This window comes from Podarcis bocagei, assembly GCF_964188305.1.
Source record: "Podarcis bocagei genome assembly, chromosome: 17".
NCBI classification, from domain to species: domain Eukaryota; kingdom Metazoa; phylum Chordata; class Lepidosauria; order Squamata; family Lacertidae; genus Podarcis; species Podarcis bocagei.
In genome coordinates, this window is record NC_138143.1 from 14491481 (window position 1) to 14779838 (window position 288358).

Here is a 288358-nt window from a genome sequence, read left to right on the forward strand (position 1 = left end):
GGGCTACGGTCCACAGAGATTTGCTTGCAAGTGAAGGTATGTTCACCACAAAAAAGACCACCCTCCCAAGACTTCAGCAAAAAGCCTTTGAAGCAAATGAAGGATCCAACACGTAATCTCAGTTAAACACGGGAAACATTGCAAAGATAAAAGAGCTCAGCCAGGCCAGTATTTTGCAAGGACTGTGTCTGTGCGGTTAAATTCCCATTCCTATTGCTCACTGACATTAGAGCGTCAGAGTCGCAGTGTAGAAAACACACATTTCCAAAATATCCTTTGTCTTGCTACCTATGTTGGCGGCAGGGGCAAGCTGCAAGCTCCCCCAATAATTATGGCATTATATCTCAACAACTATTTAGAAATCACAACACGGGGCTGGGGCGTTGGACGTGGCGCGGATTCCATCTCCCGGCTGCTGCAGCAGCAGCCTCTTTTACGACACAGTCCAGCATCTCCAAGCTGATATTTTTCTTTACCTGCCCTCTGCTCCCCCTGTTCTTCTGTCACAATGGCAACAGCAGGGAGCTTGCGGCAGAAGGGCACTCGACTGCAGTGGCTGCTGGGCTGACAAGTGTGATAAAATGATCTTCCTTAACTAAACTCGTAAAGCACTGGGCAATAAAACTCAATCTTCTGTAAAATCCAATTAAGTCATTATCTGACTGATTGTATCTTTAATTGAAAACAGAAGTGACAGTAAATTTCTGTGATATATCAGGATCAATCGATACCGCTATACAATCCAACCCCGAGAAGTGATTTATAATGTCAAACCCATATAGGTAACTCGACATTATTCTCTCTAAAACCACTGGTGGATGAAATTAAGAGTAAGTGCATTTAATAAAAAACAAGATGGTCAGGTTATTGATTACAACAGATGGGGGTGAAATCAAATAGATGTTTTCAAAGCACAGAGTGAAGAAAATACAAGTAATTTCTTTTTTTCCTGTTTAATACAGCTTGCCAACTATACACAAGAAAATTTGGTCATCAATAACGTTTTTATTTCAGGTACCGCTGCAACTACAGAGAACAATGAATTTTTTAAAGACTAGTTTCATTTCAGCTTGGCTTCTGTAACCCAAGAAAAAGTACATGCTAAGCAGTTTTTAACAAATACCGAAAATCTGTAGTAACTTTTAAATGCTTTAAGCCAAGATTGTAGCAAACAGGTTAACCTAGAAAGTACTAAATTTATGTTAATTTTATGCTGTTAGCAGAATAAATGCCTAGCCAAAATCTAGCATCTTCCATAAAAACATCCAACCATGAAGGTAAATCACCAGATTTTTGTTGAAAGTATTATTCTTACTTAAACTCCGCCCCCTACTTTTGAAGCCTACAAATAGATAGAAAGCAGCATTTATGAAGGGGTTTGTAAATCCTAGAACATTACTCTGACTCGCACATTCTGTTTTACTGTCATTAAAAAATAAAAGCTGAAAGAATTATTTTGTGATAAGAGAATTATCAACCTTTCTGCCAATTTCTTAAAATCTTCATCATACCGAAAGCCCTTTTTACAATTTTATCTTGTCTTTGTCGAAGAACTAACTCTTGTGCGCTGTAGAAATCTAGCTTATATAACTAGCTTAGCCATTCACTTAACTTTGATCACAGTTTATCTGCAAAGTATTATCTTTTTTATACCAGGATTAACCCCAAGGAACTGCCAGGGCGCCCCTAATGGGAAAAGACTTGTGTCCTTAAACTAAGAGGTTGCAAATCACATTGTGCGGAACAATACAAAGGGAATAAACTCAACGTTTTCTCAACGGTTACATCGGCATCAATCATCCCAAACCAAACACATCTCAACAAGAAGGCACTTTCCAAAGACATCCAAGGAGGAGCTTCTTCAGAGCTGCTCATTCACCGTCTTCCATGACAGAATGAACAGTGAAGGTCCCAGAATCGGAGGTCGACTCGCACTCCAACACAGCTTTGGTGCTTTCGTTGCTGATGGGAGAGCTGCTGGAAAGGGAAACCAAGCCAGAATCTTGACTACTGGGTGGTGAAAATACTGAGGAAGCAACGAATAAAGGGGAGGGAGAAAAAAGGGAACACATAGTTAAGCGATCTAGATCAGTGACGGTCTACACGAATACACCCAAAGGCATGGAGTGATGAGCCGCCGTCCTTTCCTAGGCAGGTTCCCATCCATATATCTCTTCTGTCGTCACATGCACCTGTCTGCAAGTGACTGCTGCCATGCTCATCCTGTGGGATGTGATCCATGAGAAGCAGTCAAGTACAACATTCCTTGTAATGCTAGAGAAGACATGCAGGGGAATGTTTGGTCCAGCCAGTCGAAACTTCCTGTTCCTCCTGGCTGGAGCATCCTTCCTCTTGCTTGTGATAGAATGTGGGCGTGACCTTACCTGTCCAGGTAATGAAAGGACGAGTCGTGCAGCACCCTTCCTTCTTTTTTACCTCCTTCTTTGTTTGACCAGCTTTTAGCTGGGACTGCTCTGCTAGCTTCTCATCTAGCAGAAGCACTGGGATTATTCCCCCATATGGGGTAGATCCACATGTACACATTTATAACTGCCTTCAGGAATCCAACTGTGAACTGATGTAAGTAAATTTCTTTTATTGACTTTGAGTAAGATTGTGGCGTCTTTATTCTTTTAAGAGGGATTCAAGGGAATTTACCAGGAACGATCAGCCATCTGCTGTGCATGTAAAAGGGGAATGTAACTCTGCTAAGTAAAGGAACTTGCTAGTGCAAGTTAGGAAGGATATTAGTAAACAATATATCTTCAACTGCCACTGAACTTTCCCACACATCCCCCCCCCTCACCCAAACAGAAACTGACATGTCAGAGTAGACTAGATGTCATTAGGCAATGTTCAGGTCAAAGTTGTTGACCTTTTTTTAGGGGGGAAAGTCAAATTTGTTGATCTCTTTCTTTTGGGGGGGGGGTTCAAGTCAAAAATATTTTTTAGAGGGGCAGTTCAAAAATGTAAAGCTGTCTTTAGGGGGAAAGGAGCAAGTCACTCGCCGGAAAAGCAATCAGGAAACGAAGAGCCTCACAGCGAGTACTACGTCTTCCGTTCAAGCGATCATGTGCGAATGAAGGACGGGGTGAGGGGGTGGGGCTGGATCCTCTGCCCCCCCAAACGAAAAAGAGCCCGCGATCGACCCAAACCTCCTGGGGATCAACCAGTTGATCGCGGTTGACCGGTTGGACACCCCTGTTCTAGACTAATCTATCCATTCTTAATTTTTATTCATTTATGTAGATCTCAAGGCAGCTCACAACATTAATTACTGTTTGCTGTGTGACTGGATGAAGTACCATTTTTAATTGGGGGGGGGACCCTAAAAATTTCAGTGCTATACAAAACAACACCTTTTTTTGGGAACCCACTGTTGTTGTTTGATTTTTAAAAAAGAGAACCATTCTATGGAATAAATGAAAACGTGGCTAGAAGAAGCCCGCCTCCTTCCCTCCATAATCATCCCTGTGAAATTACGGTGCAGAATCCCTGATGGGGTACCTGCCAACTGCCAGCCTGTCAGGCATGCACGGCTTCTATTTTTTTATTAACATATAAAACACATACATATACATTTACATATACAGTGGTACCTCGGGTTACATATGCTTCAGGTTACATACGCTTCAGGTTACAGACTCCACTAACCCAGAAATAGTGCTTCAAGTTAAGAACTTTGCTTCAGGATAAGAACAAAAATTGGGCTCCGGCGGCGCGGCGGCAGCAGGAGGCCCCATTAGCTAAAGTGGTGCTTCAGGTTAAGAACAGTTTCAGGTTAAGAACGGACCTCCAGAACTAATTAAATACTTAACCCGAGGTACCACTGTACATTTACACAATACACAATACACATACACAACACACTACCTTATTTTCATAACATAAAACATACCTACATTGCTCTATATAATACCTACCTATACTATACATATCAACATACCTACACACCTACCCCACACAGACACCCACCAAGCAACTTGACTTCCAGCCGTTCTTGTTACGCTATTTTATTTTTCCAACTAGCTTAAACACATTTCATTATTTCTTTACTCTATTCTTTTATCTTAACTTTCTTCTCCTTTCACTCTAATCATTTTCTGGATTCACTCGGTATCTGTCAGAAATTCTACTTTTCCCACATAATTTTTGATGTATTCCTTAAAGATAGCCCACTCCTTATTCACTTTTTGTACCATATCTCCTCTTATCCTCCCTGTTAGTTCAGCAGAATGGAAGTATTCCATCATTTTAGATAACCAGTCTGTTTTAGTTGGGACGCTGCTGCTTGTGAGTCAAGGACCCTCCAGGATTATAATAAGACACACAGACACGTTATTTTAGGTTAATGGGCAAAATTAGGCCACAACTTTTATTGGTTACAGCATGTGAGTGGTATTGGCTTAAAGGTAAAGGGACCCCTGACCAATAGGTCATCGTGGCTGACTCTGGGGTTGCGGCGCTCATCTTGCTTTATTGGCCGAGGGAGCCGGCGTACAGCTCCCGGGTCATGTGGCCAGCATGACTAAGCAGCTTCTGGCGAACCAGAGCAGCGCACAGAAACGCCATTTACCTTCCTGCTGGAGTGGTACCTATTTATCTACTTGCACTTTGACGTGCTTTCAAACTGCTAGGTTGGCAAGAGCAGGGACCGAGCAACGGGAGCTTACCCCGTCACGGGGATTCGAACCGCCGATCTTCTGATCGGCAAGTCCTAGGCTCTGTGGTTTAACCCACAGCGCCACCTTTGGATAAAACAGCAATACCAGACTCCACCCCACACAGCTGGGAGTCATATCAGGGTAACAACCAATGGGAGGAGCTTGCTGATGCAAATACAACTGGAAGCTCCCCTGATGTCACCAGGGGTCGTGCTATGGCCCTAGCCACCAGCAGGGCATCGGACAGGATCCATGACCGCCGGATTCTTTTAACGGAATACCCAAAAGAGGAGGGGTAAATGATGGCGCATACCCAATCCTCCAACACAGAACACATATTCCAATGCCTAACCTCCAATGCCAGAAAGTTGTGACGAATTGCTACGAGGTAGGTGAAAAAACCAAGAGGCTGGTGCCAATTTGCCAAATGGATAAAAAAAGTCCTACCAGGCCCCTTGGACAACCAAGACAACCAACCGAAGTCCATAGTAAGGTCAATACGCAAAAAGAAGCTGACCTAAGAGGGAGGGAGGGCGGGAGATCCGAAGAAAGCAGGAACAGACTGGGAGCTGACTGCTTTTGCGGCTGTTTAAATGCATTTAGCCCCGCCCACCAGCCGGCCCTATTAGTCGGCTGGGAGGCTTGGCCGCGGCAGCAGAAGCAATCAGGAGCAGGGAGCTGAATATGCCTCCTCTGCGAGGAGGAGAGGCCTTTCCCCATTTTTGGCAATCAATAACCTTGCCGCTATAGTTGCATATATAAATATTGGTCAGACTGTTTCCCAGTCTGCCACCTCGGCCACTCCGCTCCTCCTTACGCCGCTTAATGTTGTATTTTAATCTTGTTTTTTTAAGTTGTATTTCGATCAATTGTTTTTATATTTGGTGTTAGCTGCCCTGAGCCCGGTCTTGGCTGGGGAGGGTGGGGTATAAATAAATAAAATAAATAAAATTTACTATTATTATTACAGTGGTACCTCGGGTAAAGTACTTAATTCGTTCCGGAGGTCCGTTCTTAACCTGAAACCTGAAGCACCACTTTAGCTAATGGGGCCTCCTGCTGCTGCCGCGCCGCCGGAGCCCAATTTCTGTTCTCATCCTGAAGCAAAGTTCTTAACCTGAAGCACTATTTCTGGGTTAGCGGAGTCTGTAACCTGAAGCGTATGTAACCTAAGGTAAAGGTAAAGGGACCCCTGACCATTAGGTCCAGTCGTGACCGACTCTGGGGTTGCGGTGCTCATCTCGTTTTATTGGCCAAGGGAGCTTCTGGGTCATGTGGCCAGCATGACTAAGCCGCTTCTGCCAAACCAGAGCAGCACACAGAAATGCCGTTTACCTTCCTGCCGGAGCGGTACCTATTTATCTACTTGCACTTTGTCGTGCTTTTGAACTGCTAGGTTGGCAGGAGCAGGGACCCAGCAACGGGAGCTCACCCCGTCGCGGGGATTCGAACCATCGACCTTCTGATCGGCAAGTCCTAGGCTCTGTGGTTTAACCCACAGCGCCACCCGCGTCCCTTAGGTACCTAAGGTACCACTGTATTATTATCCACAGACAACGATGAATAGGATAAGGGCAGAGGCAGAACTGGATGACTGGTTCCACCCCTCTGGGCGCTGAGCCTAGGGGACACTACAGGACGTGGCAATGATGGCACGACATGGGCAGAACGGAGCGTGACAGGCAGAGGCACCACATTTGTGCATCGATGAAATACCAAAGTCTGCCCCTGCTAAGGGTTGCCACATTTCTGCTGCCAGCAGCGCTCCTCTGACTTTTAACAGCTGCATGAAAGGAAGATGAATCTGCTCGCAGCATGGCAACTGAAGGTGGAACAAGGTTTCTGCTTGCCTTGTACCTATTATAATCACAAAATTTCCACCAGAAAATAAACAAGTTGACTCTCACTTAGCAACTGAGACCTGTGGATATAGGGCAGTATACATATTTAACCAATTATACTATTAATAGTTATAACTGCCAGCCCCAGACCTCTCCTTAAGAAGGCATGAGGACAAGGAGTAGGTTGTGAATTGTGCAAGGAATAAAAAAACCCCCAACCCAACCTCAATTCAACTTCCTGATCTGATTTTAGGATGTATTTTAATTGATTGCCTGATTTTATGTTAATGTGTTGTACATTTGATGTCAGCCACTCTGAGCCCGGTTTTAGCCAGGGAGGGCGGAGTATAAACATAAATAATAATAATAATAATAATAATAATAATAATAATAATAATAATAATTAGCGTGATTCAGTTAAAGAGGTTCTTCCCACACATATAAACGGAATGAGGAAAAAATGTTCCATTATGATTATTTATTTATTCCGATTCATCCTACCCTGCTGGTTTTAGCAAAATAAAACATTGCAAGTCATTTAGAAGGCATGTTGCATAAAAGTAACGTTGACATAAGCTATCCAGCAGAAGAAAGCAGAAACACTTGAACAACTTCTCGTAAGCGGCAGAAGGATGATAAAACCAACATCGCCTTAGAGCAATAAACGTCAGGGACAATAATAAAATTGATATCCAAACACAATTAAAAGTTTTCCGGCAGGTGCTAACGGAGGCCAACAGTTCTGTGGAGAAAGAAGACGGTGAGGGAAGCAGGGAGGCCGAGACAGTGGCAGCATAGCTGTCAACGTTTCCCTTTTTTTAAGGTAAATTCCCTTATTCCGAATAGGATTCCTCGCAAGGACAGGGAAAAGTTGACAGCTATGAGCGGCAGAGCCTGATCCAGCCACTCTCCTCCTCTCCACCAACTAACAACTCCCCTATGGAAAACATGAACAGGCATCAAAACTCCTGCAGTAGTGGAGGTTGCATTTTAATGTTTTAATGTATTTTAATCTTGTTTTTAAGTTGTATTTCAATCAATTTGTTTTTATATCGGTTGTTAGCCGCCCTGAACCTGGTCTCGGCTGGGGAGGGTGGGGTATAAATAATTTTTATTATTATTATTATTATTATTATTATTATTATTATTATTATTATTATTATTATTACTGTCCTTTTCAATTTTTCCAAACTTTAGCACAAAGCAAAAGGAAGATCCATTTCTCTCCCAAATCTTCTGAAAGTGCAGAGAAATCAGAAAGGGGTCTTTTCTCTCTGCACTGGGATTAAAAGATGGGATACACATTAATAAACACATGACCCTCACCACGATGTGTTGAGCACCACTAGTAATAGTTTCTCTACCACCATCCATTTGCAGATTTCTGCCACTCCCATCATGGTTGGAATGACCAAGGAAATGCGTGGAGACACTGACGTGTGTCAGTGGCTGCCCATTCTGACATGGAAAGGGCGCAGGGCAAAGAAATAGAGGAGTCCAGGGCCGGCCCTGCCATGTGGCAATGTGGAGCAATCTGCTTCAGGTGGCACCATGAGAAGGGGCATGCAATGGCCGGGGAAAGGAAGGGAAGCAGGAATTAAGTGTATGAATGCTGCAGCAGGACTTTTTCAAGTGTTTGTCCTGGGGAGTGGGTGCCATTTGGGTTCTTCAGGCTGGAAAATGTTCTGGGCTGGGGAAGCGTAGAACACCCTCTCACCAGATGTCAAGGAGATGAAGAACTACACAACTTTTAGAAGACATCTGAAGGCAGCCCTGTGTTGGGAAGGTTTTAATGTTTTATGTTTTATTACGCTTTTTATATGTGCTGGAAGCCACCCTGAGTGGCTGGGGAAACCCAGTCAGGTGGGTGGGTTATCAATAATAAAATTATTGCTATTATCAAACAGGAATCTTGCTGCTGTGATGACATATGAAACAGACCAAAACTGGTGTAGATCTGCTGTCAAGCAGAGGGCAAGGAAAAAGAAAAGCAGAAACGAAACCACAAGTGTCCCGTCTCCGGAAAAATGAAAAATAAAAACAGATATGAAATATTGGAAGAATTGGAAAACTAATACAGTGCAAGAAATACTGGCAACATTTCCATCTCCACTAGATACAAAAAGCAAAGCAAAGGGGTCTCTGACCTTGCTCACCTTTGATGAGTCAAGATCCACGCAACGGCACTCCTTTCCCGCCTGGCGTGGATGTAATTAAGGGGAAGCTGCCGTGGTAATTTCTCTCCTCATTAACTTCCTGATTGGTTTGAGGCTCAGATTTCCACCAGGCTGCCGTTTGTCACCAAATCCAAATGGCCAATCGTTAAGACTAATGTTTGTGTAACTAACTGCCGGCATCTGCCGCACGGCTCCTTGTACAACAATAATAGGGAAAGCGAAACATTAAAGCTCCTGTGTTAATTCAGCACTTATTCATCACCGGGGAAATCTATGGTGTAATTAGCAAAATGCATCGCTAGACAAGTGCACCAAGAGTCCTTTGGAAAAAGCTAAATCACAGGAGAGGCTGTCTGAGAGCCCTCAATGCGTTAACCATCAGGACTTATTCCACTCTGAATGCTTGTCGTTTAGTGGGGGGCCAACGCCAAGCTAAGATCCTTTAAAAAGGTAACGCGGAACAATTCACCTCCCGTTGACTCCATTGATTGACAGAGGCCAGATTGCACAAAGTTGCTTAAAAAGATGTGGTCAACCTGGCAGAATCAGGCATGAACTTGTAAGGAATGGTGGTAATGACCCAAATTCTGTTTTCAGGCAGAGACGTCTTCACTGCAACCGCTGCAAACTCGACCTGGCAACGATCGGAAAAACAGGCAAAGTTCCCATTGTAGAAAATACAGTATTTTCTAAGTGTGGAAAGCTGTTTTTATTCTCAGAGCAAGCCCCTGTGATGTCCACCCATTTCAGTGGCAACGGTCAAGTGCAAACGAGGCAAGGAACCTGTTCCAAATGAGAGATTCCTCATAGTCTGTCCCACAGGAAGGGAATGTCCTTGCCTCCATTGGCGACTCCCATCCACACAGTTTCCTTCTGATTCATGATAAGAAAACAAGTCCGTCCATCCCCCAATGCTTTGTGCCCTGGAGGGGCCACAATTGGGAGATTCCTCCCTTTCTTCAGTTTAGATAACTATGGAGAGAAATCTCAAATTTATTTGCTGAGCCCAAAGGCAGCCGGTAGAAGAGACTTGCGCCATCTTTTTAAGGTGCTCACTTGATCTCCTGTGTTGCCCATGCCTCTGCTGGGAGGGCCAAAACTGGGATGGTACAAGTGCATCAGCGTGGTCCATCCATTACTCCTGCCAGTGGCAAGACCTGTGGTTTCCAGACCACCAACCTCTGGCCTCATCAGTCGCCACTGAACCGACTCTTCAGATTTTACACCATGCACAAACCCTAAAGAAGGGGTGCAGTCATGGCCCCCAGACCTTGCTAGACTCCAACTTTCATCATTCCCAGCCAACATGGCCGATGGCAAGGGATTATGGGAGCTCGAATACGGGGGGAAAGTTGTCCTGGTTGAAGTCCAAAGAAGGACAAGGGACACACAAACACACGCACACTCCCGTATTTCTAGGGGTGGACGGCAACCCTAATTCCAGCAGATGGACCTTTACTCTTCGCTATGACAAGCTGCATCTCCCCAAATTGCCCCTTCCACTCAGCTACTAAGGTACAGAAGCCCTGCTCTCTTTTGCTTCTGGTCGCCTTACGAGAGGGCACAGCTTGTTCAGAGATGTCCTTTGTTCCTCACCTTTGTGACATCTGGAAAATTGGTGGAAGCTGTAAGAGATTTAGGCATTGGAGGCATGAGCAGCTGAAGCGTGGAGCAGGGCTCTGCCTCAAAACCACCCAAAAGGCAGCCCTGCCACAACACATAGGCTGGTTCCATCTCATTCTCGTTTCTCCCAACTGGTCATTACTGTTTTCTCGTTTCATGGAAAAATAAGGAAATCAAGCATTGCCTGCTAATCCACCCGGTTTAGTCCACAGCTGGTGGACTGAGTTATGAATACCGATCTCCCAGGAATGTGCCAAGCCTTGTACTGTTGTCTCAGTCTTACTACAAAATAAATATTTGCATGTTTACCTGGGCACATGCAACTTAGCGGCTAATAATTAGTATTTAGTTTGGAACTTGCGTATTTTTCCCTTCCTTCCTTCCTTGTATGATATTGGTTACATTTTGGCCAAAATGCAAAAACAAAACAGAACACATAACCTCCAAAATAAAAGTCATCAATGAACTGAGATGCCATACAAAGAACTGCCTAGACTTGAGTGATCTTCTGTAAGTCAATGGCCTGGAAAGCGTAATATGCTTCTAGTGAAGTGAGAAACCACTAGGATAGTCATGCTTAGAAGGCAAATGTTCTTTGTGTTTACATTTAAAAACCATTAGACTCTTAATAAGAAGCAATTTTTTAAAGATTTAAGCTCTCAAGTGTTACAGACCATTTATTAAAGCTCTTTCACCTTCTTATTCAGGGAAGGAAATAGAAGGCACATCCATTCTGCAGACTCGCTTGGAATCTGGATCCGAAGGCTCATTTCTACATTAAGGCTGCAATCCTATTGCCACTTATCTAGGAGTAAGTGCCGCCACTGCCATCAATGGGGCTTACTTCCAAGTAGACAAGTATAGGCTGGCACTGGAATCAAAACAGAGCACCGACATGCCCAAAAGATGGTCTATAAAATGTGGCGAAGGCTTTTCCAAATGAAAAGCTTTGCGGTGAGGGCATAGATTAAGGTTGGTTTTCTGAATGCAGATAACCAGGAGCAGATGGAAGCCAGAGTAGGTCCAGTTTGGAAGTGCAAATATGTAAAAGACAAAGGGAGTCCATCGCATTCTCCCCGGAGCGTTACCTATTTGAGGAAGGGCTTGTTGATTAATAGAAGCAGATCCGGTTGATTTCTCAATAAAACAAAGGAGTGAGTAAATCTATTCTGTCTGTTTTGATGGGAAAAGGTCAGGCCGGGATGGGAAATGGAAGGTACAGTGGACCCTCTGGATGTGAACTTAATTTGTCCCGGGGGTCTGTACTTACCCCGAAAAGTCCGTAACTGGAGGTGCCGCTTCTGCGCATGGCGCGATAAGGCGCTTCTGCGCATGCGGTGTTCGTAACTCGAAATTAAGTTACCATTTAGGGAAGATAGACTAAAGGATTCCGCCCAAGGCCTCAAACCGCCACCCGAGACGGCAAAGGTGCTGCACACGGTCCCATAAAGGACGCCCACAAATGAAGGTGTGAGCGCTCATTACATGCACTCTAATGCCAACTCAAGGAATATTATTGTATATTCAAGGGCAATAGTGCACTAATAATAACCAACATTTGAGAATTTAACGGGAAACCATGTCAATACTTTGGTTTAGCACAAATATTGTTTTCTTTTTAAATTTAGGTTTTATTATTTTTGCTTATCTTTGTAGGATACAGATTTTGTAATTGGGGCAGAGGCGAGGGAGAAGGGACTGCTGTAATAGGGCACCAGTGGGCTTCAGGAATATAGGGCGGAAGTTCGGAGAACCCACAAACTGGTGAGCCGTTTGAGATAAATTATATCAAAATCCAGGATTTTCCAAATATATTCCTCTGCTGACTATACCCTACATTACAGTGATCCCAGTGAAATATTTATTTAGCACATGGATGGATCACAGACCCCAAATGTTCCAAATGACCATCTAATTACATCATTCTGAATATTGGGATAAGTTATATATATATTTTCTTCTTATCCAGTCATATGGTGGAAAATGCGTAGGTATTTTCTCCCCCCCCCCAACAGGTCACAGTACTTTCTAACACTGTAAATACGTATTTGCAGGGCCATATCTTCTCAATATAGTATGAAAAGCAGAAGGGAGAACAAAATTTCCACACACCACACCCTGCACAGACCTCTGCCATAATGGGTGGGACAGTTTAAGACACCGGTGCTGTCCAAAATGGCAGCCAATATTAAGTTTTCTCCCCCGTCTATAATGCGTGCTGAAACATATCCGTACCCTGGTGACAACGGGCAAACCAACAAGACAAGGCTCATTTGTTTCCCTACACTTTACAAAAATCCCTGTATACTGAGCTGCCACTTTCAGCCGTAGCGCCATGCTTATCAGAACACCTAGTTCTGCCTTGAATACGCCTATTATTTCACAACAGAATCTCTGGCCGCAGCTGATCTCCCCTTCTCACCAACAGTGTTAAAAAACCATTAGGATTATCTCAAATGCCTGCCACTCGACTGATTCACTGTGTACTTTCGAACTGGATTTCATTCTTGGCATTTAGTGCGCAAGGATGAATGGATGGCTTCGTTCCATCTGCCCTATCAGAGCTCATATCATCCTTCCCCAGTACATGCCAGTATTTGTAGTTAGCTGGAAAGCTTGCTGTTAAGTGATGGAACAACTAAAATTAGCTAAGAAAAACTAAATTCTCTCCGCCCTGGACAATAGATCTCCTGAAAGCTATTACTTGAAACAAATACCTTTCCTGTTTCCCTTGTTTAAAACAGAAAGAAAAAAGAAATAGGGGGAGGTTGACATGTTGGGGAAAAGCAAACAGCAGACTGACCTAGAGTTCCTTGCCTACAAATCTAGATGTGTCAACAGCAGTAGTTTGGCCTTTCAAGATTTGACACTTGTTATGTCACGGGCCAAAGAAAGGAAGGACATTGGCTCTCCTTTTCCCCTCAGTGCGTAATAATGCAGTCATACAGAGGGAATGTTATCGATAGGGGTTTGCCATATTGGGACAGAAAACATAATGATCGCTTTGGACCTACAGTGGTACCTCGGGTTACATACACTTTAGGTTACAGATTCTGCTAACCCAGAAATAGTACCTCGGGTTAAGAACTTTGCTTCAGGATGAGAACAGAAATCGTGCTCTGGCGGCACGGCGGCAGCAGGAGGCCCCATTAGCTAAAGTGGTGCTTCAGGTTAAGAACAGTTTCAGGTTAAGTACAGACCTCCGGAACGAGTTAAGTACTTAACCCGAGGTACCACTGTACAGAAATGTCCTTTGGGATGGAAGACCATCTGCCAAGTCTTTCTTTCTTCTTTCTTTGGCGATCACTCGTAGCCGAGTAAGATTGTCTTCCATGAACACGGTTTTAACAGTGAGTCCGTAACTGACTGTGGAGGCCAATTCTGGATCCACACGTCCTTCCACAGTGGGGACATTGGTTTCCGGCATAGGCGCCGACTCCATGGGGCCTGAGGGGGCTCGAGCCCCCTCAAAAAATTTTTTGGGGGGGCTCAGCCCCCCCAATAATCTCGGGCGCCCTTCCAGCAGAGCACCGCCGCCGTCCCCCGCCTCCTCCCCACCTGCTCCCTCGCCAGCCAGCCAGCCAGCCGCGCGCCCTAGTCAGAGAGCCCCGGCCGTCCCCCGCGAGATTAGGGAATCCCCGGGGGCGGGGGCTCCTGCCTCGCTGCTTCGCAGCACCGCCGCCACTGCCAAGGCACTGCCGGGGGGAATTTCCTTCCTCCTGGCGGTTTCAGCCCCCGCGAGAACGACCGGGTACCAATCGGCTGGCTGGGGGGGTGTGGCTTGCCCTATTTAGGGCCGGAGCGGAGGGGGCTCGCCCTCTCTTCTCCGGCTAGCCCCACGTTTCCCGCATATCAGCTGTTCCGGAGCTGATTAATAGGCGCAGCACGCTCTCCCCTATTCGCTCACGAGGAGGCGGCGCCACTTTATTTGCATATTCATGAGCTTATTTATTATTCATGAGCTTTCCCGGGCCCCCCCCAATATTTTTTATAAGTCCGCGTCCCTGGTTTCCGGGCAGGGTTTCTGGTGAGGGTTTGCCAAGTGTGCCTTCCTCTTGGCACGTTTCTCCCTTGCGTCCTGAGTTTGAGTGTCTTCAAAGCCCATGACACCTTTGGCAAAGGCTGTTCTCCAATTGAAGCGCTTGCAGGCCAGTGTTTCCCAATTGTCGGTGTTTATACCACATTTTAAAAGATTTGCCTTGTGAGAGTCTTTGAACCTCTTTTGTTGACCACCAGCATTACGATTTCCATTTTTAAGTTTGGAATAGAGTTGTTGCTTTGGAAAGCGATAATCAGGCATCCGCACAACATGACCAATCCAGTGAAGGTGATGTTGAAGAATCATTGCTTCAACACACTGACCAGAAACTATAGCTGCCCCCCAACCTGAACAGCATATGCCCCAATGACCCGCACTGGCCGGTGCAAAAACACAGGGGAGTCGCAAGGTGCAGGAGATTCAAGATCAAAAGTAGGAACAGTGCTGAAAAACAAGGACCGTCTTGCCCTGGTTCAAAACCAACCCTTCAAAACTAGGATTTTCTGCTCCTATTGTAAGGCACTCTAGACCTTAGCAGTGGTGGCCTAGTTCCATGAAGGAATTCGACTCTGTTAGCTGTGTAAACTTCTACCATTGCTTGATTTCCTTGCCAACAATTGTATGTATTCCTATTTGGCCCAGGAAAGAATCCACTGGAACAGGTCCTGTTATTGCCAGTAATGTCTCTGGAGCAAAACGCTGCTGGGAGAGAATGAATCTTAGCCTCCAGTGTTAGAAACTGAGATAAGAAAGCTAGGAACTCAAGGGCACCTTAAACCAAGGTTATGGGCGCAACAATGAGTGTCTAGGCACATTTTTTATAACAAGAATATAAAGCTGAAAATGAATGAACTGCAGCTAAAATATCATGTTCATTTTTCACATGGTCCGGTCCTTCCCCTGCCCACCCCCCTAATATTCTGAAGAGGGTCTCTTCTCCAGTCTTCAGAGAGTAGCTGGAAGTGGGGAGGCAGAAAAAGCTCCTCCTTTCCTTCCAATCTGCAGTTTCAATCTCAAATCTTAGGCGCAGTATTGCGCCCAGAGCTCAGAAACTGCTCATGTTAATGAAATACCCTGTTGCAAAGTTTAAGGCACCAGAAAGTGTATAAAGAATGGATAACCTTTAAAGAAAATCTAAAACAATATTGTGAAAATGCAAATCTCATGACAGGTCTAGATTGAATCTTGAATATTAAGGAAAACTATAAATGTAGAAAATTTTCTGGATGTGTAATGGATATAACATGAAATGCGTCAAGGTAAAGAATATGTAGAAAGCACAATGAGGTGAATCGGAAGTCAAAAGTGTGTGTGATGTTAGACGATGTCTTGTTAGTTAATGTTCATTGTCATTGAGGTATTGTCTTGTCTGTCTGCGTTGTTATATGTAAACTGTTTTGCAATAAAGTTAAAATAAGAAGAAATCCCCTGCTGCAAAATGCACCTGGAACAATGGGAGTTTCGAACACTGTTAGCCTCCTAGTGGCCAATCTAGCTGGCAGCATGCTACTCACACAGGGCACCTGCTCATTTGGGTCCGAAGAAAGAAAGTTTGGCTTTCACTCTTTGAGAACAATTGGCATGAATGAAAACAAAACAAGGCACTTTATGTAGGTTGTATCTGAGAGGGTATACCATATTTGCTGCAAACACCAGAACACATCAGCAGAGCTGGGTGATACCTGGTTTTCAACATTGTAATATATATCCACCAACTAAACATTGTGATATATTATGATGTCTGAAATAAGGGTGGAACTATGCATATGCCTTGTGATTTTTGCTGGCACCTGCTCTCGTGATTTGCGTGAGGCAGGGGAGATTTGAGCTGGCAGACTTAAGAGGGGCTGCAGGAATCAAGAGAGAGAATTGCCTGGCTTCACTGTTTTCCCCACATTGTGATTTCTGATTCGCACATGCACAGATACTTATCACGATTCACAATATTTGGCCAGGTCAAAAATTATGAAACCAGTATCACGATATGGGCTTCAAACCAGTTTGGGACGATATATCGCCCAGTCCTACACATGAGTTGAGGCCTAAGCCCCAACTCAAAATGCAAAATCACATTTAGTAAAATCAGAGCACAGCTCTATTTCAACAGAAATAAACTGAGCCAGTTCAGCTCCAAGAGACCATTACCAACTGTAAAAGAAATTCTAGCATTTAACTTTCCAGCCTAAGCTGAGATGACAGTGTCATTATAAACATATGAGGCTATTCACGTACATGGCACAGATATACCTTTTCCTAAAAATGTCAGTGGCTTGCTAAGAAGGAAGAAAATGAATAGAATTCATTCTTACTGCATGAAGAATTAAGCGTTTGGCTTTATACCAGCTAGGCAAGTTAGTCTGAAGGCCCGCTGCAATGTGCAGGTCTTTAAAATGAAAACCTTTGTCTCAGTAATATGAGCATATTGCTGGTACGTGAAGCCGACACGCACAAAAAAATTACTTACAAGCTTTAGAAAATAGAAGCTTTGGCATTTGCATGCCTGATCTCCTTCAACAGGTCTACAGGGAGAAGAAATATAATTTATTAGAGCTCATTTGGCTCAGCAACAATGGCTTCTTCAAAAAAAAAAAAAACACAAGGGGAAAAGAGAACATTGTAATTGAAAATAAGTGCCCTCTTTAGCGAATAAGCCTCCAGCGCCTGAGGCGGAGAGGACTACAACTGATGTACTACAAGGCATTACAAGAGTGCTGGGTGCTATAGCCAGCAATTATCCTGGTATTTAACCAAATCTATCGCTCATCAGCAAAGCGTTTAGTGCGGCAGTCGGAGCGAGACAGGCTGACATGGAGCACAGTTACTTAACTGTCCCCTGCAGCGATTATGCTTTTCCACAGCTCAAGAGTCATGTCAAATTAAACAACAACGCATTGACTTTTCGCTTCTAGAAACATTACGGTGTGATTGACAACTCAGGGATGCTGCAAGCTGGCCGGTCGCTAGAACCTGCTGCCGGAGGTTCTTCTTATTTGTGAGGCTGTCTTCCTCATCTTACCTCTTTTCTGGGGGAATTCCCTCCTGCGCTATTTTACAATCCTCTATCCCTTGAAGAAGGGACACGGGTGGCACTGTGGATTAAACCACAGAGCCTAGGACTTGCCGATCAGAAGCCTGGCGGTTCAAAACCCCGCGACGGGGTGAGCTCCCGTTGCTCGGTCCCTGCTCCCGCCAACCTAGCAGTTCAAAAGCACATCAAGTGCAGCGGCGTAGCGTGGGTTGTCAGCACCCGGGGCAAGGCAAGTAATTTGCACCCCCTAACCCGGGGCAAGGCAAGTAATTTGCGCCCCCTAACCTGCCACCGCTGCCAGCTTCTTCTTGCTGCTGCCTGGTCTGGTGTGGTTCTCTCCCGCGCTCAGTGCTGCGCGGCCGCTGCACTGTCCCTCCCCCAGATAGTCCCCCGCTCTCTCTCCGCACCTCACGCCTGGCACCCACCCCCTCCACAGTGGGCAGCGACCCAGCGGCTCGGATCGGATTCGCACAGCCAGCACTGCAGTGAGAGAGAGAGAGTGAGTGAGCCAGGTAGGGGCAGAGAGCTGCGAGTGCGAACGCGCCTCCCCAGATGTTGCGCCCGGTGCAGCCGGCCCCCTCCTGCACCCCCCACGCTACGTCACTGGTCAAGTGCAAGTAGATAAATAGGTACCGCTCCAGCGGGAAGGTAAACGGTGTTTCCGTGCGCTGTTCTGGTTCGCCAGAAGCGGCTTAGTCATGCTGGCCACATGACCCGGAAGCTGTACGCTGGCTCCTTCAGCCAATAAAGCGAGATGAGCTCCACAATCCCTATCGGCCACGACTGAAGCTAATGGTCAGGGGTCCCTTTACATTTACCTTTATCCCTTGAAGGCTCCTTATTATCAAGTGATATTCTACTCAATGGGCAGGAGGAGCAGAAGCCACAATCTGCTTTCCAAACCAGACACTCTTCCCTTTCCCAGATAATCCAGTTTGCCTCCGTTTGAAAAACCTTGCTGTTGTTGTTGCATCCAGTGCCCCAAAGCAGCCCCCTTCTCAATGGAGCTTGGAACCCTGAATTGCAAGAGAAGAGCAACAGCTACTGGTTCATCTTTTCAGGACGTTTCCTCAAATGGAATTTCCACGCTGGGTCCTCCAATTTCCCTAGGGTTGCCACGAGGGATAAATGCAGGGCCAACTGGCCTGAAGGTCTCTGGAATAGTCCTATACAGTACAAAAAAACCACACACAAACCTATCCATATAGCAAGTATCCACAGGTAGGCAACGACTCTGGGATGCAAAACGTGCATTTAAAAAGCCATTTCCTTGGCTGTGTTTCTCTCTGTCGTACTCCAGGGAGCCAAGGAGATGGAAACTCGGGGCATGGCCATGTAGATGAAGGAATGCAGCTGTAAAATGCATATGGCGTGCAAAACGTATATGGAGGGCCAATCCAAGACTGGTCCCAGAGACCCTCTGCATAATCCAGAACCCCCTATTATTATTATTATTCCAATAACCCCCCCCCAATAACCGTTTTCAGAGGCAGCCCTACGCATTGCAGTAATCTAAGGCCGTGACCCTTTGGCTTGGAACGCCCATTTATGCCAGCTTTCATCTTTCATCTCTTGGGTGTCAATGCTCTTCTGGCCTGGGGACTCTCCTGTGTGCGAGCGTCTGCACATGGGAACACCAACCCGTCTAAGCCAAGGGGCCGATGCCCTTTGCCAGATGCCACCTCTGTTCAGCAGGGACACTTGTCCCCACAAGAGGGCTTTTAGGCAGCTATGGAACCCCCTCTCCAGGGACGTATGCCTGGCATCAACTTTATGGTGGTGGCCCTTAAAATTAACCCTGGGATTTAAAACACGCTATTTAAGACTCTCTGATTCTTGTGTGCACTTTTATCTGGGGTTTGCTTTGTTTGTTGGTCTTAGGACTGCAAAAAATAAAGAAAAATTTAAAAAATTGGACCCTGTGTTGATGAATGTATGTATAGGTTTCAAATGAATGCAAAAAAATACATAGTGATGGAAGACCTGGACAGAGCATGGTCACCCAAAAAGGCTCAGTGCCATTTTGCACCCAACTTGGTTCCCTAGACAGGCTTACCTGTGCTGGTACCTGCATTCCAACAGCTCTCTTTATCTATCAGCGGCAGTTTGGCAGGCTAGAGAAAGAGAACAGTAGCTACACGGGGTCATTGCCTAGCAAGGGTCCCACATTTGAGGCCCAGCAGCAGAGATCAGCATTGCTAAGCATCTGCTGAGAGCTATGGTTTGACTGAAGGTCCATCAGATACACCTTGCTCCCTCCCAAATTCCTACTGTTCCTCTACAACAGCCTTTCTCAACCTGTGGGTCCCCAGATGTTGTTGAACTACAACTCCCATCACCCCTAGCTAGCAAGGCCAGAGCTCAGGGATGACGGGAGTTGTAGTCCAACAACATCTGGGGACCCACAGGTTGAGAACCGCTGCTCTACACCTTCCCCACCCCCCTCTGCTCTCTCACCTGCCTGGCAGGTGGCGGTCGGAGCAGCAAGGCTCCTCCATGCTTCCACCTGTCACAGTCCCATCAGGTACAGAAAGAGCCAGCGAGGAGGCATCTCAACAGAGCCACCCGATGGACCTTCTCACCACCATGGAAAGAGCTCAGTGAGGACAGCGGCAAGAATGAGGCCCCCTGCACCTGCAGGGAGAAGAGTGAGACCACAAGCTCCCAGGTGTGTATGAGAGAGGGGGGCAATTGTGGGTCCCTCCCCTAGGGCTTGCCCTGCTCCATCTGCCCCCCTCTAACTTCTATTCCACCTCCCATCTTCTTTGGCTATCTCCCTGGAACCTGAGTTGGGAACGCAAGAGTCCAGCAGCAACTCTCCAACCCCACCGCAGGCAGGGTCTCTGGAAAAAATGCCACCCACTGCTGACACCTCGGTCTTCTTTCTCAGGCTCGTTTTAAAAACCACACCTTCATAGTCTGGGAACTGGTGGTTGGGAAAAGAACCCTCCAGGAATTCACAATGCAAAGCAAGCCCCACATTTGGAAATTGTGAACCAAGTCTACTTCCCTATAAACTCACGTCCTTGCTGATGGTGGCAGGCCGTACTTAGTTAAATAATGAGGGTGAGTTTGGGACAGAGTCCAAAATCTACCTTAGCTTTCCTGACTTCTATACTTTATGTGGAAGGGAGAGAGAGAGAGAGAAAGAGGGAGAGAGCGCAAATCATGGAATGTGACTAGCCAATTTGATTTTAACCACCTGTTCAATAGGAAGCCGAGACTATTAAAAAAGGCAAGTCATTCAAACACAGCGGAAAGCTTTTGTCTGGGTGGGAACAATGGAGCTAAAAAACACACTTGCGTTTGAAGTAAAATGACTGAATCCCAAGATTTGCTGCACTGGAAAAAAAACCATTTCTTTATAGATGAGATTGTACCAGCAGAGACTCGCCAGGCATGAAGTTATGTTAGGTTATGCACTGGGGGGCCAGCTGCAGTTGTGATCTTAGGCAACTGGTTCCCCAGGTAGCTTTTCAGGTGATATATAATTACACACATAATGAAAAGCCAATAAGCACACAATACACAACATAGCACCAAAGAAAATGCATGCACATATACAGATACATAGAAGAGGTACATGCGCACCACTCCATAGGCGCATGCCTGCTTACAGATACATCTGAGCAAGGACAACGGTGTACGGGCCCTCTGGCATCTATGTACATATGGAAACTAAAGCACATTATATATTACCTAAATATATATAAAGCTAACTTTTTAGTCTTGGGAAAACAAAAGCTATCCTCATATAACAGCCAAATTCCTACATAACTCAATTTCGACATCTCATCTGGTGTGAACTGCACTCATTCCTAGTGTAAACCCCGCCGTGCTGTGCAATGATATACTGTAATGTCACCTCGCAATCTGGATTTACTATAAAGGGCTTCTGACGAGTTTCAGAGCAGTAAACATTGCAGCGAGGTGTATTTCACACTGAGCTGGTTTTTATGAAGAACACTTCACCGCCCAGCCACGGCACCCAGATGATGAATGGTGAAAGATGCATGACAAGCTTCATCATTGTTTGTAAATCTTAACTGTTCCTGCTCACTAACTCTGCAGGCAATTTTCAAAGACAGCGGCCGACAGAAGGACAGCACAGCTTTCCTGAAGGTTATTCAACTTGTTCTTGGCCTAAGCTCTGCCTCCCAGGAGCTAAGCACTGGAAAATAAACTTGCTGGTTACCAGAACCCCGGCATCAAGCAGGATGCTAAGGAGAGCAAACTTAAGAAATGCCATCTCTAAGGTACCTTTGCAACAAACACTTCCATTGCCTTTTCGCTGCTTTTTTACTCAGCTAGTATACAGGCACAACAGAGTTCAAAATGTGCTAAGAGCAACTAAGGCCGGGCTAAGTGATTTTGTGCATCACTCTTAAAACTGTCTGCACAAATTGCACAGCTGCCTCAAACTACTTGAATTGCCATCATGGACATTAGTTACCCTTAGGCAACAACCCCTTTAATCTTCTATCGAGCATAGAAGACATAACAGCAATTCAGCTTTGATGTCTTGAGTCAACAGCACTTCCATCCAGACATGCAAGAAATCCAAGGGCTTTTTAGACCTTCCTCTTTTGTGTATCCCTTTGGGTTAACAGAGAACTGAGTTAACAGCAAAGGGGAGGGAATTGCATGCTGAGAAAAGCAGAAGCATGACTGGGATCTCAGGTATGAAGCAGAACTGACTGCAAGCACCCAGGTAAAGGTAAAGGGACCCCTGACCATTAGGTCCAGTCGTGGCAGACTCTGGGGTTGTGGCGCTCATCTCACTTTATTGGCCGAGGGAGCCGGCGTACAGCTTACGGGTCATGTGGCCAGCAGGACTAGGCCGCTTCTGGCAAACCAGAGCAGCGCATGGAAACGCCGTTTACCTTCCCGCCAGAGCGGTACCTATTTATCTACTTGCACTTTGACGTGCTTTCGAACTGCTAGGTTGGCAGGAGCAGGGACCAAGCAACGGGAGCTCACCCCGTCGTGGGGATTCGAACTGCCGACCTTCTGATTGGCAAGTCCTAGGCTCTGTGGTTTAACCCACAGCACCACCCGCGTCCCCTTGCAAGCACCCAGAGACCCACATAAATGAGCTTGATTCCCAGATCATCACATTCCCAGGCCATGAAGGGTTGCTGATTCTAAGTAACAAAATAATGCCATCAAACCCATATGAAAATTGTTGTGTGATCTGCAGCTCTACCTTGCTTTTCCATATCAAACCTGGGAAGCCAGGGAGGCCCTGAACCACAGCTGAACATTGGTAATGAACTGGATGTGATTTAACGAACTGAAAATAATTTGTGGCAAGTCTAAAGCTGCTCTTGGTCAATAAGCCTTTTGATCCAATAATCAGATTTCAGCTTGATTTGGATGGGATTGCCCACCTCTTGAAAAATCACTTTTTTCCAGGATGACGAGGAACCGTTCATGAGAACTGGGTTCGGTCAGTCAACCAGCTACAAATCCCCCTAACAGTTACCTTGTTCAACCCACATTTGACCAGCTTCCACACGAGAATATCATGGGGGACTTTGTCAAAAGCCTTACCGAAATCAAGATACACTATGTCCACAGCATTCCCCTGATCCACCAAGTTTGCAATTCCATCATAAAAAGAAATGAGATTGGTCTGGCAGGACTTATTTTGAGAAACCTATGCTGGGTTTTAGTACTCACAGCATCCTTTGCCAAGGGCTCACAGACCAACCATTGACTTTTCTGTTCCAGGACCTTCCCTGGTATTGATGTCAAGCTCACCGGTCGGTAGTTACCTGGGTTATCTTTCCCCGTTTCTGAAGATGAGAACACTTGCCTGCCTCCAGTCTGCAGAGACCCCAACAAGTCATAAGTTTAATCTAAGATTCATGTATTGATGGTCACTGTGTTTTCAATAGGAACTGACTGTGGTCTCTTGTTAGTATTATTTTGATCACCTCTTTCTTTTTTAATTGCAATGCATCTCCCCCCCCCTTCCTTCTTAAATCTGCAAATTTTATTTTTTAAACTCCTCTTTTAATTTATTCATTATCAAGGCTTATATCCTTTCCATCATCCTAATGTCACAGGGCAGGTAAAGTACCAACTTCACTGGCCGCTGGCCTGATTCTGGGTGCACTTCAAACTGATCATCTCGTCTCCTTTGCCACTCCTGCCCCTTTCCATGCAAACTTACAGCAGCATTAGTGATGGGAGAGTCTTGTAAGAAGCACATTTACTCATAATGAAATCATGGCAAACGACATGGCTCTTGATGTCCTAATGAGGACATCAGATGCACTAGGAACCATGTTTCCCTAAATTAAGTTCCCTAAGCTTTCTTTTCCTTTTCTTCCTTTTACTGGGTTTTATAAACAAGAATAATGTTATACAAACAAGTATACCAAGTTTTCTCATGTCATTTGTATATCACAAAAATAGCATAAAAAATGTGGAAAAAGATCTACAACATATGTTTCATTAATGGTGGTCAATATATAGGTTCTTGGTTCATGAATTGGTTTAAACAGTTATAAAGGAAGGAAGGAAGGAAGGAAGGAAGGAAGGAAGGAAGGAAGGAAGGAAGTTTGGTTAGGTTCCCTAAATTAAGGGTCATCCCCAGAACCAGATTTTAGCATGTAATGGCAGTCTCATTGCAAGACTTTCCATCGCCACTGATGGCACGTGTATTTGGGAGAGGGGAAAGAACTGGCCGAGCCAACGGGAAACTGACCTGAGGGGGGGGGGGGCGGCTACTGCCTTACACAAAGGGGTATTTTCAGGATTTAATCCTTTAAGATTATTTTCCAAACCATTTGTTTCTGAAATCTTTATTTGCCTCCCATCTCTAAAAAGATGCCGTGGGTGGAAAGACCATTGGCATGGCTATGGGACCACCAGATTCCCCATTCGAGACTGAGCCACCATCGTTCTGTAATTAGAAAGCATCATTTCCTTGGAAGCTGCAAGATATAATAATAGCACAGTATAGAACCTTGCGTGAAAAAATAAAGTCAGAAGCTTCTCACAAACTTCCCGCTATTCACAAAAGAAAAATATAAATCAGAGGGCGGCTTATATCTCCTCCCTATGAGCGCAAACACAGAGAGAGAGAGCATAAGCAGGCAGTTAACTCAGCAGAACAACATTAATGAAACGGTAGGTCTAACGGTGCTAATATATGAACTGGCGAAGCCGCCATAAAACGAAAGTTACACCTCAGGATTCGGAAGCAAGTAACAGACTTTGTGAATTATGAAGAAAACGCCGTACACTTTGGTTATTAGCTGTGGTTTAAAGGACATTCCTCCCTCTCGTCTCCCTCTGTCAGATAAGAAATCTTGCTGCCTAATAACCACAGTGGCTGCAACACTTGAGGAATAGCGGGGGCTCAGAAGTATTTTTGCTGGAACACCGGCTGCTTTTTCAGTTTGTGGGTCAGTATTTCTGCCCCATGCTGTTCCGACAAACACATCTTTGGGCAAATGTATTACTATAGGGAGAGAGCAAGAGAAGCAAAAATAAAAATAAAATAAAGGGTGTGATTGGGGCCACTGAGAGATATTTCTTATTGTCCCTCCCAAGTCAGGAACAAGGTTTGGGAAATGGGACGGGTTTGGCCATCAGCAAAAGAAAAACGAAAGTGACGGATGAAGTCCTATTCAGGAATTTCCCCCCACATAGATGAAGGAATAGCAGAGGTGTTCTTCGCTGCCCTGAGCTGCCTCCGGGTGCAACTTATAGCAACTCTTATTTCCGCAGGGACATCATTAATCAGGGTGATGTTCATATCAATGCACCCAAGGATCAGGTTGAATTCTGCACCCACTGAAGTCAAGTTAGCTAGGCAAGTTGACTTTTTAGGAGAGAACATGTTGTGAGTCATACGACTCACCAAAGGAGCGTCTCCATCCCCATCGTTCTGCCTGGACACTGAGGTCCAGCGCCGAGGGTCTTCTGGTGGTTCCCTCCCTGCGAGAAGTGAGGTTGCCGGGAATCAGGCAGAGGGCCTTCTCGGTGGTGGTGCCTGCCCTGTGGAACGCCCTCCCATCAGATGTCAAGGAAATAAACAACTATCTGACTTTTAGAAGATGGTGCTGACCTTTAAAGCCCTAAATGCCCTCAGCCCAGTATACCTGAAGGAACATTTCCACCCCCATTGTTCAGCCCGGACACTGAGGTCCAGGTTCGAGGACCTTCTGGTGGTTCCCTCACTGCGAGAAGTGAAGTTACCAGGAACCAGGCAGAAGGCCTTCTTGGTGGTGGCGCCCACCTCCCGTCAGATGTCAAGGAGCTTCACAATATTCCAAAATACCTGAAGGTGCGTTTCCACCCCCATCGTTCAGCCTGGCCACTGAGGTCCAGGTTCGAGGGCCTTCTGGTGGTTCCCTCCCTGCGAGAAATGAGGTTACAGGTAACGAGGCAGAGGGCCTTCTCGGTAGTGGCCCTGTGGAACGCCTTCCCATCAGATGTCAAGGAAATAAACAACCATCTGACTTTTAGAAGACATCTGAAGGCAGCCCTGTTTAGGGAAGTTTTTTATGTTTGATGTATTTATTGTGTTTTAAAAATTCTTTTGGGAGTCGCCCCGAGTGGCTGGGGAAACCCATCCAGATGGGCAGGGTATAAATAACAAATTATTATTATCATATTATTATTATTATTATGAGAGCTACAGATCTCGGGCAAAGCAATTTGCTTCATATGCACCAAGTCCCCATTTTGATCCCCAACTGCTTCAGCTGGTGCCAGGAATGTCCCTGGAAGGTCGCTGCCAGTTTGAGTAGGCGACACTATGCTGCATGGACCAATGGTCTGACTCAGAATAAAGCAGCTCCCTATGTCCCATAGCCCTGTCTCAAGAGTGGGGAGCGTTTTTTTACTTGGGGGGTTGCCCTCCCTTCTGGGCAACCATCCAAGGCCCACATTTCTGTGGTGGGCAGAGACAGGGCGGCCGGGGATCTCCCTCTTTTGCCGCCTCCAGCTGCTCCAGTTTTCCCACCCTCCCACCCTTTAAGGTTTTCGTCCTTGACCTTGCTATGGACCTCGTTTGGTCGCTGTTGAGGGGCCTGATAGGAATTTTTCCGCTTGGCAAATTGGCACCAGCCACTTGGTTTTTGCCTACCTCGTAGCAAAGCATCACAACTTTCTTGGTCTTGGCGGTTTGGCATTGGTATTATTCTGTAGATGGAAGAGGGGAGGAAGCGCCATCACCTGCCCCACATATCGAAGGGTAGTCCGATAAAGGATTCTGGGGGGCGTGGCCCTGTCCGAAGCCTATGGAGGTGAGGGCCTAAGGCACACCCCCAAGCGGTGACCCCGGGGGAGTTCCTAGTTGATGTGTATCAGCAGGACTCCCCCTACTAGTGGTTAACCCTTCCCGGACTTCTAGTGGATGGGCTGAAGCCGGATATAGTTGGTTAGGACCAATGCCTAAGCCAATACCGCTCATCACCTGTAACCAATAAAGTTGTGGCCTTATTTAGCCCATTAACCTTAATAATTGTGTCATGTGTCTTTATTTCCACTGGGTGGGGGCAGGAACTTGCCACGCAACACATTGTGTTGCGTTGTTTTAGGGAGCAGAGCGCACACGGACAGCACCAAAGAGATTTGTCTGGCTCCAGACTGAAAAGGCGCAACGTTTGTTTGAAATGATCCATGGGTTGGCAAAGAGGAAGGGCTATTAGGAGAACCATCAAAAAAGTGCACCACGTCTTTTAATTCACACCCTTCATAATTGTACCTGAGCTTCTCATGCCGGCAGGTCCCCCAGCTATGGAAAAACACTCCGTCAGAGCTTGGAAAACACCGCTGGAGCTCAGTAAATTACATCTCCCGGCTTGTCTGCCGCTGATTGATGAGTGAACTTAGGGAACAATATCAGTATGTGGAATATCGTTTGAACGAGTGGTCAATAATGATTGAAAACAGGGCATTTTCTGCAGTTTACTAAGGCGCATGGCACACTTCTCCCCCGCCTAGAATCAAGGCCGCATTTGGGGAGGCATAAATGTACTTTTAAAAGCCCCCACCCACTCCTTGTTTAAAAAAATACCTGATTAGAAGAGGAATTTAACAGGTTAGTAGGAAGGGGAAATACCACGGCAGCCGAAGGGATGCCCTTGTTTTTGGACCACAATTAGATCTGCTGGATTATCTGCTTACCATTTGCTTTTGTTTCAGAGAAAGAGGGGCTCTCCTCAAAGGTGAAAATCTGGGGGACACAGGCAGGAGCCCCAACACTCTGCCCCAAGTAGGAGCTGGAAGGATAGTAAGAATGCATTCTGTACTGGGAACTCACACCATGGCGGTTTTCTGGGCTTTTCACCTGGTTAGAGAAAAACAAGAAGAAAATACACCTGTTAAGCCAATCAGAAACAGGAGAACAAAAATGGAGTTACTTTTAATGCCCCCCAACATAATCTTTTGGTCACCAGGTGGAACACTGTATTTTTCTTGCACTCAATTTGTAATTGAAACTGTCAGTCTGAGAACCCCTTGTGCCTGGAAAACTCAATTTGCTCCCTGCAAAAAGTCATTGCCAGGGTTGGTGTTCTAATTTTCTGAAAGGGTTTTCAAGCTAGAAAGAGATGCTGTTTTCCCCAGAGCTTGGAAAGGAACTAGTGCAAGTTCAAGACGTCCCAAAAGGGAACTAATTCCAGTTCACAGTCGTCCCTCTATGGAATGAACCAGTTCGATTCACCTTCGGTTCACAGTTCAATTGAAGCTCATCCAAATCAGGCATAGGCAAACTCGGCCATCCAGATGTTTTGGGACTACAACTCCCATCATCCCTGACCACTGGTCCTGTTAGCTAGGGATGATGGGAGTTGTAGTCCCAACACATCTGGTGGGCCGAGTTTGCCTATGCCTGATCCAAATGATCCTTGATAATTTATTTCCAACATTCACAATTGTTACAAGCTGCTTTATGAAACATACTTAAGAAGACTTAAGGAAAGATCAAAACATACACACAGAAGAGTGTGAATTGTTTTACTTTATTTCCCCCAACCATTAAGATCTTTAGGCTTAGAGGCCCAAAGATCCTGAAGCTTAAGAAACACATGGAGAGATGAACCAGAAATTATTTTAACTTCTACCCCAAAACGAATTAAATTCATGTTCCATTCACTTAGCATTTACGGGAACTACTTTGAACTGGAGAGATTATTTTAACTAATTCAGAAAACTTGGTTAAAAACGAAGCAGTTGATTCCAAGCACTGATTACGTTTCCCTGTCTACTGTGGTCAAATGACAGCATTATTACAGCTCAAAGGTTTTGCAAGCTTTGGTAGTAGTGATTCTGATATGTGCAATGCTTGCTTGACCAAAATTACTTGAGGGGCAAAAGAAAAGGGGCTGTGCACATCAAGATATTCTGTTCAGCCCACAGGGAAAGAAAGCAGGTTGGCTGTCACAGCACCACAAAGAGATTCTGCTTGTGGGAATGTCCAGGGTGGCAGGAGAGGATATGTTGCTATTAATATCCTTCCTAACTTGCATTAGCAAGTTCCTTTACTTAGCAGAGTTTACATTCCCCTTTTTACATGCACAGCTGACAGCTGGTTGCAGGCCCGTGTGAGCCTCTCACTATTATACAATTCAGTCTAAGATTGAATTGTACGTTCCTGGCAAGTTCCCTTGAATCCCTCTTAAAAAGAATAAAGACGCCACAATCTTATTCAAAGTCACTACAAGAAGTTTACTCACATCAGTTCACGGTTGGATCCCTGAAGGCAGACTTAGTTACAAATACGTACATGTGGATCTACCCCATATGGGGGAATGATCCCAGTGCTTCTGCTAGCTGAGAGCTAGCAGAGCAGTCCTAGCTAGAAGCCTGTCAAACGAAAAAAGAAGTCAAAAAGAGGGAGGTGTGCTGCGTGACTCGTCCTTTTGTTACCTGGACAGGTAAGGTCACGCCCACCTTCTATCACATGCAAAAGGAAGGATGCTCCAGCCAGGAGGAAGAGGAAGTTTCGACTGGCTGGACCAAACTTTCCCTCGCGTGTCTTTTCTAGCATTACAAGGAATGTTGTACTTGACTGCCTCTCATGGATCACATCCCACACTGGTGGGTGAAAAAGGCTGGAAGCAAACTGAGGCCTTTGGATTGAGCTGCTGGCCCCGTCCATGCCAAAGCTTATTTGATGTTTGCAGTTGGACGTGCACAGTCCACACAAATGGAAAAGCAAAGACTAAAGACACCAGTTGAAGAACAACTGGAACCCACTGGGCTCTTTGAAGGCAATAAATTGAGCCCCAACCCTTTTACGTTCATCCCCCCTCAATAATAATAATAATAATAATAATAAATAATAATAATAATAATAATAATAATAATAATAATAATAATAATAATAATAATTTATTATTTGTACCCCGCCCATCTGGCTGGGTTTCCCCAACCACTCTGGGCGGCTTCCACAAATACACTAATATTTCATACGTTAAATACTTCCCTGAACAGGGCTGCCTTCAGATGCCTTCTGAATGTCAGGTAGTTGTTTATCTCTTTGACATCTGATGGGAGGGCATTCCACAGGGAGGGCGCCACTACCGAGAAGGCCCTCTGCCTGGTTCCCTGTAGCTTTGCTTCTCGCAATGAGGGAACCACCAGAAAGCCCTCGGCACTGGACCTCAGCGTCCGGGCAGAACGATGTGGGTGGAGACGCTCCTTCAGGTATACTGGGCCGAGGCCGTTTGGGGCTTTAAAGGTCAACACCAACACTTTGTATTGTGCTCGGAAACGTACTGGGAGCCAATGTAGGTCTTTCAAGAGTGGTGTTATATGGTCTCGGCAGCTGCCCCCAGTCACCAGTCTAGCTGCCGCATTCTGGATTAGTTGTAGCTTCCGGGTCACCTTCAAAGGTAGCCCCACGTAGAGCGCATTGCAGTAGTCTTCCATGTATGTACACAGCCTGTCCTCTGTTGCGATGCTTCCACATTACACAATAACTCTCTGCACAGGTTGGTTTTTCAAGCCTGCTCTCCATGCCATGATCTCTCTTTACTTTCCCCCACCATCCATCCCCTAAAAATAATCACTGGACAAGGACAATATAATTTTAGCATCTATTAAATGGCCCCCACTAGCCGCTGGTGCTGAAAGGAGGTCTGGTTTGTTTTCCTTCTCCAGAGGATGTGGGCAATGACCTGTTTCCTTTCAAGCCTTCTTGTTTTCCTCTCATCTCACCCATTCCTTAAAAAAAAAACCACCTAAAATCCCAGGACCCAATGAATTATTACAACTATTATTATTAGTACGTGGTCGCTGGCTAGCAAGAGACATGTTTTATAATCTTATTATCCGCACCAAGTCTGTGAACCACGGTACGACCGACAGACGGAGGCTAGGCTCTGCAAACAATATGTGCTGGATTAACCACTGGAGAAAATCTAGAAAGCTTTAGGCTTTGTTTTATTAAACTGTTTAGAATATATACTACAGTAAATCTGAGCCACAAGGTTTCCTTTTTATAGAGCTTAGCTACCCTGTTTTATAGTAACAGTAAAGAACAGGGGAGACATAAAAATGCTTGACCTTAGCTCTGCATTACAAAGGGGACCAGAAAGATCATTTGCCCAATGAAGATGACGGGAGTCGCGTCTTTTAGCTCCAAAACGCACTGGACATCCTTGCCCTCATGTACCACGGTGTGTGTGTGTGTGTCAAAAAATACACCATTGATTCTGGTGGCGACGGAAGAGGGCAAAAAGATCTGAACAGGGAATGAGTAACTGTGACTCTTTTCAGAATGAGAAACTGTGCGCTGATGCAAATCTTCCCAATGCCCCTTGTTATAGACTTCTTCTAGGTTCATGTTCCACAGCCAGGATGTCCCTGAGACCAATGGAAAGCTGGACTTGTTGCGTGCCCTCAGGGGCATTATAACATAGGTGTGCCTTAGTCTTGCCGCATGTTCCTTGCCTCTCAAAGGAAATGCATCTGTTGTTCATGACTCCCTGGTCCTGAATGGGGTAACTGAAGGACCAAGTGCAAAGCCTGGGAGTCATTTTGGACTCATAGCTGTCCATGGAGGTGCAGGTCAATTTTGTGTCCAGGGCAGCTGTCTGCTAGCTCCATCTGGTACGCAGGCTGAGACCCTCCCTGCCCGCAGACTGTCTCGCCAGAGTGGTGCATGATCTGGTTATCTCCCGCTTAGACTACTGCCATGTGCTCTATGTGGGGCTGCATTTGAAGGTGACCCGGAAACTACAACTAATCCAGAATGCTGCAGCTAGACTAGGGACTGGGAGCAGCTGCAGAGACCATATAACACCGGTCCTGAAAGACCTGCATTGGCTCCCAGTATGTTTCCAAGCACAACACCAAGCATATAACACCGGTCTTGAAAGACCTGCATTGGCTCCCAGTACGTTTCCGAGCACAATTCAAAGTGTTGGTGCTGACCTTTAAAGCCCTAATTGGCCTCGGTCCAGTATACCTGAAGGAGCGTCTCCACCCCCATCGTTCTGCCCGGACACTGAGATCCAGCTCTGAGGACCTTCTGGCGGTTCCCACCCTGCAAGAAGTGAGGTTAGAGGGAACCAGGGCAGAGGGCCTTCTCGGTTGTGGCACCCGCCCTGTGGAACGCCCTCCCATCAGATGTCAAGGAAATAAACGACTACCTGACTTTTATAGGACATCTGAAGGCAGCCCTGTTTAGGGAAGTTTTTAATGTTTGATATCTTATCTTTTTTATTATTATTAATATTCTGTTGGGAGCCACCCAGAGTTGCTGGGGAAACCCAGCCAGATGGGCAGGGTATACATAATATAGTGTTGTTATTATTATTATTATTATTATTATTATTATTATTATTATTATTATTATTATTATTATTATTGCATGCGCCTAATTCTGGGAGTGGAGAGAATTGCTAGTTCCTGTGCACATTCTCTCATAGTAGGGCAGGTTGTAAGGCTGGCATCTCCTTTGCTGCATCTGGAAAAATCCCAATTCTTCATTAACTGAGTCCGCAGGAATATCACAGTCAGACGCAGTCGATGCGTGGCAGCTTTCCAACACCCCAAATCAGTGCCCTTTCTCATAGTTTAACTTGGGGTGGCTAACACCCAGCCTGCAGCCTGCAGGCCTGATAGCCCCCTCTCCACAAATATTGCTCCCCCACACCCCGCAAGACTTCACTGATTTGGTCAAAACTAGAAAATTACGGAGACACAGTATAGAGGTGGACAGAGACGTTTCAACCTGTACACCTAGTCCAGGACCCCAATGAGATATGCAAAGAGCCCCCTTTCCCAGTCATTGGATTGACAAGGTTGCAGGTTCTATTCCTGCGTTGAAGCGGGTTGGACTAGATGATCGCCGGGGGACCCTTCCAACTCTACAATTCTAAAATTCCATGATGTGTGTGCTTGGACAAGGATATGGAGCAGCCACCACCGGCATCCAGCCCCTGAAAGGCTGGCCAAGGGTAAATGCAACCGCCAAGGAAAAGAAATAAAATAAAATAAATTAGGCACCCCAGAGTCACTGAAACCGTGGGTCACTTAGAGCTTCAAAAGTTGGAATTTCCTGTGTTAAATTATGCTAAATTATTACTGCTAAGAACTGCGTGGAGCCACCAAATTTTAATCCTGAGACCTACCGGCGGACCTTTCCACCGTGAGGGGGGAAATAAATAAATGGTGACCTCCCCACCGTCTCCCTTGAATTCCAGGGTGGAAAACGCAAGCGCCATCTATATCTGTCCCCCCGTGATAGACAAACTTAATTAACCTTTGCTATTCTGTTCCAACCTACTGTTTAAGACAAAAGCGTTGACCCACAAACAATATGTTACCATCAGAATCTCAACTGCCGTGACATCAAGAGATATGGCCCTATCAGCACTATTGGAAAATAAACAGCCTAGATTAGCTTCCCCAAGAAATATGGATTATATTCATGTCACACTTGAGCTGTCAGAAACATTAGGTTACTTTTAGCATAAATCTGTATTGTGAAGGCTATAGCTTATAAATACAATGTAGGATTACGCTCCTGGCATGGCAAACCCAGAACATTTTTAGATTCGCGACAGAATCCTGCAATAGCTGAATTTCTTATATAGCTCAGTTTCTTAAATTTGGACAGGCCTTTTTTCCCCAGACTGGTCAAGGGTGATTAAAAAGCAAATCTGTTTCGCATTCAAATGGCAAATTAGCCTTCAAGCACTATCTGTTGTCCCCTTTATTCACACACAAGCACGCTTCATTTAAAAAAAAAAAAAATTAGGTGCAAGCCCTTTCAGGACATGGGCCAGGTTCGTATTTTGGAGGGAACCATGGTTAACGGCTGACCCTGGGTGAGGAGATCCATTCAAACTTCACTCCTCCTCTCGGAAAGAGCAGCAGCAGCAAGCCACGATCCTTGGCTTTGCACCGTGTCCAAACCAGGGTTCGCAAGTTTGTTGTTGTTGTGTCGTTTAGTTGTGTCTGACTCTTTGTGACCCCATGAACCAGAGCACGCCAGGCACTCCTGTCTTCCACTGCCTCCCGCAGTTTGGTCAAACTCATGCTGGTAGCTTCAAGAATACTGTCCAACCATCTCATCCTCTGTCGTCCCCTTCTCCTTGTGCCCTCCACCTTTCCCAACATCAGGGTCTTTTCCAGGGAGTCTTCTCTTCTCATGAGGTGGCCAAAGTGCTGGAGCCTCAGCTCCTCAGCTTCAGGATCTGTCCTTCCAGTGAGCACTCAGGGCTGATTTCCCTCAAGAGTCTTCTCTAGCACCAGAATTCAAAAGCATCAATTCTTTGGCGATCAGCCTTCTTTATGGTCCACCTGTTGACCACGGTTGATCGGTTGAACGTGTCTGCCTTAATAGCAACTCTAACCTCTGGAAATAAGTCACCGTCTAAAGGTAAAGGGACCCCTGACCATTAGGTCTAGTCGCGGACGACTCTGGGGTTGCGGCACTCATCTCGCTTTACTGGCCGAGGGAGCCGGCGTACAGTTTCCCGGTCATGTGGCCAGCATGACTAAGCCGCTTCTGGTGAACCACAGCAGCGTACGGAAACGCAGTTTACCTTCCCGCCAGAGCGGTACCTGTTTATCTACTTGCACTGGCGTGCTTTCAAACTGCTAGGTTGGCAGGAGCTGGGACCGAGCAACGGGAGCTCACCCCGTCGCGGGCATTCGAACAGCCGACCTTCTGACCGGCAAGCCCTAGGCCCTGTGGTTTAATCTACAGTCGCCGTCTAGATTTCCACAAATCTGGTAAAGAGGTCTCCAGAGGAGCCCCAAGAAATGGAGATGCCCCCTTTGGTCACGTGAATATCCCTTTCCACCCATTGTAGCCCTCATTGTGGATAGAGGATGGAGACATTTTTGGAGACTCCTGTTGGAGGACTCTAAGGAGGGGAGAGGTGGGGAGGCAACTACTTTCAGAGACCACACTCCAAAGCGCTTAAAAGGATGCCGGTGGTGTTTTTTTAAAAATCCTTCACACACAAGTTGTTTAGGTCAACAAGCTCAACACCTCTTGTAATTAACAATGTAATATATCTCTCGGTACAGCCAATTAATTTTTCATTTTCGCTTTCCGTGGCAGTTGTTTTGCATCTTCTCCCTAATCACTGCCGCAGGAAGGAAATTGAAAGAGAGCTACCCAAAAGGGAACATGATGATTTATAGTTGGTGTATTTTTTTATCATGTTACATTTAAAACATAAAGCTTCAGAGTCTTAATTCATAGCCATCTAGTAATCCAAGGTTTAATGTCACAACCTTTTGGACTCCCTTTTCTTTGCCCGCTGTCCTTGGCTAGAAGAAAAACTTATTAAAGCTTCTACAATAATAAAGGTCATCTGCAGGGGAGACCAGATAGTTGAACCTCAAGGATAAAACTTTCAGCAGAAGGATCCAGAATTCCTATTTGGGTAAGCTTTTTAAAGCTTACTTAAAGGATTCCTGACTGCAGAACTGCGTGAAGATACACATCACACATTGAAAGCATATGGTATCCCCCATTTTAAGGATTCTGGGAACTGTAGTTTGTTTGGGGTGCTGGGAAATGTAGCTCTGTGCTTTAAATATGTGTTGAATGTGTTTTAAAGGTGCTTGTTTTCTCTAAGGCTGCATTCCTGTGCACAGAGGTTATCCCACAATGCCTATTTTTGACAGCAGCTGAATGGGCAGAAAGCATTGGAAAGAGATGTATTTCTAAGCCTTGGTTTTTGAAAACTGGGCCACTAACCCAGGGGTCAGCAAGCTTTTTCAGCAGGGGGCCGATCCACTGTCCCTCAGACTTTGTGGGGGGCTGGACTATATTTTTTTGGGGGGGAAATGAATGAATTCCTATGCCCCATAAATAACCCAGAGATGCATTTTAAATAAAAGCACACATTCTACTCATGTAAAAACATGCTGATTGCCGGACTGTCCGCGGGCCGGATTGAGAAGGCGATTGGGCCAGATCCGGCCCCCAGGGCCTTAGATTGCCTACCCCTGTAACTACAGGAGAAGTTAGTAGACCATAAGCCAAGAAGAAAGAAAAAAACTTTCCCTACACACAGGGCGCCTTTGGTGAAAGGCGTTTGACAACAGCTACCAAGCCCAATAAATATAATATCACGGCTGACTTAATACTTTGACATAATGTGACTCTTTTAAAAAACAACAAATTATCTCCTATCTCCCTGTTTCTCTGCTACTTACTTATTTATAGGTTTGAGTTAGATGCACATTATCTATTTTATATTGTAACAAATATGGTAGATATTTATAGGCCACTTTGTAGTAATTGTTTACGTGTGAATCCTCTTCCCTGAGGATATGGGGCATGCTGCGTTTTCTTTAAATGACACCTTGAACAAATCTCCATTTATTTGTAAACTAAAAAAACAAAAACAAATAGCAAATGGATCCTGAGATACAAAGTCACCATGGATGCTTATCAGAGAGATCTGAAATCATATAAACCGAGGGTTACCAACCCAGCACCCATGGGTGCCATGACACCCATGTAGACATTTACCAACACCCCTGGGTGGAAGGCTCTATATTCTGGGCTTTCATTTTTCTAAAAATGTACGCCTCTTGCCCTCCTAGAAGGAAAGTTATGAAGCAAAATGTGCAGACACCCTTCTGAGCAGCTGAAATGAGAGGTGCCAGCCTGGCTGCTCTCTGCCACTGTTTTTAGCCAATCTGAAACCAGAGCCATGATTTGACAGGGGAGTTATTTGGAATCCTAAAGAGCTATTGTTTCCTACCCCTTTAACATACTTTTCCTGCTTCTGACTTATTTTTTAGCAACCCCTAGAACTGCCTGCTGGACCATAAAGAAGGCAGATTGCTGAAGAATGGATGCTTCTGAATTGTGGTGCTGGAGGAGACTCTTAAGAGTCCCATGGACTGCAAGGAGATCAAACCGATCCATTCTGAAGGAAATCAGCCCTGAATGCTCACTGGAAGGACAGATCCTGAAGCTGAGGCTCCAATACTTTGGCCACCTCATGAGAAGAGAAGACTCCCTGGAAGAGACCCTGATGTTGGGAAAGATGGAGGGCACAAGGAGAAGGGGATGACAGAGGACAAGATGGTTGGACAGTGTTCTCGAAGCTACCAGCATGAGTTTGACCAAACTGCGGGAGGCAGTGGAAGACAAGAGTGCCTGGCGTGCTCTGGTCCATGGGGTCACGAAGAGTCGGATACAGCTAAATGACTAAACAACAACAACAACAGAACTGCCTGCAATTTCCGTTTTCTTCCCCTATCAGCCAGGATGCATCTTTCTCTAAGTAAGCAATCCATACCATACCTGCCACTGGTTTCCTGACTGGCTTGACATATAGGTTGCTGGGAGGCTCCGGAGGCTGTTTTTAACAGGGGACCCCACCAGTGGGCCCCCCATATCCCCAGGGGTGGCTTCGCTGGCCACAGCCATCTGGTACTGGGAGTAGTTGTAGAGGTTGTTGTAATAAGGATACAGGGAGGGCTGGTAGAAGCTGCTGTAGTAAGTGGAGTCCACAACCAAATCGGAGGCGCTCTCCAGGTGACCTCTGCTGGCCAGGGAAGGAAGGTCCGGGATCAGCATCCGGCCCTCTGCAAAGAACAGGGCAGGGAGGGAAAGAGAGCCGTTAGGAAACAGCAGGAGCATCTGGCAAAATACCACTTCTGATCTCTGAAACATATTACAAATTTGCAGAGAGAAAGGCTTGGCAGGAGCAGATGGGAGGGAAAGGCGACTCAAAAGACAGGGCAGAACCAGAGGGATGCGATGAAACAGACCTGCTCCATGCCCCTTCAGATGTCAAAGGAGGGAAGGAGGGAGGGAGGAAAGAAAGAAAGAAAGAGGAGGGAGGGAGGGAGGGAGGGAGGGAGGGAGGGAGGGAGGGAGGGAAGAAAGAAAGAAAGAAAGAAAGAAAGAAAGAAAGAAAGAAAGAAAGAAGAGTGGGGGAAGGAAGGAAAGGTAGGAAAGGAAAGGAAAGGAAAGGAAAGGAAAGGAAAGGAAAGGAAAGGAAAGGAAAGGAAAGGAAAGGAAAGGAGGAAGGAAGGAAGGAAGAAAGAAAAGTGAGGGAGGGAAGGAAAGAAGAGTGAGTGAGTGAGTGAGTGAGTGAAGGGAGGGAGGGAAGAAGGAAGGAAGGAAGGAAGGAAGGAAGGAAGGAAGGAAGGAAGGAAGGAAGGAAGGAAGGAAGGAAAGAAAGAAAGAAAGAAAGAAAGAAAGAAAGAAAGAAAGAAAGAAAGAAAAGTGAGGGAAGGAAGGAAAGAAGAGTGAGTGAGTGAGTGAGTGAGTGAGTAAAGGAGGGAGGGAGGGAAAGAAAGAAAGAAAGAAAGAAAGAAAGAAAGAAAGAAAGAAAGAGGAGGGAGGGAGGTAAGGAAGGAAGGAAGGAAAGAGGAGGGAGGGAAGGAAGGCAGGAAGGTCTTCCCACACATTAGAAACATGGTCACTGGCAATCATTCTGCACTCCTCAGTATTATTTATTATTGTTCCGGTCTTATCCTGCCTCCACCGCAAAGAGCTCAAGGTGGCGCACTTAGGCGACATCCGATGCCCTTTTGAAATGTGTTGTGGGGCTGGTTATTGGGTTGTTTCTGTTTTTAGTTTGATTCAGTATTTTGTGTTTTTATATTGTGATTTTGTCTTGTGAACCACCCTGAGACCTGCAGTTATAAGGCGTAATAATAATAATAATAATAATAATAATAATAATAATAATAATAATGAGGATGGCCCGGTTTTATCCCCAAAACACCCCTGGGAGGCAGGCCAGGCTGAGACACGGTGTCTGGCTCCTTGTCACTCAATGAGCATCATTGGTGAAAAACCCTGCTGCCATGTAATGGAAAATACTGCTGCCCCCTCTTTTCAAAATTGTGTATCATTCTTCTACCCTAATGGTTCTCAGTAAGAAAGTTAGCTTTTTTATATATAGATGGGTTAAATCTGTTGATTTCAGCTGGATTTCCAAAGACTGGCACCATCTGATCCAAACAAGGAAATGCACTATGGGAAAACAACAAGGTTCACACATCAATCCTAGAAATCAGCACTTTGGGTGGACAGTTCACTTCCTTTGGGTTTATATGTTCAGGCACAGAAAACTAACACCAATTAGTTAAAGAATCATGGAACACATAAAAACAGCAAGCAGCCTTAATAATAGTTCTGATTCTAGTTTACAAATACCAGTTTACAATAGTTTCCAAATCCTACCTAGGGCAAATACACCTTGAGGGGCTTCATGCAAGTCAGGGTGGATTTGATTTAAATCAAATCGATTTAAATAACGATTTAAATCACTAGTCACTAAGACTTGACTTAAATCATTTTTTTACAGAAAGACTCGTTCTTGCTGGTATAATCTTAATATTTACAACCAGATGAAGGTTTCATTTTTTGAATAATCAAATTTCAGAGTAGTTTTTACAGTTATAACAAAAAGTACTGATTTGGTTATACTATTAGAAGTACATTGGCAGGTAAGTATGAAATTATGGTGAGGTTTAATAAGTTAACTGTTTATATCCGGACAACTTTTCTGCAGTACTTTATTGGAAGGAGAAAAACAATAATTTCTTTAATAACAATTTAAACAATTTATTTAACTAAAACAATAACATTATAGCATATGTATCCATGTTTGTTAACTGATGTGGTTAAACTATAAACATACACACACACACACACACACACACACACACACACACACACAAAACTTAGGCTGAGTTTTAGCACACATGAAAAACTTTTTTAAAAAGCATTCTTTCCTGATGAATAGCCTTTGGACTATAATGAAGCTTAAATAGAAAACTATCTTTAGAAAGATTTTTCCTCCAAAAGTATTTTATTTTAAAAATCCGATTTAAATTTAAAAAATCCCATTTGAATTTTTAAAATGCCATAAAAATAATAATCCCATAAAAAATAATAAATCCCCCCAAAAATAAAAAATTGATTTTGCTGCACCCTGATGCAGCTGGGGAAATCTTGCAGGGAGCAAGACAAAGCTCTCTCCAAAACAAACTGTTCAGACCTCCCGTAGCCCACTGGGAAGGGAGAGAAAGGCGAGGAAAGGAAGTGGTCCCACCAAGTGCCAGAATACGACCCCTGACAGATTACCTCCAGTATTTGAAATTTGCCAGGCCCCTTTTTGCACCAGGCCATCAGCCGCTGGCGACCTAGTGAAGATGCCCGGGTACCAGGAAGGGGCCTGATGTCTCCACTATCTGGAAGTGCACGGCTGGGCATCCCTGGGTCTTGCGATTTGTGCTATTTTATCTGCCAGAATGACCAGAATGAATTTCAGGAACCAAAAAAGTCCTATGGAAAAATACGACTTTTGGTCGTATTGGTCCCAAAAAATGGCAACTAGGCATTCCTTTTTTGGCGACTGTAACCCCGGTTTAAGGAGCCATTTGGTGCCTAGCTTATATATCCTGAGTTTCTAACACTGCCTTCAAGAGAAGAAAGCTTTCCCCATCCAGTTATAAATGAATTATATGAACACGTTCAGTAAGGTGTTGGGATTATATGCCATTTTCTATTTTTTTAATATCGCACATCCAGTGCCGCTGGTTGTCGTTGCTTTGCAATTCTGTGTTGGGTTTGATCTCTTTTTGCATACGTTCAGGCATGGCATCATCAAACTCTAATATAATATGATGAAAGCTCTTTGAGAAAACATGAAGGAGAGAGGAACTTCTTTTTCCTTCTTCTTTAGAGGCAAACTGCAGCTCCATATTAGTAATGCATTAACTCCTAAAATGTCAATACTGCAATGTATTAAATATTTCAACAAAAATGCCACAGTTGAAATTAAAGGCCTTCTGCAATCAATAAACAAATCACTCCAGGCAACTTGTGGCTAATTCGCTTGTCATAAATCAAGATACTATATGCAGCGTGAGGACAGCATAGTATTTCAAGGCTAGCGCAGGGCTTGAAAAGTGCATAGCAAGGCAACATAAATTATGAGCAATCTAAATCTTCTTCCTTTCCAGAAAAAAAGCTGGAGAACTCTCTGTTTGGGAAAGAAATAGACAATAGAGGGATAAATACAGAAATGCATAAATTGCAACACAACAAACACGGATTAAAAACTGTTGCTTCACAAAATAGTCAGGTTAAATACATGTGCTAGAGATTCCAGGCCCTGAGCTCTCAAGAGAAGCCATTTTGGAGGGCTTGCCAGTGAACTCAGACAGGGCCTTTCCTGTGGTGGTGCCTTGCCAGTGGAACTCCCTCCCACCAGGCTGCCGATACATGAAGACTCATCTCTTCACCCAGGGAGTTGGGGACATTAATCGGCATTGCCAATTCGAAATGGGGTCTGTTTCCTCTTGTTGGCTTCGTATGGTTTTTAGCGTGTTATTCAACGTGTTTCAACGTGTTTCAACATGGTTTCAACATGTTATTGAGCTTTATACTTTTTTATACAGTGGTACCTCGGGTTAAGTACTTAATTCGTTCCAGAGGTCTGTACTTAACCTGAAACTGTTCTTAACCTGAAGCACCACTTTAGCTAATGGGGCCTCCTGCTGCTGCCGCGCCGCTGGAGCCCGATTTCTGTTCTCATCCTGAAGCAAAGTTCTTAAGCTGAAGCACTATTTCTGGGTTAGCGGAGTCTGTAACCTGAAGCGTATGTAACCTGAGGTACCGCTGTAGTTTTAATAATGATCTCAGGCAGCATAGAAATATACTGAATGGCTAACACATCTGAAAACAAACCAGGTCCCAGATGTCACAGGTGTGGAGAAAACCGTAAAAGAGATTAAAGCTTCTGAGATCAGACAGAAGCTTTAAGTTTCATTTATTCATTTAATACATTTATATGTAGCTTTAAAATTCAGGGGTTCTGGGCGATGAAATTTGCACAGGAAGAGAAGGGAGATCTTCGGTCAGGCACAGGCAAACTCGGCCCTCCAGATTTTTTTGAGACTACAATTCCCATCATCCCTGACCACTGGTCCTGTTAGCTAAGGATGATGGGAGTTGTAGTCCCAAAACATCTGGAGGGCCGAGTTTGCCTATGCCTGTCTTTGGTGTTGTTGATTTTATCAATAAAGGAAAAAAATAATAATCAAGATTTCAGCTGTCGGGGGAAGAATCTGTTTTTAACACTGTGACTCAGTTCTCCCTGTTTTAACATCCTTAGGCAGAACATTTGATACCTTCCCCACTGCATTCCTACATTTGAAAATCAGCTGTCTCTTTCATTCCAGATCAATGTCTCATTATTGATCCTCCATGTTCTACAAAAGCCCTTTGGCCATACAGCATATTAACTTACGGCAGTGAGCAATAATTCGTTTCAGGGGAGAGTGTGTATTCCTAGAGAAAGTCTAGCTGTGGGGTCAGCTATAAAATAAGTAAACCAATGGAGAAGTTTCCAGCAACTGGCATTCAGAACCATCCTGCCTCTCACTCAGCAGGCGGATTACAAATCAACCCCAAAACAGGAATTTGAGGGAATGAAAGGGAGGTGTTTGCAATTAGCGCCAAAGAACCAAAACGAAATAAAAACAAGTAGCTCAATAATGTGAGGAAACAGTTAACTTGCGGGTTCTTATGAGCATCGTCTGGAGTCAAAATAGTTGTGGCCAGGGCAACAAAGGAGGTGCTGGAGACCTTAATAATCCCTAAATAGGTTATCAAGTTCTGAGGGCGATGGTGTTTTTTCTCTATATCCCACATGGATCACTGCTGTGTGTGCTATGGTGAACAAACACCACTATTGCCTCATTGTTGTTTAGTCGTTTACTTGTGTCCGCCTCTTCGTGACCCCATGGACCAGAGCACGCCAGGCACTCCTGTCTTCCACTGCCTCCTGCAGTTTGGTCAAACACATGATTGTAGCTTCGAGAACACTGTCCAACCATCTCATCCTCTGTCGTCCCCTTCTCCTTGTGCCCTCCATCTTTCCCAACATCAGGGTCTTTTCCAGGGAGTCTTCTCTTCTCATGAGGTGGCCAAAGTACTGGAGTCTCAGCTTCAGGATCTGTCCTTCCAGTGAGCACTCAAGGCTGAATGGATCGGTTTGATCTTCTTGCAGTCCATGGGACTCTCAAGAGTCTCCTCCAGCACCAGAATTCAAAAGCATCAATTCTTCGGCAATCAGCCTTCTTTATGGTCCAGCTCTCGCTTCCATACATCTCTACTGGGAAAACCATAGCTTTAACTATACGGACCTCTGTTGGCAAGGTGATGTCTCTGCTTTTTAAGATGCTGTCTAGGTTTGTCATTGCCTCATTATGACTTCACAATCCTTGGACTTTACGATACTAATATATACAGAAGATATGATATATTGCCATCAGGAACTGTGCTTTTTGATATGGTGATTAAAATTACAGTTTTATTATTTATCACATTATGTTGCTTTACAGCTAGTTATGTGTGTGTGCTATGGAGCATGGAGTGGTGTGTGCTATGGAGCATGGAGTTCATGCGAGTTTGTGGAGCATGTTTGTGTGAAATCCCTAAATCAGAGTAATCAACCAAATGGTGTGGCTTCTCTGAATGACCGAGCTGGCTAGCCACCATTGCAAACACGAGGAGACTGGGAGTACACAGGATAGCCATCTTCAAACACCTCAAGGACCATCCCATGGAAGATGGAGCAAGCTTGTTTTCTCCTGCTCTGGGAGGTAGGACTCGAACCTATGGCTTCAAGTTACAAGGAAGGAGAGTCCGGAAAAACATGAGGAAGAGCTTTCTGAGGGTGATAACTGTCCAGCAGTAGAACAGATTCCCTCGGGAGGTGGTGGACCCTCCTCCCTTGGAGGTTTCCAAGCAGAGGTTGGATGGCCATCTATCATGGATGCTTCAGCTGAGATTCCTGCACTGCAGCGGGTTGGACTAGATGACCCTAGGGTCCCTTTCCAACTCTTCAATTTTATGCTAAGCTGGACAGGGGCACTGAGTGTCTGCGCCTGCCGGTCTCCTGTTCTGGACATTTGGATGGCAATGTTAAGGCACTGTTCGCATGGGAGTTCACAGAACCCCAGATCTGACATGGAAGCCTTTGAATTCAGAATTGCCAACACTAAGACTGTTTGGTAAAGTTGCAAATAAAGAAAGAAAAAAAGCAGCAATCTGACCGAGTACCAAGATGACTGATCTTGACTCAACCATTTCCCAGCATGCTCCCCCCCCCCCGCCGCCCCCCGGCTTTGAAGCATCCTCCCTCCCTCCATAACAGACCTGCCTGTACTTCAGGCTGCAGCAACCGGCGGCCGCTGAGGTCAGACAAGAGCCTTGAATTGAGGCTGCTGTGAAACAACTCCCTAAAGTCATAATCAGAAACCGGGGGAACAATGTGTGTTTCTCCCACCAGACCTATCATGACAGAGCAATTCTTGTTGCTGAGCCCCTCGCTGGCAGCATTTTCCGGAGGCAAAATCAAGGCTGCGTTTCCCAACGGCAGCGTGGGGAGAAAGGGGGGGGGCGCAGAAGCCTGGCGTTCTACTTGTGTCTCCCCACCACCACCACCACCTATAAGCCCTGCCTTTAAATAAAATAAAACAAAATAAAACCAATTCTCCTTGCAACTTGTGCTGTTTCAGTGCTGAACTTGTAGCTTACCATAAAGTTAATGTACTACGCAATATTCATTCCAGACAAGGCTGGGTGTGCGTGTGTGTGTTTTTTCCACCCCCAAAAAGAGCCATTATCTGTAATTACCCATTACCAGGCATAATTATTTCTCCTGGGCTGCTCTACAACCCCCAGGATTTGATGCAGTTACAGCTCACTGCATTATGTTATCAAGGAAGCTTTTTTGACCTTTAAGAGCTCTACTCTCCCTACATACAAAAGTGGGCAGTAAATTGTTTAAGCGTGTGATTTATCCTGGGGGCCCCACTCGGGTGTGCTGCAATGCTCAGGAGTCAGAAATGTTACTTGTACCCACTGCCAAATGTTCGGGGCAGGACAAGACACCTTCCAGAATTGTTCGCGTCGAACATCCGCATTTGTGCTACTGGTCCAATGTGTGTTTTCGTCACACCTCAAGCTAAAGGTCAGGGACTTTTCAAACGTTTAAATTGCACACAGAATGACACATGGGCAACGGCGCACGGGCCAAAGGATCCAAGTATCTCTCCGACCCGCAAAACACCTGGCAGTCCAGCTAGCAAGTCAGCTGCAAGGCGATCAAAATATATTTTCCCTGCCAAGCTCAACTCAGGCTGGGCTGCACCTTAACATTATCCACTCCAGACACGTCCCACGTTAAAAATCTGCAATTCTGCAAGCGCATGCAGAAGAAGATATTCCTTGTTCAATCTTAGTAGCCTAATATGAATACATGAAGACATGGTGTTGCCGTAAGACAAAAATTCCATTAGTGGAGAAATAAAATAGAATCAATGTTCACTATCCCATAGGCAGCAAAGTAAGAGGCTGCTGGTTTTATATAGTGTCTTGGCTTACGGTATATATGCATGGAATATATACCGGGATGCAGGTGGCGCTGGGGTCTAAACCACTGAGCCTCTTGGGCCTGTCGATCAGAAGGTTGGCGGTTTGAATCCCTGTGACGGGGTGAGCTCCCGTTGGTCTGTCCCAGCCCCTGCCAACCTAGCAGTTCAAAAGCACACCAGTGCAAGCAGATAAATAGGTACCGCAGCGGCGGGAAGGTAATCGGCGTTTCTGTGCACTCTGGTTTCCATCACGATGTCCCGTTGGGACAGAAGCGTTTTAGTCCTGCTGGCCACATGACCTGGAAAGTTGTCTGTGGACAAATGCCGGCTCCCTCGGCCTGAAGCAGAGATGGGTGGCGCACCCCGTAGTCAAATTCGACTGGACTTAACCATCCAGGGGTCCTTTAAAGTAAAGGTAAAGGGACCCCTGACCGTTAGGTGCAGTCATGGCTGACTCTGGGGTTGCGGCACTCATCTCGCTTTACTGGCCAAAGGAGCCGGCATACAACTTCCGGGTCATGTGGCCAGCATGACTAAGCTGCTTCTGGCAAACCAGAGCAGTGCACGGAAACGCTGTTTACCTTCCCGCCAGAGTGGTACCCATTTATCTACTTGTACTTCATGCTTTTGAACTGCTAGGTTGGCAGGAGCAGGGACTGAGCAACGGGAGCTCATTGCGGGGATTCGAACTGCTGACCTTCTGATTGGCAAGCCCTAGGCTCTGTGGTTTAGACCACAGCGCTACCTGCGTCCCTCCAGGGAGCCTTTACCATTTCCTTATATGGAATAAAACGGCATGACACTCCTTCCTGGGCCAGGTACCTATTTAAAAAGGCACATTTGCACTTGCTAGTTCTTGCTCCATCATGGTCTCTTCTCTCCACGACCAACCTGGTCACCGTCCAACAAAGCAAAGCAATCAATGACAACTTCCTTTGAAACTCCAAAGAAAATATGTGATATTCAGGCCATAGCAGTGCTGTTTCTGTGACTATTATCAGGTACCCATGCAAGGCCTATTGGCAAGAGAGAAGAGAGCCGTCTGTGGGCGGACACTGGCTTTATCTAGAAAGACGTCAATGGCTTCAGCTCAAGTGTTTCTCAAGGTTTATCCCTTCTGCCGGGAACAACGCTCAGTTGTGTTTTAAATAGAGTGGAAAAACGAAGAGCCTTTCCCCCACGCCCACCAGCGATAAGTTGGCACCTCCGCCGACTGCAGTCACCGTCTCCAGGAATGAGCTGCTTCCCATTATACCATTGCTTCTACTAATTATATCAAGGTGTCAGAGTTCTCCCATTAGGGAGCGCCGTACAACGTTAATTACTGAGCAATTAGGCACCGCAGATTAGCAACCCCCCCTGGCACACCAGGGAATTTAAAAACAGTTTCCACATGGCTCTCGTAAACCCAATAAAGTAAACCTGGTGTCATTGCTATCTTGGGTTGATTGCAAGTGGGTAGTCCTGTCTGTATGTCAAACTTGGTCCACATGGGGTGGGGAAGATTGGGCACACTGGACAGACCCAGTTCTCCCTAAATCTCCCCACAATGGTTCCAATGAAAATCTAGGGCTGGGGAAAAGAGGTATGCATGAAACCAGAAGGGTTTCCAAATCCAATATACGTCCATATTATTGGCAGCTGTTCTGCTCTACCTGCCCGGGAAGACAGGTGAACTAATACCAGTGTACTGGAAGAAGCAAAGACCACCAGTGTTGAAGCAATGATTCTTCAACATCAACTTCGTTGGACTAGTCATGTTGTGCAGATGCCTGATTATCATCTTCCAAAGCGACTCCTCTATTCCAAACTTAAAAATGGAAAGTGCAATGCTGGTGGTCAACAAAAGAGGTTTAAAGACACTCTCAAGGCAAATCTAAAAAAAATGTAGTATGAACACTGACAACTGGAAAACACTGGCCTGTGAGTGCTCCAATTGGAGAACAGCCTTTACCAAAGGTGTCATGGGCTTTGAAGACACTCGAACACAGGACGCAAGGGAGAAACGTGCTAAGAGGGAGGCATGCTTGGCAAATCCACACTGTGATTAACTGCCACCCAGAAACCAATGTCCCCACTGTGGAAGGACGTGTGGATCCAGAATTGGCCTCCACAGTCACTTACGGACTCATTGTTAAAACCGTGTTTATGGAAGACAATCTTACTCGGCTACGAGTGATCACCAAAGAAGAAGCAGCCTGAAATAGGAAAGGGTACTTTTCAACCTAGTTCTGCCATTGCTGCAGCAACAGAAAATCCTTGATGTTTGGCCCATGCAATGCCAAAACTAAACGTTATGCCTAGCCTAGTTCCGTCATCTGCCGGCAAGAAGTACCAGTGTGGCCTTCTCCTTTCTAGCCAGTTTCCCACTCAAAATCAAAACCTGTCCCAAAAGTAAAACATATGGGGACTAGCGTGTGTGCTACATGGTGCTACATGGTGGAGAAGATAAGTGATAGAGCCACACGTAAACTGAACCCTAAGGGTGTTGTTGTCATCAAGTAGACTACGAGTGCAAGACCATTTGGATATTCTGGAAATTAAGATTTGTAAGGTAAGGCAGCAGAAAAGCCCAGCAATAATGCCTCTTACAATCCCAAAGCAAAAAAAAAACCAACAGCAACCAAAAAACCTTCAGGGGGAGAAACAAAACCAGCGTGGTTACAATCAGAATGGAACAAATTTCATTAAGGGAATATCAAAGGCAATATTGAGAGGGGAGTATGAGCTGTTCAAGTATCTGCAAGCGAAGGCCTTGGAGAAAATACGACTAGGATAAAATCATTATAGCTCACACTAAAAATAAACTAAGGGAGGTGGCAACTGATAGGAACTCACAAGAGGCCACTTCATTAGGAGCAACATGATGAAAGAAGCCCAGGTGGTTTCTAAAAAGCAGAAAATGGCAAGGCAGGGAACATCCCGCTCAAAGCTGAAATAAAGCAGACGGGGGCAATGGGTGAGCTTTGCAGCTCAGAGCCGCTGATGAGAAAAAGCAAAAACTGATGAGAGACCCAAGTTACAAATGCAAAGAATTTGCATTTGGAAGTGACACTAAAAACAAAAGATAGTTTAAAATGTGATCAGCAATCAAACTTACGCTCTATCCTAGAAATACATTTATCTCTCTATGCTTTCCCTTTGCTCAGAATTAATCACAACCAATTTAAAACAGAATCAGCTTTCTTCCTTTTTTGCAAAGCGGTCCCTGGTGATATGGGCGCAGTAGAAATAATAAATTATTATTATAAATTATTATTATATGGCTGATCCTGGCACTCTGAGAACGGTGCCAATGACTGAGTGAGGCAACATTCACTACTAATCAGCTCAATGTAATCAATTAAAAAATTCTCAGGCCCAATTAAAATATTGGGCACTATTAACGGCTACTAGCTCTTACTCCTCGTAGTTACCTCGTCTGTTCTACAAACAGTGTGTAGAGGGCCGAAACTAAACTTTCCAGCAACTGGTGAAAAACCTTTTCTTTGTTCTTGTTGCCTTTTTCGCTTCTCTGGCATGCCTACTCAGAAGTGAGCCCCTCTATGTTCAATGGGAAAATGTGCACAGACTCCAGCCCAAAGAGGCCAAGTAAGGGATTGCCTTTAGCTCTGCAAAGCACTCCAGGGCTCTCCATACTTGGGTCTCCAGCTGCTTCTGAACTATTCCCATCATCCCTAGCTAGCAGGACCAGTGGTCAGGGATTATGGGAACTGTAGTCCAAAAAAAAAAAAAAATAGCTTGAGAACCAGGTTTGGAAAGCCCTGCACTTGCTTCTCACACCCAAGTATTGCTGAAAAGGGATTGCGTTTGGACGTTACAATTGCAAAAACCTCCAGCTAGCTTTGGCATTGTCAGTGGATGTGTGCGCATCATGCAATTACAGCGCGTCTTTCTCTTCAAGGAATCCGTAGAGATAGCACTCCCAGGACTCTTAACAAACCCTGTGTGGAGGAGGGAATGTGCTTCAGACATGTGGCATGTGCAAAGTGCCCCACAGCCCTAAGGTCATTTCAAGTCTTCCCCATTGCAAAGTATTGCTTACAAATGCAGAACATTTGGAACAAATAGTATAAACGCCATCTCCAACTCCTTGAAAGATTCCATCAACGGGTTCTCCGAATTTTTTTGCACATCGCTTGGGAAAACAGGCAAACTAATGTCAGTGTACTGGATGAAGCAAAGATCACCAGTGTCGAAGCAATGATTCTTCAACATCAACTTCGTTGGACTGGTCATGTTGTTCGGATGCCTGATTATCGTCTTCCAAAGCAACTACTCTATTCCGAACTTAAAAATGGAAAGCGCAATGCTGGTGGTCAACAAAAGAGGTTTAAAGACACTCTCAAGGCAAATCTAAAAAAAAGTAGTATAAACACTGACAACTGGAAAACACTGGCCTGCAAGCGCTCCAGCTGGAGAACAGCCTTTACCAAAGGTGTCATGGACTTCGAAGACACTCGAACTCAAGACGCAAGGGAGAAACGTGCTAAGAGGAAGGCATGCTTGGCAAATCCACACCGCGATCAACTCCCGCCCAGAAACCAATGTCCCCCACTGTGTGGTTCCAGAATTGGCCTCCACAGTCAAGTACGGACTCATGGTTAAAACCGTGTTTATAGAAGACAATCTCACTGGGCTACGAGGGATCGCCAAAGAAGAACCATAAAGGATGCAACCACAGCATCTCTTACTAGTGGCCATCTAGCCTTGAGTATCTCCATCATCTTCATAGGCAGTCTGTTCCACTGGATGAACAGCTCATACCATTAAGTTGGTTCCCCCCCCAATGTTTAGATGAAATTTGCTTCCCTGCTCATTCTTCCCCCTGCAGCAACGCATAACATGCCTGCTCCATCTTCTCTGACAACCCTTAATGTATATATTAATGTATACAACCCTTAATGTATAATGTATACAGGGGACACAGAAAGGGCTGAACTCCTCAATGCCTTCTTTGCCTCAGTCTTCTCCGATAAAGAAAACAATGCCCGACCTGAATAATTTGGAGCAAATGATTCGGCAAAGGAAACACAGCCCAGAATAACTAAGGAGATAGTACAAGAATACTTGGCTAGTCTAGATGTATTCAAGTCTCCAGGGTCAGATGAACTGCATCCAAGAGTATTAAAAGAACTGGCAGATGTGATCTCAGAACCACTGGCAGTCATCTTTGAGAATTCCTGGAGAACAGGCGAAGTCCCAGCAGACTGGAGGAGGGCAAATGTTGTCCCTATTTTCAAAAAGGGGAAAAGAGAGGACCCAAATAATTACTGCCCAGTCAGTCTGACATCAATACCAGGGAAGATTCTGGAGCAGATCATTAAGCAAACAGTCTGTGAGCACCTAGAAAGGAATGCTGTGATCACCAATAGTCAGCATGGATTTCTGAAAAATAAGTCATGTCAGACTAACCTGATCTCGTTTTTTGACAGAATTACAAACCTGGTAGATGAAGGGAACGCAGTGGATGTAGCCTACCTTGATTTCAGCAAGGCATTTGACAAGGTGCCCCATGATATTCTTGTAAAGAAGCTGGTAAAATGCGGTCTTGACTATGCTACCACTCAGTGGATTTGTGGCTGACTGACTGAACCCAAAGGGTGCTCATCAATGGTTCCTCTTCATCCTGGAGAAGAGTGACTAGTGGGGTGCCACAGGGTTCTGTCTTGGGCCCGGTCTTATTCAACATCTTTATCAACGACTTGGATGATGGACTCAAGGGCATCCTGATCAAATTTGCAGATGACACCAAACTGGGAGGGATGGCTAACACCCCAGAGGACAGGATCACACTTCAAAATGACCTTGACAGATTAGAGAACTGGGCCAAAACAAACAAGATGAATTTTAACAGGGAGAAATGTAAAGTATTGCACTTGGGCAAAAAAAATGAGAGGCACAAATACAAGATGGGTGACACCTGGCTTGAGAGCAGTACATGGGAAAAGGATCTAGGAGTCTTGGTTGACCACAAACTTGACATGAGCCAACAGTGTGACGCGGCAGCTAAAAAAGCCAATGCAATTCTGGGCTGCATCAATAGGAGTATAGCATCTAGATCAAGGGAAGTAATAGTGCCACTGTATTCTGCTCTGGTCAGACCTCACCTGGAGTACTGTGTCCAGTTCTGGGCACCACAATTCAAGAAGGACACTGACAAACTGGAACGTGTCCAGAGGAGGGCAACCAAAATGGTCAAAGGCCTGGAAACGATGCCTTATGAGGAACGGCTAAGGGAGCTGGGCATGTTTAGCCTGGAGAAGAGGAGGTTAAGGGGTGATATGATAGCCATGTTCAAATATATAAAAGGATGTCACATAGAGGAGGGAGAAAGGTTGTTTTCTGCTGCTCCAGAGAAGCGGACACGGAGCAATGGATTCAAACTACAAGAAAGAAGATTCCACCTAAACATTAGGAAGAACTTCCTGACAGTAAGAGCTGTTCGACAGTGGAATTTGCTGCCAAGGAGTGTGGTGGAGTCTCCTTCTTTGGAGGTCTTTAAGCAGAGGCTTGACAACCATATGTCAGGAGTGCTCTGGTGGTGTTTCCTGCTTGGCAGGGGGTTGGACTCGATGGCCCTTGTGGTCTCTTCCAACTCTATGATTCTATGATTGTAAGTTTGCTATCGTCTACAACTTATCTTCTCCAGAGAAAGCACCTACAGCTCCTGCTTTTCTTCCAGACCCTCCGACAATCCATTCACCCTCATTCGGACACAGCCCAGTTTGGTCTATTGCACAGCAAAGTTGAATATGGCTGATCAGCTACCTTTGGCCGGGGTGGTAAGCAGAAATATATAACCTCTGCAAGTCTAAAGAGTTGGCTTCAGCACCACCCCAGGCAATTATCTTAAATCCCTCCAGCAATGATGCTTGAAGAACTTCCTTTCCCCCATGCAGGCCATTCAACTGCCTAATTGCATTTCTAGTTAGGAAAGGAAGTGTCTTTTAATTAAATTATTTTCCTTGTACTTTTAGATTTTTTTCCAGTTTCAAGCCACTGCTCTTTGTTATTGCCTCAAACACTGTAAATAATCCCTCCCCCTCTTCCCTATTATTACCTCTCAAATATTTATAGACTGTTATATCAACCTGCAGTCTCTTTTTCTACAAGCCGTACATCATTTTTGTCACCCGTCTCTTGATCTGCTCAGATTTATCTATGCCCACCTTTCATATTAAGATATTCAAAAAAAAACAGCAGCTCAGGGCTGGATTCCAAAGTAGGATTTCAAGAAAACTGGAGAGAAACTGGGCGAGACTCAATCTGTTTTTGTTATTTATTTTGTACAAACTGTACCCTGGACGAACTGTACGGTGGCTTTAAGGCTCAGGTCTAGCAGACTCCATTTGTTCTCCTTAGCCAGGAACTCTGGAATCGGTGTTTTCAAGGAGCTGATTAAAAGACCGAGGGATGGGACAACACGTACCACTTCCGAACATCCACAGAGGACCACATGCTCAGAGTCAATATGGCAAGAAAGAAAAGGGCTGAGAGACAAGTCTTCTCAATGACATCTTAATAATCACGTTAAAAGTCTGATTTTCAACCCACTAATTCCCCATGTGCATATCTGGGGCAAGGGATGCGGGTGGCATTGTGGGTTAAACCACAGAGCCTAGGACTTGCCGATCAGAAGGTCAGCGGTTCGAATCCCCGCGACGGGGCAAGCTCCCATTGCTCGGTCCCTGCTCCTGCCAACCTAGCAGTTCGAAAGCACGTCAAAGTGCAAGTAGATAAATGGGTACTGCTCCGGTGGGAAGGTAAACGGCTTTTCCGTGCGCTGCTCTGGTTCGCCTGAAGTGGCTTAGTCATGCTGCCCACATGACCCGGAAGCTGTATGCCGGCTCCCTCGGCCAATAAAGCGAGATGAGCGCCGCAACCCCAGGGTCGGTCACGACTGGACCTAATGGTCAGGGGTCCCTTTACCTTATATCTGGGGCAACCAAGTTCCATGAGGACTAGAACCATGTGCCCTTTAAATGCCCAATGTTAATATAGAACAAGGTTGCTCCGGAAGCTGTCTGTGGCCATCGGAGCACCCACAGGGCTTGAGTGTGATTCTTACAACGCCCAGGTTACCAGTGATGGGGAAGGAAGAATTCTCCTCTGCTATATTTTCCTATGGAAAAGTCTTCGTTTCTAGAAATGTAAGATTATACAACTAATTGATAAAAATAGATCCAATTAATGAAATTATATATTCAAACGAATCAAAAAAGCGTACTTGGAAATGAAGACTTGGGATGTGTTTGAAAGTATAAACCTTTCACATGTGATTTATCAATTCTTTGTAGGCCACGAGAGAATCCAGAATTGGCCTCCACAGTCACTTACGGACTTTGCTCTTAAAACCATGTTCATGGAAGACAATCTTACTCGGCTACGAGGGATCGCCAAAGAAGAAGACCATTAATTCCCCGCCACCCACACACCTCGTCTCCATCAAGTACAGTCATACCTCGGGTTACAGACGCTTTGGGTTGCATGATTTTGGGTTGCGCACCCCGCTGAACCCCAAAGTAGTGGAACGGGTTACTTCCGGGTTTTGGCACTTGCACAGAAGTGCTAAATCGCGCTTTGTACATGCACAGAAGTGCCAAATCGCAACCTGTGCGTGCGCAGACGTGGCACTGCGGGTTGTGAACATGCTTCCCGCACAGATCACGTTCGCAACCTGAGTGTCCACTGTATCTCAGTTCAACTACTTTTGCTCTTAAAAAAGGACCCACATGCTCACTTCTTCCAGGTGACAGATTAATGCCACACGTCGAATATGACCCTCAGGTCCAGCAGACTATCCCACTGCAAAAATGCTTGGTTCAAATTTTCCTCTAGCATTAGCTAGGAAAGTGGGTTAGAGGCTTCCACGGGCATCCCATCCCCATCATTAAACACAGATATTAATCCATACCTGTTTAAACAGATTTACCCTGAATTCCTGCAAGTGGTGGCCCTTATTTTGGCGCCTGACCATCATAAACTGCCCACATGTTAAGGCTGCAATTCCAAGCACAATTGCTTGGGAGCAAGTTTCTGGAGAACAGGGATGCACAATTTCAGAGCGTTTCCCCCCGACCTAAAGTTCAGGCCCTACTGCAGCTTTTTCCTATTCTTCCCCCCAACTCAGGCAAACTCCTTTTAAAATAACCAGCGTTACCATGACTACAATGAGGTATGTGCCTGCTGGCAAGGCACCACGGCTTCCCGGCCTGCTTTTTTATTTTTTATTTTCCTGAAGAACTGCATGTCACCAGAGCCTAGAAAAATTGTCTCTGGCCTCTCAATGTGCTGTAATATTTCTGACCTGCCAATAAAATGGATACAGTGAGAAAAAGACTTTTTCCCCCGGTACCTTGTATGATTTGTGTGGCTCCTTCACATCCTATTCCTCTCCCTGTAAACTATGTTCGGTGTGATGAAGTTTGCAAGAAAAACTGCTAGACCTCAGGGCAGCAAGGAAGGGGGGGGACCCCGACAAGGTGAAATTGAAGCCGCTGCTACTCTGGAAATGTCAGAAAGGAATTCTGACCCCCGTGGAAATCAACAGACCTACTGAGCAAGAATTGCGGGTGCTCATTTTTGTTCAGCGGCAGTGAATAATTCGATGCTGACAGTCCCCTTCCCATCAAATCCCACAATATTCTCAGGCTGCCTAAAGCACCATAGCTGTCAACGTTTCCCTTTTTTTAAGGGAAATTCCCTTATTCCAAATAGGATTCCTCGCAAGAAAAGGGGAAAGTTGACAGCTATGCTACCGCATTTCTCCGGAAGCAAGGCTCCCTTGAACCCAGCGGAGCCCACTTACGAGGAAAAATGCACATATTTGAGCTGCACACCTGTAAAAAGGCACCTGCCGGAAGCATAATGTGCAGCTGCCCCCCAATATCTGTGTAGCAACAGTAGAGAGCACGACACAGACCTTGCAGTCCCCGTAAGCCTCCTGAACCCTTTTTGACCAGATGCCACATTCCGCAATTTGGCAAACATCGCTTGAGGGTTCCAGGCACAAAATGGCTGCCTGGGAACATGGCACAACACAACACGGACGGCACGGTGCAGCACAAAATCAAAGCGAGGAGTGCTGCCCCGTGTGTGTGTGTGTGTGTGTCCCCCCACTTCATACTTGCTGTGGGAAATCAACTATGTCCTGGTGGTCCGGATGGTGGAGACCACACCGTATTTATCCCCTTCACCAAAAACAACATTGTTTCTGTCTAATAACAACCGGGAGCGTTCTCCTGCGGGAGAAATATACGAGGTGGGCATGCCACACTCTCTCACAAACTGCACAAACACACTGCAGATGACTTCGTTTGGATACAGGATGCAGCGCATAAGCAGAGCACATGCTGCACATGAAGAAAGATCCCAGATCCCTGGCATCTCTTCTTAAAAAATGGTCAGCTAGCATGAAAAGATCTCTCTCTGCTGGGAACACGGAGAGCAGCTGCCGGCCAGAGTCTGTAATACCAGGGTAGATGCAGTGCCGGATTTATGTATATACTAAACAAGCTCTAGCTTAGGGCCCCACTCTCTTGGGGGCCCCAACAAATTTAAAGAGAAAAAAACCTGGATGTACATTTCCAAAATATAAGATAAATAAAAATAAAATAAAATAAAATAAAAGCTACATACAGCAACCATGTTTTGTGTTGTGTAGGCTCCTGTGATATAAGTCATGGGCCCCGACTGCTTGCCTGCTCCCTCAAATATCACTGGATTGTCCTTTCTATATATATAGGGTGCCTACATTCCGCATGGACTGGTTGCACAGCAACATGTGCAAATGGCTTGAGATACCTATTAAAGGTAAAGGTAAAGGACCCGTGACCGTTAGGTCCAATCGTGAACGACTCTGGGGTTGTGGCACTCATCTCACTTTACTGGCTGAGGGAGCCGATGTTTGTTCGCAGTTTTTCCAGGTCATGTGGCCAGCATGACTAATCCGCTTCTGGCGAACCAGAGCAGCGCACAGAAACAACGTTTACCTTCCCGCTGGAGCCGTACCTTGGTCTTTGATGTGCTTTCGAACTGCTAGGTTGGCAGGAGCTGGGACCGAGCAACAGGAGCTCATCCCATCGAGGGGATTCGAACCACCGACCTTCCAATCAGCAAGCCCAAGAGGCTCTGTGGTTTACACCACAGCGCCACCCGCATCCCTCAGATGTGATCCAGAAATTACCATATAGCATGTATTCAGCACAAAAAACCGTGGCGATTTGTTCTTGACAAAGGACAGCTGGACATAGAAAGGGCCCCATCACCTTCAGGAGCTGAGGGCCTCCCTCATCAAACCTAAATCCGGCCATGGGTAGATGGACAAATGATCTCACCTGGTCTGAGGCAGCACATGGTTATGCTCCTGAATGAAAGGCTAAAGGGATAAAAATGGCAATGGCTTCCTATTTGGCATGGGAGAGCCTCTAAATACTGCCATCTTACGGGGTGAGGGCCGGGTCCTTTGGCATCGCGTTTACCTGTGGACGAGGTTGGCACCGCGGAAGCTGACGTGGTGGGCAGTGGTGGGCTGGCACTCTCCAGCAAGAGGCAGGAAGGGCCCCCACTGGCGTTGTTCTCTTTCTTCACGTACATTTCCGTGGCGCTGGGCAATGGGATGGGGTGGCTGATGCCCAGCTCCTCTTCCTGAGCTTGCTGCCTTCGCAGGGCAACCTGGGAAAGAGATGTGGGAATGTTCAAGGATGCAGGAGAAGATATATTGTCTGATAATAGCCTTTCCAACTTGTGTTAACAAGTTCACAATTTAGCAGAGTAACATTCCCCTTTTTAAACTTGCAGCAGATGCATTTGCTCAGGCTCGCTAAAGCCTCTATAATAACTGTTCTGGTATTTTCCCCTTATTTCCTCAAAAAGATAAGACACAACACAGTCTTCTATGAAAGTATAAAAAGAGTTTACTCACATTCTGTTCACAATCGGATCCCAGAAGGCAGACTTAGCTTAGAAAAGTAACATACACCTGGAAACTATCTCATAAGGAGACAGTCCCTTTGTCCTCTCTTGCCAAGAGAGCATATTTGGCTAAGCAGATGTTGCTTCTTTGATGCATGTAGTCAAAAAGAGAGAGATGGTTGCCCTGCCCTGTGTTTTTGTCGTTACCTGCACAGGTGAGGCCATGCCCACCTCTAGTCCCATGCAGAGGAAGTCTGTCCCAGCCCAGAAGGAAACAGGAAGTTTACCTGCTGGCTGGACAAACATTCCTCCCCATGTGTAAACATGTTCACTCTAGGAATGTTGTACTTGACTGCTCTTGTGTTTCACATCCCACAAGAGAAGGGGCAAAACAGTGTTTCCTCTCCAGATTGAAAGAACGACGGCGGCAGCAACTTCAATGGGAAATGCCAGAGCAGAACCGGAACGGCATTTTAAACAGTTTGCATGCACCAGCACAAAAGGAGGCTGGGGGAAGGGCTGCAATACGCACAAACACACCTAATAATAATAATAATATTTTTTTATTTATACCCCTCCCATCTGGCTGAGTTTCCCCAGCCACTCTGGGCGGCTCCCAATCAAGTATTAAGAACAATATAGCGTTAAATATTAAAAGCTTCCCTGAACAGGGCTGCCTTCAGATGTCTTTTAAAGATAGAATAGCTACTTATTTTCTTCACATTTGAAGGGAGGGTGTTCCACAGGGTGGGCGCCACTACTGAGAAGGCCCTCTGTCTGGTTCCCTGTAACCTCACTTCTTGCAATGAGGGAACCGCCAGAAGGCCCTCAGCGCTGGACCTTTCCTCATTTATGATATTTAACTGCATGCGTGCAGAAAGTTGCATATAAAACTGGAAGTTCACATAGGGAAGGTATATATATATATATATATATATATATATATATATATATATACATACATATATAAATTATGTTTTTGTATATGTTGGAAGCTGCCCAGAGGAGCTAGGGCAACCCAGTCAGATGAGCAGGGTACAAATAAAATCACCATCATCAGGACTCAGGACTCCTGACCAAAGACAACAAGGAAAAGATTTCCTTTGCTTCAGTGAATTCTGGATTGCACCTGGAATTATGGCAAATTCAGGCCCGGGTGTGTGGAGAGACTCAAATTCACTCCAATAAAAGGTGAAAACTACTATTGAAATCCAGAGTTCTCCGATTCTGCTCAGATATCTGCATGGTTTCTCTAGAAGAAAAGGAACGGCTGCAGGAAAAAAATAACTGTAGAGGTTTCTTGAATAAAGGACCTAATCCAGTGGGGGGCTTGCTTTAGGACTGAAGTTAAAAAGTTATATTACTAAATAACGTGATTTGATGATTTTAAATCTCTCTCAGGATCATTTTACATATAATTTTTTTGTTGTTTTGCTCTTTGTAAACTGATTTGAGGTTTTTTTTGGTGTGTGTGTTTTACAATCAAGTGGTGTTTCCTCTGGAATGCTTGAAAGAAATGGCATGGGTGATTTTGGAGCAGAGCAGAATTAAATGTTGGGAAGAGTGTCTTTTTGAAAGGCAGAATACGTTACACAATGCAAGGAAATATGGGAGTCTCTGTTTTTCTCCTTAACAAATGAGCAAAGAGAAATCACAGTAATATAATAATATAATCCATACTAAGGTCCTAGCACAAGCCAGCTTAGAAATAAAGTATAGCCGAATGTATTCTAACCGAAAAAGATGGCTATTCCTACATCTCTATTCTGAGATCTGGTTTAATATTGTGTGTGTGTATAATCACTGGTATTTTTTAAATGTATTAAGAACTATTAAGAGAGAGATATGCCTATTATTTAGGTTAATGGGAAACCCACAGAAATTCAAATATCTTAGTTTAACTGCGATTTGAATGTCGGCTACTTGTTATCTAAGGACTGGTGACTGAAACTTTCAAAACGCTCTAAAACTGGGAACTTTGAAAACATTTGTAGCAGATCTTTTCCAACCGATTTTGCATCAGGTCTAGTTATTACATAGCATTTTAAATGGAGGGAGAACAGCCTTATAATGGGAAGAGAAAGAACAAGTCAACAATGTATTGATTTGAGTGGTATTTACACACCGATTTGCAACTCAACACCTAGGGTTGTTTTGCCTTTTTTTTGCTTTTCATTCCTGATGTATTCTAAATGAGTTAATGGCACAAGACCAGAGAAAAAAACTGAAATATTTTTGCTCATATATAACCATTAAAGCCAACCTACTTGCAAGAATCCCAAATCCTAAAATGTCTGCTGAATAAAAACAGAGCTTGAAATTGAGTGTTTTTGTGTCTTTCAATTGCCTTCATCATGGAAGTTGAAGTTTCCCCATTGACTCTCAGCGCATTCCTACACATGCCTACTTAGAATCTTCCATGTGCACTTTTTAGTGTAGCCATACACCTTTCTAGAACGCAAATGACAAATCTTCCCAAGATCCAATGTGATTTTTAAGTTTAGAGAGTTCCCTTAACAACATTCAACCCTTTCCCCTCTATTTTTACATCACATACACAAATTCTAATATATTTTTTTCATCAGTAGATATAGCAAAATAAGATGGAGCCGTTATTCGTAAGTTCTTCGTGGATAACGGTCTACAAAATACAAGCTCAAAATCCTGATATACAAGGGCAGGGAATAAAGAATCAGAGACGACAGAGAGAAATCACATGATGGATATTATTTTAACTAACAAATAAGCAAACTCCAAAACACATTTGTTGTTTTAACAACTGTAACATAATTTTTTCTTTTAATATAACGGGATGTGATGCATTTTCAGATATTATCAAGGTAGCTTCAAATTTGGCAATGAATGGTGGGCTTTTTAGCACCATCTTACTCAGAAGTAAGTTTGGCTGTGTTCAGTATGGCTTACTCCCAGGAAAACCAGCATTCCATTGCAGCCTTTCCATTAGATGATCTGTCACTGGATCCTTAATTTTAGAAATCATGACGCGCACACCCTAAAGTGCCTGAACAATCCAGGAAAAAAGTATTTGGAGTTGTAAATCCTTACTAGGGAGAAAGGCCCAGTGCTATCCGTGGGCCTTACTCCTGAGGAGGAGGAGCACGGATGGACCCGAGTCTTTCCAAATGCAAAGGACTAAGCTGGTTCGCCCGCTCACTTCCCTGGGACTCCACCTGCCGCATTGCAAGCCAGAGCTGCGCGCAAGCGGCCCGGGCATCCTTATGGGGCGGGAAGGGGGTCTCCCCGCATCTCGTCCCCCCCGGGGAGGTTTCTGCTCACCTGGGCGGCCATCACCCGCTGCCTCTCGGCGATCAGGCTGCACTTCTTGCACTGACAGTCTCTCCACATGCAGAAGCGCTTGTGCCCTTTCAGGGGCGAGGAGTAGCCGTGGTTCCTGCACCGCGCGCACTTGGGCAGCCGGGGGGACTTCTTCCCCGACGGGGCGGCCGCGCCAGCCGGACTCTGAGCCGAACCCCCGGCATTGCTGGTGGTTCCCGCGGCCGCCAGGCCAGAGGATTTCCCGAAGGTGCCCACCTTACCCCCCTGGCCGGGATGCTCCGACGGGGCCGACGGCTTGTTGAAGGAAGATTCGTTGGGCATCTCTTCTCTGGGGACGAGTGATATGACCTCGTAGGGATCAATTGCTATTCTTTTTCTGCAGCGGGGATTATGTCTCAAGGACCAGTTAATCTGTATGCCCAGTTTTAAACAGAGGCGTCGAGGCCCTGGAGGCGCCCCTGGTGCCCGGCGGCTGCTCTGGTGCGCGCAACCTTCCTTGCAGAGCCGAGCGCAGTAGCTTTGCGCAAGGAGCAGGAGTTTCGCCAAGGACGCCCGTTGAAAGGAGAGAAGCGGGCACCCGACAGCGCCAGCTCCGCCCCCCACCTGCTCCCGGGGCTGCCCTGTGCAAGGCCCAGCCCGCGCCTCCCTGCAAGGGCAGAGGGCGCTTCCTCGGCAGGCGCCAGTACTCCTGCCAGAGGGTCAGAGTGCACGCGCTCGGCCATCGGCAGATCGGGACTCTAGCATGGGAGGGTAGGGGGTTTTCCTTTTAGCATCCCACGCCTGCAAAATTTGCGCGCGGGGTGGGGGTGGGGGGGACAACAGCTTCCCCTTGCTTCCAGGAGCGTGCACTTATACTCCGAGGGAGCTGCGCGTGCAGGATTGCAACTGGTGCATGCAAGGCTCCTCTGCACACTTCTGGTGCACAGCCTGAACCCTTTGCACTTTGCTGCAAAAGCAAGCAGGCGCCTCTGCTCCTTTGCAGCATGCAAGCTCAGTCTCGTGGAAGGGAGAGCATTGCATTTCTACTTTTTCAGCTGGGGTGGGGAGATCTCATCAACTCATTTTGCGCCCCCTTAAACCCCCCTAATTTTGCAGGCACCAAACCGGCGGTATATTAATTGCACGTCTGTTATATATTCATTCCCAGGGAAATTCCAGAGCCCAGTTTAGCTACTTTACACATGCTTATCTGTAACTTAAAGGAAACATGCCTTTTCAACCATAGGAGGCTGCAGTGTGGCGCGAGGGTGGCCGGATCGGGACCTCACCACGCCCGCTTTTGCAGAGCCGAATTCCCGGCTCCGCACCCGGGAAGGATGAAAACGTTTTCTATGCTACGTTTCCCTTTGCTGAGGTGATAACAGTAAAACAGACTGGAAAGTGGTTTAATAGTTTTATTTAACGGCTTAAATGGCACTGTGCAACCATGGCTTGATCTAAATATCATTCCCTTCCAATCTATGATGACAATCATTTGAAGGAGGTTTTCTAAGAGAGAAAATTTTAGTCCAGGGGTGATGCACTGGTGGGCCTCCAGTTGTTGCAGCAGTGCCGGATTTACATATAAGCTAAACACGCTATAGTTTAGGGTCCCACTCTCTTGCCCCCCAATTCACTATTAATATACTTCTTCTTAATTGTATTTCAGTTAAACAGTTACTTTGATAAAATACATACTTTGGTATTTGCAAATGGCTTTAGATACCTATGAGGTCCATAAATGACCATATAGCATATAAAAAGGTAAAGGGTAAAAGAACCTTGACCATTAGGTCCAGTCGTGACCGACTCTGGGGTTGCGGCGCTCATCTCGCTTTATTGGCCGAGGGAGCTGACGTACAGCTTCCGGGTCATGTGGCCAGCATGACTAAGCCGCTTCTGGCGAACCAGAGCAGCGCACGGAAATGCCGTTTGCCTTCCCGCCAGAGCGGTACCTATTTATCTACTTGCACTTTGACGTGCCTTCGCACTGCTAGGTTGGCAGGAGCAGGGATCAAGCAATGGGAGGTCACCCCGTCACAGGGATTTGAACCACCGAGCTTCTGATCGGCAAGTCCTAGGCTCTGTGGTTTTACCCACAGCGCCACCCGCGTCCCTATATAGCATATATTCAACAACAAAAAACAGTGACCATTTGTTGTTGACAAAAGACAGCTGGACATAGAAAGGGTCCCATTACCTTCAGCAGCTTAGGGCCTCATCAAACCTAAATCTGGCCCTGGTTGTAGGGCTACAACTTCCATAACTGGCCATGCACACTGGCCATGTTTAGGGCACCAGGCATAAAGAGATCCTTGCGCCTAGTGACACAAACCCTCAAGCCGCCGGTGCACGATCTGCGCTGAATTTTTCTGCTGCTAGTGTTGCTATGGCTGCAGCCGCAGCAGCATTCAACACACCTCTTGTCCCCACACCTTTGCAATGGCAGGTAAGTCTCACCTGCAGTGGCAAGCCACCATCTTAATTGGTCTAAAATGCAAAGCCCCAGGGCCTATGTGTTAAGTTGTGGGTGAACATATCAGACAACACAGCAATTCTTCAAACAGCTCTTGTTTATTCACAGGCCAGAACAGAACTGAACTGAAGGGTTCAGCCAGTCTGCTTATATAGAGCTCCACTAGAACGCAACAGTAACCATTTTCTGTAACTATCCAATCACTGAGCGTCACTTTCAATCCCTTATTTGCATATGTGGACATGAACTATCTACAGTATCCCCCTGCTGGCCCAGGGTGAGAACTTCTGTACATAACACTATAGGTTTACAAAATCTGTCAGCTGGGGGCTTTTCGTTGGGGTGAATTAAGATAGTGGGCAGCCACTGTGGCTGGAAGCCAAGCTTGCTTGCCCACCCAGCTCCAAACCTACTCATCAAAGGGCCAGGTGAGTGGGGCAGTTAGTGGCAGCACAACTGGTCACATGACATCCCCAGAAGGCATCAAATAATCCACCAACATCTGGAGAGTCATTGTCTCACCACCCTTGCTATGATCTCTATTGTTGCTTTTGGCCAAGGTGTAGGTTTTTGATAAATACCAAAGCCCAGTTACCTGAGATAGAATTGGAATGATGTATCAGCGACCCTTTTTTCAATTGCCTTTTAATTCTCTGGGGGAAAACAACTATTACCTGTCTTCAGCTTATGAATCAGCTACATTCTCCACATAGTGAAATAAATGTTCAGAAAGGAATAATGTCTTTTGGACTCTTAGCTCCCCCCCCCTCAAGAAGAACATCTTGTGAATATGGTTAATGTAGCGTGGAATGCAAGAAACAACCATTTTTAATTTGAATAATAATTCCTAGGTATGTGGGTCTTTAATTCAAATTATCAGAGGGATGCATACCTTCCTGTTCCAGGGAAGAGATGGCGGTTATTAAAGATGTACATTATCAATTGCTCCTTGTCACTTCTTGTTAAAGAAACTACCTTCCGAGGAAGCTGTGTCCCCCCACGCTAGAAAATGGTGTGTATGATAAAGGAATCTAAAAAACGTTAGCATTTCAGCATTGTATAATGTGTGTGACATTGTTACATACATAACAGCAAGTGCAAAATGCAATTAAATGTTCTGTGTTAAAAAAACCCCAAACAGATCCTTAGTCAAAATGGGAATCAAAAGTTGTGAGGATTCTTTAAAGTTGGAGAGACATAAGAGGTCCCACCTGACAATCAAAGTAAGGTCACTTCCAGCCATCCTGATTTGTTTGCACCAAGTCTGTGAGGATATTATAGGAGATTGGCTGCTTATTTAGCATTTAGTCTGATTTGTTTGTAGGAACACTCTACAGCATTGCATCAAACAGCTGTTATCCCACATTTCCCATTGTGTTTTCCTGACAGTTTCCTTACTGTTAAGTTGTGGGTGAACATATCAGATGACACAGTGATTCTTCAAACAGCTTTTGTTTATTCACAGGCCAGAACAGAACTGAACTGAAGGGTTCAGCCAGCCTGCTTATATAGAGCTCCGCTAGAACGCAACATTAACCATTTTCTGTAACTATCCAATCACTGAACGTCACTTTCAAGCCCTTATTTGCATATGTGTACCTGAGTGAAATAGAGGGACGCAGGTGGCGCTGTTGGTTAAACCACAGAACCTAGGACTTGCCGATAAGAAGGTCGGCAGTTCGAATCTCTGCGACGGGGTGAACTCCCGTTGCTTGGTCCCTGCTCCTGCCAACCTAGCAGTTCGAAAGCATGTCGAAGTGCAAGTAGATAAATAGGTACCGCTCCAGCGGGAAGGTAAATGGTGTTTCCGTGTGCTGCTCTGGTTTGCCAGAAGCGGCTTCGTCATGCTGGCCACATGACCCGCAAGCTGTACGCCAGCTCCCTCGGCCAATAAAGCGAGATGAGTGCCGCAACCCCAGAGTCGGTCACGACTGGACCTAATGGTCAGGGGTCCCTTTACCTTTACCTTTTTACCTGAGTGAAAACTATCTACAGTATCCCCCTGCTGGCCCAGGGTGAGAACTTCAGTACATAACACCACACAAATACTGGATTGTGGTGGTGGTGTTTTTTGCAAGCAGGCTTGCTGGGTAAGAGCACAAAAACCTCTCATTGTGTGGCCTTAATTTGCTGGCGTGTGCTTGAATCCAACCCACAACATTGTGGCAGCCTGAAGAGGCCTAGGTATGATATGAAGGGTTGTTGTTTGCATGCCGTTCAATTTTTGGATTGCTTCAAAAGTGATAATGGGGTAAAAACAACAACCATGTGTCTATTTGTCTGTTTGCCTAAAATCAGCAGCGGGTTGTGGTGGCAAAAAAGGCTAATGCAATGTGAGGGTGCCTTAATAATAGCCATTGTTTCTGCTGGACTTTGTACTAGGTGCTCCACTTTATAAAGAATAGAGTCACAATGAAATGTGTTTGGGAGAGGGCAGCAAAGATGGTCAACAGTATGGAAAACAAGTCCGGGGGAGAGAAGATTGGAGAAGATGCCTGAAGGTCATTTAATGGGCAAGAATCTAGATATAATGGGCTTCTGTGAAAAGAGAGTAGACGTTGCTTGAATATGAGGAAACATATTCAGCGTAGCAAGCAGATTTCTACCAAGCTGGACATCGGTCACTAAGCATGTTAGTAATGGAGATGGGAGGAAAAAGGCGCTCGCCAAGGTTTTCCCTTCCCCTCCGCTATAAAGGTTCCAGGAACCTGTTTGATTCAAGACCTAGCAAGTTTACACCTTAGGGCAGGGTCTATGGCCCTCCAACTGTTGCTGGAACCACAGCTTCAACCACTGATCCCTTGCCATTGTCATTGTGACCAGCTCCACCTGGTACGCAGACTGAGACCCTACCTGCCTGCAGACTGTCTTGCCAGAGTGGTGCTTGCTCTAGTTATCTCACGCTTGGACTACTGCAACGCGCTCTACTTGGGGCTACCTTTGAAGGTGACCCTGAAACTGCAATTAATCCAGAATGCGGCAGCTAGACTGGTGACTGGGACTGGCCGCCGGGACCACATAACACTGAGAGATCTGCATTGGCTCCCAGTACGTTACCGAGCACAATTCAAAGTGTTGGTGCTGACCTTTAAAGCCCTAAACGGCCTTGGTCCTGTATACCTGAAGGAGCGTCTTCACCCCCATCGTTCTGCCCGGACACTGAGATCCAGCGCCAAGGGCCTTCTGGCGGTTCCCTCATTGCGAGAAGTGAGGTTACAGGGAACCAGACAGAGGGGCTTCTCGGTGGTGGCGCCCACCCTGTGGAACACCCTCCCTTCAGATGTGAAGGAAATAAGCAGCTATCCTATCTTTAAAAGACATCTGAAGGCAGCCCTGTTCAGGGAAGTTTTAAATATTTAATGCTGTACTGTTTTTAACATTTGATTGGGAGCTGCCCAGAGTGGCTGGGGAAACTCAGCCAGATGGGCGGGGTATAAATAATAAATTATTATTAAATTATTATGGACTGGTTGGACGCAAGGGAATGGTGGGAGGCAGAGGCCAGGGAACCACCAAGGGAAGAAGGCTCAGAGCCGAGGGGTGGGAGCATGGTGAGAGGTCAGAGGGAGAACAGGAGGCGTCAGAAGCTGGAGACGGGACAGAGCTTATAAACTGGGAGAGTCTGTGGCAGAGAGGAGGCCAGAATTGGAGGCAGAAGCTGAAGCAGGAGAGTGGGAAGAGGGCTAGGCCAAGAGGGAGAGATGAGTCAGGCTGGTGAAGAGTCACGGGTGTCTCCCCCTCCTGCTGCAACAAGCTCCTCTCCAGCCCCGTCTCCCAGAACCAAAAGAGGGCTGAAATGGGTAGAGCAGCAACAGGTCGCAGGTAGGCATAGTCTCTGTCTGCTTGGGGAAAGCCCTGGAGAGGAGAGGACTTAGAGGGCCTGGGGGAGGCAGGGACTTTCAGTAAGACCCACTGGGAATATGCTGCTGCGCTCATTGGATCTGATGCTTAGTCAAGACTGTGCAGATGTTTTGCTAATAAAGAGTTAACTCCAACTTTGAGCTGTGTGTGATTTACTGACCGATGTGCTCTGTGACAGCCATGCTGGAAGGGGCCGATAGCCTTTGTAGTTCACCAGCTCAGCATTCCTGCCTTAAGAGAATACTGAAGCACAAAAAACAGTCACAACTGCAGCCTTTCAGGCTCGGTATAGAATAGTTCAAAATAATATGCTTAACATAAACTGTTCATATAAATAGGACCTTGCAATCTCTGTGTCAGCCAAATGAACTGATCTTTATCTTTTTGCTTTGTCATCATCAATCAAACCTTTATTAGGCATTATGCAAATAAAACCATAGGAGAGAAAATAACATGTAAAAGCCTTGGAATATATATAAAAAGGCAGCAGTTGGCTACATACATATATATATATATACATATAGAATCAGTGGTTTTCCTTGTTAACCTGCTCCTTGGAGGACTGCTACCAAAAACTCGGCTACCCCCGCCGTTACCCTTTGGTCAACGTCGGATAGGCAGAATGCCACACATTCACCTTGCTGGGGTTCCAGACCGCCCAAAAGAGGGGACAGCACGCGTTGACGTGGGATACTGTACAATGGGCAATGAAAGAGAATATGCTCTACAGTGTCCGGGACATTCATAGAGCATCTGCAGAATCTCTTGTTTCTAGGGATGTTTTGATATCTTCCCCAGACAAATGCTGAGGGAAAAACATTCAACCGGGCCAGCATAAAAGCCCTACGTTGGGCTGGGATTATTAATTTAGTGATGTAATTGGCTCTGCTATCTAAGATATTTAAATCATAGAATATGGGGGAGCAAATTTTGTTTACAGCTGCCATAATATTTTGTCTCTCGACATCCTTTAGTCTAGTTAGGATATTATGGAAGATGTATTGCTCATTAGAATTGTACAGGGGCTCCAGCTCGATGCCTAAAGATTCAATCTTTTTTTCGAGGTACTGATACCATCTTGATTTGTAGGAGTCTTTGAGCAAATCAGCGAGCAGGCTTGATGGAGGGCAGCGAAAATGGCAGCGTAACCAGTACTTTATTGAGGTGGACCAGGCCCAGTATTCCATTGTGTGTATGCCTATTTCTGCACACATTGTTTCATATTTGATCACAGCTGGGAGTCCAAGAATACGTCTCAGAAAGCTGGAGTGAATCTTTTTTTAGATCACTGTTATATGCTTGGACCCATAGCGGGATTCCATAGAATATCTGGGCTTGCACTTTTGTTTGAAATATCTGATTGGCCGCAGGAATAAATTGATTACCTTTCTGAAAATAAAAACGGGCAACTGCTGATGAGGTGCACTTTGCCTGTTTTATGGCATTTGTGCGATGATTTGCCCACCCTAAATTGCTCTGGAATAAGATTCCCAGATACCTATAGATTTTCACTTGTTGGATTTCTTGCCCTCTTATTTTCCATTTCTCTAATTTCCAACCATTCGAGAAGACCAAAATTTTTGTCTTCTCATAATTTATAGAGAGTTTATTACATTCGCAGTAAAGGATCAGAGAAGATATAAGACGTTTCAGACCCAAGCTCGTTAATGATAGTAGGACTGTGTCGTCTGCGTATAATAAGAGAGGAACTGGTTTCTGATTAAGTTTAGGGGCATGTGATTCTATTTTTTGAAGGTGATCTGGCAAGTCTGATAAAAATAAATTAAATAGAAAGGGGGCAAGAATACACCCTTGTTTTACCCCTTTCGAGTTTGGGATGTCTGATGAAAGGTGACCTTTGGTGTTAAGTTTGACTTGACAGACATTGGAAGAGTATAGATTTTGTATTAGAATCAATAAGCGCTGATCAATTTTTAGTTCTGCGAGTTTCCTCCACAGCTTTGGGCGGTCAATTGAGTCGAATGCACCACGAAAATCTACAAAAGCAGCATATATCTTAGATTGCCTTTGGGATCTGTATTTTTCAACCAAATGCATAAGTGTAAGGCAATGGTCTAATGTAGAGCAACCTTTGGAGAAACCTATTTGTTCTTTCCCTGGTAAATTTAGATTTTTCATCCAGGTAAGGAGTTTAGATAAAAGGTGCTTAGCGTAGATTTTCCCTATCACTGATAGTAAGCTTATCGGTCTATAATTCCTTGGTTCTTTTGGGTCGCCATTTTTAAAGATTGGGATAATTATTGATCTTAACCATATCTCAGGTATGATCCCATCTTTGTCTATGAGAGTAAACAATTGAGCTAAGGGTTCTGCCCACCAATCTATATAGGTCTTGAATAATTCTATTGGTAGACCGTCTGGCCCAGGAGATTTCCCCGATTTGAAATTTTTAACTATCTCTCTAATTTCCCCTTCTTCTACCCTTGGCCACTCCTGGAGTTTATTGATTTTGTTTTTAGTGGTCTTATTTCCTTTAAGTTTTTTTTTTTTTTTTGCTTTGTAATACAGTGGTACCTCAGGTTACATACGCTTCAGGTTACATATGCTTCAGGTTACAGACTCCGCTAACCCAGAAATAATGCTTCAGGATAAGAACAGAAATCTTGCTCTGGTGGCGCGGCGGCAGCAGGAGGCCCCATTAGCTAAAGTAGTGCTTCAGGTTAAGAACAGTTTCAGGTTAAGAACGGACCTCCGGAATGAATTAAGTACTTAACCTGAGGTACCACTGTATTTCAAACGATAAAAGATGGATTGCCTGCAATAATCAGATGCTTCGAATAAATTTCCGATAGGCCTATCAAGCAATGATGTGGGTTTCAGTTAATTACGTCCTTTAACTCATTATTTTAATAACAAGCCCATCTAGCCTATTAATCATAAAGAAAAGGGCTGTTTCGAGGGTCTTTATACCTGTCCATTCTTTCATTCCCGCTTGGAATTCAAAGTAGACACATTTTGAATCCTCTGCCAAATAATTACTTAGTTAATCAAGTTGGCTAATTGTAACATGTTTCCAAAGCTTGGCTGAGCCTCATTTATAAAAGAGATGTTGAGGGCAGGCAGAAGAAACCGCTGTATTACTCCACAGTGATCTTCCAATTCATTTTAGGTGCAGTAAAAAAATTAATTGGACCAGTGACTTAGAACATTGAGGGCCGCTGCATGACTCATTAAACTGACATTCTGAACATTTGTAATTCACAATACAAGACTGATAGAATCCTATATGCGCTCTATATGTTTGTCCTCTTTTATCATGGGCCAGCACTGGTACAGAGAAGGCCTTCTGATTAGGCTGCCACCATCAATTGAGAGAGAAGACAACCGTAATGTAGCTCGATTTGATAAACCGGCAGAGTGTGACAAAGGAAGTCTCTTTATATAAAAAAAGGCTACGCAATTAATTGCTACCTTCTTTATTTATGATATTTAATTCCTTATTAGATACAGCCGGTTTTCCACCGTGGCGAGACAAGGTCAGGAATAAGAAGATGGTTTCAAGTGATTAAGCAAATGCTTTGCTCTCTGCATTTTTAAAATATGTGATCCATCTAATTAGGGCATATTTTTGGCTGTTGCAGTGGGACACGGGTGGCGCTGTGGGTTAAACCACAGAGCCTAGGGCTTGCCGATCAGAAGGTCAGCGGTTCGAATCTCCGCAACGGGGTGAGCTCCCGTTGTTCGGTCCCTGCTCCTGCCAACCTAGCAGTTCGAAAGCACGTCAAAGTGCAAGTAGATAAAGAGGTACTGCTCCTGCGGGAAGGTAAACAGTGTTTCCGTGCACTGCTCTGGTTCGCCAGAAGCAGCTTAGTCATGCTGGCCACATGACCTGTACGCCGGCTCCCTCGGCCAATAAAGCGAGATGAGCGCCGCAACCCCAGAGTCGGCCACGACTGGACCTAATGGTCAGGGGTCCTTTACCTTGGCTGTAGCACCTCAGCCTGTGCCTGCAACAGCCAGTCTCCCATCTGCATGCAGTTAGGGAACACATTTTTAACTCCCCTGCTTGTCCTGCTGAACTCCTTCCCTTGCGGTTATGCATGTGTGCATGGTTCTGCAGAGAATTGTCAGAAGGAAAGAGCAGCGCCAGATTTAACCAAAAGCAACTGCCCCGCTGGGACACCTGGCAATGAATATTACCACCCAGAGGGGTTTAGCCTGCAATTGCACTGAAGGGGGCACCATCCTTTCTTGGGGAAAGCAGGGCATTCTGGGATCAAATCCGGGGAAATAGGGGCACTTGGAGGGTCTGTGATTCATTTCTGCCCTGGCTTAACCCTGCTCTATGTTTTTGGCTCCTGAGCATCGCTGCCTCGGAAATCTTGCGCAGGTGAACCAGCAATGCCATTTGCCTAATTAAATCTATTTGTATTCATGTGTTTTCATTTCCTTGCTTTTTCTTTTTTAAAAATATTTTTTATTAATTTTCCATTTAAACATATGTAAATCACATCATTATTAACCACTTATTTGGCTCTTTAGAGCCTGTCGCCTTCCTTCCTTCCTTCCTTCCCTCCCACCTCTTGGCTTTCAAAACTAACCTTCATCTCTCTCTCTCTCTCTCTCTCTCTCTCTCTCTCTCTCTCTCTCACACACACACACACACACACACATTTATACACCGTATTTTTTGCACTATAAGACGCACCAGACCACAAGACGCACCTAGTTTTTGGAGGAGGAAAACAAGAAAAAAAATAATTCTGAATCTCAGAAGCCAGAACAGCAAGAGGGATCGCTGCGCAGTGAAAGCAGCAATCCCTCTTGCTGTTCTGGCTTCTGTGATAGCTGCGCAGCCTGCATTCGCTCCATAAGACGCACACACATTTCCCCTTACTTTTTAGGAGGGAAAAAGTGAATCTTATAGAGCAAAAAATACGGTATATATATATATATATATTAGTTTTTTAACATATCATTTTCAACAGTAATTAAACATACTTTTACATCTTATTCAAATTTTTGACTTCCATCAATCCTGTCTGAAAATTTTCCAATCTAATCTCTCTCTTTTTTTTTCCAGGTAAGTGTTTATTAATTTTCCAAAAGTAAAAGAAAGAATGAAATACCAAAGCATAAGAATAAAGAAAAGAAATAACAGCACAAAACGAATATACCATATATACAATAAAAGGTTTTCACCTATCAAATTAACATAGTCGTCTCTTTCTGGACTTCCTTCAGCCCGCCCGTAAATCTTCCGCAATAAGATTCTAGGATACACATTGCCTAGTATGTATTGTCATTAAACATTCTTCTACTTCTATTTATCTTGGACAATACCTCTTCCTATTTCACAGTGCTTCTCTGAATCCCCTTAGCGTTATTTGACCTTCACTAAGATGTTCCAAGTAATCTACATATTTCCCCCAGTCCTTGACAAACTTTTGGTCTCTTAGATGTCTGATCTTTCCCGTTAATCTATCCAAATCCGCGTAGTCCAGTAACTTCGATCTCCACTCCTCTATTGTTGGCATTTCCTTTTTTTTCCACTTCTGAGCAAGGACTATCCTTGCTGCTGTTACTGCGTAGTACATAAATTTGTGGTCTTTCTTTTTAATTTCATTCCCCAACATTCCTAACAGGAAAATTTCGGGTTTTTTATTGAACGTATACTTTAAAACCTTCTTTAATTCAATATACACTTCCTCCCAAAATTCTCTCACTCTCCTGCACTCCCACCACATGTGGTAAAAAACACCCTCCTTCACTTCACACTTCCAACATTTGCTGTCTACTTTGTACATTTTTGACAATTTCACAGGTGTTATATACCACCTGTAAAACATCTTCATGACATTCTCTTTCACTGTCATACACGCGGTGAAGTCCAGACCCTCTTTCCATAGATTCTCCCAATCCTCAAATTGTATAGCATGGCCCACATCATTAGCCCATCGAATCATTACTGTCTTAACTTCTTCGTCTGCCAAATTCCAGTCCAACAGCATCTTGTACATTCTAGATATTGTTTTCACCTCGCTATTTATAATTTCCGTCTGGAATTTTGATTCTTTATCCGCATACCCTCTATCTTTTGCCTCCTTTCTAAACATCTCATTAACTTGGACATGGTGTAACCAGTCATACACGTGCCCCTTAATCTGCTCGTACGGTTTTAATTTCCATTTCCCATTCTCTTTCATTAGCAGTTGTTCATATGTTGCCCAGTCTCCGCTCATGTTGACTTTCTTGAGGCTCATCACTTCAAGGGGTGAGAGCCAGTGTGGGATCTTAGGTTCTAATATATTCTTATATCTTTCCCATACTTCAATAAGTGGGCCTCTAAAAATATGATCTTCAAACCCCTTGTGTATTTTCCTCTTACCACACCACAGATAGGCATGCCATCCGAACCTATTATTAAAGCCCTCTAAATCGAGTAACTCCTTATTCTTTAGCTTAGCCCAGTCTTTTATCCAGCAGAGACATACTGCCTCATAATAAAGTCCTAGGTCCGGTAAGGCAAAGCCTCCCCTTTCCCTTCTATCTGTCAACAGTTTATATTTTATACGGGGTTTTTTGCCCTGCCATATAAATCTTGATAATGCTCTCTGCCATTCTTTAAACATTTTACTCCCCTTAATTATGGGAATGGTCTGAAATAGAAATAATACCCTCGGTAATACATTCATCTTAATAGTGTTGATCCTTCCCCAAAGGGACAGTTTCAGTCTTCCCCATGTTTCCAAGTCTTTTTTTATTTCTCACCACACTGGCTCATAGTTGTTTTTAAATAAGTCTATGTTTTTAGGCGTAAGCCAAATCCCCAAATATTTTATTTTCTTAACCACCTGTATCTGTGACTGTTCTTGAATTATTTCTATTGTTCTTTGATCTACATTCTTTACCATCATCTTTGTTTTCCTCTTATTTAATTTAAAGCCTGCTATTTCTCCAAATTGATCTATTTCCTTTAGGATTTCTTCTGTTGTAGTTATTGGGTCTTCTGTCATTATGACTAAATCGTCAGCAAATGCTTTGGTCTTGTAAGCGTGGTGTCCAATTGTTACTCCTTTGATTTTCCCGTTTTGTCTGATTGAATTCAAAAGTACTTCCAATACCATTATGAACAACAACGGGGAGAGTGGACAACCCTGTCGTGTTCCCTTCTGTATCTTTATTTCCTCTGTCACTATATTGTTTATGATCAGTTTGGCCTTTTGATCTCTGTATATTGCATTCACCCCATTAAAGAAATATCTACCCAGTTCCAGGTGTTCTAGATTCTTCATCATAAAGTCCCACGCCATGTTATCAAACGCTTTTTCCGCGTCTACAAACATCATTATCGCCTGCTTGTCAATTCTGACCGATAGGAATTCTAGCATATTAATTATATTTCTTATATTATCCCTCATATTCCTGCCTGGAAGAAACCCGGCCTGGTCTTTATGGATAATTTCCACCAGTATGGACTTCAGTCTTCTTGCTAGAATACCTGCAAATATTTTGTAGTCCGTGTTCAGCAACGAAATTGGCCTATAGTTTTTAACCTGGGTTAGGTCTGCATCTTGCTTCGGGATGAGAGTAATAAACGCCTCCTTCCAGGTCTCCGGGATTTCTCCTTTTCTTAAAGCATTATTCATGGTCTCCTTCAAAGGGTTCACAAGTACAGATTTCATCTCTTTATAGTAACTTGCTGTGAATCCATCAGGTCCCGGAGCCTTCCCTCTTTTTAGATCTTTAATTACCTCCTCTATCTCTTCTGTTTCAATTAATTTATTTAATCGTTGCTTCTTGTCGGTTGGGATTTTCTGCACCATTTTCTCTTTCAGAAATCTTTCTATCTTCCTTAAGTTGTTTCTGTCTTTCTTTTTATAGAGGTTTCTGTAATAGTCTAGGAACTCTTTCCTGATTCCTTTTGGATCGGTAACCTCTTCTCCCTCTATTAAAATTCTATTTATTGTACTTTGTTCTTTTCTCTTCTTGATCTGCCACGCCAGCCACTTTCCAGATTTATTTGAGAATTCGAAGCTCTTTTGTCTTAACTTTTTAATATTCCACTCTATCTCTCTGTTTATCATCGCAGCAAATTGGGCTTGGAGAATTTTTATATTTTCTTTTATTTTCTGAGAGTTGGGTTTTCGAATTAATTTTTGTTCACAGTCCATAATCTGCCTTAAAATTTCCTCTTTTCCTTTCTCTCTGTTCCTATTTTTAATTGCATTCTGTTGGATAAAGTATCCTCTTATCACAGCTTTGCTAGCGTCCCAGACCATATTAATATTTGTACCTTTGTCTCGATTGTCCATGAAGTATTCTGATAGCTTTTTATGCGCATTTTCTACAATTCTTTGATCATTTAAAAGATAATCTTTTAGTCTCCATCTGAAGGTTCTTCTATCATTACTCTCCAATTCCCATTCTATCGGACTATGGTCAGAAATTACTCTCGGTTTTATTTCAACTTGTATGCATTTCTTATCTTCCCTATTACCGTACATTTCAAACTCATAACCAATATCTCTATCTTTTTCTACTTTGTAACACTTCGTATATTTCTCCTTACAAAACTTCTTGTAGTCCTACTAGCGTAATTTGTTGATTACAGTTGCTCTTCAAATAATTCATATACTTCTTCCAATCTTCTGTAAATCTCTGGTCCCGCAGGTTTCAAATCCTTCCTGTCATTTTGTCCAATTCTGCATAGTCCATTAATTTCATCTGCCATTCTTTTTTTGTCAGAATTTCTTCTTGTTTCCATTTCTGGGCTAATAATACTCTTGCCGCAGTTGTTGCGTATAAAAACAATTTAACATCTTGCCTATTAATATCCTGACCTATAATACCAAGTAAAAATGCTTCTGGTTTTAAAAAAAACCAAATAACAAAACTAACCTTCATATCACAGCATTTTATATATTTTCCAGTTCTAATATAACTCATTCCTAAATACCTCAAAATTTAAATAAATATGGAAAGGTAGAAAATTTCTCATTACAAGGCTCCAGATATCCCTACTAGTGCTGTTAAATGCTTACAACGATCTTTCAAATGTTGTATAAATTTACTCCAGTCTTTTTGGAATACTTGATCGTCACTTATTTGCTTTTTCATGCCAGACTCTCAAAGTGACGTCACGCGCATGCGCAGAAGCGGCAAATCACGACCCGTGCACCCGCAGACGCGGGTTGCGTTCTGCTCAGGTTGCGAACGAGTCTCCAGAATGGATCCCGTTCGCAACCAGAGGTACCACTGTATAAATATGTATCAGAGCACCATTTGTGACAGCAAGCTCATGCCCACTAACAACTAATTGCATGAAGGTGACTCTAAAAGACTTTCAGAGGATACCCAAGAAGAAAGACTTTGGTTTGTTGTTTGTTTGGTTATCATTTGTTAAATGTCTATTCCGTCCTTCATCCTTAGATCACAGGGCAGTTTGCAATATAAAAACACAAAACATATAGCCTAATAAAAACAATACCTCACAGAGATCGTTTAATTAGCCAAAGGCCTGGAAGAAGAGGAATGCTGGGTCCTTTCCTGTCTTGCTGATCACACAGGGAGAGGAGCAGCCAGCCTATGGTGGTGTTTCTGCCAGATATCTCACCTTGAACTTGGTTTCTGAAACCAATGCTGCCAGAGGCCCAAAGTGCAACTAGGCACAAATATTTATAATTGTTACAGGAGGATTTCTGTATCGCCGTATCATAAAAGAGCAGGGCAGTTTGCAATGGTAACATATAAAATTCCATTTTAAAAAATGGCAGGCAATAATTAATAAAAACTAAACAGCTGTCGGCACAAAAAGAGATGTCTAAAAGTCAAACGTGAGATTGGCAGGACCAAGTTTGGTGCTTTTCATACCATTGTCCTCCAATAAGAGAGATGGACGTCAGTTACTTCATACACACATACACACACACACACACTTGGCGTAGCAATTCACAAGTAATGCACTCTAGGCAACATTGTGGCTGTAAGTGAAACACGCTCCTAGTAATTAATGATGCTTTGCTTTCTATATGCATCATTAATACCCTGTTTTTGATAGATCCTACCAGCAGGAGTCTCCCTTCTCCTTGGGGAAATGGCTGCTGCTTTATCTGCAGGACATTAGTAGGTATAAACAGACAGAACAATCCCTGCTTGTGAGTTTCCCACAGACACCTGCTTGGGTGCCATGAGAAAAGGCTGCTGGATATGATTGGTTTGATGGCCGAATCTTCCCTTTTCTTATTTTATTAAATTGTAGCTAAGAGATGCTGAACTGCACGTGATGCCAGAATAAGGTTACCAGATGTTTTTCAAAGAATCTGGGGTCACTTTTTTTTTGAAAAGAGAAAAAAAGCTATTTTAAAAAAATATTTAAAAATATATATTAAGAAGTAATATCTTCTCTTCTGTGGTCTCCTCTGTCGCGCGGCCTTCCTCTGGGCTCCAGCCTGCTCTCCTGGAGCACTAGCCGCCATGGAGTAGGTTCAGGTCGGACCTGGGCTCAACCATGTGCCCTTGCCCTCCCAGCGCTCTCCTACCTCTCTTCCTCAGTGGCGGCGGCAGCGGCGTGGCAAAGTCGGGGCTCCCCTCTTTTTTCTCCTTCCTCTTCCTCTTCCTTCTCCTCTCCTTCTCCCTGCGTCAGCTCTGGGGTTTTCCTGGCCCCGGAGTGCCGCTGGGCAGGTGGCCGCGCGCTCTGGCACACCGGCTTGATTGGGGTCGTGGGGGTGGTGGTCAGCAGTTCCCCCAGTTGATGCGCCAGGCATCCCCGGTTCCCCTTTGGCAGTGGCAGTCTCACCAGCCCGGAGCCAGTCTGTTAGCTCTGGCTGGCTTCAGGAGCTGTTCACTTCTGTGGCGCCTGCCACTTTGCCTCGCCGGAAGTCCCCATATGATGTGTCTTGTGCCGTTGAACCAATCACGCAACATTCATTCCCTACTTATAAATCTACAACACTTAAAATATAAATCCGGGGACATTAAATGAAATCCAGGGACATTCCACAGACGGACTCCCTCATTGCGAGAAGCAGGGAACCAGGGAACCAGACAGGGAACCAGGCAGAGGGCCTTCTCGGTAGTGGCACCTGTCCTGTGGAACGCCCTCCCGTCAGATGTCAAAGAGATAAACAACTACCTGACATTCAGAAGACATCTGAAGGCAGCCCTGTTCAGGGAAGTTTTTAATGTGTGACATCTTAGTGTATTTTTGGTCTTTGTGGAAGCCGCCCAGAGAGCCTGGGAAAACCCAGCCATATGGGCAAGGTACAAATAATAAATTATTATTATTATTATTATTATTATTATTATTATTATTATTATTATTATTATTTTGTTCTGGGACAGATTTGTAAGTCCGAGGACTGTCCCTGGGAAACGGGGACATCTGGTAACCATATGCCAGAACATTCCTGTTTTCCAGTAATACAAGTTCAGTGATAACCTTTTGGGAAATCTTTTAGCAATACGCTATGCATAACCTGGGACTATTTTCTCAAATTCAGCACTGTGCCATTCAAGAGAGACATGTGGTATAAAACCCTTGGTGGCTTGATAAATTTTTAGCCAGGTTTGAGATATATAATTATATAGTGTGTGTGAATATATACTTTCCACAGCACTTTTCAGGATATATAGAACGCCACAATCTCTTCTCTACAGATCTCCTAGCAACAACCCTTCGAAGTAGGCTAGCTAGGCAGACGCGCTGTCCTGCACAAGGTTAACCCCCTGGGAGCCTCGTAATTGTGCAGTGATTTGAAGCAGGGAATCTAGCCAGCTCTTCTGTCCACTGAGTGACACTGCTTGCCCACTGAATGATGAATCCAGTATCTTTCACAGAACTGTCGAGTTGGAAGGGATCGCAAGGGTCATCAACCCCCTGCAACAAAGCAGTCTCAAAAACACAGCCCATTTCAATTGACTAGCAAACTCAGAGGAAACTCAAAGCAAAAATTTGCGGAAAAATGGGATGGTTATAGACGATATGTTCAAAAATACAATAATAGTTTTGACTCCGTGCTAGCATTCGAGTGACATAAGGAAGTAAAAGAAGGTGGATAACAATTAAGGATTTATTATGTTTTCTGAATGTATTGGAAAATTTATATAGAAAGGTTTATTGTTTTGTGTACATTCAATTGTAAGATAAAATATATGTGAAGGGACTTGACAGGAAGTCAAAATTGAAATGGAAAAAAAGATTTTGTAAGATAAAAGGGGGAAAATATTTATTTTCATTATTATTATTATTATTTTCTTTTTGTGTCCGGGTGTGTGTTTTGTATGAAATATTTGGGAGGAAATAAGACGGTAAATAACAAATAATAGCATCCTTCTGGACCGTCTTGAGGGGCTGGGAGCTGGAGGCACTGTCATACAGTGGTTCCGCTCCTTCCTCCTGGGCCGTGTTCAAAAAGTGGTGGTGGGGGATGAGTGTTCAGACCCCTGGGCTCTCACTTGTGGGGTGCCTCAGGGTTCTGTCCTCTCCCCCATGCTTTTCAACATTTAACTTGTTGATATAATATTAATATTTGGAACAACAGACGCAGAGGTAACAGCTGATGGCTTTACTGTTCATCCTGATTTCACTGTTGTGCCAGGACCAGGACTGTACAGGAATTTGCCTGTTCTCCCACCATTGGCCATAGCCAGGATGTGTGGCAAAGCTGCAGAAGCGGTAATGGTCCCACCAGATAGCAGATAGGATTTGGATTGCAGCCTAAATTGCTACCTACACAGAGATCTGCCAAGAAAAAGTGTTAGACCAGCTTTCCCCAACCTGGATAACTCCAGATGTTTTGAATGACAACCACCTCCCGGCCAACATGGGACATAGCTGTCAACTTACAGATTTGAAAATAAGGGACCAGCAGCCTTGAAAATAAGGGATCAGCAGCCAAAATAAGGTATTTTGCTTAGCTTATGCAAGTCGGGGCTGCCGTCGTCCTGGTGCGAGGAGTTCCATCGGCCCTTCCCCACCCGAGAGAGAGCGAGGGAGGAAGAGAGACTCTCGCCCGCGAGCCCGGCATGAGGCAGTTGCGGCGCCGCAGTGGCTGCTGAAGCGCATCCCTTCTGCGTCCCTCCCCATCCCCTCCTCTTCCTCCTCCCTCAGGCCGCCTCCTCAGCCGCCACCGGCTTCCCCTGGCAGCGCGGCGGAAGTCTCGCAAGAGAGGGCCTGCCTGCCCGCCTGCTGACACCTGTCTCCTCACAACGCGCCCCTGAGGGGGGGAAAGGAGAGACGGAGATGCGGCAGCTCGTGCACGCGCTATCTCATGCGGCAGAGGATCCCGAGCTACTGCTTCCCTCCCGAGCCGGGCAAGCATGAAACTCGGGAAATTTAAGGGACATCATCAATCCGGGACAGCAGCAGGACATGGTGCTGGGATAAGGGAGTTTCCCGCCAAATAAGGGACGGTTGGCAGTTATGACATGGGATGATGGGAGTTGTGGTCTAAAACATCTGGAAGACACTCAGTTGGGGGAGCGCGTCAGGCATTTGACATGCGGCTTAGTGGACATTGCTAGGTACTTAAAGGACACAGGAACAAACTCATTACACACATTTGCATATGTGTCCTGTCCTGATTATTGCACCAGGGCAAACATTTCTACTTGCCAGGTGGAATGATTCCGCTCTCTTCTCCCTATGCATGCTCTTCTCCCAAATCAGTTTTGAGCAGGGTGGATTTAATTTAAATCAAATCGATTTAAATCATGATTTTAATCAATAGTCAGTAAAACTTGATTTAAATCTTTTTTTTTTTAACATAAAGACTCATTCTTGCTAATATAATCTTAATATTTACAACCAGATGAAGGTTACATTTTTGGAATAAAAAATTTTCAGAGTAGTTTTTACAGTTATATAAAAAATTACTGATTTGGTTATACTATTAGAAATACATTGACATAATTATAAAATTATGGTGAGGTTTAATAAGTTAACTGTTTATATTTCGACAACTTTTCTGCTGTACTTTATTGGAAGGAGAAAAATAATCATTTCCTTAATAACAGTTTAAACAATTTATTTAACGAAAACAATAGCTTTATAGCATATGTATCCATGTTTGTTAACTGATGTGGCTAAAAGGGTTTTTTTTTATTAAAACAACTTAGACTGAGCTTTAGCACACATGAAAAACTTAAAACAAATCCTTATTTCCTGATGAATAGCCTTTGGACTATAATGTAACCTAAATAGAAAACTATATTTAGAAAGATTTTTCCTCTGAAAGCATTTTATTTTAAAAATCCGATTTAAATAAAAAAAACCCCTTTTTTTTGGTTTTTTTTAATCATTGATTTTTATCCACCCTGGTTTTGAGGAACACAGGGGGAAGGAGATAGTAGAAAGCCCCATTGCACAAGTTGATGTCCTTGCACAGGACTTCCATTAAAATAATTCATTAGCTGAATGTTGGGAAATCAAGATTTATAGAGTCGCCATTTTACCATTCCACCCTTTCTCACAAAAGGAAATTCAGGGCTCCTAACAGCAAACAACAAAACAAAAAACAGTTAGATGATCATAACTTATCATAAACATGCTCAAATCATCGACAGATCCTGCCAATAAAAATAGCAACTGATAAATAGCTTCCTAAGTTAGGCAGTGTCAGAAGTCTCACAGTCCTGTGCATTGCAATGCATACACTTTAAAATAATGTGAGAGTGACCTGCCCCCCCCCCGGGTTTTTAGACGTAAAATTCTACACACACAAGTTGTCATTTAAATGTTGTAAGGAAATGGAAAAATTCCTGAATCCTCTCATGGTCTTCCGCTCTGATATTTGGAGATTACCATGAGATTTTTTTGTGCCTGTACCAACTGGTCAATTAAAAATACAGTATTTTTCGCTCTATAGGATTTGTGGAAGGGGCTCAATTTCTCCTGCCGCTTCGCTGAAGGGGCACTGAGCAGAGAGGGGGAGAATTTTCTTTCTTGTTCTCCCCCTCTAAAACAAGGTGCGTCCTATGGTCGGGTACGTCCTATAGAGCAAAAAGTACGGTACATATATATATATATATATATATTTGCTTTCGTAGATTTTCACGGGTACAGGAATGTAGGTTTTGGTGTCTTCGGGTGTCTTCCCGTGTAAGAGTTGGGGTGTCTAGGCGACGTTTCGACGAGGTCTCACTCGTCATCTTCAGGCTGGTGCTTTCGGCTTCTTGTTACTAGAACAGAGCAGGATCTCAGTGTTTGAGTTCCTATAAATACTGTTGAGGGGGTGTGGTGTATAGCCTCCAACGTTCTGGGCAGAGAGGCTATACACCACACCCCCTCAACAGTATTTATAGGAACTCAAACACTGAGATCCTGCTCTGTTCTAGTAACAAGAAGCCGAAAGCACCAGCCTGAAGATGACGAGTGAGACCTCGTCGAAACGTCGCCTAGACACCCCAACTCTTACACGGGAAGACACCCGAAGACACCAAAACCTACATTCCTGTACCCGTGAAAATCTACGAAAGCAAATATATATATATATATATATATATATATATATATATATATATATATATATGCAGGTTTTGGTGTCTTCGGGTGTCTTCCCGTGTAAGAGTTGGGGTGTCTAGGCGACGTTTCGACGAGGTCTCACTCGTCATCTTCAGGCTGGTGCTTTCGGCTTCTTGTTACTGCCTAGACACCCCAACTCTTACACGGGAAGACACCCGAAGACACCAAAACCTGCATTCCTGTACCCGTGAAAATCTACGAAAGCAAATATATATATATATATATATATATATATATATATATATATATATATATATATATACTGCTGACTGGTCCTGTGGGTATGCTGCTGTGATAACCAAGATAATTATGCCCCGCCATTGGCTCTCTAAAATTTGATACTTTTCTAAAATGTACATTTCTTTAAGAACACAGACTGCTCCTGCAAGTCCTCTTTTGGAAGGCGGCCTTAAGAAGTGCAGTTCATCCATACCTACTTTATAGACTCTCAAGGGGGCTGTTGTGACCACAGCCCAAAGTAAAAATAGAATGGGGTGGGAGAGAAGCTGGAGATCTGTGGTCCATCACCTGGGCTTCAGGTCCTCTTAATGTCGCCACTACTGCGTGAACTTCCAGAGAAACCACCAAAATTGCAACAAGACCTGAGAATTGTTCTGAATTTCAAAATCAGAGGGATGTGTGTGGCCGGGGAGAAAGCTTTGGTATATGCGTACATTCATGTGAGCTGCTCCAGATCAGATCAGATCGTCAGATAGCTTATATTTTAATCGAGTCCTACTGCTTTTCTGACCGCAACACTGGGGTGTGCCCCTCCATTTTAAAAGAGTTATCTGGCAAACCTTGTTAGTTCAGCAAGTGGGCTGTATCTCTTTCGTCTGATGACTAGGCAGGCCTGTGGTCAAGTAAGGTCTCTGCCTTATAATCTGCAATAACCATGCTTTTTATATTGCCAGTGGGCTTGAAAATTGCTGCCATGCTAAATAAGCAAACAGGCCACCATATGATTAGCAATTTCCTTATGGCAGGAAGCTCAGCTAAGTGGGTTCTGGCCACAAACCTATTCTAAATAAAACTACTCTTCCCAGTAAAACGGAAAATAGAAAGCTGGTTCTGTTCCAGATACTCTTGAGTGCACATGCACCTGTTTAGCTCGAGGGCAATCAGGAAAGCTACACCTTCAAGTAATCTGAACTGGCTTTGAGGGGCTAGTTTGACATTCTTCCTCCCTTAACACACAATCACTCCAAGTGTGGGGTGGATACAGCGAGTCTTTTACCATAGAATAGCTACCATAGTGTGCATGCAACAGCTCTCCATTGCCTTGCCCAAATGACTGGAAGAATCCGACCACTTCCTCACATTCCGAACCATGGGGGCCACACTCATCATGAATAATAATAGTTTAGAGGTCCCAGGCCCTAAGGAAGTCAGATTATCCACCACCAGGGCCAGGGCCTTCTCAGTGATGACTCCGGCCTGGTGGAATGCTCTGTCCCATGAGACCAGGACCCTGCAGGATTTAACTTCCTTGCGCAGGACCATAGCTGTCAACTTACAGATTTGAAAACAAGGGACCCGCAGCCTCAAAAATAAGGGATCAGCAGCCAAAGTAAGGGACTTTCTGGGCACAGGTATGTTCAACTTCTGAGCCCCTCCGAGTCAAAGGCAGAAAGCCCAGCCAGCAGCCAAACGAAGCCTCAAGCGGTGGTTCCCACAGCGCAGCAACCCGGCAAAGGGGATGCAGCAAGGAAAACCACGGTCACCTCTCTGCTGGGAAGCGCTGAGCAAAGGCAAGTCCCCAGGCAACGCGGCCGATTTGATCGGCACAAGGCATGCAAGCTCCACCCCCCCAGTCGTTCTTAGACTCCTTATTGGGTGAGCAACGCAACCAAGCAACACAGTTGGAGCCTTCCTCCTCCCTGGCCGGCAGGGAGGGAGGGAGAGGAGATGTTGCCTTTGAAACCCGGGAAATTTAAGGGACATCATCAATAAGGGACAGCAGCAGGACACAGCGCTGGGATAAGGCAGTTTCCCGCCAAATAAGGGATGGTTGACAGCTATGCGCAGGGCCTGTAAGACAGAGCTATTCCGCCTGGCTTTCAACTTGAACTGAGCCTGATCTTTTATTCCCCTTCCTTCCCTTTTTATGAAGATTACCCACTCTGGGATCCCAGAGCTAATTCTCCCCTGGTCTCCACGCTGGCCCAAATAGGACTAACGTAGCCAGCTAGCCCTGATGATCTTCTTATGTTTATTGGATGGATTTCCCGCCTAAATTGATTTTTGAATTCTGAATTTATTGTTATTCACGTTTTATACTGTATTTTATGCTGTTTTTTGTTGCATCAATTAAGTGGTTTAAATTTGTTGTTAGCCGCCCTGAGCCTGGTTTTCTGCACCGGGAAGGATGGGGTATAAATAAAAAATTATTATTTATTATTATTATTATCACGTGGCAGGGCATGTCAGCAACCAGCTAAACCTGCTCACTGGGTTTAATGCCCTCCAGCTGTTGCTGAGCTGTGGCTCCACAATGTCTGACTGTTGGCCACGTTAGCTGGGGCCAATGAGAGTTGGGTCCCACCATGTCCGGAGGCCCGCAGGTTCTGAGGGGTAAAATAACCCTCACCGCATTCTGAGAAAACTTTTGCTGCTTTCCTGAACAAAGGAATTTCTCTGGGATTCTTGTTTGCTGGTATTGGCCTTCTTTCCTGCTACTTAGTTGCAAGCATTTTGCTTTGCCTTCTCTTGCAAACATTCGGTAAGATTACAGAATTGCTTCGATAGCTTAATGCCTGTAAGATTTGTGTGATCAAGTCTCTCCTCTTTCTTTGCTACTTAGTTGGGAATTCACTCATTTCTATTTTGTGCAAAATGTTACACTTAAGTTTTTCTTTTTAAAAAAATCATTTTTATTGATTTTTCCAATAAAAAACATCCAATTAATATATCCAATCATAACACTTCAATTAAAATAAAAAAACTAAAATAAAAAGATCAAATTATAGTCCAAATTGTATTTATTAATTTTTCGGAGTTCCCCATGGTCTGGAAGTTTTTCTACTGCAGAAGGCAGGTCTTTCTGCTGCCTGCGGTTGCCTTAAGGGCTGAGCTCATAATTTTTGTTTTCGACAATTGTTGTGGCATTTCCCCAGTAGCAGCATCTCCTACAGCCAATGTTCAGGAATGTTTTAACCAGTATGGCTCCCCTTTATCACATACACAGCCCAACAGGACAGTGACAATAATCCACCAACAGCATACAAATCAATATGGCTAACCTGATCCAAAACACCCACCCACCTCACCCACACACGAAAACAAAGATCACCACAGCCAATCACAAGCAAACAATCACACCCTAGGCCAACCCCAACCTCTCTCACCACCAAAGGAACACAAGTGAACAACACAAGCAACGCTGACACCAAACTCTACATACATTAAACATAATAGAAACACCGCCACCCGACCCCACCCCTATCCATCCTCCCTCTCTCCACCCCCCCTTTCTTTTTTCTTTTCTTCTCCCCCTAATGCCTCAACAAATGAAACGGATTTGTAAAAATGTTACATGAAAAAGAAAAAAATACGAGGCACCACACTTCTGTAAAACAAGAAAATCCTGAATAAAATAAAAAAACAAACAAACCAGAAATAAGGGAAGTTATAAGCAGCACCCGGCATGTCACACAGCAGCCAGTTTACAAATATGCCTGGCAGTATTTTGGGCTGTTTTATACTCTCCCCAAGGCTCTCTTGTTCTGCTGACATAACTGTAGGCTTGGTGTCCTGTGTCTTGTATTTTTAAAAACTGCTGCTGAGTACCGGTATTTTATTTCAGGGTTAGGCCTTTTGCCATTATCTTTTTAAACAACCAAATCATGGTACTTATTATATCTGCCTAGAAAAGTTTTGGATAAAAGTGTAGCGGCCAGTTCTATTGCAAGGAAAATAGCTAAGCTGGATATCATCATTTTATGACTATTTCTTTTCATTACCCCTTAGTTGACAGATATTTATTTATTTGCTTCAGTATTTTAGGTTGTATCTTCAGTGGCACTGCTAAATACAGTGGTACCTTGGGTTAAGTACTTAATTTGTTCCGGAGGTCCGTTCTTAACCTGAAACTGTTCTTAACCTGAAGCACCACTTTAGCTAATGGGGCCTCCTGCTGCTGCCGCACCACTGGAACCCGATTTCTGTTCTTATCCTGAAGCAAAGTTCTTAACCTGAAGCACTATTTCTGGGTTAGCGGAGTCTGTAACCTGAAGCGTATGTAACCTGAAGTGTATGTAACCTGAAGCATATGTAACCTGAAGCGTATGTAACCTGAGGTACCACTGTAATACAAAAACAGCCATCACTTTTGAGTACCATTTCTGCCCTGCCCACAGTGGTGGTGCTCCTCTTTGCTTTGTGTTGAATTTTCACAGAGCTGTGAAAATATGTTCAGGCTGCTAAATGCACCTTAACATAGTGCAAAGCCAAACTTTTATTTTTAATCAGGTGTTAAATAAGCCCAGTTATTTCCAGAAGATCAATGCTACGTCTTCAAGAAACTTCTTAGAAGGTAAGTTTTATTTCATTCAAGTTCCCTTGCAATTCAAGTTTCTAGCTCTCAAGAGGTTAGTGTGCTATTAAAACACATGAAAAGCAAAGGGCGAGTAAAAAGCAGCCCCAAATCATTGCTTTTCCAATTCCATAAAACAACAGAAGTCAGGAATAAAATAGCATAGGGAAATTTTATTTTGAAAATATGGCAAGAGTCTAAGGCACTTCAAACATTAAAATGCACATGACTGAAGTGAACATGACAGAGAAATAGCTTTCCATATATACGTGCCCAGAACTACCTTTGATTTCATTAGAGATGAACATATCTTCCAATATATCTCAGGGATCATGTATATAACAGTTAATAAAATCTAGTTAACAATTGTGTAATGTATTATTTTAATTACAATGGAATAAAAAGTGTCAAAAATACTGACTTAATCTTTGATATAAAAGCTATACAAATCGGCAGCAACAGTTTATTTAGCAAGTTTCAGACCCATCTTCCACTGTTAAGCCATCAACCCACCAGCTGAGATTCCAAAGAGCTGACAACATAATCAATTGCCACTTTTTAAAAAATAAGCATGAACACACTCAAAACCGTTTTGGAATGACATTTATAATAAAAGAGTTCTTGCCAACAATTCCAACATTAGCAAATATAAATATCTGTAAAGAACATACCTTAAAAAAAGCTAACAAGATTTGTCCAGAGGTGCATTAAGGGGGAGTACAGTCATAACTGAACAGATAGCTTAAAAACTGTACGCAAAGTAACAGAAGATATATTCTGCAGCAAAAACATCATACCATTTCCTAGAGGCTGAAAATGTGGGCACTGGGAAGACTCAAAGGGCTACAGATGCCACACAAAGGCTGCATGAAAATACCGTATTTTTCTGGGTATAACACGCCCCCATGTATAAGACGCCTCCTATTTTTGGGGACTCCTAATTATGAAAATGGTTGTTGACCTTTTTTTTTTTGGAGAGGATTTCCCATAGTTGTTAAGGGTTTTTTGGGGGGATTAGCCCAAAGTTGTTGAGCAACCTATCACACGTCGCCCTGATGCACCCCCAAATTTTTAACATAATTTTGAATAAAAAAAGAGAGCTCGTCTTATACACAGAAAAGTATGGTAGCTACGGCAATTATCCAGCTAGCAGTGACCTTTGTGTCCAGCAACTTGCCCTGTCATCAGATACTTCCCTATACCTCACTGTAAACCTGTAAGATCCTGCACTGGCATGGGGAAGTCTGCCCAGGCACACATGCATGACCATGGCCACGCTATGTACACGGATCCAAGGTGACTTTGTTAGGAAAGGTGCTATCCCGACTTTTCTTCCTGTTGACCCTTCTTTGTCTTTAGCTCTAGACGTTTGCTTTCAGTTTGCTGGTGAGCTCAGGCACAAGACGATTACATTCAATATCTGTCACTGTAAAACAGTAACTGCTAGCAGCTTGGGAGAGGTGACACGAGAGTTTACAGATACATGTGCATTAGCAATCAAATGTGCCTCTATGTGTAGGACCAGGAGATGGCTTTCTTCCAAGCCTCGGGGTGCCCTAGAAAAGAAAAAGGAGACGGCTGTTAAAGATGGGGAAATAATTAAGGTGGCCGTAGAAAGCCACTGACCCTAGTTTAAAACTTACTAAATGCTTTTATTGGCACAAAGATATGTGCAGCTCCATCAACTTCAGTACAGTTCTGAAGTGTGGGATGTGATACCTAAGTAGCAGTCAAGTACAACATTCCTTGTTTTCCTAGAGTGGACGTGTAGGGGAATATTTGGTCCAGCCAGTAGAAAACTTCCTGTTTCCTCCTGGCTGGGACACACTTCCTTTGCATGTGACTAGAGGTGGGTGTGACCTTACCTGTCCAGGTAACAAAAAGGACAAGGCACACAGCACTCTCTCTCTCTCCTTGACTTCCTCCGTCATTGGAGCAGCTTTTTAGCTAGAGATTATCTCCATATGTGATTGATCCACATGCATATACTTTGTAACTAAGTCTGCCTTCAGGGATCCAACTGTGAACTGAATGTGAGTAAACTTCTTTTATATACTTTATACAAGATTGTGGCGTGTTTATTCTTTTAAGAGGGATATAAGGGAACTTACCAGGAACCTAATAGTGAGAGGCTTACACAAGCCTGCAACCAGCTATCCACTGTGCGTTTAAAAGGGAAATGTAAAACTCTGCTAAGTAAAAGAACTTGCTAGTGCAAGTTAGGAAGGATATTAATAAACAATATATCCTCTCCTGTCTCCCTGAACATTCCCACATAAAGCAGTGAAAGAACACGGCTTTCATGAGACAGTGGCCACAGGACATCATTTTTCGATTGAAGCCATCATAGCAGATAGAAAGAAAAACAGCAAGAAACAGGAACAGTCGTGGATTTTTATAGCAAAAAAGGGAGTATGAGTACCCTGGATCGGGAAAGTGACACAACCTCCACCCTGGAGACCAGACTATCCAACACTGGAGGTGGGTGTGGGCATGTTAAGTATAATTGGTTTAATTCACTCAGAAATGGGGAAATGTCTGAGAATTAATGAAGGTTTAAAAAGGAAAATGGCTAAATGTGTATTGGCAACATTGGCTTTCTAAGTGGTTCCTGGGCTTCTTAATGGGTTGATAACTAGCTAACTGTTGTTTTCTGCTTGCTCTAAACTGAATGTAACATTTGATCAGGTGACAAAGGTACTGAGTTGCAAACTCGCCATCTTGTAAGAGTGGTGGCCATTTTCTTTCTCTCAAACTCTGTGGAGTGAGGATGTAAATGAAGCTCTGCATATAAAAAGCCTAAGGCAGGCTGCAGGGAGAGACAGACCTCTGCTTCTAGATCTGTTTGGATTATTTCACATTTTCTTAGATGCTGAGCCTGTGCTGGACAGAACAAGACACTGTATGGGTATTTTGGATGTATCATTTGAAGTTTTTGTTATGCTTTGAAGAAAGTTCTGCAAGTAAAAGTTGGAATAATATCTAATGGGCCTGGACAATGGTTTCTTCCAAAAGGAGTCAGTTCTTATGCTTCCAGTTGCTTCAAACTGCACAATATATTAGTACCTGCAATGGGGCACACCTTTCTCATCAGTTACAGGTAGGTAGCCATGTTGGTCTGCCATAGTCAAAATAAAAAAATTCCTTCCAGTAGCACCTTAAAGACCAACTAAGTTAGTTCTTGGTATAAGCTTTCGTGTGCATGCACGTATCTGAAGAAGTGTGCATGCACACGAAAGCTCATACCAAGAACTAACTTAGTTGGTCTTTAAGGTGCTACTGGAAGGAACCTTTCTCATCAGTGTATCTTTTAATAAAGATCTTGTTCCAGCAACCATGGCAGAAAAATTCCAACCATCACAAGAAGAAAAAAATACTGAAATGAAGAATAGCAGCTACAGTGACACCAAGCAGAAGGCTAAAGTGGGAGAGACATACCAAGATCACTACTGGTTAAGTTTCTAAACTTTGAGAGTCGGCACTGACTTGGACGAAGACTCAAAAATCCTTTTGCCAACCCTGACCACATAAACCAAAGAATTATGTGTGGAATGTAACCATGTAACTCACCGGGGACTGTGTTTTGGAAAAGTTCACGTGAGCATAGAGAAGAACAGCTATATCCTTGTGCCCTGCCTCCAGGGCTATCGAAAGTGCCGTACTGCCATCCTTAAAAAAGAGAGAGAGAGAGAAATAATGTGCATATGTCCATCTAGAACTTTCTTAAAAGTGCAACAGCCTTTGAATGTTGAAAGAGAGCAAAATGCAAGTCCTGTCATTCAGCCAGCCAAAACCATATAGAGTAAGTTTCAAAAACATTTATTATAATTGGCAAGATTTGTGTTTCTGTTTTGTGAGGCAATGCAATGGTCAGGGGGTCTTCTCAACGAGGGAGCAGGATTATTACAAGAACACTGGGACCACAAGAACACCAAGTAATTTGGTGACCATTTTAGGAAGCTGAACATTATATTGCCCAGAGGAAGAGAAATGGGGTGATAAAATGTTCATCAAATCTTAGAATTGGCTGTGATAGTTCCAGTTAAATTAACCACCTTCTTAAATTTCAGACACTCCCAGAGGGCAGGTTTCTCTTTACGCCTTTCCTACATGTGTAATCTTGACACAAAAACAAAAAAACCCACCGTTGTCAGAATCACAGGGTGCTATATTGCCTTATAAAGACTTCAAGATATAATGACACAGCCAGAGGTGCCAGCTTGCAAAGGCGATGGAGGTGGGTCGACTTCAGGGCGTTTGGGGGTGGAGCTGAACATGATGGCAACGCAGCTTCAATGGCCGGTGGCTCCTCCTCCTCCGGCCGCCACCAGCTGGGGGCTGATTTGACCCTCCTCCCCCTCCGCAGCAGGCCTCTGATGGCAACTCACATTATCCTCCAGCGTGCCATTGCATCCCGGCTGAGCAAGCAGAAGTTTGACTATTTCCACGTGTCCGTGTTCGCTAGCGCACATCAAAGCTGTGGAGCCCTCGTCATCCTGGATGTTGACATCTGCGCCACAAGCCAGCAGAGCTTTCACCATATCTATTCGCCCATGGCTCACAGCAAGCATGAGAGCAGTTTGGCCAGCCTGCATGCAGGAGAACAAAAACGATACACGTTTCCTGGAGCACAGATTAGCATAGTGGAGTCATACCCAGATCAAACTTGGTCCAACTCCTCGAAAGATTCCATCAACAGTGTCTTCGAAACATTTTACACATCACTTGGGAAGAAAGGTGAACTAATGCCAGTGTACTGGAAGAAGCAAAGATCACCAGTGTCGAAGGAATGATTCTTCAACATCAACTTTGATGGACTGGTCATGTTGTTCGGATGCCTGATTATCGTCTTCCAAAGCAACTATTCTATTCTGAACTTAAAAATGGAAAGCGTAACGCTGGTGGTCAACAAAGGAGGTTTAAAGACTCTCTCAAGGCAAATTTTAAAAAAATGTAGTATGAACACCAACAATTGGGAAACAGTGGCCTGCGAGTGCTCCAACTGGAGAACAGCCTTTACCAAAGGTGTCATGGGCTTTGAAGACGCTCAAACTCGGGATGAAAGGGAGAAACACTGGAAGGCATGCATGGCAAATCCACACCGTGATCAACCCCTGCCTGGAAACGTACTGTATTTTTCGCCCTATAGGACGCACTTTTCCCCTCCAAAAATGAAGGGGAAATGTGTGTGCGTCCTATGGGGCGAATGCAGGCTTTCGCTGAAGCCTGGAGAGCGAGAGGGATCGGTGCGCACCTACCCCTCTCGCTCTCCAGGCTTCAGGAAGCTCTCCCACTGCTTGTGGAGAGCTGCCTGCACCCAGAAGCCTGGGGGCGCTGAGCTCAGCGCCCCCCAGGCTTCGCGCAGCTCTCGGCAAGCAGTGGGAGAGCTGTGCGAAGTCGCGCAGCTTTCCCACGGCTTGCGGATAGCAGCCTGTTCTGGGGGCTGGGGTTGGGGGAAGCTCGGGCTTCCCCCGCCCCAGCCCCGCGCTTGGGGGGGGGAATAATTTTTTCTCCTTATCCCCACCCCCAAAAAACTAGGTGTGTCCTATAGGCGGTGCGCCCTATGGGACGAAAAATACGGTATGTCCCCACTGTAGAAGGACATGTGGAGCCAGAATTGGCCTCCACAGTCACTTACGGACTCACTTTTAAAACCGTGTTTATGGAAGACAATCTCACTCAGCTACGAGGGATTGCCAAAGAAGAAGAAACTCTGTCCGTTATTATACAGTCTTACAAAACAGAATACTGACGTCTATGCATCTACAGTGGTGCCCCACAAGACGAATGCCTCGCAAGACGGAAAACTCGCTAGACGAAAGGGTTTTCCGTTTTTGAGCTGCTTCGCAAGACGAATTTCCCTATGGGCTTGCTTCGCAAGACGAAAACGTCTTGCAAGTTTGTTTCCTTTTTCTTAACACCGTTAATACAGTTGCGACTTGACTTCGAGGAGCAACTCGTAGAACGCAGTGTACATAGTAGTCTTTTTTGAGGTTTTTAAAGACTTTGGTGATTTTTGAAGCTTTTCCAAAACTTCTTTTGCAGCCATTTGGTAAGTTAAGCTTTTAAAACTTTTTTGGGGGGTTTTGGATTTTGGGTTGGGGTGTTTGGAATTCAAGGACTTGGTGTTGGGAAGGGGTTTGCAAGAATCTGGAAGCTTGTGTGTGTTTTTTCTGCATTTTTATGATTTTCTGTGACCATTGGGCCACTCTGCTGTTTTTTTAAAAAAATCTGGATTTGAATTTCTGTGTGCTGGGTGGCTGGGGGAACAGTTGGGGAGGGGTTTGCAAGAATCTGGAAGCTTGTGTGTTTTTTTCTGCATTTTTCTGATTTTCTGTGACCATTGGGCCACTCTGCTGTTTTTTTAAAAAATTCTGGGTTTGAATTTTGAAATGCTCTTTACAGTATGTGTGACTTTAAAGAGCACTTAATAAACTCTTGTTGTACCAAATTTGGCTTTGTTTGGACTTTTTTTGACCATAGGAACGCATTAATTGATTTTCAATGCATTCCTACGGGAAACCGTGCTTCGCAAGATGAAAAATTCGCTAGACGAAAAAAATCGCGGAACGAATTAATTTCGTCTTGCGAGGCACCACTGTATATACCCAGCTAATCCTCCTACAGGTGCCTTCTCACCAGGAGGTCTGTTCTGTACAGTGTTAGAACCAGGCCTTTAGTGGGGCAGCATGTCCTCTCCAGAACTCTCTCTTATTACAATATAACCATCTCTAATAACATCATCATCATCATTTGTACCCACCCCACATAACTGGGTTACCCCAGTCACTCTGGGCAGCGTTTCAGCACCGGTTGAAGATGTTCCTTTTTCAACAAGGGAAGATTTTTTTATCCCAGTTGGTATATGTATTAGATGTGTAATTGTTTTAACTGATTTTATACGCGCAAACTGATTGAAAGCTGGCTTCGCCCCACTGCAGATGATATTACACCTCTCTTCATTCTAAGTTACTGTAATAGATTCAGGTCTAGGGGAAGATGTTGACTGTGTGTGTATATTATTTATTTAATTAGGAGCTTTGTCCTACGAGGCAACTCAAAGTGACTTCACAATACGATTAAAACTTACATAAAACTATTGCACACACATAAAAACAGTTAATACAATTGCGGATATAAAAACATCCATGAAGGCTCAACTTGAATAGTAGAAACACAAAAATGCGAAGTACGACACACAAGCATGAAGTAATTTACTTATGTTTGCGGGTGGGGGGTAGTAATTTGCATTTAATGCTTACACCTTTTACCAAAATCCTATTAAAAATGCAAATACACAGATCAAAAGAGGGTCTGGTTGGGTTCTGGCATTTTGCATTACTCACAAAATTTACTAGCAATGGGTTATAATGGGCAGCAACCAGCATTGCACAAGGGGACTCCCACTCCCACAGTGGGATTTCCCCTCCCCCCTTGCAGCCCCACCTTTGCACCCACCAAAATCTGCTGTGGGGCTACAAGATAATTGGGTGTACTCTTCGCACCTTGAATCAAATCTATGCTTCCAGGTGCCATAAAAAAGCTGCAGAGATAGTGCAGGATAGTGCACACCCCGGAAATGATCTCTTTCAGCTTCTGCCTTCTGGAAGAAGGTACAGGGTTATAAAGACTAGGACTAGCCGCCTGAGAAACAGTTTCTATCCAAATGCGATTTGGGTTTTAAACACATTGTAAGGAGTCTGTATGGGAGTATATTGTATTTAAAAATGGCGTATCAGAGTTTTTAGGGGGCTAAGCAGATTGGGATAGCTGGGATAGCAGGCTTGTTGGGTTTTGAATGTCTGATGTAGATTTTTCAATTTCGTTGTTCTGTATGGCACAATGACAATAAAGATTATCGAAGCGAAGCGAATCAAGAGGGAGGAGAGGAAAGTCCTACTGTAGGAGCAGAAATCTGTTGCCCAGGCAGGCAGGCAGACTCTAGTGCCTGGCCAGCAAAATATGCCAGGAAATTGCAGTTTGCATGGGGTAGCAAAGCAAAAATAAGAAGCGGTAGCTTGTTTTAAGTGATCTAGTGAAGTGACATGGAAAGAAACACTAACAGGCGGATTGAGCCTGAACGTCTATCGCTGCGCAATGAAGGCTGAATTCAGCGGCACCAACCTGGCTTGCTTTAGCGTTCACATCTCCACAGGCAAAGAGCTCTTCCACTATTCTCATTTCTTTCTCTGCATCTACAGCTGCAAGAGCAGCCAGCATAATGGGGGTGTAGCCAGCCTTGTTCTGGTGATTTACATTGCAGACATCTGCAGAGGGGAAGAAGAGACCGTCTCTTGAGAAAGTTGGATGCAATTGTGCAAAAGAACTGAATCGTCTGTTACTAGAGCAGCCCTTCTGGAAGTTCAGCAATTGCTTACATAATGAAGATGATTCAGAAGGACTTCCAAAGGAGGCAAGCGTGGTTCTTGAGCCAAGTAAAGCAAACAACTCTCGTTATTGTATGCATTATAGGAGAGAGAGGGCACAAAGCCACATTTCATGTGACTGCTAAGGCAGTTAGCTTGAAGGCAATTGTTCAAAAATTCTATGAACAGAACTGCAGGCGGACAGTACCAGCTTCTGCCAGAGTTTCAGGTATGCAGGGATAGAGCTTCGGATTTACGACAGGAAACATCACACAAAACAGTGAAATAGTGGCCGAAATATATAAAAGTGTCTGCACTGTTCCCCCCGCAACTTTACACCGCAGTATAGCCATTAAGGAACACTTTTTACATTTCCAAAGCTTTCAGACATGACTTGCCGGTTAAATGGCTTTCTTCACTGAACAGCATTTGTGTGGCTTCAAATGCATTCAGGTCCCCTGAGGAACTGCCAAAAGCGAGGAAGCAAATTCCTAGCGTCAAGGAAGCTACTGCTTTTGCCTAGCACACCAGTTTATTATCTTTGCCCAAGAGTCTCTAAAAGGAGCTCTGAAGGCCTTCAAACTTGCTAGCTAGGAAGTCTTGGATGTGCTGATTCGAATTATTTTTAAAAATGTGGACAGACGGAGAGCACATATTTCTATAAGATGACTAGTTACACAAACTTCAAATTTATTGGCTGCTGTTTCCAAGATAAATATTCACATGTGACATTGGGACGAGAATGGACATTGAAGCAATGACTTCTCTGAAGTCATAGCAGCAGATTAAGCCAATAATTATTTGTAGAGAACTGTAAACTACAGTTTTAAGCCAGTTTCCACTGCAGAGAATATTCTTTAAAAGGTGCAGTTTTCAATAAACATTTAAATGGAAACATTCAAATGCAAACAGTTAAAAATAAAATATCTAATTAACCTTGAGGTTACAAAATAAGCATACACTATATATTAAAGCGATCCAAATTTTAATTCAATAGGCCTCTTGCCTCTGAAACGTCCAGGACTCCACAGATTCAAATATGGGAAATTATCCCTCAAAGATTCAAATATGGGGAATTATCCCTCAAAGAGTGTTGTAAAAACTTTTGATTTCAGAACTTCCCAACTAAGACACCAGGTGTTCATCAGCATCCAGTTCTGGCAAGTTGTCTTATAAGCCAACCTGGTAACAGAAGGGTCTGAGTTGTCCATATCATTAAAAGCTCATTTAACTGTATGCAGAATGAAGAAAGGCAGTTTTCAATTGCAGCCCTTATTGAAGCAACATTCATCCACTAATGAGAGCTCTAGTAACCTAGGTCTGAACTGGAAAGAAGGGACAGGTGGCTTCAGGAGGTGGTTATCTGCAGCTGCTTGCTGGGAATTAAGATGCTAGAGATCAGTCGGTGCTTAAGGAGTGGTGGCACAAATTATAGAAATATTAAATGCTGATGTTGTGTTGCCCCCGTCACGTGCCAGGACTTTTATCTGACATTCTTCTGGAGAGGGACCCAGTGCTCTGCACGGAGATCACACAAACATTTCAGAACAGCCAACTTACTTGCATCTAAAAGCAGCTTCACAATTTCAAAGTTTGAGTGGGAGACGCTGTAATGGAGAGCTGTGTTCCCATTGCCATCCGCCATGTTGATGATATATCTGAGGACTGCAGGAGAAACCTCCAGAAAAGCAGCGATGTAGTCTCCAACCATTGCAGGAACAGCCGACTTTTGGCTGGAAACACGAAACCACTCGTGCTGGATGGTGTTTAAACAAAATCTCTGCCAAAGACACACAAAAAAGTTTTTCAAAGGGATGGCTATATTTGCAAGCAGTTTCTGTCCAGTACTGAAATTACAGGAAAAGTAGCCTTCTCCTTTAAATCAAAAGTTGTCAAAAATTCCTAGGCCACCACATTACAGTGGTACCCCGCAAGACGAATGCCTCGCAAGACGGAAAACCCGCAAGACGAAAGGGTTTTCTGTTTTGGAGGCGCTTCGCAAGATGAATTTCCCTATGGGCTTGCTTCGCAAGACGAAAGCCCATAGGGAAATCTCCGGGGACCTCTTTTAAATGCTGGTGGTGGGGAGCAAAGCCTTTCCCCCCCTCCGGCCTTCAGAAGAGGTCCAGGAAGGCCGGCGGGGGCCGAAAGGCTTTGCTCCCCACCGCCAGCATTTTAAAAGCAGTCCGGGATAGCAGGGAAGAGCTTCCCGCTATCGCGGACGGCTTTTGAAGGCAGGCGGGGGGGAGCAAAGACTTTCGCCCCCCGCCCGCCTTCAGAAGAGGTCCAGGACCTCTTCTGAAGGCGGGCGGGGGGCAAAAGTCTTTGCTCCCCCCTGCCTGCCTTCCCGGGAGAGCTTTTGAAGGCAGGCGGGGGGGGGGGGCAAAGAAGAGGTCCTGGAAGCGATCGTGCGCGCATCGGAGGAGGAGAAGCCTTGATCTCGCCGCCGTACCTGCGCTGCTTAGCTCCTGGATGCCCGGACCAAGGAGCAAGGCGCCCCGATCGCCTGCTTTCTTCCACCCCAGCCCCCTGCGGGATCGATGCCTGGAGGATCGCCGCCTCTGCAGGGCTCTCGCCCGGAGGTTTCCTTCCGCGAGCTCCAGGCACCGATCCGCTGACGGCGCCGGTGAAAGGGGCCCGCCCACATCAGGACGGGAGAAAGGGAAAGGCATCGCAGAAAAATGAAAGCCACGCCTTGTCCCTTTCGACCGGTTCAAGTCCCTCTCTCCCTTCGCGGAGGCTGTCAGAGTAAGCGCGGCTTCTCTCTCACCGTCTGGGCTGCGTCTCATTCACAACGGTGTGCTGAATGCAGAGGGAAAGGGCACCTCTCTGCTCTGTCCCCAGGCGCAGCGTCTCGATCAGGTCCTGAGAGGGTCGCTGTGCCTTTAAGAGTTGCACGGAAGGCAGAATTCCGTGAGGTGCAGCTCTCCCCCCCCCACACCCCGCACGCGGGAGCAGCTGCTGCATCGTTCACCGTTGTGAATGAGACGCAGCCCAGACGGTGAGAGAGAAGCCGCGCTTACTCTGACAGCCTCCGCGAAGGGAGAGAGGGACTTGAACCGGTCGAAAGGGACAAGGCGTGGCTTTCGTTTTTCTGCGATGCCTTTCCCTTTCTCCCGTCCTGATGTGGGCGGGCCCCTTTCACCGGCGCCGTCAGCGGATCGGTGCCTGGAGCTCGCGGAAGGAAACCTCCGGGCGAGAGCCCTGCAGAGGCGGCGATCCTGCAGGCATCGATCCCGCAGGGGGCTGGGGTGGAAGAAAGCCGGCGATCGGGGCGGCGCCTTGCTCCTTGGTCCGGGCATCCAGGAGCTAAGCAGCGCAGGTACGGCGGCGAGATCAAGGCTTCTCCTCCGATGCACGCACGATCGCTTCCATCCGAGGCGGAGGCGCAGGCGGGCGGGGGGCGAAAGTCTTTGCTCCCCCCTGCCTGCCTTCCCGGACGGCTTTTGAAGGCAGGCGGGGGGGGGGGCAAAGACTTTCGCCCCCCGCCCCCCTTCAGAAGAGGTCCAGGACCTCTTCTGAAGGCGGGCGGGGGGCGAAAGTCTTTGCTCCCCCCTGCCTGCCTTCCCGGGAGAGCTTTTGAAGGCAGGCGGGGGGGCAAAGACTTTCGCCCCCCACCCTCCTTCAGAAGAGGTCCAGGACCTCTTCTGAAGGCGGGCGGGGGGCGAAAGTCTTTGCTCCCCCCTGCCTGCCTTCCCGGGAGAGCTTTTGAAGGCAGGCGGGGGGGCAAAGACTTTCGCCCCCCGCCCGCCTTCAGAAGAGGTCCAGGACCTCTTCTGAAGGCGGGCGGGGGGCGAAAGTCTTTGTCCCCCCTGCCTGCCTTCCCAGGGGCTTTTACATCGCCCCGGACAGCGGAGAAGTCCTCCGCTGTCCGGGGCGATTTTAAAATGCTGCCCGCCAGCATTTTAAGATCGCCCCGGACAGCGGAGAAGTCCTCCGCTGTCCCAGGGTTTTTTAAAATGCTGGGGGTGGGAAGAAAAGCCCTTGTCCCCCCCCCAGCCTTCAGAAGAGGTCCGGGGGCAGACTGTCCCCGGACCTGGTCTGAAGGCGGTTTCCCTAGGAACGCATTAATTGATTTTCAATGCATTCCTATGGGAAACCGTGCATCGCAAGACGAAAAAACCGCAAGACGAAGAGACTTGCGGAACGAATTAATTTCGTCTTGCGAGGCACCACTGTATTATTATTATTATTATTATTATTATTATTATTATTATTATTATTATTATTATTATTAACTATTTTTCTGGCTTCTGTACTATTTTAGAAGAAGAAGAAGAGTTTGGATTTGATATCCCGCCTTTCACTCCCCTTCAGGAGTCTCAAAGCGGCTAACATTCTCCTTTCCCTTCCTCCCCCACAACAAACACTCTGTGAGGTGAGTGGGGCTGAGAGACTTCACAGAAGTGTGACTGGCCCAAGGTCACCCAGCAGCTGCATGTGGAGGAGCGGAGACACGAACCCGGTTCCCCAGATTACGTGACTACCGCTCTTAACCACTACACCACACTGGCTTTTAGCCACACAAAGCACGAAGTGTAAGTGTCTGCTTTAACAGGGCTTGACTTTTACCTGCCTCCTGCAACAATTTTGAAATAACTATGTTCATGGACATTCGGAGGATAAAGAGAGTGTTTTGGTGGTTGACAAAATAGTGCATTTGCACATGGGCGAGAAAGCATGCAAGGAGCCTCCTCTTCTCTTGCCAAAGAAAAGGGAACCATCCATGGTGAGATTCATCTCCCCCTGATCATTAACATTTATGCAGCATTTGAGAACAGCTCCATTTGCCCAGGCATTGGGTGGTTGAAAGACATTGTTTCTGCAGCTTTGAAATTATTGTGAGGATACTTGGGTTTGTTTTTCTTTTTTTAACACTGCATTGCTTTTATTGGTGCTAAAAGCAGGACCAGGGCAATAGACAACCACAGGCCATATGTCTCTAGGGAGTGCTCAACTACTTCAACAAAATCTGGTGCCCATGGACAAAAGCCATACTTTTAACATAGGAAGCAGCAGAAGCTCTAGTGTGCAATACGAACTAATATTGTGTGATACAGAAGAAAGGGAGCCAGCAGGGCAGATGTGCGACTGGTGTGTCCTTTAACCCAGAAAATCTGGCTCTTGAGTCAGGATTGACATAAATTGAGCTTTATTGGCTATGAGCCCTCCAGAAATACTAATTATCTCTAAGGTGGCATTTGCATACATGTTCATCTGTTTGTATACATTTCACTAAAATGATGTCAAAAACCAGGAGACGGCAAACGAAGGCCCACAGGCCAGATCAGGCCCAATTGCCTTCAGGATCCGGCCCGCGGACTGTCCGTGGATCGGCGTGGGGATTATGTTGGTTCAGGCTGCGCTATTCCATTCCCCCCCCACACACACACTGCGGCAGCAGCTCCTCCCTCCCTCCCTCCCAGTATATCTGAAGGAGCGTCTCCATCCCCATTGTTCTGCCTGGACACTGAGGTCTAGCTCCGAGGGCCTTCTGGTGGTTCCCTCCCTGCGAGAAGTGAGGTTACAGGGAACCAGGCAGAAGGCCTTCTCGGTGGTGGTGCCCGCCCTGTGGAACGCCCTCCCTTCAGATGTCAAAGAGAACAACTACCAGACATTTAGAAGACATCTGAAGGAAGCCCTGTTTAGGGAAGCTTTTAATGTTTGATGCATTACGGTATTTTAATATTTTGTTGGAAGCCGCCCAGAGTGGCTGGGGAAACCCAGCCAGATGGGCGTGGTATAACTAATAAATTATTATTATTATATTATTACTCCTGGCTTCTCCCCGCCCTGACGAGAGGAAGGGGGCTGGGCTGAGCCGGTTGGGCGCCATTTTAAGCAGCCCCTCTCCAGCCCTTTCGCGCCGCTCATCTTCCCTCCACCGCCGCCCTGGGCCAGAGAGCAGAGCTCGCTCTGCCTACACACAAGCAGCAGCAATAGCGATGGTGGCAGCCCCTGGGAAGGTAAGCACAGCGGCTGGTGGGGAGGACTATTTGCCCAACTTGCCTCTTCTTCCAGCTCCCCCCCCCCCAGTACTGCTTCCCCTGACCACCACAAGGTCTGAGGGACAGTGCACTGGCCCGTGGCTAAAATTTTTTGCTGACCCCTAGTATAAACAGTGTGAAGGAAAGCCTGCCAGAAAGCTCAGACACAGTGCAGGTTATCTAGGGACACCTGAGGCTGAAGGGCAAGTATTGGCCCATCGGCCTTGATCTGCTCGTCTGCGTGGCACAGATCATATACTTCAGCCCAACTTCAAAAATGGAGAGATGGAAAGAATTTCTTCCTGTGCTTGGCTAGAGCTGGAGTACATACTTTATACTTTCATAATCAAGAGGAATGCAAACTTCCTATCCTGAGTACTTTCCCAAACATGTTAGGGCTGCCAAGATCAGAAGCATGACTAAGTGAATGGTAGTTCTGCTTTCAGCAGCTTGAGGATGCTTCATGGGGCTTTAAAACAAGCCCTTTAAAAAATGCTTTCCTTCTTTTAATAGCTGCATTAACTAGCGGCACAATGATGTTTGGGAAGGTAAGTGGACTGAAGTCTTTTTGGATGGGACTGAAATTAGATTCAAGCCTCCATCACGCTTATTGAAGGGAAGGAATGCTTGGGGTTCAGCATGCCTGGTCATTTTGGCACACAAATGTGGCTACCTTCATTCTACCATGGTCCCTCGAGTGTCCACAGTAGATTAAGCAGGTCTACTTCTTCAGTACAGTGGTACCTCGGGTTACATATGCTTCAGGTTACATACGCTTCAGGTTACAGACTCCGCTAACCCAGAAATAGTGCTTCAAGTTAAGAACTTTGCTTCAGGATGAGAACAGAAATCGTGCCCCGGCAGTGCGGTAGCAGCCGGAGGCCCCATTAGCTAACGTGGTGCTTCAGGTTAAGAACAGTTTCAGGTTAAGAACGGACCTCCGGAACAAATTAAGTACTTAACCCGAGGTACCACTGTATCTGAAGAAGTGTGCATGCACATGAAAGCTCATACCAATAACAAACTTAGTTGGTCTCTAAGGTGCTACTGGAAGGAATTTTTTTTATTTTGCTTTGACTATGGCAGACCAACACAGCTACCTACCTGTAACCAGGTCTACAACGGATAGCTTTGCTGCAGGAAGCAGGAAATGCAACCTGCTATTTCCAGGGAAATTTCCCTTTTATGGGCCTTTTTAATTTTTGCTTCATCTGAGCAGGATCCGGCAAGCTGCAGCAATCAAGGCAGTGATGTCTTGGCATATAGACAGCTCCATGAAATAAGTAGCTAACCACTTCTCTTAGGCAACTCAGATTTTAATGTGGCAAGTAATGAGTGCATATATTATTTTCAAATAGCACTGGACTTACTATCTCTTTGCTGAGCATAGCCTTTGGATCATCGATGCTTCCTTTAAGAAGATGGCAGGCAGACAGCATCTTTTCACTCAATTCATATCTGAAGGAGGGGAAAAAAGAGGTTATGTTTAGACAACACACTTTCTGACATTCATGTTTGGGGTGGGGGGGATGAAAAAAATCAACCGCTGCAATTTGGAATTTTTTAGGGCAGCAGAAGACAGTGGAGGTACTCTGAGAAAGAAGAGGAGTGGAGTACAGTGGGACCTCGGGTTACATACTCTTCAGGTTACAGACTTTGCTAACCCAGAAATATTACCTCGGGTTAAGAACTTTGCTTCAGGATGAGAACAGAAATCGTGGTCCGGTGGCGCAGCAGCAGCAGGAGGCCTCATTAGCTAAAGTGGTGCTTCAGGTTAAGAACAGTTTCAGGTTAAGTATGGACCTCCGGAACGAATTAAGTACTTAACCTGAGGTACCACTGTACAGTGGTGCCTCGCAAGACGAAAAGAATCCGTTCTGTGATTCTCTTCTCTAGCGGTTTTTTCGTCTTGCGAAGCAAGCCCATTGACGGATTAGCGGATTAGCGCTATTAGCGGCTTATCTGCTGATCGGATCAGCTGATAAGCGGCTTAGCGGCTTAGAAAAAAGGGGGGGAGGGGAAAAAACCAGCAGGAACTCGCAAGACATTGTCGTCTTGCGAAGCAAGCCCATAGGAAATTCGTTTTGCGAAGCACCTCCAAAACGGAAAACTCTTTCGTCTAGCGAGTTTTCCGTCTTGCGAGGCATTCGTCTTGCGGGGCACCACTGTACTCTCATTTTCCTACTCATATTGAAATACTGCCCCTCAACGAGGCCAAACTTAGATTCACAAAAGGTTTAGGGGTATGCATCCCCCCAGAAAAAAGCACTGGTAAAGGCTGTATAGAATCAGCAGTTGTGTACAACACCTTCGTACTTGAAAGCCCTTATGCAGCATCACTGTTTAGAGGACTGAAGGCAAGCAGGTAGATACAGGAGCTATTGTGCAATACTTGTGAAGACCCCTCCAATGTAACAAGAAATCTGGCTGCCTGAACCTATGGATGGCTTGCTCCAATGTATGTGACATAAGAACATGGGAAGCTGCCTTGCACGGTGGAACCTTGGTTCCCGAACGGCTTAATTGCTGAACAAATCGGCTCCCGAATGCTGCAAACTCGGAAGTAAGTGTTCTGGTTTGAGAATGTTTTTCCAAGGCCAAATGTCCGACGCGACTTGAGTGCAGGGAGCTCATGCAGCCAATCGGAAGCCATGCCTTGGTTTTCGAACCATTTCGGGAGTCAAACTGGATCGGATTAAGTTCGAGAACCAAGGTTCCACTGTACTGAGTCAGACCTTTAATTCATCTAGTTCAATATTGTCTTTGCTGACTGTCAACAGCTCTCCAGGAACTGAGACAGCTCTACTTGGAGACACCAGGGATCGAACCTGCGACCTTCTGATTGGAAAACAGCTGCTCTACCCTAGAGCCATGGTCATGCCATGACATATTATGTTACATTGCAAGCATCTCTGGCAAGATGCACTTGAAGTCATTCAGGTCGCCGTTGTACAATCGTGCCAGAGACTAATTTGCAAAGGATGTTTGTGTCACGAAGGACAGGATTGTCAATTATCCTGGAGCAATCATCTATTATTTCCAGCTTTATGATTCTAAACTGTGCAATACATTTGAATTATGCCATCTAATCAAGTGGTGGATGTTTAATTAATAGTAATGATGCAAACATTATTGAGTGGCATCTGATTAAATGGCACTCATCACTAAATAAATATGCATTGTTTGATGGCTACTGAAATATCAACGTTTGATTTCTGCCATTATTGTGCTACCATTTCTGCCATTTATTTAAGTCTCTTGACACACTCTTAACTCTACATGTTAGCAATGTTTCCCCCCCAACTCAACGGGTGTTTCATTTTGGCTCTCATTTGCAAACCATATTTCTCGCTTAAGTTTATTCATTATGTAAGAAATAATAAAAACACATACAGTACTACAATGCAAAGCACAGCGTGTGTTTGAATCCTATTTATTAGAGGTGCAAACAAATTGTGGGACAGCAACTTAACATTCATAGAGTTTGGGTTTAATAGACCACACTCAGCATATTTCTCAGTCTAGAAAGCTTAGTAGACATATCCAGACTTCAGAAGGAGGAATTACACAGGAAACCTAGGAGCCAGCGTTAGAAGAGGAAGAATCTTGTGGCTATGAACACAGTTTTGGATGGAGGCAGCTGTGTAGTCCTCCTATCTGCCCTTTGTCCAATGACCAGGTAGATTAAATATCCTTAAAAATTACATGCTTTTAACAGGTTTATAAAAGAAATTGGAAGGACTTACAAGGGGGCTTGAGGTATCCCTGGTTCACCCTTCTTTTTTATTGTACTGGGGAACAGGTCTTATGGGGAGGGGGAAATAAGAGAGGTACAACTGGTATAAATTCCAGATACAGCAACTTGAAAGTACAGAGAAGTGAAATTATTATTTTGGATTTGATGTCCCGCCTTTAACTCCCCTTAAGGAGTCTCAAAGCGGCTAACATTCTCCTTTCCCTTCCTCCCCCACAACAAACACTCTGTGAGGTGAGTGGGGCTGAGAGACTTCAGAGAAGTGTGACTGGCCCAAGGTCACCCAGCAGCTGCATGTGGAAGAGCGGAGACGCGAACCCAGTTCACCAGATTACAAGTCTACCGCTCTTAACCACTACACCATACTGGCTCTCTCTTTAAATAATGCTTTGAAAATTCATCAGAAATATAAAAAGAGATTGTAGTGACTCCTGCTCTGAATATTAAGCAAAACACAAAGCAGGAATTAGCTTCCGGGTTCCGAAAATAAGTCTTACGTTCAACTTGGCCCCCAAAGCTTAGGCTGTAGACAACTACCAATGGTCAGAATTGGGGTCTAGTTTCCCTAGACACATAACATTTTAGAATGCGTAAATGACAACGGTACCTCTCACGGATTTCCACTTTCTCCATCTCTGCCTCTTGAACCTCCACCATTTCTTCCACCCTGGCAGACTTAACATCTCCAGTGTTTATCTCCTGCTGCTGTCCTTCCACCGCAAGCAAACTCCCATTCTCTTCAATTTGAGCGTATTCGTTCCCGACACACTCATCATCCGACTCAGATGAAGAACTCTCTTCTGAACTGGAATCGTCACTCGATGTTGTTTCATACCTACACATGACAAAATTCAGTTGTCTATCGATGCTGCGTATAAATTCATTTCATTTAATAAGCAGCTTATTAAAAATGTCACTTATTTCATTTCACTTAAGTAGCTGAGAGATTCCAGTTGTTCACAGATTGCATTTATGGAGGAGGAATAAACTATGTCCAGAAAAGTCTGGTGGCTTCTCTCCAAAAGGTTCAAAAGTGAAGATTTGTAGTAAAGCACTGTCTAGTAGAGGAGAAATCAAGCACCAGAATGGTAGGGGCAAACAGATGTTAGTCAATGCTAACAAAACTACAGTACGACAACAAATCTAACTTTCTAAAAACCTGACTGGTTCATGCAAATACCGTGTGACCCCATGAAGATTACAACATTTCAGCAATAATAGCTGTTTTGTATACAGTGCCATTTCCAATTGTTGTTGCGAATTGGTCTTGTCAGAAGGCAGAAATGTTGCAGAAAATCCAATTTGTTTTTATGAAAAGGAAGACACGCTGAAAGTGGGCAAGTCTACTAGACACATGGCAAATTGACAGCTGTGTTCAGTTAATCTGAAAGACCATAAAACTGGAAAATTCATGGGCATTTAGTGTAAAAGGCATTAGCCAATGAGAACCCTGCAGACCAGGAAGTGACCAGGCCAAATATGAGGTCGCTGAGTGGGTACTCGCTGGGCGGCAGACTTTAGCGTAAGGCTATGAAAGGAATTTTCTCCCCTGTTACATCCTTAAGTTTGCACTAGCTGTGATCTACTATCAGTAGCACAATATTATGTTGTCCACTTAATACATTAGAGAAGTTTTGCTACAAGAGAATATAATGTTTTTTAATGCCTTAAAATACACAATGCAAGATTCAGGCTCCTCTCCCCTGAAGAGGAGAAGCACAAAGCCTTTGTAATGGTTCTAGGGGTTGCTCGTGCGTAAGTTGCCACCACTCCTGGCTAGGTTACCTGGTTGAACCCTTTCTGTCTGGGCACCCTCTAGCTTCGTGGCTGTCTCAGTCGCTGGCAGAATCCGTCAGTGGGCGTTTCTTGAACTTCTTCCAGCAAAGAAGTTCTTTGACGCCAAGTCTCCTCCTACTCTCCCTGCGCGGAAGTCTTCTGCGCAGGGAGGGTGTGGGCAGTGGAGTACCCGTACTCTCTTCGCTGGTCTCCGGCGAGGAGTCTTGGAGCCTCCTCTCCGATTTCCCCCATCTGCCCCCCTTCTCCACTGGTGTTACGCTGATTTCCTTCCCCAGCAAATGGGCTGCTTCTTTCCCTACTGGGATCCTCTCCGGCATCCCTCTGGAGCCTTCCCTCCACCTCTAGCTCCGATGGCAGTTCCCTGACAGCCTTGAAAGAGTTGAATTTTATTATTTTATTTTATTTTTAAAAGGAAAAAGAGAGAAGGCTTATGAAATGGTGTGGAATTGCTAAAAAGGAACAGGATATTCTTCTTCCTGACCATAGGGTGTGGGGCACGAATGTCACAATGGGGAAAAGGAGCAAAGTGCAGCCACATTCTAGGCAGCTCTCATTCCCGACATCATAAAAAGCTAGTTGTGGAAAGCATGTCGTTGTTTGAGGGCTAGAAAAATGGGGATTTGCATGCAGAGGAAACTGTACACAGCAGAGAAACACATGGAACCCACAAAACAAAGCGGAACTATTGCACGGAAAGCTAATCCTTATCCTAATCGTGAAGTCTCCTTTTGTTTTTATAATGGACATTACAGTCGTACCTCAGAAGTCGAATGGAATTTGTTCTGGAAGCCCATTTGACTTCCAAAATGTTTGGAAACCAAGGCGCCACTTCCGATTGGCTGCAGGAAGCTCCTGCAGCCAATCGGAAGCTGCAGAACCTACGTTGGATGTTCGGGTTCCAAAAAACATTCACAAACCGGAACACTCTCTTCTGGGTTTGCAGCGTTTGGGAGCCGAAACGTTGTTCAACTTCTGAGGTACGACTGTAGTCGGTTTTGCTGATATGACTTTGAAAAGGAAGCAGCTTATTTCAGACCTGGAACTCCTTACCCTCCATTAATACCGACAAACTGCAGGTTCTTCTTCCCATTCTCTTCCTTTTTCCCATCCTTTTTCTTCATGATGGACTTCAACATGCCCTCATTTGCACATACTGGGAGAGAGAGACAGAGAGAGCCACAAGAACTCATTTAAGTAAAGCTTTCACATCCCTATGTGTGCTGCTGTTTCAGATCTTAAAGCCAAGCTGCTCTGGTTCACCTACAGATTTAAGATGTACTGGTGTGGCTAAAAGGTAAAGGGACCCCTGACGATTAGGTCCGGTCGTGGCCAACTCTGGGGTTGCGGCGCTCATCTCGCTTTATTGGCTGAGGGAGCCGGCGTACAGCTTCCGGGTATGTGGCCAGCATGACTAAGCCGCTTCTGGTGAACCAGAGCAGCGCACGGAAACGCCGTTTACCTTCCCGCCGGAGTGGTACTTATTTATCTACTTGCACTTTGATGTGCTTTCAAACTGCTAGGTTGGCAGGAGCAGGGACCGAGCAATGGGAGCTTACCCCGTTGCGGGGATTCGAGCAGCCGACCTTCCGATCGCCAAGCCCTAGGCTTTGTGGTTTAACCCACAGCGCCACTCGCGTCCTACTGGTATGGTTATAAGCACGTAAAGTTGTGTCCCAATGAATAATGCACTGGAAATTAGCCCTCCCCTGACCCCTCTTCCCCATGGCCAGCTGCCTCCTCTCCCAGCCTTTGGATTATTTATTTAAAAAAAATCCGTATACTGTAATTTCACCCAAAAATAAAAAATTAAGAAAGCAAAGAGGTTTGAAACATTTATAATACAACAAACACCAAACAAAAATTGAAACAGATCACCAGCTAGTTATTACCTAAAACATTTTTCTGAACTGTTTGCATATGCCTGGCGGCAAACATGTAAAAGGGGATTCAAAAGGGATTTATAAGTATGAGACACAAGTGTTTTTAGAGCTTACTTTGAAATACAGTCGTGCCTTGGAAGTCCGTTCTGGAAGTCCATTCGATTTCCAAAACGTTTGGAAACCAAAGCACGGCTTCTGATTGGCTGCAAGAAGCTCCTGCAGCCAATCGGAAGCACCGTCAGACGTTCGGCTTCCCAAAAAACGTTCAGAAACCGGAACACTCAACTTCCAGTTTTCCATCGTTCGGGAGCCAAAACGTTCAGCAACTAAGCCATTCGAGATCCAAGGTACAACTGTATACATTTCCTCCGTGTTGTAAGAGACAGGTGTCATTATATTTGGGTTGCTGAGATATTTATATTGTCTGCAACAATAGAATCGTAGAGTTGTAAGGGACTTTGTGGAATATGCAACTGCCCCAAACTTTGCATTATCAGCGTCATCCTCTAACCAAATGGGCATGGAGCAAGGGTATAATTCTATTATGAATTACATTTCTCCTGCTTGAATTAATGACATTTTCCCTAAAAGAGTTCCACTTGAGAGTGGTGCACGAAGAAGCCATAATGGCCAGATATGTTTATTTACAAACTAACAAGAGCACAAGTAACAACAAAGCAAAAAAGAAATAAAGCAATAATAAATAAATTACCATAAAGCCCAGAGGCCAGCTGGTCATCTGTAAGATTAATTGGCGACATGGTGCTGTCTTGGGAGGGCGAGGCTGTCCGGTCCAGTCCTGCTCCCACTAGGGTGGTCTTCTCCTTGCTTACTGTCCCCATCTCCTGACCCAGTTTCAGCACTTGGGAGCTTGAAACTAAATGAGAACTACCAGGGTGGCCACGAGGAACGTGCAACAAATTGTCCGCTGTTAGCAAAGAAAGGAGTGGATTACTGAACCATGAAAGCTTCTGGTTTAATGTTTCTGCTATACAGTGGTCCCTTGGTTCTCAAACGCCTTGGTACTCAAACAACTTGGAACCCAAACACTGCAAACCCGGAAGGAAGTTTTCCAGTTTGCGAACCTTTTTTGGAAGCCGAACGTGCTCCGTTTTGAGTGACACACTTCCGTTTTGAGTGTTACGCTGAGGTCTGTCTGTTTCTGCTATTTATTTTTCATTTTTGTGGCTCCTTTTTTGTTTTGTTTATGTGACTGTGTGGAACCCAGTTCAGCTAATGATGGATTGTGAGACTGCAGCACATTGTTTATTGCTTTCATTTTATGGATCAATGGTCTCATTAAATAGTAAAATTCATGTTAAATTGATGTTTTGGGGTTTGTTTTTAAAAGCCTGGAACGGATTAATCCACTTTGCATTACTTTCTATGGGGAAGCGCGCCTTTATATTGGAACACTTTGGTTTTGGAACGGACCTCCAGAACGGATTGAGTTTGAGAACCAAGGGACCACTGTACTCAATTTCTAGTATTTTGTTATAAATGGAAATACCTCAAATATCCACAATGCACAACAGTTTGCTCCTGTTTGTGCTCGCTTGGCCTCTTCTACATTGAAACCAACTTCTTAAACATGCTCACATTTCACTGGATGCCAGGAATAGACACCTCCCCCTCTTGCATCCTGGTCACAGAGGCTGTGGCAGTACAGTGGTACCTCGCAAGACGAATGCCTCGCAAGACGAAAAACTCGCAAGACGAAAGAGTTTTTCGTTTTTTTAGTTGCTTCGCAAGACGAATTTCCCTATGGGCTTGCTTCGCAAGGCGAAAACATCTTGCAAGTTTGTTTCCTTTTTCCTATGGGAAACCGTTTCAATGCATTCCTATGGGAAACCGTGCCTCACAAGACGAAAAATTCGCAAGACGAAAAAACTCGCAGAACGAATTAATTTCATCTTGCAAGGCACCACTGTAGTAGTAGTAATAATAATAATAATAATAATAATTTTATTATTTCTACCCTGCCCATCTGGCTGGGTTTCCCCAGCCACTCTGGGCTGCTTACAGCATATATTGAAACATAATAAAACATCAGACATTAAAGACTTCCCAATACAGGGCTGCCTTTAGATGCCTTCTAAAAGCTGGGCAATTCTTTATCTCCTTGACATCTGATGGGAGGGCGTTCCACAGGGTGGGCGCCACTACCAAGAAGGCCCTCTGCCTGGTTCCCTGTACATAAGTCCAGTGAAATAACTTCAAATGTTATCTGTAAAACAATTTGAACAGATAACATCTGAAGTTATTTCACTGGACTTATTTTTTTTTAAAAAAAAATTACCATTTTGCTTTGCTTTTCAGAATTCAAGGACATCAGTTTTTACTTGTATAAAAAGGCACTGCTGTTCAATGACCACACACAAAAAGTTAATAATAAACAGTCCCTCCCATGGGGTAAATCTAACACCTGGAAATGAAGCTGGTTACTTCTATATCTCACACTTCTATCCTCCAGAGAAAAAGATGCTCTTGGACTTTCTGCAACAAGGTAGCTGCCAAAATAGGGGGTGGAGTATTCATTTATTTTATTTAAAGCATTTATTAGTCATGACTCAGAGTGCTTACAAAGCGAGACATAAAATGTAGCAATTTTTTTTAAAGAGACAATGGCCCTTCAGCATATTGAGAATAAATTATTTCTAGTTTCTTCCAATAAATGTGGAGTCTTTGTGGAACACCATTAAAAGCTAAGTTTTGAAAGCCGACTGATTCATGACAGCAAAATGCATCCAATGAAATGTGGAAGGATACAAATTCCAAGTTTTAAGAGCTCTTCCTGGAAGATGCTGTAGGCAGCTGGGAGAAGCTGGAATGGACTTCTGCCTTTTCTTCTTCCTCACCCCCAAGAAATGGCCCAGTAAAATCCAGCGTCTTTCAAAATGTGCTTTTCCTTCTGGGAAACCGTGATGTTTTTGTTTTTCTTATTATTATCCTGGTACATCTCCTATACACACATTAAACAACTGCAAATATTTAACAAGATGTTTCCATTGTGGTGGTTTCCAAGAAGGAAAGGGGGGGGGGAACGTTTTGAAAGATACAGGACTGTTGTTGCAAAACAAGGCCAACTCTCAAAGGCTGCATGAGACTTGGTCTGACACATGGAACTACTATTACTTAACGCATTAAGAGACTGGGCTGCCATTCATTTTAAGGCCTCTAAATATTTTAAGCTGGAGGTCTGTGCGGAAAATATTTTCTTTAAAAAAACAAGTAGCAATGTAGCCCTCAATAGCCACTATATGGCACGCTTGAATAAAAACAAATAGTGGAAACTTGTGTGACTTCCCACACCAATTTTAAAAGTTACTTTGTGTAAGTAAAATGATCAAATCTCTTTTGTAAATCAATTAAGGGCTTCTAAAATCAAAAGCAGTGGGAAAAGTCAGCAAATTAAATTATACTATTAATTAAATTAAATTAAATTAAATTAATTAAATCATAGTAGAACCAGCGAGAGCAATGAGCCTCGTGTCACTCATGATTATTAATTTCAACGGATCTACGTTGTTGGCTAACACCCAGCAGGTTTAGCTTCTGCTAAAATAAAGGCTTAATTTCATGCAAGTGTCTAGGACCTAGTTCTCTCTAAAGTGGGAAACCTACATCTATCATAAACAGCCACTTAAAACTTTTATTTTTTTTTAAAAAAAATAAAGATTCCTGCAAATTGGACAAAGAGAAGATTGTACCTGCGATGGGGATTTTCTGAATGGAAAAGCACTTGAGCTAAGTGAGCCCCTACCTGCAGCCTGAAGCTGTAAGGCCTGGGCCTTACAGAGAACATAAGACTAGGGGATTAGGTGCAGTGGTGCAAATTCATTGTTAAATAATGGAGGGTTGGGATAATGGTCAGCGTATGATGGCTGTTCAGAGAAATCACTTTAAAAAGACCAGACCACCATAGGGAGGTACGAAATCTGGACACGTCCCATTAAGACACTAATAATTACAGGTCACACAGATAATTGTGTGCGTAATAGCCAGCATCCCTAGGACATCTGCCCTTAGTACAGAGGACAGGAGAAGCAGTTTAATGACAGACCTGCCTTTATCTGCAGTTAAGCAACACTGAGAAACAGAATTAGTTATGACGAATCAAAAGTATAAAGGCAGTGGGAGCAAACGTCCCTAGTCTGCAAAAAGTTCACAGAAATGAGACAACTGTGGTAATAGCTGTTCTACTCTATAAAATACCTCTGGCCGTAATTTTAGAAGCACTTCCTGCCATTAAGAGGGGTCTGAGCTCTTAAGATCTTGAACTATATAAAGGTTAAATTCCCAGGAAAGAGGACAGACGATTATCCAGTCACTGGGTATTTTTAGGCATTTTAGGTATTCAAGCACTGACACCGCTATTATCTATTCACTGCAATCTAAGACTGGCATCTCCTCCCCAATCCTTTCAGTCCTGGAAAGGCAAGTCATGACATAAGCAGTTGGGTGAGAGCAACTCGTGCCCCTCCTTTTAAGGCACCAGCAACCTTTAAGCAAACGAGAAAGCCCCCTCCAGCATACCTGCTGCCGAAGTTCTCTCCGCGCACTGCTTCGACATATCCAAGTTGCGCAGTTCCTCGGTGCTTGCATACTTCATGACGCTGTTGATGGAGGACAGAGTGCTGATGAGCTGAGAATTAATAGAGCCGATCTGTGAGTGGGGCTGTCCAAACGCATCAGCTAACTCAGAATAGTTTTCAGCAAGTAGCATCTGCTGCTCTTGAACGAGCTTCTGGACCCGTTCGATGTAATGATCCAAGCCGGTCTTCATCTCAGGCTGAGAGAACGGGCTGTCCAGCCCAAGGTTCCCCCAGTCAGAAACAGAGTCATCTCCAACACCAATGCTTCTCGTGCCGGGCGGCACTACAGACACCGGAGGAGGACCACAGGCAATGTTTCTCATTTTCAGGCCCACTAGATAGTTCTCGTTAATACTGATCTGGCCCACGCCACAGTCTTTGGTCTTTGTTAGGGAGGGTTTGTCAAAGCTGGCCGTGCTAGAAAGCACTGTCCCCACGCCAATGGAGCGAGTTTTAGCCACCGTATTTACATCCTTGACCCTTCCATCCCCTATAGCGACTGTCCTCATCTCAACAATCACAGTGTTTGTCTGCTTATCGCAAGTGCTCAGGAAAGTGTTGGTGCCAGAATCCGTCAAGGGAGCTATGTCCGTGTTGGTGAACTGGTCAGCTTGTTCTAACACTGTGTTGGTTCCCTGGGTCGCCGTACGAGGTACCGCCATGACTCCAGTATCTGCCTTGCAAGCAGGTTCCGTGTTGGTGCTGCGGGAAACGGCCTTGCTTGCTGGGCAGACTGTTTGGACGGGAGAGTCTCCGCAGCCTATGGACCGAACTTCCTTGATTTTCAGCTCCGTCTTGCGCAGGCTTAATCTGTCCACGGATTCCTCCGTATTGACCCCTGTTTCGCAGACGGACCTTTCCGTGCCCACACCCTTGTCACACATCTCAAGAGAGCTCCCAGTGCACCGATCACATATTTCTTTTCTCTCCTTCACAATCCACCAATTCATAGGCACATCTGGGCCCGCAGCTGAACTGTGCAATTGAGGCCTGCACAATACTCCAACGCTGCTCATCTGCAGATGGCTCCCCACGCATGAATCAACCACATCCACGTGACCTCCCACCATTTGGTCTTTTGTTTGTACAACTGCTTCCACCGCTCTGCTGAAGACAAGGGGCTGCGCCATCATCGCCTTGTCCATTTTCTTCCTGGATCCAGCTGCCTGGAGCTCATGCTTTAATTTGGTCATCTCTCTGTCGTGAGTCGTTTCCCTCAGCTGAACTTCCAGCCGGTAGATCTTATCTTTAAGGGCTTCGATGGTCTGATGCTGGAGCTCTAGTTCCCTCTCGGCCTCTGTAGGCAGGCCAAGCATCCCCTCCGTCACCCCGACGCTCGAATCTTTAGTCTTCTGCTCTGTTCCTACTGCTACATCCCTGCACTTTATCAAAGCTCTGTTGTACACAACAACGTCGTTCATGTTCTCCTCTGTGCCCACGGCAACCGATCTGCTCTCTTTCGCTGCACTCGCTCGGTTCACTCGCAGGTTAGATGGAACGTCGTAGCTGCTGTCCTGGATCTTCTTCTCCAAGGCTTGCATTTCAGCAGTCAACTGCCTGAACTCTTCCACCCTCTCTGAGCTATGTTCCACGCTCCCCATGTCTTCCTCACAGTCTATATAGAGTTCGCCACCCCCTCTGGCTGGAGAGAGGGGCTTCCACTGCTCCGCATTTCCTGCGCTATAAGATCTCTTTCTGAAATGGCCTGCGTCGTTCTGGTTGGCGACCCTTTGGCTTTTGAGCTTCTCCACCATCTGCCTTTTCTCCTCCTGCAACACTGAAATCTTAACCTGGAGCACAGGGATAGTCTTGACTTGCTCCTCAAGCTCCTTGAGGCGCTTGAGGGCAATGGCCATTTGTTCCCTGATGTGTTGCAGGTGCACCGGGCTGACGTTAGTCACCGGTGTCGATATCCCTGAGCTCAAGGGGCTGTGGCGGATGGAGCTCCCTAGAGAGGATGCAAGATAAAGATTATATTCCCCATTGCCCTGGTATCCGTTCTGAAACTGCTGAGACATCTGGTTGTGGCCGCTGGACCCCACAAAGGAAGGGAGGGAACTTGTGGAGCCCATGGCTCCAAAACTGGAAAGCCTCGGCCTCCGAGATTCTCCTGGAACTGCTTGCATCGCCATCTTCTCCTGCTCCAATCTCCTCCGTGTTTCCATGAGAGTTTTCGTAACGCGGAGGTTGTGGCGAGGCGGCTGTGGCGAAGGAGGCCGGAGCTGTTTGCTTTCAGGGATAGTTAGGAAGCTTGGAGAGGCTTCAACGGACAAGGACGGTCTTGGGGCGGCGGCGGCTGGGCTTCGTGCTGCAAAGAGCGAAGACGAATGTTTGTTTTCATCACTGTTGGACGAAGACAGAGATTCATTGGATGTCCATCCGCTGTACTGGCCAGAGGTGTTTCTGCCGGCTGCAAAAGGTGGCGTCACTTTCTGCTTTTTCTGAATGTTCAGTTTCTTAATAGTATTTCCCTTCTGTATATCCTCCACATACTTGAGAAAATCCAAATCAAGCTGGTAACCGTAAGGTGTTTCCACAAAATAGGGGTCCTTCTGATTTCTGTCATCCTCCCCATTCAGAGCATTTTCATCTTTTTCTAAAAGAAGGAAACACACACACATTAAGCATAAAATCCTACATAAAAGGGTTTGTTTGTTTCTTTTGCTAAATTATAAGCACTCTATAATTTGGTAAGTTATAAGCACTCTACTCAGACAGCAGAATCAGTGTTCCACACTGGAAAATCTATTGCATGTCTCTTGATTAAATTTTTAGCATGCACACATTTTCCTTTTAAGACTGCGTCAGCAGAATTTTAAACCACAAAGCAGGTGGGTACATTTCTCATAGGTTTTACATAAAGCTGTATTTTTAAAAAGAAACAACAAGACCCTGTTAATACCATGAAGCAATACTTTAAAAAGGAATTCTGTATTTCTACGACATCCCCAGTATAGTTTCCACGTGAAGTTCAACTATTTGATATGCTGTGGTGTTGTGCAAGGGAACTCAATACATCTCAGAGCTCTTCCTAAGGGCTACTTCCCAACCCCCCCAAAACCTTTCTTGGTTTACAAATGCTAAAAACAGACAAAGTTATTTGGATTTCAAAACAAGACAGTCCAAAGGAGGAGGATCTCCCTAGCACATTCATCTCTGATTGTTCATGCAACCTATTTTATATTCCTATACGGTGCAGAGTCGACACACTGAGAACTATGCAGGCAGACCATTTCCAGAGCAGTCTAAAATATCTCAGATGAAAGAGAAACTGTCAGCTCAGATGTCAGGACAGCCCAGCTTCCTGGAGACACGGGAGAGGCATGTCGCACCAAAGCAATCTAAATAAAACTGCAGCAGATCTGCCGAGCTTCTGTAGGAACGATATTTATGCCTAGGATGGCTCTGCAACCTGCTTCCCACTCTCAAACACAGAAACGCAGCAAGAACTTCAGAGCAAAGCCTTCATTTACATCAGCTTGAAGTTTCTCTTTCCGTCCCTCCACGCTTCTGTTCAAAGTCTAAACTGGCCTCGCTCTATTTCCTGCAATCGCAGCTCCGTACGTCACGCAAGCTATTTTGCCTGCGAAATCCCTGCCTCCCAACTTTCTCATTCTTCAGCCCTTAAAGGGAAAAAGTACTCGGCATTTATATAAATACAGCAAAACAGAGCACAAATGTTTCATAGGCTGAGATTCCTCCAATGAGTTCATCAGCTCAGATCTGGAAGGGGGAGAAGCTTTTCATTTCTCTACTCCTTTCCAGCACAGATCTCTCTCTCTTTATTGCAGCAGCCACCTCTTTAAAAGGCTCACAAGTCCCACTCTTTTCATTAACATTTCTTCAGATTTGAGGTTTTGCTGTTGTTGCGCTTTTTCAGCGCAACATAGTTTGCGTTCATAATGTTTAGGAAGCTAAGTGTATACTCTGAAATCATGAAATACACGAGCCATTCTTTGATATCTTAATGCAAGCTGTTGAAAAAACAAAAATTACAGTGGTGCCCCGCAAGACAAATGCCTTGCAAGACGGAAAACTCGCTAGACGAAAGAGTTTTCCGTTTTGGAGGTGCTTCGCAAAACGAATTTCCTGTGGGCTTGCTTCGCAAGATGACAATGTCTTGCGAGTTCCTGCTGGTTTTTTTTCCCTCCCCCCTCCCTTTTCTAAGCCGCTAAGCCGCTTATCAGCTGATCCGATCAGCAGATAAGCCGCTAAAAGCCGCTAATAGCGCTAATCCTTCAATGGGCTTGCTTCGCAAGACGAAAAAACGGCTAGACGAAGAGAATCACAGAATGGATTCTTTTCGTCTTGCGAGGCACCACTGTAATCTGCACACCAATGATCCTTTAAAAATGACACAAAAGTGGCTGCATCATATGCCATTTCTCTTGTGTGTGTTTGTGTGTAGGGAAAGCTAGTTTATACACACCTTTTAGAAGGCAGCCCTGTTAGAGGGAGGTTTTAATGATTGATGTTTTCATTATGTTTTTAGATATGCTGTAAGCTGCCCAGAGTGGCTGGGGAAACCCAGACAGGCAGGGTATTATAATTATTATTATTATTTTACACATCACTTGGGAAGACAGGCGAATTAAGGTCAGTGTCCTGGAAGAAGCATAGATCACCAGTGTCAAAGCAATGATTCTTCAACATCAACTTTGTTGGAGTGGTCATGTTGTGCGGGTGCCTGATTATTGTCTTCCAAATCAACTATTCTATTCCCAACCTATGAATGGAAAGTGTAATGCTGGTGGTCAACAAAAGAGGTTTAAAGATTCTCTCAAGGTAAATCTTAAAAAATGTAGTAACAACAACAACAACTGGGAAACACTGGCCTGCGAGAGCTCTAGTTGGAGAACAGCCTTCACCAAAGGTGTCATGGGCATTGAAGACACTCGAACTCAGGACGCAAGGAAGAAATGTGCTAAGAGGAAGGCACACTTGGCAAACCCTCACTGTGATCAGCTCCTGCCCAGAAACCAATGTCCCCACTGTGGAAGGACGTGTGGATCCAGAATTGGCCTCCACAGTCACTTATGGACTCATTGTTAAAACCGTGTTTAAGGAAGACATGTCCACAGGTGGCACAACAGTGTTCATTGCCCATCCCTGGCACACACACTGTGTGTACTCTTGTAGAAAGAGTATTTGCAGATAGCAGCTCATGGAACACATACGGTACATATCCTTAATACTGTTTTTGTTTGTTCGTTTGTTTTTAAGACAGGTTTTAAAGCAGTTGTTTCTGTGTGAGGCACAAGGGCCAAGCAGGAATTTTGAGAACAAAGTGTCTAAAGAAGCAAGAAATAATAACACATCCTGAATTCATACACGTTTGACTCCCCTCCCTCACCAGCAAAAAAAAAAAAAAAACCTTGAACAATTTAAAACATTAAGAAAGGCGGGTGGGGTGGGGGGAATACTCACAAATAAATACATAATCAGATATCCCTCTAATAATCACCTTCTAATATTGGAAGTCAGGTGGTGAGTGTCAACCAAAATGGAGCCCAAAGGGGGACTGGCTGGGGGGGGTGGATATTAAATAATAAATCTAGACATGCTCACCTGTGTCCTACGAGATAAAACACAATAATGTTTCTATAAAAGCGGAAATGTTTTGTGAATATCACAGTAAAGCAAAGCCGGCTGGCCAACTTACGCAAATAGATTTATTTGCATTCTGAAGAGGGTCAAACAGTTGCCCAAACAGCTGTTTCTTTGTTGGTCTAACCAGCAAAACTGCATTCTGGCCAGTAACCAAGACCTTTACCGCACACCCAGAAAATCTTCCCAAGGCAGCTTCATCTGCTTCCAGGTTTTTGTTGGTCTCTGGATACAAGGCCATCAGCTCCTCCCTACCATACTAGCACCTGATGGAGAACCGGTGGCCTCACAAGGGGTGGGTGAAGGATGACAATTATTATTATTATTATTATTATTATTATTATTATTATTATTATTATTATTATTATTACCCCGTCTCTCTGGCTGGGTTTCCCCAGTCACTCTGGACAGCTCCCAACAGAATATTAAAAACACGATAAAACATCAAACATTAAAAACTTCCCTAAACAGGGTTGTCTTCAGATGTTTTCTAAAAGTCAGATAGCTGTTTATTTCCTGAGAGGGTGTTCCACAGGGAGGGAGCCACCACCAAGAAGGGCCTGTGATGAAAGCGTATTAAAAGAAAACAATCGCCAGAAAATCACCACTTCATCCTTCCAAATCCACCCCTTAAAGATGTTAGCGGAGGAGCTAAGAATTTGAACTCAAGTCACTTGCTCAGTATTAAAAAGATATGCTCCCTGGGCTGGGTTGCCACTTAATCCAATCGCCTCCACCCTCAGCCTTGTTGTCCACCACCGCAGTGCCCAAGGATTTCCCACAAGAAGATAGCAGGTGTCAGATGGTGGTGGTGGTTGCTCGTGAGCAACCAGGCAGGACTCTGACCTGGCTTTTACAGGTTTTAATTGTGCAAACTATTTACAGTGCAGATCAACAAAGTTCATTTCTGTCTTAGTCACTTGCAGCGTCCAGGAGTGGCCCCTTCCGGCTTCTCCCCCAACCTAAGAACTTTGACACCCCAAACCTCCACCTCCTTGCATTTCACCCCTCTGCGCAAGCTGGGCGACGGAAGTGGCGTGCGTCCCTCCTGGCCAGCCTGGCGAGGTGAGGCACTGTTGCTCTCAGCAGCATCCTTGAGCTTGGCTGGCCCCTTCCCTCTCTTCTCTGCTGGAGGCGTGGCTTTCCCCACCACCGGAAGAGGTGGGCACCACAATTCAAGAAGGACACTGACAAACTGGAACGTGTCCAGAGGAGGGCAACCAAAATGGTCAAAGGCCTGGAAACGATGCCTTATGAGGAACGGCTAAGGGAGCTGGGCATGTTTAGCCTGGAGAAGAGGAGGTTAAGGGGTGATATGATAGCCATGTTCAAATATATAAAAGGATGTCACATAGAGGAGGGAGAAAGGTTGTTTTCTGCTGCTCCAGAGAAGCGGACACGGAGCAATGGATCCAAACTACAAGAAAGAAGATTCCACCTAAACATTAGGAAGAACTTCCTGACAGTAAGAGCTGTTCGACAGTGGAATTTGCTGCCAAGGAGTGTGGTGAAGTCTCCTTCTTTGGAGGTCTTCAAGCAGAGGCTTGACAACCATATGTCAGGAGTGCTCTGATGGTGTTTCCTGCGTGGCAGGGGGTTGGACTCGATGGCCCTTGTGGTCTCTTCCAACTCTATGATTCTATGATTCTAGGATCTGCTCCTCAGGAGTTTCGGAGGCTCCCTGTATCACAACGGTGTCCCTGCCTCCCTCCCCTGTTCCGATGGCAGTCCCCTGGCATCCGGCAGTAACTTGACCAAGCTAGAGAGGTTTTGTCAGGGAACTGCCATTGGTTCAGGAGGGAGAGAGAAAAAGCCGGATGGATTACAGAGAGCCCCCAAAGTTCGTAGAAAGCAGCTCATCCTCTGCGGGGGAGAGTAACCACACCTCCAGTGGAGAGGAGCTTCAGGGCTCGGAGGAGGCGAGGCGGCGCCAGGACACCTTGCCTGGGCAAAGCAGGGAGGGGAGAGGTCTCTCTCCCATTACCCACGCCCTCCTTGCGCAGTAAGCTTCCACGCCGAGAGGGGAGGCGCAGACTGGGCGTCAAGAAATTACTTTGCTGGGGAAAGTTTAAGCCCCGCCCACTCACGGAGTCTGCCAGTGAATGAGCCAGCCATGGGAGAGTGGCGCTCTGGACAGAGAAAGTTTATTTTGCACCAAAAGCAAGGCTTCACAGCTGAACAGGGAGGTATTTGCCTGCTTGCTCTCAAGCAACCCCTTGGAAACCTAACAGCTTTGGACTCTGGCCTTGGCTAGGTGGCTTGACTAGAGGACAATGTCCCCAATGCACCTTGCAAAATTGTGCCTCGTGGGACTGTCAAGTGTCAACGTCCGCAAACGCAAGCCTGTCGGCACGGAGGGGAACAGAAGAGACACGGAAAAGGGGGACAACTTCGTTTCTTTCCAGATGGCTTCCTTTCTTCAGCCTAAGAAGCCCCGCTTTTAATTAACGGAGACACACCTGGGGGCTCCAAAGTAGCTCTTAAGCGCATGCTTTTCCATCAAAGGTGACGAAGAGATCAAAGCACTTGGGGGCCCCCCATTGCGTCATCTTGACATGAGCCCCCCCCCCAATGCTTTGGTCTCTTAAGGGACATGCGCTGTCAGATCGCAAGTAATGTAATGTCAATTTCTAGAGGAGGTTAATCAACGGTTACATTTCAAAAGATCTAATCTTAAGGAAAGAACCATACTGTATAATTAAGATTGGCAAATTTTTAATTTAATTTTAAATTTATACAATTTATAAGTCCGTCGCATATGCTATACAAAAAGCAGATACTCCTGCAATATTATTCCAGTTCTGGGACTCCTGGGCACTTTTCTTCCGAGGTCCAGAAGAGAATTTCTTTGGCAAAGTATTTTAGGTTATCGAACAACCTTCCTTTATGCTTGAACTGCTGGCAACTTCTCCTGAACTGGAGCAATTTTGGTGCAATGATTGTCAAGTTCTATTTCACTGTTTGCTTTGCTTTGCTTAAGCACTTAAAAGACCATAAAACGGCCTCTTTCCCTCCTACTTAAGGGGTTATTTTTAGCTTCTACCATATTAGGATTAGCCGTACTTGTTATTTTCTTGGAAGGATGCAAACATGGGCTCAGAGATTTCAAGTGCTGAAACTGTGACCATAGGTACTAAGAGAAAGAGTTGTGCTGAATGCAGGCATAATAAGCAGTATACCAACATTATGGGATGGAGGGAGGGAGAGAGGACTAGATTCTGCAGCTCTGACAGGGCTTCTCTCAGTTCTTAATATGTAAAATTGTTCTCTGAGATATTTGCAAAAAAGTCCAAAAAGTACTTGTGATAAAGATTAAGTGAGATGTCATTAAAGGTTGGTTTCCCCCTGCAGTGTATGGAGATTTCTCATATATTTATTCTGTAGAACTTTGGGGTAGGATGTAATTTGGGTTTTTGATTTTTAGTTTTAAGTAGATGAGAGATCTTGCTGTTTCTAAATATACCTTAAATTGTATTTTTGTGCTGCCTGTTTTCTTTCTTTAAGAATTGTTTTATGCTTTGAGTGCCATCTTGGGGGGGTCTTTCCGGTCAGAAGGCAGCACAAAACAAATTTATGACATTAATACTCACTTTCCCGCTTCTCCAAACAAGAAAAATCTATTGCTTACATGTAGGCAAGGGAATGTGTGAAACAGCCGGTACAGAACTTCCTCCGCTTGGCAAAACCAAACAGTCACAGGCAGATATTGGAGTGATCCTTCTGTGGCAGCGGAAAAAGCTGTATTGTAACTTTTGAATAAATTGTAACTTTTGTTTTTAAAAAAGGTGCCCAATCAAATAAGGCATAACTGTAAAAATCATGCTCATTTGGCTAGTATATCTGAGGTAATAACAATCATCACTCCTTTAACTTTTTTGCATATTCAAACAAAGCACTGCCCTTGAGTGTGCAAATATCTCAAAGAAAATGGGTAGGTCTCTTTAGTTAGATGTTTGACATTGATGCATTCTTATTTGAAAGTGCTTCAGGGGGGCCAGTCGCAAAATAATTGTGTGTGTGTGTGTGTGTGTGTGTGTGTGTGTGTGTGTGTGTAATAACTATGTTCTGGGAGCCTTTTTGGCTGAAGAGAGGGGTACAAATCCTTTCAATAAATAAATAAAACAAGCCGTGTGGCGTAATGCAAAGAGAGCCATTCCTAAGATAGCCTTATGCTTTCTGTAGGAAGTCCGCTATCTCCTGCTTGTCTTGTTTGTGGAGAACACACGATACTGATCTTACACACACACACTACTGCTGTCTATTAGCAACAGAGAACATTCCTAAGTACCAGGAAAAATATGCAAGGTAGACACTCCACACTGACTCTCATCAGTTGCTTACAAGGTTCCTTCACATTTTGCCCGAGAACATTCTTTCTAGGAGGGCCACAGACTTGCTTTTAAAAAAGAAGAAAGCAAGCTTGGAGCCTTGGGCACCTGCCCAGGGGAACACCAGCAAAATGCTCTGCAGCCTCCACAATGCCCCTGGGCACTGGGTTGGCAATCCCTGGTCTAGAGGCACTATTTCGGAGAGGATTAATGAAAAGAAACACACATTGTTCTCACAGTTCTGCACTGCTGAAGCCTTGAGACCTGGCTAGTCACTCTGACTCAGACAAATTTGCCTTCTCTGCTTGCAGAAGACAGAAATCTGTGTAGTACCAACTCCTCAAAGTTCTCAAAGCCCTTGCTTTGGCTGGGCCATCAAGAATTGAAAACGGCTTGCTCCGAATGAGTGAACCAAGATTCACTGTATACCTAGAGGAGAACCTTGACAGTGAGTAAATTCAACCAGTGTACAAGAGCAGCTCTGAAGGAAACCTTGAAACCATCACCTTCCTCCCTCATGGAAACAAACCACAGGAGTGGAGCAGGCATGGCAAGGGAATATAACCCTCCCAGAAAACCAAACATTCCCGAGATGACGACAACTTCTTCCTGGGAAACGTGGATGTGTCAAAGACTTCACTCAAAGACACTCTGTTGGGAGTTCTGTGCTGGATTTTTTTTAAAAGAGAAGTATTCCAAAGAGAGAGGAAAACGGTTTGTATGAACAGGCAGTAAGTTTGCAATGTGCTCACAAATGATAAGGGGCACCAAGGTGTTCCAGACATACAATCACATTTGGTTAATTGCATTCCTGTTGAGTGTTCAGAGTCCTGGGCCGCTGCATTTGAGCACCTCTTTATGCCAATAACAAGGTCAGTAATTTTATAATTTCAGAAAATACTCCTCTCCCAACCCCTTTCCCCCTTAAGGTGAACAAACACTCCCAGCTCAGGTTTAGTTATGTCGAAAATGCTTGGTAATTTACAACACAAGCTATTCATTATCGAAGCAATTGCCTGAAAACAACTTACTTTTTTTTCAAAAGAAAGAAAAAGAAAATATATCCAGCTTGTTCCCTAGGTTAAGATAGCTCACTCTGCTCAGTTAAACTTGATTTAAAGAACATACTATCTCCTAACACACTATAATGCCACAGGCAAAGAAAATATAAACTCTTCAAGAATGCCTCAGAACAGAAGCACTGAGATGTTTCGCTTAGAGATACCCACCATGTCTCACGTACCTTGCTATGTCCAAGCAGAAACGGCACATTAAAGCTGAGAATTAACTCTTTTTTTAAAAAAAGTACACGCAAACATTCACTTAGAGGATGGAAGTTGTGTTAAGCAAGGGGGAAACAGGCTAAAAACAGAGACACGCTCGGCTGTTGCAGAGGTAAATTGGAAATAGTCACTCTCCTATGGCCATAAGTCTAACAGAGTTACTTTGTCCGAGAGAACAGTGCTATCTTTATGTTAAAAGTCGCAGTGAGAAAAGCAAGCAGCCAGCACAGGTAGGAGGAGATAATTCTTTGGGGGGGGGCAATGAAACAACAGAAGTTACGAACTTACATTCCCTAAAATTTAAGTCGTTCATCCCCCACCCCCAATCTGCCAGTGTTACTTACTTATTCGGTGAAGAGCAGAAAGTTGCCGTGTGTTTTCCTTGCAGGAAGTTTGGCTTGAGGCAGACTTTCCTTAGCTTTGCAGGGAATATGTGCTTCTGACACATAAGCAGGCAAGGAGCCCAAGGCTCGCTGTGGAGAATTTATTTATACTCATTTGGAATTTCCTGACAAAATTCTCCCCTGCCTGCCAGGCTCGGCTAATGGAGCTCCACGGCACAACCTCTCCCGGCTTGTGCAACATCATTCGCTGCACCGTCAAAACGTAGACGGCCGCTGTTCAGGAGGAGCTGGATTTCAGAAAAACAGCTCTATAGCAGGAGGTCGCATCATGTGAACCACGAAAAGTTGCACTCCTCTGATCATGTCGAACAAGCCAAATCAGACAAGAGGGAAAGAAAAGGCAGCAGGACTCCTCTCGCCCTCCTCATTCCTTCCCTTTTGACCCCACCTCCCATCACAGGCAAAGAAAGGTTCGCGGAAATAATACGGTCAGGATAATTGTCTCCCTTGTAACCATACCACAGGCTGCTTTCAAATATTCCTGGTTTCCTTTGCCACATGCAGTCTGTTTTTGCTCGCTTTTGTCCAGCCCAGCTTGCAATTTGGAGGCTAAAAATAAAAGCTTTATTCCGCCTGGGAGGCAGGCAAAAATATTTTGCTGGAGGATGTGGCCAAAAATGAGACAAGTGCGCTTTCTAAAAGGGGGAGGGAAATTTGTCCGAAATAAAAAGACAACCTTCCCAGAGCTACTATATCAAAAAGGCTTCCCTGAACATGCATTTTTTTTTTTAAGTTTTCAAACATTACGTTATCAAGCTAACCGTGTGCCCAAGCCCAGATATCCGACATTGACAGCACCGTAACAAATCAATTACTGGGAAATGTCAACTAAATCTCTTCCATCTTTTTGCCGATATTGCAGATTAGGAAAATATTAACTGATTTGTTTTGTTTTTAGTAGATTATTTCCAGTGTAGGTCAGCTGTTGAGAGAGTCCAAAGTGTAGGGGCTTCGAAAAATACCCTTATCTCGAGGAAAGTATCAGAATTTGGAAGTACGTTTTAGTGACTGGTTTGAACTGTTTGCAAAGGAACATTGTGCTCTACACCAAACTGCCGCCGTCAGTATGGGAAACAGCCCTAGTAGAAAAATTAACTAATAAACTGAAACTGACACGGGGACAAACAGAAGAAGACGCCTTCACCCCGGTATGGCTCCCCTTTATCACATACACTGCCCAACAGGACAGTGACAATAATCCACCAACAGCATACAAATCAATATGGCTAACCTGATCCAAAACACCCACCCACCTCACCCACACACGAAAACAAAGATCACCACAGCCAATCACAAGCAAACAATCACACCCTAGGCCAACCCCAACCTCTCTCCCCACCAAAGGAACACAAGTGAACAACACATACATACATTAAACATAATAGAAACACCGCCACCCGACCCCACCCCTATCCATCTTCCCTCTCTCCATCCCCCCTTTCTTTTTTCTTTTTTCTTTTCTTCTCCCCCTAATACCTCAACAAATGAAACGGATTTGTAAAAATGTTACATGAAAAAAAAAATACGAGGCACTACACTTCTGTAAAACAAGAAAATCCTGAATAAAATATATATTTTTTAAAAAAGGGGGTTCAGGAGTGCAACACAGTTTCACAAGATCAAGCCCCCCCCAACCGTTTCCAAATGATCTGCCAAGAGCTCTGCAGCAACAGCAGCACATTTCTGCACAAACCCCAAGGGTTTAAAGTGGAAATGACCAACGGCGTTGGCATGTTGGCATGACCAACAGCATTCACGTCCCTCCGTCTGAATCAACGGTGTAGCTGGCAAACCAGCTGGCGCTGGTAATAAGCCCCTCAGGACACAATCTGTTGACTAGAGGAGCAAGCTGGCCCTTCAGGGCACAAGCCTGGTCCTTTAGTAGTACAGTGGTACCTCGGGTTAAGTACTTAATTCATTCCGGAGGTCTGTTCTTAACCTGAAACTATTCTTAACCTGAAGCACCACTTTAGCTAATGGGGCCTCCAGCTGCCACTGCACCGCCGGAGCACAATTTCTGTTCTCATCCTGAAGCAAAATTCTTAACCTGAGGTATTATTTCTGGGTTAGCGGAGTCTGTAACCTGAAGCGTATGTAACCTGAGGTACCACTGTAGTAGTAGTAGTAGTAGTAATTTGTTTATACCCCACCCATCAGGCTGGGTTTCCACAGCCACTCTGGGCAGCTTCCAACAAAATATTAAAATACAATGATTCATGAAATATTAAAAGCTTCCCTAAACAGGGTTGCCTTCAGATGTCTTCTAAAAGTTAATTTTATTTCTTTATTTAGAGTTTATTTCTTTGACATCTGGTAGGAGGGCATTCCACAGGGAGGGTGCCACTACCAAGAAGGCCCTCTGCCTGCTTCCCTGTACTTCTTGCAGGGAGGGAACCAATGCCAGAAGGCCCTCGGAGATGGACCTCAGTGTCCAGGTTGAACGATGCGGGTGGAGACGCTCCTTCAGGACTACTGAGCCGAGGCCATTTAGGGCTTTCAAGGTCAGCACTAACACTTTGAATTGTGCTCAGAAATGTCCTGGGAGCCAATGTAGGTCTCTCAGGACTGGTGTTATATGGTCTTGCCAGCCGCCCCCAGTCACCAGTCTAGCTGCCGCATTCTGGATTAGTTGTAGTTTCTGGATCACCTTCAAAGTTAGCCCCACATAGAGCGCATGGCATTATTCCAAGTGGGAGATAACCAGAGCATGCACCACAATGGCAAGACAGTCTGCGGGCAAGTAGGGTCTCATCCTGCATACCAGATGGAGCTGGTAAACAGCTGCCCTGGACACAGAACTGACCTGCGCCTCCATGGACAGCTGTGAGTCCAAAAGGACTCCCAGGCTGCGCACCTGGTCCTTCAGGGGCACAGTTACCCCATTCAGGACCAGGGAGTCCCCCACACCCACCTGCCCCCTGTCCCCCAGAAACAGTGCTTCTGTCTTGTCAGGATTCAACCTCAATCCTGAATCAATGGTGTAGCTGGCAAACCAGCTGACGCTGGTAATAAGCCCCCCAGGCTACAATCTGTGACTAGAGGAGCAAACTGGGGTCCCTCAGGGCACAAATCTGGTCCTTCAGGGAGTGAACAATCGCACCCAGAATCACCATTTTCCTGGCCAACCCGTCTGCTGTGTTTCCTGCCCTAGTCACCTGTTTCTTATCTGGTTTGAGCTCATTTCCCCTATTGCTCTCCATAATTCATTTCAAATAGTTCTTCAAAAATGTTGCTGCTCCACTTGGATCTGATGACAAGGAGAAAAAGCACTGGCGTCACCAGTAAACTCCATGCTCCTAGACTGCAGCTCCCAGTCCTTATTAATAATTATAATATTTTTTTATTTATATCCCGCCCTCCCAAGCCGAAGCCGGGCTCAGGGCGGCTAACAGCAATACAATAATACAGCATTCTAAAACCATTTCATTATAAAATTAATTCAAATCAAATTGATGGCAACCATTGGGCTAGAGTTCTGTGAAGATTGCCAAAGGAGGGAGTCAGGCTGTGCCCTGGCCAAAGGCTTGGTGGAACAGCTCTGTCTTGCAGGCCCTGCGGAAAGATGTCAAGTCCTGCAGGGCCCTAGTCTCTTGTGGCAGAGCGTTCCACCAGATCGGAGCCACAGCCGAAAAAGCCCTGGCTCTAGTTGAGGCCAGCCTAACCTCCCTGTGGCCTGGGACCTCCAAGATGTTTTTGTTTGAAGATCGTAAGTTCCTCTGTGGGACATACCAGGAGAGGCGGTCCCGTAGGTACGAGGGTCCTAGGCCGTATAGGGCTTTAAAGGTTAAAACCAGCACCTTAAACCTGATCCTGTACTCCACCGGGAGCCAGTGCAGCTGGTATAGCACCGGGTGAATGTGATCTCGCAGCGAGGACCCCGTAAGGAGTCTCGCTGCGGCATTCTGCACCCGCCGGAGTTTCTGGGTCAGTCTCAAGGGCAGCCCCACGTAGAGCAAGTTACAATAATCCAGTCTGGAGATGACTGTCACGTGGATCACAGTGGCTAGGTCAGGGCGAGAGAGGTAAGGAGCCTACTGCTTAGCTTGGCGGAGATGAAAAAATGCCGCCTTTGTTAAGGCAAGTATTTTCTCATTTCAAATATTTATGAATCACACACAAGGCAGTGAAAATATTAGAAGAGGCCAGATAAAATTATTTTTCCAGAAATATTTACTGAAATAAAAGATACTTCAAAATTCATACAATATCTACATTTAAAAGCTTGGGAGACCAAACTGTTGAAAACTGCTTCTCAGAAAAGGCCACAATGGTACAATACTCTAGCCTGAAAATGGTACTAAATGGTTGATGGTACTGAAAGAACCAAGAATCTTTTTCTCTGTATTGGCCATCTGGCTGGGCAACCAAAGCAGTTCCTGTACTAAAGCAAAAATATTCAAAAAATATCCACCGCATTGCTCTCAATCATCTGTTTAGCCTTCTGTATTTTATCTGTGTTGTTTTAATTTGTGTAAATCACCTTGAGTCCTAATCTGGGGGGAAAGAGGAGTGTTGTTGCAGTTTTGTTGATAGAATGAGAGTAACAACTATATTTTATATAAAGTTAGGGAGGAAATCAGGTCATTTCTTAGCCAGATGATTATTAAACTCAATTCATACAGATCACGTCTTTTTATTTTCAGTCTTCTGGGGTCCTGGTTTTGCTTTCAGCCTTTAGGAGTGAGCACTAGGCAGCCAGGTCACCAAACCCTGCTACCATTCAAAACAAAAGCAAGGGGAGCAAATAGTTCTTTAGGACAGAAAATCTAATATGCTTGCAGTAAACAGATGGTTCGGTGTATAGAACGGACCCTGTCAATTCTGCCAAAGGGAGGAGAAGAGGTTTTCCAAAGCAGAAGACAAACACAGCAGCAAAAACACTCTCTTTGCCATCTTCCATAAAGTCTAATAAGGGACACATTTCTGGGAACATGCCCACTGGGAAACTGTTAAGAGAGAGATTCACAGCACACTTTGAGTGAGATTTCTTCTTTTGCCTGCTCATGGCCCTTAGAACGGAACCCTAAACCTGCATATATGGCAAAGGGTTTTCAAGTGAAATACAGTGGTACCTTGGTTCTCAAACGCCTTGGTTCCCAAATGCCAAAAACCCAGAAGTGTTCTGGTTTTTGAACATTTTTCAGAAGCTGAACATCTGATGCGGCTGTCGGCTATTGTTTCTGGGGCGCCTGCACCAATCAGAAGCTATGCCTTGGTTTTTGAACATTTCAGAAGTCAAATGAACTTCCGGAACGGATTAAGTTTGGCCCTTTTGTTTTTGCTATTTATTTTGCGTTTTTGTTTTTGAGGCTTTTTCGGTTAATTTGTTTTTGTGACTGTGTGGAACCCAGTTCAGCTACTGATTGATTGTGTGACTGTGGAAATGGATAAAAGATCCCCATCCAAACAATGACTATCATCAGTGCAGGTAAGGATTTTTTTAAAAAAACTTTTTAAATCATCTATAATACTGTCTTATTAATTTTATAGTACAGTACATTGATCATTGCTTTCATTTTATGGATCAGTGGTCTCGTTAGATAGTAAAATCCATGTTAAATTGCTGTTTTGGGGGTTGTTTTTAAAAGTCTGGAACAGATTAATCCATTCTGCATTACTTTCTATGGGAAAGCCCGCCTTGGTTTTGGAACGCTTTGGTTTTGGAATGGACGTTGGGAACGGATTAAGTTTGAGAACCAATAATAATAATAATAATAATAATAATAATAATAATAATAATAATAATAATAATTTATTATTTATACCCCGCCCATCTGGCTGGGTTTCCCCAGCTACTCTGGGCGGCTTCCAACTGAATATTAAAAACAGTACAGCTTCAGACATTAAAAACTTGCCTAAAGAGGGCTTCCCTAACCAAGGGACCACTGTACTTTCATTTCACAGGCACCTTCAAAATCCCTACCTCTCTCATTCTCCTCCACAAAGGTAAGCTCTGCAGTCACAAAGTCTTCCACCTTGACACCCACAGGTGGAATGTCCACGCCAAACAAAACCACCGGAAGCCTCCAGGTCTGCCTCAGAGCCACCAGGTAGCAGCCGCTGAGTTGGGCAGAAGTAGTTACGTAATAAGGCAGTACTAGCTTGTTACCTGTTTACTCCACCTTTCCTCTAAGGAGCTCAGGGCAGCATTTATGACCTGCCCTTCCCATTAATCCTTAAGACAACCCTGTGAAATTGTGAAGGCTGGAATATAGGGAATAGGCGGTGTCCACATGTTACACCCAAAGCGTGTTCTCTCAAATCTTGGCCACCATAGTAGCTCAAGGGGTTGCTGGGAACTGTAACTCTGTGAGGGGTAAACTACAGTTCCCAGAATCCTCTGAGGGGTAGGGGGCTTTGGCTTTTAAGATAGAGGGTGCCTGCAGCCTACATATAATACTCTAGGCACTGCACTCTAGGCACTGTGCTTTTTAAATAATTATTGGTTTTTTTAGACCAATTATCTCACTGAAAAATGTTCAGTGTTTTCCTTTCCCATGGAAAATTTTCCATCCCATAAGTGCATTATTAACAATTGCCAATTGCAAGTGCGGTATTAGGCAAGGCTGGCGGTTTCAAAGCTTTAATTAATGTTTTTCAGGGGATTATCTCCAGCAGATACACGAGAGAAGCATATTTCAGGTCAAACATCTATGGGGTACTGAGACAAAAACATTAACGGTGGGCAGTTTTTCTAGCCTGGTTTACTACAGATAAGTAAAATAAATGTGTTAAATGATATCGCTCTCATCAGGAAACGTTCCAATGCAAATCATGTTATGCAAAGGAACCCAGTTCAAAGTTCTCCTGAAAATCTGCAGCCCTAAAGGGGTTTCACAACAAAGTGCCATCTCACAATTCATTCACAGCCTGAACAACCGATGCATAAGTAAAGTAAAGGGACCCCTGACCATTAGGTCCAGTCGTGGCCGACTCTGGGGTTGCGGCGCTCATCTCGCTTTACTGGCTGAGGGAGCCGGCGTACAATTCCCAGGTCATGTGGCCAGCATGACTAAGCCACTTCTGGCGAAGCAGAGCAGAGCACGGAAACGCCGTTTACCTTCCCGCCGGAGCGGTACCTATTTATCTACTTGCACTTTGACGTGCTTTCGAACTGCTAGGTTGGCAGGAGCAGGGACCGAGCAACGGGAGCTCACCCCGTCGCAGGGATTCAAACCACCGACCTTCTGATAGGCAAGTCCTAGGCTCTGTGGTTTAACCCACAGCGCCACCTGCGTCCAAACCGATGCATACCTTAACACACAAAAAAGTACAGTGGAACCTGGGTTGTCGAACGCTTCAGAAGTCGAACATTTTGGCTTTTGAACGTCGAAAACTGTAAGTAAATGCTTCCATTTTCAAATGCACCTTGGAAGTCAAACGGCTTCTCCATTTTTTCAATGGATTTTGCCGGCCGGCAATTGCGCCTCCGTTGTCGAATGTTTCGGAAGTTGGTCTTCCGAAATGAATTATGTTTGACAACCGAGGTTCCACTGTACAGATAACTAGGCTGTGACAAAAAACGTGAGAATAGAGAGGTGCTAGCATGATCCAGTTGTGCAGTTCACACATCACAGAACCATGATCTCACACAAAAGCTGTATATTTAAAAGCACAGGTGAGCAGGTTATTCCTGAATCCACTCCCTGTAAGAATAGGTGCCAACAAGCAATAGGTGCCAAGAAGCAAATGCACTTAATATGCAAAATGTACATGAGAAGATTTCATAAATGGGCAATTGATTTCCACACTTAATCTTCCTCTCCCACACAACATCTACTGATCATCAATTTCTCCTGATGATCTAGAGACCTAGAAAAGGAGAGACCAAGAACTCCAGGGCTACCCATTGAAGGGAGCAGAGAAACAAGACAGGTTGCTTATAGAAGAGTGTGAGGTAAGGAGAACGTCCATGGAACTTTGTACGATATAGAGGTCAAGGCAGCTGGAAGAGAAATGCAAAATTTCCTGAAATTCTGATGTCATGGGGAAAACAGGCTTATTGGGGGGAGGGGAATGAAAAGCATGCAATGTTTGTTTAGCTCCCTCTACAGCTCAAAAGTCACTGTTACTCGGGTAACATAGAATGGGTGTATAATCTGGTTTGCCATTAAATCACCATGTTTGGTTTATTTATTCAGTAAATAATTACAATTTCAGTTTCCTTTTATTTGTTATTTTGTTACAAATGGAGCTATAAGACACTGAACTGTTTTGCAGGTTTTTGAGTAGGCAAACAATTACAAAAACGGGAGAAACCTTGACCTTTGTAGCAAAAAATGAAAATTGCTATGCATTCTGTATGGATTGTGGAAAACTAAGTCCTACTTAGACCAGACCCATTGAAATTAATGAAGTCAAATTAGTCATGTCTATTAACTTCAGCCGGTCTGAGTAGGACTTGTGTTGACTCCCACCCAGTGTCTCCCTCAATCCTCCACAGTCAAGTAGACGTAAAGCATTCATTTCCATAAAAAGAGCTGTGAAAAGAAGAGGGCAGAGAGCCAAAACTCAATTAATATTTCAGAAAGTAAGACTCGTTAAATGCCATGTGCTATCTGTTTCCACTTCTTCTACATCTTCATATTTATCATCATATTTATCATGGCTTTCTACCTTTTCCGATTTCATAGTCCAACATTTTTCAGTTTTTTCAACATTTCATAGTCCAACATTTTTCAGTTTTTTCAACATTTTTTGGGCTATCACATCTCTGAGTCCTGGGGGAATAGGGTGGTATCCAAATGTAATAAACACCGTATTTTTCGCTCTATAAGACGCACCAGACCACAAGACGCACCTAGTTTTTGGAGGAGGAAAACAAGAAAAAAAATATTATGAATCTCAGAAGCCAGAACAGCAAGAGGGATCGCTACGCGGTGAAAGCAGCAATCCCTCTTGCTGTTCTGGCTTCTGGGATAGCTGCGCAGCCTGCATTCGCTCCATAAGACGCACACACATTCCCCCTTACTTTTTAGGAGGGAAAAAGTGAGTCTTATAGAGCAAAAAATACGGTAATTACGATGGTGATGGTGATCTCTAAGTAGAAGCTTGCTTTGAATATAGTGCATATTCACAGAGCTGAGATCATCAGTGAGGAACCTCTAGACAATTTGTGGGGCAATGAGTTCATGCTTATTGCAGCAAAAGGAACAGATACCAGGCTTTGTTCTGCTCCTCCAATGGACAGCCTCAGACGCCACAATTAATTTTGCAACATATGTCATATGCTGGGAGGGACAAGAGAGAATGTGCCCCGTTACAGCATTCCCTGAAATGCACCTAGTCACTGTTTGCATCCTGCTTTATCTGCAAAACGTCAATATTGGGTCAATCTCATCCTCAGGTTAATTTTTAAATGACTTCCTAAAATGGGAACAAATGATGCAATGCAGAGAAATGTAAAGGAAAGGAGAAAGGACACAGGTTCTATGTCCTAGGTAAAGGGACCCCTGACCATTAGGTCCGTCGTGGCCGACTCTGGGGTTGCGGCGTTCATCTCGCTTTATTGGCCAAGGGAGCCGGTATACAACTTCCGGGTCATGTGGCCAGCATGACTAAGCCGTTTCTGGCAAACCAGAGCAGCGCACGGAAACGCTGTTTACCATCCCACCGGAGCGGTACCTATTCATCTACTTGCACTTTGATGTGCTTTCGAACTGCTAGGTTGGGAGGAGCAGGGACCGAGCAACGGGAGCTCACCCCATTGCGGGGATTCGAACCGCTGACCTTCTGATCGGCAAGTCCTAGGCTCTGTGGTTTAACCCACAGCGCCACCCAGAAGTATTTGCACCTAAAACACTGCCAAATGAAAGCTTCAAAGCAGACACAATTCTTTACATTTGCACCCCACAAAGTCACTTGCGTGGATCCAAAGGTGACCTGTTGGTAGTCAAGATGACCCCACAATTAATTGCTAGTTGCTATAGCAATGAGCTCATATGTTTGCTTTGATGCAACTTAATTGGTTTGGTTTGAAGGTACCCTTATCTGTGGGTCTGAGATACAGGGCTCTGAGCCCAGAGAGGGGAGAACAGCTGTGATGTGTTGGGCACCGGCCACTTGTGCTCCCATCTAGTTAGGGCAATGGGACATAGTCTGCTCCACTGTACGAAAAATTCATAAATTTGGGGATGGGTGCGGACAAACCACCTCCTTGCTGCGGTACCGGCTTGCGCCTGTAAGAGCAAGGAGAACCAATGGGCTGCTTTGGCTGTAAGTCTATACTGATCTTTAATAAAGCATTAGAACCGACTATTCTCATGTCTTTCATCTCCTTGGCTAGCACTGCACAGGTCTCAAACTCCTAGGACCTTTCCTCTGGCTCTGGGGCTGGGATGCAGCTCACAACATCACTGTACAGTGGACCCTCTGGATACAAATGTAATTCATTCCAGGGGTCCATGCGCACCCTGAAAAATCCGTATCCAGAGGTGCCACTTCTGTGCACACGCGCAGCGCGATAAAGCACTTCTGCGCATGCGGCAAAACCCGGAAAAATACTTCCAGGTTTGCCGCTTTCGCAACCTGACGTTTACATTACTCGAGAGTAACGTAATCCGAGAGTCTACTGTACAATGAAGAAGTTCCGTCAGCAACCAGGTGCCCACCCTTAGTTCCATTGCCATCCTGTACACATTTACTTGGAAGCAGTCTCAATGGACTCGGTCGGGGTATGACTCTTCTGCTTGTTCCAAAGAATTTCCACAGGATTTGGATAATTCACGGGCTGCATTCATATGTTCCATTCTGAACTATTGTTTTAGTGAGAGGTCAACAAGCCTGGCCTCTTCTCTCCCGCATGGCTGCAATAAGAAATCGGGAGCCTCCACTTCTGCTTAACCTCTAAACAAGTAGAGCAACATTGAATGCTCAGTGCTTGGAAACACCAGTGGAAGCTGCCTGGGAAAGTTTACAGTCGTCATTCCAGCCCACAGAAAACTCACTCAGTGCATGAGTCAATTCTTTTTACTAGAGAGCTGAGAGTACAAAGAAAGTAGGAAGATTCTACAGCATTAAAATTTGGGGGACGCTTGAATTTTCCCAGGTGTTTTGAACAAGGGTATTTTGAAGTTTCACGGGCCAACATTCTTTTGCAGAACTATGCTGTAGAACAACATTCACTTAGTCCTCATTTTCTTCATGTAATTCGTCACCACAAGACGTGGAGCTACAGGGAACCAGGCAGAGGGCCTTTTCAGTAGTAGCACCCAACTTGTGGAACGCCCTCCTGTCAGATGTCAAAAAGACAAGTAACTATAGTATATAACTTTTAGAAGACATCTGAAGGCAGCCCCGTATAGGGAAGCTTTTTAACATGTAAAGTCTTATTGTGCTTCTATATGCAGTCGTACCTTGGTTTTCGAACAGCTTAGTTCTCCAATGTTTTGGCTCCCGAATGCCGCAAACCCAGAAGTGACTGTTCTGGTTTGCGAACTATTTTTGGAAGCCCAATGTCTGACGGGGCATCCGATTGGCTGCAGGAGCTTCCTGCAGCCAATCAGAAGCCGCGCTTTGGTTTCCGAAAGTTTTGGAAGTCAATGGACTTCCGGAATGGATTCCGTTTGACTTCCAAGGTATGACTGTATGTTGGAAGCCACCCAGAATAGATGGGGCAACCCAGTCAGTTGGGCGGGGTGCAAATAATAAAATCGTCATCATCATCACAATTCACCTCCCCAAATTTAAGATTAATACTACACCTTAATTAGGTAATCAGAATCTTGATGGGAATTGATCGTGCTCCTTAAAAGTCTGATAGCTTTCTAAACAAGCTGGACATTTCCAGCCTCTGTGGCTTAAAAAGATAAGATCAGCTGTATATTGATCAGGTTCACAGTGAGCTACAAAGCAAGATGCTTGCAACCATTGGGAAAGCGGAGTTAAAATGCAACCAAGACTGCAAAGTTAAATCTGAAGGCTGAAAACTAGTTGTATAACGTTGTGTCCCCACGCAAATGGGGCTCTCCCACAGGAGTGCGAATATTGCCTTTGTGCTTATAAAGCACTCTCATTCCTTAGCTGGTAAAAAAAATCCACTGTGTACCTACAGTTTTCTGATGATGGTGAACAGCACTAGATATTATAGTATATGGTATCTTCAAACGATTTGACAGCCACTTCAGACCATCATTCGAACAAGTTGTATATGGAGACAACAAACTAAAAACGCGGATCACTTTCTTCTTTGTTGCTGAGTTTTCACGAAAGAGGCCCCAAACTATTTTCAAAAGGTGCCTTCTCAGCTCCATTTGGCAAATGATGCTATCAAGTTAATTAATACACCTACATGCTTTTGAAATTCTTGCAAGCAGGAGGGTGTGTCCTCTATAGCTGCTTTTCAGCATCTTTCCCAGGTTCCCAGAGAATGAAGAGAAGCAAGAAAGAGGGAAAGATATGAGGAGGAAAGACAACCGGGGGGAGTTATTAAAATAAGTGTGAAGCTGTAAACATAACTATGGAAGAATGAAGTGGGAAGACAATGGCTTTTACATTCTTTAGCATTTTCTTCAGCTTGAAATGTGCCCCTCTGTGCCCTATGCAGTCTTTTATATAGCGTATTTTTCGCTCCATAAGACGCACTTTCTTCCTCCTAAAAAGTAAGGGGAAATGGTGAGTACGTCTTATGGAGCGAATGGCGCTGCGCAGAGAGGTAGAGCTGAGCAGAGCCCCTTCAGCGAAGCAGGAGGAGGAACGGAGCCCCTTCTGTCCTGGAAGCTGGAGGAGGAACAGAAGGGTCTCTTTCTGTTCCTTCTCCAGCTTCGCTGAAGGGGTGCTGCGCAGTTCTCCCTCTCTGCGCAGAACTGTGCAGCACCCCTTCAGCGATGCGCCTGTCATGCAAAGCCGGAGGAGGAACAGAAGGGTCTCTTTCTGTTCCTTCTCCAGCTTCACTGAAGGGGCGCTGCACAGTTCTCCCTCTCAAGAGGCTTCTTCTGCCTTAGCCCTGCGCAGCCTCTTCGGGCAGGGGGAGCCTTCATCCCACTGCCCTGAAGAGGCTTGGTGTGGTTATCTCAGAAGCCAGAACAGCCACACGGTATCCCAGAAGCCAGATCCCTCTTGCTGTTCTGGCTTCTGGGATTCAGAATAACTTTTTCCTGTTTTCCTCCTCCAAAAACTAGGTGCGCCTTATGGTCTGGTGCATCTTTTGGAGCGAAAAATATGGTAATGCTTCTAGGTTTAAGAACCCAAGTTACATTTTTTTAAAAAAACAACCACCAATTTGTATTTATAAAGGTGATTTCTAAATGCCCCGTTCCAAGGCCTCTCCCCAATACGAACAGCACCTTGCCCCAACTTGCCCATATGTCTCCTCCTCAGGGAATGGCAAGCTTTTCAAACAGGGAGCAAACTGTTCAGTTTTCTTGGAAGGAAAAAGAAACCTAACTGACCAGGAGACACAGTTAGAAGTGACAGAAAATAATGCCTAGGCCCAGCACTTCTGTAGTCTCAAGTGTGCATGCCACTGGGAGCTTCTCTATAAACCTGCACCTCATAAAACAAAACCATAATTTCTGCAAGCCACATATTGCTGCAAGGCAGTGTAAAAGCTCCACTCCTAAATTGCTCCTTCCCCGCCTGTCACAACCATAGATGGTTTCAGCTAGGTCCCCATCGTCGTCTTCACCTCCCACCTTGTCTACAGACATCTTCCAACTGCAGTATCATGACCTAGGGCACTGTTTCTTCTACCATGAGCTCATGGAAGAGGTGCTTGCTCCTGATTCCCCTGTATCCTCAAGGTTATTTCATGAAAAACCCTTTAACCTAGTCCCTCAGAAAGATACCCTATGATGCAGAATGTGGTGGCATAAATCTAGACTGTACCACTTGAGTCCAAAATTCGGTGCACCACAATTCAGCCTCCCGGACACTGAGGTCAGGCTCCGAAGGTCTTCTGGCGGTTCCCTCAAAGTGTCGGTGTTTAAAGCCCTAAATGGCCTCGGTCTGGTATACCTGAAGGAGCGTCTCCACCCCCATCGTTCAGCCTGGACACCGAGGTCCAGCGCCTTCTGGTGGCTCCCTCACTACAAGAAGTGAGGTGGGAACCAGGCAGAGGGCCTTCTCGGTGGTGGCGCCCGCCCTGTGGAAAGCCTTCCCAGCAGATGTCAAGGAAATAAAGAACAATACAACTTTTAGAAGACACCTGAAGGCAGCCCTGTATCGCGAACATTTATGTTTGGCATTTTATTATTTTTAATATTTTGCTGGAAGCCACCCAGAGTGGTTGGGAAAATATAATATAACAACAACAACAATTTTGATGCCTTCCATCAGCTTTGGTTGGTGATGCATCTGCACCCCTATTTGGGAAGTGATAGCCTAAGTTCTGTCATCTATGCTCTGGTAAGCTCTAGCTTAGATTACTGCAATGTGTTATATGTGGAGCTGTCTCTGGAGACAGTTCGAAAACTCCAGCTGGTGCAGAATTCAACAGCCAGGTTTGTCACTGGGGCAAGATGGTTTGAGTATACAGTGGTGCCCCGCAAGACGAATGCCTCGCAAGACGGAAAACTCGCTAGACGAAAGAGTTTTCCGTTTTGGAGGTGCTTCGCAAAACGAATTTCCTATGGGCTTGCTTCGCAAGACGACAATGTCTTGCGAGTTCCTGCTGGTTTTTTCCCCTCCCCTCCTTTTTCCAAGCCGCTAAGCCGCTTATCAGCTGATCCGATCAGCAGATAAGCCGCTAAAAGCCGCTAAAAGCGCTAATCCGTTAATCCTTCAATGGGCTTGCTTCGCAAGACGAAAAAACCGCTAGACGAAGAGAATCACAGAACGGATTCTTTTCGTCTTGCGAGGCACCACTGTATTACACCAATTCTGTCCTGGCTGAAGTGGCTGCTGGCTAGTTTCCGGGACCAATTCAAAGTGCTGGTTTTAACCTATAAAGCCTTTAACAGCCAAATGCCTGGTTATGGAGAAACATTTTCACTTTCTTTAATGTGGTATACCACAAGATGGAGCCAGTCCAAGTGGTAACTAAAGACCTTTGCAGCATCAAAATTGATTTGAGGAGAGGTGCACACGAGTTTTCAGGAGCAATCCGAATAAGCAAAAGAAAGCTTAACTGGCCACAAGATACTAAAACGTTTATATTTAGATTTAACTCCACTTTAGAACACATCCAAAATTCAATTAGGATCATATCACACACAGCAAGAAGTGATATCAGATATTCCAAGCACATGCCATAAGTAGTCCAAGTAAACAGGTCCCCTCCTCCCCACCCCAAATAAGTCCACTTTGGAGATTATTGTCCCTTTATTTAAGGCATCCATGAAGGTTCCAGCTGAATTCTGAATAGATGGTCCATTGTAGACCACATTACATGTGACACTGTCAGGATTAATTGAAATAAATCAAAATAAATCAAAATTGCATCACGCATTCAGATCTTTAAACAGATTACTGCTGCGCCATCTACTCTAATTCAACTTACAAAATTTAAGGAAACTTTTAAGTGTATGCATGAGATGTGTCCGAAATCATTGCAAATCTTATAAAACTGACTTATTAACAGCATGTTCTTGTTTAGCTTACCTGCCTAATAAAGCGACTGCCGTTAATCCTGCCTCAAAGCAACGGCGACACAAACACACAACACATCCCTATGTTCTGACAACACAACGTGCAAAGCACAGGGAACACAAGTGCCAGAATAAAAAATTAAAAACCTGCCTGCATATAGTCTTGCCGGCTAAAAAAGAAGATCACACATAATGAAAAAGTCTATTCCCCAAACGTGTAATCGACGACTCATTGCTCACCACCATATGAAATTAGTTCCCAAACATCTGCAACCCCTCTAGAACCTACCGTTCGAAGGGCTACAACCGTCTCCATGAGCAGACACTCTTGACAACGGAATCGGTAAGCCAACGTTCTGGTCTTCGTCCCGATAGATTCAGAGCATGGAGAGGAAAAACCCTCCGCCTGTTTAGCTTGACTTTCTGCTCTTTGAATACAGGGCAATTAAGAAACCTGTTCCGATGCTCTCAACGCCCAGTTGTGGATTACGAGACCAGACTCCCTCACCCGGCACAGCAGAGAACCAATACCAGACGTGCCGGGGAGTCCAACGCTATTATGAAACGCTCATGATCTGAACAAACACACACAAAAAAACCCAAGAATGACACGTTGGAACGGAGAGCTGAAGGGTGTATAATGCAAAGCAAGTCCCGACAGTGTCAGAAGAGCAAAACCCTAGTTAGCCTTTGGTTTGGGTGCTGGGCTTTTTAAAAAAGAAGTCACTCTTAATGAGATACGGGGGGGGGGCAATTTTATTTCTTTTATGCATTTGTTGTAAGAAATATCAGCGTATGTAACGTGGCTGCACATGCAGCAATATTGTTTACCACTTAAAACAGTGGAACAGCCTTACTGGTGTGTGAATTATTCAAAGCAGAGAGATCCGGTTTCATATGTCCCTGACCAATAAAGAAACACGTTGCAGACAACACTCCGGCTGCACTGCAAATCCATCCCCACAAATTCCATGCATAATCATTATCTCCCAAAGGGAAAAATTCCTTCTGTATTACGTAAAAAAATAGTTTCTCGGCCTTCTGAACAGAATGCCAAAATTGAAAGCAACTTCTGCCAAACTAATAGCCCTAAAGGGTTTCCAGTTCCTTTTCAAACACCTCCTCTGACACAACCTGGTGCCCTGTACTGAAGTTCTACGGCTGACATGATTGGTTAACTGAAAGGAGACCGTAGGGTTAAAATCAATTTGGCCTTTTCCATTTGGTTTTATATGTTTTAACCTTATACCTCCAAAACACTGACACAGCTAGATGAACTTGTTATATATATTTGGGGTGTGTGTGTGGAAATCTATACTTAAAGGTAAAGGACCCCTGACCATTAGGTCCAGTCGTGGCAGACTCTGGGGTTGCGGCGCTCATCTCGCTTTACTGGCCGAGGGAGCCGGCATACAGCTTCCGGGTCATGTGGCCAGCATGACTAAGCCGCTTCTGGCGAACCAGAGCAGCACACGGAAACACCGTTTACCTTCCCGCCAGAGCGGTACCTATTTCTCTACTTGCACTTTGACGTGCTTTCAAACTGCTAGGTTGGCAGGAACTGGAACTGAGCAACGGGAGCTCACCCCATCACAGGGATTCGAACTGCCGGCCTTCTGATCGGCAAGCCCTAGGCTCAGTGGTTTAGACCACAGCGCCACCCGCGTCCCATATGTTCAAATATCAGTTGAAGCCTATCTTTCATGTTCAAAATAGCCAGGAAAGACACCGTAAGTGCAATTCACTATCACATTATTACAAATTCTCTGCCTAGGCAAGCATACTACGCTTGGCAGAAGACTGATCCTCCCATTCTGCTGTGTGTTCTGAGGATTCTCCCAACTGCACCCCCCAAAAAAGTCAATTATTTGGGGAGGGAGGCTGCAGAGGGAGGAAAAGAGAGGAAGCCTCCTTGCAGAAACCCTTCCACTGAACTTCAACTTGCCATGATTTGTTAGTAGAGTCTCACCCAAAATGCATTGCAGTTCGGTATCTTTCCTGAGTGGCTGAGATACCACAACTAAAATTGGTATGTTTGTTTACTAATTATAAATTACATCCTACACATCCATTTTTAGAGAAAGGAGGGGGGAAAGTTCAAACTACATTATAGTAGGATATTTGTTGAAGGGCTTCTTGAACATCGTGATTGCCAAATCCTACCCTAGTAAGTTTTCCTGCAGCAACTGGGAGCCAGTGTGGTGTAGTGGTTAAGAGCGGTAGACTCGTAATCTGGCGAACCGGGTTCGCTTCCCCGCTCCTCCACATGCAGCTGCTGAGTGACCTTGGGCCAGTCACACTTCTCTGAAGTCTCTCAGCCCCACTCACCTCACAGAGTGTTTGTTGTGGGGGAGGAAGGGAAAAGGAGATTGTTAGCCGCTTTGAGATTCCTTCGGGTAGTGATAAAATGGGATATCAAATCCAAATCCAAACTGAAGGAAGGAGGGTCTAGAATCATATTTTCTGGTTGGACACATAATATAATAAAATCAGGTAATTCAGCGAGCGGTGCTTAATTTTCTCTCAGATTTGGTGCACCCAGACAGAAGAAAAAAAGCATAGATGCATGGCTTCAGAGTCGTCAATGAGGTGCACAAGGAAGCTGCTGCATAAACCAGTTTTGCAACAGGAGGGGCACACGAACTATTGGCGTGTACACACTGCATGACAGTTTTGTGTTCAGTGCTAGATGCAGGCGCCTTGATGGGGTGCTGTATAGACATCATCCCCATGTCACACACCATTTGTCAATCTAAAGCTCATTCTGCTGGAACGGTTAGAATCCATTTTGTGCCAAGAATGCACTTCGCAAGCACAGGGGCGTTTTCAAGGGCCACCTTCTGCTGGGACAGGACTGCGCCACGCCCCAGCACCAGGTCCAACTTGTCTTTGAATGAAGCAAAATAGGAAGCGGTACGATAGTATCTTAGCTGCCTCTATAGACAGTGGTACCTTGGTTTACAAACTAAATCCCTTTCCCATTCTTAAACCAAAGCATCGTTAAACCAAGGCATGCTTTCCCATAGCAGGGGGGGGGGGGGACACGACTCAATTTACAAATGGAACACACTCAACAGGAAGCGGAACATGTTCTTTTCCAAGGCAAAGTTCACAAACCAAAACACCTACTTCCAGGTTTGCAGCGTTCTTGATCCAAGTTGTTCATACACTAAGCTGTTCTTAAACCAAGGTACCACTGAGATATATATTCGCTGCATAGAAGCATATTAACACGTCATCTCCCAGCCCCTCTCTTCCAAAAGACTGTGAATATGAGAATGTGCATCTGTGGAAAGCCTAATGGAGGGAAGGGGAACAGAGGACACAGTTGCACACTAGTTTGAAAACACCTTGACCTGTGTGCATAGACAATGCAGTTTTCATGCAAAAGTGTTGTGCAACTGCAAACTGCTATGCACAAACGAAAAAAAATGACCCCATGGCATTTGAAAGGCAATGTTTGTTTGGACCCTGGGTGAGAACCCAAAGGCTGAGGGGAAGGGAATATCAGAAAGAAAATGAATTGGTAATTCACTTCTAACTTTGTATTAAAGTAACATTTTTATGTGCAACTGTGTGTTTTTCTAATATGTTTGTTGTTTACGTTGTCCGTTGATGCTTCAGTTTTCTTAAGAGATATTTTTAAGATAGTAAGCAGGATAGAAATGTTGTAAACAACAACAACACATTCGTACATAGCCTGTACAGACTCCTCCTTCTAGCCCAGTAAATGCATTCAGACCCTAGAGGTTGCACCCTCTGCAAAAGGATAATGTCACAAGTGGGAGGGAATCATGACAATGAAAAGATTCCAAGCCTGATAGAGCTTTACAGGACTTCCTTTGACAGAAATGTTCTGTTCCTGGCAAGGAAAAAACAAAACCAGGAATGCTCTGTTTAACTCTGGTTATGCAAGTCTTCATAATGGTGCCATAAGTCTCCCTACTTGCAGTTCTCTTAACGATTCCAGGTCATTTGTTGCTTCTTGTTAAAAACAGAAGCCAGCTTGCTGCTATCAGTTATGCAACTTATACACCGGATAACTTGGATGCAGACATCATGCACAAGACATTCAGACATGACAAAACTGACACGGAAATAACCACATGGTAGGGAGATATTTCATGATACTATTTCAATACTTGGGGGAATAAACATGTACACAGCATTTTAAGAACATGACATTTAAAAAAATAAATGCCCTGAACAATAGGCTTAGTATAGTTTTGCTATACTAGGGAGGTTACTTCTCATAAGGCAAAAAGTTACCTGTGGAGCTGCCGTTAATATTTGCTGGCTGGGCCATGCTTGCTGAGTGACAAATCCAGAAACCGACTGTTAGGAGTCATGCAAATCAAGCATCAAATCCAATCAGGCATGCAACCTGCAAGAGGGGAAAAAAGGTCATCAAAATATTGCAATTCCAAAACTAGTTGACTTTCATTATAAAGCTCACCAGGTATAGGCCCTTGTCCTCAAGTTTAAGCATAGAAAATGTGATAGGCTGATGCATTTTAAAAATAATAATACAGAAGAGTGTGAGTTTCAAAAGTCAAGTGACTTAAAGCATTACGTCAGGCACACCATTAACAGAAAGACATAGCTGTCAATTTACAGATTTGAAAATAAGGGACTAGCAGCCTCGAAAATAAGGGATCAGCAGCCAAAATAAGGGATCAACAATTACTTTGTTAAAATACATATTTTGTTGCGTGCAAATGGCTTTAGATACCTATTAGGTCCATAAATTACCATATAGCATATATTCAACACAAAAAAACCAGCAACAATTTGTTGTTGACAAAGGACAGCTGGACACATAAAGGGTCCCATTACCTTCAATAGCTTATTTAAGGGACATCATCAATAAGGGACAGCAGCGGGACATGGGGTTGGGATAAGGGACTGTCCTGCCAAATAAGGGACGCTTGACAGCTATGCAGAAAGATGAAAATATCTGAGCAAACTGAACACAGATGTTGGTAAACACCACAGACCACAAATCTTCTACAGCAAATATGAAGTAACACAAGCACGCCTTTGGCTTTGATTAGAGGGGCAATTAATAAGGCAGTGATTGTAACAACGAAGCCCTGAAATACACAGAGTCTACATAAACATAAAGGAGCAAAGAACTTCAATTTGGACTAACAAACATCACTTTTATTTGCCTCTAGGTTGCTTGAAAGGCATTAGAGTCCAGACCAGAATCTGACTGAAATGTGTTATTTGAAATATAAAAGCAAAGGGGAGCTAAATTATAGACTGGAAAATTACAGACAGGCCCGAAGGACCTAGACAGTAGCATGAGAAATGTACTTTGCCAATACTGTTTGTGAGAGAGCATGATGTTATGCCACAATAGTTCCAAAGTGCGAAAAATGGATTGGGAAATCCAAATCAGCTTCTGGGCACAACTGTATTCATGTCACAGGACCAATACAACTGAACTGCACACTAGCACTATGTTCACAGTGCAGATTCAGAAGCAGCGAGCTGCATGGCGCTTTCATTCTCACATCAATGATTAAACCATGTGGGGCTTGTTTTATCATTCAGCATCATTTATCTAGCCAGCAATAGGTGGCTGTAATTTAAACCAATCAAGGGGAATTTAAACCAAGAAGGAAAACTGATCTGCAAAAAATATAACTTTGCAATTTGCAGGCAGTGTTCAGCCTTGTGTATGTATATACAGTAGTACCTCAGGTTAAGTACCGTATTTTTTGCACCATAACACTCACTTTTTTCCTCCTAGAAAGTAAGGGGAAATGTCTGTGCGTGTTATGGAGTGGCATGCCTATGGGTGGCATGCCTACGGATTTTCCTCCTCTAAAAACTACGTGCGTGTTATGGTCGGGTGCATGTTATAGAGCGAAAAATACGGTACTTAATTCGTTCCGGAGGTCTGTACTTAACCTGAAACTGTTCTTAACCTGAAGCACCACTTTAGCTAATGGGGCCTCCTGTTGCCGCCGCACTGCCGGAGCCCGATTTCTGTTCTCATCCTGAAGCAAAGTGCTTAACCTGAAGCACTATTTCTGGGTTAGCAGACTCTGTAATCTGAAGCGTAGGTAACCGGAAGTGTATGTAACCCGAGGTACCACTGTACTGAATATCACACACACACACACACACACAATATATATATATTTGTGTATATTGAAGTTTAGAAGGTGTCACACAGAGCGTGCATATTAGAAGAAAGTTTGTTTCTCAGAAAATTAGGCTTTCTGCCCTTACCAATCCTGTGTTCCTACATGCTTGTTTCATACCTGCCTGAGATTACTGTGCTCTGAATACTTCAGGGCAAATGCAAAAACAAGTAACGACTGGTTAGAAGTACTATTTGCTAATAGAAGTTAGATGCTACTCTCAAGGCGGGAGAAGGCATTCTTTATTCCGTATTCAAACACTGAATAGTCAATGTGCCAAGAGTCTCGGTACTGACATGGCTTGACAGGACTGTCAAAAATTGGAACAAATTTCTTTTCCGCACACAGGCAAAAGCTTATTCATCAACGCACGTAGCTGATGAAAGTCTTGAGAAAAAGAAAAAAGGGAAAATAAAAAATCAGGAGACTTACTAGGTCCTTTGTCCACCTATTGCTATTTAAGCCTGTGCCTAAACCACACATTCAGAAGCTGCCATTGACTAGACTTGGGGCCCCTTCATCTTGACTTAGGCTGCTGACTGTACTGCATCCTGTGCAATTAGTATAAATGTACCGTATTTTTCGCTCTATAAGACGCACCAGACCACAAGACCCACCTAGTTTTTGGAGGAAGAAAACAAGAAAAAAAATATTCTGAATCTCAGAAGCCAGAACAGCAAGAGGGATAGCTGTGCAGTGAAAGAAGCAATCCCTCTTGCTGTTCTGGCTTCTGGGATTAGAGTTTGGATTTGATATCCCGCCTTTCACTCCCTTTAAGGAGTCTCAAAGCGGCTAACATTCTCCTTTCCCTTCCTCCCCCACAACAAACACTCTGTGAGGTGAGTGAGGCTGAGAGACTTCAGAGAAGTGTGACTGGCCCAAAGTCACCCAGCAGCTGCATGTGGAGGAGCGGAGACGCGAACCCGGTTCCCCAGATTACGTGACTACTGCTCTTAACCACTACACCACACTGGTCCTACCCAGTCCTACCACACTGGGATAGCTGTGCGGCCTGCATTCGCTCCATAAGATGCACACACATTTCCCCTTACTTTTTAGGAGGGAAAAAGTGAGTCTTATAGAGCAAAAAATGTGTTATATGTCTAATTCTAAGCGTAGGAAAGCCCTCCTTATAATGCACAAACTACAGAAACAAAAATATATAATGCATGTATCCACCATGCATTGTGCAGGGTGCGCTATGGACATGTATGGTACTTGCTCAATTTAACCACTACTCTGTGAGTCCAGTACAAAATTCAGTTTCACTAGATAGCCTTTAGCAAGCCAACAGACTTCCTTCACCTCAATATTTGATCTGCAATATGAGGATTAAAGAAATGATCTGATGATAACCAGGGTAATACGTTCAAGGTAGGTAGCAGTGTTGATCTGACACAGTTGAAATAAATAAAAAAATAAGGAAATTGTCCAGTAGCACCTTAGAGACCAGCTAAGTTTGTTCTGGGTATAAGCTTTCGTGTGCATGTATACTTCTTCAGATACACTGACCCTTATATATAGTGGGAGGGTGGGGTGGGGTTTTTCTCAGAAGAGTAGTAGGAGATGGGTGATTGAAGAAGTGTGCATGCACATGAAAGCTTATATGCAGAACAAACTTAGTTGGCCTCTAAGGTGCTACTGGACAATTTTTTAAATTAATTTTGACAGGGTAATATGTGACATGCTTTAGAAAAGCTCAGCAAGTGCCAGGGGTAGGCAGACACCACATGCAATAGCTTTTTCTGAAGAGTAAGAATTATGGTAAGTGAAATGTTAAGATTATATAAAGTTGCCAAAGCCTGAGAACTGAAATGGCTCCGTTTGCTAGATATAAACTCTAACGTGGGCCATTCCTTCATCAGTGGGAACTTTTAGTTAATCTGCAATTTCAGCCTCCCCAAGTTGCCAGTCGCTGCATGAAGATGTTTTTCTGGGCACTTGGCCAGAGTACAGTGTTTAAAATGTAACCCTGAGTGACGATAAAAACAAGACACACCAGTCCCTGGAACCTCCCACAGCAGGGCATGAAAGGGACTCCTTCAGACATGGCTTGCAGGAAAGTGGGCAGTCAGGTCAGGAATAGCTTACCCAAACCACATCAAGGTACCACTATGGCTTAATTCAAGACTTCACCATGTTTAGAGTAGATCCGCTGAGTTCAGTGGGTTTACTCAATGCAGGGCTATGTCTAGTTCAAATCCCTTGACCAGGCACCCCCAAACTTGGCCCTCCAGATGTTTTAGGACTACAATTCCCATCATCCCTGACCACTGGTCCTGTTAGCTAGGGACGATGGGAGTTGTAGTCCCAAAACAGCTGGAGGGCCGAGTTTGGGGGTGCCTGCCCTTGACTTTACTGCATAAGAATATAGTTAGCATTACATGCAGCTGATGATGACATCCCTGTGGCCCAGGTGTTCCCTTCTGGGTTCGGGAGCTTAGGAGTGAGGCATTTTAAACTGAGCTGAGATTCGTTCGTAGAGTTTAGATGGCAGACTCACATTTACAGAGCTTCAACAATATGCAGTGTTACAAGACTTGTGATGATATGAACTAGTGGTTACACTGTAATTATGGATTGCAATTTTTAAGCAGCGATTGCTATGGTCTCATAGACCCTGCATATACTCAAAACTTTTTATTTATTTGCATTCTTTGTTTATTGTGTCAATAAATGAACTCGACAAACTTTCATTAGCTATGAGAACAGACTTATAGCACAGGAAAATGCTTGCAGAATAACAGCAAAGGCATCACAGAAACAAATGGTAAAAAGCATTGTTTACATTCTTTTAGAAATGAAAGGTTGTTTTTTAACCCAAACACCAACTCTTAAGGCATCATCCCCATCTTAGCTCATGAAATGCAACTGAAGTGCCTGAAGACCACTGCGATTTTGGTATCTGTTCACCGTGAGAATAAAGTAGAATAGCAATTGCTGTTACACTCCCTCCCCTCTGCCGCAAATATCAACTTGCAGCTCAGTAATAAGTGACCTGCATTAAAGTGTGCTATTCAAGTTATGATACGGATAACCATTATGTATGATTCCACTGCCACCATCCTCTTATCAAGTGCCAAGCTGGAATTTTCTACATTTCAAGGTTAAGAGTACTGGAAAATGTACAGTTCTGCTAAATGTGGCTTGGCATCTGTCAGCTCCATAATATGTAGTTATATTGTGCAGGCTGAATGCGACCTCTGACCTAGGTCACAACACTTGTGACACTTGGTACTGGGCAAATTGCTTATTACTCTTTACACCACTGTCAGTGTGCATCATTTTTCAAAAAGTTACTTGTAGAAAGAGGCAACACTACGGCTCTGAAGACGGCAATGATAAATCTCTGAGTCAGGACAAAGTGTCCTGTCTTTTCAGCCACACAGGAAGCTCCAGCAAATTACATTTGGCAAAACTATTTAAGAGCTAAGGCTACAGCTCTGTGCTGATATTAGCTAACACACTATTCAGAGAGCACCCTGTATATTTGTGTACATTCCAAGCTATAATCAGACACCTATTCCTAACAAAAGTTCAGCTCGAAAGGGCAGATTTAACTGCAATGCGACACTCGCCAAGCCCAATCCACAAGACTAGCAAACTTTCTTAGTCTGGATACACTGTTACTTCCAATATTTGATAGCTAGAAAAACCTTTTAACAAAAGCTCATTGTTCTTAGCACAGTTCAGGGAATAAAGATGGAATATTTTTGTTGAGCAGTTAATTACTCAGCAGAAAAGGGGGTCAAAGTGTGTGGTTTTACACCAAAACAAATTCATGCTTTCTATGTAAAAACATTGAAACTAAACATTGAAACTAAGATTTCATGGATTCTTCTTGGGTTTGGGTTTTTTTTTGTTTTTGTTTTTGCATGGTTCACATCTTTACTTCACAGGCGCAACTACCCCCGAAGACAGCAATAGCTTTCATGAAATTGTTCACAATAAAATGAAGTATCAATTTACTCTATGAAGTATCTATATGTGCTTTATACTTGTGTAGTCCAACAGCTCTTAGTTGGTAAAAAGCCAGTCGTTAAATTTCAATCCATCAGCTCAGCTTCGTCACTTCTACCCAGAGATGTTGGGCAGAAAATTTTCTACTCCCCCACCCAAAACCTCCGAGTCTCCTAAATTCATAAGTACAGTGGTACCTCGGGTTAAGAACTTAATTCGTTCTGGAGGTCCGTTCTTAACCTGAAACTGTTCTTAACCTGAAGCACCACTTTAGCTAATGGGGCCTCCTGCTGCTGCTGTGCCGCCAGAGCACGATTTCTGTTCTCATCCTGAAGCAAAGTTCTTAACCTGAAGCACTATTTCTGGGTTAGTGGAGTCTGTAACCTGAAGCGTATGTAACCCGAGGTACCAATGTATTGCTAACTTACCAAGTAGACCGGATGCTTTAGAAAAAAACTCCACCCAGCACAGTTTTTACAACTAGCCTAGAAGTCTCTATTAGGGGGGATGATGGGGATGGGGATGGGGATGATGATGATGATGATGATGATGATGATGATGATGATGATGATAATAATAATAATAATAATAATAATAATAATAATAATAATAATTTATTTATATCCCGCCCTCCCCAGCCAAAGCCGGGCTCAGAGCGGCTAACAACGGTAAAATAAGACAGCATATTGGATGCCCACCAAAGACAAGATTCAGTATTTCAGAAACTGATTTACATTGTTTTGAACTGCCTGTCTTGTCTCAAAGAATAGGAGATGTGTGTTAGGGAGCTATTATGAATGAAAAACAGTTCCAGGCTTTTCTTGCTGTTTTCTGCTCAGCTGATCTACATCCTTTCCAAAAGCACCTTGTCTTTTGTTGTTGTTTGTTGGCCAAATTGTTTTCATTGACTTTCCAAATTTTACCAAATCAGCCACAAATTAAGACAAACCTAATACACCTTTTCCAATCACTTCTTTCTCGCACTCCCTTCTTGGCGCGTCCAAAGTTTCCTCTTGTTGCTGCTTTATTTTCCTGGTTGCTTCTAGTTCACATTCCATTCCTTAAAACTGACCTTGCATTACAATAGGTTCTGTTATTGTTTTAAAACTTAGCATCCTTAACCGTCAGCTATCCACTTGCCCAAAAGCACCTTGTCTAGAAAGAGAACGACAGCCCTGGCAAACTTAGTCCCTGGCTGGACATTCAAGATATCACGCACAACACACACAATCTCTTCCTTTTCCATCCTTTTGTAGACTGTTTGGAGAGATGAAATAACTTTAAAAACAGTCTGAGCTCTCTGGTCCCTGAGGCTTCAGGAGACCTTAGTTCAGTTTAATGTGCCTCAGGGAAGACTTGCTTCACCCCAAAAGAGCTCTGATCTCCCCCAAAACAAACTTCTTTGGAGATCCCTTGTAGCCAAGTAAGATTGTCTTCCATAAACACAGTTTTAACAATGAGTCCATAAGTGACTGTGGAGGCCAATTCTGGATCCACACCTCCTTCCACTGTGGGGACACTGGTTTCTGAGTGGGGTTGATCATGGTCTGGATTTGCCAAGTGTGCCTTCCTCTTAGCACGTTTCTCCCTTGCGTCCTGAATTCATGTGTCTTCAAAGCCCATGACACCTTTGGTAAAGGCTGTTTTCCAATTGGAGCACTCACAGGCAAGTGTTTCCCAATTGTTGGTGTTTATACTACATTTTTAAAAATTTGCCTTGAGACAGTCTTTAAACCCCTTTTGTTGACCACCTGCATTACACTTTCCATTTTTAAGTTTGGAATAGAGTAATTCCTCCAAAACAGTAATTCATCGGATACATGAATTCAAAATCATGCTTTCTGTAATCATACTGAATGAAACATGTGTACCAAGTGTTCGTGGTTGATGCTAAATGGAAGAAGCCTTAATGAAAATCCAACAGGATGCCAGAGGTAAACGGAACAAGAACAATGAAGGGAATAACCTTAGATTAACAGATGGGGGGAGGAGAGGAACGGGATGAGGGGAGGGAGAGAGAGAGAGAGAGAGAGAGAGAGAGAGAGAGAGAGAGAGAAAGAAAGAGAGAGACCTGTGGGCGGCCCATTGGTACCATGGATGCAGATCTGGTGGGCTGTTGACTAGTATCCGATTTGGCAAGAAATTATCCTAGTTCCCTACATAATATTTACATAACGTCTGAGGTTTGGCACATACACAACATTTTATCACTTCGTTTTTGGCAATCTGTAAGTCAATTTCCACAACTGAGTAATTCTGTTGATGCTCTGATTTTTTTGTATTTAAAACTAACTCTACCTACCTACTAGCCTAATCAGCTGCGGGGACTACAGACAGCCTCCAGGCATTCCAGATAGAGAAAGCTTTGTAAAAATGGTGCCTTTCCTCTTTCAGGTGACAAATGCACACCTAGGCAAGGGCACATGGGCTAGTTTTTGTGAACTCATTTTGCAAAATTGTATTAAAACCCAAAATGCTAATTCCAATTACAAAAGGCATGGGTCTGACAGACATCTGGGGACCCTATAAATTGCCATACAATGAAGACATTCTACAGAAGTCCAACCAAGTCAGAGGACTACCATTTTCAGTATAGCAGAATTATTCTTATTTTTTTTTTAAAGTAGCAATGAGGAACAGATTTTTATTTGCTGAGAACTAATTCATTCCCTTGGAGTGCTTTTTAATATATAAAAATCCACAGGGTGGCTATTCATATACACCCTAGGCAAGTCAGGCATGCTAGTACCTCAAACTAACATAAGCAACCCTTTCTAATTCTGTACCTCTTAATTCTATTTCTTTATAAAGGGAAAGAAAATGGGGAACAGGTTTTTAATACCTCCAGGTAATCTATGTGCAGTTTAAAGCAGTCTCTTCCTTGGCACTAAACAGTAGCTTGTAATTTTAAATCTTTACTTACGGAAGTCTATACAGAAAGAGTGCATTTTTATAAAAACATCATATAGTTGCTGCAGATTTTAACAGTATTCAGCCATGTTCAGAAGGTTCTTACCTGCTGCCATCACACTCAAACTTGTTTTTTTATAAAAAAAAAATTAAAAAAATGCTAGGAAAGAAAGGACAGCAGGTTAACACACTAAAATGACACTCTCAAATGTTGAGATTGGGAGCCCTAACTCTCTTCTAAGTATAGATAAAAGTTACCCTAGGAGAGCTAAAGCAAGCTGACCTATTCGGAGGCACCAGTGAGAGCTATTTCCATGAGGTGCTCAGAATTCATTTACCTCATGAGAAACCAAGTTTCAAGCAGCAGATGGCATTGGGAAAAGATCACCGCTATTTAAACACGCCTCGTTCTCCTTGTCAGTAGAAGTTAAGTGGGCTCTAACTTTAGCTTGGAACATGTAGGGCTTAAATTATAATTTAGACATGGCTGCGACATGTAGATGTGAGCATAAATGCACTTGGGGTAAGTTCTTGCTGTCGGCTTTGGGGAAAAGGCTCCATGGTGGAGCAACTGCTTTGCATGCAGAATGTCTCGGGTTCTGTCCAAGTAAGGCTGGTAAAAGATTTCTGGCCAAAACACTGCCACTTAGTGTTTGCAATGATTCTTCAACATCAACTTTGTTGGACTGGTCATGTTGTGCGGATGCCTGATGATCGTCTTCCAAAGCAACTACAGTGGTACGTTGGGTTACAGACGCTTCAGGTTACAGACTCCGCTAGCCCAGAAATACAGTGGTACCTCAGGTTACATACGCTTTAGGTTACAGACTCCGCTAACCCAGAAATAGTACCTCGGGTTAAGAACTTTGCTTCAGGATGAGAACAGAAATCACGTGGCGGCAGCGGGAGGTCCCATTAGCTAAAGTGGTGCTTCAGGTTAAGAACACGGACCTCCAGAATGAATTAAGTACTTAACCCGAGGTACCACTGTAATACCATGCACTTATTCAGGCATAGGCAAACTCAGCCCTCCAGACGTTTTGGGACTACAACTCTCATCTTCCCTGACCACTGGTCCTGTTAGCTAGGGATTATGGGAGTTGTAGTCCCAAAACATCTGGAGGGCCAAGTTTGCCTATGCCTGAATAACAACATGGAATCCAGTAATGTAAGATTATGAATGCATCAAATGAATGCACATGGGGACCACTTTAACTAAAGTGTATTAATAGGGAATTAATTGGTATTGTTATAATTGGGCTATTAATGGGGCAATATTGGAAAACTAATAAAAATTTATTTGAGGAAGAAAAAGCTTGCACTGATGGAAAGATCAACCTAGCACAACATTGAATTCCTCCTACTGACTGGTTCAACAAAAGTTATCACGCCCAATTGGGGTTTTCAGCTCTGCAAAGACCAGAGCCTGTTAAAAGTTTATACACTGTTTTTTCATCCAACATGCTCCAGTTTTATCTTAAAACAATCACTGAGGCACCTCGCATAACAAAGTGCAGTTCCACAGTCAAAATAGGAAACACATGTGTCTGAATACGTACAGCTGGCAGAATGCAACTGTAGAAATAGCACAGTATTAAAACAACAAGACTGCAGGAGATTTTGCAATGCTATTGTGCAAGTTGCGGGACCTGGTACTTGCCTTCCAAACTGCAGAAGAGAAATTGTAGAAGGGAACGTACAAGGGCTTGGTTCAGGCTTTGAGTCTATTTATTTATAGATAAGCTCACCCACCACATGAAGAGGTCGTGCAAAATCCAAGATGTTCTCTCTCCAATGTGGCAAGCATTCCTGAGGTATGCCAACCGTACATCCCAGATCTCAACCTCACCACTCCCAGGATCTTTCTAAGACCTTTCTGACCCATCAAGAGATGATAAATACAGGCTGAAGGTTTTGTGATTCTGCATGCTATGCACTGCAACTAAAGTGTTGTGTTTAGAGTAAAAAAAACATTTTGTGTGATTGGGTTTGCTTTCTCTTTTTATTTAAATTGGGCTATGCCTAGACCATTCACTGTGTAATGGAAAATTCTACATAAAGTTTTAAGAATTCTTTCTGGAACAACATTAAGTGAAAAGCAAATCACACCTCCTATAGCAGCCTCCAACAACCTGGTGCCTTTCATATGTTTTGGACAACAAACCATAGCAGTTCAAGACAGCAGGCCAGTTGCAGTCCAAAATGGATGCAGGGCATCAGGTTGGTAACACTGGTCTTCCAGAAACACAAAATTTGAAGGCACAATGCTAATTATATCCCAAATACATATAAGCTGTAGTTGTCAGAACTTCCTGGCATTATCCCGGAAGGACAAGTTCATTGCAATGAGCCTGAATCCTCACCTTTCCGTTCTGTCAAAATAAAAGAATTCCTTCCAGTAGCACCTTAAAGACCAACTAAGTTAGTTCTTGGTATGGTCTTAGTTGGTCTTTAAGGTGCTACTGGAAGGAATTCTTTTATTTTGACTATGGCAGACCAACACGGCTACCTATCTGTAACTTTCCATTCTGTGTTATCCCTTGTGCACGGGGTCTCCAAGCAGCGGAATGGGTGTTGTGTTTCCTATAAGACAGGGGTGGCCAACTCCCAAGAGACTGCGATCTACTTACAGAATTAAAAACTGGCAGTGATCTACCCCGTTTTGGGGGGGTTAAGGTCAAAGTTTTTGAGCTTTTTTAGGGAGGAAAGCCCCGTTTTTTGGGGTTCTTGGGGAGAAAAAGGAACAGCCACCCACCAACAAATCACTGGGGAAACAAACAGCCTTCCGTCTTCCGTTCTGCAGATCGTGCGAGAATGGAGGGTGGGAAGAGGGGCCGGATTCAATTTAACCAACGCTAAGGAAAGGGACCCAGCGATCGACAGCAATCTACCAAAACCTCCCCGGAATCTACCAGTAGATTGTGATCGACCTGTGCTATAAGAAACAAGTTTAGAATAGGCACTACTTCCTCTGGCCTGAGAAGAAACATGCCAGGGGCTGGGGTATTTAAATAGGATGGAGGCGGCTTATAAAACACAGAATCCTGCAAATCTCTGTCAGTCCATCCTCCCATTCCTCCTGTCTCCATCCCTTTCAGGGGACGTGGGTGGCGCTGTGGTCTAAACCACTGCCTCTTGGGCTTGCCGATTGGAAGGTCGGCGGTTCGAATCCCATTGCTCTGTCCCACCTTCTGCCAACCTTGCAGTTTGAAAGCACACCAGTGCAAGTAGATAAATAGGTACCGCTGCGGCGTGAAGGTAAATGGCGTTTCCATGCACTCTGCTTTCCATCACAGTGTCCCGTTGTGCCAGAAGCGGTTTAGTCCTGTTGGCCACATGACCCAGAAAGCTGTCTGTGGACAAACGCCGGCTCCCACGGCCTGAAAGCCAGATGAGCGCCACAACCCAATAGTCCCCTTTGACTGGACTTAACCGTCCAGGGGTCCTTTATCTTTTACCATACTGTTCCGCCCCACTCAGCTGGATCCCACCCCTATGACCACATTAGGTTTTGCACCACTCCCAGCAACGGTTTTACTGATGAAGTTGGAAGGCGACTGTTGTTAACAAGGACAAAGCAAGTGATGTCACTAAAGCCACACTTGATGGAAAACATTAGAAGAAACATGTGGTTAATTTGACTAACTTCCCAGACTTTCAGCAATCATTTTCTGGTCATCAATAAAGGTTTGGAGATCAAGAATCCATTGTAAATAATACAAATATTGGAATATAACATGCAAGTGGAACCATCTCCCTCAAGAGGCTGTGGACTCTCCTTCCTTGGTGGCTGGATGGCCATCTGTCGTGGGTGGTGTAGCTGAGATTCCTGTATTGCAGGGGGTAGACTGGATGACCCTTAAGGTCCCTGTCAATTCTACAGTTCTATGATTAAAAAGAGAAGTCTCTCTTAGTCCCAGTTCTAGTCATGCTGTTTAGACATTTTCATATGCCAGTATGTGCCATGTATGTTAAGTTCAAGCTTAAATTCGTTAAAAAGTCACTTTGCTTACAACCTCTCACAATTACTGGTGATAATTATTTATGCTCACTTCCTGTGAAAGGTTTACCCCATCTTAAAAATAGGCATTCTTATTTTCCTATTAGTTTTTTTCTTACTTTATTGGCATTTTAGCTGTGTTATGCAAGTAGCTGTACCTTTTACACAAGAGGTTTAAAACTTAAAATTAAAAGCTGTTGATACATACAACTCACAAAGAGGTTCTTTCATATGCAAAGCACTCCAGAAAACGTGGTCAAGAAGGAAAGTGATGCAGGAGCCAAGTATTTCAGCCATTTTGCTGGCTTTAAAGGGAATTATAGTCTGGCTCTTCTATAGGAATAACTACGATGCTAAAATGGAGACCAAAAGTGAAGCAGCAGTTCAGATAGCTTGCTGAAAGTTGAGCTTTAATCCACTTCTAGAAGACAGAAAACAGCTCCCACCCAAAGGAGGATATAGTTTCAGATGTCACCACACCTAATTATTATCATTATTTATTAAATTTCTATACCGCCCTACACCCATAGCTCTCAGGGCAGTTCACAACAAAAAATTACACTAAAAAAACCCACAAAACACACAATAAAAACAAAACCACAACACATTTTAAAAGGGCTTTAGATCTAAATCTGCCAAAGGCCTGGTTAAAGAGGAAAGTTTTCGCCTGCCAACTAAGAATACACAATGAAGGTGCCAGGAGAACCTGACTGGGGGAAGAATTTCACAAATGGGGAGCCACTGCAGAAAAGGCCCCGTTCTTGCGTTGCCACCCTCCAGCAGTGGCGTAGCGTGGGGGGTGCAGGGGGGGCTGGCCGCACCGGGCGCAATGTCTGGGGGTTAAGGTTAGGGGGTGCAAATCCACGGGTTAGGGGGCGCAAATCCATGGGTTAGGGGGCGCAAATTACTTGCCTTGCCCCGGGTGCTGACAACCCACGCTACGCCACTGCCCTCCAGACCTCACACAGAGGAAGCATGTGAAAAAGGACCTCAGAGGCAGCGTTTGAAATTCACTAGGTGTGTTTTGTAGGAGTGTTTTAAATTATAAAATTGTTTTATTTTAGTAGTTAATCAACAACCTTTATTTAGTTTAGGTCCTTACTGTCAGCAATCTGCTTTCTTTTCTGCTGCATTCAAGAATTATAATGTCAGTTAACTGAATCAATGTCATTTTATAACCGCTGAGTCAGAGGCGTAGCAAGGTGGGTGCGGTCGCCCCGGGTGTCACCTCTGAGGGGGGTGACAAAATGTTGTGCGGCACTCAACGTCTGCGGGAGACGCTGTGGCTTTGGCATGCGCAGGCTTCCCGTTGCCGAAACGGTCCGCCCGCTGGCTCTCTCTCAGATGATGGCCGGTTGTTAAGACTCCTCCTTGCAAGGCACACGATCTCCGCTAAAATAGCTCTGGCTGCGCAAAAATTGCTCAACAACCTTGGCTCCGCAAAAAAGTAAAAAATGAAGTCAAACCATTTTTGCAGGCAAAAAATAATAACTTCAATGTGTGGAGGGGTGACAAGAAATTTTCCACGCCGGGTACCACCTGACCTTGCTACGCTACTGCTCTGAGTTCCCTGTCCCATCTTTCTGCCCAAGACAGCCCCAAGACTCTCTGAAGAGTGAGGAGATAACCTAAAACATGCAGGATGGCAGGACTACTAAAGAAATTGGGAAATTGCTCAAAATCTGGCTGGGGTTTTGGTGGTCTCCTCTTCCCCAGCAGACCCTTCGCTCCTCATATCACATTGCTCAGGAGGGTCTCCTTAACTTTCAGAAGGAGTTTTCAGGGGTAACAGGCAACTTTGGGGAAGGGGAGAAGGGCAACTTGGTTTCCATGAAACTCCTTCCACTGACTTAACAACAGCTTGAATATTAAGGCAATTCTGACCTCTGAGACTTAGCAAAACTTCATAATCTTCTCAGGTATGTAGCTAGAGGCCTTTTGGTAAAACTGGAAGTGGGCACTCAGTTGTTTTCTACTAAAGCCACCCTCCAATTAAAGTCCATTGTAGAATTACAATACAATGAAGGGTTGGGCTCTACAAGCCAGAAGTAGTCCCAAATCTGTTGATTAATTTCTTCCTGTCAACGCATCTTAATTGAAGGCATGGCAAAACCTTTGCCTATTCAGTTGTCATTCCACAGTAGGATTAATATTGTTTAAATCTTCCCATGTCAATTGCTTCCTCCATTAGTTCCTCACACAGTTCTCTCAGGAAAACAACGCAGGACAAATGCAATAGACTTTGACGGCATTGCTATAGCATACCAAGCAATTTGTACAGCCTTAGATTTTAATAAGCTGCATCGAGGAAACTGAAATATCATGAACAGGAGAATCAGCCCAGATGCATGGGATTGTTTTATGGATGCCTTTGTCGATTTTACTCTCAAAATGTTGTATAGCGCCTTGAATTTACCGTATTTTCCGCCCTATAGGACGCACTTTTTCTCCTCCAAAAATGGAGGGGAAATGTGTGTGCGTCCTATGGGGCGAATGCAGGCTTTCGCTGAAGCCTGGAGAGCAAGAGGGGTCAGTGCGCACCGACCCCTCTCGCTCTCCAGGCTTCAGGAGAGCCCCACCGCCAGCCCCACAAGCTCAGGGGGCAGCGGGGAGACGTGGTTTGGAAGCTGACGGCGGGGAGACGCGTGCTTCTCCCTGTTGCCAGCCCAGCGCTGGGCTCCCACGCTTGCAGAGAGCTGCATGTTCTGGGGGCTGGGGTCAGGGGAAGCTTGGGCTGGGGGGGAAAAATAATTTTCCCCCCTTTATTTCCCCCCCCAAAAAAATTAGGTGCGTCCTATGGGCCAGTGCATCCTATAGGGTGAAAAATACGGTAAGTTTTTTACGGAAGTGTGGATTAGAAACACATGCATACATAAATAAACTTTATGGAGTAGGTATGTCCATTACTGTTTTTTTGTTTGTTTGTTTGTTAGAAGTGAGGTTGTTGTTTTTTACCAGAAAAAGAAAAATCAGCACCAAGTCACTAAAACAACTATATTTGGGTTATAACATCTCCATGGAACCACCTTACAAAATCACCTTACCACATCTCCATGGAACCACCTTCAAGAGAAAGTAATTTCTCTGGTGGGACAACTGATCGAAAGTGTCAGGTGGAACAATGGCTCTGTGAATCTGGCCGTTAACCAGAAGGTTGGTGGTTCGAGCCCACGCAGGGACAGATGTGGGCAGGATTCCTTCCCCCCCATAAGTTTTTATTGTTAAAATAGTTCATCATTAATACACATATACAAGCATACAAACAAACATTTCATACAATCATTAAAAGTGTTCAAACATACTTACACTCAATCCCACAAATAATTCCTTTTCCCATCACCATCCACCACCCCTCACCCCACCTTTGTGTTGGACTTCCAATCTACTCAATTACAATTTCTTTCCACTTCTATTACTTTCTTTCACACACCTTTAGCCTAATTTCATACTTCTTTTTCTATTACACATTGTTATCCATCTTATTTGATATTTCAGCATTTTGAAACGGAACTTGTTTATTCTAATAGAAGTTCTGATTTTTCGATATGATTTTGCAAGTACCTTTTAAACACCTTCCAGTCCCTATCTATCTTTTCTTTTGAAATCCTTCCAATTTCTTCCATTGTTTTTGATATATTGTAATACTCCAATAATTTGGCCAGCCACTCTGTTTTTGTTGGTATTATACCACTTTTCCAGTTTTTCGCAATCAATAGCCTTGCTGCTACTGTTGCGTATAAATATAAGGTCTTATCTTCTTCCTTTAGGCTTCCTGGTACTATTCCCAATAGAAAACCTTCTGGTGTTTTCCTAAATGAGTATCTAAACATTTTTTTCATTTCATTATATATTACAGTGGTACCCCGCAAGACGAACGCCTCGCAAGACGGAAAACCCGCTAGACGAAAGGGTTTTCCGTTTTGGAGGCGCTTCGCAAAACGAATTTCCCTATGGGCTTGCTTCGCAAGACGACAGCCCATAGGGAAATCTCCGGGACAGCGGGGAAGCGCAGCGCGTCTTCCCCACTGTCCTCGGACCTCCTCCCGCTGCCCGGCTTCGGAACGAATCTCCGATGCCGAGCGGGGGGGGGGGGAACGCCTCCTCCCGCCGCCCGGCATCGGAACGAATCTCCGATGCCGGGCCGGGAGGGGGAACGCCTCCTCCCGCCGCCTGGCATCGGAACGAATCTCCGATGCCGGGCGGGGGGGGGGAACGCCTCCTCCCGCCGCCCGGCATCGGAACGAATCTCCGATGCCGGGCGGGGGGGGGAACGCCTCCTCCCGCCGCCCGGCATCGGAACGAATCTCCGATGCCGGGCGGGGGGGGGAACGCCTCCTCCCGCCGCCCGGCATCGGAACGAAGCTCCGATGCTGGGCGGCGGGGCAGGAACGCCTTCTCCCGCCGCCCGGCATCGGAACGAAGCTCCGATGCCGGGCGGGGGGGGAACGCCTCCTCCTGCCGCCCGGCATCGGAACGAAGCTCCGCTGCCGGGCGGGGACACCTTCTCCCGCCGCCCAGCTTCGGATGGCTTTCCTGAAGACTTGGGGTGGGAGGAGGGTTTTCCTTCCCACCGCCAACATTCAGAATGCTGTTCTGAATGTTGGCGGTGGGGAGGAAAAACCCTCCTCCCACGCAAGCCCCGGGAACAGAGGGAAAGCGCTGCGCACCTTCCCCTCTGTTCCCGTACCTGTCCTGAAGGCTTGCGGTGGGGAGAAAAGCCCTTCCCCGCACCGCCAGCCTGGCAAGCGGTTTCCCTAGGAACGCATTAATTGATTTTCAATGCATTCCTATGGGAAACCGTGCTTCGCAAGATGAAAAACTCGCAAGAAGAAAAAACTTGCGGAACGAATTAATTTCGTCTTGCGAGGCACCACTGTATTTCCCAAAATTGTTTGATGTTTAAACAATTCCACCATATATGTATCATAGTACCTTTTCCCGTGTTGCATCGCCAGCAGACATCGCTACAATTTTTATTCATTTTTGCTATTCTTTTAGGTGTTAAATACCATGTTGCATTTAAGGTAATTTTCTTTCAGTATATAACACATAGTGAATTTCATATCTTCTTTCCACAATTTTCCCCATTGTTCAAACATAATATTTTTCCCAATATCTTGCGCCCATTTAATCATTGATGCTTTAACCAATTCATCCTTTGTTTCCCACTCTAAAATCAGATTATACAATTTAGGTATATTTTTTTATTTTTCTTGTATTAAGTATTCATAGAATTTTGATATTTCTTTTTCAAATCCTAACTTTTTGTCTTTCGCTAATCTATACTTAATTTGAATATATTGGAACCAATCACTAATATGAGCTTTAATTTCTGTGTAATCCTTTAATTCCAATTCTCCGTTGGGCAGGATTCCTGAATGGCAGGGGGGTCGACTAGATGACCCCCAGGGTCCCTTTCAACTTTATGAGTCTATGAATCATGGTTGAAATGTGTCCCCTTATCTTCTGTTGCATCCTGCATTTTCCCTCCACTACGCCTCACACGTCTTGCATATGATGAAAACTTGTATTGCAAAAAAATAATAAAAAAAAAATTCTGTGTTTAAGGCTGTCCCCCACATTAAAAAATAAACTAAGTTCATAAGTACAGTGGTACCTCGGGTTAAGAACTTAATTCATTCCGGAGGTCTGTTCTTAACATGAAACTGTTCTTAACCTGAAGCACCACTTTAGCTAACGGGGCCTCCTACTGCCGCTGCTGCACAATTTCTGTTCTCATCCTGAAGCAAAGTTCTTAACCTGAGGTACTATTTCTGGGTTAGGGGAGTCTGTAACCTGAAGTGTCTGTAACCTGAAGCGTATGTAACCTGAGGTACCACTGTAGTCTGCTGGAATGAAATTCTAATTCCTAGTCTGAAAGCCAGAGGTAGACTTCCTTCAAACAAAGAAATATGTATCAGCTTGGCAAGTCCACTCTCTTTCCCAAACCTCAGCAGGAAAATGCCAGCTCAAAATGCCCAGATATTAACACCAAAGAAATATTTTTCAGAGACTATATTTAATACCAGGCAAGTTCCGGATGTAGGAACACCCTGGTTTCCTGCGGCTTAACAGTGAAAATCAAAACACCAACACCTGCCAGCTGATAAGCAATGCTCAGGAAATTGCTTTTTCACACACGTACGCATGGAGCACAATGTTCAGCTGTTCAGAACTGGGGCACGGCCGACACCTTTCCATTATCTAAGCAAATAACTCCCAGACACGGTTTCTGCTCTTTTACCTTTTGCAGATAAAAGGTTACACATTATTAGTGTCTCCTCAACATACTCTTTGGGAAATGGTAATCAATTTGCAGTGAAAGGAAGTGGAAATATTTTTCCTCTTGGGACTTAAGCACTGTCTCTTGATGATAATAACCCTGCCTTTCGATTTCGTGATTTTCGTTTCAATTATGGAATCAAGGAAATAGCAGAGTGGAGGTGGAATAAAGGTAAAGGGACTCCTGACCATTAGGTCCAGTTGTGGCCAACTCTGGGGTTGCGGCACTCATCTCGCTTTATTGGCCGAGGGAGCCGGCGTACAGCTTCCAGGTCATGTGGCCAGCATGACTAAGCCACTTCTGGTGAACCAGACTAGCACACGGAAACGCCGTTTACCTTCCCGCCGGAGTGGTACCTATTTATCTACTTGCACTTTCACATGCTTTCGAACTGCTAGGTTGGCAGGAGCAGGGACCGAGCAACGGGAGCTCACCCCGTCGCGGGGATTCAAACCGCCGACCTTCTGATTGGCAAGTCCTAGGCTCTGTGGTTTAACCCACAGCGCCACCCCTGTCCCGGAGGTGGAATAGCACGCGTTAATTTTTCCTTGGCTGCACAAGTGTAAGAGAAGGGATTGCACTACGCCACTTTGTTCCTGGCGCCCTGAGAATCATCTATGGGACTTCACATAGGAAGAATCATAGAAGTGTAGAATTGGAAGGAACCCAGAGGAGCCTCTATTTTTTAAAATAATAATTTGTATTAGTTTTACATATACAGTAGACCAGGCATAGGCAAACTCCGGCCCTCCAGATGTTTTTGAACTACAATTCCCATCATCCCTAGCTAACAGGACCAGTGGTCAGGAATGATGGGAATTGTAGTCTCAAAATCATCTGGAGGGCCAGGGTTTGCCTATGCCTGCAGTAGACCCTCAGGTTATGTTACTCTCGAGTAACGTAAACTTCAGCTTTTTGGCTTTAAGGGGAAAGATATGGATGTGATTCTGGGTGGTGGGTATGAAATATAAATTTACACACATACTCCAACGCACAGATATCGACACTTCCAGAATGAAATGATGCCAGTTTGAATAATGATGAAGTTGAAAGCTGCCTTTTTCATATGTACTTGACTAAACTTTGCTGACGTGAAGAAAGACAGGATGCTCGACCGTGGATACAGAACTTTCATCAATAATTTCTTTTGTCACGACAGCAACCGATTCTAGTTTCAAGTACCATATTTTTCGTCCTATAGGGCGCACTGGCCCATAGGACGCACCTCGTTTTTTTGGGGGGAAATGAATAAAAAGAAATTATTTTTTCCCCATCCGCCCTGGCTGCCGCCCCAAGCCTTGCGCTCACCTGCCCGAAGCACGGGGCACCCTCCGGAGGGTTCCCCGTGCTTCGGGCGACAGGCTGCCGCCCCAAGCCTCCCGCGCTTGGCGGGACCTCCTGCCGGGTGGGCAAGGCTTGCGGACACTCGCGGGGGCTGCAGGCTGCTGCCCGCAAGCCTTGTGAGCCCGTGGGAACTCCCACCCGGCTTGCAAGGCTTGCGGATAGCTTCCTGAAGCCTGGAGAGCGAGAGGGGTCGGTGCGCACCGATGCCTCTCGCTCTCCAGGCTTCAGCGAAAGCCTGCATTCGCCCCATAGGACGCACACACATTTCCCCTTCATTTTTGGAGGGGAAAAAGTGCGTCCTGTGGGGCGAAAAATACGGTATCAGAAAGGCAACTGTTCTTACCTGTAGATATCCTTTCTGATTCCAATTAAAAACAAAACAAAATCCCTAAGGGAAAAGATAACAGAATTTTAAAAGCCTACATTAAATGAGCAGCTGCAGGTTTAATTTATTTGGGCCACACAGTATTTGAAATGTCAAAGTGCAGGATCCAAATATACACATCGGGGTCTGCTAATTTTAAAACTAACCAAGGAGCTGGTTCTCATTTTATTGTCTAAGAAGCAGTCTTGTAGTATAAATTCTCTGCTCCACTGAAATGAGTCAGAGCCCTGAAACTTGTTTCCTCCTCAAGATTTGTCCATACATGTGTGTCATTTTCTAAAGGAAAGATGTATACTCTCTAAAACTTCATCAAAGCTGCTGTCCCGTAGTCCCAGGTGGTACATATCTCAGTGAGTCCCACTGAAGCCCTCAGAGTTTACTTCTGAGAAGAGATGTACAGGATTGTACTGCAGATTAATTATATCCAACTCCCAGGGGCTTTATTATAGAAGGAAAGTGAAAGCAATAAATCCAATGCACAACTGCAGCCTCTTGCGTCCTGAGCCAGGAAGATAACGCAACCGTTCTGCATTGGAGAGAAAAGCAAGAGTGAAATCCTGACTAAAGTCATGGCCAGACGTTACTCTTATTTATTACCGTATTTTTCGCTCTATAGGACGCATCTGACCATAGGACGCACCTTGTTTTAGAGGGGGAGAACAGGAAAAAAAAATCTCCCCCTCTCTGCTCAGCGCCTTTTCAGCGAAGCGGTAGGAGAAACGGAGCCCCTTCCATTTCTCCTCCCACTTGGCTGAAGGGGCGCTGCGCAGCTCTCCCTCTCTGCTGAAGCCAGGAGAGTCTTGCTCTCCCAGCTTCGGCAAAAGGAACCCTAAGCCTTCGGAGTGCAGCGTAAGTTCCTGCTGCGCCCCAAAGGCTTCAGTGATAGCCACTTAAAGCCTTCCGCTGGTCCCGCTGCGCCCCAAAGACTTCAGGCGGCTATCCCTGAAGCCTGGAGAGCGAGAGGGGTCGGTGCGCACCGACCCCTCTCGCTCTCTAGGCTTCAGCGAAAGAAACGCGTAGCTTCCGGAGCGCGGAGGGAGCGCTCTCTCTGCGCTTTGAAGGCTTCGCGTTGCTTTTGCTGAAGCCAAGGAGCCTGCATTCGCTCCATAGGACACACAAACATTTCCCCTTAATTTTTGGAGGGGAAAGTCCTATAGAGCAAAAAATACGGTAAATTTATTGGCAAAGGCATCTCAAAGCAACTTACAAAGGAAAACAAAAGGAAAACCCCATACAGGAACATTATAACAAAACCAAAAACCACAATTAGAATGATTAAAAATACCTTAATATAATACTCCAGCGCCTATAAAACATGGCACAAACTCCTGGGCCATGCCATGTTCAGGTGCAGTAATGTGGCACGGGTGCAAACGGGACAAAATAAAACTTATCTGCAAGCAACCGAGTTCAAATTATTTAGTAATTATTGCTGCTTTATACACTCTAAGTCAGGCATAGGCAAACTCCGGACCTCCAGATGTTTGGGACTACAACTCCCACTATCCCTGACCACTGGTCCTGTTAGCTAGGGATGATGGGAATTGTAGTCCCATAACAGCTGCAGGGCCGAGTTTGCCTATGTGTGCTCTAAGTCCTCAGTGTTAAGCAAGTGTTACTCTCTAGTAAGATTCCCTCCTCCCCAAAGCTCTGTAACAACTAATTATGTACAAATTTCTATACGTCTTATCTAAGTTTGTAACTTTTCCAATTTGGAAAGGAATACCCAGGGTTTTGTTGCTGCTGAATGACAAGTCGTTTTGAAAGAGCAGCTTTCTGGTCTGCAAGCAACAACATGCACAAGGCGTTCAGGTTGCACCTGTAGGACGGAGTGTCAAGAGAATCAGTGAGTGCATGCAGTGGTTTCTTAGCCATTGTGCTTCTTGGAAGCAAGTTGGAAAACGTTTTTAGGAAGGTGAACGGGGCTCCTTCTTGGCCCTGCTAAAGAAGAGGTGAGAAGGGAGCCAGTATCCCAGATCTCACCTGCCACCTTTGCAGGGCTCCCTCTTGGAACAGGGCTACTACGCTTGTGAGTTCACTTCTCACACAGGCCTTCTGAAAGTCACAAGCCGAGGGCCTTCTATATTATTAGGCACAGTGGTGCCTCGCAAGACGAAAATAATCCGTTCCGCGAGTCTCTTCATCTAGCGGTTTTTTCGTCTTGCGAAGCAACCCTATTAGCGGCTTAGAGGATTAGCGCTATTAGCGGTTTAGCGGCTTAGCGGCTATTAAAGGCTTAGCGGCTAAAAGGCTATTAGCGGCTTAGAAAAGGGGGGGAAGCGGAAAACAATTGGAACACTCGCAAGACGTTTTCGTCTTGCGAAGCAAGCCCATAGGGAAATTCGTCTTGCGAAGCAGGTCAAAAACGGAAAACCCTTTTGTCTAGCGGGTTTTCCGTCTTCCGAGGCATTCGTCTTGTGGGGCACCACTGTAACAGACAAACCATTCCCACCCCCACCCCCTGCTACCAACCTGGGCAAATAATGTGTTTTTATTTTTTATTTACATTCTGCCTTTTCTCAAATGAGCTCAGGGCAGAATATGTGGTTCTCTCTGCCCCTCCCTTTTTTTAACCTCACAACAACCCTGTAAAGTAGATTAGGTCGCAAAACAGAGACTGGTCCACAGTCACCCACGAAGGTTCATGGCTGAGTATAGACTTGAAACCTGGTCTCTTGGGTCCTAATCTTAAAGAATAACAATTTCCCCCAAACCTCATTTGCTATTTGCCACAGGAGATGCACATGGAAACACACACTTTGGGGGGGGGGCAACTCCAAAGTGAATATTCATCCCCCCCTCCCGCCCCGCCTCAAATAAGAAAAAGGAACTGAAGTGAGATGACATGTTCGTAGCTGGAAAAGGTGCAGTGCTGTCTGGTTTAAATGGTCATAAAGTAAATTAAACCATCACCACTCAGGGCAGCTTCCATATAGGAATTAACATGAAGTCTGTGGATAAATCACATTCAGCATTTTATGCATGGAGATAAATCTAACACCGAACCTGGTCAGATTTTGCATCTCACAGCATAGGAGGAATAACACATTCTCCCTAGACAGTGACTGAATAAAACATTCTAGGACAGAACTGACAAAGGGAAGAATTTCGCTCCCTCTGTAATGATCCCTGCACGATAAACCATGGTTTATTGATCTAAGAACAAGCTATGTGATCTACATATTCCCTCCTCTCCTCCCACCAGGACGCCAAGCTTCAGCAAAGATTTCTTTCTTAAAACCACAGTCTTTCATGGCAACTGTGGCTCAAGGGATCCCTGCAAACCAGGAAATCAGACCAGAATCCAATCCTAGTTTCCTATCCTCCTGTTTTGAAGGACTCCCTTATACCACAGGGACCTGGGTTAGGACGTCACAGGAAAGTGTGGCTTAAGAAATCTTTGCCAAAGCCAAGTATATGAAAGGGAGAAGCGAGAGAGCCCATTTCGGACCTATGCCATGCCTATCAAGACTGGGGTTTTTCCATTTGAACTGGGCCTTCTTCGTTTTTTAATTATCTTTATTGTTATTATACATCAATTTACATAGAACAAATACAATACAAATACATTACATATAACACATACCCTACATATCCAACGTATACACCACAGATATTTGACTTCCAACTCTACTCTTTATACTTTGTTTCCAAACTTAACTCTATACACATCCCATATTAGTTATTCTACCTTTCCTTTATGTTTATGTCATCAGATTTACTATTCCTTCCCTCTATTTTCAAGATTTAGTTTGTATCTTGCGTCGTTCGTATAATTTTTAAGATATTCTTTGAAGACTGACCATTCTTTATTAACTTTTTGAAAGGTATTTCCTTTTGTTCTCCCTGTTAATTTTGCAAGATGTAAATATTCAATCATTTTTGCTAACCAGCCAGATTTTGTGGGGTTATTGTTACTTTTCCAATTTTTGGCTATCAAAATTCTCGCCGCTGAGGTGGCGTACATAAATAAAGGTCTACAAGTTTTCTTGATTTCCATGAACTGGGCCTTCTGCTCATAGGACCTGCGGTTCCCAGGTCCATTCACATTGCCAGAGTGTGTGTTTATAGTCAAGAGTTTCATTACAATTCTCATTTGCAACATGTGAAATGGTCTTAAGCACACCCTGCATGTGGGTTTTTTTGTTTTTTGTTTTAAATAAATAAATAAATATTTATTTATACCCCGCCCATCTGGCTGAGTTTCCCCAGCCACTCTGGGCGGCTCCCAATCAAGTGTTAAAAACAGTACAGTGTTAAATATTAAAAACTTCCCTGAACAGGGCTGCCTTCAGATGTCTTTTAAAGATAGGATAGCTGCTTATTTCCTTCACATCTGAAGGGAGGGTGTTCCACAGGGTGGGCGCCACTACCGAGAAGGCCCTCTGTCTGGTTCCCTGTGGCCTCACTTCTCGCAATGAGGGAACCGTCAGAAAGCCCTCGGCGCTGGATCTCAGTGTCCGGGCTGAACGATGGAGGTGGAGACGCTCCTTCAGGTATACAGGACCGAGGCCGTTTAGGGCTTTAAAGGTCAGCACCAACACTTTGAATTGTGCTCGGAATATAGAGGGCAAGAGACCCGGTTCTAATTCAGAAGAGAATTTAGGAACCTTAATTGCTTAGTATTCTTTGGAACAGCAGTCAGCTTTTATTCTTATTTTAAGATGATGTTTAAATATCCATACTGCCATCTAGTGAATAAAATTGTTCTTTTAAAAAGTGCACAGTACAACCCACAACATTTTTTTAAAAAAATAATAAGATGAAGTTCCCATTTACAAGCTCTTGCCATGGAATTCTGCCCCTTCCCCACCCTATGCAAAATTTGCATTAGTAGTTATATAAATATTTGGGGAAACTGAGTGGGGGGAAGCCCGAGAGCAACCTTTTTCATCTTAAAAACTACAAAAGCCCCCCTTTTTTATATGCTCTAATTAGAATGGAGAAAAAGGTGTGTCTGGGAACAAAACACAGCTCTTCAAAACATACAGGAAAAACAAGGAGCCTCACCCTTGCAGGGCTGCAAATGCAAAGTTCAAACTATTATTATGCATTACATCAGTAATTATGATTATTCTGAAGGCAGAGTACCCCTGGCAGGGATTGCTGCAGAGATAAAGCAAACATAAGCATGTGCAGACAGTTAGACAAGTTTGGTGCATGAGGAAAGGACAGAGAGTGTTAAGTTGTGGGTAAACATATCAGACGACACAGCGATTCTTCAAACAGGTCTTGTTTATTCACAGGCCAGGACAGAACTGAACTGAACTGAAGGGCTCAGTCAGCCTGCTTATATAGAGCTCCAGTACCACGTTACTGTAACAACTTTCTAAAACTATCCAATCACTGAACGTCACTTTCGATCCTTCATTTGCATAACTATCTACAGTATCCCCCTGCTGGCCCAGGGCGAGAACTTCAGTACTTAACAGACAGCTTTGTAGCATAACAAATATTGGTAGTTTAGTGGCTCACTTCCAGCACTCACAACGAATAAGGATTTGTGCTAGCTGAAGCTTCAGCTCCCAGATGTGCAAGCAAACCATGGCTTGGGAGCAATGCGCCTGCTTTCACATTCTGTCTGCTCACCAATTCTCTCTCTTCTGGCAAAGCCCTATGGAGATGGAGCAACTGTAGATACAATGGTTTGTCAACACAAGCCGTTGGCTTGCAAACCATTATTTCATCTACTGGCTTGTCAGATTTAGATATCGTACAATACCAGGCTAAGCTTTGCTAACAATGGATTGGTGTGTTATCTCACTTGCACTCGGGTGTCCTATTAATATTTCAATCTTCAAGGTCCCTTGAAAGGTTTGCAAAGGTTTTTAGCGGGGGCAATTAGAATAAGATCTATTATTTGATTATTGACGTAAACCTCAAAAATGTATTTTGTATAGTTAAGTTTTTTTACCTCTATCTTCAGTACATTTTATTTTGTTTTATTGTTATGGCTAGTGACTGATGCAAATAAAGATTCTTCTGATCTGATCTTCAAAGTCCCAGTTACACTTTGAAGGGGAGTACACACTTAAATCCAACAAACCTATCCATTCTGAAGGAAATCAGCCCGGAGTGCTCACTGGAAGGACAGATCGTGAAGCTGAGGCTCCAAGACTTTGGCCACCTCATGAGAAGAGAAGACTCCCTGGAAAAGACCCTGATGTTGGGAAAGATGGAGGGCACAAGGAGAAGGGGATGACAGAGGATGAGATGGTTGGATAGTGTTCTTGAAGCTATCAGCATGAGTTTGACCAAACTGCGGGAGGCAGTGGAAGACAGGAGTGCCTGGCGTGCTCTGGTCCATGGGGTCACGAAGAGTCGGACACGACTAAACAACAACAACAACACACTTAAATTCCGGTTTAGTTTTTAAAAGTTTTCTAGTAGGACAGGTTAAAATGTTGTACTACTTGCATTTTTATAATAAGTAGTGAGCAGCAGTAGCGCATGAAGGGAGAAAGCACATGAGAAGTGCCCTCCTAGTGTCGCACAGGATTCACCAGGCTGGGGAGGCCTGGTCAGGGGAAGTTTATACAGTGGACCCTCCAGATGCAAATTAAATTTGTTCCGGGGGTCCGTCTGCAACCCAAAAGTCTGTAGGCAGAGGTGCCACTTCTGCACACATACACAGCACAATTGAGTGCTTCTGCGCATGCAGTGAAACCCGGAAGTATATGTATCCAGAGCGGTACATAACTAGAGGGTCCACTGTACAAATAAGAAGAGGGGAACACATCTAGCTTGTACCTATGAAGACAATAAAAGCAACCCTATAAGCAGTCAGCTCTGCCAAGTATGAGGGAATAATGTAATGTTTGAGTCTAATCTAAGAGCATGACTATTGTGATAGCATCAAGATTAAAATAAGAGAACATTAGGAGGAAGTAAAGGCCTTCACACCATTTTAATTATTTTCAAAAAATGTTTTGCTCAATTCATGCTATGAGCTTTAAGTGCTATTCCCCCAAACAGAATCAATTTGGTGCACAAATTCTGACTTTCGCTAAATTAATTTACTATTGCCCATACAGTGGTACCTCGGGTTAAGTACTTAATTCGTTCCAGAGGTCTGTTCTTAACCTGAAACTGTTCTTAACCTGAAGCACCACTTTAGCTAATGGGGCCTCCCATTGCTGCTGCGCCGCCGGAGCCCGATTTCTGTTCTTATCCTGAAGCAAAGTTCTTAATCTGAAGCACTATTTCTGGGTTAACGGAGTGTGTAATCTGAAGTGTATGTAACCTGAAGCGTATGTAACCCGAGGTACCACTGTATTATGTTCTCTTTTAAGTAGGATTACATGTAACCTAACTGGTTTGAGGTTATGCTAACTTATATGGGAATAAGCCCCACGTAACAGGGCTTACTTCTGAGTGCACTGTGAACTGTTCACAGCCCAAATGTCACATTCCACAGGTATGCAAATAAAATACGCTGGCAGCTTGAATGATGTGTCTCAGTTGTGCCCTCTTGTGGGTGCACTTATTGTTTGGATTTGTTTGAAATGAGCCTGGCAGCAATTCTATAGGCAGACTCAAAACCCTATGGATCTTGATTTGACTTACACACTAACACAGGCATGGCCAAAGTCCGTTTTGGGGGCCTAATCCGGCCTGCTGGTTGAATTAATCTGGCCCCCGTGGCAGTGTTAGAATTCCTGCTCCTTGATTGCAGTCATGGGAATTTTGTCTATCACATGACGATATCTGTTTTGACTCCACAGAGTGGGAAGTGACGGAGACAGGATGTTTGTGTTAATGTGTTCTGTGAAGTGGGACTATTGTCCTTCGTTGTTTTCTCTTTGCTGTCTGATGCTAGAGAGGGAGGGAGCCATGTGGCAGTGCTCCGTGTGTGTTTATATGTAAATAAAGTAGATTAGCCAAAATGCTGAGTTGCTGAGGTCTGTCACGCGCATGTTGCGCAAACTCTGTGGATCCCTAAGTGTGCCAGTGTCAGTTGGCATCGGTCGCTGTGATGTTCGGGCTGAAGAAAGCTTATGAAGCTCCCGAATGATTGACCAGGAGGTAAACAACTCCTGCATGTTCACTTCATCAAATCTGGCCCTCTTTGGAAAAAGTTTGGGCACTCCTGCACCAACAGATTTGGAAATAGCAGTGGCTATCAGATAGTCCCTGCTGCACACAACTTGCTTAAGCAAATCCTATAGCGCTGACTAAATATGATGAGCTGGAGATGCAGACCTCCCACCCATTTGGGGTGGGGCCCCGAGATGATGCTGGAGTTTAGGGAGAAACGTGCTTCTGCACCTGAGTAATTTCGTGGATGGCAAAATGCCCAAAATGAGACAAACGTGTCTTGAGCAATCCTGAACAAAACCTGAAGATTAATGCATTATGAAGCAAATATCCTGTTTACATATTAAGGGGGGGGGTAGTGACAAGACTCACCAACCAGTTATTTGTATGACTTATAAAAACATTGCATGCCAAGAAAAGAATACGCACACACTTAAATGGAATGTAGCTGATGGGCAGAACAGATAAACACATATTTCGGGGAACTGTGAAAAAGGCTGGTGTCTTTCTAAATAGTTTCATTGGGGAGGTGGGAACCAATAGCATGGCTTTAAGGGTTAACACTATGCTAACCAGTTTTTTTTAAATTAAGTTTCCCAACAATACATTTATTCACGCATTGATAACAACAATACATTAAACATTGATGCGGGTGACGCTGTGGATTAAACCGCTGAGCCTAGGACTTGCCAGTCAGAAGGTCGGCGGTTCGAATCCCCGCGACGGGATGAGCTCCCGTTGCTTGGTCCCTTCTCCTGCCAACTTAGCAGTTCGAAAGCACGCCAAAGTGCAAGTAAATAAATTGGTCTTGCTCTGGTGGGAAGGTAAACGGAGTTTCCGTGTGCTGCTCTGGTTCGCCAGATGACCTGGCTGGCCACATGACCCAGAAGCTGTATGCTGGCTCCCTCGGCCAGTAATGCGAGATGAGCGCTGCAACCCCAGAGTCGTTCACAACTGGACCTAATGGTCAGGGGTCACTTTACCTTTAAACATTGAACATTGACTTCCCTTCCATCTTCCCATGGTTTCCTTCAAATATAAATTTCTGCTGCATACTATAATTCAGTGGTGTCCAAACTTTTTCCAAAGAGGGCCAGATTTGACGAAGTGAAGGGCCGTGAGGGCCAACCAAAGTTGTTAACCTTTTTTCAGGATTGAAGTTGTTGAGCTCTTTTTAGGATTTTACCCCAAAGTTGTTGAGGTTTTTTTTTTAGTATTTACCCCAGGAAATAAACTGCCACATGGGCTGGATTAAACCAACTGGCAGGCCAGCTTAGGCCCCCAAAACTGACTTTGGACATGCCTGCTATAATTGTACCACACATTCTTTTGCTCATTTCGCTCTCAGTGTAACTTTTAATGCTGGTGGCGCTGGGGTCTAAACCACTGAGCAACTTGGGCTTGTCAATCAGAAGGTCGGCAGTTCGAATCCCCATGATGGAGTGAGCTCCCGTTGCTCTGTCCCAGCTCCTGCCAACCTAGCAGTTGGAAAGCATGCCAGTGCAAGTAGATAAATAGGTACTGCTCCGACGGAAAGGTAAATGGCATTTTCATGCACTCTGGTTTCCGACACGTTGTCCCATTGCGCCAGAAGCGGTGTAGTCATGTTGGCCACATGACCCGGAAAACTGTTTGTGGACAAATGCTGGCTCCCTTGGCCTGAAAGTGAGATGAACGCCGCAACCCCATATTCGCCTTTGACTGGGCTTAACCGTCCAGTGGTCCTTTACCTTCAGCTTACTGCTGGATTTACTCTGAACCTACTAGTGATTTAACCTGTTTACAATAATTCTTCATATTATCTACACTATGCTAACTGCTGGCCATCAAGTCAAGATCTCTGAAACAATACCCAAGAGCCTAGATGCTGCAATACTAACCCTCCTTCTAGGCCATGGGATGACATAAAAATATTCCTGCACATACTTCATAGTACTAAACAAAATGAGAGAGGCTTAAAGGTTTCCTTTTAGTGCCTGTTGTGAGGAATCTTATAGAACGAGTCACCAAAAAGCAAATCCACTATTCAGTCTGCATCCAAATGTCTCCCAAGGTAGCCTTGATGCTATCTCACAAGACAGATTAGCTTGGGAGCTCTCTGTGTTTTCAAGGAACGTATCTTAAAATTTAGGATGGTAGCCTTAGTCTAAGAAGAGCTGTCAGAATTCCAGAAGACTCCACCCAGCTTTAAAAGACTCGACTTATGTAGTAAACATCTCAATTTCATACGTGTTTGGAATTTTTATAGACAGGTGACACTCCACCCAAGAAGCGAGGAGGATGTTAGATAAATTATGACAAGAAAATTGAGGTGTGCATGGAACAGCTTAAGGGGAAATTCACTAATTAGCCGCATTGGGTGTAGCAGCGTATATATAATGAGCCAAATACCTGTGCGTGTGGAACAAACAAAGGGGGGGGGACACATGTTTTACTTGCCTGCCCACTGGCACAGACGGTATGCCTCATAACTTACCATACTTTAAAAGTTGGAGCTAACTTAATTAATATTCTCACAAAAATACTTGTCAAATTTGGATTAGGACAGGGCAGAGGCCAGGAACCTGGACCCAATAATCGCAGCTGCATCACTAGGGAAAGGGGGCTAGGATTTCTGCACCTGAATAGTTGTATAGAAGAGGAATTTATATAGATGTCGCTTCTGAATTTGCTGAAATTCCCTCTTCCACACAGCTATCCCAGGTACAGAAGTGCTGGCCTCTTTCGCAAAGCCATCGTGCTGATGTTGGTACATAAGGGAAAAACAAAAAGCCAAGACAAGTTACTTAAGAAGTTGAAGGTCAGCTAGAAACCAGCTTTCGGACACAAAATTCTAAGGTAGCAGTGGCAGTGGCTCAATTGTGCTACCACAAATGGCAAAGAGAATCTACCAAAACATTGCGGCAAGAATTATTTTAGCCCAAAAATGGAAACAGCAAGAAGTACCAATGAAAGAAGAGAGGCAGATGAAGATGATGGACTTTGCAGACCTGGCGAAGTCGACGGGAAAAATCTGAAACCAGCAAGATCAAGTATTCCAAAAAGACTGGAGCAAATTCGTATGATATCTGAAAGATCATTGTAAGCGATTAATGCCACTAGCAGAGTTGTCTGAAGACTTGTAATGAGAAATTTTATATCTTTCTATATTTATTTAAATTTTGAGCCTTTCTGTAATGAGTGTAATTAGAATTGGAAAACGTATAAATTGCAATGATATAAAGGTCAATTTTGAAAGCCGTGAGGAAGTTGATAGGCTCTAAAGAGCCAGGGCGGTAAAATGAATAATGATGATGTGAATGTATGGAAAATAAATAAAAATTCTATACATAAAAAAGAAAATCTACCAAAACATTGCATTAATTTAACTAATTCCTTATATCATTCACATCATAAAGTGTTTCCTAGATTACATTCTTTCAGACCGCGGGTGACTCGTGTCAGTATGTTTCCTCGTAAGGAAATATCCTGTTTGTTAAGCTAGGTCAAGCGCAAGGAATCTTGCCAAGTCTTTTCATGGAAATAGCATTCTCTTCTCCCCCCCCCCCCGCAGTTAAAAAGCTGTTAAAACTTGCAAAGTTCAACTACACCTAAACCCAATGTATAAATCATGTGCTTATCACAGTTTTGCAAATGGTCATTGATTTCAAGTACTTTGTCAAAGGCACTGTATGGTGCTGAAAAATGCTGCTGAGCAGTAATTTTCAAAAGCTGTCCCATCCAAAATAAAAACATGAGCTTAAAATGTAAAAAGCATTACCATAAGAAGCCTGATTCTCTGCCTCAGCGGCGTTAACTGTTCCCACTTTTCGTCTCTGAGATTTTGGATACCATAGCACAATACCATATCGTTCTGCTCCCAGCTTTTTTCCACCTTTTCAGCTGCCAGTTAAGTTTTGCCATAGTTCTTCTGGATAAATTATATTTCCGTGTTAAGAAGGCTGATCAAGTTTACGCAAATTCCCTCCCCCGCCCCCACTCCCATCTCCCTTTGATATACAATACCCTGACGATGTTCCTGCATCTCTTTCTCCAAAGCGCGCGCGCACACACACACACACACACACACACACAAAATAGCACCACAACACGCCTCCAGGCAAAACAAACATGTCTGAATTAGACCCCGATCACACCTGCCTCGTAGTATGGAATTCCATCTCTGAAGAATCACCGCACGTTATTAAAAATGATGCTTCTCTTTTCTATTTAAGGCACAACATGAATGAACAAACAAGGCTTCACTTTTGCATTTTTCAAATCCATCTCTGCCTTGATTGACAGAAGGTAGTTCCAGTTAGATCGCTTGTAGGCATTCTGAGTAAAGTCAGCTCATGCCAGATGATCAGCAGAACTTGTAAGGAAGCCACAAGCCAAGATCCAGGCAGACACACTTTGCTACTCTTGGCCCTGACTCTTCCATTTACAGCAGGGCTGAGCAACTCCTATTCCTTTTTTAAAATTATATATTTATTTGAATTTATTTTACGACACACATACACACATTAAACATCATCATCATCAACAACAACACTAAAACCTACCAAAAAAAGGGACAAAAAACAGAGAAATACAACTAAAAGATTGCTACTTACAAAAATTATACAAGCAAATGAACATCAATATATATACAGTGGTACCTCGGGTTACATGTGCTTCAGGTTACATACACTTCAGGTTACAGACTCAGCTAACCCAGAAATAGTGCTTCAGGTTAAGAACTTTGCTTCAGGATAAGAACAGAAATCATGCTCCGGCGGCGCGGCGGCAGCAGCAGCAGGAGGCCCCATTAGCTAAAGTGGTGCTTCAGGTTAAGAACAGTTTCATGTTAAGAACGGACCTCCGGAACGAATTAAGTACTTAACCCGAGGTACCACTGTACCACACTTCATTTCTTCTTTTCTTCCAATTGACTTCCTTCATCCTCAACACGGTTCTCTTTTCGTTTTTGGTAAACTGTTTCCTTCTTAATTCCTTATTACCTCTTTTTCTTTCTATTTTTGACTTACATACTTGTAATGGGTATGAGTTACTCGTGCGTAAGCTGGTGCCTTTCTCGGTTAATTTGCCTTGTTAAACCTTTCTGACTGCACAGCCCCTTCTCATCGTGGCTGCCTCAGTCACTGGCAGAATCCGTCAGTGGGCGTTTCTTGAACCTCTTCCAACATAAAAGTTGTTTGACACCCAGTCTCCTCCTCCTCTCACTGCGCGGGAGTCTTCTGCGCAGGGAAGGCGTGGGTAGCGGAGGACCTGGGCTCTCCTCACTGATGTCCAGTGAAGAGTCCTGGAGCCCTCTCTCCACTTCCCCCGTCTGCCTCCCTTTATCCCCGGTGTTGCGCTGATTGGCTTCCCCCTCTACTGAGCTGTTTCTCCCCCTGCTGCTGGGTCCTTCGCCAGCATCATCTGGGAGCCTCCCCTTCGCGCCTCTCGCTCTGATGTAAATTCCCTGACAATACGTTTATTTATTTTCTGAAACAGCATCATACGTTGAAACTAAGGCACACTCTCTGATGAACAGTCTTGTACCCTTAACTAATAAATGTGAGCTGAGCCATTCTTTGATCCCTTGAAGGGGGTGGGGAAAATACTTCATTAACCACCACTAGATTCTACAAAATTAGAGGATCCTACAGAAGCCTAAATAGGCTACAGCCATCTATAAGACAAACTTCTCAATTTGCTGCATAGAGTATTGCAGATTATATCCAAAAACGTTTACCAAAGACAGGAAAAAAATTCCAAAGAAAGCTTAACCAGTCCGGCCAGTTGCACTTTTTCTGCCTTCCTTTATCGTTAGCGCTAAGCACTGTTTTGCACTGTGTGATGTATACAGCTTCTCTTTAGAATATGCCAAACTTCTGCAACACCAACTGGACCTATTGTTTTGTAGTTATTTTGAACAACACAGTTTGCAATAAGGGGCACTTGGCACATTCTGTATCAAAAAAGGCTTGGGGGGAAAGTTATGATAAATCATGGTTCCTGCACAGCATGCCCCCATAACAAACATAGAATATTTATTCAAAAACAATGTGTAAGGTAGTCCTGGACATCTTAGAATTGAGTGACCATAAAGCTAGTGATTCCAGAGGGAGGGAGTAAAGGGAGGAAACAGTGAATCTTTCAAGCAAACACATTCTACAATTCCTTCAAACATCACCTTCCCATGTAGATTTGATATCCTGTTTCTCTGAAAAATTTTACACATCACTTGGGAAGACAGGCGAACTAATGCCAGTGTACTGGAAGAAGCAAAGATCACCAGTGTTGAAGCGATGATTCTTCAACATCAACTTCGTTGGACTGGTCATGTTGTGCGGATGCCTGATTATTGTCCTCCAAAGCAACTACTCTATTCTGAATTTAAAAATGGAAAGTGTAATGCTGGTGGTTAACAAAAGAGGTTTAAAGAGTGCCTCAAGGCAAATCTAAAAAAAATGTAGTATAAACATCAGAAACTGGGAAAGACTTGCCTGCAAGGTCTCCAGTTGGAGAACAGCCTTTACCAAAGGTGTCCTGGGCTTTGAAGACACTTGAACTCAGGACGCAAGGGAGAAACGTGCTAAGAGGAAGGCACGCTTGGCAAACCCTCACCGTGATCAACTCCCACCCGGGAACCAATGTCCCCACTGTGGAAGGATGTGTGGATCCAGAATTGGCCTCCACAGTCAAGTATGGACTCATTGTTAAAACCGTGTTTATGGAAGACAATCTTACTCTGCCACGAGTGATCGCCAAAGAAGAAGAAAGAAATATAGATTTGAAAGGGAAAAACCCATCTTCAAACCTACACTCAAGTATGGAGCTTTACATCACTCTTAAGCCTAAACTCATTATTTATTTTATTTATCAGATAGATAATCATAAGATCTCGGGGCAGTTCAATTTATTTATAGCACCCCCCCAATCTGGCTGGGTTTCCCGAGCCACTCTGGGAGGCTCCCAACAGAATATTATTATTATTATTATTATTAATAATAATAATAATAATAATAATAATAATAATAATAATAATAATAATGTGATAATGTTTGTGACACCTGGCACCCTGAACATGGGAGCAGCAGAACTTACAACTTTGCAATAGTAGATAGGTAGCCGTGTTGGTCTGCCATAGTCAAAATAAAAAAATTCCTTCCAGTAGCACCTTAAAGACCAACTAAGTTAGTTCTTGGTATGAGCTTTCGTGTGCATGCACACTTCTTCAGATACACGAAAGCTCATACCAAGAACTAACTTAGTTGGTCTTTAAGGTGCTACTGGAAGGAATTTTTTTATTTTAACTTTGCAATATTATCAGACCTGCAGGTTCCTCAACATACCTCCCAGTATCCAAGAAGCTTAGAGATGTAGGAATAATTATAACAAGAAACCTGAGCAAACCCTATTCACAAAACTACCCCCCTGTAGAGCAGATGGTTCTACAAAATTTGGGGACAAAATTGAGCAAAACCCATTTTACCCTCCCCGATAGATTAGCGATGGTAAAAATCATTCTCCTTCCAACATTGTTGTGTCCATTCCAATCCCTCTCAATTTGGATCGCCCTCAACCATATACAAAAGTAGAGGGGGGGGGATTAATTCATTCATTCATTCATGTATTTTTTTTCCTACAAAAGACGCAGAATAAATGCCAGTCAGGTTGTTTATCCCCAGCAGAAGAATAACTGTTGGGAGGGCTGCAGAGAATAGAAACACTCCTTTGTCTTCCCCACCTGCAATAAATCTTGTCTCTCTCCATATCAGGTGTTATAACCTTGAAAGACTTTGTTCCTGTACTTAAGAGTGGACGTCAGGCCAAGAGCAGCCAGCCCCTACAGAAGGAAGAAGCCTCTGCCAAAGATAAAGAAGATTGCCAAAATACAGTGGTTCCTCTAGTTACATACGCTTAAGGTTACATACGCTTCATCTTACAGACTCTGCTAACCCAGAAATAGTGCTTCAGGTTAAGAACTTTGCTTCAGGATGAGAACACAAATTGGGCTCCGGCGGCGCGGTGGCAGTGGGAGGCCCCATTAGCTAAAGTGGTCCTTCAGGTGAAGAACAGTTTCAGGTTAAGTACGGACCTCCGGAACGAATTAAGTACTTAACCTGAGGTACCACTGTGAACTACTAAACTATGCAGGACAAATCAGTTAACTCGAAACCCAGGAAAGAAAGAGGACCGTGATATTTTTTTTAAAAGGGGGCAAATGTTTAATGCATCTCTTTTCAGCTTTGTGTATAGATTTTTACATTAGTACAGTCATTTGTTGTTGTTGTTGTTTAGTCGTGTCCAACTCTTCGTGACCCCATGGACCAGAGCACGCCAGGCACTCCTGTCTTCCACTGCCTCCCGCAGTTTGGTCAAACTCATGCTGGTAGCTTCGAGAACACTGTCCAACCATCTCGTCCTCTGTCATCCCCTTCTCCTTGTGCCCTCCATCTTTCCCAACATCAGGGTCTTTTCCAGGGAGTCTTCTCTTCTCATGAGGTGGCCAAAGTATTGCGGCCTCAGCTTCAGGATCTGTCCTTCCAGTGAGCACTCAGGGCTGATTTCCTTCAGAATGGATAGGTTTGATCCATCTCTTCATGGATCACTGTCTTGCCATGGCGAAGGGGCTTGAATAACTCAGAGAAGCTATGAGCTATGCCGTGCAGGGCCACCCAAGATGGACAGGTCATAGTGGAGAGTTTTGACCAAACGTGATCCACCTGGAGCAGGAACCAGCAAGCCACTCAAGTATCCCTGCCAAGAAAACTCCATGGACAAAGAGAACAGTACAGTCATACCTCGGGTTAAAGTTGCTTCAGGTCGAGTGTTTTTGGCAACCCGGAAGTAACAGAATGCGTTACTTCTGGGTTTCGCCGCTTGCACATGCACAGACGCTCAAAATGACGTCACTCGCATGTGCAGAAGTGGCGAATCGCGACCCGCGCAGACGCGGGTTGTGTTCTGCTCTGGATGCGAACAGGGCTCCGGAACAGATCCCGTTCGCATCCAGAGCATAGCTGTCAACTTTTCCCATTTCTTGCAAGGAATCCTATTCGGAATAAGGGAATTTCCCTTTTTAAAAAAGCAAAACGTTGGCAGCTATGATCCAGAGGTACCACTGTGTAACTTTTCAAAGTCACTTGTAATAAAATGAAGAAGGTTTAAAATTGGATTATTAAGAATACAAGCCTCTAAGGACGTGCGTGAATGAGTATTAAAGAATGGAACCAAGAGGGGGAGTAGAGGGAAGTCAAGCAAAAATTGTGGTTTAAAAATTTGTTGATTTTTGTTGTTGTTATTTCTGGAAAATTAAGAAAATGTTATCCCCCCCCAAAAAAAAAACAACAACACACCCATATCATGTGTTGTAACTCTACCATGGTTTGACTTTATCCCAGAAGGCACATTCTTTCATTGTCTCCCGAGACAGAGAGATGCCAACAATGGATAACATAAGATAAATGACTATTACTCATACTTATAGAATCACAGAATTGTAGAGTTGGAAGAGATCACAATTCTGTGATCCTGCAATCTTAATCTATTTTAATCTGAGAATAATCACAAGGCTCCTGATTAGATATTTAGCTATGTGATGTTGAATGTTATCTGTTCTATCCTGTTTCCCCTTTGTTTAGTGTAAGCCCCTGTGGCAGTTTATTTATTGGGGTCAAATCCTAAAGAAACCTCAACCTAACCCTAAAAAACTCAACAACTTTGGGGTAAAATTGTAAAAAACAGGTTGGCCCTCATGCATGTTCACTTCATCAAATCTGGCCCTCTTTGAAAAAAGTTTGGGCACCCCTGGAAGCCAACTCATAAACCCATCACTTACACACTGATCACTGATAATGCACCGTAGTTGTCGACATCACCACAAATTCATCGTGCTAGTTCTGTGATTTACAAACAATATGGGAAGACTCGGGTCTGTTTATTTGTATCATTTGTTGTTCCTATGATCCTCGTTTATAAACCCCCCAAAAAAGTTATTCCAAAAAAAGCAAAAATGTATACATTATGAGAACCTAAAACAGAACTTTCATTTGAATTTGTAACATGGGATTCCTCACTTAATAAATTAATTTGAATTTCCGATGAGTTGAACTTGTCCAAGATTAGTCCTAACCAATTAGCCCAATCCATTTCACTGGGTAAGGAAGGGAGGCTATTTCCGATATTGACACACTTTGTAAACTTTCATCATATCCACACTTTTCTAAACTAAAAAATATACAGTATGGACGAAGCGGGGAGAGAGAATAACAATATAAGGAAGATACTTAGAATGTGTCAACCGTATTCTTCGTTGCTGCAACAATTTTGATGCCTATCGCTACTTACAGTGCTATGAAAATTGTCATGTCTTTCAGGTGGTTCATTAAAAACAATTCTATTCAAGATAAAACCAGCGAAGTTTTTGCCAAGGACAACAGAGAGGATTCTGTGACACACCCAAGATAACCCAAATTTTCCCAGACTTTGTTCTTCTAAACTGCTTCTCCCTTCCATAATCTCACTTTCCTCCCCCTAAAACGAATAAATTACTTCTTTGTGGACTTATTTGTGAAAAATACAGATAAGCTGGAAGCGAGCTATTTGTTTTCTTATATTAGTGAGGTGTGCCATAACTCTGAAACTAACGCTGCAGAAATCCATTCACCTTGAACATTTTAATCATCTCAGACCTACAGCCAGTTGACTAAAGGCCAAGAACGAAGTCAAACTTTTATATTACAGTGTCCATTCTACTTGATTTTTAGAAATATATATTATTTAATTATAAAAGCCAATGAAAAAGGCATTATCTTGTTTAAAAGTCCACACACAGAGTGCCTTTAGTTGTTTTATGTTAAAGGTAGAGAACCCAAATGCATGGCAAAAATCAACCAGCATTATCGTTTTTGAAAGAATCTTGTCAATTAGAAAACAAATTTGAATCTATGTTTTCCAGATTCACCTCAACAAGGACAGACTGCCTAGAGATTGAACCTTAGATTCCAGAGCTTGAAAGTTTGCTTCCTCTTATTTCACATCCTAACATAGACTCTCCCTGTTCATATATCTCAATTCCTGACGCAGCCTTGAGGGAAGCATCTCATTATCTTCTGTCATCACAGACGCACAGTCAAACGCTACAAAGACTGGCAAAGTACCCAACTGTTATCTGATTTATTAAATAGTTATTCTTAGTTCAGTGTATAGAGTGAAGAAGTCGATTGTGAATCACAATGTGGGGGAAACCATGAAGTCAGCCAATGCTGCTGCTTTTTTTTAATAAAAAAATCAATCTTTATTATACAGAAAACTTAAAATACATACAGTCATACCTCATGTTACTGATGCTTCAGGTTACATTTTTTCAGACTGTGTCCTGCGGCGACCCGGAAGTACTGGAAAGGGTTACTTCCGGGTTTCACCGTTGTGCGTATGCGCACAAACACCAAATTGCACCGCGCACCTGCACCCGTGCTTCAGGTTGCCCTCTTTTCAGGTTGTGAACGGGCCTCCAGAACGGATCCCATTCACAACCAGAGGTACCACTGTACAATATAAAACATTACATTTCAGACATTACAAATTCTAAATATACAAAAGAAAATAGAAGAAGAAAAGGAAATAAAAGAAATAGGAAAAAAGACAGAAGGTGGTTTTATTTACAATAAAAAAGAACCTTCCAACTGTACCTGTTGTACTATTTTGAAATTATTATTATTATTTACACATGCTTTTCTCAATTCCTGCAGCCCCTGTTTTAACTCTGCCGGCTTAACTTTTCCCTGCAGAGAATCATAAGAGCCTGGCGCCGGCAAAAATCACAATGCGGGGAAAACCGTGAAGCCGGCCAATGACTCTCCATAGCTTCATTGTATATCGCAATGTTTAGCTGGTGATATATCGTGATGTTGAAAACTGCTTATCGCCCAGCCCTGATTAGCATTAGGAATACATTGTAGATCAGGAAGGCAGGAGAACCAGCCAGCTTTATATGGCAAGAGATGGGCATTAAGACACTTTAAAACTGCATTTTTGTCATGAGTAAGAACTACAGTGGTACCTCTCGTTGCGAACGGTATCCGTTCCAGAGGCCCGTTCTCAACATGAATAGAATGCAACCCGCAGCGGCTGCTTCTGCGCATGATGTCATTTTGCATGTCTGCGCATGCGTGAGGGGCGAAAACCGAAAGGAACTCTTTCCGGTACATCCAGGTCGCCGCGGGACACAACCTGAAAAAACTTATCATGAAGCAAATGTAACACGAGGTATGACTGTATAAATGTTGATTTTACACCATTCACAGAATGCCAATTAGCCACTCACCCATTTTTCACAAAGTTTCAAAACCACATTTTTGTTGTTGTAACTTTGTCTTTAAAGTACGTAAACACAATACAGTGGTACCTCGGGTTACATATGCTTCAGGTTACATACGCTTCAGGTTACAGACTCCGCTAACTCAGAAATAGTGCTTCAGGTTAAGAACTTTGCTTCAGGATGAGAACAGAAATCGTGCTCCTGCGGCACGGCGGCAGCGGGAGGCCCCATTAGCTAAAGTGGTGCTTCAGGTTAAGAACAGTTTCAGGTTAAGAACAGACCTCTAGAACGAATTAAGTTCTTAACCTGAGGTACCACTGTAGTGGGAAAGAGGAGCCTCTGCCCGGGACTATCATTCTACTTGGTTTCTGGTGTCAAGCACTGGATTCCAAATCTTGCCTTTACAAGCGCCACAGAATCAAGCTGCGCTATGACTTCCGGATTCCTTGGTGCTTTAAAAGGATGCAATTGTCAAAAGATGTTTAAAATAACTTTTGTTAAAAGCACAGAAGCTTTCTTACTAGGCATTATAGGTCAAGACCTGCCCAAAGAGAAGAAGAAAATTTTCACGTAAGCGACAACGGCGGCTAGAATATTGCTAGCTCCAAAGTAGAAAAGCGACGAGATACCAACCAAAGAAGAATGGCAAGACAAACTTATGGACTATGCAGAAATGGCCAAATTGACTGAGAGACTAAGAGACAAGGACAAGAGAGACTTTTTAAAAAAGAATGGGAACCATTTATGATGTATTTACGGAAGTATTGTAAAAAAATAAATAAAAATGAACTCACTAGCAGGATTTGACTGAACACTTAAAATTACAAAACAGAAAATATAAAGGGTTTGTAATGGTTCTAGGGGTTGCTCGTGCGTAAGCCAGTGCAAACACCTGGCTGGGTTGCCTGAGTGAACCTTTTCTGTCCGGACAGCCACTCTCCCGTGGCTGTCTCAATCGCTGGCAGAATCCGTCAGTGGGCGTTTCTTAAACTTCTTCCAGCAAAGAAGCTCTTTGACGCCTAGTCTCCTCCTACTCTCTCTGCGCGAAAGCCTTCTGCGCAAGGAGGGCGTAGGCAGCGGAGGACCTCTACTCTCCCCGCTGGTCCCCGGCAAGGAGTCATGGGACCGCCTCGCCGATTCCCCCATCTGCCCTTCTCCACTGGTGCTTCACTGATTCTCTTCCCCAGAAGATGGGCTGCCTCTCCCACTCCCGGGACGCTCTCTGGAATCCCTCTGGATTTTGCTCTCTCCCTCCGGCACTGATGGCTGTTCCCAAAAAGCAGGAAAACTATCATACAACAAACCAGAAGAGGAAGTTGAGGGAAGTCATGGGGGGAGGGGGTTAATTGGGTTTGTGTTCATATATGAGATGATGCGATTGTGATGAAGATAAAAATGTAAAAACCAATAAAAACTATTATTTTTAGAAAAGGATGCAATTGTCTAATGGTTCAGTCGTGGTCCATCATCCACTACATTCTCCATAAAGAAGTAGAAGGAAAGCTATCGAGACCAACACCCCAATCTATTTTTCGGAGCAAAGTTTTAGTTCTCAATGCCCTTTTCACATATCTCATTTCCACCACCACCACACGCACAAAACTTTTATCTGGTGCAAAAACAAGTGTTTTTTTTTTAAGTAGTACTGCAATATTTGTTTCAGGAAATATCTAACCCTACTTACAGGCTATCTAAGAACTGGCCAAATTGGGGCCAGTCAAGAACTGGATAAAAGAATATGGGGTTTATTTTTCAGACATTAAAAAGCTCTCATGAAGTTTCATAACTCCTAAGGGCAAAGACAAGTCTCTCAGTAATTTTGGCCTGTGCAGAAGCAGGGACAGATTTATTCTGCATTTTGCCCTCTAAATAAAGTTACCTGCACCAAAATAAAAGAATAGTTTGTGGAAGGAGGTAGGGAAAGGAGTAGATAACGCTCACAAGCTTCATTTGTTCCATTTTTTCTTAACTTTCTCCTTCTACATTTCTACTAGATTCGGAGTCTTTGTTTAAAGAAGTGAACTTCAAATAATTTAATACTTTATCTAACCCCCTGTACCTTAAGGATTATATATCATAAGGTAAAGGTAAACCTGGTAAGAGATTTACAAAGTCAATAAGAAATCATAACTTCTGCATTTTAATCATACATAGCCAGTATATTTGATTTACCCTCACAACTCCCACTTGAAAATGGAAGAAAAAAGTCTGAAGAATGAGTTATTCTTAATGTAAATCTCCAGCAAGCCTCTGTCAATCATATTAGCTAACTGAGGAAAGAGCTATTCCTGACAGAAACTACACAGCCAGTTTAATTGCTTTGTGACTTATATTAAAAGTCAGCAAGATATGGAATGCTAAGAATTGCTTCCTCCTTGTAGGTCCTTCAGCCAGGGCAGAAGAAAAAATTCCACGATGGAGACCACCACCACCACCCCTTGCATTTATGCATATCAGGTTTGTGCTAGCTTATCCTCAAAGTATAAAAAATGCTAAGAAGAAACTGTTTTTCATACAAACATTTTAAAAATAAATGGAAAGAATTGGATTTTTTGGGTCCCTTTTGGAGGGGGGGGGGGAAGAGACCACCAAAATAACGGATAAATTGGCTGCTATTGAAATGGTAAAAGGAAACAGAGTTACAATTGCTCCCTCATGAAATCCAGTTCTTTGAAATACCAAGCCAAAGATGATGTCCAGTTGTGGTATTTTGCTCATGCAAATAAAATGGCTAACTTCTTGCCTAAACAGACCCCAGTTTGTTAATAGCCTAAAAGATTATCCCCACTCCACCTGAATGATCAGTGAAGAATGCTTACTTGAAAGTAGGAGCACTTGAGGAATCCAGTATTTGCGATTTCCAATACAAACTGACCAGATATACACAATCCAGACTTAATGTAGTGATCAGAACTTAGTTGTTTGAGGACTTCATGCTTTCTGAGTGTTCCAGGATAGCTATCAACACAGAACCACACCAATGTAAGTTTTAAAATGCACATGGTTGTTATTAGGTAGCTCTGTTGAAAAATTAATAAATTGTGTTGTTGTTTTTAAATGCATAGATTAGGTGGTAGTTACCGGTAATGTGATTTACTCAGAGTAGACCTACTGAAATTAATGAATGCGACTAAGGCAGGCCCATACATTTCAGTGGGTGGAATTCAACATCACACTATGCTGAATGTTTATAGTCTGCACAAATCAGCATGAAGGACAGAACGAACTCGACCACCCCTTTGCCTGCACACTGTTCTGGGGGTTCTCCCCCCCCCCCAAAAAAACCTGAACCAATTTCAGGAGGCATGGGAGGAAAGCCCCACTACACAAGCAGAGGTCCTTGTACATAACAACAGCAGCAACAACATTTTATTATTTGTACCCCGTCCATGTGACTGGGTTTCCCCAGCCACTCTGGGAGGCTTCCAATATAAATAAAAGCACAATAAAACACCACACATTAAAAACTTCCCTAAACAGGGCTGCCTTCAGATGTCTTCTAAATGTCATATAGTTGTTTATTTCCTTGACATCTGATGGGAGGGCATTCCACAGGGCAGGTGCCACCACCGAGAAGGACCTCTGCCTGGTTCCCTGTAACTTTGCTTCTCGCAGTGAGGGAATTGCCAGAAGTCCCTCGGAGCTGGACCTCCATGTCCAGGCTAAACGATGGGAAGTACCGGAAAGGGTTAATTCCGGGTTTCGCAACTTGCGCATGTGCAGACGAGCAAAATGATGTCACACGCATGCGCAGAAGCGGTGAATCAAAGTGCGCAGGTTGCGTTACTTTCAGGTTGTGAATGGGCCTCCAGAACTGATCCTGTTCGCAACCAGAGGTACCACTGTACTCAGTTTTATTTCTGAAGCGCTGACGGTGGAAGTAGCTCGGCAGGCAATATTCAACATTTGTCTCAGGGATAAAAAGTTTGACTAAAGGCATAACAGTGTCCTTGGTACATGATGAAGCGATGTAAAATTAAACCATATCGGATCACCTTTCTGATCACCTAAACTGTACAAATTAGGATTTATTTGGCATTGGCTGAACTACAGCTCACTTTGATAGCAGCTCTGATGGCTGAGGGGTAAGGATCCAAACCAGCTGGAGTTCACCCAACACTAAATAAAACCTAATCTACACAGGTGATCAGATATGGGGCCATACTTCTCCATTTACCATACTCCATTTACAAAACATCCCCCTATTTTTGGGGCTCAAATTTAAGAAAATGGGGGGAGATGGCACAGAGTTGTTGAGGTTTTTTTGCAGAGGATTGCCCAAAGCTTTTGAGCTTTTTTTCAGTGGGGATTAACAAGGGTTGTAAATCGCTCACCCACTCGTGTCGCTAGATCCGCCTCCCATCTGTCCCCCATGCCCCCCGGCGGCAGAAGCCTTAAAGGAAAATATTATGAAAATGATTTACAGGTGGTACATGACCCCAGTCAAGCCAGCAAAAATTTACCATTTGCCTGACAATAAGTGTTGGAAATGTAAAGAAACTGAAGGTACTTTCTATCACCTTTGGTGGACATGCCCGAAGATTAAGGCTTTCTGGGAAATGATATATAATGAAATGAAAAAGGTACTTAAATGTACTTTCCCTAAGAAACCAGAGGCCTTTCTCTTGGGCATTGTCGGCCAATTGGTGTCAAAGAAAGACAGAACTTTCTTTATGTATGCTACAACAGCAGCAAGAATACTTATCGCGAAGTATTGGAAGACACAAGATCTACCCACCTTGGAAGAATGGCAGATGAAAGTGATGGACTATATGACATTGGCTGAGATGACTGGCAGAATCCGTGATCAGGGAAAGGAGACGGCGGAAGAAGAATGGAAGAAATTTAAAATCTATCTTAAGGACTATTATAAACTTGTTGAATGTTAGAATGTCGAGGTTTTGAGAAAGAAAGGGTTACAGCGATACAAGACTAGACTGAAGGAAAGATTAAAAGGACAGAGACTTGACAGAAATACTTAGAAGTTGCTAAAAAAATTTGGACATTGGGATGCAGAAAGGGGAGGTATGGGGGAGTCTGAGAAACAAGGTTCATGAAAAGAAGGTTATGAAACTATACGTGTTTGTATGTCTTTTTATATGTTTGTATTGTTTTAAAAATCTTTTGTAAAATCAATAAAAAATATTATAAAAAAAGAAGCTGCCAATTGCACACCCAACTGCCAGAGCATCAGCCAATCAACACCCACACATTGACGCGGCATCCAATAACACCCACTGACAGCCTTGGCAGCAAGCAGTCAAATGTCTACCCTATTCGCTACCCATGTATAAGACGACCCCCACTTTTTAGCATGATTTTTTAAAGAAAAAAACAGTCTTATACGCGGAAACATACAGTAGCTTGTTCCTCTCTCGGCTGCCCCCTTTAAACTTCTCCAATGAGGGATGTGCAGGAAGACCAAACTGCCTCGTCTCCGGAACCATGAGATGCCAGGCTGAAACCACCTCCGCTCCGAGCTTGGTCCTCCCTTTCCACATTGCAATGCATTGCCAGATCATGACAACTACTGTTTGTATTCTCTTTGCTAGATTTTGGATACTGCATCTTCTAATTTCCTGAAATTTTATGTGATCCATTGCACCTGTGAGTAGCCTGTATGACACTACTAAGGTTCTGCCAACAGTACAGTGGACCCTCCGGATATGAATTAAATTTGTTCCGGGGGGGCCGTACTTAACCGGAAAAGTCCGTAACTGGAGGTGCCACTGCTGCGCACGGTGCGCAGAGCGCTTCTGTGCATGTGCGCATGGTGAAACCCAGAAGTATAACCCGGAAACTTCCAGGTTTGCCGCATTTGCAACTCGAAAGTTACTTATCCAGAGCGGCACGTAACTCGAGGGTCCACTGTATCAGCTTACTACACTTTTAAGTGATTGCTGATCCATGGCCAATTTGATGTACCTTTGGGGACAATTAATTTGGGATGTATTTATGATTGGTTGTTTATAGGCAGGCCTGTCATTTCAATCTCTGTATTGTATTTGAATGTAATGGATTTCATTTCATATTATTGCCAGCTGATGGAGAATTATCATGGAAACAGTCCATTATCCCAGAAGCTCTGTTTGCTGCTGTGCTAAGAACACCCTATTGCGACATTTGGAGCACCCATCTCACGTTTGTAGGGTATCGACTGTGGAAAGGCCTTCTGTCTCCATTTCAGTGATCTTTGACAGTGACTTACCACTCCTACCATTCCTGTTCATGGAGCATTTATTTGATGTGTATTACGTTTGTGACTCCATGCAGATCTTGTATATCTTCTGCTTATGAATTCTGAAACAGTGTTATAGTGCTATAAAAATATTGTCAGTATACTATTAGCCGACTTGTCGCTTGTTGTTGTTCAGAGTGTTCTGTTTTGCAACATGGGGTTTTCTTTGGTGTGTGAGATCATGATGTTTGGCTGGCGATACATCACGATGCTGAAAACTGAACATTGCCCAGCCCTAGTACAGTGGTACCTCAGGTTAAGTATTTAATTCGTTCCGGAGGCCTGTTCTTAACCTGAAACTGTTCTTAACCTGAGATACCACTTTAGCTAATGGGGCCTCCTGCTGCTGCCACGCCACTTGAGCACGATTTCTGTTCTCATCCTGAAGCAAGGTTCTTAACCTGAAGCACTATTTCTGGGTTAGCAGAGTCTGTAACCTGAAGTGTATGTAACCTGAAAGTATGTAACCCGAGGTACCACTGTATCTATGATTTGCCCACCACTGACACAAGTCACTTTGCATAACTCAGAAACTTCAGAGATCTTTCTAGGTGTGATGCTGAGCTAGGGTTCTATTGACTTCTGCAGAAACACTTCAGGCAATAGCACAATCACTCCTAAAGCTCCAGTATTCATTCAGGGAGTGGGAAAAGGATTTGCTCTCTCTTTTTTTTAAGTGACGTTTACTATTTTTATTTTTGAAACGAACCAGGAACAAAATGTGCAACTGGGATCCTTTATGCTTACCAACTTGGGGAGGAGGGGGAATGAAGTGAAGAGCAAGAAAAGGTTTGGGGGGGGCAAATAGTCAGCCAGCTGTTGTGCTGACAACATGAAATAAAGAAATTGTGGAGTTTTATACTACCCTTTATCAATAATGCATGGCTGCACACAGACAATTTATAGCTGTTTTCCATCACTGGGTTCTGTGCGGCGCTAAATTAAGTCCACAAAATTCAAGGACAGTCCACCCACACAGCTACTGTTAACTGGGAAAAGCACTTTGAAATTAACATTTTAAAAGCCCTTTTGGTTTTATTGGCATCTTGAGACACACAGCTAATTGGGTATGTATTTTTTTTATCTTTAAAAAGAGCATTCATCCACCACCACTGAACAGAGAAAAAGAAAACAATCCGATATTCTGCCTGCCTGCCTTCCCCCCACCAATCGTGTTTAGCAACTGAAATTACATGCAGGCGACAAAGTAGAGGCTTACTCCAGCAGAATAAACCTAGAAGCCCTGCACCTTCTTGGGCTATGGCTGCAAAAATAGGTCCAATGCAGTAAAATGGTGGAGGCATAAAAATACTGCCTTGACAAAACTTTATTTTTTAAGGTTTCCTACTGTCTAAATTAATAATGATTTTTAAAAACAACAACAACAAGCCTCCCTATTTTAACTGTGTTCTACAGATTTTTCTTTTCCACTGAGAAAATATATACAGCGGTATCTCGGGTTACGTACTTAATTCGTTCTGGAGGTCCGTACTTAACCTGAAACTGTTCTTAACCTGAAGCACCACTTTAGCTAATGGGGCCTCCTGCTGCTGCCGCGCCGCCGGAGCACGATTTCTGTTCTCATCCTGAAGCAAAGTTCTTAACCTGAAGCACTATTTCTTGGTTAGCAGACTCTGTAACCCTGAAGCATATGTAACCTGAAGCGTATGTAACCAAAGGTACCATTGTGTGTGTGTGTGTGTGTGTGTGTGTGTGTGTATTCCCACATATGCTAAACTCTTTTGTAAACCCACAGCAAGGCTATGTTAGGACTTCCAGAATCCACAGCTTATCCGTAAAATGAGCAAGTGTGTTTCAGAAGGATAATGATTAATGAAACAAACCATTTTCCCTACATGATTTCTTTACCCAGAGGGCATGTCTCTAGCGATACTACATTACTATAATTAAATTTTAATTGTAGCGAGCAGGGTATGATTTGTTGCCATTCAGTTAAGTTCCAACTTATTCATTCCTTAAACATTGAGAAAACTTGTTATCAAGCTTTCATATGATGTCTTACACACACTTGTGAACAGAAAGCTGCATCTTCAAACATTGTTGTTACATTGATTGTTTGATTTGTCATACTAACTCCATGGTGTTATAATTGTTGGTAACTAACATGCAAGCAATAAGTAGGGGAAAGGCAGGCTTTGAGCGAATGCCTATTTTTTAGCACTTTAATGTGCTCGCCCTCCCCCCTAAACCTGCCAGCCGGCCCCCCAACTTGTTAAAGGAACCATTAAAATGTATCTACAGTCAGAAAATTAACTTAAATTCAATTTCTCCTTTATTGACCTGGAAAGCATCTCTCCAAAATGTGCTACTACATCATGATTTTTTTGGGGAAACCCAAAAACCTTAAAACCATCTTCAAAACGGATTATTCAAGGTAATTTGAAAACATGCTTAATGTATTTAAGCAGAAGTAGATACAATCCCTTTTGCGATTTAGTTAAAATGTTAAGGGAAAATTCTGTACTTCGGTTTTGCTGTTTTGGTGGACTTGTGAATGGAGCACAATTGCCACGGAATCAGGTTCTTTTCACATCGGATCAAACACGGAATTGCATTTGTCAACTTGTTTGCAAGTACTTACGTTGAAACGTATTTGCCATTTTGTTGCCAATATGAACATTTGTTATAGATACTTAGCAGATTCCTGTTCAATTAAAAATGTTTCCAGTGAGTACTTTGACTAAGACTTGGACAAATACTCATTGGATGTTATGGATTTAAACAGGAGTCAGCAAACCTTTTCAGCAGGGGGCCGGTCCACTGCCCCTCAGACCTTGTGGGGGCGGCAGACTATATTTTGGGGGGAAAGTATGAACGAATTCCTATGCCCCACAAATAACCCAGAGATGCATTTTAAATAAAAACACACATTCTACTCATGCAAAAACACACTGATTCCCGGACTGTCCGCAGGCCGGATTTAGAAGGTTATTGGGCCAGATCCGGCCTCCGGGCCTTAGTTTGTCAAATTAAAAATATCCAGAGCCAAGAGTAACAGCTTGGTCTGGGTTCCCTGGACTTCCAGATGTTACTGAACTACATCATTTTCCACTGGCTATGGGAGATCTAATCCCACAACATCTAGAGCATGGGTAGGTAAACTAAGGCCCGGGGGCCGAATCCGGCTCAATCGCCTTCTCAATCCGGCCCGCGGACGGTCCGGGAATCAGTGTGTTTTTACATGAGTAGAATGTGTGTTTTTATTTAAAACGCATCTCTGGGTTATTTGTGGGGCCTGCCTGGTGTTTTTACACGAGTAGAATGTGTCCTTTTATTTAAAATGCATCTCTGGGTTATTTGTGGGGCATAGGAATTCATTCATTCCCCCACCCCACCAAAAAAATATAGACTGGCCCCCCACAAGGTCTGAGGGACAGTGGACTTGCCCCCTGCTGAAAAAGTTTGCTGACCCCTGATTTAAATGGTCATGGTTCCCATTTATCTGTTGAATTCTGAAAATGATCCAAATATTCACTTCTATATTTTCGGTGTTGCTCTGTGTGGGGAACAAAATGCCTTTACTCTAACAGTAATTCATTGACATTTAAATGTTCAAAGTTAGAACAGCCAGGGTAATATAATAAGATTCCCAGTTCTCCTGGTGGAAAGGTATTCTGCAAAGCCGTTTTCCCACTCAGCCAGGGGAGTCTTTTAGCAGGATGTGTTGTGTTCATAGCAAAGAAGAGAGGAAACAAAACAAAGAAGGGGAGTTTTGAATTCAAATCATTAGAATACAAATTATGAAGAAAGGAGGTTTAAGAACGTCTGATCAACCAATTAATTTAATCGGTAATAATCTACTGCAGAATCTTTCTAAACAGTTACCATTAACTAGTGTAACAAAGGGACGTGACCTAGCAATAATGGAATGCAAGCAAGATTAAAATTCTTAACAAGCCAGCGGACACTGAAATTAAGCCACATTCTGGTGCTCCCAATTGCTGTCCTTATCTTGCTGCTAAGCTCCTGTTTTAGTCTAATTCTGCAACGCTTCATGTATATCCAGCCTCTAAAGAGATGGCAAGCTAAATGCATGGTGTGTGAATTTTTCTTCCTTTTGTAAACATCCAGAGAAATGTGGGCATATTTGAAGTGTGTGGGGGGCAAGGAATTCCTCTGCAGAGTCAGGAGGCAGTGGAACAAAAGACAAATAATTCAAGATTTCGCAAGAGGAAGCTTCAGTACTTTTCGAAGTTGGAACAGTTATTAGAGGACATTTAGCGTCAATGATTGTTGTTGTTGTTGTTTAGTCGTGTCCGACTCTTTGTGACCCCATGGACCAGAGCACGCCAGGCACTCCTGTCTTCCACTGCCTCCCGCAGTTTGGTCAAACTCATGCTGGTAGCTTCGAGAACACTGTCCAACCATCTCGCCCTCTGTCGTCCCCTTCTCCTTGTGCCCTCCTTCTTTCCCAACACCAGAGTCTTTTCCAGGGAGTCTTCTCTTCTCATGAGGTGGCCAAAGTACTGGAGCCTCAGCTTCAGGATCTGTCCTTCCAGTGAGCACTCAGGGCTGATTTCTTTCAGAATGGATAGGTTTGATCTTCTTGCAGTCCATGGGACTCTCAAGAGTCTCCTCCAGCACCATAATTCAAAAGCATCAATTCTTCGGTGATCAGCCTTTTTTATGGTCCAACTCTCACTTCCATACATCACTACTGGGAAAACCATAGTTTTAACTATACAGACCTTGATATGAAACCAATATTCCTTTGTAAACGTGCAATCTGTTAATTAGTACGTTTAGCCTGTCTCTCAAATAACCTCACCTTTTTAGAAGGAATTTTTGAATTGTACATCTGATATCTTGGAAAATATCATGGAATGGTAAAATGCAGTGCTGGGTTCTATCAAAAGCTTGTCATACAGACAAAGTAGTATCCTATCAGGATGTGAAAAAAGCTGTAAGAGGCAGAAGATCTCTCTTATAGCACAGCTAAAGACAAGCTAAACTGCTCATGGCCTGATTCTCAAGTAATGCTTTCGGGACCCTGAACCCAACCAACACCCAGAAGAGAGAAAATAGGGGCCCACATCACCAGAGAGTAGTTTTCTCTCTGTATAATTTATTACAAAGGTCCATATAGTCAAAGCTATGGTTTTCCCGGTAGTGATGTATGGAAGTGAGAGCTGGACCATAAAGAAGGCGGATCGCCGAAGAATTGATGCTTTTGAATTCTGGTGCTGGAGGAGACTCTTGAGAGTCCCATGGACTGCAAGAAGATCAAACCTATCCATTCTGAAGGAAATCAGCCCTGAGTGCTCACTGGAAGGACATATCGTGAAGCTGACACTCCAGTACTTTGGCCACCTCATGAGAAGAGAAGACTCCCTGGAAAAGACCCTGATGTTGGAAAAGATGGAGAGCACAAGGAGAAGGGGATGACAGAGGATGAGATGGTTGGACAGTGTTCTCGAAGCTACCAACATGAGTTTGACCAAACTGCGGGAGGCAGCGGAAGACAGGAGGGCCTGGCGTGCTCTGGTCCATGGGGTCACGAAGAGTCGGACACTAAACAACTAAACAACAACAACAATTTATTGTTCAAACATGACTTAGAAATGGTCCTTATACTTTAAACACAAACTGAATAAATCACAAGAAGCAACCTCTTCTGAAAAGGGGGATGAGTAGAATTTAGCATATCACAAAATGCAAATCACGCTGTTTAATTAAATCAGGGGGTGGGGCAAACTGGATGACTACAATGGGGTGGGGGAACACAACTCAGAAGTCTGAGGTTCAAAATTTGGCCGTGGCTTATGCACAAGTTGACACATCTCATTGTAATTTCTTGTTCTTAGCAGTGAAAAATCGTGTGGTTTTTTTCAACACAAACACACTCACACTTGGCAGGCATTTCCAATATAAATGAGAGGCCACATTAGCACTATCAAAAAACAAACCACCTCCAGTCTTTTATCCCAACCACCACCTGATGCAACTCATTTGACTGGACGTACCAGCCACCCGCCTTAAAAAGACACCATATCCATTGGGTGTCTTATTGGGATAAGCAGAGGACGAAACTCGTTTTGTTTGAACAATAAAATAGGGTTGTAGCTCACCATTCTGTGGATCACCCAAGCAAGAACGTCTGCTTTACAAGTATGTTGTCATGATCATGTATCATTGATGACCATCGCCTTGGTAACACCCTCTTTTTGTGAGTGGAGAAACAAGATAGCTGGCTCATCCCAACCATGACTCAACTTACCATTTGCTTAAAATAAGTTGCAGGGTAATTAAGATCAGCCTCTTAATAATGGTGTAAATTATGTAAATTGAGCACTGGTCAGACACCACAAACAAATAACGACAAATGAAGCATTAGTAACAGAGGGCGTGATAATTTGCATTTCACACTGTACACAGGCTGTGGGAGGCAACGAAATGTGAATTATAGTCTTCCTCTGCCAATTGCTTATAATATCCGAAGTCAATTTCAGAACGCTTCCAAGATGTAATGACAATAGTATTCCATCTCACTTGAGACCTGTGGAGTTTCCTTAGAACCTAGAGGAGCTGCATAGTATTTTGAAGTCTTAAGCTTCCTCAGAGTAAAAGCTTAATTCGTCTCTCTCTACCCTATCCAGGTGTTAGAAACTCCAATATATAACCTAGGTGCCAAACGGCTCCTTAAACCAGGGTTACGGTTGCCAAAATGGAATGCCTAGGTGCCACTTTGGCGCCAGACGGCTCAAAAGTCGTATTTTTCAGTAAGACCTTTTGGTCGCTGAAACTCATTCTGATTGTGCAGATAAAATATAACGGATAGAATTCTACAGAATGTGTTGCTAATGTGTAAAAACAGTCCAGATCCAAGGACCGCCAGGTAGGCACCTCCAGATGGTGGAGATTTCAGGCACTATCCTGGCTCCTGGGCATCTTCACTTGGTCGTTAGCGGCCGGTAAAGGTAAAAGTAAAGGGACTCCTGACCATTAGGTCCAGTCGTGACCAACTCTGGGGTTGCGGCACTCATCTCGCCTTACTGGCCGAGGGAGCCAGTGTACAGCTTCCGGGTCATGTGGCCAGCATGACTAAGCCGCTTCTGGCGAACCAGAGCAGCGCACGGAAATGCCATTTACCTTCCCACCGTAGTGGTACCTATTTATCTACTTGCACTTTGACGTGCCTTCGAACTGCTAGGTTGGCAGGAGCAGGGACCGAGCAATGGGAGCTCACCCCATTGCGGGGATTCGAACCGCTGACCTTCTGATCGGCAAGTCCTAGGCTCTGTGGTTTAACCCACAGTGCCACCCAGTAGACAGGTGCAAAATGCACCTGGCGAATTTCAAACGCTGCTCTGTCCCAGCCCTTGTGTTTGCTCTACCCCCGTGGAACATGGCCACCGTGGCAAGTAGCTGTTGATAGCCTCATCCTTCATGAATTTATCTAATCCTCTGCTAAAGCCATCCAAGTTGGTGGCCATCCAAGTCCCGAGTGGGTCCTTCTCAGAATCTGGTGCAGCTGGGTCAGCAGAAAACAGCCCACTCTGACAGGTTCTGGCAGATGGCTACTTGAGAATCCAATGGAGGAACCAAAGGTCTTTTTCAGGGCTCACACCGTCACACTGCGAGGCACAATGATGTGCTCAGTTGAGATCATAAAATGCTCTAGGCCAGGCATCCCTAAACTCGGCCCTCCAGATGTTTTGGGACTACAATTCCCATCATCCCTGACCACTGGTCCTGTTAGCTAGGGATGATGGGAGTGGTAGTCCCAAAACATCTGGAGGGCCAAGTTCGGGGGTGCCTGCTCAAGGCCATCATCCAGCCTGTTTTGCTTCCCAGAGCTCCCTGGATGAAAGCCAACAATGGTTTATAAACAAGATGAACTACCATTAAAAACACCAAGCACAACCAGGAGAAACATTTGAACGTGCATTTCTTACCCGCCACCCCTGTTACCAAACGCCCAGTAATAAAACTACAGCAGCATGCATTAGTCACTCAGCAGCACAGATTTATTCATTTTTAACCAGTCTGATCCCTCAAGGCTCAGGGTGAGTAATGTATAATATATTCTCTCTTAAAAAACAAATGCATGTTCCTCTGGCTTAAAGTCAATTCCACACTGGCAGACATCTAGAAAAGCCTTACCTAACCCCACATTAGCTACCAACCACAGACACACAAAACAAGAGCTCAAAACAACGTGCAAAGTTGGGAGTGTGGTTGCATTTAGCACTGAAGATAAAAACAGAATTGTTCAAGTCGCTTAAGGCACGGGGAACATTCATGAAACCAGCCATTTCATTAGCGTGAATGTAAAACAGTCTTCATTCCACCAGTTTTCACTGGACCTTCAATGTGTGGGAGAATACTACATGTATATGTAACTATGCATTTAAAAATACAGTGGTACCTCGGGTTACGTTACCTTCGGGTAACGTAATTTCGAGTTACGAATGCGGCAAACCCGGAAGTGTATACTTCTGGGTTTCGCCGTGCGCACATGCGCAGAAGCGCTCTATCGCGCCTTCCCGCTGGTACCTATTTATCTACTTGCACTTTGACGTGCTTTTGAACTGCTAGGTTGGCAGGAGCAGGGACTGAGGAACGGGAGCTCACCCCGTTGCGGGGATTTGAACCACCGACCTTCTGATTGGCAAGTCCTAGGCTCTGTGGTTTAACCCACAGCGCCACCTGTGTCCCACGTTGTAGTAGTAGTAGTAGTAGTAGTAGTAGTAGTAGTAGTAATTTATTATTTATACCCCACCCATCTTATGCTTTGGAGGAATTGAGCCCCAAAACTGCATGATCTGTGCTGCAAAATACAGTCTCTGCCTCTAACACGCAACACACACTGCTTTACTGTATTGTGTTCCCTGGAACTTGACCTCTCTGGGAAAATGGGTGGCATTTTATAGACGGAAACAGTAGAAAGTCAACTTCTAATGAGTTGACATTTCCTATGTCCTTTGATCCACAGACAAAGTATAATTAAAGTCTGAACAGAAAGTTACTCAGATGTTTAAAGCTGCGCTTTCAAAAGTCAAATGAAAATGAGTGTTCCTTTCAGAAGATGTTTCATACTTGACATTTTCCCGAGAAGTAATGGTAAGCAAAACTCAAATAGATTTCAAAATCTGGAAGGCTGCGCCTATTTTAACACACCTGCCGTGCTTCTGCAATCTTTTTAAAGTTGTTGTGTTGCATGAGACCGTGTCCTGGAAGCATTGCCGAAGGGTAATATGTAACTCTTCTAAAATAAATAAAGTAGCTCTGTAATGAGAATATTTGCAACACTTTTTACAATTTGGGGGGCATTAATGAGGGGGGGAAAGTTTTTTGCAATCTTTTAGCAATAGACACAGCATGCAATATGTAACTGAATCGTAAAAAGAAAACCTAATTCTCCAGTAAAAATCATCCATTTACTATCACATTGATCAGAAGCGGAGCTGCCAGCTTAGAGTACAGAAATAAATGTATAAATGTTAAGGAATGGTTCAAAACTATGTAAAAAACTGCAAGGCTGAAGTCCTCTGTGGCCTGTAGCTGCCTTTGCATGAAACAAAGAATGCTAATCTCTCAGCTTCTGAATGAAATTCCTTTCCTTTTGCTGTTGTTGTTCTTCAGAGAAATACCTAACGCTTTCCTTGCATGGCGCCTTGGGGCTTGTAGAAATATTCTGTATTCCAGTGCAAGCCTAGGCAATGTCATATTAACATCTGCCATACACTGGAGCTGCAGAAGCACCAGTCTGAGCAGTTACACCCTCAGTCCTTGTTTTATAACATCACTCGCTTGTGGAAAGTGGCGGAGACACAAGCCAAAACAGGTGGTACCATGATGGCACCAGCACGTTCTCAGGTTAAGACTTCTCAGCGCCATAAATGTGTTAAGAATGGCAATTAAGTTTAATGGGAAACACAAACATTTTCCACCTTGCATGTTCAACCTTCCTACACCCTCAAGCTAATTGCTGGCATGTATCATACGAACCTTATAAGCCACTCCTTGCTCTCCACTGTTGCAGAGTTCCCACCAGAAATTTACCCTGGGCATCTTGCGGAAAATATTTCCCACCCTCCCAGATTCAAGTGCAACATTCTTCACAACTCTTTCTCTTTTATGGGACTCTCTTAAGTAAAGGTAAAGGGACCCCTGACCATTCGTGACCGACTCAGGGGTTGCGGCGCTCATCTCGCTTTATTGGCCGAGGGAGCTGGCGTACAGCTTCCGGGTCATGTGGCCAGCATGACTAAGCCGCTTCTGGCAAACCAGAACAGTGCACGGAAACGCCGTTTACCTTCCCACCGGAGCGGTACCTATTTATGTACTTGCACTTTGACGTGCTTTCGAACTGCTAGGTTGGCAGGAGCAGGGACCGAGCAACGGGAGCTCACCCCGTCGCGGGGATTCGAACCGCCGACCTTCTGATCGGCAAGTCCTAGGCTCTGTGGTTTAACCCACAGCGCCACCCGCGTCCTGGGACTCTCTTAGGCAGGTCAAATTTCATGGGGTGATTTGTCTAGAACAGTGGTGGCCAAACTTGCCCTCCAGCTGTTTTAGGACTACAATTCCCATCATCCCTGCACACTGGGTCTTGTTTGGCCACCACTGGTCTAGAACCTTCTGCTTGTCCTGAAACACTGATTTAGCAGCAACCCCCCCCCCAAAAAAACCCCTTTGTATTGAAAAAGCAGCTTTAAAAAGTAAACCCCAAAGGCTGTCTTCACAACCCATTTATCATTCAATTGGTTTACTGTGAAGGTGAAACAGGCACCCACTTCATTTGTTCCCCTTATCAGACTGGGAGTGGCTGCCAAGACCGTATAACACCAGTCCTGAGAGATCTACATTGGCTCCCAGGAGTTTCCAAGCATAATTCAAAGTGTTGGTGCTGACCTTTAAAGTGTTGGTGCTGACCTTTAACGGCATCGGCTTTGGCCGGGGAGGGCAGGATACAAATAAAATTATTATTATTATACCTGAAGGAGCGTCTCCACCCCCATCGTTCTGCCCAGACACTGAGGTCCAGCTCCAAGGGTCTTCTACTGGTTCCCTCACTGAGGGAAGCAAAGTTACAGGGGACCAGGCAGAGAGCCTGTGGAACGCCCTCCCTTCAGATGTCAAGGAGATAAAGAACTATGCAACTTTTAGAAGACATCTGAAAGCAGCCTTGTATAAGCTTTTTATGTTTAACGTTTTACATTTTTTTATGTGGTGTAAACCACCCTGGGGAAACCCAGCCAGATGTGTATCATCATCATCATCTAGCAGGAACAACAAACCACTATCCCTGGCTTTGCATTGTTCCATACAATCCATGACTGGCTTGATGATCATACGATTGCAATATATGCATATATAAACTGATGAACAATGTATTTGTAAATGGGGGTGCATTTGGTAGCGGGAGCTTCATGCTAGCTAGTCCATCTGTTTTTGCTTGTTAGCATGGGATGCTGAATACACTACTATTCACATAAACTGAATTTTCAAAGCAGCCTTTTCGTGCAAGCTTTTTTTTTTTTTTTAGCCTACATACGTCCGCCTTGTTTTTTGTGCAAAAGGTTAGCTGAGATTCCTGCATTGCAGGGGGTCAGATTACATGACCCCTGGGGTCCCTTCCAGCTCTACGATTCTAAGTTTCCTCAAAGCAGTTTGGGCAAAGTAATAGTAGCGTAACATAAGCTGCATTTATTTGACAAGTTAACGAAGTATACCCTCATTTATGGAGACAGTATTCCATTAAAGGAATCGCATAAGCTTGTGTCCTACATAATCTTGTAATCAATAAGCATTAATATCTTTGTTAAAAATAGTACTGGCATCTGGACGGCTTTGTACCAGGCCTTTATCCCACAGTTACCAGGGCTATTAGTGAGTTAAAGGTGCAATGCATTTTAGTGATATGAAATGGTATCAGCAGTACAGACTTGGGAGGTTGGTTTAGCTAATAGTACACATAAGAAATACCGTATTTTTTGCTCTATAAGACTCACTTTTTCCCTCCTAAAAAGTAAGGGGAAATGTGTGGGTGTCTTATGGAGCGAATGCAGGCTGCTATGCAGCTATCCCAGAAGCCAGAACAGCAAAAGGGATTGCTGCTTTCGCTGCACAGCGATCCCTCTTGCTGTTCTGGCTTCTGAGATTCAGAATATTTTTTTCTTGTTTTCCTCCTCCAAAAACTAGGTGCATCTTATGGTCTGGTGCGTCTTATAGACCTATAAAGGTAAAGGGACCCCTGACCATTAGGTCCAGTCGTGGCCAACTCTGGGGTTGCAGCGCTCATCTCGCTTTACTGGCCGAGGGAGCCAGCGTACAGCTTCCGGGTCATGTGGCCAGCATGAATAAGCCGCTTCTGGCAAACCAGAACAGCACATAGAAATGCCATTTACCTTCCCGCCGGAGCAGTACCTATTTATCTACTTGCACTTTGACGTGCTTTCGAACTGCTAGGTTGGCAGGAGCAGGGACCGAACAACGGGAGCTCACCCCATTGCGGGGATTCGAACCGCCGACCTTCTGATCGGCAAGTCCTAGGCTCTGTGGTTTAACCCACAGCATCACCTGCATCCCTTTCTCTCTATAAGCAAAGGCAAAAAAAATAATAAACAAAATTATTTGCATCTGTAACACAGGAAGAAGGCAAGCATAGAAGGAGGAGGAGAAGACTCTTAATCTCAGGGTTGTGGGTTTGAGTCCAGCATTGGGTAAAAGCCCCCAGATTGCAGGGGGTCCCTTCCAGCTCACTGATTCTATGATTTGTTGGGTGTCTAAATTACGATGGCTTCCAAATCATTTATTTTGATAAACCCCTGCCTCATCTAACACTATGACTACCAACATGTGCATTGCGCTGTTCACTTTCTTCCAGAGGACTAGAAGGGGACCTAAAAGAGTAAATAATCATATGAAGAAAGTCCACACCCCTAGAACGGGCCTTTAATTTTTTCACTTCTTAAATAAGCCATCCGTCTCCTGCCATTGCACGCTTCACCTCCTCCCTCAAGTGCAAGCCTGATTAGCCCTATGGGCACCATATGAAATTAGACACGTCAGATTTGTGCGAAAGACAGAGATCGTTCATGTGTCAAGAGCTTTGACGGGCCTCGTAAATATGTCAGGCGATGTTTACATCCAGGCCAAACTTGCGGTTTGGCAAAATGGTTCATTTGCCCCACCAGGGCTTTGATCTCCTGACAAATCATTTCCTGATGCAAGTTTAAACAACAGGCAAGGACTTTGGACACCGACCAGCTGTCACGGTTGCCCTGGGAATTGGCACCGGGTGGCCGAAGGGAAAACAGAAAGTGAAAAGAGGCTGAGTCCACTCACCTTGCAAGCAGGACGGCCAAAACGGGAGCAAACCATTTGTTTCTTTCCAAAAACGGAAAGCACAGACACATCTCTCTCTCTCTCTCTCTCTCTCTCTCTCCATCCTTCTGATGGTGATATGGGATACAGCTTTCAGAGGAAAATGGTTAATGTTTTCTCCTCCTCCAAGAGTTACAGGCAGCATTCCAGAAATGGGTGGGTTTTTTAAAAAAGGATCCCTGGATGGTTAAGTCAAATCAAATTTGACTATGGGGTTGTGACACTCATCTCGCTTTCAGACCGAGGGAGCCGGCATTTTCAACAGATAGCTTTCCGGGTCATGTGGCCAGCATGACTAAACTGCTTCTGGCGCAAGAGAACACCGTGACAGAAACCAGAGCACATGGAAACGCTGTTTACCTTCCGGCTGCCGTGGTACCTATTTATCTACTTGCACTGGTGTGCTTTCAAACTGCTAGGTTGGCAGAAGCTGGGACAGAGCAACGGGAGCTCACCTGATCACAGGAATTTGAACCACCAACCTTCTGACTGGCAAGCCCAAGAGGCTCAGTGGTTTAGATCACAGCACCACCCACCTCCTCATAAATGTTTACAATAATTCAACAACAACAAAAGCAACTGTATTATTTATATCCAACCCATCTGGCTGGGTTTCCCCAGCCAGTCCGGGCGGCTTACAACACGTAAAAAATTATCTTTTGCCGCTGCATATTGTAACTAATCCATGCCCTTCTTTTATCAACTTTATTCTCAAAGCAAACTTTACTGCTGAACTTTCTTCAAACCTGCTAGCATGCTAACCTATTCACAATTAATAATTGAAAATAATAATCTACAAACATTTTCCACTCCTCCTTGAAAACTTCCATTTTGTTCTCTGGTTTTACTAGTTGAAACTTGTTATTTCCGCACAGTCCATCCATTTCAACCGCCACTCCTCTTTCACAGGTACACCAGTTTGGGGGCATTTAATGATCTTGCTGCAGCACTCACAGACATAAATACATAAATTATTATTATTATTATTATTTGAATTTATATATCACTCTATACCCGAAGGTCTCGGGGTGGTTCACAGAACAAAATCAAAACATAAAACCACAAGATTTGCTCTTTGAGTTAACACCGGGTAAAGGTGCAATCTGAAATCCTTCAAAGAACTACCTATTCCTTATAAGATACAGAAGCTCAGGGAAATATTAGGAGCTTAAATCAGTGGTTCCCAACCTTTTTTTTGGCCATGCCCCACCTAAGCATCTCCAAAATCCTGAGGCACCCCCGCCCCCCGTCACATAAATCTTACTATTCAAAAAGTAAACTCCTATTAAAAGACGCCTGCTTCTTGGGAGAAAAGCAATGACAAACTTCAGACAGCATCTTAAAAAGTAGAGCCATCACCTTGCCAACAAAGGTCCGTATAGTTAAAGCTATGGTTTTCCCAGTAGTGATGTATGGAAGTGAGAGCTGGACCAAAAAGAAGGCTGATCACCGAAGAATTGATGCTTTTGAATTATGGTGCTGGAGGAGACTCTTGAGAGTCCCATGGACTGCGAGAAGAACAAACTTATCCATTCTGAAGGAAATCAGCCCTGAGTGCTCACTGGAAGGACAGATCCTGAAGCTGAGGCTCCAATACTTTGGCCACCTCATGAGAAGAGAAGACTCCCTGGAAAAGACCCTGATGTTGGGAAAGATGGAGGGCACAAGGAGAAGGGGACGACAGAAGACGGGATGGTTGGACAGTGTCCTCGAAGCTACCAGCATGAGTCTGACTAAACTGCGGGAGGCAATGGAAGACAGGAGTGCCTGGTGTGCTCTGGTCCATGGGGTCACGAAGAGTCAGACACGACTAAACGACTGAACAACAACAAACTCCTATTCATGTGGAGGAAGCCTAAAGGGCCATTAACTGTTAATAACTCATTCTTGAACTGCCCCCCTTGGAAATCTAATTCCCCCCCCCTCCCGTGGGGCACGTGCCCCATGCTGGGAACCATGGGCTTAAACAGACACTGTAAAAAGACATAAGGAATATATGGGGAAGGGGCCAAGAGGCAAAGGAAGTGTGGTCTCCTTCTTCTCCTCTCCTTCCCTGGTCCCCCCTTCTCTCTCATCCCAGAGAGGAATAAAAGCTGTTTTCCTTTCCTTCCCCTTGTAGCAGCTACTGTTTTGATATTCATAATTTAGAAGCTGGGAGCCGGTGCAGAAAAATAAGGTAAGAAACTGCTCTTAACAGCATTACTGCTATTCTGGCAGGTAACAAAGAAAGCAGCCTTCACAGTCCCCAATGGCCATCCCTACTTGAGCCTGTGGTTTGGGAGGACGGGACTGGTGGTCAAGGTTTCTTGGAGATGTGTGTGTGTGTGTGTGTGTGTTAAAAGGCAAAGTCAGAAGACTTTTAATTAACACCAACAGAAGGATCCGTGAGCTTTGGGGGAGCAAAGCCTCTTTTCGCGGTATTCTCCTAAACTCCCCTTGTTGTGGGTGGCGGAAAACAACATTCCTCACTCCCATGAGCGCTGTCTTTGTTTGCATAGAGCCATTTCTAATTAAAGAAGAGTTTTTTGCAACTCCAGAGCAAACACTTCTGTGGATATCACATCAGTTATAGAAGAAAGCATAAGGCCAAACAGGAATACTCAGAGGAGGGGAGAGGAGAGGCCGGTAAATGACCCTGGGAGATGTTAGAATAAGTAGCAACATGAATATAATGAAATCTTGCCTCTGAGCACTCACACTCTCATAGTTACACTTATAATAAAGTGTGATGCCTTAAGCATGGACCATAGTTACTAGATAGGGACGCGGGTGGCGCTGTGGTCTAAACCACTGAGACTCTTGGGCTTGCCAATTGGAAGATTGGTGGTTTGAATCCCTGCGACAGAATGAGCTCCTGTTACTCTGTCCCAGCTCCTGCCAACCTAGCAGTTCGAAAGCACACCAGCACAAGTAGATAAATAGGTACCGCTGTGGCGGGAAGGTAAATGGCATTTCCATGCACTCTGGTTTCTGTCACGGTGAACTGGGCCAGGAAGGCAGCTCAGGAAATTTGGCCTGAGAGCAGAACCACTTAGCAGCTGGCAGCCAGCCACGGTACCTCTCAGGGCCTTAGAAATGGTCATCCTGCAAATGTGAGACTCCAATGATGGTGGCTACCTAATAGGAAGTCTCTCCTGAAAGGCACTTGGCTCTCCCACGTTGGCTTTGTTTGGGCACAAGGTGAAAAAAAACCTTTCATTTCCTCAGACCTTTGCAATGCAGCTAACTTTCTGTATTCAACGGCTATTTTCTACCCCCACTGTTCAGGAGGCAGTAAGCTTCAGAAGACAGTGGTATTTGGTTTTCGAACGTCTCAGAAGTCGATCATTTTGGTTTTCAAGCACCGAAAACCCAGAACTGCTTTGGTTTTTGAACGCTTTTCGGAAGTCAAACATGCCACGCAGCTTCCATATTGAGTTTTCCATAACTAAATGCTTCCAGAAGTAAATGCTTTGGTTTTCCAACGTTTTGGAAGTCGAACGGTCTTCCGGAATGGATTGCATTCGAAAGCCGAGGTACCACCAAGTCTGAGGAACCACAACTGGGCTGATGGGAATTGGAGTCCAACAAGACTGGGAGGGCCACACCCATGGCTTGCTACCTCTCATCTCAGAAAATAAAAGCGTATTGTGGGGAGGGGGGAGGCCATGGCCCCGGATGCAAAATTCTGAGGGGACGCAACCAAGTTCCCTCATGCAGGCATTGGCTTCCGTGGGGATCCCTATCCCGCCCCAGCAAAGGTGTTATAGCACCCCAGGCTCATGGAGGGAGGGAGGTGGGCAAGGAGTGACCTCAGCCCAGCCTGGCTCTCCTCTCTGTGGGCCTTGGGGGGATTCATCTGCCAAGGGCTGTGTTGGCCAGCCAGGATACCCCCTGAGTTAAAAGGCAGGCGGATTAGTGCAGCCCCAGTTAAGAATAAGAATAAATTTTCTTTTTATCCCACCCTTCGTAGCTGAAGCCAGGCTCAGAGCGGCCAACAGCAATAAAAGTAACACAGCATTCTGAAATCAATTCATTCTAAAATCAATTCAAAATCAAATTCATGGCAACCATTGGGCTAGAGTTCTGTGAGGATTACCAAAGGAGGGGGTCAGGTTGTGCCCTTGCCAAAGGCCTGGTGGAACAGCTCTGTCTTGCAGGCCCTGCGGAAAGATGTCAAGTCCCGCAGGGCCCTAGTCTCTTGTGACATAGCGTTCCACCAGATCGGAGCCACAGCCAAAAAAGCCCTGGCTCTGGTTGAGGCCAGCCTAACCTCCCTGTGGCCCGGGATCTCCAATATGTATTTATTTGAAGACCGTAAAGTCCTCCGTGGGACATACCAGGAGAGGTGGTCCCATAGGTACGAGGGTCCTAGGCCCTATACGGCTTTAAAGGTTAAAACCAGCACCTTAAACCTGATCCTGTACTCCACCAGGAGCCAATGCAGCTGGTATAGCACCGGGTGAATGTGTTCCCACAGCAAGGACCCTGTAAGGAGTCTCACCGTGGCATTCTGCACCCGCTGGAGTTTCTGGGTCAGCTTCAAGGGCAGCCCCACGTAGTGTGAGTTATAATAATCAAGCCTGGAGGTGACCGTCGCATGGATCACAGTGCCTAGGTCAGGGCGAGAGAGGTCAGGAGCCAACCGCTTAGCTTAGCTTGGCGGAGATGAAAAAATGCCGCCTTTGTTATAGCTGCAATCTGCGCCTCCATGGAAAGGGAGGTGTCGAAGATTACACCCAAACTCTTAATGGACGGTGTCTCACTTGGCGAGGGGGGCACTCTGGCAGCATCAGCAGCTTGTCTGCCCTGGGCACCAGCAACCCACGCTACACCACTGGGTGCATCCCCCCCTCCTCCTGAGTGCACCTCCCTGTTTATTACAGTCTTTGTTGGGTAGAAGACATAGTCGAGTACAGAGCCTTCCACAAGGTAAATGAGTTTTCTAGTGCTTTCTAGACGCAATGCTATTTCTGAGACTAAGGGGCGAGAATCCTCTCTACCAGTTAGGTTGTTTTTTCCCTGGGTCTTTGTTTAAAGAGCTAATTGCTTGTGGTTTTGAAATGCAACTCCATCACAGAAAGAGAAGCAAAGGCTCGGCTGTTTTCGACGGAGATAAATACACTTCGCCAAGTGGAACCTCAATCCTGAACGCTACCAAGGAAACGCTCACAGGTAGGGCTTGAGGAGAGCAGTAAGGACAAGACCTGGAATGTACGATGAGTCAAAATGCCGTGACTGTTTTGCTTAATTAGCTGCCTAACATTTACAATTTGCACATCATTTTCAGGGACACACAACAAACAGCAAGCCAGTTTGGCAACATACTGCCCTTGCTTTACAGTGCACTCTGCAAAATGATGGATTATGGGGGGGGGGGGAGTTCCATGCCAAAAGTTGGAACTTGTTCATATCCTGCTTAGTTTTTCTATTATTCCATCTAAGAAAAATATACACCCAGCCCAATGTTTGTTCTTTATTGGAAAGAACATGCAAGAGTGATTAACCGATAAGGTGCTGAAATAACAAAGAGATTTTGAAAACGACACTTTCCTGGACCTTACATGACAGCTTCAGAAGGCACTGTGTTTCTCCACCCAACCTTTAAAAAAATATGAGCAAGTACAAATGGTTGATATCGAAGTATGTGTGCAAGCTCTCGTTAAATGCCACTACTTAATTCCATTAACTAAATTACTAAAGTCCAGCGAGTGGTGCTGGCAGTATACATTTACAGCAGTTCCCAATTAAGTGATTGTGCTTCTATAAAACCCGGCAGTATGGAGGGCTGCCCGTTTGTGACAGCTCCACCTACCCTATAAGCAGTGGAAAAAAGCAAAAAGAAAGAGGGGGGAAATCGCTTGCATCAGTTACTAAGCAAGTCCTTCATTAGAGAGATTTCATTTCACTTCCTACATCTATTATTTAAGATGGGCCATACATACCCTGCAAGAATGGAAAGGCCAATAGGCAGGAGTTTAGAAAGCAGAAAGAAAGGAAAGCTGACAGCATAGTTTGATTCAGAGGGCATTCGTAAATACAACACAGAAGAGGTACATCTTCAGTTTCCATCCAGAGCAAAAACATCTGAACTGATCCTGCAATGCCAAGTTGACAGCAGCGCTCCAAGCGTTAAGAGAAACAATACAGTGGTACCTTGGGTTACATACGCTTCAGGTTACAGACTCCGCTAACTGAGAAATAGTGCTTCAGGTTAAGAACTTTGCTTCAGGATGAGAACAGAAATTGTGCTCCGGCGGTGTGGCAGCAGCAGCAGGAGGCCCCATTAGCTAAAGTGGTGCTTCAGGTTAAGAACAGTTTCAGGTTAAGTACGGACCTCCGGAATAAATTAAGTACTTAACCCGAGGTACCACTGTATCTTCAGCTTTAAGAGTAATTAGGTATATCTACACAGGCGCAACAGGGGATTGTGAATACCCAGCAACTCCTCTTAATTATTACTATCGTTGTGGTTATTTGTTAATTTATATTCTACTTATTGTGCCAAAACTTTGTGGCCGAAGGAGTAATAATCATGGCTACGGATCAATACTGAAAAGCTATTTCATATTCCAAGGAAGAGTGTTGTTGCTTTTTAATTTGCATACCCAAGTTCTACAGTATGCAAAGAACTCATACTTTCCTTCATGCCAGCTGCTGACAAACACACTCATCCTTTGTTTTCCGTTTTGACCAAGCCATCTATCTGTCATAAGATGGAGATGTGGAAGGAATTAAGTCAATTCTTCTATTCAGATCAATTAAAAAAACTAGCTTCTGCTTCTTACACATACCATACCCTCCAACATTTCTCCAATGAAAATAGGAACATCCTATTCCATTATTATTATTATTATTATTATTATTATTATTATTATTATTATTAAAAATAAGGAAAAGCGGGACATTCCAGGATCAAACCAGAAACTGTCCCTGGGAAAAAGAGGCACTCGGAGGGTCTGAGCCACGATCTGTTAAGTTTCTTGCAGAGCAGCCACAAATCCAGAGCCCCAAATGGCAACTGGTTTCTTTGAGGCGGTTCCCATATGGACTAGGTGAATCTTTAAACGTTTCCAGCCAGTGCCGGATTTACGTACAAGCTAAACAAGTTATAGGTTAGGGCCCCAAGGGAGTGGGGCCCCCAATGAAATGTAAAGGGGGGAACTGGATGTACATTTCCAAAATGTAAGATAAAGGTAAAGGGACCCCTGACCATTAGGTCCAGTCGTGGCTGACTCTGAGGTTGCGGCGCTCATCTCGCTTTGCTGGCCGAGGGAGCCGGTGTACAGCTTCCGGGTCATGTGGCCAGCATGACTAAGCCGCTTCTGGAGAACCAGAGCAGCGCACGGAAATGCCATTTACCTTCCCACCAGAACGGTACCTATTTATCTACTTGCACTTTGATGTGCTTTCGAACTGCTAGGTTGGCAGGAGCTGGGACCGAGCAACGGGAGCTCATCCCGTTGTGGGGATTTGAACCACCAACCTTCTGATCGGCAAGTCCTAGGCTCTGTGGTTTAACCCACAGCGCCATCCGCGTCCCAAAATGTAAGATAGGTAAAGGTAAAGGTACCCCTGCCCGTACGGGCCAGTCTTGCCAGACTCTAGGGTTGTGCGCCCATCTCACTCAAGAGGCCGGGGGCCAGCGCTGTCCGAAGACACTTCCGGGTCACGTGGCCAGCGTGACATCGCTGCTCTGGCGAACCAGAGCCGCACACGGAAACACCGTTTACCTTCCCGCTTGTAAGCGGTCCCTATTTATCTACTTGCACCCGGGGGTGCTTTCGAACTGCTAGGTTGGCAGGCGCTGGGACCGAACGACGGGAGTGCACCCCGCCGCAGGGATTCGAACCGCCGACCTTTCGATCGGCAAGCCCTAGGTGCTGAGGCTTTTACCCACAGCGCCACCTGCGTCCCCCAAAATGTAAGATAAAAACCAATAAAATAAAACCTACATACAGCAACAGTGTTTTGTGTTGTGTAGGCTCCTATAATGTAAGTCATGGGCCCCGCCTGCTCCCTAAAATATCCCTGGTTTGCTCCTTTCTATATATAGGGTGCCTACGTTCTGCATGGACTGGTTGCAGGGCAACATGTGCAAATGGCTTGAGATACCCATGAGGTCCATAAATTACCATATAGCATATATTCAACACAAAAAACAACAACAATTTGTTGTTGACAAAGAGCCCCATTACCTTCAGTAGCTTAGGGCCTCATCAAACCTAAATCCAGCCCTGTTTCCAGCACTTTTCCCAAAAACATGGAGCTGCAAGACACTGCTACATATCCAAGCCTATTCATACAACAATGGCTTAGCACTCTGAGTTTCAGCAACACAGGTGCCCTCACAAGAAGCCACTTCCGCAGAGACCCATCTGTAAAAGCCTGTATAAGTCGGTCGTTTGCACCCACCACTTCAAGTCCATGTTTAGGACCATGGGCAGGCAAACTGATGCCCCGGGGGCCTGATTCGGCCAAATCGCCTTCTAAATCCGGCCCGCGGATGGTCCGGGAATCACCATGTTTTTACATGAATACAATGTGTGCTTTTATTTAAAATGCATTTCTGGGTTATTTGTGGGGCATAGGAATTTGTTCATTCCCCCCCCCAAAAAAAATATAGTCCAACCCCCCACAAGGTCTGAGGGCAGTGGACCAGCCCCCTGCTGAAAAAGTTTGCTGATCCCTGGTAAACTATGCACAAGGCGGCTTACAACATGACACGGTTTACATAATTACAAACATAGCATGTCATAAACAATAAATAAAACACATGAAAAAGTACACAACCAAATGGAAACAATTTCCAGGTAAATCGTAAGATCTAAAACTAAAGATACAACAGTAATATCAATAACAGCAACAGCTCTCTCAAACCCCCATGAACACTACTCCAGCCCAAGAATCTGTTCAACAGCTTCAGCTTTTGTAGCTGGAGTCAGTCAGCACTCCACTCTTCCAGACTAGATGGGAAAGGGCCAGCAAGGCAGGGTGCAGGTCTTCCAGGGCTTACAGCCCAGATGGTCTCATTTAAAACAACACAGGTAAAAATTAAAAGCAATTGAAAAGCAGCTGCAACTTTCAGGCACCTGGTCGGCCACCGTGAAACAAGGATGCTAGACTGTAAGAGCCACTGGCCTGATCCCGCAAGCTCTTCTCATGTCCTCATATACCACCTGGCCAGTGCTAGAAATTAGCCAGGCGCATTTTGCTACTGGAGCGAGCGGATCCAATTGCAACTACGTGGAGATTTGTGGGCGCCGGGTTGGCAACCACAGTTTAAAAACCCCTGCCTTAGTCCACAGTTAATACCATGTCCACTGTGTTTCTCCTTCTTGCATGCTGGGACAGGTGAATTGTATGAAAAGCGAGTCAAGCAATGTAGTTGAGATCATAAAATCCATAGATCTTTGGAAGGCACCCCAGGGATCAACTAGCCCAACCCCCTGACGAACAGGGAGTGAACTAACCAAGTTTTAATGTGTCATTGCACCTGAATAGGTCACCCCTATTTGTCACCCAGCTTATATATCTGAGTTTCTGACACTGCACCTGACATAAAAAAAAAAAACACCAACACGTTCAGTGCAGGTATGCAGAATACAGGTCTTACATACTGTGGTACCTCGGGTTACATACGCTTCAGGTTACATACGCTTCAGGTTACAGACTCCGCTAACCCAGAAATATTACCTCGGGTTAAGAACTTTGCTTCAGGATGAGAACAGAAATCATGCAGCGGCGACGAAGCGGCAGCAGAAGGCCCCATTAGCTAAAGTGGAGCTTCAGGATAAGAACAGTTTCAGGTTAAGAATGGACCCCCGGAACGAATTAAGTACTTAAACCCGAGGTACCACTGTACTTTTAAGAAGCTCCCAGTTTGTATCAGGACTCTTCCAGGGAAGAAATGGGAGCGTGATCAACCCAAAATCAGATAATTGGCCCCATAATTAAGTCCGCAGGTGGCACAGCAAGGAAAAATAAAAATAATTTATTATTTATACCCTGCCCATCTGGCTGGGCTTCCCCATATCCAACAAAATATTAAAATACAGTAATGCATCAAACATTAAAAGCTTCCCTAAACAGGGCTGCCTTCAGAGGTCTTCTAAAAGTCTGGTAGTTGTTGTTCTCTTTGACATCTGGTGGGAGGGCGTTCCACAGGGCGGGTGCCACTACCGAGAAGGCCCCCTGCCTGGTTCCCTGTAACTTGGGTTCTCGCAATGAGGGAATTGCCAGAAGGCCCTCGGCACTGGACCTCAGTGTCCGGGCAGAACGATGGGGGAGGAGATGCTCCTTCAGAACAGGCAAAGCTGCCTGGTGGGGGTCTCCTTTCTGCAAGCCCTCCTGCATCTCCCCCTCAAGAATGCACTCAGTATGTCTCTCCTGGAAAGGGGCGCAATTGCCATGTTAGCCACAGAGGTAAAGGTAAAGGTAAAAGGACCCCTGACCATTAGGTCCAGTCGTGTCCAACTCTGGGGTTGCGGCGCTCATCTTGCTTTATTGGCCAAGAAAGCCGGCGTACAGCTTCCGGGTCATGTGGCCAGCATGACTAAGCCACTTCTGGCAAATCAGAGCAGCACACGGAAACGTCGTTTACCTTCCCGCCAGTTTACCTATTTATCTACTTGCACTTTGACGTGCTTTCGAACTGCTAGGTTGGCAGGAGCAGGGGCTGAGAAATGGGAGCTCACCCCGTCGCGGGGATTCAAACCACCAACCTTCTGATCAGCAAGTCCTAGGCTCTGTGGTATAACCCACAGCACCACCCGCGTCCCTTATCCACAGAGGTAAGTAGAGGAAATAAAAAGCGACCTCACTTTCAGAAGACATCTGTAGGCAGTCCTGCTCAGGGAAGTTTTTAATGTTTGGTGTCATGTTGTATTTTGATTCGTTGGAATATGCCCAGAGTGGCTGGGGGAACCCAGTCAGATGGGCAGTATATAAATATGTTGTTTTTGTTGTTGTTTTCAGGAGGCAAGCAGGACCATAAACGAATGGACCGTAATCCTGCTACTATTCTAACAACTGCACACAAGCAAAGTTTAAGTGGTAACCATGGAAGTTATCACAGAAGTAGACCAAGAAGTGTTTTCTCCTCAAAGGAAATGAATGAATGGCTGGATGCACCCTTATAACAAACCTAGGCTTAGAAAAGTGTTCAGAGAAGACCATGTGAAGTTTAAGCCTTGTCTGTACACACACACACACTAAGACAATTTCATATTCAACTATTAATCTCATTGTTTTGTCCCTGTTTCCTAGATGCAACAATCACCATACCTAAGGAAGCCTTTTAGTGGTCCAAACTTTTCATCCACATAAACGTTCACATTTACACACAGCTATTTGCACAGCAAGGTAAAAACTGCTGGTTTTGAAAGGATGGGCAGAAGAATCCAAGTTTAAATTCAACATTATTAAAAGCAGCCAGGCTACGCGAGGGGGGGGGGGGCGGATTTTCGATTTTCCTACAGTTTCCCAACAGACTGCTTAAGTAATAAGACTGAGCAGCAGATCAATAAACTTCCAGGTCTGCATAAAATGCAGCTTCATTAGCTAATTCACGTGCCCGGCAGCCAAGAGGGAGGGAAAGAAAGTTGAATTCTTTTTCTCCCTTCAGCAAAGAGAGGGGGAGAGAGGGAGGGAGAAGGGGGGGGACCCACAATGAAGCGCTGATAGGCACCATCTTTCTCGCCTCCAAAATGTTGCGTTCCCTTCGACCTCCCCCCACCCCGCACCTCAAATACCTTTGATGTTTCCAGAACAAAAGCTTCCCTCTTTCCTGCTGTTCCAAAGAACGGAGGGAGAGGTGAACCAGCAAAAGGAGGAATGGGGAGGGGAAGAGAAAGAGAGAAGGGCAGAGGAAAGAGAAGCAGCAAACCCCTCCGAGCACACCCCCTCCCCCCCCCAAAGGCCCGGGCCATTGCAATGTCAAGTGAAGGGGAGCCCGAAGTTCTTTGCAAAAAAAATAATATACAAGAGCGCGGCGCGTTGCTGCAGCTCCAGGCTTTGCAGGCAGAGACAGGACAGCGAGGCAGAGACTCGCGCAGAGGGAGCCCCTGGCAGCCCCCCCGCGCAGGAGATAAGGCACCCAAGAGAAAGGAAAGGGGGCGTGGGGGGAGGCAAGAGGGCGCCAGTCGGAAGGTGGAGAGAGCTGTCCTGCCTCCCCACCCCCACTCCAAGGTGGAGAGAGTTGCCACCTGCAAAATGCTACGTCCCGTACGGAGAGATCCCGGGTCCCCCTCTGTGCCAAGTTAGGGACCCTCTCTCCAGCCCAAGGGTGCGCAAAAGGCCACGCATTGAAACTCTGGGTTGCCAAGCGCAGGCAAGAGTTACAAATGCATGTTCGCGCCCCCGCGCGTCTTGTTAGGCTGCGAGAGATCGCTTGGAAGGTGCAGCAACAAAAAAATCGCCCCCTCCCCTGTCCTGCATTTTGCCTGAACAAAGGTGGCCACACTCGATGGGGAAGGAGCGGGGGGGGGGGTGTTCCCATGCTGCGTTTCCCACGACAGAGTTGCACAAACTTTCCTTTCGAGAGGAACCCGCCCCCCCCCCGGGAATTTGCATGGGGGCGAAAGCGCAACCGGCCCCCCTTTCTTGCAACCCCCCCCAACCCTCCGGGAGAGGTGGGAAGAAAGACTCACCTCGGAGTTCTTGAACCTGCTGGGAAGCAGGAGGAGGAGGGAATCCGGCGCAAGTCCGAGCGCACACGGGCGGGGAGGCGGGCGAGGGGTCTCCCGGAGGCGGCGGGGGACGGGCCAGGGACCGGCTGCTCCGCACAGACGGAGCCCCGCGACCCCGGGAGTGCGGGGGGAGCAGAAGCCGCCGCCGCCGCCGCCACCTCCGCGACTCGGGACTTTGGCGCTGCAAAAACTCCTCTTGGAAGCAGCTGCAAGCGCACCGGCTGGGAGGCGAGTGCGCCTGCGCTCCGATGCCAGGCTCTCCACCCCCACCCCCCGCAAAGGGAGGAGCAGCTGGAAGGAGAAATCCCCCGCCCCCGAAACGTCACGGATTCCACGGGCGAGGAGGTTCCAGTCACGTGGCCCTTCGGCCGGAGAGGGGGCTTGGCGCGGAGCAAAGGGGGAGGCAGCGGGGGACGGGGTGGCGGGCGCCAAGTTGGGGATCTGGTGCCTTTGCAAGATTGGGATGGGGGCGAGGAATTGGAAGAAGGAAGGGAGGGGGAGGCAGCCGGCCGGCGAGGAGCTGCGCCTTCTGCTGGGACGAAGAGCTCTGTGGGGCTCCGAAGCCGGCGTGCGCGCGCGCTCTTTTGCTCAAAGGTCGCCCCCCCCGGGAAGCGTCCTCGCCTCCTTCCCAGCTGGAAAGGATTCTTCGGAGGAAAGCGCGTGCATACAGTGTGGATGGGACCTAAGAAACGCAGGGAATCAGTGCCGGATTAGCTGTATAGCTTAGGGCCCCAATCTCTTGGGGTCCCCCCCAAAAAAAAATTAAAGGGGGAAAACTGGATGTACTTTTACAAAATAGAAGATAAAAAACAAATATATTAAGACCTACATACAGCAACAGTGTTTTGTGTTGTGTAGGCTCCTATGATGTAAGTCATGGGACCCGCCTGCTAGCCTGCTCCCTAAAATATCACTGGTTTGCTCATTTCTATATATATATAGGGTGGGACGCGGATGGCGCTGTGGGTTAAACCACAGAGACTAGGACTTGCCGATCAGAAGGTTGGCGGTTCAAATCCCCACGACGGGGTGAGCTCCCATTGCTCGGTCCCTGCTCCTGCCAACCTAGCAGTTTGAAAGCACGTCAAAGTGCAAGTAGATTAATAGGTACCGCTCCAGCGGGAAGGTAAACGGCGTTTCCGTGAGCTGCTCTGGTTTGCCAGAAGCGGCTTAGTCATGCTGGCCACATGTATGCCGGCTCCTTCGGCCAATAAAGCGAGATGAGCGCCACAACCCCAGAGTCAGCCACGACTGGACCTAATGGTCAGGGGTCCCTTTACCTATATATATATATAGGGTGCCTACGTTCTGCATGGACTGGTCACATGGCAACATGTGCAAATGGCTTTAAATACCTATGAGGTTCATAAATTGCCATATATCATATATTCAACACAAACAACAACAACAATTTGTTGTTGACAAAGGACAGCTGGACATAGAAAGGGCCCCATTACCTTCAGGAGCTTAGGGCCTCGTCAAACCTCGTCCACCCTGTGTGGATGGGACCTAAGAAACATAAGAATGGGATGAGACCTAAGAAACGCTTTGCCTTGCGTGCAAAGCTTGCATCCTTTAGATGAGCACAAAGTTCCCAATAATCTGCCTTGTGGAGGCATCTCCAGTCTTTGGAGCAAATTATTTTCAGCATTCTACACCAATGAATTAAATACTATTAAATGCGGCTTCAAAGTTTGTGCAGTACACACACACTTTGAAGCAAGGTACATACATGGGTGGAGCCAGGATTTAGTTGGGGGGCAGGCTTCATCTTTTGGGGGGCAGAACCAAGTTATCTGTGATGCGATTGGTTACTTAGTTAAGTGTTTTTATTTATTTACTTGATTTAGGGAGGCAGATGCCTCCCCGTGGCTGTGATTATGCATATATACAAGAACACACACACACTATTTAGCACAGGAGAAAACGTAAAATTGCTCATATTCTGCCACTAAGGTAGTTTTTTGTTGTTGTGTGTGTTGAACAGAAAAGGAAGCCCATTTTTCCAAGGGGAAAACTCCCTTTGCTTTGCATCCCTTTCCTTGCTCCTGCGTCTCTGGCTGGCCCTGACCTCGATAGAAAGTTGCTGCGTTTCTGTGACAACATCAGCACCATGTTCCCGTTTCCATAGGACACAACAGATGTCTGTGTTTTCCAGCTGTCTCTATAATTGATCGGTGTAAGCAATGATGCGCCCCTGGCTGCTGCTTTCCTGAAACTTAAAAAAAGCAGCACACATTTAGATCAGCGGAGATTGCCTGCCTTGCGTTTTGTTGCACCTGTGTCAGGTTTTGGTCCCCAATTCCGGTCTCTAAATATTTGCCCCTTGGCCCACTGGTAAAACCCTCAGCCACTCAATTGCTGTAAAGATCAATTTCCCTTGCATATCAAAATATCAAACCACACAGAGGGCCTTCTTGGTGGTGGCGCCCTACCACTGACATAACTTTTAGAAGACATCCGAAGAAAAAGAAGAGTTTGGATTTGATATCCTGCTTTATCACTACCCAAAGGAGTCTCAAAGCGGCTAACATTCTCCTTTCCCTTCCCCACAATACACACTCTGTGAGGTGAGTGGGGCTGAGAGACTTCACAGAAGTGTTACTGGCCCAAGGTCACCCAGCAGCTGCAGGTGGAGGAGCGGGGTTCACCAGATTATGAGTCCACCACTCTTAACCACTACACCACACTGGCTCTGGAAGTTTTTAATGTTTAATATTTTATTATGTTTTTAATATTTGGTTGGGAGCCACCCAGAGTGGATGAGGAAACCCAGCCAGCTGGACAGGCTATCATCATCATCATCCAAAAAAAATAATAATAGAGCACTACAACATGTGGGGCCAGAATAGACCCAGCTTCAGGCCTTGTTGTTGTTGTTTAGTTGTTTAGTCATGTCTGGCTCTTCGTGACCCCATGGGCCAGAGCACGCCATGCACTCCTGTCTTCCACTGCCTCCAGCAGCTTGGTCAAACTCATGCTGGTAGCTTTGAGAACACTGTCCCAACCATCTCGTCCCAACATCAGGGTCTTTTCCAGGGAGTCTTCTCTTCTCATGAGGTGGCCAAAGTATTGGAGCCTCAGCTTCAGGATCTGTCCTTCCAGTGAACATTCAGGGCTGATTTCCTTCAGAATGGATAGCTTTGTTCTTCTTGCAGTCCATGGGACTCTCAAGAGTCTCCTCCAGCACCAGAATTCAAAAGCATCAATTCTTCGGCGATCAGCCTTCTTTATGGTCCAGCTCTCACTTCCAGACATCACTACTGGGAAAACCATAGCTTGAACTATAGGGACCTTGATATGAAACCAATATTCCTTTGTAAATGTGCAATCTGTTAATTAGTACATTTAACATCTCTCTTAAATAACCTCACCTTTTTAGAAGGAATTTTTGAATTGTACATTTGGTATTTTGGAAAATATCACGGAATGGTAAAATGAAGGGCTGGCTTCTATCAGAAGCTTGTCATACAAAGTAGTATCCTATCAGGATGTGAAAAAAGCTGTAAGAGGCAGAAGATCTCTCTTATAGCACAGCTAAAGACAGGCTAAACTGCTCAAGGCCTGATTCACCGGGTACCACCTGACCTTGCTACGCCACTGCCTGCCTTGTGGACTAGATGAGCCTCAGGGTCCCTTTGAGCTCTACAATTCTATGATTCTGTGAAGCACCATGCAAGGACTCTTTGTAAGGGTGCTCTGCAGCTCTGACAATGATCCCCTGATGTCACATTGACAGTTGGGTGTGAGGGGTAGGGGAGATAAGAATAATAGAATTGTGGAGTTGGAAGGGACCCTGGGGGTCATCTATTCCAACCCCCTGCAATGCAGGAATATGCAGCTGCTCCATAAAGAGATCGAACCTGCAACCTTCGTGTCCTCAGCACCATGCTCGAGCCGACTGAACTATCCCCTGTCAGATCCCTTTCCACACTCCTGAGTTATATTCCCATGGGTGGAGGATCTCTTTAAGCCTAAGGGCCGCATTCCCTGTTGGAGAGCCTTCCAGGGGCCACACGCAACTGGTTGGTGCCGCAAGCAACGGCGAACAGAACAAACCTGGCTTTCCCCCTTTGCACACCAGGCTCATTCCTACACACCAGCCCATTGCACCACCTCACCCAGGAGCAGTGAGGGGTGCGGCCCCTGGTGAGTCCCAAGGGCCGAATAGAGGCCCGCAGAGCCACATTTGGCCCCTAGGCCTGAGGTTCCAGGGTCCCAAGTTGGGCCATCAAAACAGAGGAGAGCATTGTGGGAAAAAGGTATTTTGGGAATCCATCTTACATGCAGATAGATAGTCCTTTAACCCCTTTGTTCCATCTAAATGAGAAGTGCTCCCGTCCCCAGTTTATCTCAGTGCCGCTGCTCTGAATTCCTTAGGTCTCTCAAGCATAGTTACTTCAGGATCTGAGTGTGCTGGCTAAAAGACCTGACTTTACCATTTCAATTCTGCAAACTCCTTGCATTAAATATAGGGCCTCCTGACCATTAGGTCCAGTCGTGACCGACTCTGGGGTTGCGGCGCTCATCTCGCTTTATTGGCCGAGGGAGCCGGCGTACAGCTTCCGGGTCATGTGGCCAGCAGGACTAAGCCGCTTCTGGCGAACCAGAGCAGCACACGGAAACACCATTTACCTTCCCACTGGAGAAGTACCTATTTACCTACTTGCACTGTGATGTGCTTTCGAACTGCTAGGTTGGCAGGAGCTGGGAGAAAGCAACAGGAGCTCACCATCATGGGGATTCGAACCACTGACCTTCTGATTGGCAAGTCGTAGGCTCTGTGGTTTAACCCACAGCGCCACCCGCGCCCCTATTGCATTAGGAAGTACTGTAGTTAACAAATGAATTAATGGACCCAGAACAAGTGGCTCACAATGGACTCAACAACTGCCTGCATTGTGAAGAGTCCTGGTCTTTCTTTTCCGACTTGGATGCACAATGTTGCTGGTTGATCAGGCAAGGTAGTTGTTCCATCACTGACAAAGCCTCAGCTGTTAAATATTGGGCCTCTCATCTCCCTGTTCCTTTCTCTATTCCACTGTCAGTCACTGGCGTCTTGTGACTTTCTTCTCTAGCTGTTCCTTGTTTCTCCGTTTGATTTCCTTGGCCACTGGAGGCTTCTCCCGTAAATGCCATTGTCCAACTTTTTCTACAGCTGCAATAAACTAAAGAAAAACCCACACATATCTGTTTTGCCAGTTCAGAAGTCATAGCACAAATCAAGCTATTTCGATTTTATGAAATGAAATATAAGAACGTTCTAAAACAGGGGGAGAGAATGGTGTTTTTAACCCAGTGTGACCAGTTTAAGGTTAGTGGAGATTAATTTTTTATGGGATTGGCACATTTTAGTTCCTGGGTTTTTTATGATTATTATTAAAATGGAGGGTTCCCAAGCCCTAAGGAATGCAAAGTTTCCATCCTCATTTCAAAGTCTGAAAAACATCACCCAGGAAATTCCACTCCATTATTACATCTTTAAGCTAAGCACTTATGATGCAGTTGCAGCAAAAGCTATTTCTATAACCACTTCAAGCGGCAAGCCAATGCCCCATTACGCGTGTGGATAGCTTTTATTTAGAAACTAAAAATATCGCAGGAAATACATTTAAAAAATTGTATTTTTAGAAACACCTCCATGCTTCAACTCTTGCTTACCCAAGTAATTATTAGCACTTACCGTGGTGTATTTAAGAAAACGCGTTAATATTTTATGCCTGGGTTTTCAACTGCTGAGAAAAGGGTGCGTCATCCGTCTCACAAACGTAGTCAGAGCAACAGGGAGGCTGTTCAGCTTGATGAGCATGCTACAATTCTCTTTCTGTATATGCAAACGACAAACTCCACTCTCAATTCTAAATGCATTTTCTTGAGCATGAGCCCCGCTACGTCTAAGCAAGCTTACTTCTGAGATGAAGAACCAGCGGCGTAGCATGGGTTGTCAGCACCCGGGGCAAGGCAAGTAATTTGCGCCCCCTAACCCCTAATCTGCCGCCGCTGCCAGCTTCTTCTTGCTGCTGCCTGGGCTGGTCTGGTGTGGTTCTCTCCCGCGCTCAGCGCTGCGCTGGGTGGCCGCTTCACTGTCCCTCCCCCAGATAGTCCCTCGCTCTCTCTTCGCACCGCACGCCTGGCACCCACCCCCTCCACAGTGGGCGGCGACCCAGCGGCTCGGATCAGATTCGCACAGCCAGCACTGCAGTGAGAGAGAGTGAGTGAGCCAGGTAGGGGCAGAGAGCTGAGAGTGCGAGCGCACCCCCCCCAGATGTTGTGCCCAGTGCGGCCGGCCCTCCCTGCACCCCCCACGCTATGCCACTGTGAAGAACCCTAAGTAATTATAGGAGGAATAATAAATCGCAGTCAGTGCCAGATTTACGTATAAGCTAAACAAGCTATAGCTTAGGGCCCTACTCTCTTGGGGACCCCAAAAAAAATTAAAGGGGAAAAACCTGGATGTACATTTCCAAAATATAAGATAACAAAACAAACAAAATAAAACCTACAAGCAGCAACAGTGTTTTGTGTTGTGTAGGCTCCTGTGATGTAAGTCATGGGCCCCACCTGCTAGCTTGCTCCCTAAAATATCGCTGGTTTGCTCATTTCTGTATATAGGGTGCCTACATTCTGCTATTTATAATTATTAGTAGTTTGCATCATATATTTGCACCTATTATTATTTCATGTTATAGCAAGTTTCTAGAGACTAGATTATGATTCTTTGTAAATTGTGTTTCTAAAGGAACTTTTGTTCTTGCCAAATGCCAGTGTGTTTGCATTATTAAGTTTGTTATGAATTAAAACATCATTTTAAGTTAAAGCTTAATAATTATTTTACTATTAATATACTTCTTAATTGTATTTCACTGTTAATATACTTCTCCTTAATTGTATTTCAGTTCAACAATTACTTTGATAAAATGGATATTTTGTTATGTGCAAATGGCTTGAAATACCTATTAGGTCCATAAGTTACCATATAGGATATATCCAACACAAAAAAACAGTGACAATTTGTTGTGGACAAAGGACAGCTGGACATAGAAAGGGCCCCATTACCTTCAGGAGCTGAGGGCCTCATCCAACCCAAATCCAGCCCTGATCCCAGTAAAACTCATTGCGTCTTACTTCCAAATACATTTGCATGGGACTCCTCTGTAGTTGTGCTTAGAGGAGTGGGTGTTGTACCACACAAAGCCCACCGCTGCAGCTGCCCCCTTGAATAAGGGCTGCCTATGTGAGTATCCGCTCAAAGGTCAGGTCCCGAGACTAATAAACAGATGAACTTAGGACATCATAAAGAGCCAAGCAAGGCAAACAAAGCACCCTCTTTCTTGCTTTTTTTGACTCATTCAAAAGCTTCCAGCCAGTGACAGTTCCAGTGGATACAACTGAAAAGGAAATCAATGGTAATCTTCCCTGCATAAAAGCTTCGGGGTTTGGAGACAAGCAGGATTAGATGTCCCAGAGATAGGAAGGGTGTTCAGTTTTGCTGTCCGTCGTGAGCCAAGAAATACACACAACAACAGAGGGATGTTTCACTGCAGAACACAAGCAAGCAGTATTAGGCAGGCACAAGACTGTGATGCAACTAGACCACAGCACTGCCTGCTTCAACTGGTTCCCAGAGATCAATAGTCTTTTAACAGTTCTGGGATTGGATATAGACCCTTCGGCAGGCAGGCGAGCATTCTGCCGCTGAACAATGGGCCTGGCCTGACCGGCAGCCTCTGTGGTACAGAGGAGTTCCTGACATGATGGGCAATCTAGGGTCTGTGTATCAATCCCAAATACAGCGTTCGAAACTATAAGTCAACTCACACAACCCCTCTATAGCATGTTCAGAATCTACATACGCTCCAACATTTCTCTGATTAAAATAGGGACATCTTATATAATACAGTGGTACCTCGGGTTAAGTACTTACCAGAATTCATTCTGGAGGTCCGTTCTTAACCTGAAACTGTTCTTAACCTGAAGCACCACTTTAGCTAATGGGGCCTCCTGCTGCTGCCATGCCGCCGGAGCACAATTTCTGTTCTTATCCTGAAGCAAAGTTCTTAACCTGAAGCACTATTTCTGGGTTAGTGGAGTCTGTAACCTGAAGCGTATATAACCTGAAGCGTATGTAACCCAAGGTACCACTGTAATAATAATAATAAAATACAGTCATACCTCTTGTTATGTTTGCTTCAGGTTAAATCTCTTCAGGTTGCATCCCACTACGACCTGGAAGTACCGGAAAGGGTTACTTCTGGGTTTTGCCGCTCTAGCATGTGCGGATGCTCAAAATGATGTCACATGCATGCGCAGAAGCGGCAAATCATGTCCTGGAACGGATCCCGTTCACAACCAGAGGTACCACTGTACAGACATACCTTAGAAGTCGAACGGAATCGTAACCCGTGGAAACCCGTGTCGGGTTGCAAAGAACGCTCGCAAATCGGAACACTCACTTCCAGGTTTGCAGTGTTCAGGAGCCAAAACATTTGAGTCACAAGACGTTTGACTTCCAAGGTGTGACTGTATTTAAAATTATGCCCCAGCCACATTAAACACTAAATGCTTCCCTATACAGAGCTGCCTTCAGATATGATCTTCTAAAGGTTGTCTAGTTACATATCTCCTTGGCTCAGGGGTTGAATAACTCCATACCTTCCAGCATTTCTCCAATGAAAATAGAGACATCCTAAGGAAAAGCGTGGTATTCCAAGATCAAATCAGAAACCAGGACAGTTTCTGTACATCTGGGACGGTCCCTGGAAAATAGGGACACTTGGAGCGTCTGAAAAGCATAGGCAAACTCCGGCCCTCCAGATGTTTGGGACTACAATTCTCATCATCCCTGACCACTGGTCCTGTTAGCTTGGGATGATGGGAATTGTAGTCCTAAACACCTGGAGGGCCGGAATTTGCCTATGCCTGATCTAGACTATGTGGAGCCCTCCAGAGTTTGATATGAGCTGAACTGTGATCTGGGAAGCCAGATCATATGCAGTCATGAAGCTCACTGGGTAAGCTTGAGCCAGTCACAGCCTCTTAGTCTAACCTAGCTCACAAGGTTGCTGTGAACCATGTAAACCATCACCTTTAGTTCCTTGGTGGGAAATGTGATATAGAAATGTAAGAAATAGTTAATGATAAAATTGGGCGGTCCCAAGTCTGCTAAAACCGAGTTAACTGGAAATAAAACTCAAGTTTAGAGTGAAGTAGTCAGATGATCAGTGGGACATGTTCTAGGTTCTGCATTGGCCCATTATAAATATGGATTGAGTAGGCTGCACCGGCCCCCTGCCCAATTCCAGATAAATTATGGGGTAATTTGACCCGGGTGGCGCTGTGGTCTAAACCACTGAGCCTCTTGGGCTTGCCAGTCAGAAGGTCAGCAGTTCAAATCCCTGTAACGGGGTGAGCTCCCTTTGTTCGGTCCCTGCTCCTGCCAAGCTAGCAGTTCGAAAGCACATCAAAGTGCAAGTAGATAAATAGGTAGGTACCACTCCGGCGGGAAGGTAAACGGTGTTCCTGTGTGCTGCTCTGGTTCACCAGAAGCAGCTTAGTCCTGCTGGCACATGACCCGGAAAAACTGTTGGCGGACAGACGTCAGCTCCGTTGGCCAGTAAAGCGAGATGAGCGCAGCAACCCCAGAGTTGTCCGCGACTGAACTTAATTGTCAGGAGTCCCTTTACCTTTTAAGGCTATATTTGGTTAAGCAAACTGGTCCCAGCTGAGCCATTAGGGAAGAAGACTCAACAGTAGCATCTCCCACTTTGTTCCTTCCTAGTCCAATCTCTCACCCTCCCTTTCCATGGATTTGTTGACAGAAAGGACAGTCTCTTTGCTCTAGCAGGTGGGTGGGCAGCGGGGGCTGCTGGGACCAGAAGATTGAGGGGAAACAATGGGAAAAGCTGTTAGCAGCAGCTTTTCCTTTCACAGCTGCATCTCTCCTAAATAAACAAGTGGTGAGAGCCAGAATTAAGTGCTAGGAACAAAAATAGTGTTGTGAATTTGCTGTCTGGCTACTGAGAATGGGTTTTGCCTGATTTGCAAAAGATGATTGGTGCAAATGACTCTTAATGTTCTTACATGGCTGTGGATGGTTCCCAAAAAGGAAGGTGCTTGGGAAATTACGTGTGTGAGAGAAACAGGAGTTTGGGGTTTGAAAGAGAGAGAAAGAGAGGTGGGAAATGGCCAACTGAAGCCCTTTAGAAAGCAGGTTCTGCCACTAGGAATCTGATCCACAGCCTTGTAGGAACAATTTCCTTACCTCTGTTGATGCTTTCATACCAGTAAGCGGTTATTCTGATTGGTTCAAAATTGGGAAAGGAGTACGACAAGGCTGTATATTGTCTCCCTGCATATTTAACTTATATGCAGAATTCATCATGTGAAAGGCGGGGTGGGATGAATCCCAAGCCAGAATTAAGATTGCCGGAAGAAATATCAACAACCTCAGATATACAGATGACACAACATTGATGGCAGAAAGTGAGGAGGAATTAAAGAACCTTTTAATGAGGGTGAAAGAGGAGAGCGCAAAATATGGTCTGAAGCTCAACATCAAAAAAACGAAGATCATGGCCACTGGTCCCATCCCCTCCTGGCAAATAGAAAGGGAGGAAATGGAGGCAGTGAGAGATTTTACTTTCTTGGGCTCCATGATCACTGCAGATGGTGACAGCAGCCACGAAATTAAAAGACACCTGCTTCTTGGGAGAAAAGCAATGACAAACCTAGACAGCAACTTAAAAAGCAGAGACATCACCTTGCCAACAAAGGTCCGTAGAGTTAAAGCTATGGTTTTCCCAGTAGTGATGTATGGAAGTGAGAGCTGGACAATAAAGAAGGCTGATCGCCGAAGAATTGATGCTTTTGAATTCTGGTGCTGGAGGAGACTCTTGAGAGTCCCATGGACTGCAAGAAGATCAAACCTATCCATTCTGAAGGAAATCAGCTCTGAGTGCTCACTGGAAGGACAGATCCTGAAGCTGAGGCTCCAAGACTTTGGCCACCTCATGAGAAGAGAAGACTCCCTGGAAGAGACCCTGATATTGGGAAAGAAGGAGGGCACAAGGAGAAGGAGATGACCGAGGATGAGATAGTTGGACAGTGTTCTCGAAGCTACCAACATGAGTTTGACCAAACTGCGGGAGGCAGTCGAAGACAGGAGGGCCTGGCATGCTCTGGTCCACGGGGTCACAAAGAGTCGGACACAACTAAACAACAACAAAACAAAGCAGTTAGGAAGAAATGTACTGTGAATCTCAAGTGCTCATGGAAATAAATCAGAGAACTTCTCTAGAACTTCTCACCACCTGGGACGGGATGCTGCTCACAATAGCATATAGCAGATTACAGGTGTCAAGGACTGATTTAGCCTAATCTGTAAGCCAGCCTGTATCAACAGTAAACTTTTAGGCACCACGCCATGGCTCTTAGATCTCCCCATTTCACCCCCTCCCTCAATATTTCCTCAACACAGTCCTCCTCTTATCTCCATCAATGGTCCTGTCTTTTCCTTTGAAATACAAAATTTAAGGTCTTATATATATATAATAAATGTTCATAAATGTACCAACCAAGCTCGTACATAGATATGCGGACCACATGTCTGGAGCAGCACAGGAAGACCTTCCTGAAACCATTTTGACTCCCCATCTCACCAAATGTTTTCTCTGCAAGGAGGGAGGGGGTGAGGGAACCTTCCCATTGTCTCAGGAACTGGGAAATCACCATCTCAAAGGAATGGGCAGACTACCAGGAAAGGCAATCGGATAAAGCATTATCAGATAACCTGACAGACAGGAAAAACAACAACATTTCTGTGATGTAGGTATGATGTATGGAGGGGTATGATGTAGGTATGATGTATGGAGGGGTGGTCTTGAGTTCCAGGGAAGGCAATTTAAAATGTCTATATAAGGGCGGGCACACCTTTGTTCTGGGTCCTCCTCCTTTCCTGCTTGTGAAGGGGGCGCCCTGTTGCAACAGATCAATAAAGATCAGGCTTACTAGCTGCTTTGCTTCTCAATATTCTCTGCTTGGCCTCTATTATTTTCTCCGACCGAGGGAGAGCCTACAAAGGACTCTATAAGGGCTCTTGTGTCCCCCATAAGGGAATAAGGGCAGGTTTTGTTTATTACAACTTCTTATAATAAATCATGCATTGTTATAGAGCAGCGGCAGAGCAGGCCCCCCCCCCCGACACCCAGCTGCTCCCCCATGACCCCTCCTGGCGCCCGGTGCGCTACTGAATTAGAGAGTACAAATCAGGTGGATGGCTATGATTGTTTTAAAACATTTAAAACCAAGTGTTGTTGTTGAAGTCCCTGCACTGTATCCGTCTAGTAAACATCCATGGAGCCAGCTCTCAAGTCAGAGTTCTTATCTAGGGTTAAAGAGGCATCATCGTCTCAGAAGACAACTGTCTTGATTCATGTCAAGGCTGGTGCTTGTGACCGATTCCTTTCTCGCGTTTCCTGTCCTTTAAAAAGGACCTGTTTCACGATACAAAAAGAAATCAGACCACAATCCCTTAATTGTACGGCTGAAAGCATGGACTGCTTGGGTGTGATTAATTCATTAGACTACCGATGACAGAGGGACAATGCCATCCTAATTACAGTGTGACGTGCCTGAAGCAGACAGAATCATACCAGAGCCCTGGGGGGACGTTTCGTGGGGAACTTTTGTGAAGGAGCTCAGCTTTGTTATTGTGCTGAACAATAACAAATTGATTTATACCTGACTCTCCCCCCCCCCTTATTTTTCTAAGTTTTAAAAACTTCCTCACCTATTTTGGGGGAAGAAGCAAACAATCAAATGACATATTCTTAGAATTTCAGAGCTGTAAGAGACCCCCTGGGTCATCTAGTCCAACCTGCTGAAATATAGGAATCACAGCTGAAGCATCCATGACAGATGGCCGTCCAACCTCTGCTTAAAAACTTCAGCCCAGTTCTATTTGGAAGATACACCCCTGGCTGTGGGGGCTGTAGGATTAGGCAGAAACCCTGCTACAAGAACGAAACCCCTGCTACACACTGCTGCCATGACAGCTAGGGCAACGGACCAGTGGTGCTTAGCTAGCATTTCGTGTAAAAAGAATGTCCTTGGCCAAGAATGCCCATTCCTCCACCAGGGCCAGGGCCTTTTCAATGATGGCTCCAACCTGGTGGGATGCTCTTTCCCATGAGACCAGGGCCCTGCAGGATTGAACTTCCTTCTGCAGGGCCTGTAAGACAGAGCTATTCCACCTGGCTTTCAATTTGAATCTGGCCTGATATTTTGTTCCCCATCCTTCCCTCCCCCTCCCCTTTTTGTGAAGATCGCCCACTCTGGGATCCCACAGCTGGTTCTCCCCTGGTCTCCATGCTGGCCCAAGTGGGACTAATTTAGCCAGCTAGCCCTGGTGATCATCTAATGTTTATTGGATAGATTTCCCCCCTAAATTGATTTTTTTATTTTATTGCTATTTATGCTTTATACCGTATTTTATGTTGGGGTTTTTTTTTGAAGCATCAATTGTTTTAAATTTGTTGTTAGCCGCCCTGAGCCTGGTTTCCAGAACCGGGAAGGGGGAGTATAAACAAATTATTATTATTATTATTATTATTATTATTATTATTATTATTATTATTATTATTGACAGACCACTTCCTGGTGAAGTTTGGACAGGCAATGGCAGTTAAGATGGCGCAGATTTATGAACAATTTAGGAGATTTTCCTCTCTCTTTTTAAAAATATTTTTATTGATTTTTACAAATAATTTCCAAAAATCATATAACATACTTTCTTATCTTATACAATGTTTTGGACTTCCATCAACTGCATCTGAAGATTTTTCAGTCTTGATCACTTAATCTGCATTTCATTATTTTCAGTATTACATTTAATACTCCTTCACTAATAATTCTTACCATAGTTTTCTCTGCAATATTTCGCATAATCCTCCTTACAAAACTTCTTCCGATCCTACTAGCGTAATCTGTTGATTGCAATTGCTTTTCAAATAATTCATATTTTTACTCCAGTCCTCTGAGAATCTCTGATCCCGCATGTTTTGCGATTTAGGAGATTTTCCAGCTGACTTTGCTGGTGTTCCTGTTGAGGTCCTGGTCTTCCAGTGAGTAACTCAGTGAGTAATTCAGTTGCTGCTGTGTCCCACGCACCCAAGGAATCCAAGCTCATTTCAAGGTCTGTGGGTGTTTTAACAAAAAGCACCTTGGCCTGTGTCAAACTGGCAAGAGCTGGGTTGCAGGTGAAATGGAAAAGCACTGAGGAAAACATTACAAATCGTTACAAAGCAATGCACAATTCAGACAGCCTGCCTCCAGGTTAAACAAGCATTTTGTTCAGACTTAAAGATAGGGATCATTAGTTCTTGCAACCACCGATAAAAACTTTGCCACTGCTAATGTTCTAGCGTTTGTCTGGTCTTCCAATAGGAACCTGACATAGTGAGCCTCTGATTTTCCTGGGAAAGGTACCAGCAAGGGTAGTATCAGTTCAGCCCTGGCTTGCTCATATTTCACACAGTGCAGCAAAATATGTTTTATCAAATCAATGTCTTGGGCACACGAGCAAAGTCTGTCCTGGTAGGGAACTCCTCTCAACCTGCCATCCAACACTGCATAAGGAAAGCTGTTTAGTCTGGCTTTGGTGACTAACCTTCGATAATTTAATTTCAAATCTGCGTTACACAATGGTGTCGTCCCTTGTGAAGCCATTTCTACCTGTGGATAAAAGGGAGATGGCAAACTATTCAATGGTTGTTTGACAGTGCTGAAGGACCAAGAGGAAAGTTTCTAAAATGCCTAGTTGCATGGCCAGAAGTGACAATTCTGAAAGCTTAACAAGTCAGTTTCATTTTCATTTATCCGCCCTCTTTGCTTTGTAGAGAAAGTGGTGACTTCTGGGAGCCCAGTTAACCTTCTTTTTTTTTAATTTTTAGCCACAATGCAGCACTCTGCAAGGTGTATGTTTCTGAATGGGAATGGATGAATGAACGAATCTTTATTTGCTTCAGCCATCGACCATAGCAAGAAAACAACAATACGATATACAGTGGTACCTCGGGTTACATACGCTTCAGGTTACATACGCTTCAGGTTACAGACTCCGCTAACCCAGAAATAGTACCTCAGGTTAAGAACTTTGCTTCAGGATGAGAACAGAAATCGCACTGCGGCGGAGCGGCGGCAGCAGGAGGCCCCATTAGCTAAAGTGGTGCTTCAGGTTAAGAACAGTTTCAGGTTAAGAACGGACCTCCGGAACAAATTAAGTACGTAACCAGAGGTACCACTGTACAAAGAATAGAAATAAAAAGCCACTTATATAAAATACATTTTAGGGTTTTGAATCAATAGTCAAATAGTGGATCATATTCTAATTGCCCCAGCTAAAAACCTTGCAACCTTTGCTGTCACCTGCTCATCTTGATCTGCCAAGAGAAAGCTGAATGGGAACTTATAGGACATGTTTCACAAACACAAAACATGGCCCTGTCTTCCTGCGACCGTCTTCAACATTTGCATCTGTGCTAACTTGAAAGGGCAACATATGCCAAATGATGTGGGCTTAGCCACAAGGTGTCTGGCTTTTCAGGATCTCCTTTTTCTCTCCTCTGGGGGACTCTTGCCTGCCCGCTAGATCTTATCTGAGATCCCACCATTAGGTTTGCGCATATCTATGGCTCAACAATATGCTCGATTTGTGCATGAATGCACAAGAATGCCATTCCAGAAATAATTTACTAGACAGAATGTAACTCCTTCCTTACTATATTTAGCCAAACCTTGTCAAGACGCTGTCCCCCCAGGATCCGGCCTCTCTTAATGGTTTTAATGAGTTGTTATTACAGCCATGACTCAGAGTTGCATCTCTGCATAGCTGTTGGAACACATATAATAATTCCTGAGCTATAAAAGGTTAATAGGGATGGAGTCCGTCCCCCCCAGGTCACACTGCCTATGTTATTTCCAAAGCTATAATTTGATAGCTATATTCATGGGAATATTTTTATTCTGCTTCACAGAATCTGGTGGGTCGCAGTGGGAAAGGGACTTGATTAGGGTCTGCAGCATTTAGGAGCCCATTTTGCAGAGTCCAGATTTTCACTTTAAGATTAGAAGGGGTGGGGATAAAATTGAGGGCTCCCCCCTCAATACTTTGGTCGGAATGAATTGGTCAAACTGACCAGGTTTGTAAAGCAGGTTTTTTATGGCTTGTTTGGTTTATGCAATTGATTTTGAGAACAATTTCAGTCCTCTGAGATATTTTTTTAAGTCTGGAGGCAGGGAAATCATCAAACCTTGCCAGGGAATCATCGAGTGCATGTTAAAGTCAGGGACTGGGACCTTAACAGGATGAATAAACTTACATTACGCTGCAGAACTGACCCCCCCCATCACCTTCAAAATGCTGTTTTGCCGTGTTCCATTAACACAACAAAACGCAAGGGCACATGTGAGCCTAAACTGTGTGTGTGTCAGGGAACTGACATCGGAGGGAGAGGCGAAGGGGAGGCTCCCAGATGATGCTGGCGAAGGACCCAGCAGCAGGGGGAGAAACAGCTCAGTAGAGGGGGAAGCCAATCAGCACAACACCGGGGATAAAGGGAGGCAGACGGGGGAAGTGGAGAGAGGGCTCCAGGACTCTTCACTGGACATCAGTGAGGAGAGCCCAGGTCCTCCGCTACCCACGCCTTCCCTGCGCAGAAGACTCCCGCGCAGTGAGAGGAGGAGGAGACTGGGTGTCAAACAACTTTTATGTTGGAAGAGGTTCAAGAAACGCCCACGGACGGATTCTGCCAGTGACTGAGGCAGCCACGATGAGAAGGAGCTGTGCAGTCAGAAAGGTTTAACAAGGCAAATTAACCGAGAAAGGCACCAGTTTACGCACAAGTAACTCATACCTATTACAGTGTGCATGGCAATTCCACAGCATGAAAATAATCACTTCCTAAGTGCAGTACCAGGACGTGGGTGGCGCTGTGGTCTAAACCACAGAGCCTCTTGGGCTTGCCGATCAGAAGGTCGCGATTCGAATCCCCCGACGGGGTGAGCTCCCGTTGCTCGGCCCCTGCTCCTGCCAACCTAGCAGTTTGAAAGCACGTCAAAGTGCAAGTAGATAAATAGGTACCACTCCGGCGGGAAGGTAAACGGCGTTTCCGTGCGCTGCTCTGGTTCTCCAGAAGCGGCTTAGTCATGCTGGCCACATCACCCAGAAGCTGTACCTCCCTCGGCTCCCTCAGCCAGTAAAAAGAGATGAGCACCGCAACTCCAGAGTCATTCGCGACTGGACCTGATGGTCAGGGGTCCCTTTACCTTTAAGTGCAGTACCAAAGGGGGGCAGATTTCACAGCCCTCCTTCAGTTATTATTATTATTTTTTAAACCCTCCCATGACACTAATGGAAGAAGAAATCCCTACACTGTTTCCAGAGTTGAAAGACTCCCCCCCCCCTTTCTAGTTGCATGTTGGAGGGGGGGAGTTTTGGATGCTACAGACCAGGGGTCGGCAGCCTAAGGCCCATGGGCCACAAGCGGCCCACAGGGGTCATTTAACCGGTCCACGAACTGCCCCTGGACCGAGCCGTCTGCTTGGTGAGTTCCCACACGCTGCACTAAACCGGCGTAGCACGGCACAGGGATCCACTTCCGTGGTGCTGAAATCGCGTTTGTGCATGCGTAGACGCCGGAAGTCGTGTCTGCGCAGACACAGATGCCGGAAATCGTGGGCGCACGCGCAATCCAGCCCAAGGAGGGATCTCCGCTGGAGTGAACTGGTCCAGGTGAGGTAAACCTTGCTGATCCCTGCTATAGACGCAAGGCATCCCCAATCCCCTCCAACACCTGCCCAGAAGACCCTATCTCTGGGCCTTCCACCCTCAGAGCACCACCTGTGGGACAGCAACTGTGGCAGTGGTTTCTACTGCTGCACCTGAGAGACTTCTGCCTGCAGAGATGGAGGTCCGACTGTCTGACTCCTATGCAGCCATTTGGTAGTTTAAAGATAGGAAAAGGTACTATGTCAGGATTAATCTCCCCTTATATTTGATATTTGTGTATTTTTTTATATAAAAAAAACTGTACCAATTTACCGTATTTTTTGCTCTATAAGACACACTTTTTCCCTCCTAAAAAGTAAGCCACAGACACAAAAATGAAAAAGCCACACAAACAAAAACACAAAAAATAGCAAAAAGAATAGCACCAAATATCACCTCAGAACACTGCAGTCAGAAATGGAAGGCTTTAATTAGGATGGGGGTGGGACTTAAATTTGCTCCTTAAGGGTAAAATGGGAGCAAATAAGCCTTTACTTACTATGCAGGGGACTCAAATTTGCTGCGCAACAGTGAAAACTGAAGCTCAGGAGCACGTTCAGCTTCCAAGGCAAAGTTTGAAAACCAGAACACTTACTTCCGGGTTTGCAGTGTTTGGGTTCCGAGTTGTTTGGGAACTAAGCTGTTCAAAAACTGAGGTAAATATATTTTAAAATACATTTTAAAATATATTTTTAAATACTTAAAACAAAACAAAACTTGACGTCTTTTTCCTGAGCAAAGACTACTGCATAAGCTGGCGTTTTTGAAGAATGTAAAAGCATGTAGGTGGCATCGCTCCAGGCTGCTGAAAGACCTGCAACCTTTGACGAAAGCAACATCAGCTTATTCCAATTGTACCGACTGTTCTCCTTGCCAATTCCACTCATTCTTCTTGTACTGTCTCTGCTGGGAAAGATGCCACCTTATTTTCAAATGGAGGATTGTGTGTGTTAAACCAATGAACACAGTGCATTCGCAGGGAACGTTTCCAGGCTGTCTCAGTACCTGAATGAAGACTGTTCCGCCATTATCAAAGCTGACCTGCAACGGAAAATGAAATTGGCTTTCTGCCTTCATGGCTATGTTTTCGGCATTCAAAGGAGTTTGACAAGGTTACGTTTGTTTTGATGTGCTCTTCTAACCTCAGGACTACTGGGAATTGTAAATTTAATAAGAGAGCCTTTGCCCTTAAAGCAGTGTTTATCATCTTGAACTAAGATTTATTTGGACATTTTAATTAGTTGTCAAGAAAGCTTAACCAAACCCAATGTTATCAGAGATTATTAATAAAATTTCAGATTTTCACATCACTGCTACTTCTGCTATGTGTCTCATGCAAAAGAGCAACCAAAACTGATGCAACCAAAGACATAATTTGGTTAAGTGTCACAAGACATACATCACTTTCTCTCTTCTGGGTTCTCTAGCAGTTTCTAGCACTCTTAGGCCTCAACTATTCCTTTTACCCCTCACTTCCACTACATGCAGCTGCGAATAGATATACAGTGGTACCTCAGGTTAAGTACTTAATTCGTTCCGGAGGTCCGTACTTAACCTGAAACTGTTCTTAACCTGAAGCACCACTTTAGCTAATGGGGCCTCCTGCTGCTGCTGCGCCGCCGGAGCCCGATTTGTGTTCTCATCCTGAAGCAAAGTTCTTAACCTGAAGCACTATTTCTGGGTTAGCAGAGTCTGTAACCTGAAGCGTATGTAACCTGAAGCGTATGTAACCTGAGGTACCACTGTATAGAGAAGAAATGTACTAGGAAGTCTCTATAGCTTCTGAAGGAGACTGGATTTTATGGAATCAACTCTTTCAAGAGAACATCTTCCAGTTTTCCTTCATCACTGTAGGGTGGCTGAGGGCGCGTGTGCACCATCGTTATGGGCACTGCTCGAGCGTCGTCTGTATCGGCGTCGCTCCAGTGCTGCCGTATCAGCATTGTGCATGCAGCGCCAGGCGGTTTGCCCCGCCCCTCGACACCCCGCCCCAGATGCCAGAGAGCCTTCCTTCACCACTGTCTACAGTGGCAAGCACTGAGATTTGCAGCTGCCGCTCTAAGGACTGTATTTGTGCAATAATTTGCTGAAGTACAAGAAACAGACAATCCACATTATACAGTCAACACTCGGATTGCGGACGTGATCAGTGCAGGATGCATGTTCGCAACCCGCAGCGTTTGCAACCCGCAGCAGCGCGTCTGTGCACACGCGGGTTGCGATCTGGCGCTTCTGCGCATGCACAACCACCGAAACCCAGAAGTAACCCGTTCTGGTACTTCCAGGTTTCAGCGGCCCACAGCCCGAAAAAGTGCAACCTGAAGCATCTGTAACCCGAGGTATGACTGTACTATGCAAGATTATTATTTTTCTGTCAAGGGCCACCATTCCTGGGGGGCAATGTACTGGGGAGCATAGGAGGTTGGAGCCAATAGGGGGCAGGGCCAGAACCAAAAGTGGGTGGGGCTTTTTCTCTCTGCCACGCCCTTTCCCCCATTCTTGCCACCTATTGTGGCCCTTGGGACTCTCCCCAGGCTGGTGAGTGTGGGGTCTCTGGGGTGTGAGAGAGTGATGCAGGAGGGTGTGTAGAAACTATCTGTTATGTCCTGAAGTTCTTACCCTGGGCCAGCAGGGGGATACTGGAGATAGTTCAGGTCCACATATGCAAATAAGGGATTGAAAGTGACGTTCAGTGATTGGATAGTTACAGAAAGCTGTTACAGTTACGTTGTACTGGAGCTCTATATAAGCAGGCTGGCTGAACCCTTCAGTTCAGTTCTGGTCTGACCTGTGAATAAACAAGAGCTGTTTGGAGAATCGCTGTGTTGTCTGATATGTTCACCCTATCCTATTGCAGAAAGGTAAAATTTACATTTGTTGCTGTGCCCACTTCTTAGACCCTGTGCCCTGTGGACCCAGAAAAGTTGTCTAGATGTGAATTCAGCCACCAAACTAAAAAAGGACTCCCATGCCTGTTGCTGCTATACAAGTTAATACTGTTCTAGATATTACCATTTGATATTATTTCTTCCTCGGAGTTCTCTGTGTGAAATCATACTTGTTTATAATAATTTTTATTAGTTTTCAATTACAACAATCCAATAATAGCCTCATTATAACAATGCCAAATTATGATACAATTAATAATACCAATCATTCAGATGCCAAATTATACAATTTAGGTGCCCCCCCCCCACCCCACATGCTAGAATTGATGGTTTGAGGTGATAAATTGAAATTGCAGAGTTATGACAAACTCAAAGAGAAGGTGCGAGACTGGTTACACTATTTTCAAATAAGAGAGGTTTATAATTTGGACAATTTGGAGGAGACGGTGGAGGAAGATTGGAAGAAATTTAAAATTTATTTGCAGAAATATTGCAAAATTTATGAATGTTAAGGACATTGAAATGAATTGCAGGGGCTTTAGCAACAAAGTAAAATGTAAGATTGGATTAACAACAGATAAATTAATAGCATATGAATTTGCTGAATTGATTTCTAAAAAGGGATACAAGAATGGGAGATGTGAGGAAGTCGGGAAAATAAGTTAATTGAAGATGAGAAATTAAGAAAGAGGGAAATTTTTGTTTTTTTTAAATATATGTGTTTTTACTTCTTTTCCCTTTTTTCTTTTAATGTGTTTAATGTTTGCATTTGTGTATTGTATTGTTTTCTGTGACTTCGTATCTTCTTTGTCTTTGTACGCTTTTTTATTGTGAAACTTAATAAAATATTTATAAAAAACAAAAACAAAAAATAGAATTGATGGTTTGATTTACTTTACTTCTGTGTTCCAGAATCTTATAAATCCCAATTTATAAATTTTGGCTCCAGTCAAAATAACAATCCCTTATATCGCAACTGCAGTTTTAGCAACTTCCATTTGTAATGACACATTAAATGCTTTATACACCTACAGATGAAGCATTCAAACTCTCTCCTTGTTCTTCCTGAGCATGGTGATTATTCTGTCCGTAATGTTTCTTCCTGTCCTTGTAATATATTATGTCTATCTTTTGTGAGCTGTTGCTGTTCTCCATCATGCCTTGGGCGGAGCTAGTGTCCCATTGTAGTTTCATAAATTCTCCATTGCTCCATCCCTGATTCATTGTTTTGCAACTTTAGCAGCAGCTGCAAAAATCACACTGTCCCAATAAATATCCTGCTTTCGCCATTTCCCTCTCAGCCTGGGAAGGAGATTAAGCTGTCAAACTTCAAATAACTCAGTAATGAACCTTATCAACTCCTTGGCAAGCTCGTAGGTTTCTCTCATCCCTCTGTTCAGCCAAAGATAAGCCGATTACTTTGCATCATGCCCTCTGTATTCATTTTTTTTGTTCTGTTTACATCCAGGTCTTCCTCCAAGGAGCTTGGAGCAGGGTTTTATCTTTGCAGCATCCCGGCGGGGCAGAAAAAGTTCGCCAAGGCCACAGAAGTTGGAAGTTGCTTCTGGCTTTCAGTCTAAAACTCTAGCAGCTATGGCACCATGGTGTCTTTTAGGATAGCTAGCAGTTCGAAAATGGGCTTTTTAACCGCATCATTCCATGCTGACTATTTAGCATGTGGTGCACATCTACAGAACACCGGATGACACGAATGAATCAATGGCCTTTAGACTTGTAGGCAATGTACTTCATGCAATATTGGTTGCCTAAGCTGACAAGAATTGTTGTTAGACTTGTTCAGGCCTCCCTGCAATTTGCATGTCTCGTTTCCTGTATTAAGCAGAAGCTGAATAGCAAATTTGCCTTTCTTTTTCATCAGATCGGGCTCCTTATCATCTCAGCCGCGTACTCCAGTGTTCAGGAAGCTGGTGTGTGTTTTGAGGCCAAAGTGTCCTTAAAAGCCCTTTGGAGGCTGAAGATGTTCCCCTCGGTTTGTTCATTTAAGAACCCTACTATGAAGAACCCAAGTCAATGCTGGGAATCTAAAACAAACAGTATTTTATTTTTATTCTTACAATCACTTAAAGCCTGCTCACCTGTGTGTTACTAATACTTGAAACTGAAAAAGAAGCAGGGCAAGGTCGCTGTCAAATATTTGGCTGCGGTTCCCCTTGAATGTTAAGTATATGCAAGAACTAATGAAGACTTCAGAATGTTCTTTTTCCATGAGAGGGTCTTATAGACAGAATGTTCTCCTTTGACAGAACATTTCATTGCATTTAAAGCTCTGCCTTCAGCTCTTGTTTACTGCGATGGGTCTTGTGCAAGAGGGGCTCCACGTATGAAAAAATAAATTTTACTTGGGTGCAGGTTCAAATTATATAATATTATTCATGAGCCAGATTTACGTATAAGCTAAAGAAGCTATAGCTTAGGGCCCCACTCTCTTGGGGCCCCCAAAAAAATTTAAAGGAAAAAATCTGGATGTACAGTGGTACCTCGGGTTAAGTACTTAATTCGTTCTGGAGGTCCGTTCTTAACCCAGAAACTGTTCTTAACCTGAAGCACCACTTTAGCTAATGGGCCTCCTGCTGCCGCCGCGCCGCCGGAGCCCGATTTCTGTTCTTATCCTGAAGCAAAGTTCTTAACCTGAAGCACTATTTCTGGGTTAGCGGAGTGTGTAACCTGAAGCGTATGTAACCCGAGGTACCACTGTACATTTCCAAAATATAAGATAAAAAAAACCAAATAAAATAAAACTTACATACAGCAACAGTGTTTTGTGTTCTGTAGGCTCCTGTGATGTAAGTCATGGGCCCCGCCTGCTAGCCTGCTCCCTCAAATATCGCTGGTTTGCTCCTTTCTAACAGCGACAATTTGTTGTTGACAAAGGACAGCTGGACATATCAAGGGCCCCATTACCTTCAGTAGCTTAGGGCCTCATCAAACCTAAATCCGGCCCTGTGCATAAAGTATCTGAAATGTGGAACAAACTTCTCAGCGACACTAAAATTGCTGATCTCAAAACGGGTGCCCAGGGATCTTTTCGTTGTTTGCAAAACACCTTTTCTCACTGCACCCACCCCACCCTTCGCTTCCTTCTCAAGGAGAGCTGGGGAACCTGTGGCCCTCCAGATGTTATTGAACTACATCCTTGACTATTGGGCAATGCTGCCTTGGGCTTATGAAAGCTGTAGTTCAGCAACATCTGGAGGGCTACAGGTTCCCCATTCCTGTTCTAGAAGCAATAAGAAGCAGCAGGATTCCTCAGAAATGAACTCCACCAGCCTCCTCTCCTCCCTTTGACTGTCATTTGCTGAACTGGGCTGCAGAAGAAGGGGAGCTGGGAAAATGGGCCATTCCATTTGGCCCCTTCTCTGCCTGAATTAGGGACGCGGGTGGTGCTGTGGGTTAAACCACAGAGCCTAGGACTTGCTGATCAGAAGGTCGGCGGTTCGAATCCCCGTGACGGGGTGAGCTCCCGTTGCTCGGTCCCTGCTCCTGCCAACCGAGCAGTTCGAAAGCACATCAAAGTGCAAGTAGATAAATAGGTACCGCTCCAGCGGGAAGGTAAACGGTGTTTCTGTGCGCTACTCTGGTTCACCAGAAGTGGCTTAGTCATGCTGGCCACATGACCCGGAAGCTGTACGCCGGCTTCCTCGGCCAGTAAAGCGAGATGAGCGCCTCAACCCCAGAGTCGGTCACGACTGGACCTAATGATCAGGGGTCCCTTTACCTTTACCTTTACTGCCTGAATTGCTTCCATTTTAGCCAGTATTTCTAAGAACTATAACACGGTTTTCAGAACTTGTGGCTTTGCTTTTCCCCCCTTTTCACTCTGTGCCCTCTTTTTCTTTTTGTGTTTCTTTTATACTGCAAGCCTTCGGATTATAAGCCACTTCAGGGGTTTTCTTAAAATCCAGTGGTACAGAAATTTTGTTAAAGAAAGAAAGCCTTCAGACAGGAACTGTGGCGCTTTCAATGGAGCTTACACAAGCTGCTCGGGGAGCCTTCTTGGCTGGAAAGGGGATAAAAATGTTTAAATGACTAACACCGTTGTTGCATCTTGGAGCTTCTTAGCACTCTGCCCTCGAGGAAGTCATATTCTCTTGGCGTCCAACGCCTCTAAAGTCTCGCTGGCACTTTGTGGCTGTAAAAGTTTTGCAGTTTCATTTGCCTTGAGAGTTCAGATTGTTCATATCTGATGGAGGAATACATTACACACAGCTCAATCTTAGAGGTGCGCTTACCTTCCCAGGGGCTGCCACCACCAATGTGGCGGAGAGATGATGAGTGGCGCGAAAGGGCTGGCTCCGGAGAGGGGCTGCTTAAAATGGCGCTCAGGCAGCTCAGCTCCCTTCCTCCTCTAGGCAGGGCAGGGAGAAGCCAGGAGGAGGGAGGGAGGAGGCGGCGCCTGGGTGTGTGACGGAGGGGGGGGGGAAATGGCACAGGGAAAAAATGGCGGCACAGGGGGGAAAATGAACAGAATCCCCACACTGATCCACGGACCGTCCACAGGCCGGATCCTGAAGGCAATTGGGCCTAATCCGGCCTGTGGACCTTCGCTTGCCGACTCGTGGGGTAAACAGACACTTACCAGAATTAGTAAGCTAACCACGTGGCTCAAACTGGTTGTCAGAGCTTATGCACAGAATTTCTTCCATTGAGATCTCACAGCGTATAAATATGTGGATGCTGCAAATGCTGTTTGGCCAGGTATACAATTGGTTTTCTTTTCTCTTTGGCCCTACAGCTAGTCATAAAAACTAAATGTTCAAACGGCAAAACCAAACAGAGGAGGGAACAAACTGGAATGTGTTCTGCCCTCTTTCGCTCTTCATCTTTGTTCTTTGTATTCCCAAAGATACTCCCATAATCCCTTGAGGGACAGTGCTAAAAAAAGGCACAGTGCCAAGGCATGCCCAGACTTCATTAGATTACTAGATGTTATCTAGCAATCTTGGTTTACCAGTGTTCTCAAAGCAACTTTGTTAAAAGCACTGCCACTTTGAAGAGGCTTCTGTTGGCTTTCATCTAGGGTGCTTCTAAACAGGTGTTTGTTCTGGGATGGGTGTTCCCCACGTATCCAACTTTTTCTCTCTCTTTTTGCAGCATTTACACATTATTGGCATCAAAACACCAGCCTGTATTTTCTTCTCTCCATTTAAACTGGATTTAGCCTTTCTGGTTAGGTTAGCACCAGTGCTTAAAAGCTGACACTGGCTGACCATGTGACTATGGGCCCAGTTCTAGGTTCTAGTCCAGTTTACAAGTTGTTTAACAATTTGTGTCCAGGATGCCCTCAAAAGCTACCTCCTTATATCCCTGCCCAATCACAGAGGGAGTCACTTTAGGGGTCCACCGCGGGTGGCACTGTGGGTTAAACCACAGAGCCTAGGACTTGCCAATCAGAAGGTCGGCTGTTCAAATCCCTGCAACGGGGTGAGCTCCCATTGCTTGGTCCCTGCTCCAGCCAACCTAGCAGTTCGAAAGCACGTCAAAGTGCAAGTAGATAAATAGGTACCACTCTGGCGGGAAGGTAAACGATGTTTCCGTGTGCTGCTCTGGTTCGCCAGAAGTGGTTTAGTCATGCTAGCCACATGACCCGGAAGCTGTACGCCGGCTCCCTTGGCCAATAAAGCGAGATGAGCGCTGCAACCCCAGAGTCGGTCACAACTAGACCTAATGGCCAGGGGTTCCTTTACCTTTATGGCTATGCCTCAGGAACCGTTTGCATTCAGTATTGTGGGTCCAACTCTCCGAAACTCCCTCCAGACTGCGATCAGACTGGTTCTCTCCCTGTTCAACTTCTGGCACCTGGTAAGTCCTGATTACATGGTTCATTTTGGCAGATTTCATCTCTATTTTATCTGTGTTGTAACCTGACTATGCTGTTACATGATATCTAGATTCTATGGCTAACTGCCACCATCCCTGACCATTGGCCATGATAACTGAGGCTGATAGTCCAACGACATCTGCAAGGAACCACACAGACTACCTCTATCCTATACTGTATTTTGCTATGATTATGGGGGGTGGGTGTGTGGCTATTCTTATACCTTGAAATACTGTTAATGTTCACAGTAAATTTATACAGCTCTGGGATCTTCCTCTCAAACGTTGGTTCTCTTTCAACTTGTTGCAGTTCTTTCTAATTTCTTGTCGATTTTCCTTTTGGTCAGCAGTAATCAGGCACTAGGGACGCGGGTGGCGCTGTGGGTTAAACCACAGAGCCTAGGACTTGCCGATCAAAAGGTTGGCGGTTTGAATCCCCGCAACGGGGTGAGCTCCCGTTGCTCGGTCCCTGCTCCTGCCAACCTAGCAGTTCGAAAGCACATCAAAGTGCAAGTAGGTAAATAGGTACCGCTCCGGCGGGAAGGTAAATGGTGTTTCTGTGTGCTGCTCTCGTTTGCCAGAAGCGGCTTAGTCATGCTGGCCACATGACCTGGAAGCTGTTCGCCGGCTCCCTTGGCCAATAAAGTGAGATGAGCACCGCAACCCCAGAGTCGGACACGACTGGACCTAATGGTCAGGGGTACCTTTACCTTTTAATCAGGCACTTATTTTTCTCCACTGCTTCACTACACCTATTCTCTAAAAACAAAGGGAAAAATTGCATGTTGATTAACTTTACCACACAACATTGGAGCATGTGCATCTTGTTAATAAAGTTACATTGTAGGCTGGGACCAAGGTTTTTAATGGCACGGCTCTGAAGAAGTCAGAAATGGATAGGGGGTTAACGAGGCACTTTTTAGTCTTGTAATGAGGAACAATTTAGTGTCTGAAAACAGTGGGAGAACAATTTCACCAGAGACTGCCCTCTGTGCTACTGTGGGGATTGTGCAACTTGTTTATACCTTTGCTGTTAGGCAGTTCACACCCAAGAATGTGCGGACAGAGTGTAATTGCAATTTTAACAGATTTTACTTTGCTACTTTACTTACCTTTTATGAATCCTTTGACGTGTAACCTCAGCTTGTTGTGATGTTGATTAAAGTTTTGGAACTTCTGGAATTCCAGCCAGGTATATGAGCCTGCACACATTCCTGTTTGTTCAGTCATGGATATTCATTGCTATTCCCTTCCTTGCCATCCACATCAGTCAGTGGAGTTAAAGAATGTTTCAAGAGGTGGGGGTTTTTTTGTTCTCTTTCTTTTTTATTTTCTTCCACAGTCATTCTTCTGAAGGAAATCAGCCCTGAGTGCTCACTGAAAGGACAGATCCTGAAGCTGAGACTCCAATACTTTGGCCACCTCATGGGAAGAGAAGACTCCCTGGAAAAGACCCTGATGTTGGGAAAGATGGAGGACACAAGGAGAAGGGGACGACAGAGGATGAGATGGGTTGGATAGTGTTCTCAAAGCTCCCAGCATGAGTTTGACCAAACTGAGGGAGGCAGTGGAAGACAGGAGTGCCTGGCGTGCTCTGGTCCATGGGGTAACGAAGAGTCGGACATGACTAAACGACTAAACAACACAGTCATTCTTCCTCTGGCTTAGGTACCTGTACATGCACACCTTTGAATTCCTACACCCCAGGAAATGCACAAGGCTGCCTATAATCGACTCTTTTAAAAGAAACAAAGAGAAAAAAATATGTAGTTAATTTCAAAGAAATCAGCTCCCTCTTCCTTCCCCCCCCTTCCTCCAACCTCTCGCAGCAGGACCACCTCCCCTTACTTTTACTGACAGATTTCTTCTTTTTACAGCTTCAATTTCAACATAACAAATTATCAATTCATATAATCATATACATTCCCCCCCTTTTTTCCACCTCCCTTCCATCCCTCCCCCCCCCCACCAGGGACTTCCCTCAGCTCCTCTCTCTGATACATATTATTCTCTGCATGTTATAAAATTATACATATTGTTGTCTATCTATCATGTTATCAACCAATAAATTTGTGTATGTTTCTGAAAACCTGCCAAGGAGTCCAGTTCATTTTGTTGTCTTTTTAGATAATTTGTAAAAAGTTCCCATTCTTCCTTAAAGTCACAGTTGTCCTTGTGGGCACAGGATGATCTTAATTTAATCCAGTTACGGGAGCCAAACCACTCCCTGTGTCAGGGGCGCCAACTTGAATAAAATATTGTGGGGGCCCAGGTAAGCCCCCCCTCCCTGAATAATCGATCACATGATGCAGTGCACACACACCATTTGAATGGGAATGCCCATCAACTTGGGGGGGGGGAGAGCCCAGCCCCCTCAAATATTTATTGCGGAGAAGAATGGCAAACTAAGTTGATGGACTATGCTGAAATGGCAAAATTAACTGGGAAGCTCAGAAATCAAGAAGACAAGAACTTTAATAAAAGAATGGGAAAAGTCTACAATCTATTTACAAGACCATTGTAAGCAGGTTAAAACACTGGCAGGATTTTAATCACACTTGTAAACTAAAGGAAAGTATGGATAATTTGGAAGGATAAAACGTGGATAGTATTGATATGTTGTTGTAAATATTACCACTAGGACCCATGGAAGGGATGGGTGGAAGTCAAGAGATTCAGAGCAATCTCAATATTTGGATCTTGAATTGTTGTTTGTTTTTTGTTTATTATTTTAAAATTACACACACACACAGTGTGTACCTCGGCTTACATACGCTTCAGGTTACAGACTCCACTAACCCAGAAATAGTACCTCGGGTTAAGAACTTTGCTTCAGGATAAGAACAGAAATTGTGTGGCACGGCAGCAGTGGGAGGCCCCATTAGCTAAAGTGGTGCTTCAGGTTAAGAACAGTTTCAGGTTAAGAATGGACCTCCGGAACGAATTAAGTACTTAACATGAGGTACCACTGTATATATAATTGTTTATATTTTTAAATATGTTTTAAGTTTTCAGTTGCATGGAGACCTAGTGACTATCAAGTCAATTAAATACATACATAAATAATGTTTTATCTTGCCACATGACATTTCTCCATACAAACTATCTAGTCCACAAATTAACTTCCTCCCATAATTCAAGCAATTATTACCAGTATGTATTGGCAGTACACTTATTTCTTAATGAATGTTTGCTAGCAACACATTGTTTGCCTTAAAGTTCAATTGTTAGCCAAGCAGTGTAGCTCCTGCACCCTTATTTCCCAAATAAATCTTTGTTTTCAGAGCAGATTGTCCTGTTTTTTTAGGGTGGGAAGACTCAGGGAAACAGGTTGGCAACAAAATATCCTGGCTTATAAACCAAGCAAAATTAATAGCCTTCCGACAGAGCAGGAACCGTAGGGTGAATGTTGGTAAATAAAGTTGATGATGTCCTTAGATGACTTGTTTTGCCAAAGGCGGAGCATTATCGTAATTAATCCGGAACAAACCTGAGGCCTGCCTTGTTTACTCCTTTACTTCATGCCTAAAATAAATAGTTTTAATACGCAAAAACATAAGACGTGTTGTTCATCTACCGTAAAATCTGTTATTGCTTAAGAGTCTGGTTTGAAAACATGTATGGGCATCTGCAGGGTTTTGACAAGGCAAGTCTGTCAGCAAATTCTGAAATATCCCAAAATGACTTTAGAAACAGGCTATGTTTCTATATATTTCGTATGAAAAAGGGGAGCTCTCCTCACATCTTGAAAGAAGACTACAGATTTGTTTATGGCAGAACAAAAAGCAAGACCTAGCACAAAGCAAGATTGGGTTAGCTCAAGTGTACGGCCGCAGAGATCTGCATTCAGACCTTACAGTGGTAGCTTGGTTCTCAGACTTAATCCCTTCCGGAAGTCCGTTCCAAAACCAAAGTGTTCCAAAACCAAGGTGCGCTTTCCCATAGAAAGTAATGCAGAATGGATTAATCTGTTCCAGATTTTTAAAAACAACCCCTAAAACAGCAATTTAACATGAATTTTACCATCTAACGAGACCATTGATCCACAAAACAAAAGCAATAAACAATGTACTGCAGTCACACAATCAATCCATCAGTAGCTGAACTGGGTTCCACAAAGTCACAAAAACAAAACAAAGAAGCCGCAAAAACAAAAACGCAAAATAAATAGCAAAAACAGACAGACCTCAGAGTAACACTCAAAACGGAGCACGTTCCACTTCCGAAAAAAGTTCCCAAACTGGGACACTCACTTCCAGGTTTGCAGTGTTTGGGTTCCAAGTTGTTTGAGTACCAAGGCGTTTGAGAACCAAGGGACCACTGTACCATATTCCTCAGGCTGGAGCAGCCGTCTATGCCTAACCCCAGATCTCCATCCATAAAATGGGGGGGGGTGTCCTATGGCAAAGTGACAAGGTAAAATCTTCCCCCAAACAAGGATGTTGTACCACCTCACTTCCCTTTAAAATTATCCTTCAAAACCCACCTTTTCTGTGAAGGTTTTAGCTTAGCCGCAATTCTCTCCACAACCAAACAGATCCTCAGCAGATTTAAGCGCCCTTGGCCTGTATTTGTCTCACTGCTGCCAACTTGGGACCGGGTACTGCAATGGCATCTTGTCCACAATCTGTTTCTAAGCCTAATTAAAAAATGTTGGTGTTGCGAGAGTAGATGGCAAACAAATACAATCTACTCTTTCATAATGAAATTTTCCAAAGTCGTATTTGTGATGGAATTTCATTTTGCCTAGTGCATTATATCTTACCTTTCCTCCAAGGGAGACACACATGGTTCTGCCCTACCCCAACAACAACCCTGTGAGGTAGGCTGAGAGTCTGGGACTGGCTCAAAGTCACTCAATTAGTTTCATGGCTGAGCAGGGATTGTAACCTTGTTCTCCGCGAGTCTGGGACTGGCTCAAAGTCACTCAATTAGTTTCATGGCTGAGCAGGGATTGTAACCTTGTTCTCCGCAGGTCCTAGTCCAACACTAACTGCTACACTGGCTCTCTTTGTTGGGCTAATCTACACAAATGGGGTATCATAATTCTCCCCCCCAAATAATAATAAAAATTTATTATTTATACCCTGCCCATCTGTCTGGGTTTCCCCAACCACTCTGGGCGGCTTCCAACAGAATATTAAAATACAATAGCCTATTAAACATTAAAAGCTTCCCTAAACAGGGCTGCCTTCAGATGTCTTCTAAAAGTGTGGTAGTTGTTTTTCTCTTTGACATCTGGTTCAATCTGTGACAATTATGGAATTTGGAGAGGGGGCAATGACCAGAGAATGTGGTCGTGGCCCGTGAGACCTTGCAGGTAGACATAACTACCATCCTTTAGGTTTCGGAGGTAAACGATTTGCTACACCAGGGACGTCCAATTCCCAAGAGACTGCGATCTACTCCCAGAATAAAAAACTGGCAGTGATCTTTTTTTTTTGGGGGGGGCACCAAAGTTGTTGAGCCTTTTTTAGAGGGGCAAGTCAAAGGAGGGGCAGGTCAAAAGATCACTCAGCAAACAAGAAGAAACCGTGCAGCAATAACTCGGGCTTCTGTTTTTGTGATCGTGCCCACGATTGACCGCTAGCAGCCGGGGATCAACCTGTCGATCACGGTTGACCGGTTGGACATCCCTGACTTACACCAAGGATGTTACAAAACAGAAACCCAGCAAAGTTGTGCTTTAATGCCAATATCCATCAGAGCTGTTTTGCCACCAACTCCACGACTAGATTCTGGTTGGCCAGATCTTGCATTGTTCAGGGCTGGTTCCTCATTTAAGGTAAGGTTACCAGATGTCCCCGTTTCCCCGGGACAGTCCCTGGATTTACAAATCAGTCCCCTGACAAATTCCTATCAATCAATCAATCAATCAATCTTTATTACGGTCCAGAGACCCAACAAATCGTTACAAAGCAATGCACAATTCAAACAGCCTGCCTCCAGGTTAAACAAGCATTTTGTTCAGACTTAAAGATAGGGATCATTGGTTCTTGCAACCACCGATAAAAACTTTGCCACTGCTAATGTTCTAGCGTTCAGCCGGTCTTCCAATAGGAACCTGACATAGTGAGCTTCTGATTTTCCCAGGAAAGGTACCAGCAAGGGTAATCTCAGTTTAGCACTGGCTTGCTCGTACTTCACACAATGCAGCAAAATATGTTTTATAGAATCGATGTCTTGGGCACATGAGCAAAGTCTGTCCTGGTGGCGAACTCCTCTCAACCTGCCATCCAACACTGCAGAAGAAAATTCCTATCATTTCTACTGAAGTTGAAAAGTGTCCCCAGATTCATTGAAAAAAATCTGGTAACCTTAGTTAGCAAAATGCTGTCCGTGAGCTCTCTTCACTGAACGTGCCCATCTCATCGTTTCTCGCCATTATTGCCACTGCCCTTTTAACCTGCCTCTCCCTCCGAGACAATCCGCAGAGGATGGGACATGCAGAGATTTCTGCTCCTCCTCGCTCTTCTCATGGCTTCTTCACTTCGAGAGAGCAAGTGAACACATTAGTAAGGAGGAGGAGAAACATCAAGAATTGGCAGTGGGTCCACATTGGGAACATGGGTCTTGGCTGGTGCCGGAGAATGCGGGCCTCCAATAATGGGCCCTGCTGCTGCCTCTTTGGGTTGTGTAGTGGGTATGAGTTACTCGTGCGTAAACTGGTGCCTCTCTAGGTTAATTTGCCTTGTTAAACCTTTCTGACTGCGCAGCCCCTTCTCATCGTGACTGCCTCAATCGCTGGCAGAATCCGTCAGTGGGCGTTTCTTGAACCTCTTCCAGCATAAAAGTTGTTTGACGCCCAGTCTCCGCCTTCTCTCACTGCGCGGGAGTCTTCTGCGCAGGGAAGGCGTGGGTAGCGGAGGACCTGGGCTCTCCTCACTGATGTCCAGTGAAGAATCCTGGAGCCCTCTCTCCGATTCCCCCATCAGCCCCCCTCTATCCCTGGTGTTGCGCTGAATTGCTTCCCCCTCTACTGGGCTGTTTCTCCCCCTGCTGCTGGGTCCTTCTCCCGCGTCATCAGAGAGCCTCCCCTTCGCCTCTCACTCTGATGTCAGTTCCCTGACAGGTTGGGAGCAAGACACTAAAGGGTTTTCTTTTTTTGGATATAATTTTTATTCAATTTTCTGTTTCACAATTTAAAATACTCATTTGAACCTCCTTAAAGTATCAGTGACTTCCCTTCTTTTTCCATGGCTCACTTTGCACATCATAAATCCCTGCATATTTTACAAAAACTAAACCATTCAGTATTACATCCACCAAAACTTATTTGCACTGTTGAATTTATCTTAATGCTGCCAGCGTTTTCAAGTGTACACAATAAAAGGATGGAAATGGTTTCTGGAATATTTGCAGATAAATTATAAACAGATAAAAACATTCGCAGGATTATTGTAAGAACCTGCAGTTTCATAAGAGTATATACTTAAAGAAAATGAATAAATGAGCAAATCAAGTTAATTTGGACATGCAGAAGATATTAAAAGCTAATTTAAGGAACCGCAGAAAGAGGGGGAAGGAAGTCAAGTTTTGAAATGTGAAAATGATTGTAAAATTAGTGAAATTTGCAAAATTAGTGAAATGTATAAACTTCAAAAGAATAAAATAAAAATACATAAATTAAAACAAAACAAAACAAAATGGTTGCCTCTCCTATTCCCTGAACATTTCACTCTCAACCCCTGTTTGTGGGTCTGTTGCAAAGAATCTATTTCCTGCTCCCCCTGGTGGTGAACAATTAGTTGAGTTATAATAATAAATAAATTTGGGTTAAGGGTCCATAAGCAGTGCTGAACTAGACAGACCTAAGTACCACTGTGTACTGGGCAGGGGCGCCAACTATAGGGGGTGCAAGGGGCTTTGGCCCCCTCAATATTTGTGGGTAGGGGGCTGAGCCCTCCCCCAATATTGAGGGGGGTGGGACCAGGGCCGGATTTAGGTTTGATGAGGCCCTCAGCTACTGAAGGTAATGGGGCCCTGGATATGTCCAGCTGTCCTTTGTCAACAACAAATTGTTGCTGTTTTTGGTGTTGAATATTTGCTATATAGTAATTTATGGACCCAATAGGTATCTCAAGCCATTTGCCCATGTTGCCCTGCAACCAGTCCATGCAGAATGTAGGCACCCTGTATATAGAAAGGAGCAAACCAAGGATATTTTAGGGAGCAGGCGAGCAGGCAGGGCCCACAACTTACATCCTAGGCTTCTTCTTCTTGATTGCTTAGCGCTGCTCAGCTTCTTTAGTCCTTGAGCTTCTTTCTAGGAAGTGACCAGAAAGCTGACTTGATCATTGTCTCAACTCCCCAATTTGATCCTGTGCCCATTTAATGAGGATGCGCATGGAACTAGCTCTCACCTGCTGGTGCTGCTTGCCTTGGCTGCCAAAAGCTTTATTCTGTTTTTTTTATAGAATATTTATTGAGATTATGCAAAAAATTACACATAGAGAGAAAACAAACAAAAACTAACAAACACAAGCCATCAAGAAAGTTAACAAAAAAGCAACCTAGAGAGAAGGGGGAAAAGGGGGAAAAAAGAAAATGATACAAAATACAAAAAACAGATAACTAAGAAATAGGAAAAAGAAGAAGGAAAAAATATTTTAAAAAAGAATAAATCCATTTTTCAGCATCTTTAGCTCATTTGCTTATTTCCTTGACCTCCTCACATCTCCCCTTTTGTATTCCCATTTTCAAAGTCTTTTCAGCAAATCCTTACCCTCTTTCATTTATCTTTGCTCTATAACTTAACCTATTATAACTATATATTTTCATCCGTATAACTATCTATATTTACCTATTCTTATTAACCTTATTACCAAAACCACTTCTTTTCGGTCCAACATCATTTTAACATTCATTAATTTTACAGTTTTTCTGCAGATAGTCTTTAAATTTCTTCCAATCTTCCTCCACCATTTCTTCTCCCTGGTCTCGGATTTTGCCACAAAAGCTTTATTCTGGTAGCCAGGAGAGGCAGCGATCAATACTAGAGCCACTTCCACAGAAAGGTGAACTGGGACTGGTTGTCAGACATTCTTTCTGCTTGTTGCAAGAAGCTGACTTGCAAGGGTTCGTTGCATACATTTTTTTTCATTAAGAGGGTACTGGAAGAATCCACCCTATACCTTAGCCAGTGTGGTGGTCCCTGGTGTTGTTGGACTACAACTCCCATCATCCCTTGCCATTAGCCATACTACCTGAGGCTGATGGGAGTTGTAGTCCAACAATATCTGGGGAGCACCACGTTGGTTACCCCTCCTGTACCTCACTCAAGTCTGGACTCCTGAGCCTCATTTCCCTTGTCTGCCTCTGCCCAATATTTCGCTTCTAGGTTGGTTTTATTTCCTGGCTCTGAGCCCCAACCAGGTCTCATTGTTCTCAGGGGCACATTGTTCCCATCTGTTGTGTTTCAACAATTTCATATCAAATGTGCTCTTTTAGACTGGGTGTAAAAAGATACACCTTCCTTCGCAGCCAGCACAATGGATGTAGCCTCTTGCAGAACTCATATCAGTAGGGAAATGTTGATATTAAAGTTTCAATGTGACTCTATGTACATTGCCCTTGTGGGGAACGCTAGATTCCCAGGGTTGAATGAGAACCTGCGATGGAGGAAAGAACAGACACACTGGCGGCAAGCAAACGAGAGGCTAGATAAGTAAGTAATTTAATGAATTTATAGTGCTTTAAACCAGAGCAGCTTCTCTCCGGAGCCATCTAGTTTCATTCCCTGAACCAAGGCAGGAAACTCTAACCTTAAAGCATCCAGGACTGATACGTGTGCGGCTGTGTTTGGTAACCCCTAAACTGTGGTTCTGAAATCCCTTTATTCTTTTGTCCTCCTCTTACTAGCAGTGGCGTTATCAGAACTTGTGGAAGGTTAGATTTAAATATACCATATTTTTTGCTCTATAAGACTCACTTTTTCCCTCCTAAAAAGTAATGGGAAATGTGTGTGTGTCTTATGGAGCAAATGCAGGCTGCGCAGCTATCCCAGAAGCCAGAACAGCAGGAGGGATTGCTGCTTTCGCTGCGCAGCGATCCCTCTTGCTATTATGGCTTCTGGGATTCAGAATATTTTTTTTCTTGTTTTCCTCCTCCAAAAACTAGGTGCGTCTTATGGTCTGGTGAATCTTATAGAGCGAAAAATACGTATGTAAATATTGCAGAGTGAAGCATCCAATAAAAATACGAGTGCATTCTTCCTCCCACTATAACATTATCTGCATTCTCATCTCATATCGTCTTCTGGTTTCCCCAAGAGCCAGCAACAAAAATGAAATGGAATTAGGCCATTTCCATGTTTCCAGGACTGGTTTGGTTAGTGCTAGAGATTACAGGGAAGAATGGACTTCTACAGAACTCTTCTTCCAGTCTATTGGTGCACGATCATTGCCACAAGAAAGGCTATGTTCCAAAAAGGAAGAGGAGAATGGCACACTGCCAGAGGTTTGGAAGGGTGATGTGTAAGTTGTGCCAGTACCAATTGAATGTTCCACTGAGGCCATCGTTTCCATCCTTGTGGATGAAGGTTGGACAGCCCTTTGAGAAAATACTTGATTAATAGGTGTACAACCAGAAACCTGCAACAGACAGATAAGCAGCAGAAAATGCAACCAAATGCAACCCAACAACAGTTCAACAGTTAGACAGTCCGTGGTAATGCCAGGGAACATCACCTGGAGTGCAGCCCTGGACCAGTGAGAAGGAAGGATTCAGCGCAGGGAATATTATGGGTAGCATAACTAAAACTCGGCACTGTCAACTCCTACAGTTCAACAGTTGAAATATACTCAGAGTCGAGAGTGGGTTTCATGCTCTTTATTCAGCTCATAGTGGGTGGAAGGAATGGAAGTCCCCTAAAAAAATCTGCTGTATATACATTATTTACACAATGGGCTGCATGTGATTGGCTAATTCTGGAATTCTCCTGTAGGCCAATCAGGTTGTGGATTCACTTCCATCTGGAGCTGGATTGGGTGGCTCCTGCAGACCAATCATACTGCTGCATTGTTCTAGGACCAATCAGACTGCTGCATTCTGAATCCTATTGTTCTAGGACCAATGAGACTGCTGCATTTTGGATCCCATTCAACTCAGTACATAACAACAGTATTGCTCCCACAGCCCGGTCTCTGGGGAAAAACCTACCCTTCTGCTTCTGCGTCCAGGGCAGCAGCTGGTTCAATGAAGGTTCACCCTGTGAGGAAGTGTTGGTGCCAATAATCTGCTGTCAGGTCAAACTTGTTGGCAAGCTCTTAATCTTGGAAAATGGAGCAGGAGCTTGAATTCTGCAAAAGGAAAAAGGAAAACGGTCTTTGCATTCAATTCAAATGCATAGATGTAGTGACAGAGTTGCTCTCACTGTTATCACACAGTTGCACATTCTTTTGTTGTTGTTGTTTAGTCATTTAGTCGTGTCCGACTCTTCGTGACCCCATGGACCAGAGCACGCCAGGCACTCCTGTCTTCCACTGCCTCCCGCAGTTTGGTCAAACTCATGCTGGTAGCTTCAAGAACACTGTCCAACCATCTTGTCCTCTGTCATCCCCTTCTCCTTGTGCCCTCCATCTTTCCTAACTTCAGGTTCTTTTCCAGGGAGTCTTCTCTTCTCATGAGGTGGCCAAAATATTGGAGCCTCAGCTTCAGGATCTGTCCTTCCAGTGAGCACTCAGGGCTGATTTCCTTCAGAATGGATCGGTCTGATCTTCTTGCAGTCCATGGGACTCTCAAGAGTCTCCTCCAGCACCAGAATTCAAAAGCATCAATTCTTCGGCGATCAGCCTTCTTTATGGTCCAGCTCTCACTTCCATACATCACTACTCTTTAAGTGCATCAAATAATGGGTAGAAATATTGCTTTTTATAAGATCCTTAAATTATTATTTTTTTAAAAAACGAACCAACATAAAACTGTTCAGCTCAACAAAGGTCCACATCATTGCTCTCAGCTAATTCCATTTTGTTTTACCACAATGGGGCACTCGCGATCTCAGGTCTGACCCTCCTTTCCCTGTGTTCTGGCGAAGAACCCTGAAGAATGCAAAAACCTGTCATGTTTTTGTGATGTTTTACACTTAACTGTGGGCTTCAAAGTTTGCACAATAATTAATATGTATGGAACTTGCCTTATTTTTATTATTTTCATGCCCCATTAGCCACTGCAGCCAATTGGAGCTCCCCAACGGTTGTTCCTGGATATTCAGGGGGTCAATCCATGCATTTACCATGAGAATCATTGATGAGATACCCATGGAAATCAGCTACTGTGTAAAATATGAAACAGGTCTTAGATCTGCAGTTGCTGATCAGTAGTGGCTCATATCCTCACAGGGCAATGAAGGAGCCAAGACTGCTTGCTTCAGCTATTAGCAGTGTTGGCAGGTCTACTAGGGCAAATGGGGAACTGCCCTACCAAATGAATACCAGATTCAGGTAGGTAGGCGTGTTGCTCTGATGCAGTCAAAATAAAAAAGGAATTAAAAATTGTGCACTAGCACCTTATAGACCAACTAGGTTTATACCAGAACAAACTTAGTTGGTCTATAAGGTGCTACTGAACAATTTTTTATTTTATTTTTTATTTCAAATGAATGCAAGTTTGCATTCATCCAACCCGCTACCTGCTGCCCTTTTACTTACAACCAGTTCATGGGGAAGCACTGCCAGACAGCATCCACCTCCTGTGGATTTTCTCCCACATGCCTCAAAAGGGAGGATTCCCATCAGCGCCAGGCAGCATAACCAATGGCCAAGGCGGGTGAGAGCTGTAGACCAGCAACATTTGGAAGGCCGCAGGTTCCCCATCCCTGCTCTAGATTAACACAAATCATCTGGAGAAATCTAAGTTGAGCCCCAGCCAGGGCCGGATTTAGGTTCAATGAGGCCCTAAGCCAGTGTGGTGTAGTGGTTAAGAGCAGTGGACTCGTAATCTGGTGAACCGGGTTCAATTCCCCGCTCCTCCACATGCAGCTGCTGGGTGACCTTGGGCTAGTCACACTTCTCTGAAGTCTCTCAGCCTCACTTACCTCACAGAGTGTTTGTTGTGGGGGAGGAAGGGAAAAGGAGAATGTTAGCCACTTTGAGACTCCTTAGGGTAGTGATAAAGCAGGATATCAAATCCAAACTCTTCTTCTTCTTCTTTTTCTTCTTCTCAAGGTAATGGGGCCCTTTATATGTCCAACTGCCCTTTGTCAACAACAAATTGTCACTGTTTTTTGCGTTGAATATATGCTATATGGTAATTTATGGACCTCATAGGTCTCTAAAGCCATTTGCACATGCAGCCAGTCCATGCAGAATGTAGGCACCCTATATATAGAAAGGAGCAAACCAGGGATATTTTAGGGAGCAGGCGAGCAGGCGGGGCCCATGACTTACATCATAGGAGCCGAGCCAACACAACACAAAACACTGTTGCCGTATGTAGGTTTTATTTTATTTGTTTTTTATCTTCTCTTTTGGAAATGTACATCCAGGTTATTTTTTCCTTTCATTTTTTGGGGGCCCCCAAGAGAGTGGGGACCTAAACGATACAGTAGAACCTCGGGTTGCGGACATAATCTGTGGAGGCACATCCACAACCTGCAGCGTTCGCAAGCTGAAGCGCCGCATCGGCGCATGCGCACAGCGCGGTTTGGCACTCCTGCACATGTGTGAGCAGTGAACCCCGGAAGCAACCCATTCCAGTACTTCTGGGTTTTCCGTGGTCCGCAACCCAAAAACACGTAACCTGAAGCAAACATAATATGAGGTATGGCTGTAGCTTGTTTAACTTATACAGTGGTACTTCGGGTTACATACGCTTCAGGTTACATACGCTTCAGGTTACAGACTCCGCTAACCCAGAAATAGTGCTTCAGGTTAAGAACTGTGCTTCAGGATGAGAACAGAAATCGTGCTCCGGCAGCGCAGCAGCAGCGGGAGGCACCATTAGCTAAAGTGGTGCTTCAGGTTAAGAACAATTTCAGGTTAAGTACGGACCTCCGGAATGAATTAAGTACTTAACCCGAGGTACCACTGTATGCCAATCCAGCACTGGCCCCAGCCAGAGTCAGCTCAAGTGCCATACAAGGAGGCAATGGATCATCACACAGCAATCCCTATTAGCCAATGATGCATGTAATGGGAATTGGGATTGCTTGTGCGTAAACTGCAAACTGCTCCAAGCTGGTTGTATAGCTAAACATTTCCCTGGTTTGACAGCCCGTACAACGCGACTGTCTCAGTCGCTAGCAGAATCCGTCAGTGGGCGTTTCCTAAACTTCTTCCAACATAAAAGTTCCTTGACTCCAAGTCTCCGCCTAGATTCTCTGCGCGGAAGCTTTCTGCACAGCCAAGTGGAGGTCCTGTGCTCTCTCCGCTGATCTCACTGGAAGAGTCTCGGAGCCTTCGCTCCGCAGTACTCTCAGCCTCCCCTTTCTTCCTGGTGTCCCCTGGATTTCCTTCCCCAGCGGAAGCTCTCTCTCTCTCCTTGCTGGTTCCCTCCCCTGCATCATTGGGGAGCCTTACCTCTCGTCTTGCCTCTGATGTCAGTTCCCTGACACTGCACAAAGCAGGAACTACCTCTTTTATCTGCAGTGCAGGCATACCCCAAGCTGGCAGAAGTTCTGTAAGGAGACCAGAATTGTTTAGCTGGTAGCCAGCTGCAGTATTAAATCATGCAATTCAAGCAGAAGGCACTGCTGACTTCAGTAGGTTTACCTTGCAAGTCATTCTTAAACGTAAAAGGAGATGGTGTCCTTATTTAGCAGGAAGAGTTGCCTTGAATTGCTACTTTCTCAGCTCTGGATTATGTTCCAGCTGTGTTGCCAACGTGTTTCATTTTGACGTTGGAATCTAATTTCCACTTTTGGTGCCCGGGATCAGTGCTAGGCAAGAAATTTTAGAAACGTCTTGATGTTTTTCAGGTATTTGGAAAAGAGGTATCCAAAAACCCCCACAAAATGTCCCTCTCTGTATAGCTAAGTTACAGTGGCCTGCAGATATAGGGAATTACTTTTATAACTCTTGATGGGAAGTCTAGATGTTGGCTTCGTTTTTTACCTTTTATTTTCAAAGTTTCAAAAAAACAACAACAGTTTTACACACACACACACACACACACACACACACACACACACACACACACACTCTTTCATAAACCATGGCCATATCAATACCTTAATGGGGTTCCCTGAACCCCCCAACTTCCCTCCACCCCTCCCTTGGTTTCCAAGGTTCATTTTCCTTTTTATCTGCATATAATTACATTTATCCAAATTATTATACTTCATGTTTATCCTTTGTTAATTTTAAGTTACAAGTGTTATGTAAATCCTGCTAATGTTCTTAGACTTTTACAGTGCTCTTTCATATATTCTATAAAGTTATGCCATTCTCTATTAAATTTATTGTCTTCTTGGTGCCTGATCTTCCCGGTCAGCCTTGCCACCTCCGCATAATCCATAGTCACTGCATGTTGTTGTTGTTTAGTCGTTTAGTCGTTTAGTCGTGTCCGACTCTTTGTGACCCCATGCACCAGAGCACACCAGGCACTCCTGTCTTCCACTGCCTCCCGCAGTTTGGTCAAACTCATGCTGGTAGCTTCCAGAACACTGTCCCACCATCTCGTCCTCTGTCGTCCCCTTCTCCTTGTGCCCTCCATCTTTCCCAACATCAGGGTCTTTTCCAGGGAGTCTTCTCTTCTCATGAGGTGGCCAAAGTATTGGAGCCTCAGCTTCAGGATCTGTCCTTCCAGTGAGCACTCAGGGCTGATTTCCTTAAGAATAGATAGGTTTGATCTTCTTGCAGTCCACGGAACTCTCAAGAGTCTCCTACAGCACCAGAATTCAAAAGCATCAATTCTTCAACGATCAGCTATCACTGAACACCTTTCTGCAAAATATACTATGAGAAAGAATCCATTGTTTGTTTCATTTGCTATGATATCCCCAAATCCATTTGTACCTGTGCAGTATACTTTATGCAAATACAACCGCTGTTATATTTGCATAAAGTATATTTGGCCAAACTGGCTATCAAAACAATATTTTTTCAGTGATCGAATGGCTGTTGTGCTGGCAGTCTCTGGTGAGCAACCTCTAGGGCTTGAAGGACATTTGCCAGCCTGCATTCTGCCAAATTCTGCAGTTCCCCATTTGTCTGGGTGTTGTTTTAAAGAAAAAGGTGGCAGTACTCTCCATGACAGTGTCATGAAATTCTACTCAATATTGATCCTTCTTCTTTTCTTTGGCCATCCCTCGTAGCCAAGTAAGATTGTCTTCCATAAACACGGTTTTAACAGTAAGTCTGTAAGTGACTGTGGAGGCCAATTCTGGATCCACACATCCTTCCACAGTGGGGACATTGGTTTCCAGGTGGGAGTTGATCCCGGTGTGGATTTGCCAAGCATGCCTGCCTCTTAGCACGTTTCTCCCTTGCGTCCTGAGTTCGAGTGTCTTCAAAGCCCATGTCACCTTTGGTAAAGGCTGCTCTCCAATTGGAGCGCTCACAGGCCAGTGTTTCCCAGTTGTCAGTGTTTATACTACATTTTTAATATTTCAATATTGATCCAGAGTAGATTCAGACATATAGTTAGCAGAGTAAAACCTAAACACGTTGCAGGATTCCCCAAAAATAGACCAGAGGCAATTGTATCTCACCCAGCAGAGCTTTACTGCTACTGAAGGCAAATGAGCATAATGGTCACAAATCCAATACATTTAGGGAAGATTTTAATGTTTGATGCATTACTGTATTTTAATATTTTGTTGGAAGCTGCCCAGAGTGGTTGGGGAAGCCCAGCCAGATGGGTGGGGGAAAAATAAATTATTATTATTATTATTATTATTATTATTATTATTATTATTATTATTATTATTCAGGACTGGCACTGTCCATAAGAAATCCAGTTGCAGCAGACTTAAACTGACTATAACTTATAATAAGACTAAACCTTAACACTCCCACATATTTGCCATCTTGCTCCCTTAATGGCCCATCACCCAGGCGATCACCTCAACAGGAGACTGGCCTGGCTATTCCAAGAAGCAGAAGCCTTGGTTAAATCCTAACACTTGTTATAAGGGTCTAGCTCACAGTTTAATGCCCCAAACCAGGGGTCTGCAACCTTTAAGACAAAAAGAGCCACTTGGACCCGTTTCTGAAGAAAAAAAACCTGGGAGCCGCAAAACTCATCATTATAAAAATAAGTTTTTTGTCACTTTTTTATTATTTCTTTGTTTGACCCCTCAGAATTACTCCTCCTCATAGAAATAAACGTTAAATTAACAAGTTACCTTTTTTTGTGTGTGTGTTCTTCACTCCCCTTCAAAACAGTGACCAGCGTACATGCCCCTTACCATGCAGTGGGCGGGCGGGCGGGAAGGTGACGTTGGGACGGTGCGTGACTAACGCACGCACTGCCCCCATGCGACGTCACAGCCAGTACAGCGCCCGCCACAGTGGGGAGTGTCGGGGCGCACAATGCGCCTCCTCCCCTCGCTAGTATCCGCCCCGGAGCCACGGCAAAGGTGTAAAAGAGCCACATGCAGCTCCGGAGCCACGGGTTGCAGACCCCTGCCCCAAACTCATAACACTATCCAGTAGATGATTGCTGATACTTACATACCTGGCACACCTGGTGTAACTGAAGGAGTGGGGAAATACCTGAGATGACAGAGGAGGAGACGGATATGTTGGAGCAGATCTTGAATTCAAAGAAAAGATTCAAATTGGGGTGATATTCATGATTGCAGAGAATTCAGAGGAACTCAAGTCACATGGAAACCAGTGTTGGCAGAGTATTAAGTTTATTTGGCAACTTAAAAACAACATTAAAAAGGAAAACATGACTGGAAAGAATAATTGCATAGAAATACCCTGTCTCCAAAATTAGCATCAATTTTGTTTAATAAAAATAACAAAGGAGCATCAAATACTGTAAACTGCTCCTTTTAATACTTGCATGTTGTAAGTTTCCATCCATTAGTAATCTAATGATTCAGTGCTCTTTGCCACTGGTAATGTTTTATCGCTTGGCCGACTTCCCACGAATGCAGTGCCTCTGAAAATTTGTCCGGAAAGTAATTTTCTAGAGTATTTTCCCAGCTTGTGAAATTAAAAATAACTCTTGCGATTGTCATCAACTGCATTACGCCAGAGATCTTTAGGGAAGTAAAATTGTTGTTTTTCATCTACTTGTGAAGCAGATTCCAACCGCTGTATGCCAGTTGCGGCAGCTGCCACCCTCCACAGACATCTATACTCTATAACCACCAAGGGTTATGTTATGTTTCTTCCTGTGAGGTAAAACTTTGATACTTGGAGACTCAGGCAGAAGTTGAACAAATAATAGATTTCTTTTACAGAACCAGGTTGGCAAAGCAAATGATTTGTCAGGAGATAACGTTCTTTCAGGAAACCATTAACTTAATAATTATACTAAAACTAGTGGATGTTTCAGGCTGCTACCAAGGCAGTAGCACATACAGCTTCTTCTAAACTTCAGTTATTGCTCTTTGGTTTGATGTTACAGGTTTCTAGACAGGATAGTAAAAGCTCAGCTCACTTCCAGGTATTTCCCCTCAGTTCCTTAACTTTGTTGCATAGGTGTTACAGCTCAGTACTTTGGTTCTTAAACAAAGCGGTAAAGGTAAAGGGACCCCTGACCATTAGGTCCAGTCGTGACCGACTCTGGGGTTGCGGCGCTCATCTTGCTTTATTGACCGAGGGAGCCGGCGTACAGCTTCCGGGTCATGTGGCCAGCATGACTAAGCCGCTTCTGGCGAACCAGAGCAGTGCATGGAAACGCCGTTTACCTTCCCGCCGGAGTGGTACCTATTTATCTACTTGCACTTTGACGTGCTTTCGAACTGCTAGGTTGGCAGGAGCAGGGACCGAGCAACGGGAGCTCACCCCGTCGCGGAGATTTGAACAGCCAACCTTCTGATCGGCAAGTCCTAGGCTCTGTGGTTTAACCAACAGTGCCACCCACGTCCCTGCGGTACTTTCTGTCAAATTCCCAACTTTTCAACAATCACACTCCTGAGGTAACTCCTTTTTGTAAGCTGTAGTGACTCCACTGCCATGAAGATGGTGTTGTGGATCTGCCCCATCAGGCGAGGTAAAGGACCCCTGGATGGTTAAGTCCAGTCAAAGGTGACTATGGGGTTGCGGCACTCATCTTGCTTTCAGGCTGAGGGAGCCAGCATTTGTCCACAGCCAGCTTTCTGGGTCATGTGGCCAGCAGGACTAAACCACTTCTGGTGCAACAGAACACTATGACGGAAACCAGAGCGCACGGAAACGCCATTTACCCTCCCACTGCAGTAGTGCCTATTTATCTACTTGTGCTGGTATGCTTTCGAACTGCTAGGTTGACAGGAGCTGGGACAGAGCAATGGGAGCTCACTCCGCTGCAGGGATTTTAACTGCCGACCTTCTGATTGGCAAGCCCAAGAGGCTTGGTGGTTTAGACCACAGCGCCACCCGTCTGGGCCACAGAACCCCGGTGTGCAAATGTTGCAAACATGGTCAATAGTTTCCATGTTGAAATGCAACACTAGACACAGATTTTTTGTTTTTTAAACTGAATCACACACACACACACCTGGCATCATACAGTGGTACCTCGGGTTACATATGCTTCAGGTTACAGACTCCGCTAACCCAGAAATAGTACCTCAGCTTAAGAACTTTGCTTCAGGATGAGAACAGAAATTGTGCTCTGGCAGCGCAGCAGCAGCAGGAGGTCCCATTAGCTAAAGTGGTGCTTCAGGTTAAGAACAGTTTCAGGTTAAGAACAGACCTCCGGAACAAGTCCTTACAGTCTTATCAGCGACCCAGATGACCCAGACTCTTAAGCAGAGCCTAAAGGACTCTCTGCTGTGCTGTTGGAAAAATGCTCCTGATTCCTCAAAGGCTATTCCCTCACCGCAGCTCCTTTCCTGACTAAGCTGCTGTCATTTATAGTTTGCCCATAATTCACACTTTCATATGATGGATTACGAAGAAAGTCTTCCAGGGGCAAGGAACCATGCTGGGTTGAAAGCTTCCTTCGCCTTCGTTCAGTTACGCCTCATGCAGAAAATGCATTGAACTCACCTGGTTACTGAACAAAGCACCGTTATAAAATCTTGCCAACAATTCAAAGAAGAACCAGAATGTCTCACATTGTCAGTGCAGACTCCCATCTGAAGTGCTAACTCTTCATGGAAGCGCTACACAGGATATTATAAACCAAAAATGTGGCGGTTTTCATTATCCGGTTTTCAGCACTGGGCTGCAACACATAACTCTGGGTGGGGGAAATCTAAAATGGGCGCCTTTTTTTTATTAGTGCACCCAAACTCACACGCATAGATTAAGATTAATGAAAACAGAAAACCGGTTGATGAAAAAGTAGCCATCTATTACTCGGCTTGGGAACACATTTTTAAAAGAAAAGCCTGGCTAGCTTTTCAGATACCTTTTAGCTGAATATCTTTCTAAAGAAATGTCTGAAGTAACTGATATTACAGTTTGAAGTCTTGTTTATTCTATTACATTTTACTCCAAGAAGACCCATTTATCCTAACCCAATAAGGCAAACATGTATGTACCACACACACACACACACACACATTTAATATGATCCAATTGGGATCCCAAGATGAAATTTTGCAGGTAGCTCTTAATTTTTTAAAAATACATTTTTTTGGAAATATTTAATCACGTAAATTTTTTAAAATCACTTTCACATTTTCAATTTTGTAACTTAAATTTAAAATTCAAAGTAAGTCGATCATGTGACATATATTAAAGCCCATGAAGTTCCGAAGAGATTTGCGTATTTAGTTTTTATGTATGTCAATTCTGGGCTGAGCTTTTAAGGTTTTTGTGTAGTCCAGCAAGGCCAAAATTGTCAATTTAAAAAAAATTCAAAACCCCATGACTCACAAAGGGGATGAGATTAAAAAAATTAAAATTTTAGATTTAAACTTAGTTTTGATCATTCAACAAATGTATGAAATATTAAGAAAATTGGATGACATTAGGTAAAACAGTTGGATCACTTGATATGGACTGATGCAATGTCTGATAAAATGTTCTGGCAGAGAAATTAAGTTGCCCGATGAAGGAGGCAAGAGGACATGCTGACATTTTCAGAATGGTTTGTTTTATTTGTTGTGTTAATAGAGTAGATCCCCCAACTGAGCCACCTTCAACTCATGGCTTTCTCTGGAGGGACACACAAAACTAAATCAATTGGACATCCTATAGGAAAATGTTGTATCCAATAATACTTTAGTTGGTTGTGGTTGTTTACATGCTGTATGTTTTATGAAAACTGAAAAAAGTAAAAAAATAATTATTATTAAATGTGCAAATGAACACCATTACCTGTGTAAGTGTGTAAGTGTTGCTATAAACTCAATAAATTAAGCAATGCAAATACACGACTGCCCCCATGTGTTTCAGTTTAGTACTGTATTCCCAGTTTTCGTGCTGTCTCTCTCCCATCCAGCACTGAGTGAACTTTTCGCTCATAGCCTTTAGGTTCAGATGCATTGATTGCCTATTATGTAGACTAAATACACCAATAATAATAATAATAATAATAATAATAATAATAATAATAATAATAATAATAATAATAATAATAATTTATTATTTATACCCCGCCCATCTGGCTGGGCTTCCCCAGCCACTCTGGGGGGCTTCCAAAAAAATATTAAAATACTGTGATACATCAAACATTAAAAGCTTCCCTAAGCAGGGCTGCCTTCAGATGTCTTCTAAAAGTCTGGTAGTTGTTGTTCTCTTTGACATCTGGTGAGAGGGCATTCCACAGGGAGGGCGCCACTACCGAGAAGGCCCTCTGCCTGCTTCCCTGTAACTTGGCTTCTCGCAGTGAGGGAACCACCAGAAGGCCCTCGGTGCTGGACCTCAGTGTCCGGGTAGAACAATGGGGGTGGAGACGCTCCTTCAGATATACTGGACCGTTTAGGGCTTTAAAGGTCAGCACCAACACTTTGAATTGTGCTTGGAAACGTACTGGGAGCCAATGTAGGTCTTTCAAGACCGGTGTTATATGGTCTCGGCGGCTGCTCCCAGTCACCAGTCTGGCTGCTGTGTTCTGGATTAGTTGTCACCTTCAAAGGTAGCCCCACATAGATCACCTCTGAAATAGAATAAGTTTTATTGTGGAAATAGCAGAGAAGTTATCATCTGCTTTTAATATACAACTCTCTAACACAGGTATTGATTTGCCCATTGATCCGAAACAATGCTGAAGGTACCAAAAGGGTGAAAATTAGTTATGGAACATGGCATGTGGAACATGGGGATGACTGCAGTTTTTGTCTTTTTTTGCCCTGTTTTAATATGAAGCTATATGAAACTTTTGGGGTGAATTTTGGATTTTATTCCTTTTAGTTGCACTTGGGGGGGAAAAAAATGAGAGGCACAAATACAAGATGGGTGACACCTGGCTTGAGAGCAGTACATGTGAAAAGGATCTAGGAGTCTTGGTTGACCACAAACTTGACGTGAGCCAACAGTGTGACGCGGCAGCTAAAAAAGCCAATGCAATTCTGGGCTGCATCAATAGGAGTATAGCATCTAGATCAAGGGAAGTAATAGTGCCACTGTATTCTGCTCTGGTCAGACCTCACCTGGACTACTGTGTCCAGTTCTGGGCACCACAGTTCAAGAAGGACACTGACAAACTGGAACGTGTCCAGAGGAGGGCAACCAAAATGGTCAAAGGCCTGGAAACGATGCCTTATGAGGAACGGCTAAGGGAGCTGGGCATGTTTAGCCTGGAGAAGAGGAGGTTAAGGGGTGATATGACAGCCATGTTCAAATATATAAAAGGATGTCATATAGAGGAGTGAGAAAGGTTGTTTTCTGCTGCTCCAGAGAAGTGGACACGGAGCAATGGATACAAACTACAAGAAAGAAGATTCCACCTAAACATTAGGAAGAACTTCCTGACAGCAAGAGCTGTTCGACAGTGGAATTTTCTGCCAAGGGGTGTGGTGGAGTCTCCTGCTTTGGAGGTCTTTAAGCAGAGGCTTGACAACCATATGTCAGGAGTGCTCTGATGGTGTTTCCTGCTTGGCAGGGGGTTGGACTCGATGGCCCTTGTGGTCTATTCCAACTCTATGATTCTATGATTCTAGTTCAATCCCATAATTTCCTTTATTCTGCAACACAAAGTGACTATCATCACTGTTAAAAGCAGTGGCATCATCCTTTGCATTCGCTGCCTCAAATGAGATCAGTAAATGGTTCTAGCTGTTTGGTGATCCAATAATGTAAACATCAGGAATCTAATGGTTGATGCAGCTGTTAAACAGCTGCTATGATGTGCTTAGTTCATGAAGCGACTCTGCTTGTTCCAATATACTGCACCCAGGCACATTAGATATTGGGTGTAGGAACTACAGTGGGACCTTGGTTCTCAAACTTAATCTGTTCCAGAAGTCCGTTCCAAAACCAAAGCGTTCCAAAACCAAGGCGTGCTTTCCCATAGAAAGTAATGCAAAACAGATTGATCCGTTCCAGACTTTTAAAAACAACTCTTAAAACAGACATTTAACATGAATTTTACTAACTAACAAGACCATGGATCCATTAAATGAAAGCAACAATCAATGTGCTGCACTATAAAATAAATAAGACAGTATTGTAGATGATAAAAATTAAAATATTTTTCCCTCTTACCTGCACTGATAATCGTCATTGTTTGGATGGGGGTCTTTTATCCAGTTCCACAGTTGCACAATCAATCAATCAATCAATAGCTGAACTGGGTTCCACACAGTCACAAAAACAAATTAACCGAAAAAGCCTCAAAAACAAAAACACAAAATAAATAGCAAAAACAAGCCCATTTGACTTCTGAAATGTTTGAAAACCAAGGCACAGCTTCTGATTGGTGCAAGCACCCTGGAAACAATAGCCAACAGCTGCATCGGACGTCCAGTTTCCGAAATTTGTTCAAAAACCGGAACACTCACTTCCGGGTTTTCGGTGTTTGAGAACCAAGGCATTTGAGTACCAAGGTACCACTGTATAAACACCAGAAATGAAAGCCGATTCTGGATTTCAGCTCTGCAGAATTTTATTACCTCCCCTTACCCTTGGAGACATGATGCTAGGAGACTGTTTCTGCCATGCAAATCCTTGCTCAGGTCCTTGCTGTTGTAGAAGCTGTCCACTATCACAGCTACAGATTCAAAAGCAAACTGGGAGAAGTTGGCTGGAGACAAAAAAGAAAAAATTTAGTTTCTGATGCATCAAAGAAAAGGCAACAAGGTAATCCCCGCATCTGGAGCCAGGGCAGGCTCAGGCCCCTCACTCTGCCCAGCTGGTGTTTGTTGCAGGGGAACCTGTGCAGACTGGGACTCTTCAGGATCAGGCCCCAGACTTGGTTCAGATGCCGCCTGAGGCAAAGGATCCGGTGTGGACTGAGACTCCTCTGGCTCCGAGTCCGAGCCCAAGTCCCAGGCCATCACACAAATAAAGACCCTGTCCTCACAATGCTGACATAACTCTGCAGAGACATGAAGCAAAGGAATGAAAGAGGGAGAAATTCTTCGAGTGAATCCAGAGAACCGATTGCATATCAGAACTTAAGACGAGTCCAGCTGGATCAAGCCAAGGTAAAGGTAAAGGGACCCCTGACCATTAGGTCCAGTCGTGACCGACTGGGATTGTGGCGCTCATCTTTATTGGCCAAGGGAGCCGGCATACAGCTTCCGGGTCATGTGGCCAGCATGACCAAGCTGCTTCTGGCGAACCAGAGCAGCGCACGGAAACGCCGTTTACCTTCCCACTGGAGCGGTACCTATTTATCTACTTGCACCTTGACGTGCTTTCAAACTGCTAGGTTGGCAGGAGCAGGGACCGAGCAATGGGAGCTCACCCCGTCATGGGGATTTGAACCGCCGACCTTCTGATTGGCAAGTCCTAGGCTCTGTGGTTTAACCCACAGCGCCACCCGTGTCCCTTAGGATCAAGCCAAAGGCCTGTCTAATTCAGCAGCCTCACTATGGCCAACTAGATGTAGATGTGCAAAACCCACAGGCAGGACAGAAATGCAAGAGTGTTCTCCCAGTATTTGTGACTCCCAACCACTGGAAATCAGAGATCCATTGCCTCATAGTGGAGGAGGCAGAACACAGCCGGCCTGGCTAGCAGCCATGGATCAAAGGGATTGCATGTAGAGATCACCCAAATAATATCCCACAACCCAGCTGAACTAGCGAAGGCACTATGACTCACAAATATCACTACGCCTTAATAAATATTTCACTCAGCACATCTCTCACTCGAGGGACTGGGAAGTAAGAGGAAGGAATCCTAGGGACTTTCCCCCCTCCCCACAAGGAACAGACTTACAACCTCTGTTTAAAAATCTCCAAGAATGTTAAAAAACCCGCAAGCTAGCAGGCCCAAGAAAAATGCTATTAACAGGAAGAACAGAAAGGAATATTTGGTCTGGTTTGCATTTTAATTCCATTTTAATTTTAATTCAAAACCTAAACCACACCCCCAAGAGCAAAATGTGAGCCGAAACATTAGTAGCCTTTAAAATTGATATGACATTCTCCGAAGGGGAAAATGCGTACACTAACACTTTTATTAAGTAAATGCAAGCCTAAATATACATGCATGTTTACAGACCAATGCAACAATTCATTATATTGCTGGGCTCATATACGAATGCTCACCTAAAGCACAATTTCCAGAGAATGCATTGTGTTCAGGAATCAGGACCTGCATGTATTCAGAATGTATTTTGGTTATCACAGTTTCAGTATTACACACTGTTTTTAAAGACTTCTTTAAAATTTCAGCTGCACACATGGCGAGTAAATATTATATGGAAAGTCCCACCATGACACAGTCACCGGAACAAAGTTCTCTCAGATGACCTTATCTGACCACACTCCCCCCCCCCCCGCTTTGTGAGAGATTCGATATTGCCACTAGGTGCCAGTAGAGCACCCGCTCAGAAATAATGTACACTGATAAATTTGCTGATACATCACTTTCTGCAGTGCATGAAAGTTATGAAGTTTTAAAAAACGGCAACGTTTTACTTCAGCAGTTGTTGCTGTTGTTTCGTTTAGTTGTGTCTGACTCTTCATGACCCCATGGACCAGAGCACGCCAGGCACTCCTGTCTTCCACTGCCTCCCGCAGTTTGGTCAAACTCATGCTGGTAGCTTCGAGAACACTGTCCAACCATCTCGTCCTCTGTCGTCCCCTTCTCCTTGTGCCCTCCATCTTTCCCAACATCAGGGTCTTTTCCAGTGAGTCTTCTCTTCTCATGAGGTGGCCAAAGTATTGGAGTCTCAGCTTCTACACCAGTATTAATAGACCATGCAGTGGCAGGTAATACATTGGGTGGAATGTGTGAGTTTCTGCATAGGCAGGGGTCACTTTCCGCGGCACTGTGCCTTTAAGTGAAATTACGTATATAGGGAACACCACTGGAAGAGCCTGCAAACAGGAAACTTTTGAAAAACAGCATTCCTTCCAAATTTCCTTCCTCAAACTTCAACTCTCCACTGGTCGGTGCAAAGGCTCCTGAGATTCCTGGACGCCGTTTCCATGCCATTTCCACCTCTTCACACTCTTTTCAACCGGTTCCTTCCCTTTCCGTGGACACTTCTGTTTTCTCAGTGATGCAGCATGTGTGCAGTCGCATGTGACTCAAATGTGCATCAATGGGGACTTGCCTGTATTCAGGAAGCTCAGTAATAAAATTGGGCTGAAGTTCAGTGGTAGAGCATCTGATTTACACGCTGGGTTCAACCCCTGGGAGAAAATGTTTGTTTGAAACCCTGGTAAGCCAATGGTAGTCAGGGTCAACGATACTGAGCTGGATGGACCGTTGTTCCAGCTGAGTGGAAAAAGACTTTGTTTTCCTGGACCATACCTTTGGGAGCTTGGGACACGGGTGGCGCTGTGGGTTAAACCACAGAGCCTAGGACTTGCTGATCAGAAGGTCGGCGGTTCAAATCCCCGCGACGGGATGAGCTCCCGTTGCTCAGTTCCTGCTCCTGCCAACCTAGCAGTTTGAAAGCACGTCAAAGTGCAAGTAGATAGGGTGGTACCACTCCAGCGGAAGGTAAACGGCGTTTTCGTGCGCTGCTCTGGTTCGCCAGAAGCGGTTTAGTCATGCTGGCCACATGGCCCGGAAGCTGTACGCTGGCTCCCTCGGCCAATAAAGCGAGATGAGCGCCACAACCCCAGAGTCGGTCACGACTGGACCTAATGGTCAGGGGTTCCTTTACCTTTTTACCTTTGGGAGCTACCTGCAATCAAATGGAGAAATTCCTGAGTACTGTAATTATTAACCATCTTCCCAAACATTTCCACTGTTGGACTTTCCCACAAAAGGTGAAAATATGAACCAATCTAACCACACCCCTTCAAATTACAGACTACAGTCTGGACCTATTAGATAAAGCCTTGCAGGTGCTTTTCGAAAGCAGAGCTTTGGCCTTTCAAGGCACCGTATAGAGGAATGCACAACCAGACACTAACAGATGAGTCAATGTCTGCTGCTGTTGGCTGACAAAGGGGGCCCTTTATATAACAAAACATTCTCCAGGACTTCAGTTAGCACAGAAGTACTTCCTCCCAATAGGGATGCGGGTGGTGCTGTGGGTTAAACCACAGAGCCTAGGGCTTGCCGATCAGAAGGTCAGCAGTTCGAATCCCCGCAATGGGGTGAGCTCCCGTTGCTCGGTCCCTGCTCCTGCCAACCTAGCAGTTCAAAAGCACGTCAAAGTGCAAGTAGATAAATAGGTACCGCTCCAGCAGGAAGGTAAACGGTATTTCCGTGCGCTGCTCTGGTTCGCCAGAAGCGGCTTAGTCATGCTGGCCACATGACCTGGAAGCTGTACGCCAGCTCCCTCGGCCAATAAACAAGATGAGTGCCGCAACCCCAGAGTCGGCCACTAGTGGACCTAATGGTCGGGATTCTTTTACCTTTTTTTACTTCCTCCCAATATTGGGAACAAACTTACTTCACCTTTACAAAGAACTTTAGGGTGCCCAAAGTGTTTCACATTCACAAGATTAGCAAGGCAGTGATGCTGAGGAACCAAAGACATAGACCAGTGGTAAGCCAGTGCTGAAATGAACTGCAGACTCTCCAAATGTCCCTATTTTCCAGGGACAGCCCCAGATTTACAGAAGCAGTCCTGGTTTCTTATTTGATCCTGGAATGTCCTGCTTTTTTTCCTTAGGACACCCCTGTTTTCATCAGAGAAATGTTGGAGGGTAAAGAGTTATGTAACCCCCCCCCCCGAGCCAAGACTTGTAGCTGATCCCAATAATAAGAAGAAGACAGATGTTGTGCTGAGTATTGTCCCTTTGGGGTCTGTCTTTGGGGGTCTGTCATAATGAACTCCTGAACTTCAGAATTCACCGCTGGTGAAGAGACTATTGCTTCATCACCCCCTGCTTTTCTAATACAGTGGTACCTCGGGTTAAGTGCTTAATTCGTTCTGGAGCTCTGTCCTTAACCTGAAACTGTTCTTAACCTGAAGCACCACTTTAGCTAATGGGGCCTCTTGCTGCCGCTGCGCTGCCAAAGCACGATTTCTGTTCTTACCCTGAAGCAAAGTTCTTAACCCGAGGTACTATTTCTGGGTTAGCGGAGTCTGTAACCTGAAGCGTATGTAACCCGAGGTACCACTGTAATGGGGTGCACAGGGAAGCTTAAAAACAGGGAAGAGGGTGTGCTTATTGCAGGATAGTAATAATGTCCAAGAGATCAACAAAAGGTATGTAAAAGAGAAATGAACTAATCTAGCCAAATAACTTCCTACCTAAAAAAAAAAAGTCAGGAAGTTGGTTATAAAGCAGAATACAAACTTCATGCTGATTACAATGTCCAATAATCACAGAGGGTCTTTTCTCTACTCAGGATACACAAGCCACAGAATTCCGATGACTCACCCGGGAGAGAGTTTTTAACTGCACCGTGGACGGAAGGGCACATTGCTTTTGCCTGAAAACTTCCTGCCAAACTCCAAAACCAAGCAGACGTAAACACTTCTTGGACAAGGTTTAAGAAATAATGAGAAATTCACCTTCCAGAACCCTTCCGGTGAGGGAACTTTGCTCCATTTGTGAACTGCGAGAATGTATCCTGTTTCTCACACATGGTGTGGGGTTTTTTTAGCTGGCAGGCAACTGTGGTTAATAGCGAGATTTTATTTTTTTAAAGAAATATAATTACTGGATTCCAACTACACAGACTTTTGACAGATGGCCAACAACACCCACTTGCTATTTAACAAAGAACCATGCCTGAGATGATCAAGGGGTGAGTGGAATCTAGATACTCTGTTCAAGGAACAGGACTGGTTTTAGCCCTAGGGAGCTGAGTGAAATTCTTATATCTACAGAGGAAAGCATTGGATTCTAAATGTTTTGGCCTGAACATTATTCACAGGGACAACAGAGCAGGGCCATTGAGGAGTATGGCTGGACAGAGAAACCTGGAGGACAACAGGAAACCCTCAGGTTCTCCATCCATGGTCTGAAGCAGTGGTCCTCAAACTTTTTCTCTGGGCCAGACTTTCAGCATAAAAATTTGCTCGTGCCACACTATATATGAAATACATTGGAAAACAACTCAGTATCACTTGATGATCTTCTCTCAATTTGAAGAGGTATATATCCATATTCCGCAAATACAATTATTTTGATACTGTACTAAACTACACTGAAATGTTTAGATGTTTCTTTGACTGTCCTTGAGTCTTCCTGCCACACTTACCATCCTCCCCAGCCATACTCATGGAGAGCCACTGGTCTCCAACCACTGGCAGATCCCACAGGCGATATCAATAAATTTGTTGACACCCAAAAAAATTAAAAGTAAAGCAAGTTGGTTGGAGGTTTACAATTTCTTAAGTAAGAAAGAAGGTAAGTGCTTCGTCTTTTATCCAGATCATCATATTTACACCTCTGGTTGATTCCAGCATAATTCATGACAAAACAAAAATTGCTCTTGAAGGAATGCTCATTAAAAGTAATCAGGATGTAAAATCAATTTTGCAAGAAATATCCATGAGAAGTTAATGTTTGCTCTTCTGCAGAGATCTTTCCTTCGTAGTCTGTGAACCTTCCACCCCCTCGTAAATTGATAATAATGCTACCTCTGGACTTTCGGTCAGCTTTAACCCAGTGATTTGTTATTTCCTTAAACACCCTTTGCCAAAACAGAAAAAATTGTACATATTTACACCCCCACCACGTGTGAGCATAATTCCCAGTTTTCTGGCATCCCCTCCAACATAACACTAATTATTCCATGTTTATTTGATTTAATCTGACTGGTGTTAAATACCATCTCCAGACTAATTTATAATTTATAATAATTTTCTTTTATTCTTATAGACATTTTCAATGTACGATTCTCCCATATTTTCCCCCAGCTTTGATTATCTGGCCTGTTGTCTCCTTTTCCCATACCTCTTTTAATTGTTCTTGAGCTTCCGTTTCTACTAAAATTTTAAAAATTTAACTGGTTGCCCCTTTTATAACTGCATTTTCTTCTTTATCTCCCCTTTCTAATCATCTTTTTTTTCAGATTTTGTATACTCTTTGCAGTTCTTGTTTTCCCTTAACTGCTTCTTTGTACATTGCTCCAGTTGTATAGAGTTAAACCAAGTTATTTTACTTCTTGTTAGAGTGCAGAGATCTTTCCAGCAAAATCATTTTAACAAAATATTTTGTGATATTCCCCCATGGTTTGGGGGCGGAGGGAATGCTGGAACTATGAAATGCCGAAGCATGGCCATTAGTCTGCTTCCGAAGGTCCATTAGAAAGCCAAGAAAGAGGAAGGAAAAAAACAGCTGTTTGGAACACCCATCAAGACGGATCATGAGATTGTAAGAGTCCTCCTGATCAGACCAATGGCCCATTCCAGCACTCTGGAGCACATTGATCAGTTCTACTGTTTGGCAGAGAGTAGCAGTCCTTAGATTGCAGATGCGTGGGAATGGGGAGCAGTTAGAAGGTGCTGGGAGGATGGAACAATAAAAAGAAACTCTGGCCAAAAAAACCACTGTGATGAACCTTCTCTTCCATCTGTTTAGAACTGGCTTGCTTAACCTTAACAAGGTCACTTTAACAGCACAAAACTTCAATCTGATTTGCTTTTAGCAGAGAATGATTGAATCCAGTTTGCTTAGCACTTCCTGTGCTTCCTTCAACATCCAACCTATTTTGGAGAACTCAAATGCTTGCTCACTATTCTGTGACATCTCAGATGGTTTCTATATTACCCTACTGTGGCTTTTTGACACAGATGCAGACACACACACACACTGAGGAACACATACTTAGGAGTTTGGTATAAAAATATGCAGTTAGTCAATTCTGCTCTATTATCTCATCTCCTCCATCATAACTTCCTCCACCCTTTAGAACTGGCTACACCTTTCCTCTGACCAAGGCAGAAGGCAGCCCTGGGAAGGATCTTTAATATCTCTGGCTCCTGTTTCCCATTTGGCTCACAGCTGAAATGTCCAGTCTCCCTGGGAATATGAAAATCTAATTTGTCCAGCTTTTAGCTAGCTAGATTTCAGTCATGTATCAGATTGGACCTTATTTGTGGTGGCCCTGTATCTTTGAAGGACCCTCCAAGTCTACATTTGGATTATTTTCAAATGTATTAAACTGATATACAAAGTGAATAAATATTAATTTCATCTAGAAGTTGGGTGCGTCAAAACACAATGTTGAAAAGACTAAGTGTAATTGCAGTGGGACTTCAGTGTGTTCAAGGTTATGCTTATTTGCTTGACCTTTTGTCAGATGATTCATCTTGAATCACATGATGTGTTTGGAACAACACTGGGATATTCCTATGCCTGATAAGCAAGCCAATAAAACAATTTCATAGTTACCTGAATTGTACTGAATAAACAACAGCCCTTGGATAAGATACAGTAAAATGAGCAAACACTCTAGGATGCTGGAGTCTGTGATCCCCAGTTCATTCCTGAAACTAACCTTTCAGTTGGCAGAGTTTCATTTCCACCTAGTGAATAAAAATCTTTATATAGAAGCAATAAAATGAGCACTGAAACAAGTATCAGTGGTGGCTGCACGGCCAGACAGATGTTTTGTGCCATAGGCAACAATGGTTTAAAAAAAAATCCGAATTGGAAAAAATGTTTAAAATACCTTTCAGCAAAAAACCAGAAGCTTACCGACTAGGAATTACAGATTCAGATATCCCTAAAAAAGCAAAAGAACTTTTTCTCTATGCTATGGTTTCAGCAAGAATACTCATTGCAACAAATTGGAAAAATTATAAAGTCCCTTCTAGATCAGAGTGGATTCAAAAAATGACTGAATATGCAAAATTAGAGCAACTATCAGAATAAAAAAATAAATCAAAGGAAGTATTTACCACAAAATGGGAAGTCTTTAAAATTTATTTGAAAAACAGTAATGACAGTTTGAAGTCTGTTAGCAGCATTTGAATAACTTCAGTAGGAATTTTAAATCTGATGGAAAACCTAGGATAGAATAAATAACATTAAGCCAAAATATGCTATAATATGGCAGTGAGCAATGGATGAGTAGTAGAAGTAAGGAGTAGATGGGAAGTCAGCTATATAGGAAAAAGTCATTTTTATGTTAAATGTATAGTGAATAATATTCAATGTATTGGTGTGGTGTTTATTTTCCTTTTCTTCTTTATTAATTGTTAGGAGGTGTGGATTTTTGTGTATCTTCATATTTTCTTTTTGTATGTGGTGTATTAAAATGAAATAAAAACTTATTTTTTTTAAAAAAGGAAAAGGTAAAGGACCCCTGGACAGTTAAGACCAGTCAAAGGTGACTATAGGGTTGCGGCGCTCATCTCGCTTTCAGGCCAAGGGAGCCAGCAATTGTCCACAGACAGCTTTCCAGGTCATGTGGCCAGCAGGACTAAACACGGAGGACCATGACGAGTGCCAGAGTGCACGGAAATGCCATTTACCTTCCCGCCGCAGCAGTATCTATTTATCTACTTGCACTGGTGTGCTTTCGAACTAACAGGTTGGCAGGAGCTGGAACAGCAATGGGAGCTCATCCCGTTGTGGGGATTTGAACTGCTGACCTTCTGATTGGAAAGCCCAAGAGGCTCTGTGGTTTAGACCGCAGTGCCATCCATGTCCTAGGCATGGAAATATCACCATCATCATCTCTATGCAGCTGCACACCCTCAAGCCCCCTTTCACTCTAATGCCAAATGCATGAATATAGGGAGTGGGTGGGAATGTTTATTAAAGAGTGGAACATTTACAGAAAATATCTCAAAGAGCATTGTAAAAATGTGAATTCTCTGGCAGGCTTAGAACGACCCCCGTAGAGACATAGAAAACATTATAAAAATAAAAATCTGAGACAAGTTTGGAGTGATAACGAAAAGTGTGCTACATAAAAGAAACCTGGGGCCCTCGATGGTGTGACTGAAAGTCATCACAGAAGTTGTGTTGTAAGAAATCAATATTTTTTTTTGTAATTTGCTTTATCCTTTGGTTTTTTCTTTGTAGACTTTCTTTCATATAATTAATAAAGCATTAAAAATACAAAACAAAGGTGACTATGGGGTGCGGCGCTCTTCTTGCTTACAGGCCAGCAGGACTTTAGGTCAGGCATCCCCAAACTCAGCCCTCCAGATGTTTTGGGACTATAATTCCCATCATCCCTGATTACTGGTCCTGTTAACTAGGGATGATGGGAGTTGTAGTCCAAAAACATCTGGAGGGCCGAGTTTGGGGGTGCCTGTTTTAAGTGGTTTGATTTTAGATGCTTTTACAGTTTTTAAATAAGTTTTTTTTCTTTTTAATTGTATTTTTATAGATGTGTTTACCGCCCCAAGCTCCATTGGGAGAAGGGCAGGATATCAGTTTATTTAAATATATAAATTTCTTCGAGAAGGTTAATAAAGAGAATTTGCAATGGGCTAATTGGCACATTCCTTTACTTTTTTGGAACAGCAACATGGGTTATGAAATGCACACAGTGTAATGAACACATTTATGCCCCATTCTGTGTGCCAAGCTGTTACAGTTCTGGTGACAGAGATAAAGATAAAAAGGGGATTTCAGGATGCAAACGTTCAGTGCAAATAGAGTAATTCTGACCACAAGATGCTGTATGTGGGTGGATGTATCCGTTTTGCATCATCATTATTAAATAGCTATGACTTCTAACACAAATCAGGAAATCTTCACTTAAACACACAAAAAACAGGAAGAATGGAGTGGCTCAACATAACCAAATCAGAGAAAGTGGTTAATAAAACATAAAACTGACAAATACAAAATCCATACTATAAACTAGACAGGGAAAGCTTTTAGAAAGGTGGGAAGATATGAGACAGCAGAATGGAATTTCCATTCTTAAGCAAACCTAAAATTTTACTAGTAATTGACAACTTAAAAAAAAAAGATTGTTGCCTTCTGTCAATTTGATGACCTCCTTCTACTGGTCCACAATAGAAAGTGTCCTTTCATACTGCATCACGGTGTGGTACACTGGTTTGACATCATCTGATAGGAAGTGCCTACAGAGGGTGGTGAATACAGCACAAGATATTATGGGCTGTCCTGTGAATCCGCTGGATGAAATAGCGGAAGAACGTTGCCTCAGGAGAGTGAGGAAAATTCTCAGGGATGATTCACACTCTGGCCGGCACTTTCTTGATCTCCTGCCCTCGGACAGAAGATGTAGAAGCATGATTAGTCGCACCAACAGGGTAAAGAACAGCTTCTATCCATGGGCTGTTAGGCTGCTGAATGAAAAGAAAACAACAGGGCAACTGACTTTCGGTTTTGGTGGGTGTGCGTCAGTAAACAGGGGGAATTAAGACTAAGAGAGCTGAGTGAGGGGTGCTCAATTAATCTCACTGTATACAAGTTGTACAAGTGACAATAAAGTATTTCAATTCAATTCAATTTAGGGTGAATATTTTTGATTCACAAATGCACATACAGTGGTACCTTGGGTTACAGATGTTTCAGGTTACAGACACTTCAGGTTACAGACTCCGCTAACCCAGGAATAGTACCTCGGGTTAAGTACTTTGCTTCAGGATGAGAACAGAAATTGCATGGCGGCGGCAGCAAGAGGCCCCATTAGCAACATTTCTGTTACATCATTTACTTACCCTTGGAGATATCCCTCAAACTTTGGATATAGAATCCTTTGGACCTCGTTCTGTAAACTGCATTGAGATGGTGACTCATAGGTGGCGTAAGGTCAAAGGCCTCAAGAAGAATCAGAATCTTTCCTACCCGGCCTCTTTTTCACTCTAACCAAGAGCAAATGCAGGAGGAAGTAAGCCAGATCGGGATCGCGGATTATCTGGCATGTCATGTGTTCGCTGAATGTCCATAGAGAAAAGTTGAAGACCTATGTATCCCAAGGAGATATTAAAAAAAAAAAGAATTTATTGCCAGTTTTGGCCATGATCCTTGAACACCCCTGTTTCTGTCTGAAGAATGATCTATTTTGTATCATATTCCCCTTTTTGTAATAGATAGGCAAGCATTGCAGGACCAGGCATCAGACTTCCCATACCCCAACCCAAAGAATAAGAGACCAGTGAGACTGGTTTTGGCTCAAAACAAGCCACGACTTCATTGAATACAGATGAAAGCGGTTTGGCTTGGGCATGGGAAAATCTAAATACTTCCAGCCCACCCACCAGAAGTGACGTGTGGTCAATCCAGGCAGGGGTTCCTGAGTCTTATATCCAATAAGGTGACCACTGCAGGGACCGCCATCTGGGGGAGTGCCTTTGGCCCTGCTCCCCCCCCTCCCCCAGGCACGCAGACATGGCCACTCCCATTGGATTCCTTTAAAGGGATGCCCCAGTGTTTGGAGGGGCACGCGGAGACTACAACCTCCCCTCCATCCAAAACAAAGGATTGCACCAGTGTTCAACCAGTTGTGATGAATTGCTATGAAGTAGGCAAAACCACCGGATCAGTGCCAGTTAGCCCAGTGGGCAAATTCCTACCCGGCCCCTTGAAGGATGGCGACCACCATAGCCACAGCAAAGGCATTGGCTATCAGCTTAAAACAAGGGTTGTGGGCAGGGGGGAAACCAGGCAAAGGAACAAACAGGCTGAGCCCCAGGCACTGGCTGTGTGCTGGTCCCGAGGGTTAACCGTGCGACGAGGTCCGAGTCCAGTCCAAGGTCGGGGGTGTGGTATGGAGGCTGTCCGTCAAAGCTGAAGCTTGGTCCAAAGCAGGGAGTCGGGTGAGGTCAGGAACTCTGGCAGAAGAGCAGGACAGGGTTCAGGCAGGAGCACGCTACCAACAATATTGCTCCCACAACCTGGGACTGGGGCTGGCTGGCTGGCTTTTATCTGCCCCAAGGCATAGGGCGGCCCCGGTCCACAGGTGAATCACCTCTCCTGGCCTGAAGACAAGCACTCCTCCTGTGGAAACTTAGCTCCCTCCGCCTCTCTGCCCTGAGCCTCTGCAGCTCAGGAGAAGCTGGAGGCAGGGTGCAGGCTAGGATATGGTTCCTAATAGGTGGAGGGGCTTATGCCCCCTCTGCCAATCAGGAAGGGCACAGCCAGTTTGAATTCCCATGTTGGGGGCCCAGTGAAGCCTTTTCCATCGTGCAATGCCACCACATGAAAAGAGTGAGCGGGCTTGCAGGACCAGGCATCGGGCTTCCCATTTGTTGTTGTTTAGTCATTTAGTCATGTCCAACTCTTCATGACCCCATGGACCAGAGCACGCCAGGCACTCCTGTCTTCCACTGCCTCCCGCAGTTTGGTCAAACTCATGCTGGTAGCTTCGAGAACACTGTCCAACCATCTCGTCCTCTGTCATCCCCTTCTCCTTGTGCTCTCCATCTTTCCCAACATGAGGGTCTTTTCCAGGGAGTCTTCTCTTCTCATGAGGTGGCCAAAGTCTTGGAGCCTCAGCTTCAGGATCTGTCCTTCCAGTGAGCACTCAGGGCTGATTTCCTTCAGAATGGATAGGTTTGATCTTCTTGCAGTCCATGGGACTCTCAAGAGTCTCCTCCAGCACCATAATTCAAAAGCATCAATTCTTCGGCGATCAGCCTTCTTTATGGTCCAGCTCTCCCTTCCATACATCACTACTGGGAAAACCATAGCTTTAACTATACGCCCATACCCCAACCCAAAGAAGAAGAGACCAATGAGATTGATTTGGGGTCAAAACAGGCCACAACTTTATTGAATACAGATGGAAAAGGTTTTATGTCTGGCATTCAGCGCAGCTAAGGCAGATTCAATGTAAAAGATGAAATTCAACTTGGGGTGTTTGTGTGTTAATTTGATTTAGAGGTCTACAGTACTGTTATTCAGTGGACAAAGTGAAGTTGCATGTCTTTCTAGCGCCTTACTCTGTTACCGTTCAACAGACTAATAAAGCACACAGAGAAGGCCAGGCAGAGATCTGAAATCTCTCTCCCGCCCTCCCCCCAGCAATAAGATTTCCTAGAAGGCTGAACCACAGACGTCCCTCCCCCCACCCCCCACTGTATCTACATCAAAAAGGATGAGTAATTTCAAAACCTCTTTCTGCTATAGGACTTCTTAGAAGGAAGGTACCACAGATGTTTTGCTCTCTGATGAAAACCCACAAGGTTTTTCCAAATGGTTTCTTTTAAGTTGGCAACAAACAATATCACAAGATGGTTTTACGATTCTGTGACATATTTAAATGGGAATCCTTATGTGTGTCCACTCCACAGATGACCTCCTAACACATGTTTCCCTGAGAGGTGAGATATTTTGGATGGAGACAATTGCATGCTGCTCTCAACATGTGCTTTACTTTTCCTTTTGCTAGGAACACTCTCACACAATTGCTCCTTTTAAAAAAATTCAATTATAATATATTAAGATTATTTTAATGCAAAGTAACTATTGCAATGAAGCATACCCATAAAATCACAGGTGCACTTATTTGATTCTATTGCAACCACACTCCCAAGCTAAAGAGATAAGAGATCCTAATCTATAAATTGAAACGCAGTGGTAGAGTATAAGCAATCATTATGAAAAGCCTCAAGAAAATAGTGATAGATGACGTGAAGTCTTAGCCATCCTTGCTCTGGACAGAACTTTCCCATAGTTGTGTCTGTGCAGGTATGTGATGAGATCGGACTTCGGGAATAGGATCAGGCCCCAGGCCCAGGAACCTTTATTCTCAGACTTCAGATATAAGAGCCGGGGATGGTTTTTTAAAAGAACGAAAACTAGGCTTCTCGGGGAGGTAAAATTCTGCACCTACTAACACCTTCTTCACCTATTCTTTGCCCCCAAGGAATTGCAGGCCTTTTATCTACCTAGACAGGCAAGCCATAAATAATTTGCGGGTAATGTAGCTATGCTCCAGGTGGTTGTTTTTGTTCCATTTATTCTGAATACAATAGGAGATGCAGTCTTATCATTTTTTTTAAGGTGGGACATGCCCTTTTGGACCAGTCAAGGGTGCAGCTACAAGTCTGCCTGCATTTTTGTGGTTTAGAACTAAACCAACGAGTTCACTCGACAATGTAGCAGCCAGGCCTAGAACAGCCCATTGTGGGTGGACTCAGGGTTCATAATCATATTTTTCAATATGATCTAAAGACCGTGAGGTGAACATGCTCCTTTATGATGTAGTTTGGCAAAGGGATTGTTTTTTAAAAAACTGAACCTCTGATTTAGATCGTCTTCTCCATAAACACAGATATATGAAGTAGCTTGGACTGACCCAGTTTAATAAGATCTTCTCATCCCACCAACATTTTCTGACAGCAACCAAACTTTAATCACATTTCTAGTCCACGTTTTCTCTAGGGAGCTCAGGGTAACATAAGGCCATCCTATTTTATCATCCCGAAACCCTGAGAGATTAAACCAGTGGTGACTAGCCTTGGTCCAAGTGGGAGAGCCGCAAGGTTCTGCCGCAGGTCCGCTGTTGTTCAACATCTTTATAAATGACTTGGATGAAGGAACTGAGGGGGTGCTCATCTGATTTGCAGATGATGGCAAACTGGGAGGGGTAGCTAATGCAGCAGAAGGCAGACTCAGGATTCAAGGAAACCTTAATTGGAGAACTGGGCCCAAACTAAGACCTGAATTTCAATAGGGGCAAGTATTGGCTTCTGTATTTATGGTAGTTAGGAATATCCAGCTACACCAATATAAGATGTGGAGACACCTGGCTTGCCAGTAGTACAAGCGAAAAGGATCTAGGGGTCTTAGTAAAAAAAAAAGTTAATTGTCCTACCTGGTGGCAAGTCCTGCTGGCGTATGCAGTACAGTGGTACCTTGGTTCTCGAATATCGAATATTTGTTTAAGGCAAGTTTGCTGTTGATCTTCACCCTTGGCCAGAACATTGTCTATTTGCTGTAAGGAAACTGTACAGTGGTACCTCTGGATATGAACGGGATCCGTTCTGGAGTCCTGTTTGCATCCTGAAGCAAACGCAACCCGTGTCTGTGCGTGCGCGGGTCGCGATTCACCACTTCCGTGCATGCGGGTGACATCATTTTGACCGTCTGCTCATGCGCGAGTGGAGAAACCCGAAAGTAACGCGTTCCGTTACTTCCAGGTAGCCACGGAGCGCAACCTGAAAGCGCTCAACCTAAAGCAACTTCAACCTGAGGTATTGTAGCACCCTGCTTGTGGTTAACGCTTAGCTGGAATGAAATATTCAACGCAGCAATAGAGAAATTAAAATAATTATTTATTTGTCAGACAAATAAATGAGAGGCACAGTGGTATATGGTTACCAAGCTCTGGCCTGGCTCCTGCCATTATGGCCAGCCCTTATATTCCCTTAATCCAGCCCCCTTTGCTCCTCCTTGGGCTGCCTCTGTCCAATCAGCCTGCTTGGATTTCCTATTGGCTGATTGCTATATCCAATCCTAAAACATCCTCCTGTCCTTATATGGAGGACAAACAGCTATATATTGTTACATCTATAAATGACAAATAAGTAGTAATATATCTTACATGTGTCTCAACAAGGAATCTTAATTACCAGCTCACCTCTTGCCCTCCCTGCCCTATTGCCTTCTAAAACAAATGGTTAATCTTAAATTTTTATCTTAAACATATGTCAAGGATCTTGAGTTTCACATCAACATTGAAAGATATCCTTCATTTGAAGGTTTCTAAACAAATGTTTGACAGCCATATATCAGGACAGCCCAGATGGCGTCTCTTTGTCTAGCAAGAGGGCTGGGCTGGTGTCTGACTTAATTCCAGGATAAATACAACTCTTTACAACTATATGAAATAAGAATCTAGCATTTCTAAATCCTTTGCATAATTACATTTAAGCCAATATATTTAAGCTAATATATTTCATACATTATCATAGGTAACCTTTTAAAAGGAATAAAGCTTCTCAAAGTAGAAAGGAAGGAACTCAGTAAAAAAACAGTTTTTAAAGAAACCTCTTCAGTTACATTCCCCCCCCTTCAGCCTCCTTTCCAGCCTCAAAATAAAATAGGAAGAAGCTTCTTTTTCCCCAGCCAAGCCAGTTGCCTTTTCTCTCAGTTTAAGAAAGAAACAGTTTTAAAAAGACTTCCCAGCTAGATGCTTCTCCATTTGGTCTTGGCCTTTTTAACCTTAGAAAGATGATCTGACTCATTTTACTGGGAGGCACATTGGCATCATTTTACTATTTACTCATTCCTAATCATGTTTATCTCTGCCTTTTTTATCTTCTATAACATGTAGGGTCAGTGTCCTTACTCTCAGTCTGTAATTTCAGCTTTTACGACTTTGAGATTTGTTTTCTGCTATCAATCAAAAGGGGCCCCTTGTCTTAGGAGAATGACCAAGGTTTTCTCTGCCTGGCATGGAACATTTGAAAATTAAGCCCTCTTTAATATACAAGTCCTGATCAAACATTAATAAAATGCAGGCTTATGCCTGATGCCTCATTCCCCCCTTTCAAGCTCAAGGACCTTCATACCAAGTGTCCTTGATAGCTTGACCTTCATCATGTTCCTGAGGTAAAGCTCTGTATAGGGCCATGATATGAGGTAGAGTTTCATTCGAAACCATCTTGCTAATTGTACTTCTAAAACATGAAATGATACATGGCATCATACATAAAACCATTACCACTACTGTCAAGAAAAACAAGCAAGACAATAGTATCCCTTTGAGTCCTGTGACATTAGGTAACCATCCCATATCCCATCCTTCCCTTGTTTGTACTGGGACATGTGCTATACTCTCCATCTTTGTGGCCAACACACGGATTGCCTCACCATTATCAGAAATGTTAAAGCAACAGGCATTCCCTGTCAAGTTCAAGACTCCACATAGGCAAGTACATAATCCATTCCCATTTTCAGCTGCAAAATGCGGCTCTACTTTCATCCAACTGTTGTGCAATAAGTCTCAAACTCTGGGCCGTTACATTGGTTACAAGTTCCACTACTGCTTGCAATCGAATTATTCTGTTTAGATTATAAATAGGATCCTGTGCCCCTTGTATGAGCTCACCAGGATTCCAGGAGGCAGGATCATAATAGGCTATAATGCGCTCTGGTGGCCAATCATCAGTACCGCTCCAACTTTGGGTACTTCCTCCTGCTATATGAGAAATATCAGCGTTTCTTCGTGTACGCTTGGCCAAATTAGTGGGCATAATCCACATTGGTGGCAATACCCATCCCAGGAAACAAGTCCCACTCCATTTGGAGGGGAGTTTCTTGTATGCCCATTCTCCACATATCCACCACAACCATGGGTCTGAGGGTTTTGGTATGTGGAGTGCATGAGGCGAAATATCACAAGGGGTATATAGTTCACAGTGCAGTATGTTAGATTGCCTTTCTCTGTCACAGTTATGTTCCATACCACTTTCCATGCATGAATAAAAGGGGTTGCACAGGGCAAGGTATTCCGAGTTCGATAGGTAGTACCGTTTGCCCAGGTATGACTATTCTTAATATAATCCCAAGTATAGTGACAATGAGAAGAGCCTATCATGGTAGAATCAGCTGCATCTTGATGATTTATGTACACAGAATTCCCCTTGTACAGGTATAACTCGTAATGTTTAGTTGAGTTCCATCCGGGGAAATTCTGTACTTCTGTTTGGTGTGGCATTTCGCTTACCATACCAATGGCATTTAATGGTATTGGTAATAAGGGCATACCTCCCTCTGAATCATCTGGCCCAAGAGAGCAAACAAGGCAATTGGTCCTATTTGCACATTGGCTACCATCTCAGCTAAACCTACCCACATATTGTGGTCATAGCGGAATCCATATTTAGCAAATTTGGTCAGATTCAAGGACCCTTCCCCTTCCCAAGGGATCAGGATTAATAATAGAATCATGTTGATGTCTAGCATATGCATTCCTTCCAAAAAAGATTACCTTATAGTGATAGCAAATAAATATTAGTCCCAATATAATTCCCCCAGTGACAGAAATGGGGAACCACCAAGACCAAAACATATATCCCGAGGATCCCCAATGAGTAATATCTCTGATAATTGTTCCACAAGGGGGGGCAGTCAATCAATTGTGGGGCAGTCAATCAATTGTATAAGAGAATCTTTCCTTTCACAATCGCTGGTTCAGATGCTCCTCAAGCTTCAGGCGTGCGCAGGTCAGCCAGCTTCCAGGTTGTGGCTGCAGCAGGCCGGTCGTCTAATGTTGCCCGTGACCTAGCCCGTTCCCGGTAGGGCTAGATACAGGGGTTTTTGGAGAGAGTCAGTTTAAGAGGATTAGAGGGGTCACCTTTGCACGTCCAACTGCCTTCGGACTTCTTCAAACGGGAGTGATGAATCCAGGGGGTCACCTCAGCTACCTTCACCGCTGTTGGAGTAGAGAGCAAGACGGTGTAAGGTCCACGCCACTTAGGTGCAAGTGGATCACGTTTCCACTCTTTCACCCATATGCTATGCCAGCCTGGAGCTGATGAATCGGCTTGGCAATGCTGCACGGCGTGCGCTCGAGGGCCCACCTGTTAAGATAAAAACAAACAAACAAACAAACACGAGAGAGAGACAAAAACACGGGAGAGAGATTGCACTTGTCCCTGTGTCGCATGTTCTCTTATTTGTTTGAGGTCAGTTGGAATATCCTGAACAAAGGAGGGCGGCCTCCCATACAGGAGCTCAAAAGGTGACAACTTAAGTCTTTTGTGGGTGTGCACCGAACACAAAACAGTGTGTTATGGGTAACACATCACTGCTGTGGCTAGCATCACCATCTTTTCCTTCTGCCACTTCTTCTTCTCTTGTTTCTCAGCCTCATCCCTATTCCGATAAACTCGGCGTGCAATGGCCATAATTTGGCTCATCAGCATCCCTTCCCATCCTTCTGATTTCTGAATTTTCTTACGAATGTCAGAAGCGCACTGGGCCACAAATGTAGCAGTAATCATTCTGCTGTTTTCAGGGGCTTCAGGGTCAAAAGGAGTCCATATACGATAGGCTTCTTGCAGCCTCTCTAAAAAGTCTCCTGGACTCTCATTTGGTTTCTGTTCTACTTCTGAGACTTTAGACATATTAGTGGGCTTCTGGCATGCCCTGCGGATACCTTGCACAAGCGTCTGGCGGTAGGTGGTAAGTCTGGCCAGGTGAATTACATTGTTTGGATCCCAATTAGGATCTTCCAAGGGAAAGTTGTCTTGGAGATGACGGTCAATATTATAAATATTTCCCACTCTGGCCTGCTCACGCAAATATATCTGTGCCTTTTCAATTATGTCTCTCCTTTCCTCAGTGGTGAACAGAGTATTCAGGAGCTGGCGGCAATCTGTCCAAGTAGGACTGTGAGTATTTATTATTGAAGTCACCAAGTCCATCATAGCCTGAGGTGGCTGTATTGCTTGCTGACCGATCAA

At 44.5% G+C, this 288358-nt stretch overlaps 2 protein-coding genes across 2 annotated transcripts; both read right to left on the reverse strand.

The window, feature by feature from the left end:
• Positions 1–937: 937 nt before the first annotated feature.
• On the reverse strand, positions 938–61344 carry DMRT1 (doublesex and mab-3 related transcription factor 1). Its single transcript, XM_081176802.1, has 5 exons — positions 60447–61344; positions 56717–56909; positions 37129–37412; positions 27522–27684; positions 938–2026 (listed from the first exon to the last, which is right to left on the reverse strand). The coding sequence occupies exons 1-5, from the start codon at positions 60765–60767 to the stop codon at positions 1872–1874; spliced, it is 1116 nt and encodes a 371-aa protein (XP_081032928.1). The 5' UTR covers positions 60768–61344; the 3' UTR covers positions 938–1871.
• A 25589-nt stretch (positions 61345–86933) lies between these two features.
• On the reverse strand, positions 86934–218106 carry KANK1 (KN motif and ankyrin repeat domains 1). The gene is made up of 12 exons (XM_081176160.1): positions 217892–218106; positions 144575–144689; positions 113101–115755; positions 109277–109492; positions 107735–107837; positions 105495–105722; positions 102504–102591; positions 96707–96926; positions 94905–95047; positions 91169–91369; positions 90351–90449; positions 86934–88336 (listed from the first exon to the last, which is right to left on the reverse strand). Exons 2-12 carry the CDS (start codon positions 144609–144611, stop codon positions 88271–88273), a joined length of 4056 nt encoding a protein of 1351 aa, XP_081032286.1. The 5' UTR covers positions 144612–144689; positions 217892–218106; the 3' UTR covers positions 86934–88270.
• Between the last annotated feature and the right edge of the window lie 70252 nt (positions 218107–288358).

Bases quoted from the DNA above. Each gene is read 5' to 3' on its own strand.
- DMRT1 (XM_081176802.1), bottom strand. From the start codon at position 60,767: ATGCCCAACGAATCTTCCTTCAACAAGCCGTCGGCCCCGTCGGAGCAT. The intron at 37,413-56,716 runs GTAAACGCGATG...TGTTCTTTGCAG, and splicing joins GGTGCCAACCTCGTCCACAG to AGGGCCGGATGCTGATCCCG. The intron at 2,027-27,521 runs GTAAGCAGATAA...TTGCTTCCTCAG, and splicing joins CTCTGAAACAAAAGCAAATG to TATTTTCACCACCCAGTAGT.
- KANK1 (XM_081176160.1), bottom strand. From the start codon at position 144,611: ATGGCCCAGCCAGCAAATATTAACGGCAGCTCCACAG. The intron at 105,723-107,734 runs GTAAGGAGTTCC...TGTCATGTGTAG, and splicing joins TTTGTCGGTATTAATGGAGG to GTATGAAACAACATCGAGTG. The intron at 88,337-90,350 runs GTGAGTTACATG...TTTCTTTTCTAG, and splicing joins TTTCCAAAACACAGTCCCCG to GGCACCCCGAGGCTTGGAAG.